Source organism: Choloepus didactylus, chromosome 22, assembly GCF_015220235.1.
Source record: "Choloepus didactylus isolate mChoDid1 chromosome 22, mChoDid1.pri, whole genome shotgun sequence".
Classification (NCBI taxonomy): domain Eukaryota; kingdom Metazoa; phylum Chordata; class Mammalia; order Pilosa; family Megalonychidae; genus Choloepus; species Choloepus didactylus.
The window spans coordinates 7,846,400-8,134,757 of NC_051328.1; the positions used below are offsets into that span (position 1 = coordinate 7,846,400).

The 288,358-nt window shown below is 40.3% G+C and overlaps 1 protein-coding gene and 1 long non-coding RNA gene across 5 annotated transcripts; one reads left to right on the top strand and one right to left on the bottom strand.

Annotated features, from left to right (window-relative positions):
* Window positions 1–53,145: 53,145 nt before the first annotated feature.
* Window positions 53,146–158,328, bottom strand: TOX3 (TOX high mobility group box family member 3). 4 transcript variants are annotated; one of them, XM_037816344.1, is made up of 8 exons: window positions 157,858–158,328; window positions 84,654–84,719; window positions 80,472–80,726; window positions 66,645–66,914; window positions 61,797–62,024; window positions 60,262–60,342; window positions 55,559–56,284; window positions 53,146–53,946 (listed from the first exon to the last, which is right to left on the bottom strand). In XM_037816344.1, exons 1-8 carry the CDS (start codon window positions 157,942–157,944, stop codon window positions 53,944–53,946), a joined length of 1,716 nt encoding a protein of 571 aa, XP_037672272.1. In that variant the 5' UTR covers window positions 157,945–158,328; the 3' UTR covers window positions 53,146–53,943. The 4 variants fall into 4 exon arrangements, with proteins under 4 accessions (XP_037672272.1, XP_037672271.1, XP_037672270.1 ...); XM_037816343.1 differs by lacking the exon at window positions 53,146–53,946 and having other exon boundaries at window positions 54,318–56,284; window positions 80,472–80,723; XM_037816342.1 differs by lacking the exon at window positions 53,146–53,946 and having other exon boundaries at window positions 54,318–56,284.
* A 26,721-nt stretch (window positions 158,329–185,049) lies between these two features.
* On the top strand, window positions 185,050–198,660 carry LOC119518951. The gene is made up of 3 exons (XR_005213902.1): window positions 185,050–185,116; window positions 185,746–185,821; window positions 198,463–198,660. It is a non-coding gene; the product is annotated as an uncharacterized LOC119518951 (long non-coding RNA).
* The last annotated feature ends 89,698 nt before the right edge of the window (window positions 198,661–288,358 follow it).

The following is a 288,358-nucleotide window of genomic DNA, read 5'->3' on the forward strand; positions in this document are numbered from 1 at the left end:
TCTGGAGGAGGCAGCAAGGGTGAGAAGGGCAGGTGGGCTTTTACCATCTTTTCTCTCCTCCATCATCACCTCCTCTAGCTCAACCCTTTGCCTTTTGAGTTTCAGCCTCTTTACTCAGAGGTTGAGACCTAGATCTACCCATTCAGGCAACCATTTCAGCTTCCCCCAGATGCCCCTGAGCCCCTGGGAAGGACCAAGATCTGGATCTTGGACTTCTTTCTGAATCCTGAGCCCTTGAGAGCAGGCCAGCCCAGCAGCACCGACTAAGGAGCCAGACCCCAGCTCCACTGACCTCCTGTTTTCTTAATACTGCACATCACGAGGAGAAGCAGCCTGAGAGGCAGCTTCAAAAACACTCATCTTCTAAAATGTGATGTTTGATCACAGGGAGATTCTGCAGTGGGATGGCTTATAATCCTAAATTTAAATCCCTCCTGAATTTCAGAGGTTCCAGTATTAAAATCCTTTTAGGATTTTCAAACAGTGTAATCAGTTTAGTTTTATTTATTTATTTATTTTTTAACTCTCTGGGCCATTCTTTCTCCAAAAATAGGCTTGCTACATTTTTAACTCCCTTTTTAAAAAGAGAGAGAGAGAGAAAGAAAGAAAGAAATGCCTTTAAAAAATTATTTTGGTTGTTTATGTGACTTAAGGGGCAACTGTTTCTAAGAAATCCAATGAAATATTCGTACTAAAATAAAGTGAAACGTCTTTCAGTGACTCCAAATAAACCCAGAAGAAACATTTATTTTAAAAGGGATTAAGGAGGGAGAGAAACAAGAAGCTATGCTAAGGAAAAGTCCACAAGAGAGAAATGCAAAACTCCTCTTTCCTTTAAACCTCACCACAACCACTGGGGAGGGCAGGCTGGTTGCTTATTATAATTTAAATTAGAGGCTGGAGAATAAGTGTCCTCTGGAGTCCCAGAGAGGAATGAAAGGGAGGGAGCCGGAAGTGGGGAGAGTGGACAGTGAAGATGACCAAGGGGCTTCTAGAATGAGCCTGCGAAGGGATGGCCCATCCTCAGCTCTCTGAGCTAGCCTGACATTCAGGGCAGGGTTTTGGAAGGTTGAATAAAAGTTGAAGTTGGAAAACTGTCCCCAAAGTTAGGCCACAGGTAGCCATTTCCTCGGAACAGCTGAACCTCCGCAGATAAATTCTTCCATGTGATTTTCATTCCATTTTCATCATCTGTTATAACATAAAATTTCATCAACTGTAAATGTCAGTTCTTCCCTTTATTATTTGCTAATGTCATAAAAATCTGAATTGTTTGCTTTGTTAAAGGGCTTGCTGGGCATTGACTTTTCCTTATTTGTACTTTACTACCCCAAACGTGTGGGGTTTATTTATTTTTTAAAAAAATAACATCCCTTTTGAAATGGGATTTAAATAACAGAGCAAGGTTTGCCATTATCATAAATGTATAAAGTGCTTTGTGAGTAATAAAATGGATCATGGATTCAGGATAATTCAAACTGAAATGTTATGTTCAGTATCAAGATTAGATTACGTTAATGCAGTTCATTTTAAATGGTTTAAAGGCCATCAGATGCATGTGAAAAGAATCTGTATCATAACTTAGAATAAATAGACTGAGACATTTGTTTATAATGTCAGTGCTAAACAAATCTATTACTACATTTCTGCATGTAGCGTTATATTACCACTGCTATTAAACAAACAGAGCATGAAGATAAATTATAGCTGTAATTATAAACATTACCTTTGCGTATTTATTAATTTAAAATGGAACAACGTTCAATAACCTGAGGTTATTTATATCAGCTAACGTTTTAATTAACTTTGTTGTATTTATGTGACTTGGTAATTGTTGCTACCAGGCACATGTAGCTCCTTGAATAATGGAGGCAGTCTAACCTATCCTTGCGTATATTACCCATTAACTGAGATGGTACCACTGAAACTCCTGACGGATAGTCAAACTCTGCTGCACAGGCTTCCAGAGTGAGGCTCCAGAATGTGACTTTCTCTTTGGAAACCACCAATGGGGAGCACGTTAAATTCATGGGCATGTGGCGGAGGGGCCAGCAATTGTCTTGTGAAATAAGAAGTAGCATCTTTCAGAAAGATTAGAGGTAAAGAACCATGATCTATTGAGCATGTGGTCAGAGGCCGCCACCCGTCCTCAATATGCCCAAATCAAATACACCATCGCAGGCATGAACCTCAGTCTCAAAACTCGGATGTGCAATGACCATCACCATTCTTCATTTTTCAATAATCCATTTAATTTTTCCTTTAAGCCCCCACTGCATGAGGTTGATAGGAAATCTGGTCTCAGTAACAGTTGGAGTTGTACCAAAATTCAGAAGGCAGAAACAAAGAGGGGAAGACCTCTTGACTCCAGCCCACCAGGTTTTCTATTGATAAGCCCCTTACTCACATTCCCATTGGTCTCCTGGAGCCTGATTGCAAACCATGTTCACAGCTCAACAGCCTGAGAACCTCAGGGTCCCTGGTCCTTCCTCCCTCGTGAGACCATCCAGTCCCACCCTCTCGGGGCCAGGATATCTCAGGATATCCTCAAGCCTCTCCTCCTTTCCAAAGCTGGGGAGGATCTCCACTCCCTTCCTCCTGTATCCTCATAGCCCTCTACCTGTCTCCTACAACCCCCCTTCTTTTTGCTCCTTTCTTGTTAGATAGCTTATTAAACCTCAGGACCAAAATGTTCAAAACTAAAAATAAAAAGGGCAGAGAGGGCTTTATCTTCTTATGCTACCTAAGCCTTCAAAAAATAAAGGGGAAGAAGAAAGTATATGACTGTGGGGAGATGGGGAACTGACTCTTCGAGAAAGGGATCTCTCTAAACCTTTGACCCTCACGGTTGTGTACCCATCTCATCCTTTACTCTCCCAATCTGACTGTGAAGGTCCTCTACATAGGGAGCCCAGTGAGGGCAGGACTCTTTCTCTTTCACTGGTCTGTCTCCAGAACTCAGTGCACAGCTCATTGGCAGTTACGTGGAATATGCATAATACGTATTTGTTGAAAAAAACAAATGAAATCTAATGACCTCCACAGCAGGTATCAATCAATCCTGCAACAAGGCCACATCTCCACCCTCAGCAAGCAGGAGGGTCAGGCCTAATGGTCAGCATGTCCCACTGACCTTAATGGTTCCCATTCTAGACCTGATACTTCAGTGCTGTCAGGGGCCAAGATGTCCAAATTTCTAGGACTGAATTGTGAAAGGATCAAAAGAGAAGCACTTTTATGAGACTCATTACATTTTTTAAATAAACCTTCTTTATCTACTTATATTTTTATTTTTCCTCTTGTTCTTACAGGAATTCAGCCAAATAATGGGGATACACACATACATGGTGCACACACGTACACACTCATTTTCACCTCTACTCCCCAACTTTTCCAAATGGTCCCCTTTACCATCACTCCCACCTAAACTATCTGGAATCCATGCTCAACCCACAACTGACCAATTGGGCAACCTTGGAAATCTCAACCTGTCTAACACTCTGCTTATTCATCTGCGGGAATGGGGTCAATAAGCCCCACCTACCTCACGAGAATTATGGGGGCCTGTGAAAATAATGATGGATATGAAGGCATTTGGGCAGAAATAAAACCCCATCCAAATGAAAGGAGCTATTTTACTAGGAATCCTTTGGGAGGGAAAGTTCCTGAACAGGCCTAGGAAGTCAAGGCTTCTATGCTGAATTGAGAACTCTTATCAATAAAGGTTGAGAAGTTCTGAGAAAACAGAAGTAGATTTTCACTGCTTGTTGAGACATTTTTTAAAGATCAATTACTTTTGCAGAAGAAATTTAGAAACCTGGCTCTTTTCAAATGCCCTCTGTGCCAGTTTGTATATTTATGTCCCCCAGAAAAAGCCATTCTTTAATGCATTCTTGTGGGGGCAGACATTTTAGTGTAGATTGGGTTGGAACCTATTGGTTCAGCGTCCATGGAGATGTGACCCACCCAACTGTAGGTGATAACTCTGATTGGATAATTTCCATGGAGGTGTGGCCCTGCCCATTCAGCGTGGGCCTTGTTTAGTTTACTGGAGCAATAAATAAGCTCAGATAGAAGGAGGTCTTAGCGAGCTGGAGCTGAGACAGACATTTTGAAGATGGCCATTGGAAGCTGATGCAGACACTTGGGAGAACGCCATTTTGAAATGCAACCTGGGAGCAAGCAGACGCCAGCCACGTGCCTTCCCAGCTAACAGATGTTTTCTGGGCTACAATGGCCTTTCTCCAGTTAAGGTACCCTTTGTTGATGGGCACTTTATGGCTGTAAGACTGTAACTGTGTAACCAAATAAACCCTCATTTATAAAAGCCAATCCATTTTTGGTGTTTTGCATTCCGGCAGCATTAGCAAACCAGAACACCCTCCCACCCTCGGGGTGGGGGGGGGGGAGCGGATTTAAGCCTGAAGATCAAACACTCAAGCTTCCCTCACCCCCTTCTCTAGGGCAGGGGTGGGCAGACATCCTTTGTAGCAAAGGAAGGGTCATTAGGGTTTCCCTGGGGGAGGTGTGGAGACAGGCTGTCTCTGCAGTCTCAAAAAAAGGACTGCGGTGGCTGTTTGGGGGTACAGCCCTCTCCCTGATGCATGAAGGTAACTCTTTCTTTTTGGAGGACTTCCAGGAGAGAAACACTGAGAGAATCTCTAATTCAGAGCTAAACAAACCTCTCCATAGTGACTTTTAAATGGTCAACTTGTAGAGATCATAAGTGACAAAAATAACCATTCAGGACATATGGGAATAGTTGCTTGCAGCTTAGGGTGACATTTCTAGCAACAAGATCACACACAGGTTCAAAAGTGCTGCAACCCATTGTTAGTGGTAGTAAAAATCTGGATGTTCCTTGGGTGCCCGTCATTTGGCAAAGGGATGAGTGAAGTGTGGTAGCTGACGATGGAATACGCAGCGGTCAGAAACAATGAACTTTAACGGCAGAGCCACATGGATAGACCTCAGCATCTTAGCACTGAATAAAAGCAAATTAGAAGTAGAATAAGATTCATCATCAAATAGCATGAAACAGATTTGAAAAACATACACACATAGAAAACATCATTCTTTTTCAAGAATGTACTCTGTATATGAATAAACATGCAAGGTAGATTGGAAGAACTTGTATATAAAACATTAAGCATGGGTATATATAAAGAAAAGAGGCATAGGAGTGGCGATGCAAAATGATACAGAAAATAATCAATAAAACTAAAAATGTTCTTCAAAAGGCACAGATGGATAGTATGCCTTGAAATGAAAAATAAAAATAACCAAATAGCTGCACTTGATGTACAAACACTAATTTTGTAAGGGAGGGAATAGTGCCCTATCTCAATCAACTTAGATAAAAATGAATATGATAGCATAAAAATTATTTCTGATGGCTCAGAAAGTGGTTCTAGTGATGACAGAACACTGGAGTTGAAGATTAAGTTTGAATAAAGTTATTTCTTAGAATGTGAATGCAAAAAAACATATCTAAAGAGTTATATCATTTTATATAATATATGATTTTCAATATAAGTTAATACAGTAAACATAAGAAGATGTTTGACTATTTCTCAGTATCCCTTAAGGTTTATCAATTAAAGTTAACTAGCAAACTTTTTAAATCTCCTCATTAGGACATTTGGGAATCACCCCATAGCTTATTAGTGGGCTCTCTAGAAACATGCATATTTATCCACCCCTTGTTTGCATAATCACATATCTTCTTCGTGAAGGGCTTCCTTGTTACCCATTAAAAATTAATCACTCTCTTCTGGATAGCAATTTGTTCATTCTCTTAGTCTATGCTGCAGTCGTTTTTAAAAAGATGTTTGTCTTCTGTATAAAATCATGCCTTTCTGGAGGGAAGGGACCGTCTCATTCACTTTTTCAGCACACCTGCCCCATTCATTATAGATACTTTATAAATATTGTTGAACTGAGCCAAACTATGACATATACCATCGCCTTTCTTTCAAGTTTTTATTTGCCTTTCTTCAATTAAACAAGTAACACATGTTTCTTATAGAAATGTAGCTTTAAAAAAAAATTGTCTGGAAGGATGCTTTCTAACAAAAGGTAGATCATACAATACATGCTTGCCAGGTTTTTTTTCTCCCATTCAGCAATAGATTTTGTATAATAAATAGTTTTCCTTATCATCATTTTTAAAGGCTATACCATAGTCCAGGAACAGATGTCATAATTTATTTAACCTAGATGCCCAACACTAGGGGATTGTTTATTTTCAAGTTTTCAGTGTTGGAGATGCGAGGAGAAACAGACAGAAACACAGCAAAAATAGAAGACTTTAACATACCACTCTTGGTGGTCAAATGGACCTAAAATGGGCAGGAAAATATAAGATCTTAAGAGTATAAGCACAAGAATTCAAGGATAAATATTGAATTTTACACTCCAATAATATAGAAATTTCCTTCCTCCTCAAGCATACATGAATCATTCATGAAAACTGAAGACACACTATTTCACAGAGAAAATCATGATAGATTCCTTGAGATAAAAAGAATACAAATAACATTCTCAGATCTCCATGTGGTAAAACTAGAAATTGATAATAAAATAAAATAAAATAGGACCTTCTCTCTGAAATTTAAAAACATCCCATTCCTGGGTGAAAGGTGGAATACAAACCAAAATTGCAATTTTTTTTTTTTAAATTCAGAATATCATATCAGAATCTCTGAGATTCAACTAAAGCAGTGATCAGAGGAAAATTCATGGCCTGAAATATTTGTATCAATAAAAATAAAGCCAATAAAATAAATTCCCTAGTCAAAAAGGTAGAAAACAAACTAAACAAAAAGAAAGCAGAAGAAGAGAAGTACTAAAGATAAAAAATAAAATAATGAAATAAAAACCCAAAAACTGTAAAGTTAATAAATATTTCAAAGCAATTTATTTTTTTAAAAACATCAATAAAATAAACAAACTGCTAGCTAATCTAATGAGACAAAAAAAGAGAAGGGGGTGAAGCATAAATACATAAAATGAGAATTGTCAAGTAGGAAATAATGAACTAGTCTTGGTCATGTTGACTTTGAAGCACCTGGGGGAGATAAAGTAGAGGTGACAGTGAATATGGGTCAGAAGCTCAGGAAATAGGTCCAGGGTGGAAACGGACTCACCAGTCCACATGGGAGCATAGGTATGAGCCCCAAGGGTGGGGTGACTACAGGCCGTTACTTCCTGATCATTCGTAGGTCCGTCCCATCCCTCCCCTGCAAGCTACAGTCCATTTCCCAAGTACTGTGGATGCTTGACTTCTGCTTTGCTTCACCCAGTGGGAGGCCCTCATGGAAACTGGAGAGCAGAGAAGGGGAAAGGAGATATTTCCCGCTTCCACCTGTGTTTTGGTGATTTCTCAGTAGCTGCATCATCCCCTAGGGCTCCAGATCCCAGCATAAGCCACTTCTCCGTGGCAGCTCCCAGCTGCACAGTCTCTGCCGTGGCTCCAGCTTCCACATGGCTCCAGCTCTGGGGCTTTGGTTCTGCCTCCTTCTCCCCTGGTTTCTCCAGCTCCTGGAGTGCTACCCTCTGAGTTGCCTCGACTTACTTTGTTTGACTTTGCTGCCCTCCCAACCCCTTCACAATTAGTTCTCTGTATTAAGTGGCTCCTGTTGGACTACCTGGCACGTGTTCTGTTTTCTGAGTGCAGCTTGAGTGTGAACTTCTCACAGCTGAGAGAGAAGGGAAGTGTTAAAAATGCAAACTGGGGAGCACCAACATTTTAGGAAGAAAAGGGTCCTGCAAGGAAATTGGAAAGGAGTCACCAATGAAGAAGAAAGAAAAACAGGAAACCTCATTTCAGCTGTTCCTGTGTTTCTTCCTCCTTTCTCCCAACAGATTTATATTACTTGGTGTCTCTAAGAGACATAAGGTTTAAGAAGCCGAAGGAGTGTCACCCAGGGCTGTAGCTGCATGGCAGGGCGGTGGGGAGAAATTTGGAGGGTGCCTCTCATACTCCTTCACAAAAAAGCTTCTGTCCACCAGCACCCAGGCTCAAGCTGTCTCTTGGGAAAGGGACTCTCAGCCAGGCATATATTTATATATACGGATGGGCTATATTTATAATCTTAATAACACCCCAGCTTCATCAAGTCAGCCCTACTACCTTGGCTATCATTTAATTGCCTGTGGTTTATATCGTGCATATTCAGTGGTTATGTGATTGAAAACTTAACGATTGAGCCACTTAAGTAAGGGAAAAGAAAGACAATTAACTACATTGCATGAGAAATGCAGATTAAATAGACTAATTTTACATTTCATCAGATTTTTTTTTTTTTTTTTCCAAGCTACTGAATAAGAAAGCTTGGGCAAACAGGCCAGGGGAGAATTTTTCACCCTGAGTTTAAGTGCATTTTTCCCCTTATCGATAAATCTGCATAGCAGTGCTTATAAAATCATCTGACTGAGTATGCTTCATTAACCTGTATTTATCTGTATTGAGTACCTGGTGATCGCTGATGTCACTGAAATTGATTATCTCCCTCCAGGTGAGTCGCAAAGAACCCTGGGCTGAGAAGACTTTAATGGATCTGTTGACATTTCCAAAGGATTTTAAATTCTAATCCCTCTTCCCTGCCCGCTAGTCCCCATCCATTTTACTTGTTTCCCGTGGGAGTTTCAAGTCACTCTGTCTTTTCCCCCAAGCAGAAGGTCTGACCTAAGAGGGACCTTTGACCTTGCCAGAGCATCCCCAAAGCTGCCGCAGCCCATCGGAGCAGCATGGTGGACTCAGAGACAGATGACATTGCAGTCAGGGAGCAATCACAACTTAATTATGCTTTAGGAACTGTGCAGTGTGGTCACTGAGGAGTGGGGAGCAGGCCCTACAGAAGGCAGAGCCCATAGGACACCCACTGGCTCCATTCATGCCCCCTCCCCAAGCTTCCCCGGCAGTGCTCATGGCTGACTGGTGGGTGGACACCCCATAAGGCCTAGGGCCCTCTCTGCTCACCTCAGCGATAAAACTTGTAGACCAAATTAATGAATCATGAACAGCTCTAATTTAACATACTTCACATCCAAATGGGAAAACTAAAAACTTGTACCTCTAAAGAGACTTAGAAATCATCTAGGTTCCCACCTTCCCTTTGGAAGCAAACGCAACCTCAAAACCAGCCTCTGGAACCAGACAACCAGCCCCATATATCCAAAGTGTGACTCTGAGTGAGGGACTCAACTTTTCTGAGACTCCGTTTCCTCATCTGTGAAATGGGGATGATAATGGCAACTACGTAATAGGGTTGTTATAAGAATTAGATGTTATAATGCATGTTAAGTACATAAAAGAGTGACTGGCACTCAGTAGGTGTTAATTATCATTATCTAGGTCAGGGAATTTGGTTTTGTTTAGTTTAGTTGTTTGTTTCTCTTTACCAAGAGAAGCTTTTCCTTTTTCCCAGATTAGAGCAGAATTGCCCTGGTAGACATAGGTGGGGGTGGAAGACGTGGAGCACTAGTTAGTCCCGAGGTGGTCCCAGAGTCAACTCCAGAAAAACGTAATTATCTGGGGGAAATGTGATGCTGGATTTACCTGGAACACCCCTCTCATTCCACAGACAAGTCACTGGGGCTCATTCCAAGTAGGGATGCTACCTGCTAAAGATCACCTAGCAAATTTCTGACCGAAATTTTCTAGATCTTCCTACCCATTTTCCCATTGCCTCCAGAATCTCCAAGCTGACAGAGCCTTTGAAAAAGATACAACTAGACCTTCTCCCTTTCTGCCATCTCAGACCATGTTCTGGCTTGCTAAACCCGCTGGAATGCAAAATACCAGTAATGGATTGGCTTTTATAAAGGGGATTTATTACATTATGAATTTACAGTTGTAAGGCCATAAAAGTGTCCGAACTAAGGCATTAACAAGAGGATACCTTCACTGAGGAATCAGCTGGGAAGGCACGTGGCTGGTGTCTGCTGGTCCTTTGATCCCGGGTTGTGTTGCTTTCAGCTTCTGGTTCCAGTGGTCTCCTCTTTAAGCATCTGTGGGTTCTCACTTAGCTTCTCTGGAGCAAACTCTGGGCTTCATCTCTTAGCTTAGCATCTCCAAACATCTGGTTTCAACGGCTGTCTTCAAAATGTCTCTGCCTTTTATCCTCTCATAGAGGATGCCAGTAAACTAATTAAGACCACCTTGAATGGGCGTGGTCACACCTCCATGGAAATAATCTAATCAAAAGGTCCCACCCACAATAATCCACATCCACAAGATTGTTCAAACTAGCACAGACCAACTCTCTAGAATTCCTTCATGATTAGGAAATCTATTGCTAGAAAATTCTGGCTGAAATCTGCCTGCCTGCAACTTCCACTCACATGCAGTTATTATTTCAGGATATTATGTCAAATAACATCCTGAGATCTATAAAGATAATTAATATAACTCATGTGACAGTGCAGACACTTCTAGATCCAATGCAGTAATCTGTCCTTTCCCATTCTTTGTATTTATGACAATAACCCAAAATGTAAGTCACCACTCTCCTTCCCCAAGCCTCCTTCCCAATCCCTGTCATTGTACTACACAATGGAACAAAAATTAAAGAGCCTGTGTGACATAAATCAACTATACTTCTGTCTCTGACAGTGATGGGGGCTGGATGAAATGGATAAGTGTACCAGCTGTCACACAAATTCTGACCCATGTGCCTTCATCCAAGTCAGATGGAGCCTGATCCTCTACCGACCCTCTAGAAGGAGGGTGCTAGGGCCATAAATCCTCCCAATGCCAACAGGTGGGCTTCTCTCTTCTCCCTCAAGTGTATGATGACTTTTATCATTTCTGGGCACATGAGGACATGGGAGCTAGAAAAGCATCGGTTGGCAGCTATTTATCAATGTTCATCATGCTATGGCCATTTCTCCATAAACACCAGGGCCCAGCCCCCAGCCAGGCTTCTCTAGAGGAGCTGTATAATCGGATATCCCCTCTTCTCTCTAAGTATAAATCATCTTTCAAAGAGCTCTTGGAATCTCACCTGTTCCAGGAAGCCTTCCTGGATCAATCAGAGAAGAGAAGACAAGGCAATCCAATGGCAACTCAAGTTGTTCCCTATTCCAAGTTACAATACTGCCTGGATTAATTAAAACCAAAAAAAAAGTTGTGCTATATCCTGAGGATACAAATATGAACAAGACAAAATTTCTGCCCCTAAGGAGATAACAGCTAAGAATGGGAGGCAGATAGATAATCAATTCCCAAACAAGAGATTTAAAAAGTGAGCCAGAAAAATAAAAACAAAAACAGAAACCCCGAGCCAAGAGACTAAAAGGGACAAGTACCTGACTGACTTATCTTTTTACAGGGGAGATCACAATCATATATTAGCTCCAGGCTAATCACAGAGCAGGTCCTTAGTCAATACTCGAGTATTTCTTCTGCTACTTTTAAAATAATTGTGACATCTGTTAGGACATATCCTCCCTTAATCAGATTTCCTTTTCAAAAACATAAAAAGCTGTACTTGCATGCTTACATTCCCCAATAAACTTTAAAATCAACTGAGTCTCCCCCATAAAAAAAAAAACATGCCCCAAAAGACATTATTGGTATTATTGAAATTATATGAAACATGTGGGTTAATGTGAGGGAAATTGAATAATATTGATTCTTCTCGTTAGGGAGGTTGGACTCTCCATTTAGTCAAGTCTTTTCTACACTATAAAGTTGCTAAGCATTTTATAGTTTCCTTACAGAGATCTGATCTATTTCTCATTATCTTTATTTCTTGGTGTTTATTATTATTGGCAATGTAGGCTCTTTCTTGTTAATTTGACTGATTATTTCTGAAATTTAGGAAAGCTCTTAATTATTATTATGCTTGTCTGATATTCTTATTGGACACTTGAGAGCTTTTCTTTTGGGGGGAGGATTTGCATGTAGATAATCATACCACATAAAAATGATGATTATGTTCTTCCAATATTTATATTTGTCTCCTTATTAATGTCTCATTTCTTTGGCTAAGACCCCCAAATGTTGAATAATAATGGTTATCACAAATAAGAACTTTACTGTAATTAAAGGTGTAAGAAAAGCTCTTATAGTAGTGCTTTCCTGTTAGAATTGTTATCCATTTTTTGTTTCTAATAAACGTATCAGGTTAAAGTGACAGATTTAAAAATCTTGTATCGATTTGAATACAAAATACTAAAACTGCAAAAAGAAAAAATATATATAGAATGTAGACCAATAGCCTTCTAAGACCTTCAATTTTCTGAAAAGGACTTGCTCAGGCGAAGGACTAACACATTCACTTTAGAAAACTTTTGAAAATGAAAAGTTAAAAAGCAAAAGCAGTTTCCAAATGATCCTTAGTTAATTCAGAAATTAAATGTATGGAGAATTAGTAAGCTGCTCATGCTGCCAAAGAGATCAATATTGTATCTATGAGCAAATTACCCAGATTCTCTGATACATGTGCTCACACTTGAAAACTGGGGCCATTACCCACCTCCTATGACTGTTTTTAAGACAAAGTGAGAGGTAAGGCATTTGGTATAATTCCTTGCACACTGGTTACATCTTACTTCTCTTCTCTTCTTTTAGTCAAACTCCATATACATAATAATCGTTCTAAAATATGTATAGAATGAAATAGAGTTTGCCATTCAATACATTTACCCTTAACTTGAATTTGGCCTAATTACTCACCATCCCTTTTTTTTCTCAGGACATTACATTCAGATTCAACACGTTATTTTTTGAGCAGCTGCTCTAGGCTAAGAACTGTGCTAGATAATTTTACATACGTTCTCTAACAAAACTGTAATAGTGGATGTTAGATGATACACTCCCCGGGAAAATGTCTCCATGGTTCTTCCTGTGTACTGCTCAGCACAGCCCCATCTCCAGTTTAGAACTTTTTAAAAAAGTTTTTTGGGTGATGGTGATCACATGAAAGGCTCAGAGAATCTCGGAGATAGAAGGGATAAAGAAAAGACTAGGGGGAACTAGAGGTGTCCTCTCTTTGTATTGTGATTCATGCAGCTGTTAATAAATGTTCACTTATTTATTCATTCACAGACATTTATTAAGCACCTATTAAGGGCCTGGTAATTTCTTGGTACTGGGCATAAAGCCCTACTCAAGAAGGACAAGTGTCCTGTTCTTGAGCAGGAGACATCCAAAAATGCATAAAGAATTAAACAAGATAATCTAAAGTGTGATAAGTGCTGTAAAGAAAACAAATCAGGGATATGTGATGAATGGTAACTGAGAGTGAGGAGACTACTTTAGATATGTTCATGGAAAGCCTCCTAAAGGGTGCGGATTGAGCAGAAACCAAAAGAGACCAGCAATTTGGAGAGTTCAGGGAAAGTCCGATCCAGGCAGAAAAAGCAGATAGTACAGAGACCCTAAGAAAGGAAAGAGACTGGCATGTTTTAAGAACATATAGAGGGCCCACGTGGCCCCAGGCATGAGAAAGCACCGTTTGTAACATATCTGGATTTGTGACATGTCAACTCAGGTGCTGTATGTGGTCTTAGAAGCAGGTCATGTCAGTTCTCTGCTCCAAGTATGTCTCCTTTCATGCAGTGTAGATGGCTCTCCCCATCATTTGCTCCCTGATACCTCGCTGACCTCATTCCCTACTTCTCTTGCTCTCCTATTCACTCTTCTCCAGCCACACTGGCCTCCTTGCTCTTCCTTTCCCAGGTGAGGCAACATCAGCCTCAGGACCTTTGCACTTCACTGTTCCTACAACCTAGAAATCTCTCCTACCAGATGGCTCACTCATTTGCTTCCTTTAGGCTGCTACTCAGATGTCACATTCTCAGAAAGATCTTCCCTGTTAGCTTGCCTAGGGGCCCCTAGGTCTCAGCCTAGGCCTTGTCATGTATCTAAATTTCTCTAACACACTGTTGGTTCGTATTAAATCTATGGACAACCAAAACCCCAGCGCTTTTTCTACGTGATGGACTCTTAAGTCAGTCCATCGTCCTCCACTCTGATTTGGGGGTCTGGAAATAGAGTGACTGCATATCCCTGTCATATTGATTAGAGCCAGCCCACTGCTGCTTTTACATCTTCATTCTCTTTTCCAGTGTGTTATGTCTTCCTCCAAGTGGAGGATGGACATAAATGTGATGGGAGCCATGCCTCTTCTCGGCCAGATCACCAACTGTGTGAGTCAGGACAGTTGACGGCAGAGTCCTGGAGGGGGCATCACCAGGAGTTAATCCACAGTCTTCGGAGACAGGTTCTTCAATGCATGATGAAATCGCCAACTTTAAATACTACTCACATGGTGATGATTCCCAAATCTACATCTCAAACCCTGACCACTCCTGGAGACTCCAGATTTATCAAGCTGTTTATTTGATCTCTCCACTTGGATATTTAGGAGACACCTCAGACTTTACAAGTCCACAAACCTGCAGCTCTCCCAGTCTCCTCCACCTCAAAAAAAGTATATATCTGTCATTTTCTCAAGCCCCAAACCTAAGAGACACCCTTGATTCCCTCCTTTCCCTAATCCAGTTTGGTCCATTAATATGACCCGGGGGACTCAGCCTCCAAAATGCATTGCAGTTTCAACCACTTCTCCTCATCTCCTCTACCACCACTCCAGTCCAAGATGGCATCTTCTTTCACTTGGAACAGCCACCTAGCCCGTCTCTCTTCTTCCTTTCTGCCCCACTCTGATCCATTTCCAACACAGCTGCCAGTGTGATTAAACAAAACAAAACAATACATAAATAAGAGTATGCCACTCCCTTGCCTTAAACCCTTCAGTGGCTTCCTACTAGCCATTAGATTAAAATTCAAACCCTTCTTAAGCGTCACAGCCTGACCTAACCAGAGCTGGGCTGCCTTCCCCGCTTTCACCTCCTTCCACTCCCACCTCTGCCCTCTCCCCTCCAGCCTCCTCTACTTCCCTGTTTTTCCTCAAGTCCCCTAAGTTCATTCCCTTCTCTTGGCCTTTATTCCAGCCAGGCCCTCTATGTTCTCCTGTTCTTCACTTGGCTGGCTCTTCTTACCTTCCAGACCTTGGCTTAAAAGTCTTTATTTATTTATTTTTTCAGAGAGACCCTCCTTAACCACTCAGGAACTAATCTATTGCTCTTCATCATCCCCTACTTTAATGTTCTTCAGAACAGATGATGTAGTCATTTGAATCATGACTGTCTTAACTGTCCCCCCCCACCAGAATGTAAGATCAGAATGGGGACCAGGGACATGGACTGACTTGTTTAGTGCTATATCCCCAGATTCTGGAAGAGTGCCTGCCAGAGAGCCAGTTCTCAATAAATATTGATGATGGCAGGACACTCTTCAAACTGCAAGCCTCAAATCACCAGGTCAAGTGATTTTAAGATACACTAGTCTATTGCATTCTTGAGCTATCAGTCTAATTAGTCATAGTTAAAAAAAAAAAAAAGAAAAAAGAAATGAAATTAGTTTTGCTTACCCTGTTAGCCCCTGGATCATCTTTACTTAATACTCACAAACTAGCAGTTCAATAATCTATTTTTCCTTTATTGGTTTTCTTAAATTACAAAAGCAATGCATGCTCATTGAAAGAAATTCTAATAACACAGAAGAATATAAAGAAAAAAGGAACCAATCTACTCTCTCTTCCCATTTCCACTTCCCAGCTATAATCTCTTTTAAAAGCTTGATGGATATCACACTCACACACACACACACACACACACACACACAGATATATTCCTCTACATGTGTAGGTTCAAGGCAAAAATACAAGTTGTGTGTGTGTTTTCACTTACCATGTAGTAGGCTTTTGGCATGTCCACAAAGATTGAGCTATTCGTATTTAATGGTTACATATAATTCCATTGCATTTATTAATTTACTTACTCAAAATATACTTAGTTGTTTTATGAGCAAAGAAATTGAAATGTGGGGTTATATGTAAACAAGAATGACCAAATATCGATAATTGTTACAGACTGCTAATGGTTACATAGAGCTTATTATACTATTCTTTCTACTTTTTGTACAACTGAAGGTTTCTACAATGGTTCAATTTTCAGAGAAATACTTAAAACTTCATTACTTAATGTTGAATTACTGAACACTTTCCTCTGAGATCCGAAACAAAATAAGGATGCTGATATCACCACTTGTATTCAACATCATGCTGAAGGCTCTCTAAAAGGCAAGAAAACAAAAGGCATAAGGATTTTAAAGAAAGAAACAAAACCATCATTATTCATAGACGACATAATTTCATACAGAGAAAAGCAAAAGAATCTAAAAATTTTTACAATTAAAACTGAATTTAGCAAGGTCTCTGGATACAAGGGTGATGCATAAAATTCAATCGCATTTCTATATACCAGCAACAAAAACAATAGAAGATGAATCTTTAAAAAAAACACTGAAAACATCAAATGCTCAGGAATAAATTAATGAAAGATATGCAAGACTTCTATGGTGAAAACTACAAAATATTGAGAGGTATTAAAGATAATATAAAACAATTACTTCTTGAGCACTTTCATGATATATGCTGGGCACTCTGCTTGGCTCTAAGGCTGCAGTAGGCAGCTGAAATGGACCCAGTCCCTGTGCTCTGAAGCTTGCAGTCTAGTGGGACAACCAACAGATAGACCAATGCAATATTGCAAAGGTGTGAAGGGTGGCAGGGGAGGCACACAAGGCTTTGAGAACTTTGGAGATGGAATTTAACCTAGTCAAAGAACTAGGGAAGAACTTCTTGAGCTGAGCCCTAAAGAATGAAAATGAGTTAAATAGGTGAAGAAGTGAACAAAGGAGCATTCCAGGAAGGGAACAACGTGAGCACAGGCTTTGTGCAAAAGCAAATATGATCCAAAATAAAATCAACAATTATTGATATTAATGGGTACTTAACAGATTAAGTATTTGTGGGGTAGACTGTCTGCCAAAGAGGCTGCAGAGCATCCCCTGCTGTGGGTAAGGCTCTCTCACCTGGCTCTAGGCTAGGCCATGGGACTTGCTTTGGCCATTGGGACTAAAGCAAATGCAACGCAAGCAGAGATTTAAAGAGTATTTGTACATTGGCTTTCTCTGTCTTGTACTTGAGACCACCACATGAACCTTGAGAGCACCATGTGACCACCCAGCCCAGGTCAGCCGGCTGGAGGATGAGACCACATGTTGCAGAGAGGAGCTGGCCCAGCTGAGGACCCCTGGGATTCTCCAGCCTGTCAACCACCAGACATGGGAGGGAGCCTCCCTGAACCATCCAGCTTCCAGCTGCCATGCCAGCTGACCTCAGACATGAGAGAGTCAACCAGAGATCAGCCAAGCTGGCCCAGTCCAGAAGAACTACCCAGCCAACACAGAATCTTGAACTAAGTAAAATGGTTATTGTTTTAAGACACCATATTGGGGTATTTGTTAGGCAGCAAAAGCTAACCAATGCAGGTTAACTGCAGTTTTTGCATCTTACAAAGGTGTTTCAGGAAATATCCTTGTGTGTACATCCTGGTGTACCTGGCATGTAGCCAGCGTCTAGTCACTGTTACTATTGCTGTTTCTAAGATCAAATTAGGAAGTTGCACAGATGAGGAAACTGAATCAAAGCTAAATTAAACTGAAATATCCAACTCACACACAGGGAAGGGGCTATTTGGGATTAGCAGCCAGGTTTTCAAATCCCAATTCAGGGTTCATTCGAATCCATCACTTTCTTATCTTGCTAGTGGAGAAAAAGCAACACATTTTCCAAAGTCAGAATCAAAGATGTTCAAATTCAGTTTGCTGGGTTACAGTCAGACTGAATTATTTTTTAAACCTGTGCCCTTAAATCTTGACAATAATCCTGCGCTTGTCAGGCTTTTAGGAAAAGTTCCAACAGGAAAGACCACTGGGGAGGTTCACTCTATTTTGAATAGAAAAATATTGCTGTCCCCTGGGAAGGAAATGTATTAGACAAACATTTTCCCCAATCTGATTGGTCCAATACTAGTCACAAATCATGAAGGGTTAAACAAAGATTGTGGATTTTCTTCAGCAGGGGATGGTAAAGTTTATTTTTTTGTCCAGTCCAGGGGATTACAAAAATATTTTTCTCCTGGAACTTGGAAGGAGAGTTCGGCAGACAATATGAATTTCAGAAAAATATTTTTGCCATTAATTATGTCATAAGCAAAAGAGTAAAATAAACTGTTTATTATCACAAATAAAATGCTTTTGATCAGTCAACTGAAAAACTAATTTCATTTTCTCATTACACTGCCTCAGGCGTCCTTTAACGTAAATTTTTATTATAGGGAAAAGCAAGGAAATTAAAATGATCAGTTATGGTGTAGAGAGAAACATTTGCTTCAGAATTTTTGAAAGTAAGAATAATAAAGCCCTGAACCTCTCTATTGTTCATAATGATCACAACTCATCTGGTGAGGAAGGAATTCTGCTCCAAAGGCCTAGAGGACCATCCCACCATAGCCCTTTCCTTGATCCCCTTGAGCTCCTCAGGGTTGGTCAGTACTAAGAGGGATACCGGACCCCTGTTCCTGTGTCTAGAAGACACTGGGTTTCCAGCCCAACAGACTCAAAGTTGCACATATAGAACAGCGGGGGAAACAGCTCTATTTCTACCCAGAGAAGATAAGGAAAAAAGCTATGCACAGAGTTGGGTAAGCATGGGCCCAGCAGACATCATGGAAGGATAGATGATGTCAAAAAACCCAGAAAGAACTTAGAAGGCATGTTTTCCAAACCTGGACCCAGCCCTTATAAACTAATGTGATCATGGATGTCATTCACAGACAGTGTCATGCCTTGTGCTATGTTATAAAGAATAAATAAGGTTACTTATGTGAAAGCACTTTGTAAAATACTAAGTAGAGGCCATTTGACAAGATCAGTAAAATAATAGAGTGCCTTGGCTGGGGTGGATCTGGGACTTGGTTGCTTCTAGCAGGGAATCATCAACTATGAGCAGAAGCTATGGCTGTTTGGATAAAGGAAGAGGCAGCTGTTCTGGGGTAGGGGGCAATGGGAAGAAAAGAAAGATGGCTTTGGCTATGGAGTGACAGCCCAGTCTCTGGCCCTTTGTTGTCCTGAAGGACCTGATTGAGGGCTCCATGGAAGGAGAAATAGGGAGAAACTGAAAGAGCCATTTATCTGAGACTTGGCGTGACTAGGCCTAGATGGCAAGGTTATTGATGGGTTTTGTTCTCTCTGTCCACATAGACAGTGCAGCATTTGCAGTTCCACAGGGTTACATTTCATCAAACAGAGGTGATGAAGAAAGTCATAGCAGCAAGGCAAAGGTAGAAGAAAATGAGGAGACTTGCCTTCAAGCACACATCAGCCCATCACGTCCAAACCTGGGGATGCCCTAAAAGGTTCAGGTAGAATTCTCTTCTTATGACTGTTGTTGCTGCTAAGAGAGGCAAACCTTAGCTAAAGCTAAGCAACTTATCCACTATGTCTATCCCCAGGCCCCAATCATGAAGCCATTGTCCTCTGTGATGAAAGTTGAACAAACATCTCTATTTTCACAACAGGTCCAACAAAGACTAAATGTTTTGAGACTGTCCCATGGAGAACCTGTGTACACCAGGTGAAAAACAAAACAACTTCCATATAGACCCTGCCCCGAGGATATGTCTGTATGCTAGGGGTCAATTTGTGGACATGAAATAATTTGGAGAGCAAATAGAAAACCTGTTTGACTGTGTGGTTCTGGTCAGAAAGGATGGACAATGACTTGGTTGCAGTGTGGAGGGAGGGATCTTCTCAGAGGGGGGTGGGCTTAAAGAAGGATAAGGTGCTCACCAATATACAACCTGATTATTGATAGAAACCTCCTTCATTTTACTTTTGCCCCACTTGCCTCTGAGAAATGCATTTGGTTGTTTGCCCGTCATGTGCTCTACGGAAGGACTTGCTGATGGGTCACTAGATCCAGATGCTCCAAATATCTCCAGTAAACTAACCTTATCCCTCAGTATCGCTCCATTACCAGGCAGACTCGCCCAATGTGTAAAATGGCTACCAGGAGTTCCAATCTTACATGCTCAAGAGAAGAAGAGCATTTCTTTCCTAACCGTTCTAGAATTGAGGGTCTCTTAGGCCCTGAATGATCTGGCTTGAGCCAGGAGCCCATCCTTGAACCAACTGCTAGTCCAAGGCTGGTCCAATATTCTGATTGGCCAGGCTTGGATCACATGACCTGTCCTGGAGCTGGGGTAGAGTCAGATCCCCCCGACACACAGGGACTAAGAGAGAAGGGTGGTTCTTCATGAAATGAAGGTGCCCTTACTGGAGAAACCTGGTGTACAGGCTCTGTACACAACAGATGGCTCTGTACACAACAGATGGCTCTGTACACAACAACTTAACCTTTCTCAAGCTTTTGTTAGGGCTTGGTTTAGAGCAGGGAGGAGAGCTGAAGGTAAATCCTGGATCTTCTCATGCCTGAGGCGCTCGACAGGCACACACAGGTACAAGGCAAGTACTAGGCAACTCTTTCTCTCCAGCCAAGATCTCCCAGCCTGATAAAAAGTCTGATTAATCCAACAGCCTCTCAGTAATCCACCAGCCCATTTGGGAACCATCTGCACTCCTCATTCCACAAGGCAGCCCAAATTAAAGAGGCTTGTATTTGTTTTTTTGGGAAATGTTATGATTTTTCAAGTAAACAATAGAAACTTTATAAAGCCATGCGATTTATTGAAACTGCCAAACTGTCTGGAGTTGATCAAACTGGTTTAAATGTGTGCTCCATTCTCTCCATTTTATTATCATAAACAACAACTTCTATTTATTTATACAGGACCAGAACTTCTCTTCATGTTTTTCGTATATGATTTTGTTTGATTCTTACCACAGGAGAACCCTGGCAACCAAAGTGATTAAGGAATTCCAGACCTCAACTTGGTGCCCGGTTTGTGGGGTTTTGAACCCAGCTCTTTAGAATGTGCTGGAACCAGAGTTCCTTCTGGTATATCCTATTGTGCCTTGACCAGGTTAGCACCTACAATACCACTCAGATACCCTCTGGCCTCCTTCTCACTAGTCCAATATTTAAAAGAAAGAATAAGTGAAAGAATCACCTGTTCACCATCCACTCCAGGGATTTGCTCAACTTCTGGTCTAGACGGCCAAGGTCATTATCTTCCACTACATTCAATAGGCAGATTTATTGCTTCTATGGGCAAAACCACTGTCCTAAACACTCCAGGTAGATACACAGATAAATAGGGAATGGTATTCACTGTTAACAAAGTTGATGCCTAGTTGTGGACACAAGACAAACTTGAGGGGAACAAGTTTGAGGGGAACATATATATATATGTGTGTGTATATATTTCATAAAAATTTAAGATTGAGGGGGAGGAAAAGAGAACTTGAGACAAAATAAATGAAAAGGAGTCCTGACACAATCTATGATAGAATTCCACACCAATTATACAGAGGACAGATGGGAAAGGGTTCAAAGGAAAGACGACGTCTAAATAATCCATTCTTTAAAGACCCATCTTGCCAAATCAAACCTGTTAAGGACAGCAAATTGCTTGAAGTTGTCCAGGAATAGGTCAAGACTTGGCTCCTCTATAAAGTTATTGTAGACCAGACCCCATAGCCCATTTGTGAGGGCTCATACATTATTTTCTAGCAATTGGTTAATGATATGCTGTAACTGTTCTCAAATTTGGAAATGCATGGGTTTGTCTTGTCACAGTTAATCATAAGCTTCATGAGGACAGAAAACTCATTCTCTACCTTGTCTTTCCCTCCTCACCACGCCTCACAAGAGTTTATTATCCACAGCAAAAGCTAAGTGCCATAAAACTGGTATTGAACGAAATCTAGTTTAGCTAAGGAGCTCTAAGTACGTGACTTGTTTAACCAGGCAGTACGTAGGAAAAACACTCCCTGAGAGGCTGGCATAACTTAGGGCTGGATGGAGGACCTCAGAGTGATTGTGGAAACAGGACGCCATGAGTTCTGGCTATTGCCAGTACCGGACTCATTTGCATTCACCCTTGATTTTCCACCTAGCACGCTATGGATCATTTTTAAAGAAAGGGAGGGATGGGCAGCTTGGCTGGCCAGAGACTTACCCTTAACACACAGGGCTGGTGATATCTTCCCAGTGGCCTCTGCCCTATAACCTTTGATTCATGGTCATTTGAACCAAGAAGCCACCCATTTTCCATGGGCAGGCAATCCCAAACAGAATTGAAGACCAAGGACCCTATAGGAAGATGTATCTATAGCAATTAGCACACAGGATAAATAAGGTTTGGAATCTTTTGTTTTAATTCCATGCTTCAAAAACTTTAGTTTTTTCACCTTCCCCCAGCCTGTTAAGTGCTTCAATGTGTGCTTGTAATATCCGTGATGAAACTGCCTTAATAAATTATTTCTCTTCCGAGCAATGAGTCGATTCAGCCTTGTTTGGTACATCTGTTATAACATATCACAGCCTCCCATAATTAATCTTTTATTTAATTCCACACATTTTGACTAGTTGTGTCTGTTCCAGGCAAGCACTGGGAGTGTGGTAAGTGCCCTTCATTCAGAAAGGGTTCTTCAGAACAGTGTGAAGTGAAATTAAAGGAATTATTAAGTCATAGAAACTAAACACAATTCCACACAGGCAGAAGGGCTGGCAAATAAGCAAGAGAAATGTTCAGAGCTTGTGTCTAAAATATGTCCTGGGATCTGGTTCTTGATAATGACATGCAGTGAGGGAAGAGTCAGGAAAAAGTAGAGTTGTGGACCCCTTTCAGATTTTAAAGGTGCCTTCCCCCAAACAGTGACATGAAACCAGAGATAGAAGCGGTCTTGGAGAAGAGATGTGGCTGGATAAGCCTGTCTTCTTTAGCTCTTCTACTTAGCTCTCGTGACTATTCTGTGGACCAAGGAGCTTTTAGTTGAGAAGAGACAATTAAATTCAAGCTTTTCGCCATTGTATCTTTTGCACCAGAGTGAGCAGTAGGGCACAGGGCAATAGACTGAAATTAGATTGTAGTGGGACATGTGTATTGACCTTTTCTCAAAGCAGATCTATTTACTTTATAATGCAGTTCAACTTGTAGGAACTGATGTACTCCTATCTGGAGTAAAGGTTAAGAAACATGTGCTTCTTAATTCATCTGGATTTCAACTCTGCTCTACTTTTCTGTTTATCATATAGACCAACATGTAATGGCCCCAACAAAAAAGAGAAGGCAAAATTGTTTTGAAGTTAATAATAAATTGGATCCTCTCATTTAGTGCCTTAGATCTCAAAGTGTGGTCTTAGGCAGCAGTATTAGCATCACCTAGAAACTTGTTAGAAACGGAAATTCTCGGGCAAGCCCTCCAGGTGATTCTGATGCATGTGAATATATCTGCATTCTATTTGCATTTTAATCCTCCAGGCGATTCTAATGTGCAGCCAGAATTGTCAGGCAGAAATCTAATTCAATGGTTTCTAAAACGTGGAATGCAGCAAGTACCACTGCGGACACACAAATGTTAAGTGGTAAACAGGTTACTTTATGTGGTCTGGAGGATACTTTAATGGCATTGGAATGCAATTTTAAATAATACTGAATTTCTCAGAGAGAAAGTTAATCTGTCTCAACCCTTCCAATTACTCAGAAACACTCCTTTAGGTGCTGATAGACTCTAACATCTCTCCACCACATGCTAATCTCCTTTTAAAAGAAAGAACTACAGACCCCAGGCCCAGAACATCCAGTATTCAACAGGATCGAGACAGAATATGATTAATATCATTGTTTTATTTGGACTGATCCTCATAGGGTGCTTTCTATTTATGTCAGATAATACCAGTTTTCATTTTGTGATAGTAATATTAATTTTTTTAGTTAAATTTCCCTGAACAAATAATAAACCAATTTAAAAAACAAATGCTTAGTAAACCATTCAAATGGCAGATTACAAATGGCAGGGTCCCAGTACAAATTAAACCTAACTTCCAACACCAGCTCAGGCTGTCTTCAGGCTGGACCTTCAGAAAAGTGACATGAAGACTAGACGTTTGCCATCAGTAAAGAAAAATTCTGTTATCGTTACCACACAGTGTACTAAGATAGAAAGGTGACTTGTACATTTCAGAATGATTTCTAATCATAAGTTTTGAAATCAAAAGGGTTTGAGTTAGTCAAAAAATTAAAATGCCAAAAATAGCCATTCCTCACAATTCAGATTAGTTGATTTTGGGTTAGTCTTTAAAAAAACTTAGATTTTCTTATATTTATAAAAGCAATGAGTATTACACAATGTATGAAAAAAAATGGAAAGACGGAAAACATCCCATTATCCATAGTCATGTCCCTTAAACATAACCACTGTTAAGACTTTGATCAATTTCCTTCTAAGTCTTTTTATCCTCCATGTAGTTGTGGTACCATTAATATATATACAATCTATGCCTTACATGATAGTGTAACTTTTTCTTTTATATTTAAATGAAAATTTTATTTTTTGTTTATAGAATAATAAGTAAATTTCTTTGTAATAATAGCTTCAATGTCCATGTTTTCAGTATTAAAAGTGCATCTTTTAGGTTGCTTTCAGCTACAAATAACCAAAAACCCAACCAAAATTAGCTGAAACAATAAAGGTATTTATTATCTCATGTAACAGAAAGCCCAAGGTAGAGCGGGCTGAAGGACTTACTGATTCACCAGCTTGAGAGTAGCTGCAAGGACCCAAGTTCTTACATCTCCCTATTGTGGGTTCCATACTCAGACCGGTGGAAAAAGGGCTCAGCGGTTCTTGGTATCAGCAACCCCTGGAGGAAGAAAAATTGTGCCCTCCTTTGGTACGTTCTTAAGAAAAAGAAAACAATCTGCAAAAACTCCTTCAACAGATGCCCCACCACCTCTCATTGGTGGAGTTGATTCTTTCTTATTCCCACTTCTGACTCAGTCAGTGGCCAAGAAAAAGGGCTTACCCTGATTGGCTTAGACCAAGCGTGTTGGGAGGAATGGATGCTGGGAGTCAACTGCTCTCCCTTCTACAAAAGGAAAACTCTTAGGGAGGCCTTTTTGGTATATTGATGAAGCAAATAGTGCAGAAAAATGTTTAAAGAAGTTATTTAACATCTCCTGATGGCTAATTACTTTTCTATAGTGCATAAAATTTCACTAGCCTCCATTAACTGGTAGTCCCATATTTTGGTCCACCCTGCTTTTCCAGCTTTATTTACTCACCATTTTCAAGATAGTTTTATATTCTAATCAGTCTTTATTCACCCTTTCTCCGTGAACACAGCATTCCCTTCCCCAATGATGTCCTTCTAATCAGGTTTTACTTTAACGTCTGCTCCACATCCTTTCCCAAAACTTTCTAAGATTTACAGAACACCTCTTGCCAAACAGCATTTCCCCATACACGGTTGGTTTAGCACCCAAAGTAAATGTCTTGCTTTTGTTTATCCAGCATTTACACCCCTGTGTCTTGGCAATGTCACCCCAGATTTCCATGGAGAAATATTCCTCCCCTACTCTCAATCTACCTGACTCTAATTTCCGCTCAACAAAGAATCATGACCACAAGCCACAATGACCACTTCAGGGATGGATGCATGAGACAATCAGACTCCATTAGGCTGAATTCCAGGACTTTTAGAACTCTTGGGAAGGAACAATTTGCTTTTCTGTTAAGGTTGCTGTTAAGATTTAAATCTGGAAATCCTGGCAGCCATCTTGACATCAAAGAGACAGCCTGACTGGGAATGAAGCCAACACATGGTCAAGCAGATATAAAGCAAGAGGTGGGGAAGATGAGCCCAAACTCTAAAAATACCACCAGATCCCCTGGGTCCTGCCATGCCCACAGTGCTACTGTTGGACTTTTCAAATATGAAGCAAGGCATATTTTTTTTACTTAAGCCAGTTTGAATTTGATTCCATGATGTGTAACCAAGAGGACCATGGTTAATATAGCTCCTTCATCATTCTAGTTATGTTCATCCTTGAAAGTTCTGTTCATGTGCTATCTCCTCCAAGAAGTCTTCCCAATCTACCCCAGTATTCCTTTCTCTTCTTCTTTTGAACACATAGCACCCATCCATAAACAATTTCATCTGCTTAATGAGTTTTAACCCTAAGTAGAGTATTACAGGCACAGGCCATGTTTCATGGGTCTTTGTATTCATCTCAAGACCTGGAATAGAGCTTGCTTAGTACTTAGTAAGCTCTCCTTAATTTATTGTATGACATTTCTCAAAAAAAAATGAGTTAGAGATACTTATTATGCACTTGAGTCAAGAGGCTATTGGACTTTTCAACTATAATGTTAAGAGTTTCTATGATTTGCCTGCTAGAACCCAAGAGGGCATACTCATTTGGGTCTCTGCAGGAGACCCCAAAAATGGAGCTCCTCAACCCATCTGGCATCTATATAAGTTGAAAGACAAAACAAAGAGAAAAGGTGGAGGCCCAAACACCACCATATCTGAGTTGTTCCCTCCACCTGGAAGGACACATCAAGAGTGGGGAAGAAGCATATTCCTAGCCACTTTCCTGGGTCATACCTCAAGAGCATGCGACAGATGGCTGCTGGTGGTGATAGCAAAGAATTCCCAAAGAGGTTTTATGGAAATGGACTAAAAAAGTGGTGATCCAATTGAGGAGAAGTAGATACAGTATCACTTTGCTTGAAAGTTTCTTCTTCTTTCATTTTTTTCTGTCCTGGCTTTTTCTCCTCTGAAGTTTTCTTTTTAAGTCTCTCTTTTCTATATTTTTGCAACTATGCTGAAGTGGAATTTTATGCTTCAGGAAGAAAGTTGATGAATCATAGAAAGTGTAATTGACAAAGAATTGGCATGTTTTTCACTCTTCTTTTTTCTGCAAAAAGCTGAATAAGATTAGTGTCTTACATGGATTATTTTTTCAATAATAGGGAAGGCTATGTTGGCAACAAAAATTGCAAAACAGCAACATCATAAGCTTGCCTAACCATCCAGTGGAAGAGAATTTTCAACTTGAAAAACACTCTTGGTCCAGAAAATCAAGGACCTGATAGCAATTACAATTGAAATCATTAAACATCCACTTTTTCTCCTACAGAGAAATTGGATCCTCTAGGATTCCTAGAGGGAAAAGCAGAAACATTAAGGGAAGACCTTACACAATAACCTTTCTGTAAAGCTTGGATGGCACAAATGATTTTGTAAGACATTCAAGTCACATATCATTAATCAGAAATGACAGTCTTTATTCACATATATTTGACTGAAGCTGCATAATTTTAGACTCCAATAGGTCTAGATAAATGACCCTAAGTATTGTACTTTTTCAAATTGACAATGATTGATGATGGAGGAAAGAAATGAATGCAGAAAAGGGACCCTGAAATAAACATGAAAACCAGTCGCAGTACTTAGGGGAAAAATAAGTTTGGGAATTTTCTTCTTCAAGACTTCTCTACTTTCTTGACATCTTTATCTCTTAAGTCTCAGTCTGATCATTTTGGTGTTGCCAAACTCTCCATATTACAACTCAAATCAATGAAACACTGATACGGATTTAGTTACATTTATTTAAATAGGTAAGAAGGGAAGATAACAATGCCTGATAGAAATTCATGTACTCAACAAATATTTTCTGGGCCTATTTTGTAGGAGTTGCTATTCTAAATACTTCAGCATTGGCTAAAACAGATTTTTTTTTTTTCTCTTTGGGGGCTCCCATTTTAGTGGACAGAGAAAAGGCAAAATACAAGTAAATAAATAAATAAATGAGATCGTTTCAGAGAGTGCTAAGTTCCATACAGAAAATAGAGAGGGCGATTTAGAAAGGGATGGGGGTTAGGGATTTCACTTGGGGAGTCAAGAAAGACCTATGAGGAGATGATATTTAAGCTGAGTAGGAGCCAGTTTTGCCAAAGCATGTTGTGCAAAGGGGATAGCAAGTGGACAGACCCCGAGGCTGGCACTAGCATGGCACTTGGGAAGAACAGAAAGGAGGTTAACATGGCCCTTTAGTAAGAAGAGAGAGGTAGTAAATCAGGAAAGAAAGATAAGCAGGAGAGGTAGATTTATAAAACCCTGTGGGTCTGTATAAGGGATTTGGGGTTTTAATAAATGAGAAGACTCCAGCTCATTAAAATGATACCTACAATCTATTGGACCCCATATGATCAAGGCATTGTGTCTGATGTTCTATGCTTCTAATATTGCACAACTTCCTTGAAAAGTCAGGATTACCATTGTCTTTCACAGATCCGGAAATGAGCTTGAAGAGGTTACGGCACCAACACATATGCAAGGTCAGAGAGGTAGTAAGTGATGGAGCCAAGATTCAAACATCAGTTCACCCAAGCTCTAAAGTCAAAGGCTGTCTACTCGAGTGGATAAACAAAATGTGGTATATACATACAATGGAATACTATGCAGCAGTAAGAAGGAACTAGGTCCTGAAACATATGGCCACATGGATGAACCTTGAAGATGTAATGTTGAGTGAAATGAATCAAACACAAAAGGAGACATATTGTATGTTACTACTACTATGAACTCCCTGAATAATGTTAAAATCAATGTCTTATAATGTAGAATATTGGGGTCCTAGAGATAGAAAAAACTAGTGAATGAGGAATGATAATCTATTATGTTCAGATATGTTAATGATGGTGAATTTAAAGGTATGGGAATGGATAGAGGTGATGGCTGTCTGCTAATGGGATTATAAATATCAGAGCTGCATTGAAGGCAAACAGGATTGAAAGGGGTTGTTTAGAGGCATGTATCCCACAGATTAGCACTACAAAAATAGATAGGTGCTTGCATGATATACTTCTAAGGTATGACACTGGTACAGAAAGTTGACAAGAGAGTGGCATATGGGAAAAATCTACCTATTGCATACTAGGGACGATAATTAATAAGAATACCTTGCTAGTACCACACAAATACTAGAGACAAATAATTAAGGGTTGAAAAGAGCTATGGGGTGTTTAGGGTCATGAGAATTGTTTAAAATGGAGAGTGATGAGGGGTGCAAACTAAGTGATGATAATGTGAAATATTGATTGATTATTGTGGACAGAACATATGCTGTGTGAACTTAGGAACCCCCTACTTTATAAATCAAGCCCTCAATCTTAAGGCTTGCTCTTGTGACACATATAGTTGTAAAGGGGAGGCTAAGCCCACCTGTAATTATGCCTAGGAGTCACCTCCAGAGAACCTCTTATGTTGCTCAAATGTGGACTTTTCCTCTCTGAGCCTAATTCTACAAATAAATTCATCACCCTCCCCCTGATGTGGGACAGGATCCCCCCAGGTGAGCGAGTCTCCCTGATGAAGTGGGACATGGATTCTGGGAATGAGCCTGACTCTGGCATTGAGGGGTTGAGAATGCCTTTTTGACCACAAGGGGGGGAAGAAAGGCAACAAAATAAGGTTTCAGTGGCTAAGAGATTTCAAATACAGATGAGAGGCTGTCCTGGAGGTTACTCCTATGCAAGCTTCAGGTGGATATCCCAAATGGCCACAGTATGATAAACCCAAGTCAACAGTAGTCCTCCAAACCCTAAAGAATACCCTATATGAGACTTTTATAAAGTATCACTCACTAAGTTTATTCTTCAGAAACTTAAACCCTCCAGAGAACTCCTATGCCAGCTAAGTCCCCAAACCCAGAGGCAACAGACTCTTCAGGGACATTAACCAGTTGCATCCTCTTTTCCCATAATATCAACACCCCTTTTCAACATGAACAAGTTAGGATGTTGTCTGCCTTGACATTCCTGAAGATTGGGAAAGTGATTAAACTAGAGGAAGAGGTAGCAACAGACAAGATAGAATTTAACAAAGGATAATGAATACTGAATCTCTATATAATTTTCTTTTTCTTAGTTGCTAGGGTATTAGAATAGCTAGAAGGAAAGAACTGAAATGGCAAAACTGTAACCCATAACATTCTTTGAAATTTGCTATATAGCTACTTGTTAAATTGTAATTTGAAAATTATCATCTTTCTGTATATATGTTATATTTCACAATAAGGAAATAACTGAAACTATAGTTCTGTAACCATAACATTTTTGGAAATCTCCTACATAACTACTTGTTAAATTGCATTTTGAAAGTTATCACCTTTTTGAATCTGTGTTATATTTCACAATAAGGAAAAAACTGAAACTGTGGGACTGTAACCCAAAAAATTCTTTGAAATTTGCTCCCTAACTACTTGTCAAATTGCACTTGGAAAGTTATCACTTCTATGTAAATATATTATATTCCACAATAAAAAAAAAGTTATCTACTACCCCACAATGAGTCCCATCATCTGTACTTTTTCTACTTTTCCAGAAATATTAAAGAAACAAATTCACAGATGTTTCATATTGTTGCTCTTAATGAAGAGATGAGGATGTTTGTCAATAGTGGATAGTGGGGTAATTCATAAGGTTTATGTCAAATATTTGTGTGGATTTTGATCTTGCTTTTTTTTGGTTTGTTTGTTTTGTTTAATAACTGAGCTACTTCTTACTAACTCCCCAAGAAGAACAGTTTTTCTAAATGACCTGAATAAAAGTCTTTGATGGACAGGTGCTATCAAACAGCTATTCATTCATTCATTCATTTACAGACCTACTTTGTGACCCCAATGGTTCTAAGTACTAGGAAGAAAATAGTGAATCAAAGAGCAAAAACACCTCTCCTCATGAAACTTACATTCTAGTGGAGAAGTTATCTACATGCCATAATAAAACACCCACCAAAGCATTCTACAGTGCCTGGTGGTCCATCCTTAGCATTATTTCTCTGAAGAAAAATAAAAAGATGTATCTGCTAAAGACCCCAGTCCCAAAATAATGATAATAATAACATCTTGCCTGATAGAGGCAGACTATTCATAATATGAAATAAAATGTCCAGCTGGGGCACTCAGAGAAGTCTTAGGTGGAAGAAACAGCATTTATGCTCGATTTTTTTTTTTCCAAACCTCTAACATAATTCATGCAAAGTAGAACATAATAAATGTTATAAAGAAATACAAATAATGCCTTGTGAAGTTGGAAAAGGGAAAACTATACACTTGGCACTGATCCAGACACTGTGGGACACAGAGCACCACAAGGCTTTGCAGTTTGGGCTGTGGGGGGTATAAAATGTTCTTTCCCTTGGATGTGAAATCTGAGAAGCGAATTCCGCAGCACTTCTTGGGCAGTTTCCAGGAAGGATTCGTTGCCATCTCAGTAGCCAGTTTCCTGCTTTCAGGCTTTCGTCTGCAGCTCCTCAGTGAACTTTTCTTCAGTGGGGATAACCACAAATCCCGCAATGAGATCTGAATCTCAGTATTGTGGGACCCCACTCCCAAATTTATTCCTTCCTGTATTCTTTAGAGTTCTCTTTTCCCTTTAGTAGCCATTCTGCTGTCACTAGTTAATAATTCTTTTATATTAGCTCTTCCTGGCTCAAAGTGTTGTGTGGTTTCTGTGACCTGACTAGACCCTCATTGATACACACGCCATTTTATGTCCATTTCCTACATACCCCACCTGGAGTGTCACATCGTTCGCTAGCAAAATAAAGGTTCTAAGAAGAACCAATTTAATTTTTTTTAACTAAGATTCTCCTGGCTTTGTTTTACCATAAGACCTTTTCATAGCTGAGTACCTTTTACTCAAGTACCTTAAGGATCACCGATATTCCACAGATCAGTTGGGGAAATGCTGCTTTGGGTCCTCATCATAATCTGATTAATTCTTTGTAAGAAGACAGAAGTGCTCACGGCTCTAAAGGCACTCATTTCAATTCAATAAATTATTGAATATTCACAGTGTTCAGGACACAGCACCGTCAGAAAGTTTACGACAAATACAAAGACAGAATGTGAGAAATGCCATGGGGAATTGTAGGATACTGTGGAAGAGAGGATAGAGCAATTCATTTTTTTAGCTTTTGATTTTGAAATAGTTTCAAACTTATGGGACAGTTGCAAAAATAATATAAAATCTGTACAGAGAACTCCAACATACCCCCTCACCCTGAAACCTAGATCCACCAACTTTGAACATTTTGGCACATTTGCCGTATCATTCTACCTATCAACCATCTATCTATCTATCTACCCATATCTATATCTATCTGTCAGTTGATCTAGCTATCTGTCCGTTTTCCTTTTTAAGGCTAATATTCCATTGTAGGTAAATGCAACGTACTGTTCATCCATTCATCTCCTGGTGGATGTACGGGTTGCTTCCACCTTTTGGCAATTGTGAAAAACGCTGCTATGGACACTGATGTACAAATATCTCTCTGAATCCCTACTTTCAATTGTTTAGGGTATATACCTAAAAGTGGGACTACCAGGACATATGATAATTCTATGTTTAACTTTTTAAGGAACTGTCAAACTACTTCCCACAGCAGCTACACCCTTTTACATTCCCATCAAGAAAGTACTAGGGTTCCAAATTCTCTGCATCCTCTCTAGCACCTTTTTATTGACCATTTTAAAAATAATAGACCTTCTAGTGGGTGACATGGTATCTCATTGTGTTTTTTTTCCTTTTTTCTTTTTTTAATAGCAAAGTTACAAGTCACTCAGTTAACACAGGACAATAATTACAATAACAATAAATCTGCTGCAGTCTGTCGCCACAACCCCCTCCCCCCACCCTTATCTCCACTCACTCCTCAATCTTGAGGGATCCAAGATGAGGACCACCCTAGATGCCCTAAGCCAAAGAGGGATGCAGAAACCCTGGAGCAGAGGAATGGGATTATCCTGCCTGCCACTGTAGATACTCATTGCCCATAGCATGGAGCCAATCCATACTTATCTATCTGTTAGTTGTTGGGCAGGCCAGAAGAACCAGAGAGCAGGAGCTGACCACCCACCCACCCACCAGTCCTCAGAGCCCAGCTGGCATAGGCACAGCCTGGAGGCTCCAAGTCTCTGAGAAACAAACCCAACAAGCAAATTGAAAACTATAGCTTCAAGCAAAAGAAGCAGAAGAATCATGACCTTGGGACCCATAAGTGAATATGACTATGTTATATTGGAAAAATAGCTTTCCATAGATTCCCAGACAGAGCCCACAAAGGGGGTGTGGATTTCACATAGCCATGTGGTTCACTCATGCCGTACAGACATCCCGGGATCCCAGGCACGCACCCATCAGAAGCTTTGCATATCATCTCATTGTGGTTTTGATTTGCATTTCCCTAGTGGCTAATGATGTTGAATGTTGAACATCTTTTCATGTGCTTATTGGCCATTTGTTTATCTTCTTTGGAGAAATGTCTATTCAGACCCTTTGCCCATTTTTAAATGGGGTTGTCTTTTTGTTGTTGAGTTGTAGGAGTTCTTTATACATTCTGAATAGTAAATCCTAATAAAGTATATGGTTTTCAAATATTTTCTCCCATTCTGTTGGTTGTCTTTTCACTTTCTTGATGATGTTCTTTGATGCAAAAAAAAAAAAAGGTTTTAATTGCATAAAATTTTTATTTACCTATTTTTTCTTTTGCTGCTCATGCTTTTGTTGTAAATAAATCATTGCCTAACACGAGGTCCTGAAGATATTTCCCTATGTTTTCTTCTAAGAGTTTTATAGTTGTAGCTCTTATATTTAGGTGATTGAGTCCATTTTGAGTTAATTTTTGTATATGGTGTGACTTTCTTCCATTCTGTTGTATGTAGATACCCAGCACCACTGTGGAAGAGGCTATTTGTTCCCCACTGAACAGACTTGGAACATTTGCCAAAAATCAATTGTTGAGGAGCCAGTTAATGAAGATGGCTGTGTAAGATGCTCCAGAGTGCCTTGCTCCACTTTGAACAACTAGCAAGAACTGGCAAGGAAAACATCTTCAGGGTTGCAGTAACTGAGAGAGTTTGAAAACAGTAAGAGAAGCAGATTGCACCCTGGCTGGCCTTTCTCCCAGTGCAGTATGGAGACACCTGCACTCCCACAGTGGATCCCTTGCTCAAGACAGAGCAGATACTCAGGTGCTTGTGTGCTGGTGCCAGTCTATTGGGTAGCAGCCTGGGAAACTGAACCAGAAAACTCTTCCCTGACTCCCACTCCCAGAACTTCCCATGCGGACAGAAGCAGTCTGCAGACAGCTAAAGCAGTGTAAGAAACAATTAAGTCAAAGTGGCTCAGGGCAAAGGATTACTTGCTTTAAGTCACACAACAGAGCACCGGGGAGGGGGAAAAAGATTTTTCATAGGGAGTAGAGGGGACATTCAATTCCCCTGAAAAGTGGAATTCCTAACTACTTGAGAAAACACAAGCCCAGGTGTAGAAGCAGGCACAGAAAAGACAGAGAGGACCCTGCACTTCACATTTACCTTGGGCTGATCTTCTTGATGGGAGAGCTGAACTCTGAAGGAGAACACGAGCCAATGCAGAGCTGATTTTCAAAGCTTGTGAAAGTTGGGTTTTTTTTTTTGCATTGGTTTGTTTGTTTTTGTCAGCTCCTGGCACTCAAGGAAATCTCTATCATACAACTAACTGGATACAAAATTAAGGAACAGATAGCTCAGGTACTAGATCCTAGAGTTAACACTTTAAAATATTAAAAGGTACAGTGTGGGACAAAAGATTACATGACAAACAAAGAAACAGGAAGTTATAGCCATCCAAAGGAATAGGATAAAAATTCAGAAACCATCCATGAAGAAGATGAGACACTGGACATACCAGACAAAGAGTTTTTTAAAATGATCTTCGATATGCTCAAGGAGATAAAGGAAAACACAGAGAAAGAACTAAAAGATATCAGGAAAATTATGACCTAACAATATGAAAATCTCAATAAAGAGATAGAAATTTTAAGATGAACCAAAGAGAAATACTGAAGTTGAAGACCACAATAACTGAAATGAACTATTCCCTAGAATGTTTCAACAGCCTATTGGGGCTGGCAGAAGAAAGAATTTATGAATTTGAGGACAGGACAATTAAAATGATTCAGGCTGAGGAACAGAAAGAAGATTAATAAAAAAAAGTTAAGAGCCTAAGATATCTGTGGGACACCATCAAGCTTACCAATATAGGCATTATGAGAGTACCAGAAGGAGATGAGAGAAAGGGGCAGAAGAAATATTCAAAGAAATGATGGAATAAACCTCCCAAATTTAATGAAGAAATAAATATATACATTCAAGAATCCCAACAAACCCCAAACAGGATAAACTCAAAGAGAACCATGCCCAAATACATAGAAGTCAAACTCTCAAATGCAAAGAAAAGGAAGAGTTCTGAAAGCAACAAGAGAAAAGCAGTGTGTTATGTACAAGGGAGTCCCAATAAGATTTTTTCATGACTCATGATAATTATTTTATTTTTTCAGTATGCAAATCATGCTTAATAAGCAGACTGCTGAATATCATATAGTAACTCCAAATTCCTCTTTAAACCTGGTGGTCCGCAGTCAATAATTATCTAAGGAATCACTAATATTGCTTGAACTCTTTGCAGACTGAATCAGTAATCAAAGAAAAGCCCAGGACCAGATGGCTTCACTGGTGAATTTTACCAAGCAAAAAGAATTAACACCAATCCTGCTCAAACTCTTCGAAAGAACTTACAAGGACAGAACACTTCTTAACTTATTCTATGAATTAGATATCACCCCAATACCAAAGCCAGACAAAGATACCACAAGAAAAGAACACTACAGACTAATATCCCTCATAAATTAGACCCCAAAATCCTCAAAAAAACACTAATAAGCTGAATCCAGCAGCACCTTAAAATAATTATACACCATGATCACATAGGATTTTTCCCATGTAGACAAGCGTGGTTCATTGCATTAATAAAAGGAACAAAACCATCTCAATTGATGCAAAAAAGGCATTTGACAAAATCCAGCATTCTTTCCTGATAAAAATATTTGGAAACTCATAAGGGTTTACTATCCAGAATATATAAAGAGATCCTACAAGTCAACAACAAAGAGACAAACAACTCATTTTAAAAAAAGGGCCAAAGACTTAAACAGACATTTCTCTAAAGAAGCCATACAAATGGCCAAAAACTACATGAAACTGGGTTCAATCTCATTAGCTGCTAGAGAATTGCAAACCAAAGGAGTTTCTGTTCTGGGTGATGGAAAAGTTTGCAATGGATGGTGGTGACAGTAGCACAACATTGTAAGTGTAATTAACACCATGAAATTACATATTTGAATGTGGTTAAAAGGGGGAAATTTTAGATTGTATATATGTTACTAAAATAATTTTTAAAAAAGATCACAGTTCTGTACAACACAAAGCGTGAACTCTAGTGTAAACTGTGGACTATAGTTAATAGTATAATTATATTAATATTGTTTCATCAATTATAACAAAGTACCACACTAATACAAAATGCTCATAATAGGGGAAACTATGTGTGTGAGGTGGGGTATATGGGGTCTCTGTATTTTCTGCATGATTTTTCTCAAATCTACAACTTCTGGAATAAAGAAAATAAAAAATCAATCGGCTGTAGATATGAGGGCTTATTTCTGCTCTTTCAATTCTATTTCATTGGCTTATAATTCTGTTCCTTTGCCAATACCATACTGTTTTGATTACTGTACCTTTGTAATAAGTTTCAAAATCAGGAAATGTGATTCCTCCAACTTTGTTTTTCTTTATCAGGATGGCTTTAGCCATTTGGGAGTGCCTTGCCTGTCCATATGAATTTGATTATTAGCTTCCCATTTCTGTGAAGAAGGCTGTGGTGGATTGAATTGTGTTCCCCAGTTTGGACGTGTTCTTGGTCTTGGTCCAGGTCTTGGTCCAGTTCTTGGTGGGTGTGGACCATTGTAAACAGTGTCTCTTCAAGATGTTACTTCAGTTAAGATGTGGCCCAAATGAACCAGATTGGGCTTTAATCCAAATCACTGGAGTCCTTTAAAGCAGAATAAAAGTCAGAAAATCCCATGGGGACAAGCAAGAAGATGAAAGTCAACAGAACTCAGAAGAGAAAGAGGAAGATGCTGCCATTGGCTTTGCCATGTGACCAAAACGCCAAGGAACCCTAAGTACCACCAGCAGCCTGCTCCAGAATGCCACACTTGCTGACACCTTGATTTTGGTCTTCTCTTAGCCTCAAAACTGTGATCCAATAAATGCAAATTGTTTAAGCAAACTCATTGTATGGCATTTGTTTTAGCCACTGGGAAACTGATTTGGTTGGGATTGGGTTACATCTATAAATCACTTTGCATATTGACATTTTAATGATAATAAGTCTTCCAATCCATGAGCATGGAAGGTCTTTCCATTTATTTAGGTTTTCTTTAACTTATTTTAGTAGCTGTTTTCTCATACAAGTCCTTTACATCGTTGGTTAAATTTATTCCTAGATATTTTATTTCTTTTAGTTGCTATTGTAAACTGAATTGTATTCTTGATTTCCTTTCCAGATTGTTCATTGCTGGTATATAAAAATACCACTGATTTTTGTGTGTTGATCTTACATCCTGCCATTTTGGTAAATTTATTTGTTAGCTCTAGTAGTTTTCTTGTAGATTCTTTTGGGAGCAATTCATTTTGACTAAGAGAAGTATCTGGAAAACTTTTTGGCAGCAAGAACATGTGAATTCAATCATGGGGGATGAGTAAGAATTGCCAAAGATGATATATTGGAGTAGGAAAGGGAAAGAAAACCATGCATATGAAATAAGATGACACGTGGTATTAGTATTATTCAGGACTCAGATGTAACAAGTGACAAAAATCCAACTCAATGGCTTCAGCAGAAAAGAGAATTTATTGGCATAAATAATTTAAACTTCAGGCATGACTGGATCCAGAGGCCTAAATTATGTCACCCAGACTTAGGATCACTCTTCCATCTCTTGGCTTCATTTTCCTCAACTGGATGCCATTTTCACTCATGGGGTATCTTTCTTAGAGTTAGCTGCTATAAGCTTATGTTCTATCTTGAGCAACTCTGATAACAAAAAGGGATTCTCCCATCCTTAGAGATCTAGAGAAGTCCCAAAATTTGGTCTCACTGACTGTGACTGAGTCTCTGGTCTATTTCCAAACCTATTCCTGTGGTCAACAACACCCCTACGACAATGACAAAGGAAAATCAGAATGCAGTTACCACAAGAGAAACGGCTATTGAGCAAGCAAAACCTACAGATTCACTTCACTGTAGGAAAGAGTAGAAAAGGAATTTTATGATACTAAACTTGATGCTGAGGCCAACACCCTGAAAATGTGCCTGGTCCATAAGGGAAATCACTATTTACCACATGAAAAATAGATAAATCTTATTAATTCTAAGGCAAACATCGACCCTCTTAGACTAGCAATGAAACTGGGAGAAACCCATAAGCATAAACCATAAGGCAGTTTCACCACGGCAGAAGCAATATCAAGATGGCCTGAGGCTTTTTGGAATTCCTGAGCCAAAACTACTCTTGGGTTTCATGAACAACTTTAGTTGGGGGGAGGGGACTAAGAACAGGACAAGATGGCACAGTTTCCTGTCAGTGGGTTCATGCAGCTGATCTTAGATACGGAGATGCAATGCAAACATAAGAACACCAAGCATTGCCCCATTTCAGCGTTCTTTCTCAATTCCTCATTACCCAGGAGATTTAATATTAGATTAACAAACTAAAGCTGCCACAATGCTGATGGGCTCTGGTGAGGAACTGCTAACAAGATGTGAACAGGCTTAATAAAATGACCAACTCTTGCTGATATATAGCCAACTAATTACCTGCCAAATATCCTGGTTTGCATTCTCCCTGCTGGAATTGATGGCATGCTGTCAATGTGAGAGGGGACACAAAGGCAGTTCGAGGGTTGGGGAATAAGAAGAAAGGTTTGATATATTGCAGTGGACACGGCTTCTCTTTATCAAATTACCTTGGGCGGCCCAGAGTTACCCTGTCAGAGAACTTCAAACTGGGCTTTTTAAGGAAATCTAGACTAACTTAGAATCCCATCCATACACCAAGTATTTTGGGGTGAGGAGGATGATAGCTATTCACAAAGCTCTGTTCTAGGAACGGAGAAAAGAGAAAACAACATCCTAGTGCTGTAAATCTCAGTTTAAGAAACAGCTGTCTTTTTGCAGATAAACCTTACTCTAGGACCCCAAAATACACATATATGTATGTTCCTCTTACAAAGAAATTCTTTCTTGCAAATAACGTACTTTGAGGACGCATTCGTTTGCTGCATTGCTTTTAATTTGGAGAGGATTGTTTTTGCTTCAGTGCTTAAGACTGAAGTTTAGCTAGAGATTTCCAGTTTAAGTAAATGACTAGCCAAGTCATGTGACTACCAGAGCTTGGCCCTTTGGCGAGAACAGCCATGCAGACTCACCTCACTTAAGTATGCAGAAGCCACAGACCAGTATCTGGGAATTAAGAGACTTTGAATGAAAACAGAACCACCCACTGACTTTGTGCTCAAGGAAATACCCTTTGACCTGATGACCTTTCTTGACCTAGCTGTCAAACAGGGGATCATGGTGCTTTTCCAATTTAGCCACAAATCTATCTCATATATCAATGTTACATCCAAAGATGAGCCCTCATTACTGCACAAAGGGGATATTGACCAAGAAAGCCCAGGGAATCAGCTAGTTTCTGAAAATCATATGATTGAAAGCAAAATAAAGCATTGGATACTTAATAATAAGTCACATAGGCTTGCAAAAGCTGTAGATACAATTTGTTCATTTGCCTAAAGGGTCAGAGACCCCCATTTAGTGGACATCTTCTGCTTTCCAGGCAAATGAATGTAATTTGTACTACAGTATGGAATCTTCCCCAATCTGATAAAGACTTTATTCAATTATCTCATCTACTTCTTGCGTATTCATCTGTGGCTCCTTCCTCTTCTGATTTCAACATGTACTGCCCTTTGGTTGGTTCCTCAAGGCATGCTATACTTACAAATCAGCAATCTTTCTGTTGTAGTCAACTGAAACTAATTCTGGACAGTTTAAAGACAAAAGAGGATCTATTAGGCTTATTTTTGGAATAAAGTATTGAATAACTCCAGGAACTTGGAAAGGAAGGATCAAGTCAGCTATGGAGTTTTCCACAGTGAAAATTCCTAGATCTTCTCTACAACGTGTTTTCCAAATCAACTTGATGATAAGAATCACCCAGGAGTCCTAGTTAATCCATAGATTCCTAGATCCAACTCAGACCCACTTAATCAGAATTTTTAGGGGATCAGCCTGGAATCCATATATTTAACAGAAAAGACTGAGAAATGATGCAGAGAGTGCTAATATGAACACCACTCCATTAGCTTTCAAGCTCTGCTATGACTTGAACATTCTAGGAAGGGGTAATCTGATTGGCTTCTTGGGATGGTGTCTGCCCCTGTATCCATCAGCTACGACCAGAAGCTCTGTGTCAGGGGAAACTGTCCAATGTATAGGAGGCCAGTGCCAGGGAAGGAGAAATTACCAGAAGAAGGGATGTACAATTCATCATCAGTTCTTTAAAACTCAATCAAAATTTTCAAATATTATTTTTAAAATTATAAACCAAAGCCATGCAGAAAGTCAGATATCTTATATTATTTATGTACTTAATTTGAAAATCAGAGAAGGTGTCCCATTGGCAAATCCAACCTGGATCAAAAGTTTGCATGGAACAAGGTGAAAGAAGCCGAGACACAGAGCCTGACAATGTCAAATGCTGCATCTGGGACATCATTTATGCTGTGGAGGGCCACTCTCTCTTCCCAGCCCTGGGTCACAGCTTGAAAGGTCCCCAAATTAAAATCAATCCCTCTTGTGTCCTGTGAAAACATCACATCAGTGAACAGGGTTGGGAAAGCCTCAGCACCCCACTCCTGGCTGGCTTTAGGGGGTTACCTTTTGTGTCTTCTGCTCTTCTGCCAAGAAGCCCCACAGCAACTGGTTTTGCCAAATGATGGTAGCTTAGTAGACAGTCTTCTTTGTCCACAAGCTCTTAGTCACAGGGAAAATTCAATAGATGGTTTTGCTGCAGGCATATTTTCAAATGCCAGAAAAGCATCTGACAGTGTTGGATATTTGGAGGGCTATTGTTAGGAAGATTAAGTGCTGTCCCAGGTTCAATCATTTATTCAACAGCCATAGAGGGTAGTGAACAAGAGGAGGCAAGTGAGGTCTGGGTGTTATGAAGGATTTTTCATGGGACAGTTTCTTTCCTTGTTTTATGCATAAAGCCAAGGACAAGAATCTGAACAGTAGGCAGGTCATATGGATGCACTTTGAAGGACAGACCACTGGAGCTGATTCTAGGTAGTATCTTCCTTTACAAGGCAGGCTGGGGGCAAGAGAGAACACATTTCCAAAGCCACAAACTAATTATTGGCACAAGCCAAAAGGAAAGTTCCCCTTCTCCCAGACTTCTGCTAGATACTTTATCTCAGCCAACTCTCCGAGTAAAATTTCCTTTGCAGAAAATATGATATATGTGCTGCTGAATACCACTCAGCATCCACTCGCTCATCTTCTGGCAACAGTGCTCTGGTTTTCCCAAGGACAACCAGCTCTTCCTGTACTTAGTCCATGTGCGAGAAACCATGCTCAGCTCCAGGGGTGAGTAGGCAACTTGAGCCTGAGCAGAGCAGCACACTGTACAGGCCCACAGTGACTGGTTTATAGTTGGGCTCAGGACACAGTCAGAACCAGTTTAACACAATGAGATTATACTGGGATGGTGAAAATTCCAGCAGTCACAATACTGTGAGTTGGGGCTTCCAGGAGTCAGTGAGTAGAATCTTAGAATGAAGACAACACAGTAGAAGGCAGAGCAAAGACAGAGAGAAAAAATCAGTCCTGATGATTTGTTTGTGCTCCTGGCACCAGCTGTGCCTGAAGCTATATCTAAAAGAGCCCCTGGACTTTTCAGTTATATGAGCAAATAAACTCCCTTGTTTTCCCTAAGCCAATTTGATTTTGTTTTTTATCTCCTACAATTGAGAGTCCTAATTAAACAGGAATGAACAAAATAAGGCATTTTGTTAATTCTACTTCTTTAAGAACTATCTGTTGAGCATCTGCTATGGGCTTCTAGAAGTAGAAGGCATTTGTCCTTCCACTGAAAGTTGCTTTGTGGCTTAAGAAGGAGACAATGTCCATAAATGTAGAGGTGAGGAATCACTGTTACTCAAAGGTAAAAGGGATTAGGTTGCCAAAGTCAAATGATATACAAAAGGACGGAGGTGATGCAAAGAGATTGATCGACATGGAAGTCCGAGGTGGTTGGTTTACTTGGATTCAAATAAACTGGGTCAATGTCAAGTTTGGGATTTCTTCTCCCTTAGCCAGAAACGCCTGGGCCAAAGGGTTTAAGCTTGACAGAGTATTAAGAGTCCAGGTCAACACTGAGAGCCTCTTGGGTGTCACTAGGAAATCTAACCAATTCAGCCCCACTTCTCATTTGCCTGTTGGTAAACTGGATTTGGGGAGCTAACAAGATGCTCCAAGGGCTGGGACAGATCTGCTGTAGTCATCTTGTCACCTCCCTGAAAGATCTGTTAGGAAATACTCTATTCTTAAACTAAATGCCTTCTTATTTCATATGCAAACTATCTAGAAATCAGTCAATCAGCGTCTTCCAGCATCCATTTTGGACCCAGAACTTTCCTTGGTGTTGAGAGAAATACAGATGTTCATGTATAAGATGTGGACCCTGTACTCCAGGAGCTTTAAAATAAATCCTGACCTTAAGTATGGAATTACCATACAACCTGGCAATCCCACTTCTAGGTAGGTACCCAAAAGAATTGAAATAAGGGACTTGAACAGATATTTACACGTGGACGTTCATCACGGCATTATTCACAATTGCCAAAATATGGAAGCAATGCAAGTGTCCATCAACAGAAGACTGGATAAACAAAATGTGGTATATACATACAATGGAATATTATTTGTCTATAAAAAGGAATGAAACTTGAAGACATCATGTTGAGTGAAATAAAACAGACACAAAGGACAAATACTGTATGATAGAAAAAAAAGAATGAGCAAGATTGAGTCCAAGTAGGCAAAACCCCAAGCATCCTTGCTCACTAATCATGTTATCTTTCATGAGAGACCCTGATGCTGAGGTTTAATGAATGTGCTGGTGCTCTCACTGGGGAACATTCTTGGCCAGTAGTGTAAGAAATAGCAGGGCAGTTGGGAATCTCTGAAAGTCCATGGCCGAACACTTAGGCAAATACAGTAAGGGACTAAAGCAACATTTTACTGCCTTCCTCCTCCAGGGCCAAGGAGGACATTTGGAAGCATTCCCTTTGGAAAGCATACCTCAAACAGGTTGTTTCCATTCAGGCTTGGAACATTAAGCATTGGTCGCCAACATAACAAGGGAGCCGACTCTGGCTCTTCTTGGCAGCTAAGGCCCAAGATTGTCATGCTTGTTATCTGGCTGATAGATATTCAAGGGCACCATCGTTATGGTAACAGGAAATGGGTTTGCACAAGTAACGGTCCCCAGCGTGGCACTCATTTCTCCACGTTAGGAATCATGGAAGTTAGAAAGGTGTCCAGACAGTAAAGATCCTTGTCATTTTGTTGCTAACATGGTGCACCTTGAGGAACTCCTAATACTACTGTGATAAGGACTCCAGACATCAAAGCATAGCAATTATGCTCAAGAGTAGCAGGAAACAGTTCAGTAACGGATGCCAACCATGAGTAGGAGCGAAGGGCATCAGGAGAGCTGCACTGATTTCCATACCCATCCCACGTGTGTCAGAAAACAAGACTACCGCTGAAGTCATTTGTTCTGAAATTTGCTTCCAATGCCCTACTGTTCCCTGCAAGAAGAGCTGCCCTGCTCGTGAACACAGATCTGCTTCGTAAATGCAATTAAAAGGAAATGAAGTCACTTAAAACCTTAATGAATTTTCTTTCTGGTTGTGTTGTAGCTTGGGGGTGATAGGGACATAGGCTCGTCTTTTCTTCCTATTAGAAGACATGGGAGTTCATGTATATAATGATCGGATGTCTACAGACTCACTAATTCCGTCCGGAAACATTAAGCCTTGTGCTAATGTGCCAATTGCCACAATTTAACCCAGTAGAGCCATGCTTGCTGGCTTGGAGAAAGCTGGATAACTGGGTACTTTCTGCAGAACAGAACAGTTTTTCTTTTCTCTTTTTTAACTGCTAAGATACTTGTTATCTGCAACCCTCCATTCATTTGGGTGGCCACATGCAGTTGGTGCCTAGAGTCCCACGGGTGGGAAGAAAGTGAGTTTGGTACTGGAGATAAATAAGGGTCAATAGCTCTCAGGATGCAAGAAAGATTAGGACCTTTCTTACATTTGCAATTTAGCCAAATCTTGTGTAAGTTTGTAAACACCATAAAATATGTTACGATGTTTACGGCATATGTCTCTTATTGTTCAGAACTATTGTGGAAGTATGAGCAGAGTCTACTTCTTAAAATATTTTTTATATAATAGTTATGGCATCCAATTATACAATAGTAATTGTGAATAATTATACCAAACCCCAGTCTGTTTTATGACTACTTCTCACGCTGAGCTCTTATACTCTATATAAACACCATCTGTATCAAACATAAAACCCTCAGTTGTTGTACGAACATGGGCTTACAAAATGTAGCTTATTAATTCTGGGGCCAAGCAGTTTCATGGATATTTCCTGGGCCCCCCACAAACCTCACGCATCCCACGATCCCTTCTTTCTCGCCCTGTTTCTTCAACTTATAGCCCGTTACTCAAGTTGCTCAGAGTCATTGCAGGAATGCTGACACTGCCTCTGCAGTTTTTATTTAGCATCAAGCGTGCTTAATTTGCCCTGCAGAGTTCTGTTCATCTTCATCTCCTATATGCAGTGGTGATATAAGCCTTAGAGTTGGGCAAGAGTTGTGCTTCCTGAATTTCTCTTGGTGAGGACTTATTGAAGTCTTCTGGTGCCTGGCTGCTCCTCCAGCAATCCCAGAATGAAGCTTTCCCACCTAAAGAGGCCCCTCATTATTTGAGTTGTTTTTTTTTTTTTCTTTAGACTTTTTATTTTGAAATAATTTCAAACTTATAGGAGAGTTGCAAAAATAACACAAAACCAAATATAGAGCTCCATATACCCTGCCCTCCATACACCAAGATCCATAAAAATGTTAGCATTTTGTGACGTATGCCGTATCATTCTATCTAGGTATCTATCTATCTACCTGTCTATCAGTCGCATCATGTAACTATTTTCTGAACACTTGAGAGTGGGTTGCATACATTATGCTCCTTGAACATTTCACACTTTCATGTACATTTCCTAAAAACAAGGACATTCACTTATGTAACCACCTTGAAGTGCGGTTATCAAGTTCAAGAAATTTAACGTTGATGTAAAGCTTGCAGTCTATATTCCACTTTTTTTTCATAAGTCCCAAATACTGACCTTTTGGGCCTTTTCTCCTCCATTATTAGATCCAGCCCAAGACCACATATTGCATTTAATTGTCATTGTTTCTTTAGTTGCTCTTTTTTAAAAAATTGTGGAGACATACGTACAACATAAACTTTCCCATCTCAACCACTCTCAATCAAGCATACCATTCAGAGGGATTAAGCACATACATAATGTTGGGGTACCCTCACCACCCTCCATTACCAGAACTTTCCCATCACTCCAAACAGAAACCCTACACCCATTATGCATTAACTCCTTATTCCCCACTCCCCTCCCCTCACCCCTGGTAACCTGTACTTGACTTTGTCTATTTTCTCTACTTTGTCTATATTTTCTAGCTATTTCATATAACTGGACTTATACAATATATGTCTCTTTATGTCTGACTTATTTCACCATTTTGCCTTCAAGGTTAATCCATATAGCAGCTTGTATCAGAAGTTCATTTCTTTTGTTGTTGTTGTTAATTACTTGGATGTTGTTTGAAGCCATCTTTGTGAGAGTAACGAGTTCTGAATGTATTTCCAAAAGACTTTTTTTAACAAAGAAGCCTGAATTAAGGTATGTCTAGGTACTTTAATTAGAGGTATGCCTCTTTTTGAAGATAAGAGAGAGTCTTTAATTCAGGTTATATATATATATATATATATATATATATATATATATATATATATATATATATATATATTTTTTTTTTTTAGCAGGGTTACTCCTTTCACTTTTCTGGTGTGATCTCTCCAGACAGATTTGGCCATATTCTACTACAGGTTGTCAAAAGTGGGCATATCTGCCCAGGGGCAGTGCCCCAAACCTGAAGAATTTTGGTGATCTGGAGAAAAAAAATGGATAACTTTTCCTGTATTTCCCCTCCCTCATATGGAAAGAATTCACAGTAATAAACTAGAAATTTACACATTTAGAGGAAAACTTAGAATAATGCCCTGATTTTAGTCTGTCTAAAAGGCTGATGCCTAAATTCTATTGCAACAGGTTTATAAAGCAATATATTTCACTTATGGATATTAGCTGCCATGTTTTTTGTTTGTTTTTTCCTTCACTATTTACTTTGACCACAGTAATAAACTAGAAATCATGTGGAAGAAAAAACTGCCTGAACCATACATTTCAATTAGGGATTTTTGTTTGTTGTTTGTTTTTATTAAAGAGGTTGTGGGTTTACAGAACAATCATGCATGAAATACAGGATTCCCATATACCACTATTATTAACATCTTGCATTGGTGTGGTACATTTGTTACAACTGATAAAAGCACATATTTATAATTCTACTATGAATTATAGTCCATGGTTTAACTTAGGATTCACTGTTTGTGTTATGCACTTCCATGGATTTTTTTTTTTTTTTTTTTTTTAGTTCATTCCTTTGTTGAGTAATATTCCACTGTGTGTGAATACAACATTGTGTGCATATACCACCTTTTGGACATTGTGAATAAAACTGTTATGAACAGTGCGGTACAAATACCTGTCTGAATGCCAGCTTTCAATTCTTTTGGGTGTATACCTAGAAATGGGGCTGCCAGGTCTTATGATAATTCTATGTTTAATTGTTTGATGAACTGCCAAACTGTTTCCCACAGTGGCAGTTTTACATTCCCACCAACAACATACAAGGAATTTTATTTCTCCAGCATCATCACCAGCACTTTTTCTGTTTTGTTTTATTTTTTAAATAATAACCATTCTTCACTATGTAAAAGATTTTAACACTCAAAGAGAATAACAACTTAAAAAAGACCATTCTGCTCTCTGGAGTGTTTTTGACTGAAGAATTAAAACCTCTGCTGACCGCTATCCACCCTACTTGAGAGAGTCCGACAAGGAGAGAGGGACTGAAGAAAAAAACATATATGTTTTTTTTTTTTGGAAGAAATAAGTAAGTTGTTCTTCAGCAATCAGCAAACAGAAGGAAAAACCTTATTTTTGTCACAGGAATGAAGCCCAATGCAAAAAAAAAAGCCAATTCCTACCCATTTTTTGAAGTCATTCTGATTTGGGTTGGTTGCTCATGTCTAGCAAAGTGATTGAGTCTGAACAGCATATATCTGGGCTCTTGATGAGCTAGAAGCAAATACCATTGTCACCTTTTTAGTATATTTAAATCTTGAAAATTTTCCAATAGAGGTGCCAATCTCTTTGCTAACCAATATTTTAGGATTTAAGCTGTGAGAAAATACTTTTTTTTTTTTTTTTGGTAAGAAATTTCTACTGTCACAATAGTATAAGCAGAGGTGATTTTATTTTCTACATGCAAAATGGTCCTTCATTTCCCCATGGAATTAGCTTCTGCTTTGGAAAGAACAATAGCTGTGCTCATGTTCGTTGGCCAAAATATGCTGAACATCATTAAAAAGTTCCATGCTAGGTGTGCCAGCATTTGGAAACAATTTATAAAAATGCTATTATGAACCAAATATTGCAGTCTTTCCAGGTAACTGTCCAGACTTCTGAAGATAGATGTCTTAATTTGGCAACCAAAATGCATAAGAGGTCAGTCTGTATGTAGGTAATTTCCTCAGATGCCATTATTTGTCCCCTGGGATTCCACATCCTCAATACCAATTACAGAGGAGAGGATTAGGAATGGGCAAAAAGGGTGAGGGCTGGAAAAGCAGGCCCAAGCAACTTGGACTAAAACCTTGTATCAAATTTGCAAATGACCAATTAAGGCAGGTTTAGAACATGGCGTTGTTTTCACTCATTGCCACAAACTGAAAATTATGGCTCTCTCTGCATGTCAGAGGGATGTCAGCAATGACATATAACAAGGAACGTTTCCAAAGGTATCTTTCCTGATAGCAATATTTCCTTGGAAGCAAAGCAAACTGTCCAGAAAGAAAAAGTAGTCTACAGATCTGAAAATAAACATTAAGAACCGGATCTCAAAATAACCACTCCTCTATTGACTCTGGATAAGTCACTCAAATACCTTGCAGATGAAAGTCCCAACGTATTTGTTCACCCGAAGACTTTTGCCTTGTGATGGAGGCACACGTGTTACATCATGGATGAATATATTAGAATTACCATTCATTTTTATTCAGTCTTAGCAAGTGATCATTTGCAAGGCAGAGTTACTGCTTTATTTGTTTGAAACTAAGACAACAAAATATTTTGGGCAGAGGACAAAGGATTAGGAAAGTGGCAGCCAGTGGTAGAAAAAACCCCACTTAGTGAGGCAAGTGTAATCTCAGAAACGGAGTAGAGTATGCTAGTTGCTACGGCATAACCCATAAGACGCCTTCTCTATACTGTAGTGGAGTCCCCATCTCCATATTGGAGCAGTCCACTGGACTCTTTAAAAAATACATAAGAGTGTACACCCACCAGGTGTTTGCCTGTCTCAATCTTCCCTAAAACTTGCTTTTAATTTTTTTTAAGGATGTAAGGTGATATCATGCCTTGATGCTTTTGTGGTCGACTTAACACTTGAACACTACAAGTCAAAGCTGTTTGCCTGAATACAATAACAGAGACTTTGGTAGGGAAAAAATCAGGCTGGAAAGTGTCCACACCGTGACAAAGGACCATATGGCACCTCGTCCTATTGAGGATGTAGCTAAGTGGTACTCACTCCGGTTTACTGCCTGACTAGCTATGAGAAAGACAGGGATTCATTATTCTGTTTAGTTGTGATGGATTTCTGAGATCCATCCATCTATCCATCTACCTACCTACCTACCAACCTACATCATCTATCCATCCATCCATTATCTATTTATCATTTATCTATCAATCTATCCATCCATTATCTATTTATTCATGTCTATCTATATCTACCAGCCTATTCTGTATCTATCCACACACAACTACGTATATTTACATGTCCTATATACCAATATACTGTATAGACATAAATATGCCAAATACATGTGTGCTGGTTTGAATATATTATGTCCCCCAGAAAAAGCCATATTCTTTAATGCAGTCTTGTGGGGCAGACGTTTTGGTGCTGATTAGATTTGCATAGAAATATGCCCCACCCAACTGTAGGTGATAACTCTGATATTTCCATGGAGGCGTGGCCCCACCCATTCAGGGTGGGCCTTGATCACTGGAGCCATATAAATGAGCTGACGGGCAGAGGGAACTCAGTGCAGCTGTGAGCGACATTTTGACAAGGAGCTACAGCCAAGAGGGATACTTTGAAGAATGCACAGGAACTGAGAGAGGAGCTGCAGATGATGGGACAGTTTGAGGACAGCCATTGAAAGCAGACTTTTGCTCCGGAGAAGCTGAGAGAGGAAAAACGCCCCAAGAGCAACTAAGAGTGACATTTTTGAGGAACTGTGGCCTAGAGAGGAACGTCCTGGGAGAAAGCCATTTTGAAACCAGAACTTTGGGGCAGATGCCAGCCACATGCCTTCCCAGCTAACAGAGGTTTTCTGGACACCATTGGCCATCCTCCAGTGAAGGTACCTGATTGCTGATGTATTACCTTGGACACTTTATGGCCTTAAGACTGTAACTGTGTAACCAAATAAACCCCCTTTATAAAAGCCAGTCCATTTCTGGTGTTTTGCATTCTGGCAGCATTAGCAAACTAGAACAACATGTCATATATATATACAAATATTTTGAAATTAATGAAAGAACAGGAGACCTGGAGTGAGAAAATTTCCATTCTACTTCTGACCATACTTCTAATAATGGAAGAAATATTGGAACAAGTCACATCTTTCTCCATGCCTCAGTTTCTTAATTTGTTCTACGAGGTTAATCCTGCCCTATCTAGAGAGGGACCAAATGAGGTAATCCACAGAAAACTGCTTTGAAAACTAAAGAGTGCTACACAAATGCTAGGGATAATGAGATGTGTTACAAAAGAGCTTTATTCCTTTGCTAAGAAGTGTGCATCCACATTCACGTTTTTTATCTGTGAAGGTTCTTCTTTGAAATTAAATTGAGACCATAACCAACATATCTCCCAGTGCTGCCTGAGGTTTTACTCAGCAACAAAGCAAGGGCTTCTTTTCATCATTCATCACTTATGAGCTCAAGCACCGAGAGGTACTTTTTTTTACCAGTGGTGAAAATAGCTTTCTTTTCACAGCAGAAACACAGAAAATGATCTTCCTCTTGATGCTAATGTAAGGATAAGGCTTATTCTATAGTTACCACCAAAAATGCCTTGATTTGGCTTTGTCCCTGGTGTGTTCTTGCACCAGGAAGATGGGAGTGGTGTGAGAGCATGAAGCGAGGGCTTTGTTGATGCATGCAGGTAATTAAAATATCGAGATACATTTTCGAGTGGGGCTTTGTTCCATTTTTCTTTCAGCTTTTAGTGCTCCCTCCCAAAATATAGCTTCAGATAAAATTTAAACATGTCACTCCTTCACACATTGTCAACTCTGATCCTTCTTTGCTCAGAGAACTTCATTGCTTTTTGTGTTAAGCACACGTCCCTAGCCTGACATATCAGAACATCTACAAATCTGACCACAAACTCCCTTTTCAGTGTTTTCTTTCTTATCTTCCCAAAAGCATTGTGTGCCTGATTTTGCTAGATTCTCTTTGAACCCGAGTGCCATTTCTCCTGTTCTCCCATTGGCTGGAGAAGTCTCCTTCTTCTACCCGGATATGGCTTCATCTTGGCCTTATTGAAATACCCAACATTTAAGGCACATTTTAGGTGTCAACAATTTCATGCAGCTTTCCCAAACGTCCTCTAACCAACGGCAACCTCCCTCCTTTCCAAAAAGTTTCAGATTTTCTCAGATTAGGGAAAAAAAAGTCATTTATCTGTCTCTTATTAGCACCCTAATCATTCTGGCTTGTGGTTTCCTCCAGCCCAATAAAAAATAGAGTTCCTGAAGTTATAGGGATGGTCTTGTTATTTTATTAAACTATTATTCAGGAAAATTTTAAACATATCTTTAGTAAACAGAAGGTCTTGTTTATTTCTGTATGTCTTTGGGGGCCTATCACAATGTTTTGCATGTAGCAGAGTAAATTTAAGTAATTAGGGCCTTCAGCAAATGGAGCTGTCTGTTTGCACATCCAACTCTATGTTTCCTAGTTGGGTAAGCTTTTTTCTCAGCAACACACACTGATCTGTAGGATCACAATCAGCACAGCTTAAACCTGTTCAACAACCTTAAAGTTCAGGGAAAGCGTTTATCCTTGAGGTTAGTTCACATCCTCAGCAAAGCTAACTATAGTTGGGAGGATGGAGAGAAAAACGTATCTAGTTAAGAATATTTTCTAGGAGAATATGAGTCTGTGTTTGTCTCTGTGGTTTTCCACGTAAGGCACATTTCTTACAAATGTGCAATATATGATGGATAAGCTACAAACAGAAGAAAATTCTACTTGTATCGGAATTACAGGTTTTATCTACCTTGCATTGTTAACCGATATTTTAAAATGCCTTCCCCTTCCCAAAACCTCAACCTCAGACTCCCAAGTCTATTTTAAGACAGACATATTTTTAATTTGTGCCTACCTAGCCCATTCACTTCTGCTATTACTGTGTGTGTGTGTGTGTGTGTGTGTGTGTGTGTATTTTGGGGGCAGTGAAATCCTTAGAGCAGACCAGAATTCCAGAGTGATAGATTACATGTCCATGCTGTGTCATATCCAATTAACTCAAATTGACTGTACACTGCATTATTCTGTTAGTGCATGGGAGATCAATAAATATGGGGAAAATCCACCCCAGTGCTCCACGTTCCCATCCGATTCTAGCAGGTTTGAGACGTCTCATGCTACTGCGATGTGCACGCCCCTGCGAAGGCAGGCAGGTGGTGCAGAGACACCATTCAAACTTGGCCTATTCAATCCCAACTCCTCTGACTCTCCATTCATGCATAGCAAAACACCATCTGGTCCTATTTTGCCTCCAGCAATCACAACTGACCAAAAACGATAATAACAGCTGTTGCAAAACAAAAGCCAAACAAAGGGGGTTTGGGGGTGGGGTGGGGGGGAGAAAAGGTTAGATTGAAGTCCGGTGCTGAAAAATGCTCTGTGAAGTGAGAAATGGGAAAGAAACCCATTCAGTGTCTAAAGCGTGCTGAATGGAGGCAGCAGAGGACCCCTACTTAAACTTGAGATATCAATCCATCTGTCTAGAAAGCCTTCAAACCTCCGTCAGGTGGTAATAGATTGCAGAAATTATGCTGCATGAAGGCATTTAAGCTTTTGTTCTTTGAGTAGGGAACTAATGACCCTGTGTCAGCTAAAGATGAAAACTCCTTACGTTCTTTCATCAGACGGCAATACAGGTTAATGCAAAAAGAGAGTATGTTTAGCTGGAGTAATAAAATATTGTGCACATGCAGGGGGAGAGAAAAGGTGTGTGTGGTGAGGTAGGGGTAGAATCCTTAATGTCACTTAAGAGGGAACGTGTTTTGTGTCACACTAATCAGAGACCACATTTCTTGTGCCTGATTTTCATTACCCTGATTTATTTCTGACCTGTAACCAAAAAAAGGGCACCCAGCACTTACTTTAGTTTCAGGAATCAGAACCAGTCACATGTGCAAATTGAAATACAAGCTGATTCATAATATGCTTTGGTGAATCCAGAGAAAAATAATTTGGTACAAGGCTGGTGAATTGTTTCCCTGATTCGAGACTTTTGACATTTTAAATATATAGTTGTGCCTGGTGATTAATTTTTTAAGCTGTAGTAATTAAACTATTTTTTCCAGAAATTGACCGTCAGTGGCTTAGTAGCATTTAATCAAATGTGATAAAACCCAAGATTTATAAAATCATTTAATAGATGTTACAACACCTGCTTCTAACTGCAAACAGTGGAAAACAGACTTCACTTGCAATTAACTCTCATCACTAGTGACATTTTTTTCCGAGCAATACTTCATGGGTTTTCAAAATGACAATTACAGAACTAATACACAATTACTGTCACATGTAGTTTAGCAATTAATTTTGAAGACATTTGTCTAAAGGTTTCACAACAGAATATAAAATGGTTCTTATTGTTATGTAACATTAGTTTCAATTCACAGAGAATCTTTTACCATCAGCTCTGCTTCTGATGGGTCTGATGTGAGCAGATCATTTCTTTGTGGAATACAATCCCCCCTTGTAGATGTGATTAGACATCATTCACAGACTGTTTGAACACTGATACCTGTCAACTAATACATCTTCTGAAAAGCTTCAATTTAGACATAAATTTTTCTACAGCAAGAAATCTATAAATTTATAATTAGAATCTCTTGCTGTTCAATATTTGTACATAATACAGAGGACGAGAGGATTATGAAATATTGAAAGCTGGATTCATTATTCATAACCCACAACATACAGCACATATTCTTTGAAATACAACAACTTTTCAGAATCCATATTGCATTATTTTTGCATGTCTAGTCCACAACAGCTATGGACACCACCACTCACACCCTCACTCTTCACAGATTATGATTCTGGTCAGGGTTGACGCTTGCTGTTTTTAATTTTCATTTTATCATAAGCAGTTTAAGACTGTTGCCAGTGGTAATTTGCAATTTTTATCAAGACCTCTTCATTATAGCTTCTGACAGGACAGATGCTGTAATTAATCATGCAAGACAACTGGGGATAGTGGTCACACCGCTCTCAAAGAGGAGCTACTGCAGAGGAAGAAAAGGGGGGAAAGAAATGGGCACCGAAATAATTATTTTGGCTTAAGAATTAGCATTCACCACCCATTTTGATAGCAATAACAACACAATGCCAGTTAGCTCTATGGAAAAACAGCTGTTGTTCTCTACATACTTACCTTGTACTTGCATCTTAAGGAAAAGGCAGTTACGAAAATATTTTCAAAGGTTATTTTTTTTTTTTTTCAAGGGGTCCTGCTTTGGGGCTATGAGATCCAAATTCCTAGCCACAAATAACATTTTTTTTGTCCCCAACTGAAAACTTAAAGACAATGCTTGGACAAAATAAAGCATGATATGTGGCCTGTTTTCCCCTCCTGTACGTATTCAAGGACCAAAAATGAAATTTAACATATCATTTTATTTGAAAAGTGTACAGTTTCCTTGTTGTTGCATCAAAATACAGACCACAGGTTTTACTGAAATGTGTTTATTCTATAGCAAGATAAAAGCACTTTTGTTTTAGTTAAGCAAAATACAAACAACTTAATTGCTGCTATCGTAACTCATAAAAAAGTATAAAACAGCATAAAAACACAATAAGCAACGCAGCAATGGATGGTTTATGTCACCAGCGTTTACGTTAAAGCCTCATTTATGAAAACTTTACAACACATAATATGAAAACTTACAAGTTTGAAAGAAAATATTTACACTGATTATTCAGAAGTGGTGCGCCTTTTAAATATTCTACCAGTATTATGTCATAATAAAAACTCTTGCTTTTTTTTAAATCTTAATTTTTGTAATAACTGTTTTCATTTAAGTGCATTTCCCTTTTAAAAATACAGGGTTTTTATTTTTCGAAACTTGTCACTCAAAACACAGAATATAATATTCACATTTCTTTTCTTCTAATTGGAATGAATACAATGGGCTAATGGTGGCCATAGATATTGTTACAACATATACTGTGGTTTGATTTGGAGAAGTCATGGATAAAAAGTGAAAATGAGTCAACAGTTGAATCTAATTGCTTGCAATTTTTTTCTGGAGAGATTTAGGAAAAAAAAATAAGAGCTTTGGCAAAAGTCTGTGATTTACATTATTTTTTTTCATGACAAAAAAAATGCCATCAACTATTCATGCCATACAAATGTTTGTATGAAACTGAATCTTCATATTTCAGGTAGTTACAACTGTGCTTTTTATTTTTAGGGCTTCGGAAGTTCAGACAGCCTTGAAGTGTGGCTTAGTCACTTCTGGAGAAATAAGGCCATTTTCTACAACTCAGAGAGGCCAGTTAAGAGTCATCAGTATGTCCCAGGATTCATTAAATGATTTGATTCACATATTGTAGGTATAGCCTGAATAAATAAAAAAGGCATCACATAAAAGAGCACAGCTTTTCTTGTTTAAAAACAAAGTGATTTCTCGTCAGCTAAAAGATGATACCCAGCTACACTGTAGTTCTCTTATTGCCTATCTAATAGACACTTGAGAGGACCGTTTGATCTGTTACGCATTTCTGCATAACCAACACCAACTTACAAGGTTCAGCCACATATGGTTTACCCTCCTACGCCACCCTCCTTGATGCACGCAAATCCTTCTGCCGCCAGCGTCTTCAGAAAATACTGACCTGAGATAATACTTGAGTCTGTGTCTGAGACTGTATTTGCGACTGGTGCTGCTGAGAGGCTGGCTGGGGGCTCCCGATGGCAGGGATGGGGGACGTTATCTGGGAAGTGGCGGGGGACTGCTGCCGAGGTGAAGGCTGGGACTGGTGTTGCATGTGCTGTAGCTGCTGCAGCTGGATATGCTGCTGCAGCTGCTGCTGCAGCTGCTGTTGGTTGATTTGCTGCTGGAGATGCTGCTGCTGCTGCTGCAGGTGCTGCTGCATGTGGTGCTGAAAATGCTGCTGCTGCATCTGCTGCTGGATTTGCTGATGCATTTGGTGCTGCTGGAGTTGCTGCTGCTGCATCTGTTGCATCTGCTGTTGCTGCTGCTGCTGCTGCTGCAACTGCATGTGATGCTGCTGGGTTTGCACCGAAGGGCTCACTTGGGTGGAGGATGCTGAGCCAACCATGGTGGTTCCCATGGAGCTTATCAGTGGAGCCCCAATGTTCGATGGCATGTTGGCTGCAATGGTGACTGACGTGACAATCTGGTTCATGGGGAGTCTCATGGTTAAGGGCTTGGGAGCGATTGACCGAGGGAGTGACTGTTGGAGGGTCTGAGGGGATGCTGACACTGTTCCATGTTGAGACAGTGGAGTGTTGAGAAGGAGGGAGGATGTCAGATTGGTCGACGCCAGGGTCTGCTGAACAGAGCGAATGGTCTGGGCTTCTGCAGATTCGGCGGCAGCCTGCATGGTGGGGAGAGAAAATTCCAGAATGTTAAAACACACAAGTTGAGGCAAACTGATTATAAAAATGGCCATGAGTTTTCATGTCTTTTGCATCCTTGCCCTTCCTCCTCAAGCGACCTTTTAGCTACTCCCATTGAGAGGTGGAGTCAAATTCCTTACCCCTTCAATCTGGGCTGGCTTTGGGTCTCCGCTTCCGCCAAAAAAAAAGAATGTGATGGAAGTGACACTGCCCCAGATCTAAGCTGAGGCCTCAAGAAGCCTCCTTCCCTTCCATTCTCTTTCTCTCTAGGAATCCACCACTGACATGTGGATGATGACAGGTGTGGCCCAGTTACACCATGCAAGAGCCCATTCACCGCCAGGCAGCCAATGGCTATGCATGGGAATGGGGACCCTCTGCCCACCAGCCCCCTCCAACCAGCAAGCTGACCACAGACCAGACGAGCAGGACTAGCTGATTCTACCAAGCGTGGACTAGATTTGATGAACCAGCTGACTGACAGTCTCTGAGATAAATAAAGGCTTATTATTATTTTTTTAAATCTCCAGGCTTTGTGGTTGCCTGTTACACAGCACTATTGCGGAAAAAGTAACTGATACACATATTCAAGAGCAGCAATTCGCCAGCATCTGGCAATGACCTCATCGTTAAAAGACAGCAGAGTACAGACTGCTTGAAGTAAAACCAGCTCTACTATTTAACAATTTCGTGACCTGGCTGGGTGAATTCACCCCTCTGCTTCTCAGTCTCCTGATCTATAAAACGGAGAGTTATATGGTATCTCCCTCATATAGAGGTTATGAGAATTAAATCCACTCATATGGTTAAGCCTTTAGAACAATGCTTGGTCCATGGAAAACACTTAGTAAATGTTAATTATTTTTATTAACTAACAGTTAACACTAGAAAACTAATACTAGAGAACCCTGAAGGCCTGCATTTGCAGGATTATTTATAGTAGTACTCCCTGAATTTAAGAGGAACTTAATTAGATTCCCTAGAGATACTAAACTGAAGTACTTTACAACTTGAGAAACGTTTTAACTTCATCAGACATTTTCAAAGATTACCACAACTTATCAAAACAGTCATAGATAAGGGGCGAATGCTCAACACTTAAGTGACTTGGAATAACCTGTTATAAGACAAACAACAGACGTAAGGCTCAACATGGAGAGAAACTACCTATTAAATTTTGTGCTAAAAACACAAAATTATTTCCATAAAAATAAATTCATTTACTAATGCAACAATGATTGGAATGATTTAGTCTTAAGGATTTTTTTTCCCTCTGATTCTTCACAAAATAGGGATTTGGGAGGAGGTAATGGAGGCATCTTGGAGGCAACCAGTTGCCACCCACTGTCTTCAATGATTCTGAAGATGTCTACTTTTAGATTTTTATTACTTAGATCTATAAAATCCTACTGTTGAAAGGAACTTATAAGCCATGTTATTTGGAGAGTCACTCAATGCAGAAAAAGCCATCTCTGACAGTTTCTGTTTGAACATGTTATAATCGTAAAGCACCATCCATTGGCAGACAACCCTCTGTGTTACGATACCTCATCGGAGTTGCCTGTTATGGTGGGGGAGGCCACATTCCAAAGTCTGAGGGTAAGAAGAAGCCAATACATATTCAAAGCTATTTTTAAAAAACCATTAAACCACCCATGAGTAGAATATGCACCATTTTATACATAGAAACCTGTATATCATACTTATATACTCTAATATTTAAAAATCACAGAGCTGGTCTTAAGGACGAGAACAGAAGTAAAGTCTGTATTTGGACACCTGGGCAGTCACATCAGTCTAATTTTAAGATGCCACCATAAGGGTGAATGGAGATGGGTGGATAATTGTAAAGGGCTCCTGCTTGCCTGCAGGGTTTACTCCCTTACGGTTTAATATTAAGCTTCCATTAACATTGTTGGTCGTTGGGAAGATTAAGAGATTGTAGAGTCACATCTCGAGTGGGAGGGGATCTTAGGCTCTAAATGTAGAGGTCTGAGTTAAGTGCACATTTGATGTAACTGTATTGCTTTTCTGATGTTGAGGCTGAAATCTTGCTCCCTGTATTCTCATTCCTTAGATGAGTTCTATCCAGGACCGCAGAGATCAACCTCACACGTCCCTTATATTTGAGGACCAGGGTCCTATGTCCGTGTCTCCTAGTTCTTTCAATCTTTCTGGTAGATTTGCTTTTCAGGCCTCACCATTGTGGAGATAAACCTCTGGAGGACCTTCAATTAGTCAGCATCCCTCTTTAAATTGCAGGGTCCAAAACACAACCAATTCTTCAGGTGTGGCTTAATCATCACAATGTACAAGTAGATGGCTGTCTCCTGTGAGCTCACCATATTTGCAACTATTTCACACTTTGGACTCAGCCTTGAAATTATTCTAAATTTAGTCCACAAGGACTATTTCTGTTGCCTGACAGGTCTCTGAATATCAATTTAGGATCCTCTCATCCTGCACTTACTTAATTGGAAAAAATAGCATTTCAGCTTTATTCTTGTTAAACTCTGCCCTACTTTTTCTTTTTGATTCATTGAGCTCCACTGTAAAAGAATTCCAAATCCTGATTCAGGTAACTAATGTACAACTTTTAAGTTATCCCTCCCAGGACATTCTCGGACTTGAGGAGCCCAGTCCTGGCTGCTATTTCCCAATTGCCTCTTGAATACAACGGCTCTTGGCCTACATCCATGCATGGTCCATTATTCAAGCTCTAACGCACCAGGACCAACTACGCCTGCTTCTGGGTAGATGAATGAATGATCTACTGAAGAAATACATGCACACTGTTAATTCTCTTCACTTCACTCCATCTAATTAACAAGCAGCTAGATACCTCAATTCTCCAAGTCTGTAGCCCACAATCTCAGCTGTTTTCTGTCAATGTCCAAATCCAAGTACAGACTTGATATAGCTTCCAGCGTGTCTTCCAGATTTTTGGAAGAAGGTTTTGCTATTAACCTGGTAAATGTTTTCCCTTTCTAGTGAAGCAAGAAGTGTTCTGAGAGCCGTCAACAAGGCATATGAAGGTTTTTGTACACCTGATTCTGAGCAGCTGACAAATGAAGGTTTTGATGGACAGAAGAAACAACTCAGGTGATGAAGAGAAATAAAGGGGGGAAATCCTCTTCAAAGGGCTTTTCCAGTAACATCTACCATGCTCCGAGGCCCTGGGTGGTACTAGAGACAGTAACAAGGACAAGGAAATGCTTGCCATGGAAAAGTATCAAGAACAAAAAACCCTATTAGTTCAAACTATCCTCCCCAAAGTCTTTCTAAATTCTAGGAAAGCAAAAGGCAAAGTTAATTAAATGATAAAATAACATAATGTGTAATAGCTCATGTTCCTTTTGGATCAAGGTAATAATAATCAAGTGGCTTTTGCTCTGGGATGCTGGAGCATTCTGTAATACATTGTGATCCATTGAATACTCTATGTATAATGCATACATATGCCTTTTATTTTAGCACTTGGTGCATAATTTCATTTTAAATAATCATGAGGTTTATTTATTTATACAATGTGGAATGCTTGGTCAAAAATGCAACATCCCCAATTACAATAAAGTAACCACTGGAGAATTTATGATTATGATGTCCAAAAATGCCTAACAAATGTACTTGCCAGTTTAAAAAGAGGACTTTAACCCAGATCTCAGTCCCTGGCAAAAAGAACGAATAGGGAGCTCCTTAAAATTTATCTAAATACCTGAACACACACACATATAGAGACCAGTGAATCTTTTGGAAATAATTATTTAGATTCAGCAGTCTAAACCAACCCATATTTCTCAAACCTTCATTCCAGTAACCTCTAATGGGAGACAAGTAAATTTAAGAGTTGTTCAAGATGCTTTTTCTAATCAACTCTAAGGGGAGCTGCGTTTATGTTTTCCATGCTCTGAGACCATGTCAACACTGTAGTGATTTCTAGACTGACCACCCTTACCTTAGAAACCAGGCTCGCCCTGTATGCAGCCAGGGCCTTCAGGTATTCTTTTTTGGCAGCTTCCGTTTTCCTTTTATACACCTATGGAAAGACCACAGTTAACACTACGTTTAGCACATAAATTCTCAGCGCAATATTGATGTTTACTATTGCAAATGAGAAAAGATTTTCAGATTACAGCCTAGGCTCCTCAAGAGTAACATGGGCAAAGAGCTTCATTCCAAGGCAGTCAATAAGGTAGCAAGAAGAATAAAATGTGTTAAAAATAGTTTAAACTACAGAAAGTAACTAGTTTTTCCAACAATGTCTTCTTTCTGTCTCACATATGTCTAAATTGTATCAAAATAGAGACTGAAAAGGCAATAAACAAACAGGTAGCATCCTTGAAGAAAGAAGAGAAAAACTAGGGAACATACTTTTGTTTCCTTTTGTTTTTTTTTGGGGGGGGGCAATAAGTAGAAATAGCAAAAGATATGAGGTTTCCATTAGTGAGACCAACGAGATACTTAAATAAAACCCAGCATTTTCAACATGATTTGGGCTTCCTTTTCTTAACAGTGTGATCTGAAGGCTGGGTGTCAGACCAAAGTACAACTCCCTTTCTCTCCAGTTTAAAAGTTAGCTGCAGCAGTATGCCAGTCCCTTAGAATTCCATTTCTGGGATAGAAGAGCATTCTAAGCTCACTGCAGATAAATAGTAAAATTCTATAATTGCACCATCCCAATGAAACCAGCCAGTAGGAATGAGGTCATGATTTGTATAGAAAAATCAAGGGCTTCCTGCTCTTCATTCCTGAAACAATTATTCTATTTCATCACTAATAGGGGTCTATTCTTCTGTCCTTACCTCCTAGTAATGGTAATTGGAGTTTCATGCAAGGAGCAAGGGAGGATCGACCCCCAAGGGACCCATTCTCCTCTCCATTTGTGTGCAGGAGTTGCATGGGGAAGGAGAGGAGACTAAACCCCTAAGGAAGCATCTCCCACCAGCATGGCTAATCTCTGAATACCCCTTATACTGCGGAGCTTTAAAATGAACTTGGAATAAAATATTTCAAATGCCTGGTGACAATAATGAGACATGCAGAGGCGGCTTCAAAGTTTGGAAACCCACCAGGATATCACAAAGGTTCAGAAAGATGATCAATGAAAAGGCAAGCGGGATGGACCTAATCCCTTTGTAGTGCTCCTTCTGAACAAAGGAAAAAATTCCACATTATTTAAAATGAAAAGCTTATCATCAAAAGTTGATGCTTGCAGGACACTGCCTGGATATCGTCCAACCCTATTCTGAATGGGTTCTGCACATTCACCCTTAAGCTGATGGAGAAATCTATACAGACATGGAGTAGATGGAGAGTTGTTTATATTTATGTTTATTTGTTTGTTTTTTTTAATCCCATAGTAGGCTTTCATGCAAAGCAGAAAGGCTTTCATAAGAGAAAGTCATGTTAACAGAAAGTGTTCATGCAGAAAAGGTACAAGGAATATTCTGGTTATTTTTTTATATATCGCCGTAAAGGAACCTGCCCTACCTGCTTTTGTTCTTCTCCAAGGCTGTCCCACATAGATGCAACGATTTTTGAGACCTCTCCAAAGGTTGCATTGGGGTTTTGACCTTTAATTGCAGCCTGTGTGTCTCTGAAAAACAGGGCATATGCTGACACTGGCTTCTGTGGCTCATTGGGATCTTTCTTTTTCTTTTTCTTTGGAGTCTTGGGCTTCTTGCCAGAATCTGGAGCAGCTCTTTTCTCTCCAATGGCCTGAAAAGCAGGAAGAAAATTCACTGCCTAGAATGTACTTGTATAGAATGCAGCAAGACTTACTTAGGTCCACAATTGTTCTTTTAAGGTTTGTTAAACATCATCCACAGACGAATCACTACCTAAAGGCGGGGGAGGGGTAAACTTGCTTAGAATTAACTGGGCAGCAGAGATTAGCATTTAGAACATTGATTAATGAGACCCAGAAGCATCTTCAATACATTCACAACATATGCTCTAAATAGCAATTATGAGTAATGAAAAACAGGACATTCTGTACCAGGCGATGCTCTCTATATATACATATGCCATGCTATAAATGTACACAGAAACAAAATATTTTACATCTTCCAGAGGTTTTAGAAGTAAAAGCTAAATAATATTCATGATGTTGATCATATTCAGATCATTTAAATGAGGTCCCTGCCATAGTCACATGCCATATGTATGACTGGTCTGAACTGACTTTTTGAGACTCATTTTCAGTTTCACCAGAATGTTACTTTGCTAATGGGTCTCTTGAAACACATGGAAAGTAGCTACGATCCTTAAATTTGCACAGTAAAGAAAAGGTCATTTTTACTTTCTAAATTATTAATAAAAAAATACGATAACAAGAAATATAAAAATGTCAAATCTACTTTAACTAAAGATAGAAGGGAAACTGACACTCTTCATAAATTTAAAAACCTATAAAAGAACGATAGTTGATACTTAAAATCACTAAGGCTAAAGTCCCCTAGTATATACGGTATATAATCCTGGCCCCTGAGAACACCCCCAGATACTCACAATATGAACTTTGTGAAATCAAAACCACTGAAATGATGAGTATAACTTCCCCAATTTATAGTCACTGCACTCCAAATTCACCTGTTACCATCATCTAACTTCACCAATCATATAATATACTTATATCAGAAGAAATAATTTATCAGTCTTGTTTGATTACAGAATTACCATACTGAAGATAATTTTGCAGCTAACGCCATCAAGGATCTTGAGGTGTTTGACAAAATCTCTTTTAAAAGCCAGCCTTGGGCAAGATCAACTGAGACAGATCAAAGTTACTACCAGATTGGCTTTTAATAGCCTTCAGTCTTGAATCCTAATTCAGATATTCTGAGAGTATCATTACTTTCTGAGTGAGGATCATTTGAAACATAATCTAATTACTAAAATTCTTCAAGAAGACAATAATAGGAAACTTTTCTTTAAGAGCTCTGAACCCTCAAGGTGTTAAGAAACCACTGCCTTTAAAAAGAAAGAAAAAAAGAAAAGAAAGAAAGAAAGAGAAAGAAAGAGCCACTGCCTGCTTCCAAGTACCTCCTCTGGCACTTTTTGAGTGATTAACAACATCCACACTTTATGCAGTTTATATGTTTCACATGGTGGTAAGCCACACCTTACTTGCCTCAAAATATGCTATTTTTCATAACTCTCACAATCAATTCAGTAATTCTGTAGACCCGATAGTCTTTTTTCCTAAATTCTCAGAATAAGTGAGACTGATTTACTTCCAGTTAGTGACTCTGAACTTGCGAGGAAGTCAAATGCCTTTCAGTTGGAGCTAGGCTGTGAGCTTAAATTGGAGCCAAGTTTTCCTTCAAAGAAAAATACTGCTTCATAACAAGACAAATAACTATATATATACATATTTATTCATACATTATATACTAATATAGTTCTATATTAGTAAGTACATATGGATCTGCTTATATATACAAATATATTTATTTCTAATTCAGTCAAACAACTATACTCTTTTCCTTGAAGCATATTTGGCACCGTTAGTGCCAACCACACCCTGAACAATGACAAGATGAAAGTAATTGTCAGCACAGATTTATTCCAAATGAGAATATGAGTCCAATTTCATTCTCTGCAAAACAATATTCAAATGTTGACAACCTTTAATAGCTCTTTTTTGGATAAATATGACTTGCCCTAATCATCATTACATTTAAAGAATGAACCAGAGATGATGAACCCCGCAGTTTAAATTAAAGCTCAGAATTCCTACTCTTAAGGAGAAACTTTTGTGTAGTTGACTTAAAAGGTTTGGGAAGAGTGGAGAAATGTCCTCACCCAAAAGAGATATAAATCAATGACGATTCTGATCTTCCTTTCTCAGCTACGCCACTGGGGTGGTTTGAAGCTGTATGTAACCCCAGAAAAACACGTTTTTAAATCCATTCCTGTGAGTGTGGACCCATTGTAAGTAGGACCTTCTGACAAAGCTACTTCAGCCAAGGTGTGACCCAGATCAATCAGGATGGGTCTTAATTCGATTACTGGAGTCCTTTATAAGTGGAGTGAAATTCAGACAGAGCCAGAAAGCCACAGAGGAAGTAGCCAGAAGCTGAAATCAACGGAAGGGAGAGGCTGGACGAGAAGGGAGAGGCCAGAAGACACTGCCATGTGCCTTCCCATGTGATGAGCTAAGAGCCAAGGATCGCTGCAGCCAGCCCAGAACAACACAGTCTCCGTGGAGAAAGCATCACTTTGATGATGCCTTGATTTGGACTTTCTTTTAGCCTCAAAACCATAAGATAATCCATTCCCATTGTTTACTCCAACCCATTTCATGGTATTGGCTTGAGCAGCCTAGGAAACTAAAAGAGTTGCTGAAAAGATAACAAATTTGACTCCTAGACCCTCGCTGAAAATGGAGAAAGCTAGGAGCATAAAAGGTTCTCTCCAGACACGACAATTTCAGTTTGGTACAGAGGTAAGTACTAAGATCAATGGAAATGGGAGTGAAATGAAAGCAATCTATTTGAATATGTAAGGACAGGTTGTAACTTAGCTGTTCTCACTTCTGGTACTCACATCCCTCAGGTTTCTTTAATCATGTCTCACTTCACCACTCTGAGTATGAGAATAGATTGTTAATTCATTTATCAACCCTGTGCCCAATGAAGTGCTAATTTGATACCATGGACCAAACCCTCTGTTTTGAAAGCCCTTTGGTTTCTACATTACTCTAACCCCCTCCTCTTCTCCTCATCATCCTCAGTCTTCTTTAGCTCTTCTTTATCCATTTGCTACTTAAAAATAAATGAAGTTCAGGGCTCTGGCCTTGACTTGCTCCTGACGCATTTGGAGAAATCTTGATTACTTCCATATCTTCACGTCCATATGCTGTTGGTCCCCAAATACAAAGTTCCAGCTCCAATAAGCTGAATTCCAGACTCAAATATCCAACTGTACACCCCTCAAATTCAACCCATCCCATGCCAAACTCTCGTTTCCCCTTGGGGGGAAAACATACACACACTTTCCACTCTTCCTGGCTTTATCACATCAGTTACTGATATCCATGCCCCCCAAACTAAAACCCAAGCTATTGTTTACTTCTCCAAATTCCAATAGGTCACCAAATCTTAATGATTCTCCCTCTGAAATCTCTCTAATCTGTCTTCTCCTGTCTGTCCCTTCATTTGCTGAATGCAACAGTTCATAATGAAAGGGTCTTCTAATTGGTTTTCTTTCCTTTGGTCTCTCTTTGTAATGAATCCTATATATGGCCAAAGTTGTCTTTCTAAAGCATAAATCTGCTTATGTCATTCCTCTACACAAATAATTAATCAGCTCTGAACTACCAACAGAAGAAACACCACAAGTCATTTCTTTCCTCCATTCCTATTTTTTTCCTCTCCCCATATCAAACCCATACACTGACATATCCTTCTATTGCTCCTCATTGTCCCCTCGATGAGAATCCCTGCCTCTCTCTTCTGCCCCACAAAATTTTATGCATCCTTTTAGACCTAATCCAAATATCACCTTCTCAATAAAACCTTCCTCCAATCACTCTCCCAGCAGAATCGATTATAATCTCAGCACACCAGAAACATCAATTATACCACTAATCACATCTGGGGCTAGTTTTAAACATTGCTATCTTTCCCAGTGGGGTATCCCAAGGGCAGTAATTTGCTTATAAATCTTTATATCACCAGAACCAAGTAAGGTGGCAAGCACAGAGTAGGTTTACAACATATCATTAATGGATGCATGATGAGAAATCATAGATTGTTACAGTGCTCCTTCATTAAAATTAGTCTAGGCATTCAGAAACTATAAGTACTACCTGCAACTAAATTTTTATTTCAAATCATGTATTTGTGACTAATATACACTTTGCATGACAAAAGTCAAACTGTAAAACTATTAGAACTCACTCAGTGAAAAATACCACTGAAGGTGCTGTTGAATATGCCAGCAGTTCAGCTTACTATCTGAATGAAACTTAACCCCATGGATGTTAAATTAGAATCAGAGCAGTTCAGAATTTCTGAGAAGTCTAGGGTAAGCCCTCTCTTCTGCAGGTTAGGAAAGTTAGGCTTGGAAGAGTTGGGCAAGTTGCCTTCTAACTAGTTGGAAGAGCCAGATCTCCCAATTTCCAGTTCACTACATGTCCCACTGAAAATTAAAAAAAAAGTAGAAAAGTGAAAAGAATACGAAACCATCATAAGTTTAAATTCTACTCCAAATTCTTGAAGAAAAGGAAAGTAATACTATGAATGAAATTCAAAGACATGAGCATGGTGGGATCTCAAATTCTCTGGTAGGTGACATACTAAAGCAGTTAACAGGTGTGTGTATTAAACTTACTCTGTTGGATTCGTCAGCATCCTCTTCGTTGATGGAGCTGGAAGGGGAGGGAGTTGCCGATTTGCTTGCTGGAGGTGAAGGAGATGTGTGGGGCATACTGGCACCTCCCAAATTCAGCCCCAACTGGGCACTGAGCTGAGACTGATTGATGGTGGTGAGCTGGGCAGGCGGCATGATCCCAGAGCGAGCGGCATCTGTCATGTGGACGATGGTCCTCATGATCAAAGAGGGGTCCTGACGGTACTGGGAAACCTGTGTGTGGTTCTGGTCCTACAAAGGCAACCACGAGAGGGAAACGGTGTTAAGTTTTCCCAAAGACCAATGAACTTATCAGGATAGCAGCTCCTTAGATAGGTCTGACCAGTTGCAACTTTGGTCCATGTAACTTACAGCAGGATGATGGTCTCTATTAGATATCAGTTGACGGGTCAGAAGCATAAAACCCAAAGGTCAACTTCCAACTCTTCCTTCTTCTTGAGGAAATTGGTGGCAGGGAAAGGGTTGCAACAGAGGCCCAACCCTTTTGAGTGCACCCATTGGTTTGCCATCCTTCCCACACAGAGTTCTGGTTCCACCACCCTTTATCCAGCTCTGTGAGAGAAGGAGAATCAGTTCTTGGTTTCAACTTTCCAGGAATGCATATGAAATGCAGGGAGGATGGGCCAGAGAAACAGAGAGCTTTGGGTTCCCAGCGCAAACATCTGTTTGCTTTAGGGCACCCTTTCTGCAAAATCCTCTGTGGTTAACCAGAGGGTCGTCCTGATTCTGAATTATACTGTCAACGGCATCTGGAAGTCATTCAACATCTTTTAGATGGATATCACTTTTTTCATCTCAAACCTGATTTGTTTTCTTTTGTTCAAGAACACCATGATTTAATGTACTAATGGATTTTTAAAAATATGTATAAAGAGAAGGTAGAAATATTCAGAATCAGCTTTCTCTGCCAAGTATTGCAGTTACTTCCAAAGTAGCTTTCTCTGTTTGGGGGAGTCTATAAAAGGCTTTAGAGCTGTTGCTTTTTCTTCTTCTTTTTCTTTTTTTTTTTTTTTTTACTCCCAAAGAATCAAAAAATGAAGACATGTTTTTGAAATGACTTGCTTTAAGGCTTGTCATTTAGAATGAGTCTGTGATTTTACTGAAACCAAATTCTCTTGACTCACAATGACCCAGAATCTAATTTTATACACAAGCCTGCGAATTCTTAACTGTTCCTCTTTTGTGCTTTTTTTGAGAAGGCTTATTTTTTGGTCTTTAAAGAAAACAGAATGAATTGTAAACAACTAAATTGGGGCATATTTAATTAATATTAAATATATAAATACCACTAAATAAGATGCTGTATTTATCATAGGCAACTAGTTGAATAAATTATGATCTATCCAGACCTCAAAGTAGTATGAAGCTTTTGAATTTTTAATTACAGAAGTTGTGGGTTTACAAAACAATTATGTATAAAATACAGGATTCCCATATACCACCTCACCACCAACAGCTTGCATTGGTGTGGAAAATTTGTTACAATTGATGGCAGTACTTTTTAATAACTGTATTTTTTTTTTAACAGTAGTTACCTTTGTTACAATTGATGAAAGATTTTTAAAATCATACTGTTATCTATCATCCATAATTTACATTAGGTATATTTTTCCCATATACCACCCTATAATTAACACCTTGTATTAGTATTGCACATTTGTTATAATTCATGAAAGAACATTCTTATACTTGTACTATTAACTATAGTCCGTCGTCTACAATAGGATCACTGTGTTGTACAGTCCCATGTTCTATCTTTTAATTTTTATTCTAGTAACATATACATCCTAAAGTTTCCCCTTTTAAGCCCACTCAACTCTATAGTTCAGTGATGTTGATTACACTCCCAATAATATGCTATCCCCACTATCCATTTCCAAACCTTACTATCAACCTAAACAGAAATTCTGTACAAATTAAGCATCAACTCCCCATTCTCTAACCCCAATCTATCTCTCAGTAGCCTATATTCTAGATTCTAACTCCATGAGTTTGCTTATTATAATTAGTTCATATCAGTGAGATTATACAATATTTGTCCATTTGTGTCTGCCTTATTTCATTCAACATAATGTCCTCAAGGTTCATCCACGTTGTCACATGCATCAGGACTTCATCCTTTTTATGGCTGAATAATATTCCATTGTAGGTATATACCACATTTGTTTATCCATTCATCAGTTGATGGGCACTTGGGTTGCTTCAATCCTTTGACAATTGTGAATAATGTCGCAATGAACACAGGAGTACAAATATTTATTCGAGTCCCTAATTTCAGTTCTTCTGGGTATACACCTAGAAGTGGGGTTGCTGGATCATATGGTAATTCTATACTTAGCTTCCTAAGGAACCAACAAACTGTCTTCCCCAGTGGCTGCACCATTCTCCATTCCCATCAGCAGAAAATTAGTGTTCTTGTTTCTCCACAACCTCACCAACACTTGGAGTTTTCTGTTTTTTTGAAATAGTGTCCATGCTAGTGCGTGTGAAATGCTATGTCACTGTGGTTTTGATTACCATTTAATATGAAGCTTTTAAAAATACTGAATTAATTTGTCTATATTGACCTTGAGTAGGATTTCTCAACAAAATGTCAAATGTTGACATTTTGGACCAGATCATTCTTTGTTTTGGGGGCTGTCCTGTGCATCATAGGGTATTTAGCAACTTCTCTGGTTTCTGCCTACTAGATGCCAATAGCAACTTCCCACTCCTAGTCACGACATTCTAAAATGTCTTCAGACATTGCTAAATGTCCTGGGGGGTTGGGGAGGGGCAAACGCACTTCCAGCTGAGAACCACTGACCTAGAGTGATATCTAAGATACAGTGAGTTAAAAAACACGTTGAAAAATAATTGCAGAGTACAGCCCTTTTTTGCTTAACAACAACAACAAAAAAGTGTATCCAAACTGTTAACTATGATTACATTAAAAGTGGTAAGATTAGGGGAGAGTCTTAACTTTCTCCACTTAATCTGTGCACTATTTGGATGAGCCTGTGATCAGAACACAAAACGAAACAAACAAAAACTAAAACGCCTCAGTCAGGAAAAACTAAAAAGAATATACATGAGTGGTAAAGAAAAAAACAAAAAGCCTATAGCAAATTGCTCAGATTTCTTTCCTATTTCTCAGTAATTTCTGAATTATTAAATTGCTGTGGAATCACTGGAGAAATGTATCACACATATCAGAGCAATCTCACTCTTCCAATGTTTCTGTGACAACACTCGCTTCCGATGTTCCTAAAATACTGTATTCTATTGGCAGGCGTACTTCTGCAGACTTCTAATACACAAGTGGTTTTTATGCTATCAGTTTGACCTGATTTTTTTTTTTACTGGCATTGTATCACCGCATGTACACATTTCTCCTCAAAAGTATGAGCTTCCTATTTACTATTCCACCTTCAATCATTGCTTGCCCTATGCCAAACCCACCCCTCAACCATTAGCAATTAGGCTATTTATCTTATTCTTCATTTTACCTGGCATAAAACGTCTCTCAGAAAGCTTTTTAAAAGCCCTTTCAGACTTATTTAAATCTAGATGTTTTAAAAGTATTTACAGGCAACTTCCAGAGTGCATTTAAATTAAGTATTTTAATTTTGACTGTACAATAATGAACTGGCTACCTTAGTATGGCCGTGGAATATGATAATCTGATTTATGCAGCTTTCTCATTAACAGAGGAGTTACTTTGCTCTCTTTGCTCCAACGCCCATGAAAATCAGCATGTACAAATGCTTGATTAACTCACCCATCACCTTCAGCATTTCAGATGGCTCTTAGTGTCAAACAGAAGGCCAGAAACAGGTCTTCTTACCTCCCTCTTAATACCTTTCTTAAGTTGATACTATTATTACACCCATTCTTAGACAGCTACAAGTGAGTTCCCAGGCCACCCAGCCAGCTGGTGATTCCTCCATGGAAAAACTGTGTTCCAGCCCTGGTGCTTTAAAAGCAGAGGCAGATATTAGCAAAGAGAGAGAGAGAGATGAATGGGCCCGACCGTCTGCCACCACCATCACCCTTCAACAAAATCAATTCCACTTTCATTTGTTTTATAAACTGAGATTCTTCTTAAATTTCACTTAAAAAAAATAGGGTTCTGTGGCAATGGGGACAGTGTGAAAACCAGTCCTGAAGAATACTGATGGTGGTGGGATCGCCTTGAAATAATCTAGAGCCTTCCACAGCCTTCAGATCCACATGTCAATGTGCCAAGGACTTCTAGGATATTTCAGGTAAACTCTGAACCCCATAATCTATGCACCAAAGTGTGCTAACATTTACCTTGCTCCACATTTCTCCAACAATAACTTCTATGCACAGGATTATAGTATAAGAAGATTAATGCTCAAAGTATCTCTTTAGAGATTCGAATTCTTTAGGGATACCAATTATTAACAGCTGCCTTAGGGAACCCCAGGATCCTTAACAGCTCCAATCATTTCCATTAAAAAAGTCACTTTTAAAAGATGCTTCCTTTGATCTTTGGATTCCCACTTAGAGAGAGGAAGATGTCAGCTCAGTTTACAAGTATTGACTGAGCACCACTAAGTGCCAGGCTAGAGAAGCCACATACACCAATGGTCGTACTTTTGAAAACTGGGAAATTACCATGGGATTCTTTTAAACATTAGCCTCACTGAGCATAACTGGGAATGGAGTTTACCATGACAATGTATGGACTAGAATAATTCATATAAATTCCTGCAAATAGCTCAAAATATTTCTCAACAGTAGTGGCACAATAAGGAAGTGTACAACCATGTATCTAGTCGCAAGATATTTAATGTGCTCTTGTAAATCATTACCTCTCTTTAAAATTGACTCTTGAAGGGGGATGCGAAATGAGACGAAATAGTTTCAGTGGCTGAGAGATTTCAAATGGAGTCGAGAGGTCACTCTGGGGGACATTCTTATGCACTATATAGATAACATCTCTTAGGTTTTACCTGAAACTACCAAACTCCAACCCAGCAGTCTGGACTCCTGAAGACAATTATATAATAATGTAGATTACAAGGGGTGACAGTGTGATTGTGAAGACCTTGTGGATCATACCCCCTTTATCTAGTGTATGGATGAGTAGAAAAATGGGGATAAAAACTAAAGGACAAATGGGGTGGGATGGGGGGATGATTTGGGTGTTCTTTTTTCACTTTTATTTTTTATTCTTGTTCTGGTTCTTTCTGATGTAAGGAAAATGTTCAGAGATAGATTGTGGTGATGAACGCATAACTATGTTATCATACTGTGGACAGTGGATTGTGCCATGGATGATTGTATGGTGTGTGAATGTATTTCAATAAAACTGAATTTAATAAAAAAAAAAAAAATTGAGTCTTGAAAGATTTACCAACAACAATCACTGAAAAGGCAAAGCAACTAGTGGGTTATAAAAGAGTAACCATTGCCACTATCACTTCCAACAAGAGTTGAACACTGCTAGCTTTTCCTACTCCTTTCACAATTCTATTTTGTATGTGGTGTTCACTTGTATCATTTCCTAAGTTGCTCAGCTTTTGGCTGGAGCATTTGGGCAAAACTCATTCTCTATTCTGAGAGAAAATGTCCCTGTTCTCTAATTGATGGTATTTGACACGAGTTTCTCAACCTCAGCAGTACTGACATTTTGACCCATTAATTCCTTATTGGGGGGTGACTGTCCTGTGCATTGTAGGATGTTTAGTAGCATCCCCGACTCACTACATGCCGGTAGTACCTCCAGTTATGACAGCAAAGACGTCTTTACACAGTGCCAAACAGCCCCTAGGGGCTAGACCCGTCCCCCACCAGCCCAGTTTCAGAACCACTATATTATTGGGAAAATGTAATGGAAATAATATTCTTGGGGATGGGGAGTGTCCAAAGCCTATGTTCTGCCCTGAAAAATAGAAAGCATGTAGATAAGCAAGATTCAAATTGTGATAAATACTATGAAGAAAATAAATTACTTATATTTAAAAAAAAAAAAAGGTAATTGGGAGGAGGGTGGCATCATTCACTTAGGTCAGTAAAGGGCTCTCAGAGAAGAGGATATCTGAGCAGACACCAAAAGGATGAGCAGAAGCCAGCCAGGAAACTGGCAGGGAAAGCATGTTCCAGGCAGAGGGAACAGCAGGTGTGGAGGCTCTGAGGTGCAGAGAGCTCTGCGTGCTTGAGAATTGGAAAGGAGGCCTGTCTCACCGGGAAAGCGCAGGGCGGGCAGGTGAGGAAATCAGGGAATGCTTTCCCCAGGAGGGGACAGAAGGAGAGTAGGAGCTGACCAAGCCAGGAAAGAGAGAAGAGCATCCCAGGCAGAGAGGAACACGTGCAAAGGCCTGGGGCATGAGGAAGCAGGGCAGGGATAGGGTGGTGAAGGCCAGAGTGAGGGGATGTGGCTGGTGAGGTGTGGGGCCAGGGTTTGTAGTCCAGCCTCAGAAGTCTGGATTTTATTCATAGTGTAGAGGGAGACAATTGAAAGCTGACAGGCTAGGTATATCTCTAGTTCTTCATTCCCATAGCTATTAGTTGAACATGCCTCATGGGCAGCACATCTAAATCAACCGGGCACATCTGACTTAGTTTAAATACTCAAGTTTGGCCTAACACCTCAACCTCCATTTTGAAGAGCACCCAAGGATGAATTCTTGCAGTAGCTCTGTCATTCAGATGGGCAGGATACGGACCTCATGAAACACTCTAAGAATGAGAAGGGTGCCCAGGAAAGCCTTAAATGTTCTGTGCGTATGTTGGGGGTGGGAGCACAGGCAGCTGATCAGCTGAGGTTTGCTTCTCTCTCCACCTGATCAAAGAGCCTCTCGGTCTTTATTTTTAAAACAGGAAACCAAGGAATGGGTATTTCTGCTGGCAGGCCTTTCTATTTTAAGTTGCCTGAAATCAGCTGATTATTGAACATTTAATCATTTGAGTGAACTTTTAAAATCTGAATAATTTTTAAAATCTGAATAATATATTAAAAAGGAAACGAGATCACTAGCGTACATGAAAAGCCGTGTATAAACTTGTGATAAAGAAAATGCTACATAAATACCAAGAAAAGAAACTAATGCCATTCGAGTCTACCTGAATACTGGGCCTGCCTATTTTAAAAAAAAGGACAACAGAAAGGTGTAAAAGACTTATTAGCCAGTCTTTATTATTGCTAGTATTTCCTTAGCTAAAACAACTCTAACTCTTTCTATATTCAAAACTCTTCCACTCATTTCTTCAGGCCAGAGAAATTGCGACTTCCTGAAGGATGTCTTTTCAAAGCCTACTACTCCTCTTTCCTTCCCACGCCAATGCCTGGCTGGCATTTATCTCAATTCTGCACGCTTAGTGCAAACTCACACAATCTCGTGTATTGTTTTCTGTTTCTTTTGCAAATGTGAGTGAGACATAAGCTTTCAAATGGAGTTTCTACTTTCAATGTTAGACATCATCATTCTATTTTATCTATATTTTATTTATCATAATGGTTCTGTTTCATCAGGGTTGGTTTTATCAACAAGGATTTTAAAAAAATCTAATATGCAAATATATTTAATCCATCATCCAGCAACATTTACAACTAAATATTGTCCTGTAACTCTCCAATGTTAGGTTTTCATAATAGAGGATAACATCCAATTAAGAAACAAATAACCCAAATATATTAGAGAGTGTGACTAAATACATTTTCACTGTGCCAGTTGTTTAATCAATATTTCTTGAAAACGGAGTAATTAAACAATTATCAATATTAAAAATTACTTACTATTAATAGAGTAACTGCAAATATGAAATTCGGGCCAATAATTTTATGCTCAATTATTTAGTAATACCCTACAGTGATATTAAAACTTCATTTCCAAAATGAACAACAATCAATAGCTATGCATAACTAGTATATTCTTAATGCCAACAAACCCTGAAGCAAACAGTTACGCCAAATGCATAATTACAGACCTCCTTACCACAAACTTCATATTCATCTAAGTATCGACACTGAAACAGATCATTTTTACTTGATAACTACTCTCAGGGTTATAATCAAACATAACTAAACATGAAAGTTTTCTGAATATCAGTCTTCCCTAAAGTATGAACTGGTTCAAACAGTTTTTCTGCAAAATAAAATTTTCAAGAGTTTATCATCAAACACCTAATGGTATTTTACTTGTGTGCCCTATAACTCCTTTGTTTTACAAAGAATCATCTACATGCTTATTTTACTCAGTGCTAAGTTTAAATTTTATAATAGAATTCCACTTTTGCAGCTATTCATACTTTAGTAACACCCCTTTCCCACGGTTTTTGGTTTAGTAGTCAAGGTATGCTCTTAATAACAAATAAGTATGCTTTCATTGCTTTTTCATTCATTCATTCACTCATTCATATATTCAACAAATAAAGCATTTATTGAGAGCCTAGTACACGCCAGTCCAGCCACTGTTCCAGCCAGACTCTTGCCTTGGTAGAGCTTATATTCTGACAGGAAAGGCCATAAACAATCAAAGGAGACTATTTCAAATGGAGACAAGTGCTGTGAACAAAAGACAACATGGTCATGGAAGAGAGTAAAGCTTGTCCCACTAAAAAATGCTTGAGCTATATCTCAGGAATGTAAAATGGCGTCTCCACATCCCTGAACCATTGATTTGTAAGTGGTACTCCATCATAGGATATATGTGCTAAAAACAAGAGACAGAGAAATAAACCATAGTATAACTTTCTAACAACATTTTCCCTTAAATGTTACCACTCAAATGAGTAATCATGTTTTCACACTTGACAATAGCGAATGGGGTTTCGAGAAGTTCAGAACACACTCCCACTTTGATAGATGACCCTAAAGTTACCTCAGCCTTAAAGACAATAACACCCATATGCTCAGGGACAGTAAGTACAGGCTAAGAATAAAGAACATTTATTTTAAACTTTGAATGGTACAAGACTCTGAATTTCTACAAAGAAGGGCACCTCATAAAAATGCCTGTGGCCTGGGCATTTTGGCAGACTATAGTTATGTCATAGTAACGGCTGAATTAAAGTTGACTTCTGACAAGAAGCATCTTTGAAAAAATAATAAGATTCTGTGAATTTTTGTATTATACGCATGAGACACTGGATATCAAGCAAACAATTTTATAGGTAGTGTAATCAGTCTCTGATTATTAAAGAACATTTTATAGAACCTAGTAGGTGCTCACTAAATATCTGTTGAAGGTTAAGATGGTTTCAATTCCATAATTTAAATAAATTTGAACAAATTGGTCCTATTCCATTCAAAATGAGTTCTGTTTTGTTTTTGTTTTGTTTTGTTTTGCTTATATACGCCATGCCTTTTCTATTGTTAACTTACAATAAAAATACTTTTAGACATAACTTGGTCAAAAATCAGCATTACTGAAATAATTCAATTTTTATGAAAAATAGCTGGTCCCCCAATGACTAAACGGTAATAATTCTGCAGAATTTATCTCAGCAGCCTCTATTGACAATGGCAATGAACATGATCATAACAATAATAAGGGCTTGTTTCAATAGAACGTTCCATGCATTAAACACATTAATGACCCATGAAATAACTGTTTTATCTGTAACACATTAAGCAACATTGCTAAAACGATGTATTAATTGAAAGTCTGCTATATCTTTTAATGTAAGATTTTTTAAAGTATAAAAACGGCATGAAAGTCACTTTATAAAATCAAAAATAATTCAACTTTAAAATTAGAGCCATACCTAATGACCACATGAAAATAAAAACACCTAAAATAAGCCTGGTAATTTTAGATGTGTTACTTTGATAAATTCCCTGTTTTCTGATCAAAGATGGTATCTGTCTGGATTACAACTTAAGAATCTTATGAATATTTTAAAAGCTTACAGTTTTCTTTTCTGCCCGCATGTCTTCTAAAAGACTTTTCTCTTTTCCTATCTTTCCTTAACAAGTACAGATACTACCATACTCAAATCTACTTCCCCTTACATCCATCTTTTTCAATTTTCTAATACAAGGTTCGATACTACCAGAGCACCTGTGTAGACTTTTCTATAAACATGTGCTATCACAATTAAATCCAAAGCCATATCAAACAAAAAACATCAGTCCTCTAAACATGAAATACAGTGTCGGGAGAAAAAGTGGGTGAGTTATCAGTGTGTTTTATAAATTCTCTTTTGGGGGGCATACAAAACATCAGGCCAGAGACAATTATTTTACTGTCTGTTTCTTAGATATCAAAGAGAATTTTGAAATTCATCAAAGCTAACCTTCTGTTATGTACAACAGGCTAAGCTGAAAAGAATGTTAACAAGTTCAATTTTCATTCAATCAGCACTACTGCTCTCTGAAATGTTTCATTGCAGGAAAGAAATAAAAATAATCTATATGGTAATTATGAGGATGAATCCCTCAGTAACTTTCAGCTACATGAAAGGTCAGTTCTATTCAAGATATTTTATCAGTCCCCTGCACATACTCCTGTCCTGTCATTTTAAATCTGAACAGCATTTTATTTTCCCATTTACAGCTACCTGCAGAATTAAGTACTTAAGCCAAATAAGAAAAAAAAAAAAAAAAAGAAAAGAAATGTTGAATGCTGGCAAAGGCTATAATAGCATGGAGATAAATCGTTCAGCTGCTCTCTCTCAAGCCTCTAGGGCTGCAGATTTTTCTTCTCCTGGTGCACTGTGGGTATTCAAAACTTGTTCAACATGATTTCATTTCATTTCAGGCACTGCCTGAGAAAACTAAATTACAGAATCAATCATACAGAAGGTCAGAGTGAGACTTCATTACAAGTATTGCATGCTTGCATGAATATCTTTCATTTATGACTGACCCAATATGTCACAATAGCTGTCTAGTAAAAATAATCCACTTTCTGAAATTGATGTACTACTGATGTCAATGCTACTCAGCAGGCTGGGCAGATTATAGAGAGGTGTTAAAAAAAAAAAAAGAAACCTTTGGAGCGCACGTTGCAGATTTTTAGCATCGCAATCTTTTGTAGATTAAAATAATTTCCAGATGATCATCTGAACTGACAATAATGCTCAGAGGTAAGGAATTTTCAACTGAAAAATACTATTGATTTTGACTTGCCAACCACATTCTTTTTTAAAACATAAGTATCCACCACAAGCAAATCGAGGTTGTTCTTTGAAGTCACAAATGCATGGACATTCAATTTTTCAGCAATTCGCTTTTGAATACTAGGGCACTATTTGCATATTTCGAAATGTGAGTGCTAATCATTGGACTCTCTTTAATCCCTTCCTTTTTGTTCATGCTTTCTGTTTTTAAATATAATGGCATGAATTTAAGGAAGATAAACATGTTGTGCTTGTTGCTAACAATAATGCAGCTAATCAGTAATGTGACAAACTGTCACTCTTTCTAAAGGAAAACCAATGAAGCTCTGAAGAAAAGCTGGTTCAATACTACATAAACAAGCTGGCTTTTCCGCTTATATGATAGTGCTAATTCACCATAGCCATCCTTAACAGTCATATTCATTTGGATAATAAAACTTCCTTGCATAAGGTATGAAATATCCAATGCACATTGGGAAGGCAAATGCATGATGTATAAAGTATTATTTATTATTTTTCTGGTGACCTTCCTAAGGGAAATCTCCGAGGAGGCTGCTGTGGAATATTATGATGTAGCTAGCCAACTCGGTACCCGGAGGGAGATATAGAAGAACCTTGACATAACCCATTTTTAACCATGCCTCTGGCGATTCTGAATACAAGTTTATAGGTGAACATGTCAGGTAGTACACAGAACAAAGCCAACGACACACTGTATTCATCATAATTCTCTCCTAGTACCTTTTATTTTTTCCAACATTTGTGATTTAAAATCCCATGACATTTCTTCAAGGTGAAATTCTACTAGAATTTTCAATAAGATTAGTTCATTTCAAGCCAAAAGAGTACCATTCTGGTTCAGCAAAACTTCAAAAAAGGCACCAATAAATGTGAGGAGGTCCATGTAAAAATAAATACCCTGACAACAACCGGCACTTAGCTGAAGTCCCTACACTTTTAAAAATCAGTGAAATAATTCAACTGCTTTAGTGATGAGCAATACATTACAAAAGAAGCATTAAAAATTGAGTCCTCTCTCCCAACATTAGTCCGTGAAAGCATTGTTCTTAAAGTGTATGTGAATATCATAATTATTTTATGATTCCATCTTCAGTTCTTTCCAATATAGTAAATTCAATTGACCATGAAATGAAATTTCATAGTCAAAATGCCTCCTTTACACTTTTTGATAGCTGCAATAACAGTTTTATAGCTTTAAGGCAAGGTAATTCATCAGATGTTTAATTTAAAGGCAGATTCCTGTATTATTAATAAATATTTACCAATTTAATAAAGTACACATTTTAGCATATATTATATGGTCTTTTAACTATTTCTGCAACTTAAGTGAGCCTCGCTGCGCATCTACAAACAACGGGTGAACCCTGGCAACTCCCTTGGTGACTAAACACCCTTTTCATTTTTATTATTTTCCAGGCACAACATTGCAAGGCTGATTATAGAGGAGCAGAGAACAGAACCCTCCATTCCAGTGTCAAAGGGACAAAAACGTAAGAAAGTCCAAAGGAAATAATTATGTGTGATGGTGAGAAATGTTTATGAATCCTTAATGACCATTTCCTGACTGTTCACTGCATTCTTTTTTGACAAAAAAAGTAAAAATAAAAACCCTGATGTTCAGCTCCAACACAAAAGATCACAGGCAAAGAAAATTATGTTGCCGCAATCCTATTGGAAAAGTAATCTTATATTTCAGAGAACACACTGGATCTTTGCACGGCTAATCCACCACATATTTTGCAATCATCTGTTGTTATCTAGGGAATTAACAATGAAACCAATAAACATCACCGGCATGGTCCTAACGTGCACAGAAATATGTAAACAAGCAATAGGATTTGCCTTTTTTTTTGTTATACCAACACATCCGTTTCATTTTACCAAGTTTTTTTTTAAGCCCTATAAACTATTAATCTTGTTTTAAAATAGTCTGCTTAGTGCCTCACCTACAAAGACACAAATGCATTATATACCACGGTGGAAAAAAACAATCCCAGCAGAAGAGTTTAAAATACTTAAGCAGATTTACTCTGGTGATTGCTGAGTATAATTGCACACTAAGAAAAACAGAACCAAAATTATTGCATTAGTAATCTTGGCTCTCTGGAGTGCCTTACTCGATGTTTATGACAATAAATAACATAATTAGGTGTATTTCACACAATAACCAGCTCTACAATTTCCTCGGCTGGTTATAAGCAATTATTTTTTATCCTTTTTTTCTGTCTCACAGTTTGATATTTCATTTGAGGTAGGAACAAACCACGTTTCATAAACATTACGCTGTAAACCAGAAAATGCAAAAAGACCTAAGCCCCTGATAAGGGCTTCCATTTCTAAAACATCTCCCAGGCAAACTTTCAAGTCAAGCACACACTCCATGTTAAACCAAAGGCAAGGAAAAATAGGCTGTTTCTAAACCAATGAATCAGACTTCTTAAATCATCAGAAGGATCTTGTTGGGCTAAGACTCATCTCCTCTTTTACGTGCCTGTCAGCCCACTCAATGCCCTTCCATCTAGGGATTCAGCCAGGGATTCATTCAGTTCCTGAGTTTCAGTGGCCCTAGACAAAACAATCCACATGTCTGCAGGTACACGGATAGGAGTACGTTTCAGAACCTGGGCTCTTGGATCTTTACCATGAGACGTGCACAGGATAAAGACAACTTCAAGCAATAAATCTGTTGCCTACCATATGCAATCCACTGCTATGAAGCACGCCATCTTGCTCCACGAGGTTTCTTGAGATAGTAATAGAAGGAAGATCCAGGCTTTGAGGGGGAAATTGGGGCGTAAATTCACTTCCCTGGGAGGGCAATGGATCACTGAGACCTTGGAAGGGTAGCGGTACATCCGGCACGCCCAGGGCGGGGTCTGACTCTGGAGGAGGTGTGATGGGTGGGATTTCAAATTCTTCATCCCCAAGGCTTGGTGTATGGAAAGTCTGCTAAAAGGAAAGAAAATAGAGATATCTTCATATTCTGTTCATCTCCTTTCCCTTTTGCGAGTTGGGGGTGTGTGTGTCTTTGCATGAAAACAGTACATATCTAGGCCAAATACGTATTTCTCAAATGAAAACATCTTAAACACAGATTTCCATATATAAGGTTTTGCTGATCATTCTGATTAAAGATTTAAGTCTCATTATCATATGGTTTTAATGGAGTATCAGTATTAACAGTTTTTTAATGCGTACTTAATTAGCAACATCTGTCTTTGTTGTTAGCTGGAGCATTGGCAACATTAGATTTGGCTATATAACAAATTGCCACTTTATTGATATGTTAGTGAAACAGCGCAAACTGCTTGCATTATCCACATGCTTCATAAAATGCTGACGGTTTTGTGGTACGCACACATTAATCCAGAAGTGAACATTACACATATTTACTTTCTGTCACAACATATAAAATAAGTAATATTAAAATTCTGCTTCGGTTTTTTAATTTTGTTCCTGGTATATTCCCAAGTATAACGAATGCTTCTATGGAAACGGTTGTTTTGTAATAGCATTTTATAAAAGGATTACCATAGCTCATATTAAAAGGTGCCAGTGCTTTTATTTAAACTGTCAGAGGAGTTATTTTCCTTTATACAAACATTTTACTATATATTTATCAAAGCATTTTCTACTAGTCTTCAACTTTTAAAGACTCTCCATGGTATGAACAGAGAGCTGTAGTGACACAGATATACAAACCACATTGACAGGGCACACTCACTTGGACAAGCGTTATTTCTCGAGATCTAATTAGTAAATCTTAATTTACGGTTTTTCTTCCTTGCTACTCTTAGTTTCTTAGAGCAGAGTTTTAAAATAAGGCCATCGGATAAAAGTCAGGACTGCCTTGTTCAACCATGCTAACCAACCTTCTTCAAATGGAACTTGGGTTTTTTTTCTTTTTGTCAAGGTCCAGGATGTATTTTTGGTGGGGTGAAGGGGTTGGGGGGGCCAATCTGATAATTTTTATTCCTAGCTCAGAGGGTTAAAAATATAGTTCACTTATTATTTATAGTGTTTGGAAGAATGAATTGGTGCAAGATAATTTGAATATGCTATATACATGGTTCAGAGAACTAGAAGAGCTGAAAATCATTCTTCAAACTATCAGTGATGATATAACTTAACCACTTGAGAGAAAACAGAAACAAGGGAAAAACAAAACAAAACAAAACAATTCTTAAATGCAGAACCTGTCAAGTGTCATTATTTGTATCTCACCAAAAAATAGAGGTCCCAAGTTATGGGAAGTCTTTGGTGGGACAAGTTCTTAGCATATTCAAGATATGCATAACCTTGTAACATAATAATACACTTGAAAGCTGAAATGAAATATTAGATTTTCTTACTTATCTTAATAATGACCCCCCAAAATGTCAATTTCTTCCTATAGTCCCCGAGTTTTCCAAAACAAAGGGATGAATTGGCCACAAACATGGTTGGCTAATGAACATAACCCTATGGCTGCATTTGCCGTTATTTTGGCACTAATGTGGTCTAGTAACAGATGCAACTGTAATTTGTGACTCATTTGCTACCCCATTACTGCTTAATGAAATCTAACATATCACATTAACAATACGGATAAACACTCATTCTTGATATGTGGCATTTGGCTGTTTTCATTACCACTGTAATTAACACTTGAAATATTATTTCAATAAATATTTAAGGTACTTTAAAAATGGTCAGGGTAATCATGACACAGACAGAAGACATAAAGCAAATGTGTGAATTTTAAACTCTGAGTATCCTAGTCCCTGTAGTGTTATCTTCAGGGCAATATCTATGTGAAGGGAATTGGTTTCAGGCACAATTTAGACTTTACAGCATTCAAACCTAAAGTCTTCCTGAATTAGTTTACACTCATTAAAATGTTAAAAAAACAAATAAATTTACTTTTAATGCTGTGATTGGGAAATGAGGCACATGGCTGTAATGCAGTGCATTAACATTTACTTGGGCTTTATTTTTTGTTCAAGAAAAGAGGTACAGTGAAATCATTACATAAAATCACCTCTTAAATTCTAACATAAAGCATTTCTTATGCCAGGCAGTCAAAATTAAGGAGGTTTTCATTTTTTATATTTGTTAAGGAAAAGAGCTGTATTACTTGTTATATATGTCCCTATAGTATTAAAAGACAAATTAATTTTAAGTTAGAATTTAATATATTACTATGTCATAACCTAATAAAACAATACAATAAAATTATAATACATAAACAAGAAAATGCTAAAATATTAAACACCTGTAAAGACAGGTAATAACATTAAATACAAGTTAACCATTCTGCAGAGGAAAAGAGTAACTCAAATCATTAGCTATCTGAGATTATAAAAATAACTGTGTGTGACATCAACAAAAACACACTGACTTGCAAATAGGCCATCTGACCATTATCAGATTAATCATTTAGAGTTTACATGATTACTTTTTACAGATACTGGCTTTTCAGTGTTTACCTTGAACACATTAAAGTAGTATGTACATGGTTAAATACCATCTGTACTGAAATGTTCAAAACATTTGTTCCTTTTGATAAAAATGCAAATCTGGAGAACTGTTGTATCAACATATAACAGCCAATGTCTGACACGGTGAATTATCACAGCTGGAATTAAATTGTCTCTGAACAGCTGCTGGCAGTAGAGCTTTCATCAATGTTTGATTCAAATGTAGGGAAAAAAATCCTACAGAATGAAACATCATGTTGTCCTTACAGATGGGGTTTGTGTTCATTATCACAAACAACACAGGAGCCAGTGCCAAGCAATACTCCCTTATCTAAGCCCATCTTCTTGGATAGAGATGACGGTCACTGTAAAAATGATTAATCGAGGACTACCCTTAATTCTTGATTTCCCATTTATTCTAGTACTTTCTCAGAGTTAATTTCTTTCATATCACTTACTTCACAGTACCAAGATCATTTACAAAACCATTATTATTTTCAGTCTCTGGGGTCAAGCTAGTTCAGTCTCCTATATTTGACTATATTTGGAAAATGGAGACTTTTTATTACATAAGCCACAAGAGGAAATGTTCCATTTGGACCAATTTCACTTCTGTTTGTTATTGTTTTAAAATCATAAATCTCACTCACTCTACCATTTTTAGGAAACCATTTTCTTGATCTAATCAAGACGGAGGTTTCTCTGGAAAGCAGGCCAATGAGGCCAGACCACCAGCCCTAAGTCATAAGTAGGGAATGCAGTAAAAAACAGTAGCGAGAGGACGTCTGATCCATTCGCAGCTGTAAGCTGAAGACCAGTCCAGAGCCAACATGGCGCTGCACTTAGGTTCCATCACCCAGTTGTCCCAGCTAAGACCAAGTCTGGGAGCATGCCCATTCATTCTTTCAGTCAACAAATATTTACTGAGCACCTACTATGTGCCAGGCACTACTAGGCCATGAGGGCCTAACAACAAACACAACCCTCATTTCACATCATCCACACCAGAAAACCCAAAAAACTCTGAAACTGTTCTGCTACATCGTTTCCCAAACCAGAGCAACTTGATTAAATTATCTCTAGAGATACAGGTGGTTAAAATATTTTCCATTAAAAGTCACTTCTGTCCTGGTTTCCCAAACGACCACTTATCTGTTTAGATACCAATACAATTTGATTCAACTGTACTTACAGATGCACACACACTACTACATATGCACATGTGCATACGTATATACACTTTTTCATGTTTCTATTTTCTCATATATATACACATATATTTTTGCTTACTTTTTTTTCATAGAGATGTATGTGACATTGGTAGAGATAAATTCAATCCTTTGCTTTTCCTTTCGAGCCTATTAAACTATCTAAATCACCCACAAAACATGAACAGATACATTAAGATGACTCCTACCTCACTGGCAGCAAAGAAAGCGTTGTTTGCATCAGCCATATTCACGTAGTTGTGGTTATTTCCAAACTAAAAGAAAGCAGATTGCTTCATGTTAACATGCAGCATAATCAACAATTATGTTTGTTAACTTAATATTCAGATGTCACTTGGAACGTATGCTGGTGTAACCAGATAAAGGGTAGTTTCACTCAGATCAAATGTGAAATATGACAAAGGTTTCAAAACATTATGCTATACTGTCGACCAGTTCCCTCAGAAAATAAAGCACAGAGCGAAGCTAGCTAACTAAATTATTCTAGAAAAGTTTTGTTTCTCATCAAAACTAAAAGCGAAGGGAGATGATTCCAAGCATTTGGTCAACTGGTCACTAGTGTGTTGTTTATTGAACTGGCATTTGTCAAAGGTGAAAAGAAAAAGAGTTTCCAAGAAAATCACCTTGACACATTTTTAAAGCACAATGGGATTTCACAGCTTACTTTTCAAGGACAGATGTCACAGTGTGGGTAGGTCAAAATTTGAATTAAAGGGAATAAAATTCAATTCCCAGGATTCGAATTCTATTTTCTAGTGAATGGGGTGTGGCACAAATATAAATAAATAATAAAACTAAAGAATACTTTTTAAATCTCCAAACAGTGCTTAACACGCTATCTATATCCATTAGAGCTGTTGAAAACAGTGATATTTAATCTCTCAATGTAACATTAAGTATAAGGATGTTTAAAAAATAAGCAGAATCCTGTGAACACAGCAATTTTTACTAAATTCCTGAACACAATAGCCCATTCATACCATCACAAATAAAACTGTATCCACATTTCAGATATAATAAGCTCTTTACTTCCAGGGACCTGTTATCAACATGTAAAACTTGGATTTTGGCAGAAATACATTTTCAGGTTCAAATGGCCTAAGCAGGCATGTTTTTGTTGCTTTAAACATCCTGCTATCAGCCCGGTACTATGTAAAGGCTCTGTGAGCCTAATTATCTAGAGCTGCATTATTTTCATGATTTTTAAATAGCAAAATCATGCCCTTCATTTTATAAAGTGCATTATTTCCTTCCTTTAAGGCATCAAATATAAAACATAGGTTTGGTCTCCAAAGGGTGAAATGTATATATGTAATCTTTAATATAAACAGAACTAGCAATTATTTAAAGTAAAAGTTACAATTTTCTCAAAGATTAGATAGATACAGAGAATATATTTAGAATATAACATAGATACATAGATACGGAAGACCTACTTCTCAATTTCCTCCTCTCAATAAACCAACACACACTTATTTCTGGGGGGTTCTTTGCCCCTGACTCTGGACCTGTCGGGCTTGAGTAGGGACACCGATTATCATGTCAGAGATCCAAGAACTAAGCAGGATTTATAGAAGAGACTCAAATGGTTCCAGAACGCTGTTCTGGTCTACTGGAGCACCATCCCACCCTGTCAAAGGACACCTAACTAAACACACCTAACTAAAACAATGCGCCATCACAGAGGCTCTCCTTGAGCACTCGGATTCATCTGGATAAATATCTTCACAGGGATTTCTGAAAGACGTACTTGTTAGCACTTAAGACAGATCTTTACCTGTTTTCTCTGAAGACACGGGATATCAAAACTGTGAGTGCTGCGGGGAGCGGGCACGGTTGCCCCCCACTCACCCACACTTTTCTGCAGCATCATATGGATGCAAGAAAAAGTATGGGTTTCTGTCGGCGAGGGGTGTGGTTGGGGGGTTGGGGGGTGGGGGATGGGGTGTTCATGAATTAATGAACCTAAAATTAAAATCTCAGGGCTTCATTGCAAAGGTTCTGTTGGATCTTTATGAGAATTTGGGCTCCCCAAACCACCCCACTGCCTGCAGCACAACTTTAAAGTTACTTAAGTGTAGGTTTTGTTGGAGAATTAGAAATCCATTGAAGGCAAACAGTTCATTATCAGAGAGTATTTTTTTTTTAAAGATTAAACTCACTTATTATCTAATAGCACCTAAAATAACAAAGAAAAATAAAATGGCTATTAAACTAAGGGCCTAAACAATTCAAAAAACAAATTAAGCTTAGAGTGAAATAAGAACTGGGTTAGAAATCCTCTTCTGAACAGTTAGTATGCGAATGTAATTACTGAAGAAACTACAGCTAATCAGCTGTGAATTGTATCCATTAATTAGTATTTGCCCTGGAGAAATGAGAAAAATCAGTAACAACGCTGGCACGGCTGATGAGCTGCGCGGGCTGCACAGCGTTTAGTCAAGCAGGTGGCTCCAGTGGTCCACATAATTTGAAAAGCTCTCACCTGAAGTACTGAGCCGGAATAACTAAGCACTCCTTGCATATCTTTTGTATCTATATAAGGCCTTAATTAATGGCTTTTAATTTAGAAACACTTGACGATCAGGCGGGAACAGTTATAAATCATTTCAAATAGATATAAAGGTTTCTTTCTATTCCATTTGGGGTAAAATATCTCCTCTACGAAGGTGGAGTCGAACATTGACTTGTTGCAGGCGACTGTCTTTCTCCTGAATAGGTGTGTAGGACCTTGGCTAAGTGTGGTGGGGAAGCCAAAAAAACCAAAGGATGCCCAGTTAAATCTGAATTTTAGATAAACATCTCTTGTTTTGTAAGGATAAGTATATCTCATGCACTAGTTGGGACATACTTATCCTATACAGACATATATATATATTCTTAATTTATCTGAAATTCAAATTTAACTGGGCATCCTGTATTTTTATTTGCTAAACCTGGCAGCCACACTGTGGAGGTTACAATGATTACAGTGGAAGTACTAGACTGTGCACGATCTTCTGTTTGATTTTATTTATTTTAAAATATGACCTGTGAATCTGTTTTACTTGTTTTGTGTAAGAATAGATTGGATTCTGAAAGGAAAAAGTGATCCTTTGGGGACAGATATCCAATATAATGACCTCAGACCAATTAATTCTAACTGAATTGTGTACAATTAAATTTATTTTACGTTCTAAGAGTCAGAGAGATTGGTAAACACATTATATTAGGGAAACCCCCTAGGTCCACAAGGGAAGGGTCTTTACTTGTGTTCACCACGGCCTCCCCCAGAACTAATGGGAATGTCTGGCACATAATAAGCACTCCAGTATCTGCTGAATGAGGGAAGGACAGACTTTGACATCAGTGCCCTATAATAACTCATCCTGATTGGGATAATTTATCTCTTATTTTTTATGATAATAATGATGATGGCTAAGGTTTATTGAGTGTTTAGCCCAGTGAAGCACTCTACCTACATTATTTCCTTTAATTTTCCAAAGTGGGACTAGATATTTATTTTCCCAACAACCAGTGAGCTAAATACAATTATCTCTATTTTATAGCTTAGTACATGGAGGCTTCTAACGGGTCAAACAACTTGCCAAAGGTCATAGATTCACACAAGGAAATCTGGCATCCCTCCTGCCTCACGTTCTCTGTAACTTACATTCTAATATACATAAAAACTTGAATATCTCACTCAGCGATCAGTTTAGTTTTAAAACTTTATTGTTACTTATTTTACTCAAAGCTGGAATTTCCCAGAGTGCATTTCAAAGCACTTGAGTCTGGTAAAATGCACCTCGAGAAAAGGGTTCCACATTTCAGGAAGTTTGAGAAAGACTGCGGACGCTGCCTTCTCTTGATGACTCATATGGCAAGCTAATAAGGCTCTGAAAAGTCTCACAGCTGATTCATGCAGCAAATATTTCTGAGCAGCCTACCATGTGCCAGGCACAGGAAAGATGGTGAAAAAGCTGACAAGATTCCTTCTTGGATGGAGCTTATATTTTTCTTTAGGTGGAAAATAGTAAACAAACAAACAAACAAAAAATTGGCAGTGGAATGCTTGTTTTTTCTCCTGACTTCCCCACAGCACCCTGTGTTTCACAAACACACTATGGGAAACCTGTTCCACACCTTTATCAATGATATTCTTTCCTTTTCCCTGGACCCTTTTTATAAAAGCCATTATCCTAGTTTTACACCATGGTAAAAATTATGGGTGTTATGAATCAACTAAATAAGAATTTCTTAATTATCCACTCTAAGTCACCTTAATTTGGCCTATCCCCCAAATTTCTAGGTGGTCACCTTTCAAGATATTCCTTCAAAGACCCTGTACTCAATCATATAAGATTCTTCTAACCAATTTCAAGAGCTGAAACAAAATATTCTAAATAAACTAAAAGAACGTCAGGTGAACCAGAGAATTAACTCTTCTGAAGGGCATATAAAAACATTATGAAGGAAATAACCAGTCTAACATTAGGCCAATTCCAACCATTTGAAAGAGCAGCTATATGGAGGAACAGTCACTGCTAGTTAGGTAGGGGCATTTGTAAGGTTCACCGGAGGAGGTCGGTCCTTTTCCACTTTGATAGGCTCTAACAGATGTGATCCCCAAAGATACAGTCCCAAAAGACATCATTATAAAGCAGAACTAAATTACTCTGCATGTTGAACTTCTGTATCTTAATTTCATAAAAGAACATCTTCATTGTACTTGGAGGAAGGTTTGCTTTTGCTGCTTGAAGAGAAATTACAGCTTCAGCAAATACAATATATGAAGGATATCAATTAGAAAGGAGAATTACAGGATTTAAAAAAATTTATTAAAGACCATCGTGTTCATGGCCTTTCTGACTGAGTGAAATGCCAAAGTAAATTAATGGAGATTGTTAGGTCTAGCTTACCCAGCAAAGGACTTGGGAGAAAGTGGAGCTGCACAGACAAAACCCATCTGTAATTGCAAGATGGAATACTTCAGCTTGATGAGCCCAACAACATCATTTTCACTGAAATTATTTTGACATCCAGGTGAAGAAGTGTATAGGCTTCTAATAAAGTTGCCTTAACTACGGGGTATCAAACAGCTAAATGGCACAAATTTAGTCCTAAAAAAAAAAAAGGTAATCCTTAGAATTCTCTTTTCTTTTTCCCATCAGATTTGTTAGCAGGCACTATCCAATTTGATGCCTCACTACAGACATCTGTCAAGCTGCTCACACAAATGAACTGTGCCATCACGGATCAAAGACACCAGGCAGCCACACGATGGAGAGGGCGGTGCCCCAAAGTTCACACACTCTGGAAGGGTCCGTTAACCACCCCGTGGAAAACAACAAGCAGGCGATAATCAAGTTTTAACCATTTCCAGTAGTAGTAACACGTTTTAAGAAATAAAGCCCAAAGAAGTGAAAACACACCCAACATGGCAACTGATAATAATTGTGATGATTATCCATGGGGGGACATGGGGGTGACATTAGAAGCCACATTAGAAGCTTAGTGAATAAAGACGGTCTACACCAAAGGTTAGAGGTTCAACAACAGTCTGGAATAAAAACTGCCAACAATGTACTACAAGGTGTACTTAGGAAGATGGCAGATGTTACATAGACACAAACACAAACACATAAACATACATAAATACACACACATAAAACACAATTATGGGTGCATATGTGTATAGATGGATATATATATATATATATATACATGCACATACACATGTATAATTATGTAACTATACACATACATATACACACACTCACACATATTAACAGATTCAAATACAAAGCAAGATCTTTTTAAGAAGATAAACTTTCATAAATATTATTTGCCTTTCTAAATGCCAAAAACTTTCCAGGTGATAGCACCTGAGTATCAGACTCATACATCCAACAGCCTACAGCACTTCCACTTGGGCGTCAAGAAGCATCTCAAACACACATCCAAAATCGAACTCTTCATCTTCACCCCAAACCACCTTTCCCATTTTGGTTGATGAAAACTACACCCTACCCGTGACTCAGGCCAAAAATTCTCCTTGAATCCATTCTTTCTCTTTCCCTCCCCCCATCCAATCATCAGAAGATGCTGTTGGCTCATCCTTCCAATTAGACCCAGAAGGTGACCATCTGTCACCACCTCCCATGGATCTCTCTGGTCCAAGCCACCACCCCCACCCCCTCCTGCATCGCTGCAGTAGCCTCCTAGCAGGTCCCTGGGGTTCTATACATGCCCTCACCATAGTCTAGTCTCAACACGACAGCGAAGTCAAATGATGGCTCTCCTCTGCTCAAAATCTTCCAATGATGTCACTGGGGAGAAGCCTTGCAATGGCCCCATTTCTTCTCTGACCTCCTCTCCAATGTTCTTTCTCTTTGCTCATGCTACTCCCTGGCCCTGCTGACCTCCTTGCTTTTGTTCCTTACACACTACACATTCCCATCTCAGGGTCTTTGCTCTGGCTGGGCCCCTGCCTGGATGGCTGTCCCTCCAAATGTCCCCTGGCTCCCTCCCTCCCTCCTTTGAGTCTCTACTCAAACGTCACCTTCTCTCTGACTACCCTAGACCATTTCTTTGTAACCCCCCTCTACTCCCAGCACCCTCTTAACACTCTTACCCTTCTCTATTTTTCCAAAGCACTTAATACTTTTTTAACATAATGTAATATAGTTATTGTTTCTTCTACACTGGAATGTAAATCCATGAAGATAGGAATGTTTTGTCTATTTTGTACACAGATGTCCCAATGCCAAGAACAGTGTTTGGTAAATAGTAGGTATTTAATAAATTTCTATCAAGTGAACAGAGGACTTTCTAGATGTGAAATGATGGTACTCAGAATTGTTCTCCAAGCCTACTGGGGCAACAAAAGAAGCACTTGAACTTCAACTGAAAACTACAAGCCAAGCAGCCACTACCATTGATTGGTCCCTCACCAAATCACATCCATGGGGGAAAAGTGGCAATAGGAAGAGTTGTGTATCCTAATAAAAGTAATATTTTATACCCTGGAGATAGCTAGCTAGAGAAAATGCTTGATTCTAGAAAATGCATAGACTACTTTATAGAAAAGACAGAGTGGCCAGGTGGACGAGGGTGGGATGTTAGGAAAACAGCAAGGACTCAAGTGTTAAATTTGACAGTTGATTTTTCTAATTTGAAATATTCTTTAAATTTTTTTTGTTTTGTTTTATAGTCTAGGTCAGTATTTCTCCAAGTGTCGTGCCAAGGACCACAGAATAACTAGATGCCTGTTGAAAATACAGATTACCTGACTCACGCCAGATTTACCGTAACAGAATCTCAAAGCAATATGGCCCCCAAATCTTTATTTTTAACCAGTTTATTGGGAAGTCTAATGCTCACTAATATTTGAGAACTTCTAATTTAGTTCATTTTAGATTAATATGGTAGCAATTTCCTTTTTAAAATAATCTTTTCCATACATATAAGGATGATCCTACTAAGATGCTGATATAGCACAAGCTGTTTTGTTTACAGCAATTAGCTCAGATATTTTCAATCTCTTCTCATCTTCCCCACTTAGAGGAAAATGTCATCATTTGTGAGGTGATCATCCTTCCCTCTCTCCTACCCACATCACCAGGAGGAAGGATGGAAGGTCCTAAATTAGGGCAAGTAGAGAATACAAGTTTCACTGTTGGATTTTTAAATAAGTTCTGTGGACCCACACAAAAAACAATAATGCCAAAACATATGGCCTCTACTCAAACACAGAGGCCTTTGGATTTTCATGATCTGGACACATTTGAGTCTGCGAATTGCAAAACCATCTGGACTAGTTACAAGTGGCAAAAAAAAAAAAAAAAAAAAAAAAAAAAAATTAAAACAACCCTCTCAAATCCAACTGTACTTGTTTAATATCAGAAAAACAAATAAAATAGAAGAGAGGATATAAAGGTTCCCAAATCAAGCTTTTTTCTTTAGCAAAAATGGAGCAATCTCTGAGATTGGCCAACCAACCAATCACCACCAATATCCAGGGAATGGTAAAAGAAGAATCCTGATTTTTCCTTACCATGCACCAAGAGTCAATGGAAACACATAAGCTGTTAGGTCACCGCACTGGGTATAAATTGTTCTGGTTTATCTCCCCCTTTCCTCTCCAAAGCCTTAGCAACACAACAGTGCCTATTAGATGCTAATTAATAGGATGTATTTTGGGAAACAAAGAAATAGAAGATATAATTGTTGCTTGTAAGAGATGACAAGTTAGTTGGGATGATGGGACAATAGAGAAATTTAAGGATATAGGGACCAAGTCAGTGACAAACGGCCTCCAAGTTTAGGAGGAGAAGGGATCACAAAGGAATAGCCCCTTGGAGGAGCAAGTCTTGAATCAAGTGGGCCCTCTGACAAGCAGGAAGAAGGCAAGGAGGAGGGGTTGCTGCAGGAAAAATGAACACAGTGAGTGAAGCTGGGTGTGTGGAGGAGCTGCTCAAAGAACAAAGCAGAACACTCTGGCGGCAGGGAGGCCGCCATGTCTCAGGAGAGGTGAGAAGGGAGAGACAGTGGGCAGCCGGGCTCCAGCGGCTAACCTAAAAACTTTGAAATGTATTCAATAGGAGGGTCCATAAAGGATTTTGTTGGAGGGAGGAGGCAGAGAGAGATAGAGACATACAAACCACGCTTGGGGACATCGATAGTCAGAGGTATACAAGATTCTGATCAGGGAAGACTGGAGGCAAAGAGACCAGTTAAGAACACCTCAAAGCTGGCCTGGGGTTTCAAGTGTCGAGGCTGGGCAGAAGCAAGAGTAGAAAGAACGAAGTGCGGCGACCATTTAACCACGAGTTAGGATCGCTCGCTGGCTTTGAATTCCAATCCTGCCAAAATTGTTAAGGGTCCGTAGGTGAGTTAACTAGCTTGCCTTAAGGAGCAGTGTGGTAAAGTGATTAGAGGTACAGATTCTATGAACCAGGATGCCTGAGTTCAAGTCCCAGTGGAGCTATTTGCTAGCCATGTAATTGTGCACAAGGTACTTACCTCCCCATGCCTCAGTTTCCCCATCCGTAAAACAGGGATAAGAATAGTATCTTCCTCATGAGGCTTTGGAGGATTAGTGGTGATACACACACACACACACACACATATACATATATACTTTTTCTATCTGTGCTAATGGCCAAAGTGACATTTCAATGAGATATGAAGAAACCATAACAAACCAAACATATCTGCTTTTCAAACTGCTGTGGTTTACAAGACAGTGCAGGAGAAAGAGTTTTATTACTATAAGTACTCCTTTGGCTTTCCATTGCTATTCAGAATAAAACCCAAACTCCTTTCCGTGGTCTACCAGTTCCTAGGTGACCCGGCCACTGGCTCCTTCTCCTGACCGCCTCCTAAGAGGACCACTTACTCCCTAAGCCCCAGCATGCTGTCCTGGCTGATCTTCAAACAGTCCCTTCTCTGGGCTTTTGCACCTGCTGTTCTCCCTGCCTGGACCTCGCTCCCCTCTGTTCTCAGGTGATTTGGGTTTCTGCTCACATGTCCCCAGACCCGCTCGGCTAAAATGGCATGAACATGTCCTGCCTTATATTTCCTCAGAGGACTTATTACTGTCCAACATCACAGTAGGTATTTGTTTGTCTCTATCCCCACTAGAATGGAGAGTCTGTGATGACAAGGAATTTGTCTGGTTCAGTTTTGTCTCCTCTGGGTATAAAACAACGTCTGACCCACAGTAGGTAGTTGGTAGTATTTGTTGAAGGTGTGAGTGAATGAGTAAGCCAGAGAGATTCAAGTTCAAACCCCAGCCCTACCTCTTACAAGCTGGGTGTCATCAGGTAAGTTGATTTATTTAACTCTTTCTGAACTTCTGTTCCCTCATCTCTAAGGAGGAAAGGCGAGAACTTTGCAGTAACCAAGCTGTGTAAGGATATGTGGGACAAGGCAAACTTGCAGCAAAGAGTCACATGCAGAAGACTCATTTGTCAGAAAATTGAGAGCGAAGAGCCTGGAAAGGTAAAAATCCAGCAATCTGGGAAAAATCAATGGGTCAATGAAATATTTCTTGTAAGATTTATTAAGTGCCTACAATACAACAGACATGTGGTAGGTATGAGTTTAAAAAAATGTGAATAAGATTAAGTTTCTATCCCCAAAGAACTCTAATGAAAGAAACAGATAAAACTCTAATTCACTAGGGATATATGCAAAGTACTCCACTTGGGAAGTCAGCAATAGGTTTCAAATAAAAGGAATCTTTTGAGTGGGGTCTTAAAGGATGTGTAGGAGCTTGCCGGTGAGATAAGGGCATCTGAGAGAGAAAACAATTTGGACTGTCCTAACAGTGGAACTGGCAGACAATGGGGGTGGAGGATACTGGAGACAGCAAGTACCGACTAATTACAATTTGGAGAGGTTTGGCTTGAGCAGTCTCTAGTGATCTAGGGAGACATATGCATTTGTGTCGATAGGGGAAAGACTGAATACAAAGAATAAGGAAGATCAGCCCACAATACGCAGAATAACCTCCAGAAGATAAGAGAATGGCTAGTCTCTGTGTCTTCTGTTGTCTCTGACGGTGAACATCTTTTATATAATGACAGCAATGTGTAAAACAGATTTGCTTGATCTGTTTTGTTTTTTCGGTAGGATTCACTGAAATGACAGCAAAGAGTCGCTATTAGACCAGATGGAAATGGTGGCTACTTAATTTGATGTCACCAGAAGAACAAGAAAGTTCCCTTCTCTCTACCCCAAAAGAGCTGACATTTAAATACAAACTTCCATTATTAGCAGTCCATTCCTCAGGTTTAGAAAGGTATGTCCCATGATAAAATTCTAATATCCCTGAGCGGAACAACAGCTTAGTTCTCATCTATCCTGGGCACTTTGCCATGAATCAGTTTATGTTCCTTAGTCCCACTGATGCACACAGCACTTGTCATCTTCAAGAATACTCAGATAACTCCTCAGGAAAGTCTTTCTTGGCACCACCTTCCTCATTCCTGGCTGGACTGGATTCTCCTGCTCCAAGCTCGAAGGCAAGCTGTGCATCACTCCACGCGTGTAAAATGTTGGCTTTCTGAGTCTGTCTCCTGCTAGACTGCTTGAGGGCAGAGACTGCATGTGCCTGCTAGGGCCTTGCATCCTTAGTGCCTGGCATACAGTAGGTACTCAATTGATGATGCAAGGGCCTCAGGTTCAACCCCAGGGGTACTTGCCATAGGCAGTTTCAATGTGGATAACGACATGGTGCTACTTAGTCATTTCTTTTTCTGTATACATGACTCAGACCAGATCAAATTCAGGTGAACCACTGTTATTATGTTTTGCCAAAGTGTTACCCAGCTTTAAAAAAATAAAAATGAGAAATCATATAGGATAAAATCTGAGTTCTTTTCCTCTTACTGCAAGATGTTGTAGTTCTTATTGCAATCGAATGATGGAGGACCTTAGAGACCTTCTGCTGAAAACAAACTTAAGGTCTCTAATGACTTGACATCTTTACACTGAATACCCTCAGTAAGTCTCCCAGGCATTATTTCTTGCACAATCAGATGAAATTTCAAATGTAAAAAAGAAAAACATATGAAGGAAGACATTCCCCAGTATTTTTAAATAAAAGCATTTTTAACTAATTACAAAATTTCTTTAGTTACCAAACTCTACTAAAACTCTACCAAACTCTATCAAACTCCACATTCTAGAATTTCAGTCACTCTAATTGTGATTTACTATGAATTCCATCCATATGTCAATGACTTCCTACACTGTCTTCTATTCTTTGATCTCCAGTGTACAAACTTCAATGATCTTAAACTATAATCAGTTTCAGGGGCCTCAAACGAAGATGCTAATACAGAGATGCAGATAAAGCTACAGATACAGATAGAGATAAATAGATATGAATATATAGTTAAACAGATCAGTGGTTCTCAACTAGGGTACCCCAAAGGGATATATGGCAATGTCTGGAGAGAGTTTTGATTGTCATAACTGGGAGTGCCACTGGCATCTAGTAAGTAGAGGCCAGGGACACTGTTGAACATCCTACTAAGCACAGGGCAGTCCCAACAACAAAGAATTACCTGACCCGAATGTCAAGAGAGCTGAGGTTGAGAAACCCTTATATACATCAACCCAAACAGTAATCATATATAAAAGATACTTTAAGTATTTCAAAATAAAATTTCAGGATCATTGCTTCTACAATAGCCAAACACAATGCGGTTCTTTCTTCAAGTGGGCATTTTGCTGACTTTGGATATACCTACTTATAAGATTATCGAAAGCAATCAACGATTATCTTACGTGTGCTTCAAATGTGTCAGCTAGCTGGTTGTCAGCTATGAAGCTTTCCCTTTATAAAAATATCCTGTTGCTTTTTTTTTCCCTGCTGAGAATAAGCCAAGGAATAGAAATAGTTTAACATGTTATCCTAAGGTTAACATTTTAAAAACATCAATAAACCTATACATTTTTCCTGAAGTATTATAAGTGACTCTATTTGTTTATTTTTGAATCTCAATCCTATTTGATAAGCCAAGTACAGGAAGTCAACTTCAAGATAGTCAATAGAAGTATAGTTCACAAGGACATACAACACAATCATTTAAACCAAATGGGATTACATGATGTCTATTAACGCCTATTAACTCATGTCTATCATTTGCAAGAGTTTAAGACAAGTCTCAGATACTAGATAAGAAATTATAAGGACAAAGGAATCCACTGGCTATAGAAACCTGTCAGGGCCAGTGTTTTACAGTGTAATGGAAGAGCTCTGGCTCACACTGTGAAGATATCTCAATTGCATACAGTTTCTTTGATTTTAATGACTGCCTAAATTCTGTAGGGTCAACTTTTTACCAAATGGGTAATCACATAACTTTCACTAGCTCTCTGTATTTTACCGATTATGTTTGTTTATTTATCTAAAATCACACGAGGCTCTAAACATCTCTTCTGATGAGGTCGTGGAAGGTAGTAAAACTGCATTCCTCCTAACCAACTACCCCGAAATATGTAACTTAAGATTCTGTACTCATATTTATTTTAAAAGGAAGGTTTTCTTCTAGGCCTGTATTTTAATTGGTTTGAGTATGAGGTTAATGGGTTCTTAAACATAGCCATAAAATAAAATCCCCTCAAAGTAGGAAGTAGCAGTTGGCTTTCGTCTTGAAAACAAATAATGGAATTCAGTCAAGATGTTACTGTTAATCTGGTGTGCAGCTCGAACATATATTTTAAATTATATAAAAAATAACCACGAATTTAAGTATTCCTAAATAATGGAGGCATTTTATTTTTAGGCTCCAAGCAGTCACTGTATACCAATACACTGAAGATTACCTTAACATTTCCTTACACATATTTAAAAAGATGTGATTATACAGCAATTTGTAAGCAGTTCTTCTGAAATCGTATTTCAACATTTACTCACTTCAGCAAAAACCAGATTCTATTTCAGAAGGGTGACTCAACTAGATGAAGGTGAGTTCTATCAAGAGCTGTAAATGCAAAAGTGACCAAAAGAAGGTAGAACTGACATAAAACTCTTAAAACAATCACAAAGAGATATTAGTCAGGCTGTATTTTCAGCTAAAGGCAGTATGTAAACACTACCTAAAAAACTTATTAACCCTCTTGAAATGCCGTATCATTTAAAATATTGGGGAGGAAATTCTTGCTTAGAAACTTAAAAAAAAAAAAAAGGCAAACCACTTGGTTTTTGAGTAAAATGTTATGCCCTATTTACAATGACTCTTATACAAAGTGCACATATTACAGACTCCATTTGTTCCTAGCAAAAAAAATTTTTTTTCCTCTCAATGCTACCAGTGGAAGACTGTATATGGCACATAGGAAAAATTACTACACATTCCACAGTGCCGGTTAATAACTGAGGGGAAAACGAGAATCCATCTATAAAAGCTTGTCTATAAAATTTCTTTGGCCATAATAAAAATAAGTTAGAGGTATGAATTTTTTTAAGAACTGCAGCTGCCTTCATATCAAGATTAATAGTGAAAATAAACCCCATATAATAGGGCTCCTGGGACAGTAACAGATCCTGTGAAGGGTGTCCATCTGGCACCAGCCATAAGCTGCTCCCTTCTCCACATTACGCTCACAACTCTCCATACCAAAAATACATGTGCCCAGAAAGACCACGCCCCCGAGCCTGTGCATGTCATGACTTTACGTAATCAAATTATAATATGAGATTATAAAGAGGTGAAGTCAAAGATGATTCTAATGCATAACTGAAAAAAAAGGTGCATATTTTTAAAAAAAATACTCAAAATAAAAGATCAGAATTCTCCATGGGTAAACAAAATCTCCAGAGACATCAGGGAATATGGTATGTTACATTAAGTTGAAGTTCTTGACCCTGGGGGTGACCAGAAGAGCTGAAAAAACACTATTTGCCCACCTTATTCCTGCATTGTACAATTATCAACTCCCTTCCTGAACCTTCAGAACTTCAGAGAACAAGAGCTGAAGTGAAACCCTTTTGTGCCTACTAGACAGGGCAGTTTTTTATTTTTAATACAAGAAAAGTAACTTTACCAAAATGACAAGATTTAATTCTTGATGGTACAACCTGAAGTTTATGTGGTCCTCCTGGAACTGTATCAAGTGTTGCTTTGTGACAAACGTTACCAAAGAAACCTCACTCTGGCCTTGAGATATCTGAATGATGGAAGGTCCGGAAATAACATGGAATTGTTCAAAGCAGCAATGCGTACTGAAGCAGAAAGCATATTTTTTTTTTGGCACAAAATAAAACAATATTCTTTTACACAAAGCCTAAAGTTCACCAAACCTTATAGGCTCCAATACCACAGAAGAACTCCATGAATTAAACAGGGTATTTCCAAGATTTTTCTTGCATTAAACCTCTAGAAAGGTTACATGCTCTGAAATTTGTCAGTTTTATTTTCAACAATTCTGAAGCGGTTTTAGTGACATGGGAAAACAGCCGAGATAATAGAAAATCAGGATTCAAAACCATATAAAGTGTGATCTTTCTTTTATTTTCCTATGCTTTCATGTTTTCTAAAATTAGCATTTATTAGTTTTATAATCAGAAAAATATATGTTTACCAAGGAACTGCTAAAGAGGTATTTTCTTAATCTCTATCAGAATAAAGCATGTAAGTAAATACAAATTCTGTAATAATGAATAGCAAGTCAATTCTTACACGAAGTAGAGGAAAGATAAGAGTGAAACTCATAGAATACAGGAAACTATTGCAACAGACCAAATGAGAAATGGGGGGAGTGGATGGATTCCAGGGATTTTTCTTAGGAGCTTTTCCATTGGACAAGATGATGAGTGGAGTGAAATGAGAGGGAAGGGGCTGTCCAGGAAGATGTCTAGGTTTAGGGCTTGCAAAACTGGATGGGGGCAATGCCATGCACTGAAACAGGGGAAGCTAAACAGAATCAAGCCTTTGGGGGCGCTGAATCATGAGTTACATTTTAAATATGTTGGGGTTGAGGCACCAAGAGATGTCTGCAGTTTATAGATACTGGGTGGAGATGACATTGTGTGAGACTGGTGGGTGCAGGTGTTCAATGAAAGCATGAACCTGAATGATACTGGATAGGAAGAACCTGCAGAATGAGGTGAAAAGAGGCCTAGGGCCAGGCCCTAAGGAATTCCAACATAACAGCTGGGAGAATGATCTAGTAAAGGAGCTTGAGAAAAACTGGCAAGAGAAGTAGAAGGGAAACCCAGTTAAGAGAAGACTTTGGCAGCAAGAGTGATCAGTAATGTCGAATGCTGCAAAAACACGAAGTGTGATGAGGATGAAACAGGTCTGTGTTGGATCTAGGGACACCAAAGACACTGTGCCATATGCCAAAAGGGACAGAGCAGAAATACACGGGAGCGTTAGTACCAGCTGCCCTCACGGAGTTGTGAAGACAAGACAGACAGACAGACAAGCCACTACACCAAAAGAAACACAAATACTCAACTCCAGTGTCTATGGGAGAATACATAAAGGGATGAACAAGATAAGATGGGCTTGCTCTAAGGAAGGATTTAGTGTAAAAAAAAATGAAGTGAACAACCACCATATAATCTCAATTGGTTATACATTAGGCTTTTAATATATAAATTATTCCTCAACAGATAAACAGAATCCAAAAATGTCTGTACTAGAAAAATCTGACAGAACAAAGTAACAAATGCAATTTGCTTATAATAAAACAGAATGCTGGGATTAGAAAGAAGGCATTGTTTGCCACTGAGAGATGACAAGAGCTTTATGGCCAGAAACTGATAGTTTCTGACAGTGATTCACACCCAGCAGCTCCACGCATGCTCTCTACCCATATCACCATTAGCTCAGGGGCCACCAGAGCAGCTGAGTCACAGCTGACAAAAAGGAAGGAAGGGAGGGAGGGAGGAAGGGAGGAAGGAAGGAAGGAAAGGGGATTGGAAGGAAGGAGGGAGGGAGGGAGGAAGGGAAATAAAAGAAAAAGACATCTCCTTCATCATGAATGTTGGCAAAAGGGAAAGAAGTGAGCTTTCCCACTCCTCTTTCACTACTACAAAATGCCGTATATTATAAGGTAATACATACCGATTCCACCTTAAGACTTTATTCTAAAATAGGGATTGTTCAAAATTGAACATACATGTATTGAGCAAGGAATACTTTCTGCACCCAATTTCATACACCCACACCCTTTAAGTATGAGACATTATGCATATAAGTTTAGAAGATGACATCTACTAGAAGAAACAAGATTAAAAAGATGGTTTTTGTCTTTGGACCTCCAATTTTATAAGCCTGAAACTACCATTGTTACTTATTTTCTGAATATTAATGTTTAAAAACAGGAGAATCAGACTAGGTTTTGCGTTTAAAATGAATGCATGAAATATTCACTGGAAATTTGAGAAGACTTTGAATAGAGTTTGAAACCATTTATCACAAAGCAATTTGATTTTGATTAACATTGATGTTGGGCACTTTTAACCTGACAGTTTTGTCTATGGAGCAATGTGAATTCCTACAAGTTCGCAAATTTGGGGATTAAAGATTTAACGACTAATAGGGAAAAGCGAATTCCCCTCCTGATTCTGATCTGTAAAAAGAATGAAAATTTTGTCCACATTCAATCTTTACAGTTTCATCTGAGGTTCTGTCAGCTCTATTAAATGGGCAGAAGTTAAACTCCTAAGTCTCCAAACTTGAAAATGAGTAGCTGACTGTACTTTCTCCGTATGTACCTCCTGGTATATATTTTATTTCTTGAAGGGAGCCCACATTTTCCCAAATTCGGATCATCACCTCCATCTGAAATGCTTCTTCCTCTCACTCCCATTCCAAGGCTCCTTGCCTGGAGTTAATGGCCTCCTGTTGAAATTCCAGGCATTCATCAAGATCCAAAACAAACACCTCACCTCCTGCAGGAAGCTTTCTCAGCTCCTCCACAGCTCATGTCATCAGATTTGCTGTCTTGTCTTCTTTGAAATCTTCAAAGCTCTTCTTTTCCTGCTTTTTATGACACCCTACTTGTGCTGATAATAGTCATTCTTTCTATACTTTATCCCACAATCTCCATCCTCCACCATATTGGAAGCCTCTTAAGGGCTATAACTCTTGTAGGACTAACTATGTACAATCCTTATCCATAGAAGAGACACAATAAGGAGTTAATTTTTCATCCTCACATGACCGCATGTTTAGTGGAAGAAGAAATACCAACTGCTAAAAAAGAAAGTAAACATTACAAAAGTTAAGGCAGAACAAGGACAAAGGATTCAAATCTTGATGGGGTATTACTGGGGTTCCAGGAAATAGACTCCCTCAAACTTTACCTGCAAATGTACGACTGACTCATTTATTCAACAAATGTGTACTGAGCTCTCATTATGGAGTTTTTAAAAATTATTAATAAGCCTCAGAGACATGAGCAACCAAAACCATGCTATCCCCCGGTAGGTATGATCTCCTTATTCCTAGGTTTCTGACCTCAGCAGAGGTCCCGAGAGCACTCAGCCATCTCCAGACCTCAGACCTCATTCCCCAGAGCAGCGCTGCCAAACCTTAAACACTCTACCTCGCCCCACATCCTCACCCATCCCTCCACTAAAGAACTTTGTCTCTTACTGAGAAACAGAGATCAGCAGGCACGGAGTTCAACTGTCACCCCCAAATCAGTACCTGTCCTTAGGTCTTCCCTTTCTTTCTTTGCCAAGAAAACTTGTCCCTCCAACGTGCTGAGAATCCCACCCCCATCTAGACCCGGCCCTATGATTTACCTCTCATTTGATTTTTCAACTGTTGCCACTCCACTGCTTCCTCCCCTTGATTTATAAAAAAGTTCAAATCCTTTTCATCGTCCTTTGAGCAGAGGGAGAGAAACCGCTGACTCCTTTCTCGCCTCCTGTCCCCAACCCCTATAATCCAGATTCCATAGTCACTCCTTAACCCTCCTGCAATCCATCCTCCGTGGTTTAATGAACTACTGTCATTAAGTGTACCACAGACTCTGATTTCTAAATCCCATGGATACTTGCCTTTTTAGTACCTCTGCTTCGAATGAACACTTTTCCTTCTCTGACACTTTCAACCATTCCCCTTCTTCAAAGAGTATTTTCATTTGGAAAAACGGTCACTCCAAGCTTGTGTTGTTCCTCTCTCCCTAAAGGTTTCTTTCTCCGTTTCTTCTCAGCACGTGCCATGATAACTCGTCATATGCTGATGCATCAACCACCAGCAACATTCTCCACTCTAAATATGTCTCATCCCGAGATGCAATCCCAACTCTTTCCGAGCATCACCATGGACATCTTACCCACAACTCAAATTCAACAAATCCAAGGCAGAGCTTATCTTTCCTGCTCTCAGACCTGCTCCCCACATCGCCATCTTGTAAGCGTCCCACCCTAACCACGCCCTTCAATACTCCCTATCAAAACCACCTACGGTCCTTCAACTCTGCCAACTACACAAACATCTTTCACATCATCCCCTTCCCACCGAATGGCACTGCCAGTTCTAATCAGCCCTCAGATTCTAGCTTCTCCTGCTCGAATCCATCCTTCCCACTGCTTCTGGAGTTACCTTTGTTAAAATTCTTCTTCCAAATAACATTTTTATTACACTGTAAAACAAAAAATCGGGGAATACTGAAAAGCATGAGGATGAAAAGCCTTGTTGTTTTGGCATCATACTTTCATTTTTTGCTCCCTACAATGCATATAATCTTTAAAGCAAAATTAGGATCAAAGCATATATATAATACACTTATTAAACCTAAAGAAACTTTGCAACCATTTTCCTCCCCGTTACCTTCTAAGATTTGCTTTTTAATAGCTACACAGTATTCCAAAACAAAGCCATAGCATATTTTACTAAATCAACTCCCAATAAGGTTAACCTTCCAAAACGGAAAGCTGATGATGTATGTCTCGTCAGGCTTTAAAATCCTTCAACGGCTGCCCAAGGCTTACTGATGACAAACTCTTTCCCTCAGTAGGGGGAAAAGGCCATTCATAAATCGACACCACCTTTATCTTTACAGCCTCATTCCCCTCCTTTCCTCTCTCTTCCTGCCAACCTCACTCCCACTGCTCCCATGATTCTTGGCTTCCTCATGGCTCTGCGAGCCCTTCTGCCAGAAGTGTCCCTTCTCTTACTGTCCAATGGTAAGATCTCTCCAGGCCTTGCTATCAAGAGGCCCAAGCTGTTTTTCACTCTGAATATGACTGGTGTATTTCTCCTTCTCCCTAATTAGGCTGTGAGCCACCATCACCACTCCCCGCCCCAAACATGTCATTGTACTGCCCAGTTAAGGGCTCCCAGCAACCACTCAAACTTGTGTCACTAAAGTGAGGACAGTGGTTTTTTTTTGGATATGTCACCAGAAAAGGACATACTGTATAATTTTATAATTCTCACAAGAAGAGCTCACATTTATTGAATGCTTATTGTGTATCAGTATATATTATCTTGATCAATCTTCGGAGTTGCATTTTTACATATATGTGGGTAATTATGTGATGGTGTACTTGCTCCCCCATTGCCTGTGAAAGTCACAGGAGTAGGAACTGTTCTTTCGCTCACCCTTTCGTTCTCCGTGTTGGGTACTGCATGTTGGACACTGTTGGTGCTTCATAAATATGTCTTGCATAAATGAGTAAACAATACTGTGAGGCAGTTAGAAGAAAGGAAGTAAACTAAAGCACAAGCACTCTGGGTGGTGGGGCCTCATGACAAAAATCAGAAAATGACACAGATGTATGTTTTAATATCCGGTTATAAGTTTTCTGAAGGTTTCTTTCCTCTCATGAAAGAAGGCGCCCATGGCCACATGGCAAGCTATGCTCGGGGCGCCATGCCATGCTGCTCAGAGCAATAGGAAGTTTGGCTTTTGAAGGACTCCAATCTACACAGCTCTACTGGGCCCCCTCGACACAACAAAGGCTGACTTTGAAACATTCCTCCCTCCATTGTTCCTGGCCTTACAAATTAGACTGATTTCTCAAAATGGTCTGTACGATGAATCTGGTATCAAATCATTTCAGCAGTATTTGGAGAACTTTTTAATGGAGCTATGCTCTTGGTCACTTAAAACTACAAAAAAATCGCTTAATTTTCCTTTTAAATATAACTTTCATGAGATTCCGAATTTTCATACACCGTCATCTAGGACCTAAGACAGATGGCCAAATGAAAATTAAGTCCTTCTTCCCAATCCCAACTCAATGAGGCCTCCAAACACTTCCATGTGTTGCCGGATATGACAACAAAAATAAAAGGTCATATCTTTGCTTCTGATTTGCAGAATGATGAAAAACATCTTTGTTTTTTTTCTTTTCCCTCAACATGAGACTCTTTCAACTCCCAATTTTGTTTGCCTGAGAGGCCCAAGGTAGATCAGAAAACCCAATGGGGAAAAAAAAAGTTCACCTCAGCTTTCATTCTGAGAAGTCAGATCAAAAGAATTTTTCTGAAGGCAAAGCAGGTAGGTTTTTTTTCCCTTTATACTTACAAGTGAAACAAACATGTACTTTGTACTTGCACTGAACACAGAACAAATGAGCAGAACCCAGCTTCCCCCTGCTTCCTCAATACTCTACTCCCACCTGCGTGGACTACAGTCTGCTAAAGGAAACAGTTGTTGCTTGGGCACTGGAAGCAGTGGACTTATACCTAGGACAAAGGGAACAGAATCTCAGTAACAGGACTCCAAACAACTTGTACACAACGATGTGAAAAGTGGGAAATAACTTCAGGGAGACATCTAGAAATATTTAACCTTGGACACACATGCACACCCACACACTCACCCCAGTACACATCAACTCTCTTCCTCTCAGAACCCAGCTCCTTGAAAAGTGAGAGCTACAATTTTTATTCAAGTTCAGCATATCCATAAATTGAACCATAAAATGAAAGTAGTAATGGTCGGTTCCCCAGAGAGGTTAAAAAATAAATGTATAAATAAACTACAGGGTGATGAAAAGCAATAAAGTACATTTTATACCAAATACCATCTGAAGAGAATTACTTACTGGCAAGAATAAGGAGAGACAATTGGCTATAAATATTTGACAACACTAGACACTCTTTTTTGTCCTTCCTACCCTCTTTTTCTCACACAGAAATTTCCTCAATGTCGTCTTTATTTTCCGCTCAGTCCACCTCAGAATCTTCTCAAAAACCGTGTTTGTTTAGAGAATATATATGCCTTCTCATCCAAATATCCAGCACCTTTGCCTCCACCTCTGGAAATTCCACCTTTTCAACGAAGCCTCTCCCCTTTGTTTGGAAAAAAAGTGGTAATTATTTTCCCAATTCCCATCCATTTAAGCAAATAATTATCAGGACAACTCTTCAGTCAATGCCAAATTTCTAAGACTCACTGTCAATACTTCAGATGCTTTTTCAGTGTTTATAATGCTCCCTGAGGGTGCATGCTCTTTAAACATTTATTTTCACCAACACTGGAAGGCTTGGATTCTGTATCTTAGGAGAGAAGATATTTTCTGACTGATAATCCGAAAGCCCCCTAATAACTCTTCCACCCACGGTTTTAAGAATAACTTTATAATCTCTTCTTCCAACTCCCAAAAGAATCCTTTAATACTGGCAAACAAATCTGCTTGTCATTTGTGGCAGCTACAGTTAATTATTTTCTAAAAGTCACGCTCCTCTTCCCATGATTGAGAATCACTGGCTGCCTCCAAACCCTTGCATTTTGGTGGAGCCACAGGAACAGCTCTCACAAATGCAATATGAGCGGAAAGGATGCATGTAACTTCTGGGCCAAAGCAGTTAAGAAGCAGGTTTCTCTTCTCCATCTCCTATGTCCCCTTCCCTTCCACCTGGGCTGGATGCTGACATTCAAAAAAGGATGACACAGCCTCCATCAGCTCCAGTCCCTCATCCCCCACCAACCCAGAACAACCTTGAGTTCTACAGGGAGACAACAAACACACTTCTATAATGTTCATATTCTATTATGTACGTCCTCATACATTTTAAGTCTACTTGTTATAGCTGTTAGCCTATCCTAACTGATCCACTATCTCCTATTTCCTCATTTCCACTTGCCCTTATCTTTGGGGCTATCTCAACAGTTCTATACTTATTAGATCAATCTGTGTCCTTCAAAACTAATCAAATCCATCTCTCCAATAGTTTTCCACTCAAAATCACTCTCTCAGCACTCATACATTGTTTACATTGCATTCACTTGCATTTGGTTACATCACTCTTAAAATGTATGCAAGCTTTCAATCCTTCAATCAATAAATATTTTTCTAGCCCACTTATGTCAGAGGCAAAGTTATTTTGCAAATCTGGTTATACAATCCTGGAGGAGAGAGGAGGATTTTTTTTTTTTTTAGTTTGCATGCTTTCCTGTGACAAACTTGTATCATACACCAATAGGTACAAGAGTTTATGTCAAATGGCCAGGAGGGCTTAATTAGCTCATTTAGTACAACACCCTCCTCAGCATCCTACAGTTAGGAGAGGTTAATGGATCTTCTATGAAGAAGTTATCCTCCTAACCTAAAAGTAGTCAGGGTTATGCAAGCTCTTTACTTGTTCCTTAGGTTCTTTAAGCTCCCATTTCATCATGTGCAGAACGGGGATAATAATAATGCCAAGCTTGGGGGACTGTTGTCCATGGTTGATGAAGAGATGGGAGGAAACCCTGTTTACCTTGAAGACAGCATAATTTACTCTTCAAAGAGGCTGAGAACTCAGAAAGTGCTTTTGGAAAAAGAGACCTTCCTGATTCCTCACAATTCAGTTCCCTGATGCTTTATTTTCTCTTCAAAATTCATTTCTTCAGAGTATATGGAAAATAGCAGTGGAAACCTTCCATCAAAATTATCAAGTAATTTGTGAGTGAAAAGAAAGCAAGTACAATACTAAAGTAACCATTCTGGACCAGCTTTTCCAGATCTCATTAGCTCTAAAGCATCCCATAGACAGACCATAATAATAGTTATATTTATTAACATTCCAGCACGTTTCACCTTCCTCATAACCCTGACAGGGAAGAACGTTTTCTCCTCCAGTTGACAGATATGGAGGCTGCTTCTCAGAGAGGTTTATTACCTTGTTCAAAAGCCACACAGTACATATGTAAGTGGTGGGCACAGGATTTGAAGCCAGTCTGTATGAGGCCGATGCTGGGCTCCTAACTTCCACCACACGAGTTCTACATACACCTGTCCTTCCAAACTACAGCTGACACACAAATAATCTCCACATGCTTGCAGCAGGGCATTTGATCCTGAAAGTATCCCCACAATTCATCTAGAAATTGTCCAAATTAATTCAAGGGTGGAGGAAAGAGAAGATTACCTAAAAATCTCTATTTCAGTAGAGTGAAACTTGACTATTACATTTCCTTCCATTTATTCTCACTAGAATTTCGATATGAGCCATTTTGACAACAGCCTCCACCCCATCTCAACAATGATAAAATATTACCATCAGGAAAACCTCGGGTGGATAAACAGAAGCGCTCTATCCAGTTTTATTAAAGGCTGCTCACAAAAGAGCATCAAATTCTACCTATCAGTTTCTTTCATTCTTTCCTAACTAAAGACTTAAAAGCCTACATAAAATAGTAACTGGGAGCTTAAAAAACATGTAAAATACCATATAATCAAGATTGTTTAAATGTATAAAACTGTCAAGCAGATTATCCTTTATGCAATTCAAATGAGCCTTTGGGAGACAGAATTAACTGAGGGCAAACAAGAGCTTAACTTTAAAAGACAAAGACTTGGCTTATATCAAGTTGACACTTCCAGATAAGATACTGCATTATACCAGGTTATACTCGCAATAATAATTTTTGATTGGCATATCATTTGCAACTAACTACTGCTTGGCATCCTCTCAGCACATGCAGCATACTATAAACTGTTATGAAAGATGTCTTTGTATTGTTCAATATTTACAGGGTGCGTTATTTTATAAATGCTCAAGTTGGCAGAAGTTAAAAAAAAAAACGTTAAAACATTTCAGATCAAAATGATCCCCCCTGCCTTACAAAAGCAGTACTTTCTAAAGACAGGTGACAATTCTGTTCAGAAATTTTCACACCAAGGCTAAGTAAATGTTCAGCAGTGAAAACAGAATTGCTTTGTTCAGCTGCACAAACAGATTTCTACATCGTCTCTATTTGCGTATTCCTGAATATCCTCTTTCAGATCCCACTTTTATGGGGAGCAAAATCAATTTTCTTTTGGACAAAAAAGTGAGATCTGGTCTAATGATTTTAATCTTTTAAATAAACATGAACTGAACCTGGAGCACAAGCTTTTTCCCTTAAGAAAAGATCTTTGTTGTTCAGAAAGATCTCTTTCAATCTATGAACAGTTAAAGCCAGTGACGGTTTAACCTGGGAAAAAAAAATATATGAAAAATACGTATTTATACAAATGTTCCTTCTTAAAAAAAAATAGAAAATGTTTAAAAAAACAAAAACCCTGCAACCAAATTTTCCCGCACCCAATGTAGACTGATGCTAAGCTTAATTTTTGAAGCAAATTAGGTTCCCTGATCCAATTTTAAACAAGTAGAAAATGAGAAACAGAGAACTATAACATAAAACTTTTATTGCTACTTTGCTAAAAAAGCACACTCATGTTTATGAAATAGATTCCCCCTTAGCCTCAAAAGGGGAATTATTCTGAAATTCGGCAATACTTCAGGATCCTCACAAATACCAACCCAGTGCAGCTTTTCCAGGCCTGTTTCAGTCCTGCTAATAGTTATTGTTTGTACAACTGTAACTAAGTACATTACCAACCAGTTGTTCAATATATATAAATTTAAGAAACACACATTGCCAAGGAGTGACTCATATATCAGTCTATTATATGCTACAGGGCTGACTGTATTAAACAAATCACTCTGCCTACAGCTGAAGAATAGAAGCTATATACAGAGCAGAGGTTATTGTCTAATTTAAATCTTGGCTCGCTTCCCAGTGCTGTACAAGATTCCAATTTGTGGAAATGTTGCTCTTTGCTACTGCCAGAAAGGCTGCAGAAAATGGTATTGGGAGCCTTCCAGAAATATGTCTGCAAAATGCCAATCAACAAGTCACTAAAGATTAACAGTATGACTGTACCAAATTAATTTAAATTATAGAAACATATGGCTAGGATGTTTGCTTTGCACTTAAGACAACACCTACCTCACAAAGAGCTAGGTTTGTTCCACAGTATAAAATAATATCCCAGTGTTCAGATTACTGCAAAATGTGAACATCAGCTAATAAATCGGGAGCTAGATGTCCTTGCAGAGCCAATCTTTTTGAATGCTTAGGGTCTTATCTTTAATATATTCAAAACATACAGGAAAATACTTTTTATAACAAGGTATTTTTCTCCCACAGAGATAGGAGGAAAAATCAACATTTTTCAGCAAGTGAAAACAATTTGCTTTATAATGTGAAGATGATTCTAGCATTATTGAGAATCATCAGAGAACCCAGAGGATGATGCAATCTATTGCACATTATTCCCAATTCTAAAATATGATATTGGGCTAAGAATTTAATATACAGCCAAGAGAAATTCACCAATTATATGACCAAATCATGAAAATCAAAAGACAACACAATTTATCCCCTGCCAGCTGCTCTCAATATATATTATATTCATGCTGCCCTCCCATTATTTTCATGGGAATCTTTAATATATACAATCATGTCATCAACCAAACGGGGGGAAATCAATGGCACTTCAAGCCGTAGTTATACATTAGTGTATGCTGTATTTCAACTGAATAGGAAGGGAACTGTTTTATGTTTCTCTCCACTGCTTTTCTATTATTGCCTAGCTAATGGAAATACATCAAACAAATGTTCTACAAGAGCAATAAATATTAAAGTTGACCTATCCATCTGGGAGAAATGAGAACAATACTGCTCACTTTTAGCCCAAATATGACACTGATAAATGAAGCGATGAGATTCCATCACACTTTCAACAACCTGGGCTGGGAGCCCCCGTGTGATCCTGGTACCAGCAATTTTCTTCATTCATCTTCATTAGGCAGTCACTTGACCTGTCTCCCAACATCGCTGTCAAATCAGAACCTTCGGGGGGCCTTGCTGTACTTTCTAACAATGCAGCCTAAATGTGCTCTTCATGTTTAAAAAAAAGTCACGAAGAAGGCTTCGATGAGCATGAAAGAGGATGCGAACAATTCCTCTGGAAGCAAAAAGACATCAAATGTTACTCATGATTAAAAGGGAAAGCCACGGTGCAAAGCCGGTCCACGCAGCGTCCCGCTCGCCAGTGTGCTGCCACCGCTGCAGAGAAGGCTTCCGAATGCACCAAGCAGCGAACCCCGAGCCATAAAAAGACAATTACGTATTCAAATGAAGGATGTACGCCGGGCCTTATCACAGATGTAGAAATGCTTTCCATTTCCTTCCTCAATCACAGTTTCAAGTGAGCTGGAACAAGAAAGGAGGACATTCTTACCCTAACACAATGAGCGGGTTTCATCACATTAGCAGTTTTACATTACAGTCCCATTATTTTCTATTTCGACGGCATAATACGAGAGGTACTGATTTGATTATTCCATAATAGTGAAAATGAATACCAATGCAATATAAAATGGCTATTATAACACAAAGCTACTATGATTCGCAAGACCCCCTGGAAATTAGGTTTTATAACTATGATCACAGGGGAAAAATTAGAAAGCCAGTAGGCAACAGAAAGGAATCAGGTGCTCCCACACAAGAGTCTTAGTGGTGCAGGGAGCCGCTCGAATGAAGCGAGGCGGCATTTACTTAGAGGCGGCAGGCAAAAACCAGTCCTGGCGAATTATGTGAGAGGTATTCCTTTTGTTTTTCTTCATGGCTTGTATTCCAAATACTCATAATGTTAAGGAAAGCTGTGTTCAAGTGCAGTCTTAATGCAAGCTTTTCTGATGCCAAAAAAAGAAAAAAAAAAAAAATCCATAAGTGAAATGATGTTAGGGAAAGTGTGAAGAATCCATCTCTTCTGGAATCAGATTTTTAAGACCCAACTGAGTCTAAAACACCACAATAAACATGATGATGAAGTGGTCAAAGACCCTCTTTTATCCCTGCCCCCCACCTCAAATAACAAGGACGCTAAACCTCAATGTAATGATTTCAAAACCAATCCCCTCCATAGCAGACTGGAAAAATCTAAATCCTACACCTCAAGATACTCTCAGCGGGGAGAATAGGGTACACCTGGACTCAGTGTGGCTACCAAGTTGAAAAAAAAAAAAAAGATGCTTTCCTATGGCTTCAGACATACCTGCTTGGACAAGGAGAGGATGAGTGGAGAAGCTAGTAAACAACAACTCTACTGCCACCCAAAGTACACGGAAAGGATGGGAAGACTTTCACAAAGCTCTTTCCAAGTCAGTTCTCTGTCTGGTTCTAGCAGTGTACAGTCTGTCTGAGATAAGCAGAAAACCATGACAAGCTTTTGGCCTGAACACAGCAAGCACTGGCTACAAAGTGACAACTGTGAGTTTCTGCTTCCAACCCAATGTAAGAAGGGATATTTTTATGTAGGCCAGAAGTCTTCCATGTCTGCAAAGACACAGCATTTTAGAACTGCAAAGGGGTTTGGTGATCATGGTTTCTTCTCCAAATAAAAAGGATGACGCTCTATTTAAGAGATTACATTTAGTTGGCAAAGGAAGTCCACAGCATCAAATTTTACCTTATATCTGCACATTTTCATTTTCTGTTTAAACATTTTAAAGACAGCACCATAACTTGAGCAGAAGCCAGGGAGCATGAAAATAAAACAGGTACAACCCGTGTGCATCATCTCCTCAGCAGAGGCTCTAACTCCTGGCACAGCCTCATCAACAAACAGCCTGCTGGTCAACCAGTACTGGAAGACCTCACCAGATCATGCAAACCAGTAATAGAGCACAGGGATGTTTCACGAAGATTTATGGAGAATGTTAAAATGCTGCCACATTTCTCAAGCTGGATGTCACAGGAGAATTTCCAATAGTTGTGAAGGTTGAAATCTGCAATCCTTCTGGGTATCAAGGGCTGCACCCTGGAATCCAACTACCAACAGTGCACTTTGCTTTCTCACTCCCCTTTTAGAAGAATGCATATGCCAATGTATCTTAATAAGAATGATCATGACTGTTAATATTTATTGAGTACCTTCTCTATGCTAGGCATTATGCTAATCACTTCCCATTAATGATCTTATTTATCCTTCCCAACAACTCTATGAGGTAGAAACTACCCTATTTCATAGAATTTAAGATACCATGGACTTTAAGATACAACCCAAATGCACACATTCTTTAAATGCGAAGAAATGGGTCTTAAGGAAATATGGTAATATTATCACCATCCCCATTTACAACTAAGGAAATAAAGCTTAGAAAGGTTAAGTAATGTGTCCATAATCACACAGCAAGGGATCGGCAAAGCCTGGACTCAAATAAAAATTTCTTTGACTCTTAAGTCTTAAGTTCTAAATAAGTAGCCTCCAATTATTTTTATTACACATCTCTACTAAAGATTTTCCTATGAATAATAGTTAGCACTTACATAGTGCTTACCATGTGCCAGGTTCATATAACTCACATAATTCCCCACGACAGCAGGGGCAATAACAGTCACTAAACCCATTCTACAGAAGAACAAATGTAAGACCTTGTCCAAAGCCATGTTGTGATACAAACAAGTGAGCTCCATGTCCACACTCTGAGCCACTGTACCGTGCTGCTTCTCAAAAACCATGGGCATCCACCCCCAACAAACACACAGGTTTATTTACATATAAATTATACACACAATTACCAACATTCTGATATAGCATGCATATTTCAAAACACATATCAAAACTTGTAATGAGAAAGGATGGGATCTAAAACAGAAAGAGAATTACTAATAATTTCTTCTCAGAGTCCAATGTTCACCCCCTGAATTATGAGGGCCATACAGGGAAAACTACTGGTGTAACCTCCTAATCTATACAGACTCCTTTTGATAATACTGTCCCATCTAGAATGATCTGCAAGAGGCAACAAGCCACCAACACAAGTTGGTGTTCTTTCCTGGGGCAGCAAACAGGGGCTCTTTTCACCATCCCTTAATGACTCTACGGAGGGAAGCAAGTGAAAAAGAAAAGCATGTATCACAGTTTCCTGGCATTCGAACGCCCACCAAATAATAATTGAGCGACATCAATAGGGGAGAAAGTGGCCACATCTTTGGCTTAGCAATGCATGGCTCTGTTGGGACACTGCAATTTCTCTTGCTCCTGAAAGCTCCAACAATAAGACAAACAGTTAAACATTTCCTGAGCGCCTATTTGCCAGGTCCTAATGTGTGGAACCAAAAATAAAACATACAGCTTTTCAGGGACAAGATTAAAAACTTGTAGAAAGTAAAAAAAACACAAAGAAAACCAAACATGGGTGGGAAAACTTCACTCTTCCATGGTTCAAATTTAATTCTCGTTTCTAAAATATCTTCCTCTACGTTAGCCAGAAAGATACTGTGATAAACATTATTCAGCTCAAACCTACAAGAATGGGTCTTCAAAAATGAGGAAGTAATTTTCAGTCAAAATCTAAAAGTCTATTCCCAACAAAAAACATGGACTGAAAAAATATTTCAATAGCAAAGAAGGAAAAGTACCATGGATGCAGGCTGCCGTGTAAGGATTTTAAGAAAATCTTGAGTATTGAAGTTTGATCAAAAAAATTAATTAACATTTGTAGTCGAAATGAAAAATTCCAAAAAAGGCCTCTCAAATATAATTTTTAACAAAACAAAGAACAGAGGAAGCATCCACAATTATTATGCTTATGTCTGTTTGTTTCGAGAGAACATCCTAAGATTCCATGATAGCCTAAGGAAGACTGAATCTCCACCTACATAACTCAGTTTCTGTAAATTTTAAAACACTGTCACATAACAGTGCTTCTTGCGTTAAGTATAACATTGGCTTGTTGGTGTAACAATAATCATAACGGATGTATTTTCACATGTTATTTAAATCCGGGATTGGCAATCATTTTCTTATAGGGCCAGACAGTAAATGTTTTAGGCTTTGAGGCCATCTGGTCTCTGTTGCAACACTCACCTCTGCCCGGTGTAGTGAAAGCAGCCCTAGACTGTACGTAAGCCAAAGATGTGGTTCTGTTCCAGCAACACTTGATTCACAAAAACAGGCAACCGGCCCATAGTCTGCAGACCTCTGGTTCAAATTATTATTTGTATCTACTTTATTTTTTCAAAGATGACATTTACTGGGGGTGTTTCCACCACGGAAGTGTATACATTCATTACAGAAATTTGGGAAGTATAAAAATGCAGATGAAGAAAGAGCCTTGGGCTCTGAAGTCAAACAGGGCTGGGTTCCAGGACAGCTGTGTGAGTCTGGGCAAGGGACCTGCCATCTCTAGGTGTCGGTCTCTTCACTGGATCCTGCCCTCAGAGGATCATTCATTGTGAGGGGCACTCAAGTGAGCATGTGTAAAACACTTCAGTGAATATGCACTAAGCACTTAGCACAGTTACACATAACCCCACCTCCAACACAACTGTGACTCTCAACTTTCTCCTAGCTTATCTCTAACTACATTAGGAAAAACATCCAGCACTCAGCCAGCACATGAATAAGTGCTCATAATGAATGAATGAGCAAATGAAGGCATGAAAGAATGGAGAGAATGGCAACATTTTACTTTATTTCTAAATTAAAGTATAACCTGATTCCTCTAATGTTTTGCAAAAGAAGAAAGGAGATAGAAATAGTTAGTATTTCAACTGTATTGATGTTTTTCCAGAGAAAATTCTATATAATTTGCTTTTCTACAACTCCCAAAGAATAAACAAAAAACTAAAAATAAGACCTGTTATTTTAAAACATTATTAACCACCCCCCACAAAAAAAGTGCTTGTGTAATAACACATGCATTGTAGATTAACCAGTTTCAATACTATAAACAATACCCCAGGAACAAGTGTGCGTACAATTATACATCCCTCCAAAATCTGCTTTATCATCGCTTTTAAAATCAAGTAGTCATATTCCAGCATTTGTTCTCCAACAGAATCATCATTTCCATATTCACTACTGCATGAGATGAGATATTTAATAAGTAATGGGTCATGATAATCCAGGCATTAAGTAGTTTCCTTTAGCAAATTGAACATGAGGGCAGCATATGGCACCCACTCCTGGTTGTGCAACGATTTTTGTTGTCAGAAAAGGATGAAAAGGCCCTGGATATTCCCTTAAGAAGCTCACACGCTGAAATGAAGAGGAAGGAGATATGCCTGTGGGCACACAGAAGCCACATACACACACGAGTTGGACAGCACAGTCATGTGTACACTTACTCTTGCTCACATGGCAACATTTCAAAGCAGAGATGAGATTTAAAGGATGGGAGAAATGTGGCTTGTTACACTCATGGTATAAAGGAAGCTCTTAAAGACCTATGGGATGGACAAGTAAAGGACCAAGCAGGAGAGACAGAGAGGCAAGGCGAGGAACTCCGTCTAGCCTAGAGGAGGGCAGAGATGAAAGAAATCAGAGAGCACAGAAGTCCTGGGAGATGGGTTAAAAGGAGAGGGACTTTTAAAGAAGCAAGACAGGAAAGATCAGGTAAGGAGAGCAACACCCAGGGAAGACAAAGCCTGGCTAGGAATCCCACAGGCTCCCATTCTTCTACACTCTCTTTAGTCACCAATGCAGTGAAAAACAAAAGTGATCAAATCCAAGCCCAGGGTGATAAATTTATACCACCAATGATTATGATTTTATTAACCTCTCATTCAAATAAAAATAACCATCTGCTTCAAAGGGATTACTTGTTTGCTTGTTTCTTTATCTATAATAAATGCTAAATGTCAGAGTCTCCAAACTAAGGATTAAGCAAATTGATTGACAATTCGGAAACATAGGAATAATTACAGATTATGTTAGACAATATAACTAGACTGGGTTTTCATGAAGCTGATGACCAGATTTTGCCACAAAATCACTAAGTGTTGTGGCTTCCAGATAATGGTCTCATGGAGAAGCCCCAAGTTCCTCTCAGAGGAAGCAAAACAATCAAAACCATCTTCAATTAGCTAATAATTTTATATCACAAGAAGACTTAGGAATCCCTAGGAAAGTCTCCATTTTTATCTAAACCTATATGAAACCTCAATGATCAATTTTATTAATTTAGCATTGGATGTATGCACGTTGAACACTCCTAGTCAAAATTACAATCATTGTAGGTGAATGGCCTCAGTATTAAACTCTAAGAGCTAATTTATATGCATTCAAGAAATTGGGGAGCAGTGCAATTAAAAACTCTTCTCATGTCAAAAGCAATGCACAAAGTGCCTTCTGGCTTCAAGTCTCACCAGACTGGTCCCTGAAGCTCAGCCAGCACTCAAGGAGCCCATCACAGCCCACGACCCAGAGGTCTAGCTACCAAAAGACAAGAACAAATATGAAAAGGAGCATTTGTGCCCAACTGCTAGAAGCAACTTCAAGGCGAAGAATGAGAAAGAACAACAAGGAAAACAACCTCTCTTGTAACTAGTCAACCACAGTCACCAACCACACCACAAAGCCCCATGAGTGTAGAAGACGATGGACACTATAAAGAGCTGGGCTGCACCAGGAAAGGGCCTGGAGGATTCTTGGCCCTTCTTCTTTTTTTTTTATCTTTTAATTGTCAAAGTAAATAAGAGATTTATTTTAATGGTAGATCGTTGCATCTTGATCTTTCGTATCCATCCCTTTTTACTCCACAGTTAAAATAACATCATCTAGAACAATTTTTACTAAAACCACTAAGGGATATCCTAAAAATATCCCAGAATCTCAACAAGTGCTAGGGAATAAACAACAAACATAACAGTATGTAGGGTTCTGAAGTGTGTTATATTAAACAACTTTTCATTTGTCTCATTACATCTATCTTTTATCCAGTTTTGGCAAAGATTATAGCAAAATATGACATCTGCCATAAATGTGGGTTCATCAAATGGGAGTGGTTGTACTTCTGAATCTTATCCACATCTTCTCTGCATATTATATAATATATAAATGCCCTGGTTTTGTTCCCTAAGAGGTTACCAGCTGCTAGTTGCAAGTTTACAAGAGAAACACACATGGAACCTTGTCCGTGTAATTAGTCCTGTCATTAATAAAAACATGACACATTCAGATGCTAAACGGGCTATGAAGAAATAGCATTATCATGTGCAATTAAAATAGAAAAAAATTAAGTCAGCTCTTTTCATGCATAAATGTGTAAATGTAAAATTTCACAGTAAACAGATATCTAAGGGAGGATTTTCCCATATTTCTAAATAAGATAATGTTGATAACGTTGATAATGAACATTTACATTTGACCTCCTGTTTTGTAAATATAGTTGCAATTACTGAGCTGCAGACCTCTCTTTTCTTTTTAAAAGGGGAAGGTTTCCGGACAGTGGTGAAACCACAGGACTATTGCAGCCAGCCCTCTACCATATTGCTTATTGCCACAGGCATTTTGGTAGATTGGTAGAAGGATTAGGACCTTATAGAGGCCACCGGTAAGGTGCAGGAAGAAGGACTCTTGCAACATGGGAGAAGAGGAATTATTCTGGAGGTTTCCAATGATGAGATATCACCTATAATCATTTTAAAGATTCAAAAACACAATTAAATGCATATTAACACTTGCCTCCTTTGACCACTGACTTTCCTTAGAATGTGCTTCTAAATCCAGTTCAGCTAGGAAGCGTTATCATTTATAATGTAGTGTGCCTAATTCTCAAAGGAGGTTATCACTGGAGGCAAATGGATTTAAGTAGCTGGAAGACCTGAGTAGAGTCACCTACACAGATCTGCTCCAGCAGTTCAAACTTTCTAACAGGTCATTGATCCTCAAAGTGCTAAGACTCACATAGCTCAGCACACTTTCCAAACTGAGGTACACATGCAACCAGGGTATACATAAAAAATTTCCAGTTACAGAATCAACTTGATCGTTTCCAAAATAATCAATTTGACTCAAAGAATGGGGAGGAGGGAGGGAGTCATGACTTTTTTATTACAGCCAACACGGAGATATTTGTAAAAGAATGCAAGACCTGCATTAAAATAACAAAACAAGAAACTTGAAAGAATTGCTCCGGGCTAGGTGACTTCTAAGAACATGAGTTTTCCTCCTTCCCTGAATTCAGGGGTGCTCCTGTGATAAAGTTCAGAAGGCAAATCTTAAAGAAGTCACTGAAGTCACCTTCAACATATATGCTTAATTGTTTACACATACTTTCCTAAACCAAATAAGATACATACAAACAAGCAATATTATTTCAAACACTATTTTAAGGAAAATGATACATACTCAATTATTTGCATGCAATAGATAATCCAAAACAATAGGTTAATCCAGAAGTCATACTCAATATAGTCAGCATAGGGTAGACAATTTTTACACTTTATCTATGATCTTAATTACATTTTTCTAGGGAGGATACTACCTTTTTTCTTTTGAGCATTTCTAGATTGTATTATTTGAAAATACATAATGGCTTCAAATCATGTTAGGTGGCAGAAGAAAGCCCAGGAAGGAGTGAAATTAAATGATGACTGTACTATGTCACAAAGAAATTATGAAGTTTGCATAACTCTAACAATACTATATGAATGAACTTCAGGTTTGTTGCTGAACATTTTAATATTCGATCGAGAATACTGAGAGCTGTTGACTAAGCGCTGTGAGCAAAGAAATATGCTATCATAGCAGAACTCCAATAAGTTTCCATTATATAAGAAAATTTTTCCTTTGATCTAATTAGAGTTCATTAATCATACAAATTTCTGGAGATACTATTATGAATGCTTAAATATTTGGAGGAAATGTAAAATACAGATGCCTTCTGGGTGGGAGAGTAAATAAGTCCAATCACTCTGGAAAAAAATTCAACATGACCTAGCAAGCATATAACCTGCAACCCATGAGGACACGAGAAGAACTCTTGCACGTGTGCAGGACACACATAGACGATGTCTGCAGGAACACTGCTCATAACAGCAGAACATTGGTAACAATGCCCACTAACAGAAGTGTAAAATGGAATACTATGCAGCAGTCAAAACAAAGGAAGTACAGCCACATACATCAACTTGGATGAATAATAAGAATGATACTTACATAAAAAAAAGGAAGTCAGAAAAGGAAATGTACAGTTCAATTCCATTCATGAAGTGATCAGAAATATGTAAAACGAAACAATACATTGTTTAGGGATAAATAGATATATCATAAAACTATAAAGAAAAACGGAATGAAAAATATAGTATAATATAACAATTTAGAGATACATAATGCAATCAAAGAGTACACAAGCTCAAATCCACAGAATACTGACAATCAAAGATGATTGCAATAGAATATTTCTGGAAATCCTGGGCTTTGCAACAAGGATAATAAAGTGCAGGAAAGTTCTATTACTTCTTCTAAGCAGTAAATATAAATAAACGTTTGTTTGCCTTTATCTCTGTAACTATGCTTGAAGCTAATGTTGCAAGTGAAGCTATTTATATAGCTTCATCATTGGTTTGAATGCTTATCATTGAGCTTTGTTACAAAGAACATTTCAAAGATTTCTTTCCAACTAAGAAAAAGCAGTACTATAATAAGGTATCTTACATTAGTTGGTAAAAATACTTCTTTTAGAGAACATAAAATAATTAGTTTCTATTCCAAGTCTGCCTGTGTGCACTGTTAACCCCTGACAACTATGCATGAACCTTTTAATTAGTATGTTATCCTTGGTGCAATTAATAACTTGTACCTCATGTCATAGGCAAATTAAAGTTTTCCCACAAAAACCAAATTCTTCAGTGTAGTTCTAAAAGTGTTTTGCCATTTAAATGAAATTTTAACATTCAAACCTCTTGCTCCCAAAACACATAAGACTTTTTTTTCCCCAAAGCGAGGCAGCTTTTCGCTATCAACTTTCTTTCAAACATTTTACCTAAGACAATCTCATATTAAATTCAGTGCCACACTTGCCAATCAAAAACACCCACCCGTAATTCCCCAAGATGATACAATGTGGCCTAATATGTGCCTGCATGTGTGTACTTGTGCATATTACAACATGCACAACGCTTAAACACATTAACTGCTGTGAAGTGGTTAAAACAAACAGACTTTTTGCATACGATCTTATACTTTGAACTTAATCATTCATATCAGCAATTCTACTAATAGGATTCATCTTTAAAGGTGAAATGGGCAAGACCAGAGTCTACACTAAGGTCTATAGCAGTGGTTCTCAAAATGGTGCCGTAATGGTGAGTTATGGTATTTGAGAGATGATTCTAAAAAGACCCCAGTCTCACACCTACCAGAAACCAGAGATACTCGCTGCTAGTAATAGTGAAAAGGGAGTTTCTTAAGTACAAGATCAGCCACATATATCCAATTGCCAGAGGCTTGCTGCTCCACCCCACCCAGCCTGTGCTTCGAAACATATGTTGCATTTCCAAGAGAAAGAAGAAAGATGTAAGCCTTGGTAAAATGATACTGCTTACATGATAAAATGTAAGGAATTTTATTTTTTGTTCCCTCCTCTCTTATGGCAAGCATGCATGGATAAGCTCAAAATATCTGTGTTAATAAAGAGATTACAGGACAGTGATAGATGAGACAGAAGATTAAAGAAGAGCAGGGATAAAAGTAAAACATGATGAGAAGCTTAAAAATCTAGGGTAGGTATGTTGAAGAGAAATATGTATATATAAAGCTTGTATCAGGCCAAAAATGGATTTGGTAATGTTGGAGTTAAGCTGTAAATAGCTATTTAAACTCATGATCTTAAAAAAAAAAAAAGATCTTTTCTAGCTTTCCAACCTAAAGTAGCTTCATAGGGGAGCCATTCCTTTCAGAAGCACTTGAATGGAACTGAATGACGTGACACCTAGCCCCTAGAATCTAGACTCTTAAAAGGAATCAGAGCTCCCTGGAGAATAGCTGAGTAGGGCAGGAGAAAATCAAGATTGACTGGAAATTTTTGCGGTTCTCAGAAAGCAAAAATGCTTCCGGAAAGGCTTGGGGGTACTGCTGAGAGGACCAAGAAGGGAGCTTAGAGGAACTACCACGGGCCATGCTGAGGCTATCTAGGCATCAGCGTGAGAATACAAATCAAAATTAACTAGAACAAGTGCATCCTATAAAAAGCTCTTGAGTACAGGATACCAAAACAGAAAAGTTAATGTAAAGTATACAGATAGTCTCTGTGATACAAAAGTAGGGTGGATTTAAGATATTTTAAAAGAAATCTCAATAGGTGGTGAAGGGCTCACGTATTTTGAGGTTTTGGTTCTCCTATTTGCTTCGTTAGTGTAGATGTGCATTTTTTGTTATGTGTGTTTGTAAGAAAGTGAGTACAGGGAACTCTGAGTAAAGCAAATAGTTCCAAAAAACTAGGAATCATAACAAGAAAATATGAAGCATCCCAGCAACAGTTTGACGAGAGGGTCCTAAAGTCTCAAGATGATTGAGAACCATTAGTCCATACTATAATGACTTGAATAATAATTAACTTGAAAAAAAAAAAACAGTGCAAAACAGCATTTGACTTTATAATTTCAAAAATACTTAAAGCAGAGCAATATAGCTAATGCCTCACTGGATAAATTCACAACTCCTGGGGGAGGGAGCAGGACCCAGTGGAGAAATGAACTTGGAATAATATATTCCAAATTCAAACACCACTTTCCCTATTGCACAATCTTAAAAATGAGAATAATACCTGTCATACTTCTCTCTCAGGGAAAATGTGAGGATCAAATGTGAGATAATATATGTAAACTGAAAATCCTCATGGCTTGCATTTGTTTGATTTGGTGATTCATCCTTAAGATAGATTGACCATGAAAAAAAGTAAGATATTTTTCATCATCATTCCCCAGAAATAAGAAATATTCTGGAAGAGAGGCATAAATATTGGCTCAAATTGATTTTCTTTTCAAATGACTTGAAGGAAAAAAAGTTTGCCCCCGAAATAGTTGCCCAAGTGTCAGGAAGTTCTCTTAGAGAAAAATATATGAAGCTGATGGATTGTGTGTTCAATCCTCTCAAAATGATTCTGATCTGATTCAAAAAGCTCTAGTCTATAACCCGGAACTTTTCTCCAGGGATATTTCAACCAACATGAGAATCTGTTTTCTATTTACCCAGAGAAGAGTTACTGTTCAATACATCCATATATGCAACAAACGCTATAATTATTATTGGATGCCAGGTACTATTCTAGGGTCCCTGTCCTTGAGGAGTTTATATTCCAATGGGAACGAGGGGTAGATAGCAGTAAATAAGAATTTTGCATGTAGAAAATAAAATAAGATTATGTTACTTAAAATGACTTTGTGGAGAAGGTACTTTTGAGAGAGGGGACAGGAAGGGCCTCTTGGAGGTGACATTTTGAACTGAAACATAAAACAATGAGAAGGAGCCGCCTTGCAAAGAACTGGGGGGGAGGCATTACTTGCAGAAAAAAGACCAAGTAGAAAGGCCCAGAGTTAGGAATGTGCCTGGCATGTTGAAAAAAAAACAAACACAAACAAACGAACACCCAGAAAGCTAAGATGACTTAAGCTAACTGAATGCCAGAGAGAGAATATGAAGATTTGAGCTAGCAGATGAAGGAAGGAGCAAGAAACATGATGCCAGCAAGGTAAGTTAAAAGAATAAATACCACACGTAACATACAAAACATTTTTTGTTTTGTTTTTGCAAAAAAATACCTACACACCCACCATCTAACATCTTTACCTGAGTGGAAAGAATGGCTGTGATGCAAACAGACAGTAATTGATTCTTTGGGGTCTTCAGAAAAAAGAGGTTGAGGAGCCAACAAAAAAGGTTGAATAAGTCACAACCTTAGGCAAAGAACAACATTAAGGACATGTACTGTAGGAAAGGCAACTGGTTCTTCATTTGTACTCAGCCCACTGAGAGCCAGCATTATCAGGAGCACATCCTCTAAACAACAGATGATAGAATGTTACCTCTGTGTTCTAGAAACACTGTGTTATGATAACTGGCAGTATATGGCAGATATTGCAAAGATGGTGACTATTTTGTCTTTGCGTATTTGATGCATAGAAATCCATATAACTAGAATTATTTCAAGGGTAGTAACCTAGATGAGACAGAAATTGAAAATTCACAGAAACCTAAAGTCACTTATACTTAAAATGGGATAAATACACAAAGTTCCTAGCAGAGTACCTAAAATCCCAAAAAGGCTGAGTAAATGTTAGTTTCCTCTCCAAAATAAAGGTGACACAGTTTATGTGTGTGTGTGTGTTGCCTCTACTTGAGGTCTAAAAACTAAAACTCTACTGAGTAAAAAAAAATGGAATGACTTCGAATTGGAATGGAAAGGCCGATCTAAAATGGAAAACCCTAAACCATTGAATTTGTAAATTAAGGGCAAGTTGAATACTTAACTTACTTGATTCATTAAAAATACTTGGTGATTGTGAACTTCTTAAAGTTATACACATTTGATTTGTGCCTTTTACTGTATTTATATTATTCTTCTCTTCAATAAAAAGCTTAACTACTAATCATGGGGGGCCTATATTTAAAAATTCACATACATATTTCTCAGCATGAATTGACTGATCAAGACATTTGTGTATATAGCATGCATGTCTCTATTTCCCAAAAATCTTGGTTTGCAAAGATTAAACAAACTCTAAATATCTGCACAGCAAAAATCATTCTAAGTTTCATTCAATAAAATTCATTTACCGTGCAGATAAAGGAGAGAAGAGAACTTACATTTTGCTAGATGTGTTAAATACATTAAACTTGACAATGGATCTGTGGTAAATATCCTTATCTCCTTATTTCTGAGGAAATCATGGCTCAGAGATATGAAACAATGTAAACAAAAGAACAAAGCTAATAAACGGCAAATGTGGGAGCCAAACCTAGGGTTACTAGGCTCCAAATCCACGTTTTTCCACTATATCAGACTACTTCCCAAATGTACCAGTTTAACAAATTCCAAATTACTAAGGCCTAAATAGAGAACTTTTTATTATGCAATGCACATGTTCATGGGTGTTGCTTCAACTATAAACCAGGAGCCAAGACTTACAAATTCAACTCTACATGGCTGGTTTGTTGTTGTTTTGTGCAATTTTATTGAGATGTAGTCACATACCACACAGTCACCCAAAGTGGACAATCAATTGTACACAGTATCATCATATAGTTGTGCATTCATCATGATAGTCAATTTTTTAACATTTTCATTTCTCCAAAAAAAAATTAAGAATAAAAATAAAAGTAGAAAAGAACACCCAAAACAACCCACCACCACCCCCTTTATTAATTTACTTTTTCATCCCCATTTTTCTACTCATCTCTCCATATACTGGATAAAGGGAGTGTGAGCCACAAGGTTTTCTACAATCACACGGTCACACAGTGTAAGCTATATAGTTATACACTCATCTTCAAGGAACAAGGCTACTGGGTTTCAGTTCAACAATTTCAGGTTTTTCCTTCTAGGTATTCTATTACACTAAAAACTAACATGGGATATCTATATAATACATAAGAATGACCTCCAGAATGACCTCTCAACTCCACTTGAAATCTCTCAGCCACTGAGACTTCATTTTGTTTCATTTCGCTTCCCCTTTTGGTCAAGATTTTCTCAATCCCATGAGGTTGGGTCCAGGCTCATCCCCAGGAGTCACGTCCCACGTTGCCAGAGAGATTTACACCCCTGGGAGTCATGTCCCACATAGGGGGAGTTGGCTTAGAGGAAAAGGTACATGGCTGGTTTTGACCAAGATCCTGATTGATAATGAACCACTAAACATGTATAGCACATTTCAGTCGTCACTGGAGGAGCCATTTAAGAAACAAGGCAAACAGATAGCATTTTCTGAATTAGAGGTTGTACAGGGTAAGATAAAAACAGTTCTAGCAAGTCCAGCAGAGCCAGAGATGAGAAAAGGCTGGAGAAGACTGGGAGGATGAATATACAGGAAGAACCCCAGTAGGTTCAGAATCTAAGACGAAATACTTACATGGGAGATAGAAATTATCTTGGAGGAGGAGTTAAGTCCCAAAAGAACAAAAGGAGCATGCAACAGCTCGAGAGAACCACAAGTTACCAGAAAGGAAAGCCCTGGTCTGTGCTTTCATCTTAGCCTCATACAGAGCCTGTCACTCAGTAGATACTCAACGGGCACCTTTCAAGTGACAGAATGAAGCAAATGAATAACTTGAAAGCATCATAATGAAGGGTTTAAAAAATACATGTATTTAAAGGGCGAGGGGGAGATGCACGCCCATGCCCCTGTCCTTGGTCCTGAATAATTGTGTTTGGCCAAACACGATGATTTCTTCATCCTGGCACACGAATGTCCAAATTCCACTAGTTTTATTTCATTTGAATTTTCCATCCCAAGGAAATTTTTAAAAGAGTCTGATTTTTGGAGCTGCAGAACAAATCATTCCATGCATTTGCACAGCTGACTGCATATACTTTTGACAGTTCTATCATGCTTGACACACACAAATATTTTCCCTATGCCCTCTGGGAAGTTGGGGGTTATGTGCTTCTCATCTTTCCCTGATGTTATACTTTAGTTTAAAAATAACACTCATTATCACTCAATTATTCAGTGATCAAGTGTAACACCAGGTGCAAACAAAAGTTCTGACAACACTAAAACATGCCCTTGTTACTGCAAAGGATTTAAGAGCTTTGCATTTATGAGGCTAGTGATCATGTTACTCGTCAAATTTGAAGGAGGTAAAATATAAGAAGAATACAAGCTGATTTTTCCCCTTTTTTCCTCCTTTTAATTTCCTCTTCCTTAGTATTAAGGGTATGTATAGCAAAATGTATTACCTAGCTTTCCCTCTTCTTAATCATTTGCATGGGCATAATCAACATCTAAATAAAATATTTTAACATTAGCTTTATGATCAATCATCTGAACCAATAACTCTAAAATATTAACAGCAGACTCACTTGGGATTTTTCTCTTTTCTTTCCCATTTAAAATTCATGTGCATGTGTATGTGTTTATGAACTTATTAATATACATACTTACACACACAGACACATATAAATCAAATACACACATTCATCTGGTCCAAAGGCTTGGTATTACAGATGACCTCACATGTAAAATAACTTTCAAATTTCAAGCAGATATCCAACATGGTAACGGTTATAATACATTTTAAGAAAATCAACCAAAGATTAACATTAACACCTTTACATTAAAAAAATCATCTCATTTAAATATTTTTATCAATTTTCAAATTTCAGGAAGTAGGTCTATATAGGACTGTAGATCTAACGAGCACTATAGAATGAAAATTAAAATATTTTGCCCATAGACAAATAGACATATAAATGAAAAATTTTAATTGGAAGGGAAAGGAACTTGAATGTACCACTTAAACGCTTATAGGAGAAAATCTGTCGCATTAATCAGAGATGATAAAGGAGAAAAACTGGCAATAAAGCCAATTATACTTATTTTTAAATAACAAATAATTGGGCGGGCATTTTATCATTTTTAGATAACTGATGTGAATTTTTTATTCAAATCCCTAATTTTTCACAATTCCTCTTTCTGCTGATAATGACTCAACCTTAGCAAAATGTATAAAAAACTGAAAAATATAAAATATATATGCTAACCTCAAAGGTTTACTAATGTGGATATATCTAAATATTTACATATGCATTGGCTTGATTAGCTCACTAAAACATAAATGCTTATCATAAACATCATGCAGACAGAAAGCAGATCAGTGGTTGGTAGGAGTTTGGTAGCCATTTGGTAGAATGGCTGCTAAGGGGCATGAAGGAGCTCTCTGTGCTGATGGAAATGTCTATGTTATCATGTTGGTAGTTGTTCCTGGACTGTACATGTTTTCCCAAACTTATCAAAGCTTTCCCTCAAAATTGACAAATTTTATTATATGTAAATTATACCTCAATAAAGCTGACCTAAAAACTCCCCAGATGACACCTAAGAATATAAGTTTTGGGTGCACAGAAATTATAATACCTATGGCTTACCTACCTAGTGCATCAGGTACACACAAATATAAATTATGACTCAACAAAAATACTACAAAGAATGAATTAAAAAACAGTGGTTCTCCTATAAAACTTCTCTCTCTCTCTGTGTTTGTCTCTCTCTATCTCTTTTTCCCTCTCTAAGTGTAAAAATTAGGTTAGACACCATAATACAGAGAAGGAAACAGATTTCCCATCCTCTGTCATGACTATCACTTATCAATGCTCAGTCTAATTTAGAACAGAACTGTAGAAAATTCAAGGCGTGTCTTACTTCACTTGCCCTACCTACCACCACTCAAAGACTTCCCTGACTCCCAGATACTTCAGCCTAGTTTCATTCAAGGTTCATATTATTTTGACCATAAAATAAGAAGGGTGGCAAACCATGATGTGTCTCTGCCTTTCTACTAAAAAAACTTTAAGCAGAGAAAAAAGTCAAATAATGGAGGAAAAAATGCCATGGTGAGCCAGAAGGGTTTGTTGTGGCAAAATAATCTCTTACTGCCATAATGATAGCTCGCTTCTCCTTGATGGTTTTCCATCCCACCCCCAAGGGCATCTATAAGTAGAAAGGAAGAGAGAAAAGCACTATTAATGATGACTGTAACCTAATTAAATAATTTATGAAGGATAAAATATGAGAGTCATGGGAACTTTGAAAGAACACATAGACTATGTGTATCTTACCTTCAGGTGAGGTATTTAAAATCCTAATCGTCCTCAGCAGTGCCATTATACCAAGAAAACTAATTGAGAATATGGCAACTTTTTCAATCACATTAAACATGCCAAGACCAATTTGAAATCACACAGGAAAACAATGAAATAAGAAAATATAATTTAAAAAATATTAAACTAGTTTAAAGTATCAGAAAGATTGTTTAGTCAATCTGCGATCCTTGTTCCCAAAGCCCTAATCAAAGGAGACACAGATGTCTGCTTCCAAAAAAAAAAAAAAGAATTTTTGCAGACAACATAAAATTTGTGTTTTCAATTTTACTTAATAAAAAGTAGGGCACCTTGAGGAGCCTGTGGAGAATGCAGGGGTATTCGCCTACCCCACCTCCATGGTTGCTAACATGACCACAGACATAGGGGACTGGTGGTTTGATGGGTTGAGCCCTCTACCATAAGTTTTACCCTTGGGAAGACGGTTGCTGCAAAGGAGAGGCTAGGCCTCCCTGTATTTGTGCCTAAGAGTCTCCTCCTGAATGCCTCTTTGTTGCTCAGATGTGGCCCTCTCTCTCTGGCTAAGCCAACTTGAAAGGTGAAATCACTGCCCTCCCCCCTACGTGGGATCAGACACCCAGGGAAGTGAATCTCCCTGGCAACGTGGAATATGACTCCCAGGGAGGAATGTAGACCTGGCACCGTGGGACGGAGAACATCTTCTTGACCAAAAGGGGGATGTGAAAGGAAATGAAATAAGCTTCAGTGGCAGAGAGATTCCAAAAGGAGCCGAGAGGTCACTCTGGTGGGCACTCTTATGCACACTTTAGACAACCCTTTTTAGGTTCTAAAGAATTGGGGTAGCTGGTGGTGGATACCTGAAACTATCAAACTACAACCCAGAACCCATGAATCTCGAAGACAGTTGTATAAAAATGTAGCTTATGAGGGGTGACAATGGGATTGGGAAAGCCATAAGGACCAAACACCACTTTGTCTAGTTTATGGATGGATGTGTAGAAAAGTAGGGGAGGGAAACAGACAGACAAAGGTACCCAGTGTTTTTTTTTACTTCAATTGCTCTTTTTCACTCTAATTATTATTCTTGTTATTTTTGTGTGTGTGCTAATGAAGGTGTCAGGGATTGATTTAGGTGATGAATGTACAACTATGTAATGGTACTGTAAACAATCGAAAGTACAATTTGTTTTGTATGACTGCGTGGTATGTGAATATATCTCAATAAAATGATGATTTAAAAAAAAAAAAAAATAAATAAAAAGTAGGGCAAAGTCAAAAACAGGTGCCTCTACAGATGGGAGTATGCTAAACACATGTAACACCTCTGATAATACTGAGCCCCTCCCTGCTTTGTGAATTTAAAACAACCCTAAAAGCCTACATTTTCAAATAGCGCTAAATATTTGGAATCTAAAATTCAGTATTTTGCACAGTAACGCATCATCAAATATTTCAGGCTAGTTTTAAAGAACTGCAATTGATATCTTTCCCATATATACTTAACCTCCTACAGATTTATTTGATTCTCAATAATTACTATTCTCTAGTAAAAGGCATATGTTACTTCGGTACACTGCACTCCCACAAGCTGTCCATTCAGTGTATTTTAATAAATCTCTGCCAGAGCTGTATAAATTTGATCCTGTTTAAATTTAATAAGGATCAGAATATATCAAAGCACAAATACCCATGGGAGAAATAGATATTTTGCATAGTTATTGAATGGCCTATTCAGGGATACAATATGTAAGACCCAAACCATCAACCTTGAATTAAAAAGAGAGATTAATGTGTTCAAAGCTGGGTACTTGTTAAATAACATATGAAATTAGTATTTAATAAAACATCTTCTCTCTATTGCTGCTAATGCTATCAGTCCTAATACAGCTTTAATATCAATATTCTCATACAGAATTCTAATATTTATAAGAATTGTCAGCAACACAGTTCTTAAATATCTGCATTTACTTTATAAAATGCTATACTCTACTGAAGGGGGACAGTATTTAGAATTTGGGGCTTCACATTCATCTCAATAATATAAATAAAATAAAATAAATAAGAACAACACTTTACTTGATGTATCCCTCATAAATTACAGACATAATGAACAATGAACTGCTTTAGAAAACACTCTCTTCTCTGGAAGGACATGTTTCTGATTTGAATCATATTTCAATGATCATTAACTTCTGTGGCTGAGCAAATCATTTCAATTTTTTTCCCTCCAAAATTTATACTTGAGTGTAAACACAAAGGACAATGACTGATGAACCTGGATTTAGAAGTTGAAAGAAGGTACAGAAGGGCAAAACGTCAGTATCAGGAAATCCTTCTCTATAGTGAGGATGACTTAAGGGACAATTATTGCCAAGAAGATCAAAGAGAAACAGTATCAATCAAGGCATGTAAAGCAAACCACTTCTAGCACTGAATGTCCTTGGCAGATGAATGGACTAAACTGTCTTTACTTATCTACAAACATTTTGGAAGCCGCAAATTGTTTAAAGCCCATGAAACCTACATTAGCTCAAGCATGTTAAACTCAAATCTACACTTAGTTATTCCCAAACACTTTCATCTTACTTAAACTAGAAATGTAAGTGCTCGTTCATTCATCAAACATTTCAACTGATAAAATACACTCAGCTGGCCCACCAAGATCCATTAGCCAAGGTTAGGCTTACTATCAGACAAGTGGTTATCAGGTAACAGAGATTCTCTTCAATGTGCCCAGCTCCCTGAGCTCAGCTTCCCCCACTCGCCCCTCACTACATCTTCTGAGAGCATCTGAGTGTTCTCTACCACTTCTGCCTCTTCTGTTTCTTTCAGATGGCTTTGGGTGAAAAAGTGAATCCTAGCTGAATAAAAGAAGAATGGGACATGTTGGTTGAGCAATCAGCCATTTTTCACACTGAGAAGAGATGCTTAAAAACCAGACAGCACTTAAAACCAACTAAGCAGTACAACCAATGGCAAACACAACCAAAAGATACTAATGGCCAACGGAAACTGGAATCTGGAAGCAGATAGCGCATGATATATCCAATTTTATTAAGTATCAGTATGTAAAATCCAAACATAAAAAGCGGATTCATGAGAGTATTTAGTGCGTTAAAAAATTCCTGAAATAGTGTCTCTAAATCCATTTTAAAACCGGCTCTTAGTTGAACGTCTTCAGTTTTCCAATGAAAATAAAGTTAATTCATTATACTATAATTTCTCTGAGAAACTTTCATTTTAAAAGGCCAGGCTTAGCAGCAGGGATAGTATCCTATCTTATGCAAAATATAGGACTTTGCCTCTCAACAAATATAGCAGTAACCACTACCAACTGTTCATAGCAATCAAAACTGAGAAACTCCATTAGATGGTATGTTTGTTCTGCTTACATTAATATACTCACCTCAAAATACGCCTCTTCACCCTTGACCAGTGCCTGCCCAGTTTCGGTTATTTATGTACCACCTTCATGAATTTTGCCATTTAAAGCAGATTCACGCTCCCTTATCTGAAATCTTGAGACCAGATGTGTTTTACAATGGCAGGCTTTTAAATATAGTGCCATGGTCCATCCATTCTGTAATACCTCTAATGGTCTGGGAGCAGTACCCCATAATCATACACGTGAATATTTCTGCAGCAAAATATCTGAATATTCACACAAAGGGAGACAAACACAGAACGAAAACAGACTTAAATGAGTTCAGACCAGGCTGTGCTGCAAATATGTTACCATAAACTGATTTAAAGAAAAAAAACTTTGCTTTTCAGAGCTTTTTGTATTTTGAAATTGTGCATAAAAGATTGTGAACCCTCACTTCTCCTTAATTCAACCATTTTAATCAAAATAAATGCACTTTTCTATTAACAAAAGGAAACTCTGTATCATATAAAGTTGAAAAGCAGTGTCCCTTACCATCAATAGAAAGTAATCATCATAAGAAATACAATAAAAGCAAAACAGTCTATTTAATTCTAGCAAACTACTAGCTACAGAAGGGTTCTTAACTGAGTCCTGTTCTCTCTCTGTTAAAAAAAAAGATTAACAAGTATTAGGTGTTAAAGACACATTGGCACAAACTGAGATTTTCTCATTGATGTAACAAGAAAGACTGAAAGGAAAAATGGAAAGAAAACTTTCTATGTAATTCAACGTGGTTTAATGACATATCTTTGTAGCTAAAAATCAAATCACATCCCTCCAATGACAGAAACCCCACGCCACCCAGCTTCCTCTCATCCCACACCAGCTCAGCCTGGTGTTTGGCCAGGCCCACCTTCTCTGCCAGTTGTTTGGAACAGAAGACTTCATTATTCAGTTGAATAAAAAACTTAAATGGTATAAGACCACGGTATTCCAGGAGTACAGGAAGTGATTCATTTTATTTTCAGCCCCATTTTTTGGCCTGTTAAATGTTTTACCTGTGTCTCTGGCTCCCTCCCCTTTCTCAGTGAAAAAAAAAAACACTGTTACCACCAGAGTTCACAAGTGTGACTGCAGAGATCAGTCGTGTCAGACACAGCACCAGTAGAGGCCAAGTACATTCTCTCTGGTTGCCCCTGGTCCCTTCAGAGGCCTTGAAGGGGTGAGTACAGGTCAGTGGTGCTCCAAGTGTGGCCCCAGGATCAGCAACCCCTGGAAACTTGTTAGAAATGCAAACTCTTGGCCCCACCCAGATCTCCTGAATCAGAAACCTTGGGTTTTCATAAGTCCTCCAGGGGATTCTGATCCTGGCTCATGTTTGAGAAGCTTGGGAGTTAGGAGCACCAGCAGAGACGTTCTGCTGGATTTGAATCCCAGATCTATCACCTCCTAGTCTAAGACCTTGACAAATTATCGATCTAGCCATGCCTCCGTTTCCTCCTCTGTTCACCGGGACATTAATTGAACTTACCTTACAGAGTATAAGTCCCATAATAATATAGGACTAAATTTATTAGTATGTACAAAGTGTTTAGAATAGTTTCTGGCACATGGTAAGTACTCCACCAATATGAACATTATTCCATGTAAGCTACATAAAACTTTACCTGTATCTAACAATGATATTTCTTTCCTCTAAACAGCAAAGACATGCAATAACTATATTCTTTATTTAGCACTTAAAAATAAGGTTCCTATGTCTTGTTTCCTAATGAACTGGAAGCTGACATCTCTTTCAGCAGAGGATGCCACATAGCAGCCCACAGGCCATACACAATCTTCAGATGCTTTTGAATTAGTTATGAACATCTGACAAGAGTTGCAGATGGCCAGGGCAGAGTTGCAACCACCCCTTCAGAGAGGCCTGTGTTCTTCTGTTCTCCCCTGGACCCAGGCAGCCCAGCTTCAGTCGTGAACCACTTTCCTGGCACCTACGGATCTGTGAGCCCTGTGCTGTGCAAACTCCAATACCTTCATGTACGTTCTGGGTGCACAGGGTGACCAACCATCCCAGCTGGCCCAGGACGGAAGGAGTTCCCGGGACACAGTCTCTCAGTGCTAAAAGCAGGAACTTCCCGGACAAACCAGAACGAGCTGGTCACCCTATTTGTGCAGAAAGCCCCCAAATCCCAAATCTACAACCCAGGCTTCTCTCCTGATACTGTGATCCCCATTTCCAACTGCCTTGAGTATTTCCCTTGCAAATCCCACTTTCACCTCAGAAAATTCTTTCCTCATTCATTCATGCATTCCACAAATACTTCTTCAGTGTCTCCTCTACAGCAGGCACAGGTCTGGGCACTGGGGGTGGAGCAATGAACTAAAGAGACAAAATTTCTGCCTGCACAAGATTATGTTCTGGCACTGGGGACACATCCAATATATAAAATACATGGAAAATGTAGTATGATGATGCCAAGTGTGGGGAGGAGGGAAGGGACGGGGTTCAATTTTAGTTAAGAGTGGTCATCAAAAGTGTCCCTGAGGAAAGACCTGAAGTATGGGAGGAAGAAAGCCATGAAAACAGTGTTTGGGGCAGAGGGAAGTAAACCCAAGGCCATGAGGCAGGAGTGTGCAAGGAGACGGCTGTGTGACTGGAGGCAAGTGAGCCAGGCAGAGTGGGTGAGATCAAGGAGAAGATGGCGGCCAGCGCGTGGAGGCCACGCAGGCCGTTCCTTTGGCTTTTACACTGAATGAATCAGTGAGTCACTGCAGAGCTTTGAGCAGAGGGTTAAAAGGACCAGGCTCACTTATCTTTCTAGAATAGTCATCAGCACGCAGTTGTTTTCACTTCTTATTCAAGTAGGTCAGTTCAAGGAAAGTAGATTCCACTCCATAATTACAGCACACTTCTCACTGAAGACAGGGTCCACACTTACACTTACCATCCCTGGGTCTTCTGGCAATGGACTGATGTAGGATTAAACAGTGAAAAGATGGACTGATGTAGGATTAAACAGTGCCTCAGTTTTCTATTGGGATTTATATACTGCTGGCTAATATATTTCACTGGAATATTCTGTGTTCATGAAGATATTCTGATGAACAATACTTTTCTTTTGGTTCATGAAACTTTCAACACAAAAGAACCTTGAATTCCTATTTTGAAATCTATCTTGCCATTTTTATTCTGCCTGTATTTTAATATAGCATCAATATTTAACTACTCATTAAATGAAGTGTGACTTTTATAGTGAAAATGTCAGTCTTTGCAGTTCATTAAATTCATTTAAAGTATAGCTGCTCAGTTTTTTTTTTCTGGAAGAATAAAAGGACTATGAATTGAAGACATAAACTTTAAATTTAAGCATTTGTTTTCTTCAAAATTAACATTCAGGATCTGTAACATTCTTCATAAAATTGAGGGACTGCTTGGATCTCTCCAAATTTATTCAGCGACTGTCGTCTTTATAGAACATGGAACAGTTTATCACAGTTGGATATGACCACTGGAATGTCACTGTGGACATTAAGATGTCATAAGCTATTATGAATCTCTGGAATTCTGCATGTTGTATTAAAAAAACATTATCTTGAACTATGGCATCAGGAAAAATAAACCCTGGAAGATGTGAAATTTAATAACTCGCTGAATCCAACAGGGCCTAAAAGGGGTCTTTTTCAGTCTTAAAAAAATAATTCTGATAAGACATTAGATTGCCTGAAAGAAAAAGATTTATTAAAAATAGAATTTGAGAAATGAATTCCAATGAGATTTTTTTAGATGTTCACAATTCTTTCTTCCTAAAATTACTATGATTTACATGGACGGAGCAGTAAATGCAAATGATTTCAAATCACCACGTGTACGTGTTCACGATGACAAAGTCTCTTAATGAGAATTCAGAAGACTACAGAGTTCGCCAAACAAGACCTAAAGGAAAGGAACACTGATGTGCCCGTCCTCCTCCCTCAGAGGGCTCAAGGGATGCTCTCCCTTCAGCAGCACAACCACTCCCCTGGCTAGAGTCACCTTCCAAACCAGAAATTTGAGCAGGGCCTTAGAAGCACATTGAGTCTAAATGTGCCTAAAAGATAAAGCCTAAACGTTGAAGTGTGACAGGCAAGACCTTGGGAAATCTGGCCCCATTGGTAAAATTCCCAAAGAAGTTTCTTTAGCTGGAGTGATCATTACAAAAGAAAAACTCTACTGTGTTCTCTTCTAGTTTCAAACACCAAAAGGGAAGACACTTAAGAGAGGAAAAAAAGGAGTTTTGCTTTGTTGATTTTTAAAAATAAATTTGCTGGTGGATGCACAACTACATGGTGGTACCGTGAACAAATGATTGTACGCTTTGTATGACTGTATGGTATGTGAATCTATCTCAATAAAATTGAATTATTTAAAAAAAATAATAAATTTGCAAGACTGACAACTCCATGCTTTCTATATCTGCTCTACATTGCACCTAATCAGGCACAGTAAATAAAATGACTTGAAAAAGGGAAAGGCTGATGATATGCTTTCTTTCTTCCTCTCTTTCTTTGTTTGTGCTATCCATGCATCTTCTTTGAATAAAATAATCATCTACTTGATGAAGTTTGTAGGAGAATTTTTTCCTTTGTCCTTTATCTCAAAACCCTCCTACTGGAAAAGGAAGTGAAAAGAAAACTCACCCGGAGTCCCGAGTACCTACCTAAATTATTAGGACAGTACAACAGACAGACAATAAAATAATAAATCAAATTCTACTTCAGGCAACTGGCCACTTGTTAAGAAGCATGCATCCTGCCACCCCTAACTTTACCAGCTACAGCCAGAGGGGCAAACAATGATTTCAAATCAACAGCTACTGTCAAACATTTATACATTTATTTCCTTGCTTCTTTGCTATTAGAGCTAGGGGGGCATGAACTAAAGGAAGGGATTTTTCTCAGGCCATTGCTCCCTTCCTCCATTGAGAAGTCCACCTAAGTCCCATGGAGAGCGTTTGTGTACATGCCCATGCACAAGCATACACACATATACACAAACACCCCTTCCAATAATTTCCAATCTTTTGATAGTTTTCCACTCTCTCCCTTCCCAATTATGTTATGCAGTAATACTTTAATGGAAACCTGCCTAGTGAACTAGAAAGGAAGAGAAACTGAAAAAAGAGCAACATATCCTATTGAAAGCCGTCTGCAAATTATTTGTTCTTTATTTTAAATAATAAAAATATTGGTATGTGCATAAAAAAACTGAAAGTTCCTTAGTTTTAATCTAGATCGTCCAGAATCACTCTATAGGAACGTCCCATGTTATCCAAAGCAGCTAATTTTTAGTAAGAATTTCCTACTACCGCTAAGACATTCTCCAATATTCCCACCGTCTTAAGCACTGACATATTTTTCTGCCTAAATTTACAGTTCCCCAAGTTTAATTATCCCAGAACAATCTAGTCATCAAAAACCCATGAAAAGAGTATGGAATTTTTTTTCCCCATCAACCTATTCATCACGATTCTACACAAGCCTGGAATGTCCAGGGAAAGATTCAACAATCAGGGGAGAAATGAGTTGCAGAAACTCAAAGAGAACAGAATAGCCAAGGCAGGAGATTACAAAGCCAGGAGATGAGGGCACACTGAATTAAACATTCTTAAGCAGACTTACATACATAATGAATTGGTCAATTCTGTCCAATGTTTCTGAAAGAGATTACCCTCCCAACAAGCCAAATGAGTGTTCAAGGATGGTAGCTCGGATGGATTCCCGAACAAAATAAGTGTTAATCACTTTATCTCCCCCAATCTTTTTTTTGTGAAGAAGAGCAACTTTTCATTTCCATACAGCCTTGAAATCGTTAGCTGGCAGGATGGGGGATGGAGGGGAGCTGGTTAGAGGATGAGGACAATGAAGGCCCTGAAAGGGGGGATTTCCTGACAATAAAACCCTGATCAGAGGCAGAGAGGGAACACTGCTGTTCTGCAACACTCCCCTTTCCTTTGGGAATTCCAGGCATAGTAGAGAGACAGGGTCAGCATGACAACTGCTTTGGAAAGGCTCTACCAGGTAGGCTATGCGATTTACTGCCTGGGAAACTCTAGACCACAACAATGCATTTTCTTGGAATGTATTCTTTTAAACACATTGCTTCAGAGGCTTCCTTAAGACATCCTTTCAATTGTCCAAAACAATTATCACGTAATCAGCCTATGAAATCTTTAAGTAAAGGACACTGCATATTAGTGTAAAATCTTGCAGCCAGTAATGTATTTACACTTGACTACACACTAAGCATAGTGCTGGGAACTGAGGACAAAGCCATACACAGAATAGACATGGTTACCACTCTTTGGAAGTCACAGTTTGGAAGGAAACTATTTCCTAATCTTCTATGCATGCCCTGCCATACACAGTAGTCATTCCATAAATATGTGTGCAATGAGTGAAAAAAATAAATGAATGAATAAAAATTTCTGAGCTTGGGGCTCATGTGACTCAAGACTGAAAAAATTAAAAAAAGGAAAAAAAAAACAACTAGCAGATACACTGGGAAGACCCAAAGACACAAAATAACCCACTTGAGGATGCCCCCAGAAAATTAGAAGAAATGGGACAACAAATCCAAATCCTTCACCTGTAGGTCTTGGCTTCAACACAATCATTGCACAGAACCAGTCATTGCTGGTGTCTTAACCACTCACCCCAAATAGCTCCACGACTGACTTAGTTCAAGCACCCAGACACAAAGGTGAGCCCTAATTGAGCCAATTCCCCAAGTGATGGCCAATTATTCCCTCTAATGGACAGAGACCTTCTCTTCTCAAACCACTGTATCACACAGCTTTGTAAATTCAAAAGGTATTTTTCAAACCCAGAGAGATTCCCAAACAGAGAGAGGAAGAAGGAAAAAGAAAACAGATGGCAGGTACTCAGACAGGTGTAGATTATTTTCTCTGGTCTGGGGCCTCCTTCCTTGGAGACCATCTACTACCCAGCATGGGGACTGGCCTTAGCTATTCTGAGGAACACACAGAGACGGAGGCTCTTTTTAGCCTCATCAGGCCCTAGAGAAATAACTGCCCTATATTTAGATAAATGCCCTTTGCAACAAAGGAATAACTCATCCCAGTTAGCACGTTCCAAATGACAAAACCAGAACATTTTCCAAACCAGCTCAGTGGATCTAAACTAGGGGTGGCTTTTCCCCCCACCCAGGGGATATTTGGCAATGTCTGGAGACATTTCTGGATGTCATAACTGGGGTGCTGCACGCAACTAGTGAATAGGTCCAGGGATGCTGCTAAATGTTGTATGATGCACAGGAAAGTCTCCCACGACAAAGAATCATCCAACTCAAAGCATCAGTAGTGCCAAGGTTGAGAAACTCTGCTCAAGCTACACATTAACAAAGCACACAAGGATCCATTTATCAGTGCTCAAGGTGTAAGGTCCTCCAAAAAGTTCTGTTAAATTATAGGGATACTCCAAGGCAAGATTTTTCTCCTACAGCCCATGTTCAATAACCTATCCATACATTAAGAAATTTACCTGATCCTGGGAGAATAACCCTTAGAAAAACAATACTGAGAAGAGTCAACATTAATGACATGCATAAAATAAAGGGAGCTCATTCAATATTTATAACAACCCTATGTTTTAAGTACTACTATTATCTTCTAGAAGGGAAGACAATAAGCTTAATTATTACACACAATAACCCTAGGGAGTAGGTGCCTTTAGAACCCCCTAGAATGGAAGTGTTATGGGGCAGGACTTTCTGTTTTGTTGACCACAGTCTAACCAGCATCCAGCAGAATAAAGTCTCCATTTCGGAAAGCATGACACTGAGACCCTGAGGAACATGATGGAGATCAGAGCCAATACGCTGTGGAACCTTGGTTCAAACTGGGCAGGCTCGCTGCCTCCCCACCTTCGCTCCCACTCCCCACCAGCCTACCAGCCTGCCAAGTGGCTTGCTATCTGGAGTCACTGAAACCCATTAGGCCTTTCGGGTCTAACCTTAGATAAGCAAAACTAACAATAACCTAAGGAAGAATGAGTCAGGCTGCTTTCCAGAATTTCCAAGTAAAAGTCTTCCCATTTTCAGGAAGCGGATTAAACAAAGCAGTGACTCCAAGTCAATGGTAAAGTGTATTTGCAATGCCAGGCGTCACTTGAAAGTAAGCTGAGAGAGTGGCTGGTTTTACAAAAAGTTAACTGCTTCTCTTAACTTGAAAAGGGCTCACATGGCATCCATGAGGAGGCACCTCTGAGCCAGGCTTCCATGAGGCAGGCTTCTGCTGAGCTTGAAGCCAAGACAGCAGCCCTTTCTCAAAGGATAAATGCTGAGTGACAGCAGAAATTCCTTCCAACCATTAGGATGCCAACCGGTGGATCACGGAATGCACAAAGAGTCAATACACATGATAACTGGTCCAGTGGATCCCAATGCCAGGCTAACCTTAGTGCAATTTCAAGTAAAATTACAACCACACTTCATTAAGATAGATGCTCATTAATTAATGGAATTAATACTTTTTGAATTACAAGTGAGTACAAACATTAATTTAAAGGCTCAAGAAGTGTGCCAATTTCCCTATTTTCCTCGTTTCAACAGATTCTATATTTCTGGGGGAAATATCCTATAAGAAACAAACTCTAACAAGTGCCATAAATTGAGAATTGTATTCAACCTTTTAAAAAGACCAAAAGGAAAAGGGATAAGAGTTGATTTTTCTAGGTTTATTAAAGATGTTGACACAGCATTAAAGATTTTTAATGTAGAAGTTTCCCTTTCAGAAAGATATGCATAGTATTTCTGACACCAGGCAAACATATTCACGGCATTTATAAGCACATTAATTATTTATTCTTAACCTGCCTTTCTCTGAAAAAATTGAGGTAATTTTAAAATGTATATTGGTTTTTAAAAAGAAGGTTAACAGCTAAGGAAATCAAGGCAAAGAAAAAGCAAAATGATGAAAATAGTAAAGCCAAGATAATCATCACGGGAATGTATAACCTACTGCCCTGGATAGTTACTAAATGAGTTTCCTATTTGACTCCAAGCTTCCTGGCAGCCAATGCAAAGAAAGAAACAAGAATGGAAAGATTACGAAAACCCCTAAAATAAAACTAAGTGAACACAGCAATCTGAGATTACTATACCCCTTACATAGTAAACTGAGAAGATCCTCCGGTGAGATATCATTTAAAAAAAAGGACACTATGAGCTGTAATGGGCTATTTCCTCAACTGAACAAAAAAAGAATGTTCATGGAGCTATTACTCATGGTTTCTCCACAATGCAAAGTAAAACCCTAATCAGACAGCAATTTGATAAATGAGAGAGCCAGTGAAGGCCAACTGTGGAGTGGGGCACACAACATTGTATTGTCATGTGCATTCAGCTCTCTCACAGTCTGCAGAAACCTCAGATTAAATTGGTTATCTGGATGAACGGATGTATTGCATCTTCTTTTGGCCTCTCCATCAACATATCATTTCTTACAACAGAACTTTGAACAATGACTAGACAGCAGAGACTTCAAGACTGTCATTTCTGGAAAGATAAAGAAGGACAAAACAATCCATCAACAATTAAGTATGATGACAAAATGTATCATCAGGAAAAATTGCCCAAGAAATCTGAATTCTAATATATGGGGTTGGGTAACAATGGGAAATTTTAGAAGACTGCTGTAGTCAAACAACAAGGTGTCTATCATCTAATGTATCTGTTCACTGAAGGCTGAATTGGTCTCACTTCTTAAAACATATTCTTCTCTTTTTCCTCTCCACAACTATTAAGAGTATTTGTTTCTCTCTCTCTCCCTTACATAAGAATCTTCTAGATCACTGTCATCTATCATTACTCTTCTTGTCGTTTGTTATCACTGCCTATCAGAATTCCTTTAACTCGACTTGATTTTCCTTTACTTGGTTTCTGCCTTGGAATTAATTCCTCGAGTTTCACCCCAATAAGCACGCAGGCTCAAGAAAGGTGAGGAAGGGACTGCTAACTGCAACCCACCACCTTACTCCTGCTTGAAGCTCCAGCATTTCCAAAGTGTCTAAACAACAAAGAGACGGTCAGATGATCAAAGCTGTATAATCACAACTACTGTGTTTTCTCAGAACTTAGGATTAAGGTGCACCATGAAAGAAGAGGACTTAGTGTATGATTTTGCCCCATTATAGAAACCTGTTAAACCAAAGCCAGCACTGGACAGAATAATTTGGAAAAATAGCAAGGCAGGCAGAGCAAGACTATTATGGCACCAAGAAAATTACTGGACTTTGACGGACAGAGAAAATAACTATTTAAAATTAATATCTTCAAAAATAACAACATGTCTACGAAACGTGCAAAACCATAAGGTGTGGCAATCCTAGTTTCTGGCGTTGATCTATAACCACCAAAATGGCTGTCAACAACGACCTTCGGTAGAACACCAATGTTTAAGAAAACTCACCGTTTTTTTTTCCCAAGGAATTTTGTTTTTGTTTAATGTGGTAAGATTGATACTAGGTATCAAGAGTATTGGATGTCACGTTGAGGAGCTAGCAATTTATCCTGCAGGCCAGTGCTCCCAACATCTATCGTGCATACTAGATTAATGTAATAAATTTTTAAATTTTTAATCTTCTGCATTTTCCTTATGGTTACTTTTATATATTGCAAGCAATACAAAGTTACTACATGCAGTAGTGATATAATTTAAAAAGTGAGACAATGCAAAAAAATTTAAATAATAATACCCGTGGTAGGCAGATACAGCCAAAATGAAGATGGTAAGTCTGAAAAATCCTATAAACAAAGATGAGCCATTGGAAGTCTTTTTGGAAGAATAATAGTGTAGAATGATATCCTTTTGAGGATGAAACCATAAGCGGAGGCTGGATTAACTGTAGGTGAGAGAAATTTAGAGTACAAGGAAGCATGGAGACACCTGTGGCTATAATGGAGGCCTGAACTAGGATATTGGCAGTGGAAAGACAGAAAATGAAAGAAATTATTAGACAGCAAAACAAACAAGACATGAGGACTCTTTGCACTAAGGGAAGAAAAGAGGCCAAGTAATCAAAATTAATTTTGATTTTTGCATCTAGGTGAGTACGAAAATGACGGGTGCTGCTGAGAGATACAGGGAAGGCTTGAAGGGGAACTCTGGGGTGGGGGTGGGGTTGCCATATGGTTTATGCTGGATTTGAACTTATGATAGACAGTGAGGGGGTGATATCCTAGAGAGAGTTGCAATATAGGAGATGAGAAAAGTGGCTCATACTAGAGATAAAGAATTAGGGCCTTGGGATTGATTGCAAAAGTGGCCACAATTCTTTCCATCTACCTGTTGGCATGTCCCTGTGTAATCTGATTTGGCAGCTTCTCCCACCAAAAAATGGAATTTATTTCCATCTCCTTTAACCTAGGCTGGCCTTGTGATTTGCTTTGGCTAGGAGGGTGTGGAGAAGGAAAGGAGAGACTGAGCCTGGGCCTCAAGGGCTCTCGTATACTCCCGCTCGCTCTCAGAACCCTGCCACCATAAGAACGACCCAGGCTAGCATGCTGAAGGATGAGAGACTACATGCAGAAGTAGTGAGGGGACCCAGAGGACAGCCAGCCAGCCTCCAGAGGTAAAGCCTTTTCTTGCCAACCTGCCGTCAACTGCAAACACATGAGGGAACCCAGCCTAAGGGAGAATAACCGCCCAGCTGAGCCCAGCCCGATTAGCTAATGTATAGAATCATGAGCAAAACATCTCTCTTAAGTTTACATGTGGTTTGTTACACAGCACAGATAACTGATACCAAGAACATCAGAGAGGGAACAATTAAAGGCAGAAAACAGGACCCAAGTAAAAAGTGAAAAAATAATAACACAGAGGCAAAAGAGCATGGGGCCAAGCATTAGGAGGCTACTTCCAAACCCTGAGAAGCAGCAGACAAGATGACAGAGAAAAAACCATCAGAAACATTCAAATGTACAATATTAGGGAACCTGGAGATGGGGGTAAATAGAGAAATGGAAGTAAGGTGCATATTTCAAGGAGTCATCAGGAAAGTGAACCCCAGAGCCTAAAACAGTACCTGACCAAAAGAAGGCACTTTGTATTGTTGAATGACTGAATGAATGAAGTCTGATCTGGCAAGGCAGAGAGCGGACTATAGTGTGTTAAGGAGGGCCAAGGTGGGCAAGACATAGGACTCTAGGTGAAGATTATTTGTTTGAAGAATTGTCCAAGTAGAAGATGTTAAAGAGGGGTCAAGAGAGTCAGGCAAAATGTAAATGAGGACGGTCCCTCCTCTAGGACTTTATATCTGCAAATACGGCCAGAACCGGCAGCAGCAGCAGCTTTGCCTGGGAACTCATGAGAAGTGCAACTTCTGAGGCCTACCCCAGACCCCCCGATCTGCATTTTATCCAGATCAACCAGTGAATCTACACACATTCAAGTCTGAGAAACACTGCTCTAAGAGGTACAGAGACAGGGAACATTGTGAGACAGTCATCCTGCTTTTAATGACCTTTCAAGCCCCCAGATTAAAGCAAAGACAAAGTCTCAGTTTGGTGCTAATATGTCTTCAACACCTTCCTCTAACACTTGCAAATCTCCCTTTTCAACAGAGAGCAGAGCCTTAGGCAAAGAAGGGCTCCAGTGAGATTTCAGTAACAATGTTTACTGGTGTTTATTTTCAGGATTTTCTTCTACTTGTGGAAAGTGGTAGGGTTTTCCATTTGCGGTAGTCCTGATTTCACGTTAATTTATTTATGGGCCAAAACTGAGTAAACAAAAAGGTGAAGTATGTTATAATGAGGATGGAATAAGAAAACAGCAAAAGTTGGAGCAAGCGAGGTGGCACTCAACAAACTGAAGACTGGAATATCTGTAAGTGGAAGTCAGAAGACATTCAGGCACATTTGAAAGTAGAAAGGAATAAAATGGAAAAGATGGGAAATGTCAGCAGATTCAAGAATGTTCGACAGTCAGGAAGGGATAAATACCAGAGTAGGAACTGTCCTCCCCTCAGTCCGAAAGAAAAAAAGAACTAGTTCCTAGATGAGTGAACATAACAAATGAGAGATTCATAGCAGATATCAAATGCCTCCTACAGTTAAAGATCAGAGTTCCCTTTTAACAATGAGGACAGAGATGGTTTGAGAGAATGAAGACTCAAGACCATCTGTGAGAAAAATGTCCAAGAGAATAAACAGATGAAAAAAAAATGGTTGGGTAGCAAGGGCCCAGATACAATAAGATAGCACTAAATGTAGTAAGAAAAATTGGACACAACATTCAGTCATCCTAGAGTTGAGAAATGAGACTTGAATTGAAGGCTCACACAAAATACACAGCAAAAGGAAAGGGGGTTGAGGAGGGTGGGTGGTGGCAAGGATAGCTGACATGTCCTTGCGGTCAAGGTTGCAAATAGAGTCAAGGATTAAAGAAAGGGGCCGGTGGAGTAAGTGAGGCAAAGGGGCCTGATTCTGTGGAGGTGTGAAAGTGTGGAGGTGTGAAAGTGAGGAGTCACAGGTAAGACGGGTTTGGTCACACAAGAAAAAGCATCAGTTTTTAAAAATCTAGTTTAAAAAATTTTGTCTGAAGACTGATTAATGCTCAAAGCCTTGTTACCAACAGATAGGACTTGAGAAAGAACACTGCCAAAAATTCAAGAAGTATTTTGAAAAGAAGAGAAAGTTGGATCTAAAATACAGGTAATCAATTAAAATCGGAACATAATGATTTGCAGTTCCTGCAGAGAAGATCATAAATCACTGGATATTTTAAGCATGCCTAAAATAAAATCTCAAAACTGAAAAAAGGCCTGGAAAGATAACAAATGGAACAGTGTCTCTCTCACCAAAAAAAGAACCAACCTCCAAGAAGCAAAGGAAAACTAAAACTGTGAATGAAGTTTACAAAAAAAATGGAACACTATAATTTGTATACAAAATCTCCAACATGGGAGATACCCAAGAAGGGTTTCTTGGACCTCACTTACCACTCACTCAGACATGCCAACTATCCATTACCTCATGCTACCTATTCACCCCTTCTTCCACATTAATTCAGTGCTGGGCAGGGTGCATGGCCAGCCACAATAAAAAGTTCATTTCCTGGGTACCTCCTTGCAGTCATAGGTATAGTCATGTGACTCAGTTTTAGCCAATGGGAAATAAGCAAAGTGTCATGTGGGAGTTTCTGGAAACTTCCCTTTACTCTTTACCGCCTTCCTGCTGCTGGGACCATATATGCCAACTGGAGCTCTACCTTGAACCATGAGGACGAGGCTCATGTGAAAGCTGGAGGCAGCTTGGCTCCCAGATGTCTATGCAGCCCCCATGCCAGCCCGGGACCCGTTACCTCTAGACTTGGTTAGGGAAAGCAGAAAAAAATGTCCCTTCATTTAAGCCACTGTCACTTGAGTTATTTTTTCTGTCACTTGCAGCTGAACCCTAACTAATACACTCCTCTTTGCCTGCATGCTCCCCCTCTCCTTAACTGCTTCTCCATTGGCCTGGATACCTGGATTAAGATAACTCCACTCGTTTCGCTCACCCGGCTCTTCCCGAACCCTGCCTGGGCAAACCCTCACCATCCTTGCTCCATTCCTGCCACCAACACATAAACACTAATGGAGAAAATTCAAAATAAAATTTAAACTTTAACACTTCTAATAGGGAGCAGCTCCCTGAGAACGGGAGTCTTGACTTTCCCCTTTGCATTCCCATGGCCTGGAAGTGTCTGGCACATAGCAGGTCCAACACAGGTTCACTCAGAGATTACAATGCAACCAGTGAAAGATATTATCTTTTTGTATATATGTTATATTTCACAATAAGGAAATAACTGAAACTGTGGAACTTTAACCCATAACATTCTTTGAAATTTGCTAACTACTTGCCTGGGAACTCATAAGCCTCACAAGCCTCTTCAGTCTCTCCCTCAAATATTCCCAGGCACAATCTTGAAAACATCTTCTCATTACCCGCCCCCCTTCACCGCCTACACACACACACACACACACACACACATATGCAAACACAAATACGCACACATACTTAACCAGTACCTACTTGGAAAGTTATCACTTCTATGTATATATGTCATATTCTACAATAAAAAATATGATTTAAAAAAATGCAACTGGGTCTTCCGCTCAACAACATTCTGTATTTATCTCTAGTTCACTCACTACATTTTCTTTTCTGTGCCAAGCACTGTGGCAGGTGCTGGAAATACAGTGATTATTAAACAGACACAGTCCCTACCTTCATTGAGTTGACCTTCAATTGGAAAGAGATATGCAAGAAACACATGAACAAATGAATAAAAAAAGAAATTCAAATGGGGATATGTGCAGTGAATGAAATAAATGAGGGTAGGGAGATGGAGGAAGAAAGGATATTTTAGATATTTTTTAATGGCTAGGGATGGTCATACTTGCCTAGGAACTCATAAGCCTCTTCAATCTCTCCCTTAAACATTCTCAGGTACTATCTTGAAAACACCTTCTCATTACCTGCCCCCCCCAAAACTGTCATCCTATACCTACACACACACACACACACACACACACACACACACAAACATATGCAAACACATATATGACACATACTTAACCAGTACCTACTAAATACAACCTTGGCTCTTGGCACTAGTCATTCTAGTGTCTCAGCCATTCACACCTCCCACCATAAGGAACTTCTACACAGACCCAAACTCATCTCCATTGACTGTCCCATCTGTGCAGGCCTCTAATGGGAATTTTCTTCAGGTGTTATGCTCATGTAACAATCCCAGCCTGGAATTCCTTCTCCCATTCTCTCTTCTCCTCTAAAATTTAATTTTTCCTACTTGTCCCGTCCCAAGCCTGGCAACCTCCCTGAGTTATTTTTCCTGACCATGCCACCACTCATTGAACTTCCCCCTCGGCTCCCGAAGCATGGTTACCTACACCAGTCATAACCTTCACCCAGTAACATCTCCCTCGTATGCACATATTTACACACACACACACATACACATACTTAATGAGCACAGACATACGTACCTGCCCTACAACCAAAACCATAGGTTCCCTGGAGGCAAACCATATTTCATCTCAGCCCCTAAGAAGTCTGTTCATAATAAGTCCTAAATAACCAATAATTATGACATCGGCATGAAATAATCACAGGATAATTCTGGTTTCCACAAAGAACAGTAATATGCACAGCTAACTCAAATTCTCAGAAATCTTCAAAATCATCAAGCTTCACTTCTTTTAACAGTTTAAATGGAACTTTTTTCCCTACCCCATACCCATTTGCCCTCCATGTGACATCAGCACTTTTGTTTTCTCTCTGAGTAACCACTGCTCCCACACTTAGCCCATGTGGTTTCCATGGGAACAGCAGAACCACCCAACCCTCCAGAGATGGCTACATGACTTGGGCCTGGGTATGTAACCCACGTCTGTTCAATGCTACTCAATCCAGAGAATTTGCAGAACAACAGGGAAAGAGAAATCTCTCCCTCTTGGGGAAGCTGGGCTCTGAGGATGTGACTTGGAGCTCTGGTGGGCATCTTACCACTTGAGTACAGCAAAACAGATGAAAGCAGAGCTAATAAAAGAAAATCTTAACATCCTTTGAGACTCTGGATCCAGCTATGCCTGAAATAAAACTTAGTCTGGACTTCTTAGACAGAAGTCAAACACAATCTCTTTTCTATTTTAAGTCAGGTCAGGAATTTTCCCCATTGCAACCAAAAGAACTTTTACTAATACACAGTTTAACAATTTCTTCCATAAGTCTTCTAATTAGAATTTTTTAAATAAGTCGAATAATGAGGGTTGAGTTTCTCATTAAAGAAGTAGGCATAAGGGAGCAACACATCCGAGTATATTTTTAAATGCTCAACATTTCTAGATCTAACTCATCCTTTTTTCAGGATCGACGTCCAACCAATCATATATATTTCATAAAAATTTTCTAGTCAGGTCAGCTTTTTGGATTTCTACTTCTTATACCTGGGAGATTCTTTTAAAAAGAAAGTGAAGAACTTTTATTACTCTACAGTACACCAAAATCCCTTGCTCATTTTAAATTAGCCGTAGAAACTGCTGGAAAATCTCAAGTACGGTAGTTACTTGTACTACATTAATTTAAAATATTCAGGACACCCTCACCACCATCACCATCTTTAAAATAATTCTTCTATATAAAAACAATGTAGTCAAAGTATAAAAAGGCTACATTACCCCTGCAATATCTGAAGGGTCTAACATAAAATTTAGCTCCTCCAAAAGAATGAGTCTGTATCATTCAAATATGTATTTAGAGTAAAACGCAAATACTTCTTGATGCTGGCCAATTAGTTTAATTTATGGATTATCGAGACACTCAAATGATCCTTTTATAAACAAAACAAAATTAAATTAAGGTGAAAGAATGTTAGTCATGCAAAAAGCGCTATTTTCCAGTGGTTGATGTGTTTTGCACAAGCATGGAATGTATTTAAGAGAACATGGCCTCCCTGAGGAAGGGATTAAGGATACAAACCTAGGAAACAAAGAAATAAAGTGATCTACTACAAAGGGAGAAGATAAAACCTGTCAGAAGCTTGTGCAGACCTTGAATAAAAGCCTTTACTCCTGATATTTCAAGCAGGGTTTTCTGGCTAGAGCTGAATCCACCTTCAAAATATATTTGAATTTATATACTTAGCAAAATTCCTGTCCTTTCTCATTAATGACACTCAAAACACATTCTCCAAGATATTTGGGATATCATTAACATCTGATAAACTCCAATTAAAAATTGAGCCACTTAACATAAAGAAAAAAATGCAGAATGTTTTAATTCATAAATGGTTGGCATGGTTTTAAATTACATTATTGAAAATTTTGCATAATTCCCATTTGATAAGCATTTGAGAATTTTTCTTTTCAAATAGACATAAAGATAGAAAGGATGTATCATCATGTACACATTCACACATACATTCCATTTTTATACCATTGTTCAAATGATACAGTTGGATTTCCGAATTTTCTGAGTTCCATATATATAATTCCTAATTACTTCCTTACTAACTGGCAAGGTTAATTAGCAAACACCCTCAAGACCCAGGATGTGCCCTTACATCTCCTATCTCCACAAGCTTGGAGGAGTCATAGTCATTTTCATCACTTTATGGCATAAAGGAAAACTTGACTTGGGTTCTTCAGCCCTGAACTCTCTCTGGAGTTCCACTGTGCTATTGCCAAGTACCTTGTTGATGTCTCCATGGGAATATTCCACCAAAATATCCAAAATCAGCCTAACCTTTCCTTCAAAACCAACTGCTCCTCTGACTTCTCTGCTTCTACTCAAGATCTTACCATTCTTCCAGGCTCCAAGCCCAAACACTGTGAGCCATCTCTGCCTCCTCTTTCTCCCTTCCCAAGTCACAAAGATGGTCTGTTGACTGCCCTCCTCTCCCCTGCATTCATATTCCCATCTCCCTGGGAGTAATCCTTCTCAAGGCTTACCTCGATTGGCTAATGGCATCCTACTTGGTGTTGGGTTGGGCCCAACACAAACCTTGTAAAAAAAAGTACATCCACCTTCCAAAGTTCAACTCCAATCAAACCACAGGCCCATTCAAAATTTTTCAAATGCACTCAGTAGCAAACACTGTTGGCTGTCTTTTTAACAGCCTTCCTCCCTGCTAACACAACACCTAACAGCCCCAAGGGATGAAGTGTGATTGGTCTAAACCAATCACAGACATCTCCTTCTTCTTTGCTAATGATTGGCCTAGGGAGAGAATGTGACTAACTTCTGACCATTAAGATAAAAGAGGGAGTAAAATGGAACTGTTTCCAAGGAAACTTTTCGACCCTGAAAAGAGATGTATGTCACTCTGGCTACCACCACTACTTTGCTTCCTGTTTTGCTTGCTATCAAGTGAGGATGTGATGTCCAGAGCTATGGCAGCTAACTTGTGACCATGAGGAGACTGCTAAAACTCCAAGGTTGGCAGAATAAGAAGAAAATCAAAAGAGTCCTTAAAAACATCATTGAACCATCCAAAACAGCCAAAGACGGCCTACCTAAAGACTTCTTTGTAAGAAAACAAATACCCTTATAGCTTATGCCACTATTTGCTGGGTTTTCTGTTACCTGCAGCTCAAAGAATTCTAACTGACAAATTTACAAAAAGGAATTCCTTACCTTACCTCTATGCCACTCTTCTCGAAGTATGGTCTGTAGAGATCACAGTAGCAGCATCACCTGGGAGCCCCACTCCTGACTTTATGAATCAGAATCTCTTGGGGTCAGGTCCAGAATGCTGGATTTTAACAAGCTCTCCAGCTGATTCTTAGACATGCTACAGTTTGAGAAACACCACTTTATCATATAATCACAAGTTACTTTTTTTTTCATTGCATCTACTTCCTACATACCACGAGGAGCCCTTGGTCTATACTTTTCCAATGACAGTAACCTCATTACACTAACTTTGAGCATCATTTGTTGCTTGCATAATTTCATCTCTTAGATGGATGCCCGTAAGTTCTTAATCAAGAGTTTTCAAACTCAGTTGCCTCCTGGGACCAGAAAGGAATGCAGAGGGCCGAGTATGAGAAACAGAGTAGAGAGGACCACGTTGAACTCTGAAGTCCATTTCTGTCTAAAGGAACAGCTAGCAGATGCTGTCATGCAAGGAGGCAGGTCCAGTGTTGCCCAATTTCTGATATTTCTAAAGAGTATGTGAAATCTCCCGACTTTTAGATGCAGACAGCCAACTGAATTATTCACAATACTGGGCAGATTAAACAAAACAAGTCTTCAAGTTGGGTTCAGCAGCCAGCTGACAGTCTGTGATCGGAAGTAGGTAGTTCTTGAAATATCTACAAAACAATTTGAATGTTGGGTCTACTTACACATTTCTTGACTTCATCTAAACTGACCAGAATTAATTTTCTCTGGCTAACAGTGTGCTAGTCTCTACTGAGCACAGGGTTTTCATCAACTATACACTGTTTAGGGTGGGAAAATGGGGAGTTTATGGATCCTTAATTAGTGGCAGTAGGACTGTTCTACCCATTAGTCACTAGAGACCCAACACCTACAACTATAAGCTTCTCAAGGGCTTCAAAAAATGTCTGAAATATGAGGAAAAATGAATTAGGCACAAAACATGCAAAAAATTACAAATTAAAACTAATAGATGTTTAATTAAATATCTACAAAATGCAAACATGTCAACCAATTAACATCAACTCACTCAATTATATCCATAACAGATACGGTATCAAACATATTAAATGCAGGATGCGGATGCATTTTAATGTCTGAAACAATGTAAAGAGGAGGCCAAATTAATAATGCCTAAGGCTTACCAGAGTTCTAAAAAGGCCCTGCGTACCAACCTCAAACCCACCATTCTGCCTTAAGTCTAGTCTTCTTCATGGCAATCACAGATTTCTTTACCCAGTTCTACTGCTCCTTGAGGTTGATCTCTCTGAAGCAAGACCCTCAGCCTAAAACAATGTTTTCACTACTGCTGCCCAATGGAATCACCTGGGGAGCTTTTAAAAAACACTGCTGGAGACTGTACAACAGTGTACCCTATTATAAAGGATGGACTATAGTTAACAGTACAATTATAAAGATGTTGTTTCATGAATTGTAACAAATGTACTACACTAGGGCAGGGTGTTAATAATAGGGTGATAAATGAGAACTGTATTTTATGCATAATATTTTATAAACCTACAACCTGCAAACTAAGAATGGTTTTACATTCTTTTTTTGGATAAAATGTAAAAATGGTTTTAAAATTTTTTTGTAAAAACGTTTTTACATTTTACTTCTCTAATTGAAACAAATACACACACACACACACACACACACACACACAGGCTGCTGCCTGGGACCTATCTCTAAAGATTCTTATTGAACCATCTGGGGGAAGACCAAGACATGAGTACTTTTACAATCTCCTAACCCCACCCCACCCTACAACACACATACACACAACCAGTGATTTTAATGTACAGCTATGGATGAGAACCCACTTTCAAGAACCATTTCAAAAAACATTCTTCAAGATAGTCATCTTTGCAGTTATGCCATCTTTTTAAATAGATTTTCTTTCTACTGCGAAGTCTTGGAACAAGGGACAATCATGGTACCATAAAGTGGTCTAATTTTCCAGAACAGGGCTGGTCAAACTTTTTCTGTAAAGGGGAAAATAGTAAATATTTTAGGCTTTGCAAGCCATATGGTCTCAGTTGCAACAATCCAACTCTGCTGCTGTATTGCAAAAGCAATACAAACACAGTAAGTGTGGCTATGAGCAAATAAAACTTTATTTACAGACAATGAAATTTGAATTTCATATAATTTTCAGGGTCATGAAGTAATTTTTCCTTTGACTTCTTTCAACCATTTAAAAATGTAAAACCATTCTTAGTTTGTTTATAAGAACGGGCAGTGGGCCAGAAGAGGTCCACAAGCCACAATTTGCTGACCTTGATCTAGAACTATTTCCATTGACTTGAGGCCAAATAATTAACAAGTCATAGAATCCAAATTATCAGATTAGAACTACATTTAATGTGGTTAGTCACTAGTTCCTTCACTCAGTCATTCTAACTATCCATGATATGGGAGTGGAAATGTCCACACAGTTGAACAAAACCCATAAATGACTTATTAAAAATTATTTTTGAATTCTCTTCAGCATAAGACTTTGTCTAAGACAGTACGCAAGCATGTTATGAGGGCCCCACATAATGATTTCAATAATTTCTTAAATTGCTGCCAATGTTTAAAATTCAGGGTATTTCACGTAAAAATCCAGATTATAATTCTCTTGAAAAACTAATTGCAAAATGTGAAGATACTGGACCCAAATATTGGCAACCTACCATTGCTGAACAAGCTACCCCTTTAAATGGGACATTTTTTCCCATATATTCATATAGGTTAACTGGTTACATGGCTAACTATAGACATTTGAATTTATGCCCCCTATTCTAACTAAGGTCCTTTGAAAAACTTTTTTCCTTTTTCAGTGTCTGGTTTTAAGACCTTACCATGGGGAGATATGGAAATCTCTCAATCTGCTCTGAAACTTCAATACCCCCATACTCCAGACCCTAGCAATGAAATCATTAGCTCCCTTGCTAGAGCAAGGTATCAACCTGAGAAGAGCTTCAATCAAATCCCCCCACCCTCAATATGTTCTCCATTTGACCCACGGTCTCCAAGAAGATAAGGCAAGTGACTAATTGATTCCCTTTGTCAAACTAGCCAAGGTAGAGGCCCAATGAAGTGGAGTCAAAGCACTAACATCAAAATGTCTTAACTAAGCAGAGTGATCAATAACACACACCAAAGCAAGGTTTGGTTCCAACAAGCTAAAATGGAGTAAAAACATAGGACCAATCTACATAAGGGGAACAGGTCAATCGCCATATTTTGAATGGGGGAGGGGAGACCCTAAGAACATGCAAGAAAAGCTAGCAATAGAGTCTAGTCCAAGTTCACCATTAATTCACTTTGTGATTTCACCTCATTACACCCACATTTAATACAGTATCTTATGGAGGGGGGGCATGCAGACTTCTGACAACTACATGCCAACTGGTTTATGTCTGCATATTATTTTCTTACTGGTGAAAGGACAAATTTTACCAGGGAAAGAAAAATGCCATGTCAGTGGGTCGCCATTCACTTGAGTAACACAAGACTTTATATATACGTAACAGTTTAATTTAATACCCAATCAGGGAAAAAAAAGTTCAAACAGTAAATTTTCCACTTGAAATTAAAATGGAAATTAGCCCTTAGAAAATACAGATGACTTCAAGTTTATACATCAATGGCTGGTTCATGAATTATTAACTGATTTTAATGATCCTGGCTATATTTTATTTGAAGTTATTCTCCTACTTGCAATGACTTTTGAACCTTCAAATCTCTTTCATCCATTCTCCATAGAGTACATGTTCATGGGCGCTGACATTTAAAAAGGATCCATATACTCACAGAATGTAAAGATAATACACACGCATATAATTTATACAAAGGACTCTGGTCATTTGTTAAAGAGGGAAATGAATGAGTCCCTATTATTCACGGTTTGTAAATAAATTTAAAGATAAGCGCTCACTTTTCACTTGTTAAGCCTGAAGGAGGGTTGTGTGTTTCTTCTAAGGTCTCCCAGATGGTTGTTAAAACAAGAAAGGGCAGAAACATACATTCTTTGAAATCCATCATTTCCCATCTAGAAAGATAATACCGGTCATCAAAAGCTAAGTCTTAAGAGATTAACAATGACAGGTATTTTCAAATAAAATAAATGCATGTTTTTGTATATTGGTATTTAGTTAGTTTAGTTAGTTTCATTTTTAGTTTTCAATATAAACCTATACTATTTAGCATCACTTCAGACACACAAGTTAGCTGTGAAACAAAATGCTATAAACTTTTAATTGGCACTTGCTGTTTTATACCCACAAAGCCAATACTTCCTCTTCTACCTTCTCCCTATAAAGAAATACTTGGGGGGGATCTTCACTTGGGAAATGAAGAGTAGGAAAATACATTGTTGCGGCTCAATTTAAAGATTATTGCTTTTGTCTGCAAGGAAGTAAATGCAAACAACCTTTAAAATAAGTGCAATTTGATTTCTATCAGTATTAAGCTCTGTACTTAACTTTCATTAGCTGGGGTATAATCGGTACATAGGAAGACCAGATTGCTGAATTACTAAGAAAGCAAGTTTTTTCAGGCAAATAGCTGCATTAAGAAATTATGACAGCAAACCAACTTGCATCCAGACTCCTGAAGTTGAACAAGCATCTTGATAAATAATGTCTGTTTTCAAGCTTTATAAACCCTCCCTGAAATAAATGTTCTGAGTTTAAATTGACTCAAAATGGCCTATCTCAGAAAATAAAGAGACACACACAAAACATCCACAATTTCCTTTGGTCCCTTGAAGTACCCTTGGGATCCTAGTGAACAGAGATTTGCCACGCATTGCAGTGACTGGATTAGTACAATAGGTTTCTATTTTGGTGTCATTCGAGTGCTGCTGATCTTAAATCAGAGAAAGAAGTAGTTACATTAGGCAAGGTAATGGCTTCCAAAAATAAGAGCATGCCCAGATAGACAAGGCTTGCATACACAGGCTAAGTTGTAAGGAGATAAATAATACCCCACTGGAACAATTAGGTGGATTCTCAGAAACACTACATACTTAATTACGCTGCCTAAGTCCCTGACTGAGCATCCATAGGGGACTTTTTAAAGCACTTAATAACCTGAGTAAATCCAAAACCAGAAGACGGGAACTAAACCTTAACTCTGGCGACAGAGATAGGCCTTTTTTCTAGCTTCTCTTTGAAGGCTCGAGTATCACTCTAGGAATTGTGAAAGCAAAATCTCCCTAGTCTCCCATCAAAGGGTTAAAACCCTGAATAAAGTAGGCGATGGGGACACGGGGTGAGCAAGAGGGGCCCCAACAGTCTTTTACAAACTTCAGCACTAGAGATGGGAACGGAGTATAAACAAACCGAAAGGGGCACGAGCCTCCATCAGCCACCGGGCACAACAAACTGTGCCTCACTCTAGATACAATCCCTCCTCTTCCTGTTATTTATTCATTAGTTTTGTATAGCACCTTTCTTTCGGCAGGCTCCTTATTTCCTCCTCTGTTATCCAAGCAATCATAAACAAACTACGATCTGAAAGAAAAAGGGGTGGGGGGAGGGAGGAGCAGGGGGGAGGGAAAAGAAAGCCACTTTCAAAAGGCACCGACTAGCGAGAGCCCGGCTCTTTCTCTGGATATCGCCCTCGCCAAAGCCTGGCCCTGGGGGCTTCGGGAAGGATACAGAACTGGGGTCCACGCGGCCCGGGCATAAGGGCTGAGGCTCCCACCCCGACTCGCCGCTCCGAGCTGCACCAGCTGAGCCTGCGGGATCCACCTTCGGCCACCTGAAATGCTCGGTCCTCGAAGCTGGCGAAGGGGGAGGTGGGGCGCCCCCGGGCGTGGTGTGGAGCTCTCCAAAACCGCTCTCTCCGAAAGGCAAAACTTAACCCCCCCACCCCACCCCCCACGCACACAAATGAAAGATGAGAAGCCGCTTGAGCCAACCAGGGAGGGGCGGGCACCTCCGTTCCTTGGTCCAAAGCGCCCTAGCGACGGGGCAGCAAAAGCCACCTGCGGGGGTCCCACCGCGTCGCCCCCTCCTGGTGCAGGGCACGCAGAAAGTTTGTTCCTTTCCTTCTCTCAGCTACCCCTGGTCCAGCTCCCGGTGGGCGAGGGCGGTAGAATGGACTGGGAGGGGGAGCGAGGTCGTCGGACCGCGAGATCAGGGACCTCTGCGTTGTCCCCTCCTCCCCCAACTCAGGGAGCCGAGACCGTGTTTACTAATAACAACAAAGAATCACACGCGAGTTCCCTCTCCCCGTCCTGGGGGCTGCTCGTCGCTTCCTCCGGGCAGCAAAAGGGGACAGAGGGGAGGTGGGAGAAGTGGCGGAGGAGGGGCAGAGGGACAAAAAGGGGAGTAGGAATGGGGCAGAAAGAGAAGGAAAGAGTTGGACGGACGAAAGCGCAACGGGAACAGAGTGGAGAGTGGAGAAGAGGTGAAAGAAAAGTGCAGCAGGCGGGGAGCTGGAGCGCCGGACGCGCCCGGAATGGGGAGGTGCCCCCGCGCCCCGCCACCCCCCGGCCCGGTCACCTTGCTGTAGCCGTAGTACCCCAGGCACTGCGCGAAGTCCAGGCCGGCGGGGTCCCCGGCCGCCGCGGGGTAGAACCTCACATCCATGCCGGAGCCGGGCCGGGAACCAGTGGCCGGGGCTGGGGCTCGCGGGGACCGGTGCCCGCCTCCGCGCAGCCGCTAGATCCACCGTCGGGGGCGGCCGGCCGGAGGCGCCCGGGGACGGCACGCGGGACTCGGGGCTGGAGGGGAGCCGCGGCCGGAGCCAAGGAGCCCGGGAGCCGCGGCCGCCGCACACAAAGGCGCGGCCACGCGAGCCGCGGGAGAGCGGGAGGCGGCCCGGGGGACGCGCCCCACCAGGGAACCGAGGCAGCGCTGCGCGCCGGCCGGACGCCCGGGACGCGGGGCGCGCGGACCACGGCGCGGGGGCCCGGAGCGGCGCGGCGAGTTCAGGTGCGCGGGGCGAGGCTGGGACGGCGGCGGCGGCGGATGGCCCCGCTCCTCCTCCTCCTCCCCGGGCGGACTGAGGAGAGGAGCCGCGGAGACAAGGGGCCCGGCCCCTCCCCTCTCGCTCCCCCTCCTGCCGCCGCCGCCGGTCCCCTCCCCGCGCCGCCGCCGCTGCTCCGCCCCTCCCTCCTCGGCCGGGACCGCCCCCGGGCGCGCGGGGACCGCCCCGGCCGGCCCCTGCCCCGCGCGGCCCCTCGCGTTCACCCCGCGAGCAGCCCTCGGCGGCCCCATCACCCGCGTCTCGGCTTCCCCCTCTCGGGGCCCCTCTTCCCACCTCGCCCCCCTTCCCTCTCCGGTCCTCTTTGTCCCCGCTGTCTCGGAGCGCTCCTGGCTCCCCCCTCTCCTCGGCCGCCCGGTGCCCGGTGTGGCCCTCCCACCTCCTTCCCGCTGCCGCTTCCCTCGGCCCCCCAGCTCCTGCCACCGCATCCACCCGCCACCCGCTCCGTTCTCACCCCTCTTTCCATCGCTTCCTCCCCTCGCCCCCGTTCCTAACCCGTGGGTGCCAGTCCCCGCGTGCCTCCACCCCACTTCGCCTTTCCCCATGAAGGGCCCGTAACCCCGCCGCTGACCTACACGAGAGTGTCCCCGTAACCGGGACCCCATGTACACCTGTGGTATTTTCCAGAAGGGGTGTTGGGGCCTGACCTTTCACAGGTAGGCAGACTTAAAGCTACCCGGGTTAAGCCTGGGGTTGGCTCTCTTCGTATTTTCTTTGCTCTTGTTTGTATTCGAAAGACATTTGAGTAACTGGATCTAGGCGGATCATTCACTGCACTCTCAGAGAAAATGTCCCTATTTTCCCAAAAGGTTCTGGGTGATTAACTTCCCCACACTGCACTCCCCCACCCCCTCTTTATTTCTCTTTCTTTAAGCTACATCTTTTTTTCCTCTCTCCCCCCTCGGCTTTATTACTTTGAGTTAATTTGAGAGTTTGGCCCTCAGCCTTGGCGAAGGAAAGAGCCTTTATATTACATGAGAACATTAGGGAGAGGCTGTGAAATCTGCCTCGCTCCCCTGTTTAGTTATCTGTGAGCTAATTACCAGGAAGGGAGAAATTAAGAAATATTTTATCTGACGCTCACTAACAGTTTTGTCCCCTGATTGATCACACTTTGCTGGCCCCGAGCCTGAACTTTTTCAGACAACCATTATGTGCGTTTCTTTTCATTCCTTCTGTTCTCCAAAGTAGGGTTTTGGGCTTAGTAGTACCTGTGTATCTACCTTTGCTGAGTTTTATCTTTCTGGAACCAAGCAGGAGAAATAAACTTCAACAGGTGAAAGTTTGTGTCGCTCGCTCTCCTCTAGCAGAAACTCGATTGTGTTGGATACTGCGTGAGAGAGTGGTGTGTATTCAGGAAAGCAACAACCGCTCACATTGTCCCTCCTTGACTGAGATCCCCCCCTCCTGAAAAAGCTTTAGTCTCTTCTCCCGAGTCTCCATTTAACGTTGACAACCCAGCGGCGCTCCCTAATGGCCCAGCGGGTTGCACAAATTGGCAGTGAGCTGAGATATTATCAGGACAACACCCCATTGAGTAAGTTCTTGAAACGCAGAAGTGGAGGCCCTTTCTCTGGGCCACTGGGCGCCTGTGGCCTTTCCACCAATCAGAGCCGGAGGTTGCAGTGGCCACCTGTTGTCTCGCAAGAGAACATCTTTTAAGGTTTCACTATGAGTATTTAACAATGGCGTATAGTGCAGGAGCTGGCCACAGTAGAGGAGCAGCCTGCTGATCCGAGTTACCAAAAAAGAAATTATTTTTCTTCCAGAGAGCTGTTCCCAAAGGGCTGAGAAGCAGTTTTTCTTTGCACACTCACATTTCTCACCTTCTGCTGATTCTGCCGTGCATCTGGAGCCCTCTGCGCTTGATTGCAGAGGACGAAGGAAAGTATAATCAAAGTTACAGAGAAACCACACGTGAGGTTGTAATCAGACCTCGAGGATCGGGAATTCAAATATGCTTCGCCGTGGAAACCCCACTAGCTGCGAGAACCGGAACTGCATGTGGGCACTGAGCATGGGGCTGTGGAGCCTTAAAACTGAAAGGAGGAACCTTTTCCCTAGAGGCCCCCAGGAGTGAGCAATGCCCAGTCATAGCCCTAAGCCTCCTGGCCATTGTTTTGGAAAAGTCTTTTAAAATCTCCCTGCCTGTTATAGTGCAGATGCTTTTGAGATGGTCGCAGTAGTTATTTATCATCGACTTTTTAAAAATGATCATTTAGGAGGCAGGGTAAACAAAGTTCTGAGTTTAGATTTTGATTCAGGAGTGGGGAAAAAGAAGTGTGATGAGTCTGAAGATGTTTGTGCTGGGGCTGTGGGAATGAGAAAATCACTGGAACAGAAAAAGGTCATTATGGAGGCTACAGGTGTCACGATTTTGCCTACAGTCAGGCCATTCATTCAGCAGCTGTTTATTAAGTGCCTGCTGTGTGCTAGACACTGTTTTAGGCACTGGGGAATGAGCAAAAGGATCCCCTCATGAGATGTATGGAAGTCCCAAAAAGGACTATGAATTAGTCCCCTCTTTCACACACACACACACACACACACACACACACACACACACACACCTCACACACACACACATTCACATGCACACATGCCCTCATGCCTGGCCCATCCAATCACCTAGAGATCCCATCATACCACAACTGGCTGCTGCCATTGAGAGAAGCAACCTGATAAAGAAATTCACAGAGAGTGGGAGGGATGCCGGGCTCTGCCCCTCCGGGAGTATTTGTAAAGAAAACTCAGAGGAGGACGGGTGCAGGCTGCTCAAAGCAGGACCCTGTCCGCCTGGGTCACCAAGACCCCGGACCGTGCTTGGTACACAGTTGGTTTTCAATAAATAAATGTTCATTTAAGAAAGGAAGTAAGTTTGGAAGGCAAGTGCAGAAAAAGGAAAGGGAAGAAGCGAGGGAAGGAAAGAGGGGAAGGAAGGAAGACAATGTTTTAATAGAATTTCCGTCAGCAGGGAACCCAGTTAGGACAGGATTTGAGAAGGGTATACTCGGGACCTCTGATTTGGGAAAGAACAAACCATCTGAACAGGGGAGAAAGACTTTTGCTTGCATCCATCTGTTTTAGACCCTTTGTTTACCAAAAAGATAGAATTATATGTTGTTTCATGTGGAATTGATTTGATTAAACTCTTCATTGCATTCAGAAGACCATCTAATTTCAAGAGTTCCAGTGGGTTTGAAGCCCTTCCATTAAAAACTTTAGAATGATGCTATAAAAAATTTAATGTAATTGTAACTGACATGCTAGTTATCATTTTAAAGGTGTCACCTTTTTTAGTCTGTCAGCAGTTTTGTTTCTGAAATGCTATAGACAAAGGTTTCCTTTGTTCTAGGTTAGCCTTGAATTTGAAGAAACTTCTCCAAGAATGTATCTTATACATGAATTTATGCTGAACAGCGCTAACAGTTACTAATTTAGAGGTGCAGCACAAGAATCAGCTGTTCAACTAAATATAACTTCTGGGCATTAGAAAAAAACCCTTGAGGGTTTTTGTGTATGATTTGGGTCAAAACCATCAGTCTTATTAGCTTGATCTTTCTAATTGAATAGTCTATGCCATCCAAGAATCTCTAAAAAATGGGGAAAATACACAAACTTTGCATGATGGAAAATTACTGTACATCTTGACAACTCTGAAAACTTCATTTCTCTACACTACCTGGCTTCAAATTAAGCAACAAGGTCCCAGTAAGGACTAAATTAAACCTACTGAATTTTATAACCAAAGATCTTACTGGGAGGTGGTACTTCTAGGGATCTGTGAACAGTAGTTTAACCCTTCTGTGTTCTGCTTGCCCAGATGAGTTGAGGATACTCTTAAACATTATATACAGTTTAAATATCTTGAGTTTTGGTGATGAAAAGTCCTATCCAAATATTATGATCCTTGCTGGCAATATGTAATGTAGCAAAATTAACAGCCACTCCAAATGGAAAGTAACCAGGCCAGAGCTACTCAAGTTTCTTCTCATCTATTCCCATAGTAACAGCTAATGTATTACATGGGCAAGTATGTGTGATTTTATATCTGAATTTGTCTTCATGTCATAAAGTGTAGCATTTCTATCCATCATGGAGCCTTCATATGTGTAGAACTCATCTCCACGAATTTTAGAGTTTCATGTCAGAGAATCAGCACCCCACATTCACAGTCTAAATCGCATGCAGATAAAATCAAGACCCACCAAGCCTCTCACAATAGTGAATGTAACACATGGTGTAGAGGATGAATGCTGATCTCAAGGCCCTCATTAAACGTCTCCAGAGCAGGGGCTAAAACTAATCACCAGGAGAGCATTCCACACAGCAGTTATAGCATGAAAAAAATCCCCAAACACTGTCATTGTTATTTTGAATTTTAAATGAATCCAAACTTTCCTGATCTGAAAGTGTGAGCTATTTTGATATTTTTACTTAGGTCAAAAAATACAGAAACATGGACAAATGGGGAAAAAATACACAGGCTTTTCATACATGATAGTAAATATTTATTCTGTTATGTACATGAGGTTGCTTCTCATCACTATGACCAATTTTTGTCATATTGGTTTCTGTGCTACCAGCCACAAGAAGAGCTCTAGAAAACTAAACATTTTCCTGGTTGACAATTTCTTTTACTAAGAATAGATACGCCCATCAGTTCTGACAGAGATGTAGTAATTACAGAACAGTAACCCCCAAAGCCCTAGTAGCATAAAAGTACTGAGCTGAGAATCCATTCCCGGAAATATGAAATGCAGCAAGTATTTGCTTGTGACCTAAGTAGCTCTTCAATAAAGCTATTTTAAAAACCAATACCTTCAACACAATTAGGAGGTGTGCAATTTTCAGTGTATTTACACCCAGCCTTAAAAAAAAATCCTGTATTCACAGAAATCCTAAACTGTTGTCCTGCCTGTTTTCTGAAATATATTCTATTTCCTTTAAAGTGAAAGAATGACCTCTTTTGCAGGAACAATTTTCAGAGACAGCATGTTTATCAAATGGTTTCTCTGCTTTCATAAAAACAATTTATTTTCACTGAACTCTTCAAGATAAGCATCAAAGCCAGGAAGAATGTACAATGAAGTTTATAATTACACTCCAGAAACAAATAGTGGATAGTTTTTATTTTGCTCAAGTGAAAGAGGTTTCTTTTTTTTCAAAGAGACTAAGGTAGTGATGGGGGAGGAGGTTTATACTGGAATGAAAATCAGGAAGCCCAGAGCATTTTTTAGCAGGAGGGGCCCTGCAGGGTTGTCCACAAAGACCATTGGCTAAACAATGAAAGCCGAAACCCCAGTACTTTCCTAGCAAATGGGTGGGGGTCAGTCCATATTTTATTCTTTACCAAGGGCCAGCTATAGGGACACTGAAGGAGAGAAAATCATTAGGTAGATATTAATTAAACCCTTCCATGACAGATCTATATACAATTGCACATAAATATCTCATAGCTGGGGCCTCTGATGACATTCTTTCTTTGATAAGCATCTATATTTCTAGGCTTCATTTATATGGCTTGTTATTTTTAATGACCATAGAACAATAAAATTGTGAAAATAACCAAGAAAATAACTGAGTCTAATAAAGATTCTGTTTCTTAAGAACTGGGAAACAATTGCCTTTGATCACAGAACAGCAAGGACTAGCTGCAAAATAATCTCCCCTAATTTACATAGATCTGTGCGTGCCAAATAGACAAGTGTTTGCTTTTCGAGTAATAGTGCAGGTGCATATCCTGCAGTGACTAAATCTCTAACTCATCAAACTGTTTAGCCAGAGTGGGACATACCCTCTTTTTCTGGAACAGTTTCAAGCTTGCTCTCCAGCATTCCAGCCACCTGTTTATGGAGTTCATCCTCGGGAGTAGATGCATGCAATTAGAAACAAGGAAATGAAAATAAATGACCTCGTTTGTTATTTATAACAAAGAAACTCAGCAAAATTAATGCTGTGGAGCTTGACCTCCTGACCCGGGAGAAAGAGCCACCTCATGGCTTTGTGGCCCTTTCACAATAGTCCAGCAGTTCCCATTGTCCAGCCACTGTGACTTCTGGATCATCACTAAAGCCGTACATCCAAAATATTAAATGTTTTACAAGTTAGATTAGAGGATTTGCGCTTTTTAGAAAGCATGTTTAAAGAAGTGAAGCTAGTTAGCCAAAGAGCTTTTTTTTGTAAGGCAAGCAGTTAAAATCATTTAGCATTATCTACTCAGCATGTCCTGTGTCAACAAAATGTTGAAGAAAAGGAAAATATTAAAATTTTTAAACCAGGGCTCTGGGAATTAAAGAATGGTTAAATAATAGAGATCAAATAGAAAGGTGGTCTTTGCAAGTGGTGCAAGGAGAACATCGTGTTTCCTCCTTATGTTGGTATTGGTGGAGAAGGAGGAAACTGCCTCCTTCAGTTACATAAATGCAATGTGGATGGTGCCCCCTAGAGTTGTGCAAAGAAATAGCACTGCCATTCTCTTCCTCCACTGACTCCAACCCACACACCCACCCCAGGAGCCCGGAAAGGCAGGAAATGAAGATCACAGGGGAGGAAACTTCAGAACTGCTGCCTGGTTGGGCCATCTTGAGGTGGAACTGCCATGTCTAAAAAGAGACAACCTCATAATTGTGGTGTAGCTGGGTCTGAGGCTGGCCTCTGCTACCACCTACTGCCTTCTTTCCCTGTTCATATTCCTCCTCCCTTGTTAGCCCACAACAAATTCCATGATTATCCTATATTATTCTAGATTTTCACTTAAAATCCAAATTTGAATTTTTTTTTTCCCCTCAAGTTGTGTATTTGACCTATCAAGATCTGTCCAGGGCCACCATATACTTTAACACTTTATTTTTCCCCAGGAGGAAAGACATATTTTTAAAGAGGAACTCTCAACTATTTCACAAAATACCCTTGTCACAGAAAATAAAGTCAGTTTCACAAGGCACACAGATGGTTATGCAAATGGTATCCCAAGCATTATAGACCATCCCTCCACACTTTCTCTTTTCTTTCTGATCCTGTGAGGTACTTCATGATGTGCCTCACCCCACCATTCATCAGGGATGCTGCACTCATAAATGCAAACCTTTGTTGGTCTTTCACATACCTCCAACAACGATAATAAAATGGCAGACATTAAGTGTCTGACCTTCTGGTAAACCACTCTGGGTCTAACAAAGTCTCAGACCCAGAGAAGAAAGCTTGTGGAAGGTTTTGCTTTAGACTGGTCTGGAGAAACCCATTCTGCAATTCAAAGGCACATGTGAGCTTCTGTTTCACTGACAGACCAAACTATCTTAATCTAGAAATGATACCAAGTTCCAACCATGTGCTTTAAGCACCGAGTTTTATAGCTGCATTCAGTGGGAAAGACAGGGTGGTGTGTGATTACTCCATTTAGCCCAGAACCAAAGCCCATGTTATTTATTTTTCAACACATTTTCACTGTGCCTTTCTAGGTACATGGTGCTAAGGTTTCAGAAATGGGAAAAGCATGATCCTTATCCACTCCAAAGAATATAAGACATAGGGAAAGTATTGTAACAATGAAATGCTATAATCAGTACCGTAAGAGAAGCATTCCCTCCCAAATGTATTCAACAAACACTTATTTACAGATAACAGTGTTGAAGATATTGCTTAGAGAACGGAGAGTTCATTTATGATAGGATAATTGGGTGAAGCTTCATGGAGAAAGCATTTGAAAATAGACAGCATTTTTAGGGAGACAAGAGGAATAAAAACTTTACTGGGGGAGGGATGTTTTGAACACAGTTATTAAAGACAAGAGGTTGTATGTGGGGAGGGGATTTGGGGTTGAATCAGCCAGCTCATGGGTGGTTATGCCACAGTAACAAATACCCTTAACATCTTAGTGGGTCACCACCACAAAGCATTATTTCTTACTCACATGCCTGTCCACCACTGAGCAGCTGCTGCCCTGCTCCACATTTTTATTTCAAGACTAAACCCAAAACAGAAGCTTCTATCCAGTACATGCTGGTCTTGTGGTAGAGGAAAATGAGAGATAGTGGAGGCACACTACGGCTCTTAATGCTTCTACTCCCATCACTTCCACTCACTTCTCACTAGTCAAAGCAGGTCAAATGGACAAGCCTGATGTCAATGTCACAGAAAGTATGACCGCCTGATAGAGAGGGGCCCCCAATCTTTTGCAATAATACAATCAGTCACATGGGAAGAGTTTCTTTAGGGACTTATCAAAAGTCTCAGACAGCAAGTAAAATTGTTTAGCTGGAGCACTGAGTGAGTGTTGGGGGGAAGAGCTTGGTGAGATAAGATGCTGAGAAGTTTTCGGGGGAGGAGACAGGATGAGAAGAGAAACAGAATGGAGAATTCTGAAGGCCAGGCAGCTGATTTAGATTTGATGCAAGAGGTTACGTGGAGTATGACACTGAAAAACATGGCTGGATGTTCTATCTAAAATTTGCTTTGACCCATATACAGCAGATTCATTTAACATTTCATGAGTTTATACTCTGTCCAAGTTGCAGTGCTAGGTAGACATTTGCATATAACTATTTTTTTGTTTATTTGTTTTAATGCTCATGACGTCTCTCTGAGGTAGATATTATTATTCCCTTTTCTAAGTTGAATAAATGGGTTCACAGAGGTGAAATGACTGCTTGAGGGCACGAAAGTAGTGTATAGGAGAGATGTGATACAAATTGAGGTCTTTTCTTTCTACTGCATCACTTTGGGCAAAGAAATTAAAATGCCGCATTTCTTTGATATTGACTTGTTATTCTTTATCTTCTCCCTATTCCCACAGTCAGAAAGCAAGGTTAATATGATTTTTCACCTCAAGCAAAGATTATCATTAAAATGATATTTATATAACCACTCTTTACACAGTACAACTTTATAAGTAAAAAAATGAAACAAATCTTTACCTAAGGTATTTATTACAAAATCCTGTGGTAGAGGCATTTGGTGCTCACCAAATATTCATGTGCCTCTCCCATATATTTCCCAGCCTTACTTGCAGTGGGCAAGTGATTGTGTGACTAGTTCTGGTCAATGAACTGTGAGCAGAAGTGAGATTGTCCCAGGCTGAGACAATCAAGAGCTGGTGCATGTTCTCTATCTCTCTCTTGCCCTTTTGTCCTTGGAGTCCAGGTGTTCCAGATGGCATAGCTACAAGATGTAGAAGGGCCATTAAATCTTCAGAATTTATATGAACAATACTTATCTTTAAAGTTTTGAGCCATGAGGTATTGATGTTTACTTTTTGTCATAGCATAGCCTGATCAATACATATCCCACTGACTTTAATTGTCATAAGGGAAGGTACCTTATCTATCTTGTTCACTCCCTTATCCCTACTGCCGGCAGGGCCTACCACACAGTATATGCCCAATAAACATTGGCTGAAAGAAAATGAATGAACCTCAGATTGATCCTGTCTTCTGTAAGCCACCTGTTCCAGTTTGCTATTGCTGCTGGAATGCAAAACACCAGAAATGGATTGGCTTTTATAAAAGGGGGTTTATTTAGTTACATAGTTACAGTCTTAAGGCCATAAAGTGTCCAAGGTAACACATCAATGATCAGGTACCTTCACTGGAAGATGGCCAATGGCATCCGGAAAACCTCTGTTAGCTGGGAAGGCACGTGGCTGGCGTCTGCTTGCTCTCAAGTTGCATTTCAAAATGGTGTTCTCCGAAATGTCTGCATCAGCTTCCATCGGCTGTCTTCAAAATATCCATCTCAGCTACAGCAGTGAGCTCCTTATGTCTGAGCTTATATAAAGCGCTAGTAAACTAATCAAGGCCCATGCTGAATGGGCGTGGCCACACCTCCATGGAAATACTGAACCAACAGGTTCCAAGCTAATCCACAGTAATATGTCTCCCCCACAAGATTGCATTAAAGAATATGGCTTTTTCTGGGGGACATAATATATACAAACCAGCACACCACCTATGAACTACTTTTGGAAATGAGTGGTTGACGAATCCTCCTGAAATATCATTTCATCATACCATTCTTAAGATTAAAAATTTATTCTACATTTAATCCATTTCAAACCCTTCCCCCTGATATTCAGGGTCCTCATAATCTTACCTAGCTTCTTATGATTTTGCTACTTTACTTCTCTAATCTATTCTCTCTACTCACTGACATGTGCCTCCTAGCCAGGGAGCAAATATTGTGTGTTCTTGAGCAAATTAGTCAAAGTCTCTGAACTTCAGTTTCTCTCTATATAAAATCGTTATTTGTAGCAAATGAGAAAATATATACAAAATGTTTGTTTGTTTTTTACAAAATGTTTTAATTATTCAGAATTATGAAAATGAGAAAATCCAAACTTTTGGGGGTTTTTGTCATGTGCATGTTTTATATATATTAACTAGATTGATATTAAGGAAGGTATCCCTATTTCAGCAACATATTTGCCAAAATCTCCCATAATAATCCTCTACTTAAAATTGCTACCTAGGGAGCATTGGTAAAGGGAGCCAGGAAGACACTGTTGGTTATCTACTCTAAACTCATTCCCCCTTCTTCCTTACTTAACTCTGTCTCCATTTTATGCAGAAATCCACCCTCCTCTAAGAGGCTCTCATGGTGGCTCCATTTGCATTGTCAGTGATTAGTTTAGGCATTGACTGAACTGGTCAACGATACATGCAAGAAAGCATGCGGGACTACAGTTCATGCAAAAATTCTAAGAAACTTTCCAAAAAAGTAGTAGACAAATGAATATAGCAAAGTCTCATGAATTAATGTTAATATACAAAAATTAAAGCATTTACAATTGCCATATACAATATTCTCAGAAAAGAAAAAAAAATAAGACATTTAGGAATGAATAAAAAAACATATGTGCAAAACACTTAAATGGAAAACTACAAAACATTGCTGAGATAAAGAACTAAATGAATATGTAGATACATCATGTTCAGGGATTGGGAGCCCAATATTGCTAAGATACCAATTTTCTTCCCGAATCCATCTATAGATTCAATGCAGTCCCAAATCATAATACCAGCAGGTATTTGCTACATTTTAGGGTATCACCTGAGGGTCTGAGAAGTTAGGATAAGGACTCTTAGAAGTCATATTAAAATTTTCCATAATCTTGTGGTGCTTGGGAGACGAGGTCCTAAGTCTGGGAAGAGTCTGCCTCAAACAACAATAGATCTCTTCAAGATAACACGAAGCAGATCCAGTTAAAAAAGACTACGTATTTTATGATTCCATTTAAATGAAATGTTCAGGATAGGCAAATACATAGGGGCAGAAAGTGGATTAATTATTGCCTAGTGCTGGGTAGTTGGAGGGTTCAGAGTTCAGAGCTAAAAAGTACAAGGTTTCTTTTTGGGTGATGAAAATGTTCTAAAATTGATTGAGGTAATGGTTGCACAACTCTGTGAAAACATGAAAAACAATGAATTGCATAATTTAATAGTATACTGTATGATAGGTGAATTATATCTCAATAAATGAATTATAAAAAATAAAAAAAAAGAAAAGAAAGCGTGCAGGAGAACTTCTGAAAAAGAAACATTCAGGAAGATATAATAATTTCTTCTTTGCTCAATGTCATTTCTGGAAATGTTGCAACCACCTTGTCAACATGAAGGGATGTAGCCTGAGCTCAGAGCTGACATGCTGCGATGAGAATGGTGGAGCAGAAACCCGGAAAGAACACAGGTCCTTAATGATGTCGTGAGTCACTGAATTAAGCAACCCTGCAGTTGTGCTTCCTCTTACTTCCTAGTTATACGAAGTACTACATAGTCTTACCTTTTGATCAAATCAAGTCTAAGTTTTCTGTTACATGCAACTGAAAGCGCTGAAACCCATTCAAACTTGCTCAGGCCACAAAGGAAGTTTTTTTAAAAGCTACAGAAAATCCTCATAGAATCAATGTGCAGGTTTTAATAAAGTCAAACCTCATGGGAAATGGAAAACCAACAGGCGATACTTTATTCATCTTTTTCCCTCATTCTTATTTCAAATTTCTATTTCACTTGGCATAATTGCTTTGGCTTACTCTTTCTCCCAGAAGATCAGCCCCCACTTTTCTGCTTGCCCAAAGCCCACGATGGGTCCCCACAATGGTGGCCTGTGCCCCTAAATCATGACCCTTGTGTTTGGCTCCCCACAGCTAAGAGACTCAGGCTCCATACCCCTTTACCAAATTCTTAAGATAGAGAATCGATTTAACCCGGTTTGTACCATATGTTCACCCATGGACAAATCTACTATGGCCAGGGGACTGGGTCAGGAGGTATATAAGGCTAGCTCTTTTGCTCTCTGGGCTATGTTCACCAAGAAGAAGGTTTGGATGGAAATAAAATATTTGGCAGTTTCTAGTGCAGTGGCAAAATGTGGATAAGATGATACTACAGTGAAATGGATTTGAAGCTGATTGAACAATCATGCAAAAAGAGGGCTGATTCATTATTGATAAACTTGAAAGAGGCCTTTCGTAGAGTCTCACTTCATTCTGCTCTAGACTCTGACTTTTTTTCTTTCTCCAAAAAAATTTTTGTCAGCTTCCTTCTGCCCAAGTCAACAGAATTGCCTTAAACCTGTTTTTTTTTTCCTATTCCCACACTCTTTCCAAAATTTTAGTAAATAACTTAGATTAGGCCATAGAAGACTTGCCTACTGAATTTTTAGTTGACAAAATGATGGAAGAGTTAGTTAATACAGTTGGAGGCAAAATTCAGACTTTGAATGCTCTTAAAAGGCTGGAAAACTAGGTAGAATCAATAAGAAGAAAATTAACTCAAATGGGTATTAACTCCCAAATTTGGATTTCAGGATTCATTTGAAAAACTGTGGAATGGAGTTTGAAAATTGAACCCTTCTATGAATGACAGCAGTGTGAACCCTTCTATAAATGACTGTGAGTCTGTGTATCTCTCTCTCCAAAGAGGAAGTCCTTTTTAATTAGTTGCATGCTTAAGTTAGTTTAGCTAAGTAACTGTTTTTGTAGAGTTGGAGGATTCATATAATTTTAGTCTCCCTTTTATTTGCAGGTCAAATAAGTAACAAGACCCAGCAAGTAATTTTGGGTCCCAAAGTTAACTCGCTAACCTGGCAAATCCCTAAACATTATGGAGGATCCTCCATAATGTAGTTTAATGATGGAAAGCTATTGCAATAAACAGCATGAGTTCAACCATGATATCGTATCTTTCCCTATATAGCTGGATCTTCTGAGAGCTTGGCTTTCCCAAATTAGGAAACAGAAATAAAGACACGCTTACTTTCCAGATGTCTTGTCTGCTATGCCATTTTTATTTCTTTAATTTTTAAAATATGACCTTATTATTTTCCCCCTATATGAAATACATTGTCATTTAAAACTGAAGACAAAATTACAAAAAAATGTAGTATAGAAAATAGACTGACTAATCCTACTTCTGATGAGTAACCAATGTAAATAGTTAGGTGATTCTTCTTTCAGATTATATTTCCATGCATATTCCAAAAAGCTATCTATTTTTATTCTAATGAATATTGGATCACACTGCACATATTCTTTTGCAACTGCTTTTCCCCTGTAATAATATATCCTGGAGCTTGTAATGGTGGACTTGTTTATTGCAGAGCAATCCATCAGCAAGGACAACTAGAAACTAAGTAAGAACAAAAATTTTGATTGATTTGGTTTGAAGGCATTGGACAGCTGCTAAGTCAGCAAGGATTGGAGGGGCAAAATCCTTGAGAAAAGGTAAGTGCAAATAGGGTGAGCTCAATATTTAGTCCACTTTTCCCCCTAAGGCATTTATTTAATTCATAAGCAGGGCTGAAAGACAGAGAAGCCAAGTAATGTCTCTGGTTGTTTTACCCAATGAGGGAGAAAAAAATGGAGGTAGAATGCAACAAAGAAAAGGGGCCGTGACAAGCATCCCAAATTTTCAGTTGGCATCCCCAAAGGTCTATACTGTAGAAGTAAGAGTGAAGCTCAGCAGCCCTCACAGAAAGCCAAGTCTGTCTTTAAATAAACTCAATCCCAGATTGGATTAAGGTGTTCTGCCTCAACCCTAAATGTTTGCTAGATGTAAAAGCAAATCCCCCTGCAAAAGATAAAATTATCCAGATCCTCAAATTATCTTAATATTTTTTTCATACACAACATCTGGTGTCTAATACCAAACCATCAATCATTTCAGGAGACACTTACACATGACTCAAAATATAGATGTTAGAAGCATACTCAAAAGGTGATCAGGTATTGGAGTTATTAGATGAGGACGTCAAAAAAACATGATTATTACCTTAAAGAAATTAGATTACAATATGGAGAATTTTGAAAGAAAATTGGACACTATGAAATATGAAATGGTAACTCTGTAACTGAAAAAATAAAATATCTGAAATTAATGACCCAGGGGGTTAACAGTATAATATACACAAATGAAAGGAAGATTAATGAACTGTGAGCTATGTGTAAAGAAAATAGCCAAGCTAAAGTAAAGGGAGAGATGAAAGAGAAAAACTCAGAAAAGAGACTAATAGAAACAAGGGGCGTGATTAAAAGGTCTAATATATACGTAATTGCAATCTCAAAAACAGAGGAAAGAGAGAATGGAGCAGAAATAACATATGAGGAGATACGGCTGAATTTGTTTCCAAGACAAATAAAAGACTTCAGCACACAGATTCAAGAAGGGCTTTGAGCATCAGACAAGATAAATATAAAGATATTAATGCTTGGACATTATAGTAAAACTACTAAACACCCGAGACAAACCGAAAACCTAAAAGAAGGGAATACCTTACCTTCAAAGGAATAACAAGAATGACAGCTAACTTCTCAACAGAAATGATGGATGCCAAGAAAGAATGGAATGCCAACCTAAAATGAAAAAAAAAATGTTTCAAAAACTTAGTACATATTTAAAGATATCAACTCTCCCCAAATCCCTATGTAGATTAAATGCACTCCCAATCAAAATATCAGCAAAATTTTTTGAAACTGACAAGCAGATTCTAAAATTTATATTAAAATGTGAACATCCAAGAATAGCAAAATAATTTTGAAGGAGAACAAGTTAAGGCTTTATACCACCAGATATTAAGATTTATAATAAAGTTACAGTAATTAAAACAGTGTGTTATTGGGGCAAGGATGAGCAAATCAACTAAAGGAGAGAATAGAGTGTACTAGAAAAAGACCTACACACATGTTGGCACCAGTTTTAAGGTGACGCTGTAGAGCAATGAGTAAGAACAGTCTTTTAAGAAAATTGTGCTGAGTCCATGGAAAAAAAGTGAATCTTGATTCATAACTCACCCCATACGCCAAAGTAAATTGTAGACATACACATAAAAGACAAAACAATAGAGTTTCCAGAATATAATATGGGAGAATATCTACATGATCTTGGGTAAGCTAAATTTTCTTAACAGGACATAATAAGCACTTACTATAAAGGCAAATATCAATCATTTAGACTTCATTAAGATTAAGGGTTTTGATTTCTGTTTATTGAAAGACATCATTAAGAGAGTGGAAAAGCAAATCACCAAGTAAGAAAATAAATTTGAAATTTCTAATTAAGACTCTTATCTAGAATAAATATAAACTCCTCCAAATAGATAAGAAAAAGAACAGAAAATTTGTTAAAAGATTTCAACAGGCATTTCACAGAGTATCCAAATGGCCAATAAACACATGAAAAGATGTCTCTTGGGAAATGCAAAGTAAGGCTACAAGGATTTACCACTTCTTACCCACCAGAGTAGCTGAAGTGAAAAAGACTGCTAACACCTAGTAAGGTGAGGATTTTGAGGAACTGGAACTCTCTATTGCTGGCAGAGTATAAACTGGTAAAAACTACTTTGGAAAACTGTTGAACAGTGTATATATAATCTAACGCATACATATCCAGTGATCCAGAGATATATACCCAACATAAATGAGCGTATATGTGCATTTAAAAATATATCTAGGAATGTTCATGGCAGCAACGTTTGTAGATGCCAAAATTTGGAAACAGTAGGGTAGACAAATAATTTATTGCATATTCATACAGTGGAATACAACAATAACAATTTAAAAACAACTTTTACATGCAATATCATGAATGGGTATCATAAACATAATGCTGAATGAAAGAATGTAGACTCAAAGGAGCGTATACTGTATGATTCCATTTATTCAAAGTTCAAACATAGACAATACTAATCTATGATGTTGGAAGTCAGGATGTAGGTTAGCATGGAGGATAAAGAAAGGGTAGTGAATTGGTAGGGCATGCAAGTGAGGCTTCTGGGGTGACAATAATGTTCTATTTCTTCATCTATATGGTGGTTGGGAGTATTTACTTTGTGTCAGTTCATCAAGCTCTACCCTTATATTTGTGCACTTTAACATGTGTAGGCAACACCTCTTAATTTTCTAAATGAATGCTAAAGCTAAAGGTGTTACCAGAAAGAAATATCCTTGTGCTTTTCCCAGTTCATATTCTTTCTACTTCTAATACTTCAGCCCATCAAGTTCAACAGGTGATTCTGATGGGTGCTTCTCCACCACACACACATCCATCAGTAAGAAGCAGGGACTTGGGAGCGAGTTCCAGGCTCCTTACCATGGCATTCAGGTCCCTTCCTACTGTGGACCATCTTTCTGCTGTGGTACTTGTAGATTCCCAAATATTACATGATGTGGTCTTTACTTATGCTCTCCTCTCTGCTTGGATTATTCTTCATCCTCTCACCTTCATTTTGCTCACCTCCAACCTAGCTCGGTGATTCTCAAAATATGATAAGCCAGAATTGTCTTGGGAGCATCTTCAAATGGCCAAATCAATTGGAGATTGTGATTTGATAGGCCTGGGGTAGGTTCAATATCTGTATATTAACAAGCTACCCAACAGATTCCAAAGCACAGCCAAGGTTGAAAGCCACTGACTTAGCTCAATGTTTCCCAAACCCCTTCCACTGGAGATTTGGATCTAGATGGTCTGAATTAGAATCCAAGAAACTGTATTTTAACCAGCCCTACAGGTGGTTCTCATGACCAGGCAAGTTTGAATATCAAAAAGTGAGCTCATCCTTTAGTATTCCACTCAAAGATTTTACCCTCAGGAATCTTTTCCTGGCTGTGCCTTCCCACTCCAGACTAGAATTACCTTCCCATGACTCTCATAACATCTTGCAATTAATCTAACATAATGAATATTCGATATTATCATACATATATTGGTATCATGGTCATATACCCAGTCTCCTTCCCCTGCTCCCACTCCCTGCTGTCCTCACCTTACGTAATAGTTCCTTTAGTACAGAAGTTTAGCATATGAGCTTAGTACATCATGGTCACTCAACAAATATATAGAGATCTGAACTGATAAGTTACTTGAAAGTAAGGATGCTAGCATATTTTCAATTTAACCCTACCTAATTTTTGTGCAATTTAATTGGGGTTTCTGAAGATACTACTTTAGCCCAAGCTTCCTGAGATGATTTAATGTGGCCCACAGACACTACATTACACTGAAAAAGTCATTATCTTTCTATTCCCTTTTAGTCCTTCTGATTATATCAAGGGAAGTCTCAGTTTGTGCTAACATGTATTTTATACCATCCTAACATATTTGGTTTTTCTTTTTACCAAAGAAAGAATAGGCCTCGAGCTTAGACCATTGGCAGATGGTATCTCGGCATCTCTACTTGGGGGTTCTTAAGCTTTTTTATGCATTGGGCTTCTTTGTCAGTGTGGTGAAGCCTATGGACTTCTGGATCAAAATAATGTTTTTTAAGTGAATTTCATATAATACATAGTATTGCAAAGGTAAAGTTCCAACTATCATCCTCTTGGTACTACGGTTTGTGGCCATTGTATGTATTTTATGGTGACTTCTTATTTATTATGGTAAGCAAGATGGTTTCTATTCAAGTTTGTTTAAATTGAGAAGGAGAGACAAATTAAATAAACATATTAGGTAAATAAGAATAGGAGTGGTACACTGATATGACAAAAATGGTGAAAGTTGCATGTCACGATTGAGTAAAGAATGCTGATTTAACACGAGAGTGGCTTTTATTGGTGGAAATTTCAGGCACCACTTCAGGCTGATGATTGTACTAGACAAGTTGGAGCAAACTTCACCATCAGTCAGTTAATCAACATCTATTTATTGAACAGTCACACAAGTACCACTTTTCCAGGTGTGGGGATAGGACATTGAAGAAGACAAATGATCTACTCTCAAGGCACCTATATTCTAGTGGAAGAAGATAGAACAAAAACAGGCAAAACCTTCCAATAGTAATATAACATCAGATATTATATTTTCCCTGATGAGTGATCAGAAAGGGAGTGACTTGAGGTAAGAGTGGGAGGTTGAGGGTAGAAGCCACTGGTCCCAGGCTGGGTAAGAAAAAGACCAGGCTCCCACTCCAGAAGTGCCGGAAGAAATGCAGAGAGACAAACCAGGATTTCTGGATCATTACCATGAGGAAAGAAATAAATGCATGTTCTCTCTCGGTGGCTCCTCTTGACACCTGGGTAAATGGCTGTTTACATAGGCAGATCACCCAGCCGCTCCCTCAAAGGTAAACAGCGGCTTCCTGCCTTCCCTGCTGGCAGAGCCTGGGGCTCTGAAATAGGGTGTACTAAGGGAAAAGAAGGGGCATGGTCCATTCATTTTTTTCATTCATTCATTCAAGCTGGGTTTGTTGAGTGCCTCCTAGCTTCCAGGCCCTGTGGCAGGTACTGGGAATACAGTAAGGAACAAGAAAGAGCCCGGTGGTTCCCTGACCTCTCTCTCTCTCCATTCCACTTAGGATCCTAGATTGTCCAAGCTGGAAGTGGCTCAGAGTCCCCAGGCCAGCTCCCTCATGGTGCAGATGGGAATATCAAACCTGAAAAGGCAAAGTGACTTGCCTATCCTGAATTAGCTAACTGCAGATTTAAAGCTAGTCAGATCTCAAAACTCTGTCAATTGCTTTAATTGCCTTCTACTTCTGAGGTGGCCAATCTTGGACAGTATTTTAATTGACTCTTCTCAGACTGCTCTCCATTGCCCAGTTATCATGGCCTAGGGAAGTGTTCTGGTTTGCTAATGCTGCTGTTTTGCAAAACACCAGAAGTGGATTGGCTTTTATAAAGGGGGTTTATTTACAAAGTTACAGTCTGAAGGCCATGAAAATGTCCAAACAAAGGCATTTGTTCACTGAAGAACACCGATGGTGCCTGGAAAACCTCTGTTCGCTGGGAAGGCATGTGGCTGGTGTCTGCTGATCCCGGGTTGTGTTCCAGGTCCACTCTCAGCTCCTGTGTGTTCTTCAAAGTGTCTGTCTTGGCTGCAGCACCTCCTTCTGTCTGTGAACACTTTAATAGGACTCCAGTGATTCAATTAAGACCCACCCTGAATGGGTGGGGTAACACCTCCATGAAAAGTATCCAATCAAAAGTCTCACCACAGTTGATTAAATCACATCTCCATGGAAACACTCAATCAAAGGATTCCAACCTAATCAACATTAATGCATCTGCCCCCAAAAGATTGCATCAAAGAACATGGCATTTTGGGGGAAATAATACAGCCAAACTGGCACAGGAAGGGACACCATAGGTTCCTTCTACAAATACACTGAACTGCAACCCAACTCTAAGTCCCCACATTATCACATGGCCTACTTGGCCTGACTGAATTGTCATGTTTAGTTACTTGATGGTCCAAGGAACACGCTCCAAATTTCATTTCCCTTTGAACTTATAGTTAGGACAAACATACATTACATTGAACAATAACTTCCATTTACATGACACATTGTATTTTCAACGGTTTCAACGGTTCTGTTCATTTGCTAAATTAACAAATATTTATTGAGCATCTACTATGTATGGGCTCTGGGACAGGTGCTGGGATTGAATGGTAAGCCAAAGACAAACATACCCCCCATTTTCCTGACCTCATTGCTATCCTCATAGTCTAGACTGAGAGGTAATTATTAGTCCAATAATCATACATATAAATATCAATTTACCACTCTGGTAAATGCATGTGTTTGTTCGGGTCTCCCAAGAAGCAGATGCCTACCTACACAAACTTAGACATGAAGGGACATATTGGAGAAAATGCCTGTGAGTGGAAATTAGGAGAGGGCCAGAGAAGACTGGTAGAGACATCAGATGGCAAAACAGTTCTGTGAAGGAGAGACGGAAGGGATAAAGAGTCTTGGATGTAGTGTAGTCATAAGGAAATTTTGGCAAGGCCAAAGTTAACCATCAAAGGATTCTCACTTTCTCAAGTATTCCTGCAGGGAGCAACCCTTGGAAAGTGTGGCCTCCGCAAAGAATTGGTGGTGGGTTCCGAGTTACCGCAGCTGGTGTCATCTGTCAGTTATCTCTCCCCTCAGTAAGAGATCTCAGAAGCACACTTTCATGACACCACAATGCTACAAAGGAGCAAAGTGCAGGAATAGGAATAAAAGGATAGGAGGATAGAAATTCCCTGAGAAAAATAAACTTTGGGACAAGTTAATGATCCAGTACAGTGTTTCAGGAAGAAAGAACAGCAAGTGCAAAGGCAAAAGTCACCAAGGATGTTTAAAAACTAAAAGAAGGCCAGAGAAAAGAATGAAGAATGGAACATGAGGCTTGAGAAGTAGACATTACAGGCAGTCCTCAAAGGTTTTTAGCAGAAGCTGTTATTTTTAAACACATACCTAAAACTTCCCACGATAGAGACAGACTCAGGGATAGAGAACCATGTTGCATGCTTGGGTTTCCAGGTGGCAGAATCGCAGCAAGACTGGCAGGAATGGAGAAGCGGGGAGGCTGGGGCCTGGATGTCACATACTTGTTAGGATTAGAACAGAAGTTGCAAACTCGTGGCCCACATAACAGGTGTAACTTAAAGATGTGTTTAGTTTGGCCCACGCAGTGTTTTGAAAAATTTCAAATATGTTGCCCATATTTAAAAATTGGACAATTTTACATAAAAATCTGGATTACTAGCTCTTTTTTAAAAAATCAGAAGATATGGTGACACTAGCTCCACATTCCTTCCTGATGACAACTGGCTAGAAAAGAGTATTTATGTTTATTGAATGAATGAATACATGAATGAGTGAATGAAAAGATAGAAACCTAGAGGTCAGCATGGACTTTGGCATGAGATTTAAGATTTAGTCCAGGTAGATGCAGTTAATGTTTAACAACCACTTCTTCAGAAAGAAGGAAATCCTGATTCGTAGGGTTTGCCAATTTCTGTGGTGAAAATATTTCCTCCAAGACCAATTTCCAGGCACCAACATGACTTCACCAAAGCTGGGAATAGAGACACACAATCAGGTCCTACAAGATAGTATGAGCCAGCTCCAGTACACCACTGATATACTGGGCTAGGATGACAAAATTATTGAAATAATGACATTTTGGAAAAGTGCCTGGAACACAGCAGGTGCTCAATAAATGTCTGTTAAACCAGGAACTGAATGGGTTGAAGCCCACAGACAGGAAATCCGTGGGGAGCAGGAGAGTGCAGTAAGGGGATTAAAGAAATGGAGAGAGGGGAGCTGACACCGGGACTCTGGATTAGGAGAATGTTCTAATTCTTTTGGCCATTAACCTTTCAGATTTCAGATCTCTCATCAATCAAAATATAACATATAAATCTGATAAAAGGAGTTGTACTTTGGTTGAGGGCCCCGAACCCCTAAACTCTTAGCATCCCCTGAAGCCCCTTGTAGTAGTTCTACTGGATTTGGGCCCCCCCCCAAGGAACCACACCTCCCCATATCCAAGTCCTTGTGAAGTCCTCTCCCCTTCAGCCTGAGCTGGGCCCATGATCAGATTCTGCCAATAGAATGTAGCAGATGCAAAGTTATGCTGGTTCAGGCTGAAGCTTGAAGAAGGCCTGGCAGCTTCTAGAGCTCTGAACTGGTTGTAAAACTCCAGCAGCCCTGCTGGAGAGGCCATGTGGAGAGGCCACGTGGAGAAGAGGAGAGGAGCCCTGAGACTACATAAGGGACAGCTGTGCCAGCCTTCCAGCTGTGCTAGGCCCCAGTTCTACCTGCCAGGTGAACACACCCACAGGAATGACCACCAACAAGGCCGGTAGAACAACCCTGGATGGTGGCACAGTGAGCAAATAAAAGTGTTGTTTTAAGCCATTAATTTGTACTTGTCACATAGCAGTAGATAACCAAAACACCCCTTCCTGGGACTCTGTGCAGCACAGTTTGCAAACCACTAATTTAGACAGAGCAAGAGAACTGAACCAGAAAAGTAAGAAAAAATGGGGCCTAATTGGTTTGGGGAAATACCCAGTAACAGACATACATTCCTACTAAGACAAGAACTTGTAAAAGTCAAAGTCTGAAAGGGGCAAAAAGCTTTTCTATATGAATTCGCTGGAAATATAACTTCTAGGATCTAGATTAGGTTAAAGAAAAAGTGAGATCATCTAAATAGCCATAATTGTGTGTGTGTGTGTGTGTGTGTGTGTGTGTGTGTGTGTGTGTGTGTGTGACTGCAAATGTGTAGAATATTTCTGGAAAGATACAGAAAAAAGCAGTACCAGACTGATAGACTTGGAGTTGGGTGGAGGGAGATACTTTCATTATATAGCTGTTTGCAGATATTTGTACTATGTTTGCATGTTTTGCCTCCTCAAGCTATAATAATAGCATTTTTTGTGTGTGTTCTTTTCTATTTATTTATTTATTTTTTAATTAAATTCAGTTTTATTGAAATACATTCACACACCATACAATCATCCATGGTAAACAATCCACTGTCCACATAGTCTGATAACATAGTTATGCGTTCATCACCACAATCTATCTCTGAACATTTTCCTTGCCTCAGAAAGAACCAGAACAAGAATAAAAAATAAAAGTGAAAAAAGAACACCCAAATCTTCCCCGCATCCCACCCCATTTGTACTTTAGTTTTTATCCGCATTTTTCTACTCATCCATACACTAGATGAAGGGGGTGTGATCCACAAGGTCTTCACAATCACACTGTCACCCCTTGTAATCTATATTATTATATAATTGTCTTCAGGAGTCCAGACTGCTGGGTTGGAGTTTGGTAGTTTCAAGTATTTACTTCTAGCTAGTAATAGCATTTTAACAAAAAACAAACAAAAAAGTGAGATCTACTAATCTAAGGCTGTGGACGATTAGAACATTGCTATAACACGATGGTAACACATTATCATATTAACTTGATGATATAGGTCTTTGGCTTAAATTTTACTCAGAAATAATACATAAGAATGTAAGACAGAATTAAAAATGCATATGGCAAATGCATACCCTTGTCAATCAAGTGTAACAGGCTATAGTAATAAAGGGCTATGTGTCCAGTTCTCGGTGAAACCATAGCAATTATACTCAGAAGAGATTTGGAATCCATGTCACATGAGGAATGATTATCACTACCAGGGATAAATTATAGCAAAATGATATATTTTAGGGGAAGAAATGATCACTGCAACTTTCCAATGATGGATGCCTTACACACTAGGAAAATCCTTGGCCCTGGAAGAGAGAAGACAGAGCCCAATAGCTCATTTCCCAAGGGCATCATAGATGGAATTGCAGCGTCATTTGGAAAGTTAGACACTGAGTCAGTTGGCATCTTACTGCCTCTGACATCCTATGATTCCATGGTCCTGTTCCATCCCACACTCCTCTCCCAATTCTGACATCCTGAGGTTAATTCTCTCTATACCATCCCTTGGGAAGCCTGGTTATATATGACTTGTTTTTGTCCCTGAGAATTTCACATGAGTATTCTTTGTGTTCCCAGCTGCTTCAGAAGCATTTCAATGGTACAGACGGGGACTTAAACTTCTCTTGCATCAAATATAGCTCAGTGTCAGTTACCCCCTAGTCCTGACCTTGGCATCAAACCACCACCCACCACCCAGGCCCTCCCTGAGCTTTCAGTCTCATCTCCTACTCTGCACACCCTGTGCTCCAGCCAAACTGAGCTACTTGCCCTTCTCCATACATCTCCTCTGCTTTTTAGGTCTTTGCTCACCCCAAAACCCTCTCCCTTATCCTCACACACTCAGAGCCTACCTATCCTGCCCAATGCAAACCAAATGCTACCTTCATCAAAAAGTTTTCACGGTTACTCCACCCAGAAATTAGTCTTTCCTCTTCTAACTAGCCCTAGCACTTCTTAGTGCTTAGGAGAATAGTTCTCATCCTAATCCAATTAAAGTGATTTAGGAATCTTTGAAATATGCATGCCCAGGTCCCATTGCAAGATCATTATGTTATTGATCTGGCAACAGAAACTCCAAGTAACAGCAGCTTAAGCAATAAAGATCTTTAGTTAACTCACATAGCAAAGTATCTCTGTAGGTAAGTGGTTCCAGGATTGACACAGCAGTGTAATGATTTCCGCAAGAACTTAGGCTCTTTCTCTCTTCCTGAACTGGCTGCCTCAGTGTATTAGTGATATCACTCCTCATGGTTGCAAGATGGCTGCTACAGCTCCAAGCATCACATTCCTCACACCAGCATGCCAAGCAAGAATGAAGCAAGCCCTTGCCCAAAGAAGCTTTATGAATCTTTAGGGATGTTCCATTGTCACTTGCTGAATCACTGAACACTCTCTCTCTAAGCCATTGCATTGAATGCCGTTTTTATCCTATTGCAAGGCATGACAGCCCCATGCCCCACATATTTTGACTTGTAAGAATGTTCATGTCCTTAGGATCTTCAAATAAAAGTCAAGTTTTAACTGATCCCTTACATGTTTAGAAATCATATAAACATATGCTAATGATTTAGGTTCCTAGAAAATGTATCTCTATGAAGGAAGAGTGGGTTAAGCACAGTTAGCATGTAGGATTTTGTCTTTCCTTTTATCATCTGCCATGAGGCAGGATGGGGAGTGAATGCCTCGGACAAACCAGGGATCAAAGGCAATCCCCAACACCAAAATTTACTGCCTGTGTGACCTTGGGCAAATTATTTAACCTCTCTGAGCCTTGGTTCCTTCATGTGTAAAAGATGAATCTTCCGTCAGGGATGCTGTCTGGACCATTAGTGTTAATAACAGCAATAATTGTAGCTCCCACTTCATGAGTGCCCATTCCACGGTAGACCCTATTCTACACATTTTATATGCATTTATACACAATATCTCTTCACAACAATGTAATGAGGTAGGGACTTGCATTGTTCCTGTGGCTCAGAGAAGTTAAGGGACTTGCCCAACTGAACCCGGGTATTTGACTCCAAAGCCAGCTCTGGAGCATCTCAATTATTCAATGCCTATTTTTCTCATTCTTTCCTTTTCTCCCATTATTTGATGCCATTCCAAATCATCAGCACCCCTGATCTTAATTCCATCATACATCATTCTCTTTCTTTCCCCTGCTTGGCTCCCAGGTAAATTTTTAGTATTTTTTAAATGCCCATATATTGCAAATCTTTGTTAATATACAATTCTTCTGGACTATACTGCCTTATTGGGGAAGGTGTAGGCTAAACGGAGGCAGGGAGAGAGAAAGAGAGACCAACTAACTCAAATAACTTTTTTGGTTTTTCTTTTCTGTTTTCAGCATTATGCTGTGTCACCCAGTGTATCCCTTCCTTTTAATCTCTCTTTTCCTGGAGAATACCAGCCTGGTCTCACTACCCTTTTAAATGTCCACGCATCTGTGTGCCCCCAATCACTTTGGCTGTGTTGCATGACGCCTCACTAATGGCACAATATCCTTTTTATAATAAGGTATCCAAAATGGCACAATAGATTTTTGTGCCCAGCCAGAGTTGCCGTATTCATTGTAGGTACACGGACTGTCAATTGGATACCCTCATTTTCTCTTTTCAGGAAGCTCTGGTGTCAGTTTTCATCCTGCCTCTTACAAACCAGGAGCTTATTTTACCTATGTCTTGTGGCTGCTGTTTTGCAACCTCCACCAGTTTCCTTTTCTGCCTGACATCGGTTGACCAGGATGCCCCTTTCCAGGACTAGGATTTAGGTTAATTAAGGGTTGGCATTCTCCCCAAAGTCCGTTCTGCTTATATTTCAGGAAAATTACTGGTTTTCTGTCTACCTTCTTTCCTCCTTAAGTAGAGTGCAACGGACACCATCATCTTTCTTCAATGATTGCTTAGCCTCACCTGCGCATCCTAAAGGGTGATAAATATACACATTGTAGGTGATTTAGCCTGAATCTGTAGTGACCACAGAACATGCTCTGGATGTTTATTTTATTTTAAAAATAAAATAGTAAAAATCCTGCTGTGATTTTTTTCCTTGAAATATAAGCCTAGTAAAGAAATTTGAAATGAGAGCCTGAAATGGGTTAATTGCAGTTTAACTGTATATAGTAATAGCTGTCATTTATTGAGCACATAATAATATGAGGCACTCTTCTAAACATGTTCAATACATTATATCATCTATTTGGTATAACAAGATTCAGAGGAACATGGAATTATCATCCCAGTTTTATAAGAAAATTAAGGCTGTGAAAGAGTAAATAATTTGCCTAACACCATGCAGCTAGTAAATATCAGGAGTAGGATTTGAACCCAGGCCTTGGCCAATTCCCAAGCCCATGAGCCTAGCTACTGTTACCTAGCTGCTCCTGCTTTTTGTCCCACACACCACATCACTAAGCCTTCTGTGTTTGCCTTCTGGTTAATGATTACTCCCTCCTCCAAGGGTGTGGCATTGGCCTTTTTGCTTCCTGCATGTTCATTACTCAGTTTAAACCAGCTTTTTCTCCCTTCCAAAGGGACACTAAAAAAGACGATCCTAGGATGAATGCAGACTGACTCCAATGTGCAACTGGTTAGTATGTAGGGTCTTGTCTTTCCTTTTATATTGTTGAATCTTCTTTGATGGCAAAAAGGCCCAAACATGATGTAACCTTGAGACAATCCCAGAGGATCTGCAGGAAATCCCCAAAGCACGCAGTGGGGTGGGTGGTCACAAGATTATTGGGGAAGGGACAATTTGGACACTCCTTTTACTATTGCGGAATCAGTGTGGTGGAGGGAGTGTGGGTTTTGGAGTCAGACCCAGGCTTGTGGGATACCCTTGGGCAGCAGCTGGGCATCTTTGACCAACTGTGGCTTCCTCGGTGGTGAGGGGGAGGTAACAATACAGCATCCCAGGGACATGTTGTGGATTTATGAGATTTTGTGGGTAAAGTGGTTGGCAGGTATCTGGCACATGGTTTGTATTCCCAAAACCAACACTACTATTCTTCTTAGAGCTTTAGCTTGGCTTACCCTGAAATCTCAAGGGATCCGGGGTTCACTCTTAGCCTTGTTTCTCAGCCATCACGTGAAATTGGACTTGGTAGTTCTGTTGCTGATTTCAGAATCCTAACCTGGGATTGTCATAACAAGAACTGAGAAGTCAGCATAGCATTTTGAAAATCTAAAATCCTGTTAGATAATTCTTTGTTTTCATAGTGAAAAGAAAGGAAGAAGGAAGAAGGGAAGAAAAAAAAAGAAATGAATTGAGGACAGATGTTTCCAAATTTGCACAGTGAGCAAAAATTGTGTCTGGGCCTCTTTGATCTCTCCTTTCCCTGACCCTCTTTCATCCAGTCTTAAGAGAAAGATTACACATCTATATCATGTGTGCTACATATATATAGCAATATAAGTAGCTATATATAGCAAGATATATATAGCTATATATATATAAATATGTATAGCAAGATGTGTGTGTGTGTGAGAGAGGTGGAGGAGGGAGGGGAGGGGAGAGAGAGAGAGAGAGAGAGAGAGAATGAGGTCCATTCTTTTCACTGTTCCTCAAATTATACCAAGAGAAAACCTCTTACTCTGCTTTCATGTCAAGCAGCCTCAGTTTCCTCATCTGTTGCAATGTGCTTTGTGCACCTGGTCATCTGCCAAAGTTGTTAGATGAGCCAAATGGATAAGGCGACGGGAAAACACAAGGTAGCAGAGAAACTGAGGTAGAGTGACTTCCTGGTGGAGGAGAAGGGGCCCTGGGCCCGATGTGAACAAACCTAAGTTTGTATTTGGGCTTTTACAATCAGTAGATGTGTGAATTTGGGTGAGCCACTTCTCCTCTCTTCTCTTCAGGCTCTTTGTCTTATAATGAGGAAAACCCAACCTGGCAGATCCACTTCTCCTGGATGGGAGGGTCCAGGGGCATCGCAAACATGAGAGCCCCTTGAGATTACACATGCAAGACATGTCACTTCTGCCGTAGTCGAACGTCTGGTTCAGGTCCCTGCTGGCCTGGTTTTCATTTTCTCCATTTTCAGTCTTTTTCACATTGTAATAGCACAGACAAATGCCCTATCCATATGCATGAAATTTTTTAGGGACTTCTGAGGTCCCTTTGGGGTTATATCTTTCCGCAGCTTCTTACCAACCCGGAAGCACAGTGAATGTAAGACAAGGCAAGTGTGGGCACTGAGGAGGGAACCCGTGCCCATCTAGAAGGGGCAACCAGAGCTCAGCTGCCAGGAGGAAGTGGGTGTCCAGGGTGGCTGGGTCTGTGTTTTTGCAAGGAATGCCAGAAATCTTGAAATGTTTAAAATGTAAAAATCTACCTTTTTTTTTTTTATTTATTTAGGATAAAATATGATGAAAATCTTCCATTTTTTAAAGTACATGCTCAAATATAATTTAAAACACAGTGTAGGCCAAATGAAACCTGTCTCCGGACCACACACTTTCACCATTGCCTTAAAGATGAGTTAATATAGCGTTTCCGATACCTGCTCCTTGAGACACTGGGGTTCATGACGGTGGCCGGGGAGAGATGTGGTGAGAACCCAGGTGAGGGGGGCACCTTCTCCTCACCATGGCTGACCCCAGCAGCTTCATTGCCGCCTAGTTTACATCTCCTGTCTATGATGTCATCAAAAGGGAAAGTTGTATTGCTTTTTCTTCAAAAGGGTTGAAAAACATAGTCTAGCGTATCTGCCCCGTGTTGATTTGGAGCTGAAATCCGGAGATCGCTCCTGGGCTGGTGGGCAATTGAAGTGCAGAACTGGGCCACCGAGTTCAAACGCAGTGTCCGTCTTTCTTTGCTGGCTACAACCAGGTCTCATTTCCTGGGCAGAGCTTGTAACCCCACATCAGACGTGCTTTTCTAGAAAGGAAATGGATAAAGCAAATGAGTGGGTGAAAAGACAGAAGAGGAAAAGGGGAGAAGGAGCCAGTGAGGGAGAGAGATAGGAAGGAGGAAGAGCCCTGCTGGGTGGCTGTTGGAGCTCCAGCACCGAGCACCCAGCACACTGTGCAGAGGATCACAGGCAGGTGGGTACCCTGCTTCCCACCTGCTCCAGCTCCCCCAGTGGTGCCGGTGCTCCCCTGGGCAGGATTTGGCTGTTACCCCATACATGGAACAAAATGCACACAAACCCCCAAACTGCACTTTGTTGGATGTTGTGGGGCTGGGCGTTTAATCCCAGGCATGGAAGTTTGAGTTTTCAAGAGAGTTGGAGGAGTGGCTTTTGCAGAACTAGCGGGGTTGGTCCCATTCTGCTATCCCTGCCACTGCACCAAGCGAAGGGGAAACTGACTCAAAAGCACTTTGGATATCAGCAAAGGATTTTTTTAAAAAAACATTCACCTGATTGTGGCAGGTTCATTATGGGTGCGTGTGTGTGTGCTTTTCTGTGATGTCCTTAGTGGTCCTCATTTCTTGACTGACCCTGGGCTCACCGGCTTTTCCTAGGGTGATTCAGGGCATGCAACTTTTCCCCTCCCTGCTGCAGAGGTCCAGGTAGAAAAAGCAGCTTCTTGAAGCCATGGCTTTGGTGTCCAGAATGTGGGTGCCTCTGCCCAAACCCTGACTCCCCCACTCATAAGCTGTGCAATTTAGCCTCTCCAAACCTCACCATCTTCTCCTCTAGCACAAGGATCATAATACATACTGCTCAGCCTTAATGAGACAGTTAAAATGAACTAATGAATGTAAAGCATGGGACGAGGCTCATGATAAGCATTCAACAAACAACAGCCAAAGTTGGAGTTGGGGCTGATGGCCTCTAAGAGCTTCCAGATTCAGATTCTAACCAGAAAACTGTGAGAGGCAGTCAGCCCAGTGCCCTAAAGAGTAGGTCCTGGTGCCAGCCTGCTTGCATTTAAACATCCTGACTCTACCACTTAGCAAGTTACTTAACTCTCTGTGCCTCAGTTTCCTCATCTGTAACATGGAGACTATGCTAGTGCCCGGCTCATGAGGCTTTTGTGAAAACCGATAGAGATGACCTAGAAATGTTCTGAGAATGATGGCTGCTGAATGGATGGCAATTATTATCGTTATTATTGGTATTATTATATTATTATCCAGGCAGCCACAACAAAGCACGGATTAAGGCATAAGCTCATCCCCTGTCATTATGGATCTTACAGTCAAGGAATAGAAACAAGATAGATGCACATAAGATTTTTTATAGTGATGATGCCGCAGATGCTGCCAGTGCTCACCCATATCCTCTTGGGTCTCAGTTTGTAGCACACGTGCATTGTAGTGGCCCAAATTCCAGCTTCCAGGACTCTGCATCTCCCTGAGGCCCGCGAATAAATGCCCCAGCTCCCCCGTGCCTTGTTGGGACGACTCTGGGTGTGCGTTCTCCTCTGGCTCCTGGAGTGCCCCAGCAGGAACCAGCTCCAGGTGCCCACTGGCTGCATAACCCACCACCTGTAGGCTGCCTTCCTGCCTTGTCCCATTTCCTTGTTTCCTTCCTGTGCTTCCTGCAGTCATCCCCAGATAAGTGACTTGCACTTGAATCCTTGTCTGAGGGTCTGCTTTGGGGGGAATTAAATTATGGCAGACAGATACTGAGGTGCCAGGCTGAACATCCGGAAGTACTGTTATGTCAGGATAAGTGCAGAGCACCAGGAACTCATGGGTGGGACCAGGAAAGAGGCCCTTGGCCCGGGTTTCCCTTAGTGGCGAACTGCTGTTTGCCTGCATACCTGATGCTCGTGCTCCACTGACATCCACCCTCAGGTCCTCGTTTGGGACCAGGCTTCCTTAGTGGTCTATGCTGGGCTGATCCAAGAAGCTGGGATTGTGACTCCGGCTGGGACCGCGTCCTCGCTGTGGCTTCTGCAGTTTAAACACCACGTCTGAACAGGAGGACACACTCCATCCAGGCAAAGCACGGTGTTCTTTTCTTTCTCTTCCTTTTCTTTTTCTTTTTTTAAAAGGAGAGAAAATGAAAAACAAAACAAAACAACACTTGTCTCTTTGGGCTCTTCCTTTGTAAAAAAGTAATTAGAACAGTGGACCTGGCAGAGAGACCTACCTAAAAGACGCTCTCCCCAAACAAATAAGGAAACAGTGAGTTAAAAAGTTAAAACTTAACTGACCGGGGTAATGGGTATGGGAATAAAGTTCTAGCCCAATTTTCTATTGAACAAAATAAAACTGAGAAAGAGAAGAGAAAAAACTGAGGATACTCAGAACCAGCTATGGCACTCAAGTGTTCACTGGAGGAAATTAAGTGTTACGAAGACAAATCCGCCTGCTTGGAAACGCCTCTACCTCCAAGGAACGTGCTCCTTTTTGTGGTGTTTCGTCTCCATGCTGACAGATAGTTTGAAAATGCAGCAGAAAGCTAGAATCTGGGTGTCCAAGACTTAGAAGAGCAAAAATATGAAAGAGCAAGTCTTTCTTCAAGGAAATTAGATTTTTGTAACAAAGTCAGAATCTGGACAATTTAGTGGAGAACAAAAAATACCCAGACCCCCTCCTCCAGTTATCCCAAAATGAGCACAGTCCTTTCCAGCCACGCAGGTGATCTTTCTCCCAAATAAACACAAAAACAAATATTCACAGAGTTAAGAAAATTCAACAGACGTCACCTGGGCACAAGTTTTTCTCCACCTGTGTCCAAGAACTCTGGCCTGGGATTATTAAACAGAATGTCACACCTGTTTTCCATTGTGGGACAGGAAACCCCTGGGCCAGAAAAAATTAGTTCCCAGGATGTATTAATAAACATAAAAGCCGCATCCTTGCACGAAAGTATGTTCGCAGCTCGAAAGGAAGGATGGACTTTAGACAAGGGAAATGCCCAAGATTTGCAGAAATGCCCCCCAAAAGCTCATGGCAGCTTTGTGAATCGATCCATTACCAACAGCATGAAATGTGGTGCTGGCTCTTGTGCTGACCGCCTTGAATTATGGCTCCTATAGTTGAAAGTTGTGGGAAAGGCTCTCGTTTGCTTTTCCCGAATGTCCCGGACATGAACAGGTCTCAGAATTAGGAAACACAGCTGGGAGGTGGCTGCTGCCAATACTCTCTATTTCACCCTTCTTGACTTCTTCAGTGGAGCTAGAGAACCAGGCAAGAAAGGAAAGTGAATGTATTTGTGGAGGGAGGGAAGGAAAAAAGGAAAGAGAAAGGGAGAAGGGAGAGAGGGAAGGTAGAAGGAAGGGTAAAGAAGAAGAAAATGGAAGGGAGAGAGGGAAGAATGGAAGGAAGGATGGAAAGGAGGGAGGGAGAGAAGAAAAGGGGAGGAAAGGAGAAAGGAAGGAGGCAGAGAGGCAGAGAGAGAGAGGAAAAGAAAGAATGAGAGAGAGAGAGAGAGAAGAAAGAGGCCTGCTATTGTCAGACCCTCCCTGTTTTACACTGAAGAGCCAGATAGCCTCTCAGTGAAAAGCTGAGATTAAGCTCACAACATAATTTTCATTATGTTAATGTTGGCTTAAAATATATTGCGCAGAGTGCTGCAACAATCAAATTATCAATTATAATGTCTACTCAGAGTAGAAAAGTGTTGCAAACAGAGGGCTGATTACTGCTTCAGTACATCCAATCTGCATACTCATTGTTCAGTACAGGGAAAACAAATTATCTTGTGTTGGCCCCAGTTCAAATTTAATTAAATGAGTGCAAAGCAATTATAATAAAGTACAATAGTGTAGTAATGAAAGGAAAATAACTCATTAACCTATTAATCTTTATTTATGTTCCTCTCAAATAACTATGTAATTTCTTTATCACCGCATCCCATAAGAAAAAGTAGGGTCTCCCTGCTTGTGCTCTGGTTTAACAGGTTCTATTTGGTTCAGATGCCTTCACCACAACCATTTACACCAATTTTCCTCATCTTCGGGTCCATCCCCCTACCCTCCTATCATGCTCCTTGCCCACACATACATGACCGTGGGCTGGATTTAGCACTCCTCTCCCACATTTTCCTGACACTTGTCAGTTGTACAAAGTAAACCTCTCTGGAAGCGGAGATGTGCTTACAACAGCATATGGGAGAGAGCGGCATCCTCCAACATCTGCTGCATAAGGCAATGCAAAAGCCAGAGAGGACAAAACCACTTCTGTTTCAGAGAGGACCCAGTGCTTTAAAACCTGAAGAGATACTGACAGCTAATGCATGTGCATGCTTTCCGATTGTCAGTTTTTCACATGCATCACCTCACTTAAGCCTTGCAGCAACTTCGTGAACAGGCACCGTTATGGCTGCCTGCTTTACAGAAGAAACGGAGTTTTGAAAAGATAAAAATTTTGCCCAAGACTTGCACAAGTAGCATCTACAGGTTGCTAACTTCTATTCAGAAGTTCTAAATCCTCAGTTCTTTCCCCTAGAACCTTGCTACTCAAAGTGTGTGATCCAGGAAACAGAAGCTTTCATAGCAACTGGGAACTCATTAGAAATACAGAGTCTTGGGCCCCATTTTTGACTGCAGAATCAGAATCTTATACACCTTGAAGTTTGAGAAGTGTTGGGCACTAATGGGTACCACAGTGCCTTTCTTTGAGACAATAAGGCTCAGAAAAGTCTCCCAGGCAAGAAATCATCTGGTGCTCTCTTAGCAACTACTTTGCTAAGCATTTCCTTGCAACTCCCAACACAAGAGAAAACCACCTTGAGATGACCTTGAGTGATCAGGGTTAATTCTGGCTTCCCCTGGCATAACATCTTGGGACAAGGCTGACAATAGAGGATATAGAAAAAGCAGAAATTTCTTTCTCTCTAGCCCCACAGCTGACCCCCAGACCCTCATCCCTTCCTTCAAGGAGAATTTTGAAAAATGGAAAAGAAAGAGAATGCAGAAACTGATGTATTGAGGAAGGAAAGAGTCATTTATTTAATTTCTACTCTGTCCTGGAGATTTTAGGTGCATTTTTTTTTCACTTAATCATCACAATAAACACACCAAATAATTACTACTACTCCCTATTTCCCCACCTTTTTTTTTAGATTAGATGACTGAAAGCAGGTTTAAGTGATGTGTCCAAATTACCCACACAGCTGCTAAGGAGGGAAGATGTGATTATGTTTGGCTTCATACACTTCCAAAAGAAAGAAAGAAAAGGAAAGAGAGAGAGATAAAGGAAGAAAGGAACAAGGAAAGAAGGAAGGGAGGAAGGGAGGAAGGGAGGAAGGGAGGGAGGAAGGGAGGAAGGAAAGGAGGAAGGAAGGAAGGATGGAAGGATGGATTATACTTCCTGCCCCTTTGGGAGTAGGTGGGCGCCATGTGAATAGCTTTGGCCAATGAATTGTCAGCAGAAGTGTCATGATTCACTTTCAGGCCAAATATTTAATTGCTGGTAGACACTCTACAGAGCTCTCTCTCTCCTCTCTGTCATGGCAATTGGCAACATTCAAGACGGTGCTAAGCTGCCATCAGCCTGTGTCCCCAAGTGAGGGACGTGATGACCAGAAACCCCCTGCCAACCTCTAATGGACACATGATGTGAGCGAGAAGGAAATAAGCCTTTGTTTTTTTGAGCCACCAAAGTTTGGAGTTGTTTGTTACTGCAGCATAACTGAGCCTATCCTGATTCTTACAGATGGCAATCTGGGAGAAGAGGAAGGGAGGGAAATATTTAACACTTATACACTGCATTTTTTTTCCACTTGAGATTCACAGCATTCCTAAAAGATAGGTAGGGCATGGATATTATTTATTTATTATTGTTTATTTTACAGATGTCAACTGAGAAATAGAAATTTAAGTGCCTGGGCTCACAAAGCTTATAAGTGGCAGTGCTAGGTTTGAAGGATAGGTCTCCTGATGACTGATCTTGCCTCTATACACAACACTTCCTCCAAGAAAGGACTGGAGCTTATTCCTTGCTCTGCCAGTCCAATTCAACACCAAGTAGGTGCATTTGGCTTTGTACTCATGTTTCCTTTCCCTCACCACTCTGAAGGAATCCTAATTACTGGGCAAAACCGAGGCTATGGGAAAACAGGGGCATGTGGTCGTCAGCAGTTGATGGCACTTGGTTTATACTGGAGGATAGAAACCATCAGGACAGAGTCCAGAACAATCACCCTCATTTAGCTAACTGCAAGCAGCTCTACTGTCCAGTTTTGGTTTTCTCTTTCTTAGGCTTGTTTTGGGTTGTTTGTAAGACAGAAGTGCAAAAGACAGAGATTAGGGCTTACCTGTGTAATATGACCGCAAAAATATCGACTGCTAATTTGCACACAGTAGAATCTCTCTGAAATAACCTCCATTTAACCAATTCACCAAATTAACCAAAGCTCTACCTTCTCTCTATACAGTATATACCTGATAGCCCCAACAGGTTGAAGGCTCACAGCAAGTAAGTTACTTTCCAGTGTGCCCTTGCTCATACCTTCCCACACATCGAGTGCTATGTTTACCAGGAGTCCGTTATGTTCATTCCCAAACCTGTTTATTCCAGTTCTGTTTGCTATTGTAATTATGCACATTGGTGCAATGTGAGCAAGAAAGAAACAGAGATGTTTCTGTGAAAATTAGGTCAAATGCTTTGGAAAGAATCAGTAAAGGGAAGTCACTAAAAAGTGTCAGCAAATCTGTGGGAAAAATGAGGAAAGCTAGAAGATCTAGACAGAGGCTGCCCTCAGAATGTTCTTTTAGCTTTTTAAAGTTTCCCATTGCATTTTAAAGGAAATGAAAGTGAAATTCATGGATGATGCATATGAGTGTGATTTATGCAAGAAAGTTAACCTAGGACTCTCAGCAATGTAATGTAATCATACTACAAAAAGAAGCCAAAGTCCTACATTAAATGATTGGTGATGGGATATAATACATGGTTTAAGTTAAAATAAAATAACGTAATTAAGGGGCATGCCGTTTTTAAATCATTCCGAATTTCAATTCTACTTTTTTTATCCCAATTGCTTCTGATAAGAGGACTTTCAGGTTACTGTTAATCATGCTTGTCTCTTATCCTTCGTCCCATAAACATACTGGGCCATTTTCAAGTGTGAGGTCTTTCACATATTCTTTTTTTAAATTTGTATATTCAAGAAATATTTACCAATCAACTACTGTATGCCAGGCACTGGTCTTGGTGCTGGGGATACATCAGTGAGCAAATTTGTCCCTTCTCCCCTAGAGCTTATGGTAGAGAAAACGGACTTTCAGTAAATAATCACAGAAATTAACATTTAATAATAATTACAATGCATGCTATAGAGAAGGACAGGGTGCATCATGTCTTTATATATAAACTCAGATCAGGGATTGGTTTTCTTTTATGGAGGGTAAAATCAGTGCCATTTGAATAAATAACCAAGCAGCTGTCCTTCCTTGGACCCAGTTTGTAATGCAGTTTCTTTGGGCTGATTGAGCACCATCATCCTTACCAGCCCCAGCCTACATTTCTGTAGTTTCTACAGCCCTGGGAATTTGCAGCAAGTCCCCTTAGTTTCCTCTTTGCCTCCCTTTCCTCCCCCAGCCTGCCCCGCAAGATTCCCTCTCCACCCTTCTCCACCCTACTCTGTCCCCAGGAGGCTGTTCTTTATGGTGACTCTGTCAGGTGAGAGGCTGGAAGACAGGAGGAGGCAGAGATGATGGGCTGTGTCCTCCAGCTCCCCATGTGCAGGGCTGCCCTCCAGAAAGCCACAGCTCCTGCCAGGCAGCCTTCTCTATAGAGCTGTTCTAGTTCTGCAACCTGGCTGAGACAGAGCGGGGCGAGTGACACAAAATTTAAGAAGACACTCTCAGGGTGGTACAAGTACAGTGTCCAAGAGTCAGCACTCCCTTAAGTGCCTCACTTGCTTCACCCATGTCCTGGCCCTAATGCAAACTTTTTCTCTGAAGGGCCAGATAGTAAATATTTTAGGCTTCGGGGGCCAGGCAGTCTCTGATGCAACTAATCGGGTTCTGCTATTGAGATGAGAGAGCAGCTAGAGACAATATGTAAACAAATGAGCACAGCTGTGTTCCAATAAAATTTTATTTTAAAAAACAGGTAGCACACACTCCCTTTATCCAATGTATGGACAGATAAGTTGAAAAAAAGAGGGACAAAAAATAAATGACTATTAGGAGAGGAAAGGAGTATGAGATGTTTTGGGTGCTCCTTTTTACTTTTATTTTTATTCTTATTTTTTGTTTTTTGGAGTAATGAAAATGTTCAAAAAATTGTGGTGATAAATACACAACTGTATGGTGATACTGTGAACAATTAATTGTACACTTTGGATGATTGTATGGTATATGAATATATCTCAGTAGAATTGCATAAAAAAGGGATCATAGATCTAAATGCAAGAGCTAACGCTATAAAATTCTTAAAAGAAAATATAGGAGTAAATCTTTGAAACAGTGGTTAGGGAATGGTTTCTTAGATCCAACAATAAAAATACAAATGACAAAGGAAAAGATAGCTTTGGACTCCTTAAAAATTAAAAAATTTCTTGTTACAAATTACGCCAACAAGAAAGTGAAAAGATATCCACAGGATGGGAGAAAATATTGGCAAGTCATATATCTGATAAGGGAGCAGTATACAAAATATACTTAATAAAACTTAATAATTGTAACTCATACAACTTAATAATTAAAAAAATAAATAACCCAATTTAAAAATGGGAAAGGATATGAATATATATTAGTCATTAGGGAAATGCAAATCAAAAGCACAATGCGATATCACTTAATTCCCACTGTGATGGCAATAATCCAAAAGAAAGACAATAACAAGTGTTGGTGAGGAGGTGGAGAAATTAGAACCAGCAATGTGGGAATGATGAATGTTAAAGCCACTTTGGAAAACAGTTCGCCAGTTCCTCAAAATGTTACATATAGAGATAACACACGACCCCACAATTCTACTCCTAGGTACATATCCAAGAAAAATGAAAATATATGCCCACCCAAAAACTTGTACGTGGGTGTTCATAGCAGTATTATTCATAATAACCAAAAAGTGGAAACAACCCAAATGTCAATCAACTGATGAATGAATAAATAAAATGTGGTATATCCATACAATGCAAAAATACTCAGTATTAAAAAGGAGTAAAGTACTAATACATGCTATAAAATGGGTGAACCTTGAAAACAATATGTATTTATGTTTTCACATTAAGTAAAAGAAACCAACCCTAAAAGGCCACTCATTGTATGATTCCATTTATATGAAATGTTCAGAATAGGCAAATTGATAGAGACAAAAAGTAGATTAGTGGTTGCCAAGGGCTGGAGGTGGGAGGACTGGGGAATGACTGCTAATGGGTACTGGGTTTCTTTGGGAGGTAATGAAAATGTTCTCAAATTATACAGTGATGATGATTGTACAACTCTGTGAATATAGCAAAAATTACTGAAATACATATGTATAAAATGGGTAGCAGGGCAGATATGGCCCATGGACCATATTTTGCCAACCCTGCTCCAGGTGAAATGGTTCCCCACAGTTGATATCTCTGGGGTACAGCACTATCCCTTGGGGTCTCCCTCAATCCTGCTCACATCTTTGCAGTCTCTTTACTAAGCTCCCCTCAAATTACCCAAATTGAGCTGGCCATCTGTTGCCTGCGAGGATCCTAATTGACTCACTTGGCTTTGCATTTCTCCAACCCAGGTTTTAATTGCAAAGTGGTAACAACAACAACAACTAAACCAACCACAATAATGGAGACTATTTATGAGCAATTACTGTGTGGCAGGGACTTGGTGATTTCGGAGTATTCATCCATTCTCAAGCATAACAGAATATTTCACAGAGTTGCAGAATGCCTTTCAAGTTGGCTGGAGCTAAAATAAACCTTTTTTTTTCTTGGGGCCTGAAGTCTCCATCCTGCTGCCCTACTTGTCCTCTTCTAATGGAATGGAGGTCTATTCTAATTAAACGAGAAAACACATCTTTTCACAAGGGGAGAACAGAGGGCATTTTACTCTGTGCCTCAAAGAAAGCATGCTTTAATAAGAATCCTTTGATAATCCCTGCTTTTATTTGTGGTTTCCCAAAGCTTTTGCTGGTAATAAAAGGATTGTAAAGTTGACAAATATAAGCAGGGACAAAGAAGTTCGGGGAGATAATGCCTTGGTGAATGGGAAAGTATTTGAAAGTGTATTGATCCCACAACACGTAGCAGATGATCATGGGAAGCCAAAGCCGCCATCTTGCTGTCTAGGGTGATATTTCTGTTGCAAAGTAAAAGCCCCACTAGGCAGGATCATAGATTCCTCATATCTTGTAGAATTATGCCCTGTGCTGAGGAGAAAATTAATTTTGGCCAAAAGGTGAGATACGGTATCTGAACATCTGGGTTCAAATCTTGGTTCAACATCCCCTCATCCTACTACACGATCCTATGTAACCAATAAATGGAGCTGCAGCAGATGTGTCATGTTTTGGAAGGGGTATGTTGTAGGCATCCATTGTCATTCCACCATTATCACTGTCCCCAGCAGTGTCTATTACTCCTTTGGGCAAGAGCCACCAATTTTCACGTGAGGATCCATCACTCCCACCTGATGCTTTTGTACTTCCAGTCCCATTGCCAGTGCAGGCGGAGCATGTGACCAGGCCTAGGTCAATCGGTGCATGACCCAATCAGAGCCGATGAATCTGGGATGCAATACACCCTTTTCTAGGAATATGATCAGAGGGGCTGCCCTTTCCCACTAGGCTTGAACCTGAGGGCTAGAACTTCCATAACCACTGTGCTGATATGTGGAGCCGAGGCTGAATCCCACAAAGGAGAATGATGACATTGCTCCATCTGCAATACAGTTTTGTGTAAAGCTGCCTTAAAGAGCTTGACTGGGGGAAAAAGTCACAAGTTTTCCCACTTTCCCTTTGTAAAGTGACTGTAGGTCCTCCCATTGAGAGCAGTAAGAGGAGAAGACTATTTCCTATCTCTTAAGTGTGGACTGGTCCCATTTCTTGAATTAGCTAATACAATGGTGATGGTGTGTACTTTTGCTCTGTCTCAGAACCCTGCCACTTGCGGACAAGCCTGGGCAAGCCCCCTGGAGGGTGAGAGACCATGAGGAGGAGGAGAGATGGGGCATCCCCACCAGCAGCCAGCGGGCCCAGAGGGAGTGCTCCTTAATCCATGGCTGCCTGCAGATGAGTGAGGGAACCCAGTCAAGACAGAAGAACCACCCAACAGAGCCAAGCTTAAATTGCTGACCCACAGATAGTGAGCTAATAAAATGGTGTTTTAAGCTACAATATTTTGAGGGTGGTTTATTATTTATTAATACCTAACTGATATCCAACTCTACACTCGGATTTTTAAAAATATGCACCAATAATTGACTGTCTAATTTGAGTCCATGAGGATTGAGTATCCTGTCATTTGAAATGAAAAGAATCCCAAGACACTAAGATAGGCCTTCATTTCCCAACAAGATAGCATTGTGAGGGATTCTGTCTTATGTGGATCCAGAGGTGAGTCATTTATCAATAAATATTTAGTGATTGACTATGTAATCTTGATAGGTTTGCAAATCAAATTTTAAAGAATAAAGGATATATTTGGTATTGACCCTCCAAAATCATGTCTCTGGGGATCTTGGTTTATTTGGCCCAGCTCCTCAACAGAAAATTGGAAGATACAAGGGGTTTCTGCAGCTACTGAAATAGATGAAAACAGATAAGCCTGAGACCAAATTCAGCCATTTCCCTCAAGGGAATCCAGGAAAGGTTAAATCAGGTGACTCAATTCTACCATTCTTCCTGTGGAATCCTGAAATTGTCTTTTTTTTTTTTCCTTTCTAAAATGAAAGTCATGTGCTCTTTCTAGGCAAGAAGTCAAGATCCAGATCCTACCTTTCTCTCCTCTAGGATGTCATCCATTCATTGTTATAACTTGATGCATTACTCCCACAATTTATTTTATGAAGGAAAGTAAGGAAGCAAGGGAGAAAGGAAGGGAGGGAAGAAGGAAGAAAAGAAAAAAGGAAGGATGGAAGGAAGGAAAGAAGGAAGGAAGGAAGAAAGAAAAGAAAAATGAAGGAAGGAAGGAAAGAAGGAAGGAAGGAAGGAAAGAAGGAAAGAAAGAAAAAAAAGGAAAGAAGGAAGGAAAACTAAAGCAAGGACTCCATAGGAGTCATGCTCTCTCTAGTAAAAGGTAGACTCTGCCTAACCTAGTGGAATCTGTCAACCAATTCTCACCAATTGTTGACAAATGTTTTGTGTGTGTGCTGTGTGTGTGTGTGTGTGTGTGTGTGTAAAGAGTGCACACCATTATTTCAATTCTTAGAAGATAACCAGACTTTTCCTACCCCAAGTAAGTTTATATTTTCAGTTCTTAAATGGCTGTTTTTTCTCATGTTCATAGACAAAAGGTCAGAAGGAAGAAGACCTTGTAGAAGACTGAAGAGAGAAATACACTAGGTGGACAGAGATAACTCCTCTCAGCCCAGAGGTCAGGCAAGGGAACTACTGGCTGACATTTATCCTTCTCTTTAAACTCTCCCAGGTATCAACAGCTTCCAACCTTTCCTTTCCTCCTCACACACAGGCTCATCTCTTTTCCCCGAAAAGGCACAAAGAAGTCCAAGGTAATAAATCCCACTCGTGAGAAAAGGAGGAACTGAGTTAGGTTGGTTTAGCTTCTGCAGCCCTGCAACTGGTGGCTTTCTGAAAATTGCCAAGCCCAGAATGAGGCCCAGAACCATCCAAACCTTCCCTCCTCATTAGATTACCAGTGTGCAGAAAGGGGAGAACACAATATTGGGAAACTGGGTGCCACGGAGACGACATTCAGAAGGTAAATGAACCCAGGTGGGGTGGGGAGCAGATAAGCCCTGAAGAGGTAGGGTTGCTGTGGGATATGGGGAGAACAGCCAGCTGAAGCTAGTAAACATAAATGTGACAAATGAAAGGAAGCAAAGAGGGGGATATGGAGCAAAATGGTCATAACCTCAAATTTAATTCTCACCCCCCATCCCCTTCCCTGCATTATAAAATGCAGACCCCTTAACATGGTCATTTGATCCTGAGTGGCTTGTCCACCGCACCCCCCCCCCCCCAACCTCTTCCTTATAAGGCTCCTCCTTATTTCCAGCCACCCAGGCCTTCTTTCATTTCCTCCAGCATGTCAGCTTGTTCCTACCTTTGGGTCTTGGCATTTGCTGTCTCCTCTGCCATGGCAGGCTCCTGTCCATCCTTCATGTTTCAGCTCAAATGCCACCTCCTCCCAGAAGCCATCCCTGACCACCCTATCCAATATAGAGCCAACCCCGTCCATCACTTTCTATCTCATTACTCTAGAACATTCCCCTGCAAATCACTTTATACTAGCTAAAATCATCTTGTTAAGGTATCTTTTCACCTGCTTTCTGTGTCCCCGGCTCTAAAATGTCAGCTCCGTGATATTGTCTACTTGGTCGCTGTTGTGCACCCTCCAACCCCCAGCCCCTAGCACCTGGCCTGACACATGGTAGGAGTTTGATAAATCCCTTTTGAATGAAAAAAAAAAAAAATGAATAAGAGCTTGGAAGAGAAAACAAACGTTAAATAATTATTTAATACAATAGAAGTCTTTGGAGTTTGTGCCTCATGAATCTTTGCACCTCACAGGGCTGTAATGGGTGATGCCAGGAGGGAGCACTGTGGGAAAAGGGGGTGGGGGACATGAACCCAATCTCAACCTTAAGGGTCAAATGCCCTTAAGGTCCCTGGTGGTTCCAAATACACTCTGTCCTTTTAAGCAGCATAGCATTGGAGGCAAGAGAGAACTGTTTAGAATTGTTGGCATATTGGGATAATAAAAAGCAAAACAACTTTTGGTTGGACCTATTATTGCTTTAAATTATCTACAGATTGCACTACTCTCTGCCTGCACCCTGAATGGACAGCCCCATCCCTGCTCCCACCCTCCCACCTTGGCATATGTCTTAGCTTCCTGGCTGCTAAAACAAATACCACACAATGGGTTGGCTTCAAGTTTCAGAGGCTGGAAGGTTTACTCCTTTCTAGGATGGGTGTCTTCTAACAGGCCAGTAGAAGATTCCTGGCTTTTCCATCACATGGTAATGCACATGGCCATGCCTTCTCCTTTCTCCTATGGATTTGGTTGACTTCTGGCTTGAAGTCAGCTCCCGGTGGCTTCTCTCTCTGTGGTCTTCTCTATAAGATCTCCAGGAATAGGATTAAGCCCTATCCTGTTTCAGCCAGGCCACGCCTTAGCTCAAGTAACCTCATCGAAAGGTCCTATTTACGATGGGTTCACACCCACAGGAATGGATTAAGACTGTGTTTCTCTGGGGTACATAACCCCAAGCCACCAAAGCACACCACTGGTTCTCTTTCTGTCCTTGACTGGACACACTGACTCACTGACAGGGAGAAATGTTAGGCACGCTGGAAGGCCAGCTCCACGACAGCACTCATGCATGCACACACACACGTGCAAACACACACACACACATACACACAAACGAACATGGTAAAAATGAGAATCTTTACCCTGGCTCCTGGGACTCCTTGCTCTGGGATCACTAGAGCATCCTGATAACAGTTCTTTTCCTGCAGCTGCCTCTCCTCCTGCCCCTGGCAGAAATCCCTTCTCTTTCCAGCCACTCTGTAGAGGGCAGGTAGAGCTTTGTTTATCCAAGTCTAAGAGTCATGCTAACCAATGACTGTGGCTTGCCCACCTCCACTTGAGCAGAGGTACAACAAGGTACCCTTGCTGTCTTCCAGGGATAAGGCATGGGGAGGAGGAGAGCTGGGCTCCCTGTCTTGGTAATATGAATCTCCCGATGGCAAGAGACTTCTCATCTAGTCACGTTTACTTCTCATCTCCGTGCTGGCCCTTCCCATGCCCAGCAAAGCATGGCTATCAGCACGTGGATCTCAGAGAGTGTTGAGCTGAACAACCTGCCATCCCAGCTTCCTGCCAATGGTCGCCCACCCTCCAACCACAGTAGGGGGCCCAGTCCACAACAGAGGTCTACTTGACCACCTTTGTTACTATTATACATCTATTATTTATCTTATATACCAAGTACACACTTAGCTAAATGAAAGGAAAACAGGGATGGAAGGAAGCCAGGGGCAAAGGGAAAAGGGAGGGACAAGATTAGCCCAGAACTGGCCAGAAGATTTTGAAGATGTGGGTGGGGAGAACAGAATAACTGAGCTCATGCGGTCTGAAGTCAGAAGTACTCTGGGTTTGGATCTCAGCTGCACTCCTGACTAGTTGTGCGACACTGAGGGGATCACTTCAGCCCCTGAGCCTCAGTTTACTCATCTGTGAAATGGGAATAGCAACATTACCCTGTTGTGAAGACTAAATGAGATAATCCACGCGAGGTCTTTAGCTCGATGCTTGGCACATATTAAGCTTCCCAGAAACGTTAGCCATTGTTACTACCATTTGTGTTGCTGCTATTTTTATAGCCAAGTTGCCTATTGTAAGATCAAGTGAGCCAGAACCTCCCTAGCTGTTCATCAAATGTTCTTTCCCTGGGCACACAGCTTGACTGTATTTTCCAGCCTACCTTACAATTAGATGTAGCCATGTGACCTGACCACTTCCAGGCCTGGTTTAAAAGTCTCCCTCACACTCCTCCATGCTCTCTCACTTCCCTCATCTTCCAGCCAGATCCAGTGGAGGACTCCAAGGTCCTAGGGGGTGGCTGAGCCACTAGATGGGGAGAGCCTGAGTCCATGAATGACTGCGTGGAGCAGGGCTGCCTTCCCGCCCGTTTACCCATGCTACACAGGAATGTGAGCTAGAAATACATGTTTGTTCTCATGCCACTGAATTGGGAGGATGCTTTGTTACAGTAACTAGTGTTACTTATCCTAACTAATACACAGAGGAAGACGTTCAGATGCTTTGTAAGGACTAAACAGAAGAAACACATAAATACAGCTTCTGACTTATTTCTCTGAAATTCCTTTTCTGACATCTCGCTTATTCTGGGTCTTAGAAACTGAATTCCAATGGTTCCATCAACCAATGGCTAAAACCATCTTCACTGTTGAGCACAAAAGCTTCATTCATTAGGGCCCTCTCCAAATACATTCATCCCCTGGTGTTCATTTCCAGGTCTAGAAGTATGTGAGGAGGAGAGGACTCGCTGAATTTAAATGCCATATTACTTGTATTAGTGAGAATGCTAGGTTGCACCCACTCATCGTCTACCAGCCCACCAGACAAAATGATTCACTCTAGACTTACAAGTTAAAGTCGTTGAGTATTATTGTAACCGGAGGGAGAGGCATCTCCATAAAGTGGCTAGAGTTTTACGGCAGAGAGTTATATTAATGACTCCACTTCAGAGTTTATCAGGAGCAGGTCAGATAATCCCTTCCCAGAATTACATGCTGGCCAGTTCAGATAAATAATGCAGAACTCTGCCATTCATAATCCAAAATGTTAACAATTAATTTCTGAAATCAATCCTGAAAGGGACTGGATACCTAAATCAGTAGGCCCTCGCACACTGGATTTCTCATGAGTCAAAATTTAAACCTCAAACTTGTAACTAACTGTTGTCAAGACACAGCTGACTTAGGCAATCAAGATAACAATATTCAGCAATAACCTGGGTGAAACACACTCTAAGTGTGAATTAATAAGTCGTCTGACACCAGGCCCCAGATGTTTCCCACTCTGGCAATATGCCCGAAGTGATGATAAGCAGATTTACATACTTAACTAATATGTTTATTTAAAGAAAATTTCCAAATCCAAAATAACATCCAGATTTCTTATTTGGCTGCAGATCAAAAGGCATCCTATCAATAAAGACAGAATCCAGGATAAACCTTTTCAACATCTGCTTAAAACCAAACAACAGATTTGAGGGTTTTGGTAAAACCTAATTGCAGACAAATTTCAATGCCTCTTACATAAATATATATTTTTGTGTCCCTGGGGTGGTTCTGACCTCATCAATTTTCATGCTCATAATACACAACATTGTTCTTTCACGGGCCTTTATGGAGCATTCCAATCTGAGGTCTTTTTTTTTTTCTTTTTTTTTCTTTTCTCAGACTGAAGGAGGACCAGACCAGATTTTCTCCCTCCTCAGGAAAACTTAAGCAAAAGTTAGGGCATGTGCTAAAGGTCCAAATGTTGTAGAAAATAAAAATCTATCCCTCTCCCAGTAAGTGCTTTGTTTTGCATAATTACCAAAAAAAACATTCATTAGGTCTCCATCTCCCATTATTTTAGAAGGAGAATATCAGAATGGTGATGCTCTTTGAGGACCAACATTTTTTCTTTGTTGTTGTTGTTGTTGTTGATTCCCCAGCGGAGAATTCGGGAACTAGATCAAAGCATTAGCAGGTATCTGCCCTCGTGGAGGGGACTATCTCTGATAATTAGATGGGTGTTGCCAAGAGAGCTCTCATCCTCAGCGTGAACCAGTTCATTTTCCCTTTGCATTAACTGCCTGAAATTGCACCAGGAATGAGTCATGGAGGCATTTTTCCTACCCCTGGCCAGGGCTGTAATTGAGCCAAGGACCTGGTTCGGAAACTCTCTTTGCCTGGGGATCTGTTTAGTGTCAGGGCCAATATTAGTGGGTTGACCCTGGGGTCGGGTGACTTACGGAGTCAGAAGTCATCCATCTCTGCTTCTGCTCCATCGTTTGAACTTAGTCATGTCAAACTTAGGGGTCTGGGCTCCTTGCAGCCAAGACAGGAAAAATAAGTTGGTGGAAGCAATCAAAGAAATGCAAACTAAAATGACAAACACAGTACCACTTCCTCCTCTCAATTGGCAAGGAATTTTTAAAAATATCCCATTTGGTGGAAGTTCAGGAAACCTGAACTCTCCATCCCTGATTATATTTGTAATTATATATTACAATGATATATGTAGGTATTACAATTATCTATGTATGTATGTATGTATGTATCACAAAAGCCTTAAAATGAGTCTACCGTTTGACCCAGAAATTCTACTTCCAGAGTGCATCTTAAGAAAATAATCATGGATGTGCACACAGATTTAGCTATGAGAATGTGATGGCTTTGCTTATAAGAAAAAAGAAGTCACAAATGACATATGGGTCAAGTAACATGGATTGACTAAACAAATTAAGGTCCACAATATATGTAATTATTCAAAGTGAAGTGTTAGAATAAAATTTAATGACAGCGATTGGTAGTCATATTGCAAGTGAAAAAGCACAAGTTTGCAAAACACTATGCCTTGCATTTTGACATTTTAAAAAGATATACATGTGTAAGTACATAATATGTATATATCCTAAGATACAACAAAATTATAACAGTGGCAGAATCATAGGCAATTGTGACTTTTTTATTTGCTATTATTATAATCTAAGAGTTCTAGGATGATCAAGTACTACTTTTATTACAAAAAATTTAATATTGTGAAGGTTTTTATTTTAAATCAATTTTATTGAAGTATATTTTTGTGGTGATTTTAAGTATTCCAGTTTAATGAGTTTTGACAAATGTAAACACCTGTGTAACCATGGAATTAAGATACAGAAAAATTAAGATACAGAATTATTATATAGAGCATTTCCACTACCCCAAAGAGCTCTTTCATGCCCCTTTATAATCAAACTCCCCCTCGCTTCTGGCCCCAATGCAACTTTCTGTCACTGTAGATTGGTTTATCTTTTCTAGAGTTTCACATAATGGAATCATACGGTATGTATGTCTGATTTTATTTGCTTGTCATGCTTTTGAGATTCACCCTTCTTATTGTACGGATCGGTAGATCAGTAGATTGTTTAGTCGAATCAGTAGATTTTTCCTTTCTGTTGCTGAGTAGTATTTCATTAAATGGCTATACCACAATTTGTTTACCCCTTTACTAGATGATGGACATTTAGGTTGTTTCTAGTTTGGGGCTATTATGAATGGAGCTGCTATGAAAACTCTTATACAAGTTTTGTATTTTTATTTTTTGTTTCAGACACATGATTTCCTTTGTCTTGGATAAATACGTATCAGCGGAATTGCTGGATTATCCTTATATTACCTTTATAAGAAACTGACAAACTGCTTTTCCAAGTAGTGTATTGTTTACATTCACACCAGCAATGAATGAAGATTCCAGTTTCTCCACAACCTTGCACTTAGTTTCCCATTCTTTTCTATTTAGATGTATAGTGGTGTCTCATTGTAGTTTTAATCTACATTTCCCTAATGACTGAGGATGTGAGCATCTTTTCATGTGCTTATTGGCCGTTTATATACATATATATATATATATATATATATATATATATATATATATATTTTGTGACCCCTGTTCAAGTCTTTTCTCCATTTTTTATTGTGTCATTTGGCTTATTATTAAGTTGAGTGAGTTCTTTATATATTCCAGATGTGAGTCCTTTGTCAGTTACATGTTTTGCAAATATTTTTTCCCAACCTTGGCTTTCCTTTATGTTTTCTTCATAGTATCTTTCAAAGAGCAGAAGTTTTAAAAATTGTTTTGTTTTTGTGAAAAAGTTTCTTTTTTCCAAAGCATTTTACCGTTTACTTTCCCACCAGCAATGAAGAAGATTCCAGTTTCTCCACAACCTGGCCACAGATGCCTGCCAAGAAGACTCAGGAGCACTTGCCTTTCAACCTCCGCTCAGCCTCTGGTTTTCTTACTTGGTTTCCTTCTGTCTTGCTACATGGATTTTCCCTCTTTACCCCCAAACTACTGACACGTACCCATGGAAACTGTGAGCAGGCAAAGGCAAAGGAGGTGGCAGGGAAGCCCTAACAGGAACAGAAGCAAAGCCTGATCTGTTCACGGAGCTTCCTGTTAACTGTAGGAAGAGAAGCACCATGTCTGCTGGAGCACCTTCTAGAACTTTCCATCTTTAAACTGACAGCAAACACAGCTCCTCTCATTCACAACAAACAAAAGTCCTTGTCGAGGTATGAACTGGCTGCACTTTTGCTTCTTTGCCACAAGCAAAACAAGAAAATAGGGATCCTAAAACTTCTATTGTTATAAAACAGAACTTTCAGGAAATGTTGCAAAATTAGCCTTTCTGAGCTATGGTGCTAAATAATTCCTCCACTCCCCTAGAACTAACTGTTTTCTGTTGTATGCCCAAGTATACCAAATGTGCACGTATCTCATCACAGCTGAAAAATTTTAGAGCATATATCTCTTTACATGTCTCTCTCTGGAAGCCCCTTGAGGACTTTGTCCGTCTTTGTATGGACAGTGTATAACACAGAAACGGCACGGAGTACGAGCTCCACAGACACCACCTGAATGAATGTATGAATGAATGAATGGAATTAATACATTGTTCAGACTCCAAACCCTGAGGTACTTCTTCCTGTTCTACACTTGATAGGAGCTTTCACTCTACAGTTGAACAGACCTTGTGTTGTGCCTCAGTTCTACCTCTTATCAGCTGTGTCACTCAGTCTCTTTGAGTCCAGTCTCCTCAACCTATTAAAGAGGTATGGTAGTTAAGATTATGATAACTACCTGATTGGTTCATGTGGATTAAATGAAATCACTCTCATAAAGTGCTTAAACCCGTACCTGGCTCACAGTCAGCACTCTGTAAATGTTAGCTCTGATTATTTATATGCTGTGTTTTATGGGACTTATTTCTTGTAAAATAACTCTAATGTTTGTGATAGATAGAAGAAAATGATGATGGTGAATGTGATAAAATAGCTATTGGGCTAGGTGCCTTATGTACATTATATTTTTAAATCTTTACAACAACTCTGGAATCAGAGTTATTATTATCCTGGTTTTATCATTGTAACACAAATCATCTACATGAGGTCACAAAGCTGATAAGTGATGAAGCTGGGATTCAAAGTCAAGGCTCCCAGATCCTGAGCATTTTCAACAGTCTCTCTGTCCCTTCACACAAGAAGATGTTCTCTGATCCAGAATGGAGGGGCCTGTAGCCAAGGAGGGTAGCCCTGGGGGGTATGATTGTGGAAGCCACAGGCATGGGGGTGGCAAGATTGTTTGCCTAGGGGAGCAGGAGCCACCAGACTTTGGAGGCTACCCATTCCACCAGTGGGAGTTCCAGAAGCACTAGATGAAGCAGGCAGACCAAAATAATATCGTAAAGGCTCTGAAAATTAAACTATCAGAATCGCGGCCCACAAAAGCAGGCTGGGACCCATATACTGACCCAAAACAGGGTGACTGCCCACTAAAATAAAAGATTTAAATAGTGCTCAGACTTTCCTAACATGATAGACAAAACATCCAGGATACAATCAAAAACCAGTATATCAAAAACCAAGAAAATCAGAATTTGGACAAGAAAGAACAATCAACTGACACTGATACTGAGATAAATCAGATGTTGGAATTGCCTGACAAGGATTTCAAAGCAGCCATCGTAAAAATACATCAACAACCAATTACAAATTTTCCTCAAACAAATGAGAAAAATTGAAAATCTCGGCAAAGAAATTAATGTTATAAAAGAAGAAGCAAATAGAAATTGTAGAACTGAGAAATGCAGTAACAGAAGTAGAAAGGGTACATCTCCCAACTGGGTCATCCCCCAAACACTCACTCACTTTAATTAAGATTTCCACTTAATCTCATTGGCTACTTTCCGGCTGCAAAGGAGGCTGGGAAATGTAGTCTTTAAGCTGGGATCCCTGGGATAGATTGGAGTTTTATTTATTGGGCAAAAGGAGAGAACAGGTATTGGATTAGTAACTACTCATGTCTACCACTGGAATAAAGGGCTTATACAGTATGAATGAGACCAAGGCTCTGGGAAATCATTGGAATATGGACTTACTATGTTTAAGACCAGAGCAATTGTGTGCTCCCTAATGAGGATGATAAGTCCCTTTTGATTCAGGCTGGCACAAGCTCTAGTTACTGTGACTCCTGCACACCCGAACAAAGACAACTTGATGTGACCTAATGTCACTTAGACCTTGACCAGCTCACCTTCTGAGAAAGGGCTGCTTAATTACCTGATTAATTTGCTCATCTTAATTAACTTGTCCCTATTGTTGATAACCTTGTATTGATTGCTTTGCTGGTAGTAATTAGAAAGTGGTGGGGAAGTAAATGAAGAAGCTGCAGGAAGGGGAGGCGGAGCAGATTCCTGTCTTTCCATGATACACTCTAGGCTTTGGGGTTAACACTTTTGCCTCTCCTTTTGGGTAAATATATTTGAGATGCAAATCATTTTCTCTGCTAATCATTTTTATGCACTCCGTGTTCCCTCTTAGAGGACCTGCCCATTTCCCTTCCTCAAAGACTCTGCTCGCATAACCCCAGCTGAATTGTTGGTGAGCCCCATGGTCTCCCCTCTCAACCATAGCTAACTGGACAAAGGTTGAACGTCTGACCCAAGCCAGGACAATCTCATTCTGTTTCTTCAGATTTTTGAATTGAGGCATGAAGAAACATTATCAATTAACTGTGGATACTGAAACTGTAGGATTATGTAGATTTGGGATTTGGCCAAGGCTGTCTTTTTGTCGGGGTCATCTTGGACCTTGTATTCCTATCAGCAATCAGAAAGATCTGGTCAGTTAAACTTTTCAGACTCCTAGTAGATTTGCAGTTCCTGTACCTAGTCTTTTGTCCCACTAGCCACATTTCTTATCCTGCAGTGTAGAATAACCCTGATTCTTTTACATAAATTTCGCTGTACACAAGCTCATTCAGGTTGATTGCCATTCCTTGCAACACAAACAGTCCTTAATAGAGTGAAACACTCTCATCATTGCCTTCTCTTCATTTTGACTTTGAACACCTCTGGTGGAGACACAAATTTAAGGGACATATGAAAAATCAATAAAGTGGGAATTGCTATCAAAAATGTATGAACTGATTAACTGCTCTGGTCTCTGCCAAGGCAGTGCTGTACGCTACTCTTTTCTACCCAGTAAATAAGGCCTCTGTCTGACCTTAAACTGTCACCATTATTCCCACTGTCTTCAGTCCTTTGGGACCCCCTAATTCTTCTATGCCACCCAGCTTCCCAGAACTCTACTAGCTCCCAGCAGTAATCATAGTCAAAATGTAGTGCCAGTTATTTTGGCTTGGGGCCATGGCCTTGCAAAGTTGGATTGAAGTGATGCTCTCCTATCTAATTTGATTGAATTGAGTGTTCCAATAAGACTGGTGATGTTTTCCTTGCTTCAGGGTCCATCCTAATGAGCAAATGCTGCCTCACTTTCATGGAAGCCTGCAAACATGGGCTTGTAAAGAAAATCTTTACAAACGCTTCCTCGTGTCTCAGAGATCACCCAACACAATTACACATGGGGATATGCTGGGAAATACGAGAATAAACCTGATTTACTCTCCACATACGCCTTTCATTTGCTATTATGGCATCAAAGTTTTTTAAAAAAATGTGTTTCTCTGAACTTTGACTGTTTATTAATTGAGAATATAATGGAAAGGAAATCACCAAAATCGTTAAAAGCAGCTTAATGAGGGAGACAGAGTCATGACCATCTGGAGTTCCATATTCCTTACCCTTTGTCTGGAGTCTTGCCTGAGTGTGTCCAAGTCACACAAACAAGAACAACTCCAAACGTTGTTGAGAAGAACAGGAGCATCTTTGCAAAGAGCAAGCAGTGTAGAAGAAAGCCATAAGCTGCTTACAACCCTTTGATGGCTACCCAGAGCCCAAAGAAAGCTTTCTCAAAACGTTTTGACCAGTCCTGGCAGTTGCTTCCATGAAAAGGGGGTTCTATATCTCTCTTTGTATAAATTCACAATGCTGATTACTATACTGAAAGCTCTAAGAAGTTCTGCAATAATATAAGCCATTTAACTGGGATTTTCCAAAGTCTTTTGAACACATCCAGTCCCCTATTATTTTTTCCAGACACCTATCAATTTCATATGGACCCAGAATTCATCAGACATTTCACCTGTGGGATAAAAGCTTAAGCATTTGTCATAGAATTTAGGGCCTTTTATGATTGGGCTAAGATGCCATTTGCCCACAATTCATTCTTATGCACCCCAAGATCAGTCAAAGTGGGCATGCCTGTTGTCCTCAATAAAACACAGCTAGACATGTCTCACCTCTATTCCCTTTGGACCCATCCTTCAAGTTCAACTCTAATGCCACGACACATCCCGCTCCCCATCTGAATCCTCACAGGGCTCAGCCCTGTTGACATGACACTCGACAGAATCTACCTTTTACTGACAGCATTTGTGTACATGTCTTGCTTTATGTATTAGACAAAAATTTCCTTGAGTGAAGAGACCATTCCCATGTTATCTGTGTATAAGTTCAGGATATTTTGCTCATAGTCGGTGCTTACAACTTTCAATTGGATTGAAGTACTTTGGAAAAAACATAAGTGCCATGCTGCCAGATTTTATTTGATCAAGCAAGTAACGTGCAACTACTTTTTTTTTTTTTAAATAGAAAATTCAGATGAGCCAAAAGAACACTCCTAATCTGACATCTTGGTATAACTGTCTCTCTCTTTCTTTTCCTGGGAATAAAGATATTTTCCCACTCTTTTTTTTTTTTTTTTTTTTTTTTGTGACTAGGTGTGGCAATGTGATGAGTCCTGGCTAATGGGAAATAAGTGGAAGTGTTGTCTGAGAGTTTACAGGAAATTCCTTTAAAAGATTGCCAGTATGTTGCAATCTGGTTCTTTCCCCACCTTTCCTCCATCCTACACCTTGGAACATGGATGGGTTAGTTGGCTTATGTGGAATCTCGGATTATGTTGATTAGGGTCTCATACCAAGGACGGCAGAGCAGAAATCTGGAAATGCAATCCTAGAAGAAGACTGGGGAACCCCAAAATAACCCTGAACTTTCACATGCCAGAAATAAGCCTCTTTTCTGTTAAAGCACCACTTATTCTTCTCTATTACCTGTGGCCTAACTTACTCAGCCCACTATTGTAGGATTGTAAAACTATTTCCAATAGTTTAAAACAAGGCATTAATGATCACCCTAGTAGCTAAACATCATGCTAATCCTCAGATATCTCCTTATGATAAATTTCTAAACTAGTATACACATTTACAGTTTTTGAAACTTATTGCCAGCATTCTTCTCCAGAAAGGTAGTACAAAATTATACTTTTACAAAGCTTGCAGGAGTTTGCCTGTTTATCCACACTCTTACCACAATGGGGATCATTAATTTTATCTTTGACAATTTGATAAATGCTAGACTTTTGCAAACAGCACCAGGGCAGCATGTTATCTCTTAGCCTTATTACTATCCATGTTCTCTCCCCATCACCACCAGCAGCACTATCAATTTCTCTGCACTAAGCCAGTACAACACTGCAGTTATATTCTCACCATATTTACTTAGTTTTGGAGAGGGGAAAGGTTACAACCATTCATTCATTCATATATTCATTCAGCCAATATGACTGAGTGCATACTTTGTACCAGTGTAGCTGTGGATGCTGATGCTATAGTGAAGCACTAGTCACATAGCAGCCCCCCTAGGAATCACGGATGTGCTCCTGTCTCAGCACATCATCCCAGATTGTCCTCTCTGCACTGTGGGTGAGCACTCACCAGGAGTGGAAAGCTTCACAGGCATTGTCTCCTCAATCCATCCAATCATAATTGTTGATGGCCACCATGGTAGACATAATACTATAATGGGCTGTCCATGTGTGATTGAGGTATCAGATGTATCATGGTGGTCATCATGTGCTAGAGAAGAAGCTCAGTCTTCATACCACAGAAGACTACATTTTCCTATGTGCAATCCCTCAGATCTAGATGGCATTCTCTCCCTGACAGCCTAATGATTTAAGCCATGTGCCCAATTCATGTCTCACCACCCTTCGATCCCTGGGCATCTAATTGACCAAGAGGGTCAGAGCTCTGGAATGTTCCAGGAATCACAGAATCTCTAAGGTAGTTGGAATCTGAGAGAAAGTGGGGTGCAACTCCCTCTTATTCAGGAATCTTTCACCTGTCCACCTTTTACATGCTCTGAGTCAATAGTAGCCACCATCCATCTCCGCAGCTTTCCAGGGTGGATATCTAAGGGGAGGTGACCCAGAAGCCATGTTCCTCTCCCAAATGTAGCCAAAGTGAGCACAGAGGTTTGAGAGCTGCAGATGTCCAGATGCTCTGTTTTGAGATACAGGGATCTGACAACTGAACTGAAAAAACCAGGATCTCCCTGGATTCTTGACAGTCACATAGGTTTGTCTCTTGCAGATTTCGCAAGTGAAAAAAATGTATGCTTCGGGAGCATTCCAAGTCCAAGAGGATGGTGTGTTTATATGTGAGTGTGTAAGCTTATATGTCTGTGTGTGGTTGCAGAGTGTTGGTAACTATCTAGCAAATATAGGTGAATGGGCCTCACTTCATATCTGTGTGCAAATCTCTTCATTCAGCTCTTTTCCTCAGGAGCAAGAGAAAGGGAGCAAAAGTTATTGAGCTCCACAGTTTTCATTTGTTAGTTTGTGTTCCCTGATGATAAACTTCAAGAGAGCACTGATCTTGTCTCTCTTGCTTGGTACTTCATCCCAACAGCCTAGAACAGTGCCTGACACACAGCACATGCTCAATAAAGAATATAAGCAAATACGTCACCACATTTCACTCACTCACTACTCTGGGAGGGAGCCTCTATTGCCTCTATTATTCATTCATCAGCTTTTCTTGAGAGCCCACTATGAACCTGGCCTGATGCCAGACACAAACCCATGGTTAATTTTGTACTTCCACTCTAATGGGTACATTTTAGGGTCTAAATATATCACAGGAGATGAGAATGCACCCTTCTTATCAGGTTGCACAGACAATTGGCAACAAATAGGGGAATAAACAAAGATATCTGACATATCACTGACCATATTAATCCAATCCATATTAATTAATGTGGATTAATTTAGCCCTCCCCCCCCCCCGCACATATGTAGATTTAGTGGAAAGGATATGGCCCCAATACAGTTATGTCCCCATCCAACCAGGATCCCACCCAACCAGGCATACATCTCCATTTCACCACTTTTCTTCCCCAAATATGGAGACTCAGCTTAGACAGGGCTCATCCTTCAGAGGACAAGTCTTCCTCATCCCAAACTGGGGATCCCCAGTGGCTGCTGTGCATCTGGCCAAGAATCAGGTGAGAAAGTCAGAAGCACGTCAGGAGCCTTGGTCTTTTTGAGGGGAGGTGGGGAGATGGGTCCTCAGAGGACGGAGCCTCCTGCAGCTGGCTGCTGCTGACTGGCACCTGAATTTAATGGAGCTGGCTTCTTCAGGGCCTGAATCGGGCACACTGCCATCTCGACAGATGGGCACGTTTGTAGATAGCCAACAGATAATGTATGATCAACAGATATGTTTGTCCAGGGCAGTTTTCCCAGGCAGGAGCATCAAAACGGGCTCATCCTCTTCTGTCTCAAAATCTGCCGGAGGCTGTGGTCCCAAAGGTGGGGGAGGGACTGGCACACGTGGTATCTGACTCCTGTGGGAGGGAGCAAGAGGTGGAAGGAGAGAGCACAGGGGAAGGCTGCCCTCAGAGGACAGCAAAAGGTGACACCCCTATTTTCAATGAAGACAACAGAAGGGAGTGAGATCAGACCCAAATGAAGATCTCTCTCTCACAGCTGAGAAGTTGTGAAATCCCATTTTCTGACACTTGTAGCCACAATGAGCTTTGGGGAAGAACAGGAGACATGCACATTGATACGTGCCCTGGGATCTTCTCCCTGGGAAATAAGAAACTCTATCTTCATGAGGCATAAATTATGAATATCATGACAAGTGTCTGGAGAGAACAAATGCACAGCACATGTACTGCCATTGCTTTGTCTTGTGCTCATGGCAGATTCTGCTGATTGGTAACAGTGTATTTAGTATTTTCTCATGAACTCAAGGTATGGCTTCAGGCTTTCTTATTGACAGGTAGTACATTCACATGGTGCACAATTCAAAAAGTAAGGACATCTGCCAAATTCTCTCTCCAGCCCTGGACCCCCAGCCACCCAGTCTCTCTCCCCAGACTGGGGCAAGGTGCCCAGTCTCAGAATCTTTTGTGAAACAACATTCTAGGCAACCAATAACCTTGAACAGAGGTGGCACAGGAGATGAAAGTGTTCCCATTTGGAATCTGGTCTTTCAACTTCAGAAAAGTGGCCCAGCTCCTTCCTGGGTCTAGTTTTGATCAGCAAATGGTCAGCTAGGACAGAGCAGATTTAGCTCTGTGGTGATATCCTATGTCCATGGAAACAATTATTTCACACAAATGGGCACACTGTGCCCACAGTGACAAGGGCGTCACAGGGGCTCACATTCATTGAGTAGGGTCAGTGCCACCAGAGCATCAGCCTTTGCTGGAAAGACTTTTCATGCCCTTCTTGCCAAGCTGGAAAATTCCACAGGGCTGTGGATTTGACAATGCCTTGAGGAAGCATGGGGCAGAAGGACAAGCTCTGGACTGGGTATCTGCAGAAGCTGAGCCCTACTCCCAGTTCTGGTATCTCCTAGCTGTGTTACATGGGCAGCAGCACTTTTCTTTTCTGGTGTAAAATGAGGGGGCCACACTGTTAAAGAGATGGGAAGCTGAATGGTTGGATCCATGGCCTTTAGAGCCAGGTCTGCTAATTTTGAATCTAATCTCTTCCACTTTCCAGCCTTGTGATCCTGGGTGAGGCATATAAGCTCTCCCAACCCTCATTTCCTCCTAAGTGAGGATGATAATAGTACCTACCTCATGGGGTTATTGTGAGCATTACATGGCATGGTGTAATATTTAACACATGGCAAGCACTCAATAAATCCTAGCTATTATTGTTTTATGATGACTTTCAAAGGTGGCAGGAGAGAATAAAAGGAGTAGACTGAGGAATTTACCTATTTTTAACACCAATGCTACTTATGGCAACTTGCTACCAAGTTATTCAAATCTTCTCAATTTGCCATTACTCCCACCTATGCACTCCAAAGAGAGTACTGGTAATAATCGCAATCAATAATTAAATTTAGAAACGTTCATGACAGTAACCTGCTTCCACCAACATAAAGCTTCCACCTTAACACCAAATCACTTGGACTAATAGAAAAACAAGAAAATGCTCACAAAGGAGCCAGACATTTTGATTCTGCACACTGAAGACTATGTCATGACTTTTGTCCTCAGTAGACAACTGCAGAAGATCATTTTGGCATTGGGAGGGTTTGGTCCCCATGTTATCAAAGTGACACTAGATCACCAACAGGACGTCTTCTTGAGATGTGTCATCAAGGTCTCTGATAAGATAGGGGCTTGGCTAAAATAAAATCAGGGAAAGAGAGAAAGATATATTTTCTTTGGGTAAGTATGTGACTATTCTCATTCCCACATATTTAGATAATTATGCACACAAGGACTATGCCACTAGCATCCCATTAACCTTGTTCCCATTTCAGGGACACCTAGCTGTTCCCTCCCACTGAAAAGCTGTTCTCCCAGATCTTACCACATCAACTCCTTTCCAGCACTCGGCTTCCCGCTTAAATGTCACCTCCTTGGAGAGGTCATCATGAATCATCCTCTCTGCAACAGTCCCAGACCCTAACCACTCTTTACCATATTGCCCTGTTTTGCTGTTTCAAAGCACAATGCTACATGAAATTGTCTTGTTGAATTTACTTGCTTCCATTGGATTTAGCCCACTCCACAGCAGCGAGATGTAACACCATGAAAGAATATCCAGCTTTGAGGCTAAGATACACTCAGGTCTGTGGGAACCATCCATGGCACTGGGGGAGAATGAATACAGATGAAGCTCAGGGTATCTGGGGTGTTAGCTGCTACTAACACTGTCTTGGGCACCACTCCATCACCAGGACCCAGAAGAGAGCCTGGCTCATAACAGGCACACCATACCCTATGCCACCACACCTAAGAAGCCCTTGGTTGTAAGATGCTACTGTATGTGCCACCAAGAAAGAAAATTTGCTGCTAGTTAAACTGGTCTGACAATGATTGTGAGACACATCCAGACTTTAGAAATGTTAAAATGTTAAAAGTAAAATGTTTAAAAAAAATATATATGGTCAATGATTTAATGGCAATGACCCCATGGAGAGATCTGTTCTTGAAGGAATCTTCTGACCTCCATGAAGACCAATGTGGAGGTTGCAATGCCAACCCTGAGCATGGTTCCAAGTCTACGATGGTCCCACACATAGAGTGGAGGGAGAGGTCAAATGGTAGGGGGCGGTGGGCAGCATCAGGGAGGACCTGATTCTGTAACAAGGGACATTCTGGACATTTCTGAGGCTCATGACAGTATCACAACTTCAGAACCCCAGTGTAAGCCGGATCTCCAAAAGGTCACCGGGCCAATGGCATCTCTAGCTCACAAGGCACTTTCACAGGGATTCTGTCATTTCTGTCCTCCTCACAATAACCCATAAGGCAGGCAGGTGAAGGAATTGAGGTCCAGGGGAGTTAAATGAGTCACCCAAGGTAACAAGGAAAATTAGCACTAGTGCTGGGACCTGAACAAATTCTCCTAACACCATATCCAGATCCCTTGCCATACACACAATTGACTCTACTGCCGAATCCTGTGCACTCAATCAATTATGAAATAGAAGAGAATTGAAGCGAATTCAGTTGTTGAACATTCTGGAAAATTCCAGAAAGGTATGAACAAATGCCTGCATGCTGTTGACAGGATCATCTAACCTCTTGGCTCCTGGCACACCCAACAGAGGTCCCCAGACACCTCATCCCCCATTTTGAATACAACGTTATTTTCATGTACAAAGTCTGGGCTTCTTTGGGGGTGTATTTTGGAACAGTTCGCTGTTTTCTTAAAGCTTGGGGAAGAGTAAACAGTAATCAATAGTGAAATCTGCCTGAATCTTGGAGGCTCGATGAAGGTGCTTTTGAAGCACATCACAGAGCTTGATTTTCTGTTATTTAGTGTCAAAAGTTATTACTTCAGCAGCAGTGCAATGTCTAATTTATACTAAATTGCTAGCTGAAATCTTTTAAAGTTTATTAGCACCATCTCAGAATACAGTAACATCTCATTGGTTCTGCTCCTGTTTAAATTGACCAGCTGGTTTAACTCTATTAGCTTTGAGGCTGAGATAAACTCAAGTCTGCAGGAACCATCCATGGCACAGGGGAAGAATGAATACAGATGAAGCTCAGGGTATTTGGGGTGTTAGCTGCTACTCAATTGCCATAGGCTTCATCTCTCTCGATGAAGCCGTGACCCTGGTATTCTATTACCAACGGGATGGGGAGCTGTCCTCAGAATTCAGAAAGCAGTTGTCAGTGTGATGGAGCTTTCAGCAGGATGAGAGGCATTCCCGGAATTGGAGGCCTGTGACAGTGACTTGGGGAACTTGCATTGTCTGAAAGGAGAAACTGATTTTTCAAGACATTTCCCCAGATTTCCAGCAAGTCTGTGACTCCTGAAGGCATTTCCGCTTGACTTGGGGGATCTAACCTCACTAATAGAGGGATGTTCTGACCTTGGATCCATCCTACCTGTCCCCAGGGTCAAGAGCTAAAAGAAATCAGATCACGAACATACACAAGCATTTAAGTGGAGGCTGAACGAGTCTTTCCCACGGTAGAGAATGTTGGCTGTTTTGGACAGCCTGGAGCAGTGGGAAAATCTGGCCTTAACAGCCACCCAGATCTGGTTGAAAACTGACCTCACTGCTTACTGGCTACACATGGAAAAGTGACCTGCACGGTCTTGGTTCCGGTTTCCTCTTCTGCAAAATGGGTTTTTGTAAAGGCTCGGGTGTTGTACATTAAGTGTCCAGCAGAGGCTCAGGCTTGTAGTAAATACTTAACCAGCATAAAACAGTTTCCTTTTCTTTACTTCTGCTTAGCATTTTACAGCCATTTGCTTAATTATTTTTTCATTTCACTCTATACTCTATCAAAGATTCCTCATATTCATTGTATTTTTCAAGTCTATAAAAGAACCCCCCAAAAGTTGGTAGGGTATGAACATACAGCCCTGTTTGTCATTAGGAAAACCTTGGTTTAGAGGTTAGGAGTTTAGAGTTGGGATACCTGTAAGAAGGCAGGTTTCCCAAGTCCCCCTGGAGCGTTCTCTCCACCACTGCATGTGGTCATCAGGCCACAGAGTTCTGTAAGGAAGACATGCTTCAGAAAAGCCATAAGCATGCCAAGTCTCAAACCTGCCCTGGGCCCAGAACTGCATTTGTCTCAGAGGCAACAGAGACGACATTCACAATCACTTAGAAGCACTTAGAACAGTTCTTGGCACTTAGTAGGTCCTCATGACATGTTCACTGAATGATTGAATGGAGGAGCCAAGCTAAATTCACTCCATTGGGAGCTCCAGAATGAAAGTTGAAAAAGAAGATGTATAAGAAGTTGTGTTAAATCAGAGGCAAAGTGGGAAGATGCTAGAAACACTTAGAGTTGCATAAGTCCATGACCAAGACCAGTGAGTGCATGTGAAGTACGGTCTGTTCTGGATCAAAGGCGGTCACTGGGTCAGCAGTGGGGGGGAGAAGGCACCTGGGGCCCCCGGCTGTTAGCGCTTCTGCCCTGCAGGCACAACCCTCCCTCCCTCTGCCCAGCTGGTGACATCAAGTCTCCTGCACTTGAACTTTTTCAAGACTCTCTGCGTTCCTAGCACCCAGCACAGGGGCTGCCTGCAGAAACCTGCTTTTCAGTGTTCATTGGACAATATCAAATTCTCCACTTTACAGCTCAGGAAAAAGAATCCCAGAAAATGAGCCCAGTGGAAGCTCTTCATTCCTTCGCACATATTAATTAAATACCTCTTCCATGCCAGCCCTGCCCTAGGTGTGGGGGATACCATGATTACCAGGCAAACATGACCCTGCCCCCACAAAGCTGCATTCAGATGGAGGGGGACAGACCGAAAGAGGAAAGAGACTCCCACATCACACAACTAAATTGTGGTCTGATGAAGTTTAACAAAAGATGGAGACAGAGAACAATGTTTACTTTTGGGGGGGTGGGGAGGGGAAGGGATCTAAGTTAGATAGGGGATCAGAGAAGGCCTATCTGCAAAGGCAGCAATTTGAGCTGAGACCTAAAGGATGATAAGAAACCAGAGAGAGACAGAGAAAAAGGCTGACTGGTGGAAGTGGGGAAGTGTTCCAGGTAGAGCAAAACGTGCAATCAAAAGCCTAATTCAGAGAAGAGCTTGGGTGGTTTGAAGTGCTGAAATGAAACCCTGGGCCAGAGCAGGAGAAGGAGAGGAGGCCGGGGGTGGGGGGGCGTGCAGCTGGAGAGGAGGTGGGGCTGGATCCCATCAACTTTGTAGGTCATGGATCTAATTTTAAGCAAAACTGGAACCCCCATGGAAGGGTATTAAAGAGGGAAGTGACATGACTTAACTTGCAATTTAAGAAGCTCACTCAGGGCTGCAGGGTGGAGAATGGGTGGAAGGGAAGGAAGGAAGGGAAGAGTGGAATAGGGGAGGTGAGGAGAGTGGGGAGGCCATTGGGGCGTGAGAGGATGAAGGCTTGGCTTGGGCTGGTAGAGACGGAGAGGAGCCTTGATGGGGTCAGAGAGCTGATCAGGGCTGTGACCAGAACCAGAGCCCAGGACTTCTGATTGTCCACCCACTTCCTTTAAACTGATCGTGCTGCTGATGGTGCACAAGGTCAAAGGAGATGACAGATGGGAAACGGAAAGGTCATTAAGAGAATAGGTCTAGAATACAGTGCTCCAACCAGAGTCCAAGCCCCTGAGGGTCCACACATGTTATTTTCTCCAAAATAAATTTTTATTGTTACATGCAATTTCAATGACAGGCTAAAAGAAATCAATAGGAGCTCATTGTGGATCATTTGTCTGGCCACCTTCTAATGGAGCTCAGCCTCACTGTTTCAGAAAGGACCTTTGAATTTTTATTTGGCATGATGCAGGCTCCCACTACCACACCCTTTGTTCTCTGCAGCTAAAGAGAAAAGAATAGCAGAGGAGCTACTGCTTAAATTCATATGAGATGATAAATTCATGCCAAGCGAGCGAATAGAGAAGGGGGTTGGGAACGTTGTGGGTGCACTCTGTACAGGGTCGCCTGGGCCTCCTCCCCCAAGAGAACCTGCCCCGAAGCCCCAAGTACCAGAACTGTGTTTGGAGAGAGCATTCCCTTTCAGCCAAAGAACCTGATCCATCATATTTATTTAATATTGTTAATGTGAACTTTATTGGATCTGCAGGGATGTTTGTATTTAATTTCTAATTTGCTATGGTTTCATAATTGACAAAAACAATAAGCAAGAGGAGTTTATATCTGATTTTATGTTTATATATATTTAATTAACTTTTTAATAAAAATAATTTATATCCTCACTGGGGTCTGTGATGATGATTTCCCTCTAAAAGATCTATATATTACTCATGTTTGAGTCAGCCTGGTCTCAACCAAGTGAAAATCAAGCAGCAGGCTACCCTGTTCTAGACCACATGCATTTCTTTAGTGGTTGTGATCCTTCCTGGTTCATTTTTCCTTCCTCGTGCAACTCCCAGAAGATGCAAAATCTGCTGAAAGTTAAGTTTAAAAGAGTGAGCTTAAATAGTGTTAATTTATTATTGGATTCCCTTGGTACAGTGAGGTATAAGTTCTACCTCATAGGATAAAAAGCAAGTTATTGTCCTCAAATATCCCTTAGGAAAAGGCTCAATTAGCTCAACACAGCACGTTCTTTCTCTAACTGAACTGCTGATTCTTGGGTCAGGTTCCTGATGAAGTGTTTGGCTTGGATTCAAGGACTATGTTCCACGAAAACTATATGTCCTTAAACCCTAAACCTTGCACTCAGTACAGAGAGGTGTTCATGCTACCGAGAGCCTGCAGAACTGAGACCATTAAATTCAGCTTCACAGGAAGTGGAAATGTGGGAGCACTCCTCAGCACCTGAATTTTTTTTCCTCTCCTCCTCTTTTTTATTACCTGTGTAGAGTTGAATTCTCCTGAGACACACATGCCTACAATGTGAATAAGCCATGTTAAGTAAACCACAGGCCTCTGAGGGTCTGGTTAAAGAGAAGAGATCAGAACACTAGGTTTTGTTTTCTATGTGACACACAAGGTGTTCAAGGTGAGCTTGAGGGCCCTGGGGCTCTGGGATGGATATCTTTAGAAAGAGACAAATATAATCTATGCCTAAGGCTTGCAGTAATTGAAAGTACCATTCATTAGCTGTTTGATTAGGTATAAAGAAACCCCAGCACCTAAAAAATAATAAATAAATAAATAAATGGAAGCAGGCCATCAGGGGAACCAGACCAGGAAAGCAAGGCTGGGGCAGTGGGAGCAGACAAGTGTTCATATTTGACAAGGTCTCCTTCCACCTGGCTCCAGGATGGAATGGTCCATCCAAATCTGGGAGACAATAAAAGGCCAGGGGTGTTATCCCAGGGAGAGGCAATGGCTACTAAGATAGATTTCCTTGGGTTAGCTTTGTGCATCACCACTGACCTCTATCACGCGTTATTTCCAAGGCACATGGCACACTTCCCTGGCCCATTGCTTTTTAGGTAAACATTAAACAGAGCTGCACATGGAGAGCAGCCAAAGTGTTTGATAATTCGTCAGCAGTGGCAAACCTGAGTGTTTCCATGCGATGCAAATTGCTCAGCTTCCATGCAGCTTCTGCCGCTTCAACTGCTGATGGTAAATAGCCTTCCTTGGAATTACTATCAAGTATTCATTTCAACAACGTTAATTTACAACGTGTTATCCCACTTTACATGGCACTACATGACTTATTCACAGAGCTGGCCCTTTGATGACTGGTGTTGATTCATTCTAATCACCGCACTTGCCTGAGATTTTTAGGTTAATGGGACATAGACTGAAAAAAAAGGAATCATTTGTGGCAAAGGCAGCAACACCTCCCCAAAAACCTGTGCCTTCCTGGCTGGGTGGGGGAGAGGGCATTAAATCAATCTCCTCTCCCAAGGACTCCCTGAGACCAGGGGACATGACAACAATGCTAATACTCCCTTACAGTAAATTACATTTTTCAAGTCCATTGCAATCAATTAATCTCACAAAAACCCCATCAGGTAAACACAGCAGGTCTTTTAAGACTGACTGCTTGGGTTGAAACCTGGCTCTACTGCTTACTAAGTGACCTCGGGCAAGTTACTCGACCTTTCTGTGCCTCGATTTCGTCATCTTTAAATTGGAGGTAGTCACAGTGGTTACTAGGTAGGATTGTTGGTGAGTAAATGATACTGATCGAAAGTGATGGGTTCTCTGCCCAATGTGCTCACATGACCAATTCCTGAGACACTGGGGTTTCAAAGAGTTTATTGCTAGGCATGAAGCAGGAGATTCAGATGTCCTATCGATCTAAAAATCGGTCTCCTCAAACTGCAGCAGTTCTGTTGGTTTTATAGTATCAAAAGACAGGCAGTATTTAGGATAATGAGCATAATGACTTGAGATGATGATGTTGGAGATGATCTAATAATTGAGCATGAGCAGACTGATGACATGCTTTGTCACAGAACGTATGTAAGAAAATGGCAGACTTAATATGATGATGGGTATGATTTTTAGTATTATAATGAGGCATAGGTCCTTATAGGTTAAAGTTTAAGCTACTGTGCATGTTAGGCAGGCCTATTTTGGTTAGATCCAGCTCCATCTAGCAAGATAGTTTTGAAATTGGGGTGGGTTAGTTCTGGGCTGACTCAAACACTTTCATTAGTAAACTGTCTTTAATGGTCCTAAGACTCTAAAGTTCAAAAACAGGATAATGGGGTACAAATGAGGTCAGTCACAGAGTTTTGACAATCACAAGATAAAGGCTATATAGTTATACAATCATTATCAGAGATCAAGGCAGCTGGATTATAGTTCAGAAATTTCAGTTATTTCCCTCTGTCTATTATAATATACTAGAAAGTTAAAAAAAAAAATCTTTATAATGATTCAGTAATCACAATAATTTCTTAAATCCTAACTTCTCAGTTACATAAATGCATTGCTACAGTGGACTACTTAGGGCAGGAGCTGGTGCCTAGATAGCGGCAGTTCTCAAATTCTGTTCTGTTCCCCTTCCTCCATGCAGGGAGCACGGCCATTCCTTGCCCTCTTTAGCTCAGGTGACTTGCTCTGGTCCATGAGATGAAAGCAGAAGAATGTGTGTCATGAAGGGAAGCATATGGTGGCCCTTTCCCGTGCTGTAGGGATTGTGGAAGTCGAATTGCTATTGCGATCTTAATATCACCTGCTCTCATCAGTCTGTGGATACAAAGAGCTGCATTTATGTAACTACGTTAAGTAATAAACCCAGTTCCTCATTGGCTTCAATGCTCGCAGCTTCCTCATCCTGGAATATTAATTCCCTTTGTGCCTCCAATTCTTCCTACTACTAAATATTGCCTCTACCAGGAAGCCTTCCCTGCTCATCCTCACCCCATAGAACCTGATACAACACTTCTGTGCTTCTTTTTTCCACTGTTAGTTCAAGGTCACTCCTCCTTGCTGGACGGCAAGCTCCAGGAGGGCATATATCTGTCATGTTCACAATGGTAGGGGCTCAATATTGATTCATGAGAAGGAATAAACAGACAAACGATAGACAATTGGACAGATGATATAGGCAGCTAGTTACAGAAGAAACACATTTAACCTATAAACATATGAAAAGGTGCTCAACTTTACTAAATATTATGAATAAAACCAACAATGAGATATTTTCTCCCTATAGTTGTGAAAAAATCATCTTTGATAAAATTTAGTGCAGGAGAGGGTATGGGGAAGGGAACAGTTTCTTACTCTATCAAAACACTGGTCTAATATTTCGGAGTATAATTTAGTGGTATACTATTATACTATTAAAATGTTAAATGTGACCTAACAATTCCATTTCTAGGATTCTTTTCTGCAGCACTAATAGCATGACTATGTAAAGATATATGTTTAAGAATGCTCATTATAGTATTTTTTGTAATATGGGCAATTTGTTAAATGAAATTTGTTACATCTATGTAATGGAATACTACTTCATAAAGTAAACTTTTATTACATGATCCGTTAGAGCAGAGACTTTGTCTTATTTGCCACTGTGTCCCCAAGCGCTAAGACAGTGCTTGGCACATAGTAGGTGATCAGTAAATACTTGAACAAATTAATGAAAATATACTAAATTAAATATTTTCATGACATAGAATTAAGGGATAAAGAAGACTTCAGCCATTTTGAGTAGCACCATCTAATTTTTATTTTAAAATGTGTGTTTATTTACCAGAGTCTAAACTACATATATGGATTCTATATAGAGAGATTAGATTGATGATAAATGATTGATAGATAGATGACAGATAGATAGATAGATAGATAGATAGATAGATAGATAGATAGATAGACAGATAGATAGATAGATAGATAGATCTATATAGGAATAGTTCTGCCTCAAACTCTTAATGCTGTCCTCTGGAAAGTGAGTTTGGCAATGCTGGGGTTAGAAGGGATTCTTTCATTTTCACTTTGAATAATTCATTTGACTCATGAGATTATAGGTGATTTTTCTTTTTTGTACTTTCTTACTGCTATTTTTGAATGTTTCAAATAAAAACATATATATATAATAAAATGATGATTACTTGACTAAATAATTCTCAGGAACTGAGATCCCTTCAAAGTCTTACCCACTTATTTCCAAAGTATTTGAAAAAGTCTTTCCCCCCATCCAAGCTAAAACAAAAGCAGCCATTCATACTGATGGAAGCCATTCCTACTGAAGGAAGTGGGAGGTTGCCTACACTAGTACTTTCCGGGCTCAGCTCAGCCAAGCTAATATGCTGTTTGATACTTTAGTAGTTCATGAGGCTCTGGATGAGGTGGGAGGAAGGGAAGAAAGATGAAGGAATAATCCTGTAAAAGATTACCATTTTGCTGAAATTCTATAAATACCTCATGTAAACTATGATTTCCCAGGCATCACTGCAGGTTATGCAGACTTCAATTCGAATCCCAGCTCTAACATGAACAATGTAACTATGAGAAAGTTATTTTACCTCCTTGATCTCAGTTTCCTTATCTGTAAAATGAGAGCAATAGATTAGTCTGTATAATTAGCATTAGCTGCTATAACAAACAAACCCCAAAATTCCAACAGCTTAAAACAATTACAATTTATTTCTCACTCACACAAAGTTCAATATTGATCCTTGTGGTTGTTCAGCTTTCCCTGACAGCTCTTTCCAATAGCATACCTTAAACTGGTTTCCACAGAAAGCAGAACCCGAAGCAACAGCTTATATGCAAATACTTTATTGGAGAGTATGATACCAGATAGCAGGACTGAGGACAAGGGGAGTGAAGCAAAGAAGAAAAGTCAATACAAGGATGGCTTATTGAGTTGTCTGCCACAGAGGGCCACAGTGTGTGTGATCCCACAGACTCTGAGGAACTCCATAAAATGGGCCTTATGACCCATTTTTAATGATGAAGCATTTATTCATCAGCTCCCAATCCCATGGATAAAATTCTTCTCCAATGGGGTGGGGGGGTTTAACATCTCCCCACCTCTGGGTTATTCATATGTGGAAGCCCTGACCTCAACAGAGAAGACTTGGTGTAGCTGAGACATGCCTCACTGAAACTGTGCAGGGCTCGTTACCGTAGCAGCGGCTGGAATAATACAGAGGTGAGATCTAGAGTATCTGGAGAGGTACATTAGAGATGTTGCTTACATGGAGACTCAGAGATACAGGGGAATAGGTGCCTTTCATATTATAGCTTGACCATCTTCACATGTGGCTGCCACATCACAGAAAGGAAAGAGAGAGAGAGAGAGAGTGAGCCAGGCTTGAAGGCAGCATATGTCATTCCTGCCCACATTCCACTGACCAGAGCTGATCACATGCCCCACTCCACCCCCAAGGGGAAGATAAGAAATGTAGCCTTCCTGTGAGCCTCAGAGGAAAAAGAAATGGTTTGGTGGACACAGAACATTGTTTCTTCCACCAGTAAGACTGGCAGCCTCCCATAGCAATTGAGTGCTTTGACTGAGATAATGTATATTCAAGGAACTGAGAGTTCTAGGTGCATAGTGGGCAGAAAAAATAAAATATGTTAGTGGCGATAAAAGATCTTTCTCTATGAAAAAGCTAGAAAAATGATCTTGGCTAGCAGAGATCTCGTTCAAAATTACAAAGATTGGTGCTAATTTTGTTCAAGTAATGGACTCATGGTTACTTTCCCATGTGGTTCATGAAATCAAACTGCCAAGTGTGACTTGGGCAGAGGACTGTGTACAGGAAACGGGCCCTCTTGCAACCAAGTAAGGCCATTATTGTTGACCTCCACATATGTTCATCTTATCACACTCTCAGTTGGTGTCTCTCTTACCAAAGTGGGTTCAGGAAAGGAGTGCCCCCGTTTACACTCTCTGTCTGGGATTCACATATCTTGCACCTTAAAAAAGTAATGTGACTTGGTCTACATCTTGGCTTGGCTTACAGCTGGGGAATCAAGCTAAGAATTGCCATCCTGAGTTCCATCACTGCTTCTGTTTGGCCTTCAGCAGCTATGATGTACCAGGCTCTGTGCTGAGTGCTGGGGACCCAGCAGGTACAATTCAAAAGGTCTTAGTTTTGGTCTAGAGGAAGAGAAAAAACATTAAACGATAATCTCATAAGTGAAGATGTAATTACAAATTGGAGAAGCACAATGAAGGATAAGTACAAGTTTCTATTTCAGTTACCTTTCATGAACATTCTCACTCATCCCTTCTCACTCACCAGAATGTTCTACTTTTTAGCCCAGCATAACACCTTCTAGAATAAAGTTAGATTTCCGAGAATCCCTTGCAGATAGGTGTGGGCATCTGACAAAATCCTGGCCAATGGGATATGAGCAAAAGGGCTGGGTTGACCTCCTCTCTCTTCCTCCTTCTAGCTATCTGGACGTTAGATGTGATGGCAGGAGCTAAAGCAACATACTTGGACTCCAAAACATAAGCCATGTTGTAGAAGGAGAATGGTCCTTCTTAACAGCCATTAACATCTACATACAATTTTACATGAGACAGAACTAAGCACTGCTACTTGGGGTCTCTTTGTGAGAGAAGCAGGACATATTTGAAGCCAAGCATGTGAAAGAATGTTCCAGGGAGAGAGAACCTCATGTACAAAGACCTTGGAATAAACCACAAAGTCAGAGTGGCTGAAAGGCAAGGTCAAAAAGAGAGTGATGTGAGATGAAGCTGGAGTAGGCAGGGGTGGCACAGACTGAGTGGCTTTGCAACTAAATGGCTACTTATCCTTGGGTGAGTCATTTAACTTCGTAGACCTCAGTTTCCATATCTGTTCAGTGGGAATAGCGTGCACCCTTCTGCTCTCATAGGATTGCTGCAAGGATCAGAGGATACGCTGAGAGAAAAAAACAGCCTGGTATGTTGGTGCAGCACAAGGGCCCTCTAACTAGACAGACTGAGTTCAAATCCTGTATCCACCACTTACTGGTTGTATGACTGGGGGTAAGTTATTGAACCTCAATTTCCCCCTCTATAAAATAGAGGTAATAATAGGATTTCCTTCATAGGGTTATTGAGAGATTGAGTGAGTTACTATTTGTGAAGTACTTAAAACAGTACCTGCCATGTACTAAGTGCTGTATATGTGTTTGTTAAATAAACAAGTGAAAGAAAAGTGTTTTGTGATTTGAAAAAATTGCACTAACTACATATAACAGGCTTCTGTCCTAGACTGAAACTCTTCCATGTCAGTGACTTTATCCTCCCTATTCTCTAGTGCCTAAGGAAGTGCTTCCTTGGTAAAAACAAAACAAAACAAAAAAACTCATAAAAAGTGACTTTTCAAGAAGGAAATTAAGCCAAGTGTTTAAGACACACCGACTTCTCTTATCCCCCATTCCCTTACCACCTGCAATATAAGGATAATCATGTCCCCACCTGGAAGGGCTGTTGTAAGAATAAGATGATGCACCAAAACAGGAGTCAACTAACTTTCCAGATAGGAGATACTTTAGACTTTGTGGCTCATACAGTTTCATCATTTAACTCTTCCATTATTGTGTAAAAGCAGTCGTAGATAACACATAAATGGACAAATGTGGCTGTGTTTCAATAAAACTTTACTTATGGACATGAAATTTGATTTTCACATGAGTCATGAAATATTCTTCCTTTTTTATTTTTTTAAACATTTATAAAAGTAAAAACCATTCTTCGCATGCAAGCTGTACAAAAAGAGGAGGTGGGTCAGATTTGGCCCATAGGCCATAGTTTGCCAACCCCTGTCCACAAATATTTGGTACAAATGCCTGGCACACAGTAGCTGATTTTTATTTATTTGTTATTAATATTAACAAGAATGCTTCAGGCAGGAGCAACCTAGTCCTGAAACCAGACATATCACAGGCCCTGAAAATCAGTTCTAGTCTGAGGTCTTATTTTTTCCTCTTGTCCTTTACACAGTTGGATCTGACCTAGGTTGGAGGTAGGGTTTGGTGTGCGGCTGGGGAAGGAGGGTTGCATGAGGTCAAAGCCTTGTTTCAACAGCTTCCTAAACATCCTGATGGCTTGGACCCAGAACTGCCAGCTTGAAAGGGGCTTTATAAATGGAGAGCCAGTAAAGCAATTCAGAATCTGATTTTGCTGCAGAAGCATGATTTTAGCAGGTCTGTAGCTGTTCTCAACCTTTTAACACCGTGTCCTGTGAGTCAAGAGATTCTGATCTTGTAACTAAACTGACTCTGCCGCAGGTTTGCCGTCCTCCTGGGTAAATTCTGACACTCATTGCTTCTGATCCAATCCTCTCTCCAGAAAAAAAACAAAAACAAAAACCCCAAAACTATCTTCTGAACCCAGTCATCCCCTATCTCATTTTCTCCAAATGGAAATATTTTTTTTAAATATCATAATGGATATCAAAATCAAAATTCCCTTTAGTCCTAAATCTAGTATTCTTTTCTTGGCAGGAGACATTTTTGTTTAATCCTAATACTAACATTTAGAAAAGTGGCAGCAGATTTTAAGTGGCTGTTTGCATCATTCTAGAAATCTGTTGTGTTCCCAGGGCAGTTGATCAGTGTGTGGCAATCAGGCCATTCCTTTTTGGTTTTGGTTTTCATTTGTTTTGAGACACATCAGTGCAGGATCCAGCAGAAATGTTTTCAAAATAAAGAGCTCAAAAAGCAGCTTGTACCGGGCAGAAAGCAGCAGCTCTGGAAGCACCGGCTTTTCTGGATGGAGTAGCATGGTTCACATTCTACAGTGTGCAGGAAGAGGCTGCGGGTTGTGTTCTGGTGCCAGAAACCCTCGGGGCATGTGCTGCCCACAAAAGCTGTGCTCATGTGTGAGGAACACAGCCCTGGGGTGTGCTTTTGTGGAGCTAAAACGTATCTCATCTCCTAGAGTGGAGAGCGGAATAGGACAGGAATGAAGATGCTTCTCAAATAGCAGGAAGGAAGAGAAAAATAGAAGAGGGGAGGGAATGAGGATAAGAGGGTGAAGAAAGAGGAGAGGTGAAAGAGGAGAGATGAAAAACAGAGAGAAAAGAGATGGGAGAAAAGAAACAATGAGCACTTGGAGAAGTTGCTGTGGAGAAAGCAGGAGGAGAGCACCTCAGGCGTGCGTTCTTGTGCATAACAGGTGTGGGCACCCTGAGACAACAGGCTTCAGCAAGATCTGGAAAGAAGAGCTGTCACAAATAGACTTAGCAAAATTGGTGTATTTTCTTGCTAATCCCCAAATCCTGTAGCCCATGAGAGAAATGTGTGTGTGTATGAGAGAGAGAGAGAGAGAGAGAGAGAGAGAGAGAGAGAGAGGATATACTCTCTGGATTCTTATCAGCATTTCCAGTTTCTGATAGCAAGTCCTTTCTGAGACCCCACCTCATTCCTTCCCTTGGATTCCATGCGACACTCACATTCTTTAGTAAGTCCACATATTTTTTGTTTGAGCTTTCTTGGTTTGGCTTCTGCTACTCAGAATTCAAGTAGTTTTAATTGTCAGTACCTAGATCTGAGTCCCTACCTGCCAGTGGTCACCCAGAATCACAAAAACCATAAAAGATGAATAGGAAGGGGTGAGAAAAATCTCATGTGATAATATTGCTGGACCAAGTCCCCTTAACCAAGTAGCCTGAGCATACTCAATTTCTAAGACCTTTTCTCCAACATGGCATGTCAACTAGTCCTCAAATGCCTCTTTGATCAACCTAGTGCTGAAGCCATGGATTTCCTTAGTGGCTTAGATGGTTTGATCACCATGGATATCTCTCATTAGATTGTCTTCCTTCTCAGAGAAGCCTTCATTAATCCTTCAGCCCACAGAGATCTCTTCCTCCCTGCTCTTTCAATGAACTTCACTTCCACATATATGATAGCACTTATAACAGCCAGTCTAGCACCATGGTTGGATTTGTACACCTGTCTCCCCCAGCACATGATGAATCATTTGAGAAGAAGACCATGTCTTACTTCCCTCTCTTTCTTCCAGTTTTCATCACAAAAGCTTGGACCTACAAGGCTTTCAATGAATGCTTTAAAAATGTTCTGAAAGTGAAATTTTCACCAACGAATGAGGCCCATAAAGGGTCCTGATTCTCTCAGTCCCCTCCAGACACCATTTTAAGGTGAGAAAGGTGACTTCTATGGATGATCACTCAGTTTGGAGCCCGCAGCTCCCCTCACATCAGTTTGATGTTTAGATAAGTGGCAACTCACTGGGACAACAGAAAGGAGGTAGGGTTGCTTCAGCCAGGACGCAGAGCCTGGGACGTCTCACAGGGGCTGTCACTCTTGCTGCAACCTTTCGTCTCTCGACCAGTCCTCACTTTGTTGCTTTTCTATCATGAGTTGAAGATTCTACAACTTCCAGAAGGAGAGCTGGCCAGAGGGATTCACCCACTCTTTACTCCCTTTCTCAATGGCCAAACCATACCCACACATAAAGCACATTTCTTACAGGCCTCCACCTGATGGTGGAATCTTCAACCATGCCCATAACCTTATAGCCAATTTCACTCTGAAACAAGGAGAATGGATAAGCACTTCATTCAACAAATGTCTATTAGCTTCTTACTGTGGGTTCAACTCTTTTCTTATCACTATGGGGAAATGAAAACAAATGTAAGACAATAAATTTGATATTATTGATTATGTATTTTCTAGCATTTTCAGTTTACAAAATACTTTCATATAAATTAGTTCATTTAATACTAATCACGTTTTATGAGACAAGCAATGTGAGTAATACCTCCATTTGATAGATGAATAAATTGAGGCTCAAGCTAGTTAAGGCACTTGCCCAAGGTTCACATGACGAATAAATGATGATGTGGGGCTAGAGCACTAGTTTTCTTACCCTTGGTGCCCTGGTCTTTCTATTCCCTTATGTCCTCACTTAACACAGAGGGGAAGAAAGATGCGCGAAGCAAGACAAATCTATGTATGATTGAGTTCAGCAGATTATATGAGGGACTAAAGGAGGAAAAATCAGTGTGGGCCAAAGGGTCATGAGAGGTGGACACATGTCTTGGGTTGGACCAAGAAGAATGATGACAACATGACAGTAAAAGAAATGGCAACAGTGAGTAGAAAAAAGTTCTTTAATTAGGATGGTAGTTTCCCAATGTGTGAAACTCAGAAAAACAAAGCTAAAAAGTGCTTGACTGTTAAAGAAACACAAAAACAAAAGTTCAAGAAGGTTGAGCAGAGGCAGTAAAAAATGGCATTACTCAGTCTCCACTAGAACAGGAGGGTAGAAGGAAGCCAAAGAGAGGGCTGAAATCTGGTGAGGAAATAGGAAGCAGAGGAAGGAGGGGGTCAGCTCTGCGGGGAAGAATAAACAGACCCTTCTTGGGAGCTTTCTCCAGAGCTTTGACCTCTGAAAGGAGAGACGTTCAGACAGCAGGGCTTGGCATGTCTTCTGGAACCCCATCCTCCAAAAGGTAGATGTTGTGCCATCAACTCTACCTTGAATTTAATGTTACATGGTGTTGCCAAGAGGATGGGAAGTGATGGCTGAAATTAGCCCATCTTGGGCTCTGGAGAGAGGATTTTAGGGTTGCTCTTTTCTCCTCTCCTAAATTTCCATGCTGCTCCTTTCCATCAGTTTAGCTCTCCCGACCCCAACACTAAAGTCACTAAGCCACGGGGAACTTTAAGGGCGAGAGTCTGGGCTTCTCATTGGGTTGGTAGAGGAATTGCTCTGCAGGCCCTCTCTGCTCGCCCTCTTCCAGAACTGACATCCATTGAACTAAGGACCTTGGTTGACCTTGAGTCAGAAGTTTTTGGACCACCCATACCTGAGCTGCCCAGGTGGAAGGGCCCATTGCTGTCATCAGATTGGCAAAGAAAAAGCAAAGTAGGCAAAGCGGGCAAGCAAGGGCCTACTTTTCCCTGTCTCCCCCCATCTGACCCACTTTTCAATCCACCTGCTTCAGCCACCTCAGACCCAATCCCAGCTGCCAGATTCTAACTGAGGCACTTCCTCAAATTGCCAGGAGATCGTTATCCAAACTGTCACCCCCCGATCAGAAAAAAAGGAGTTATAGGAAGTAACTGAAAGCACCTGAGCAATTTCTCATTTGGATTAAATCTAGATCTTTAAACATTTATAAAGTTCTGGTATCTAAAATAGCCAGCCTTTGCCTTACACATGGGCTGTTGAAATATGGGCCTGGTGCATTCTAAACAGAATGCTCTTCTGAACGGTCACATATTCTGTTTGTGTGTGAGGGTGTGTGCGAGTGTATGTGTTGAAAAACCTATTGCATTATGTTAACTATCCCAAGGGCTCAGTATAGAACATGGCTGGAATGAATACAGGATGAGAATAACTTTTTCTATCTCATTAGATGGTCTGAGTTTTGAAATCTGCTCTAAAAGTATGGTAAAGTGTGCAGTGTTGTAGATTAATGCACTGAATACATTTCGACAGTTGTTGGTGTGTTTCATAAAAGGTCCATTTCAAAAGTGTGCTGTATTATAGGTGAACACTCGCAGTAAATAATCTTGTTACAGAAACCTAAGCAATTTTTACAAGGCGTATTTCTGGCTGACTGAACAATTTATTCTCCAGATGTCACATTGTATTTTTCCAATATAAAATGAAACAGCTATTTTTTTTTTTCTTTTAAGGACGACTGTGCTGCTTTGTCTGAGTCTAGAACAAAGGATCTCTCCTTAAGGAGGCTGATGTGGTGCTAAAGCCCTTCACTTTAAAATAACACCACATCTGGGAAGGGTGGGCAGGGCCGTAGCCGGCTTTCCTTTTCAGGAACGACTCTTGACAATCAAGTACGGCATTCCCTCGGGTCAGCCAGGCAGAGAAAACTTGCAGGCTTTTTGAAAAACCAGAGAGAAGGAGAGATAAGGGGTGAGGAGACTGAGCTGGAGGAGAGGAGGAGAGTGGAGGGGACAATCGGGGGCTTGAGGGGAGGGGAGAAGAGAGAAGAAAGAAGAGGAGGAGGAAAAGTCAAAGGAAAAATAGTAAAGACAAAATATTAAGAGATGAGGAAGAAAGAGCAGGTGGAGGCAAAGCAGAAGAGAAGGTAGAAGAAGAAGAGAGAAGACCAATAAAATTAAGAGAGAAGATAGTAAAAATGATAGATGTCTGAAAAAGATGAAAAATATAGGGGAAATATGCAAATTCTGCTGCCACCAGAAGCGGCATTTGCAGATATTTTTTTTCAGAACTTTAGGCCCATGAAATACTCTATGAAAAAAAAAAAAAAAGGAGAGAGCCATGATCAAATAATCCTGGAAAATAGAGAATTCTATGTACATCCTCTTCCCTTGGTGATACACTTTGGCATGTTAAAGTTTCTAAGAAGTCTTGCAACAAAGAAACCCGTATGACTTCATTTAATCCAGGGTTTCCAAACTTACTCAAACTCCAAACTGTCCTTTTCACAAAGCATCCATGATCATGTTGTGGTTGGGACACATCCTCCAAAAGTTTTCCAAGATATCACATTGCTTTTACACCTAGAAAGGCCATGTGATCTCACACCATCCACACCTTCCATATCAGCAGCGTGTGTAACCCAAACACTCTCTGTGGAGTTCAAATCTACATGGCACTCACCCAGGGCAAGTCCTTGGGAAAGTTATATCTTAATATGGCATCTAATGCTGATACGATACATTAGCCAGCTTTGGCTAGTGAAGGCTACGCTAACAATCCTTACCGCAAACTCAAAGGTTTATTTCTCACTCACTTTATATGTCTTTGTGACAAAGCTGTGGCTCTACAGTTCTGCTCCATGTATCTTCCACAACCTGAAGTCCAGGTCTCATGTTAGAAGGAACAGAGCTCCATGCAATCTCCATGCAACACCCTCTAAAGCTTCTGCCCAGATGCATCATATGTCACTACTGCTCACATTCTTTTGGCCAAAGCAAGTGACACGGCCAAGCTCTATGTCAAGGGAGACTGGAAGTACCCTTCTCCCTCCAGGAGCCATGTGAGTCACATGCAATGGGCAAAGAAAGTAAAATCCTCCTACAGGGAGGGTGAGTGAACAATTACAGTAACACAAGCTTCTACATAGAGGTCAGAGGAAAAACCAATGGTCATTTGGTATGTCTTATGGTCATTGGCATGCCTTATGCCTCATTTTAGAACCACCTCATGGTCCAGAAGGTGAAAAATTAGATAAGGCTTGAAATCAAGCTGGTGCCATGGTAGATATATTAACTTATTAATAAATACAGTGGGTTCCGTTTTAAGAAAATTCAATATATGAAATGAGTGCATTTTGGGGTTTAATTGTTTACAGAGGACATAAGTTCTTTGCCTAGCAAAGGATTTCCTAATAAGGGCCCGTTGAACAGAGTTGTGTTTAATTCAATGTACTGGATTGAACCATAGGAAATTGCTATTTTTGAGATTTAAAAAAAGCATATTATTCAATCTAATAAAAAAATTCAATGTGAATGCATATTTTCAGAAACCATTATCTGGAATGGCCACAAGGCTTCATCTTGAGTGTCAACCATGGCTAACGGGAGTGGCCTTCTGGAGTGTTGAGAAGGATTCGGAAGTGGCATCTGGTCTTGACAGGAAAGAGCCCCATGATCAACAGGGGATGCCTGCCCTGGTCTCCTGCAGTGTGGCCATCAGCATACCAGCAGCCATCCATGAAACTAGAATAGACACTATCTATGTGCCAAAATCTCAAAGAATTTCTGCTCAAGGGCAAGCATGAACTTACTGAAGGGGACATAGTGGACTAACTCAAAATCCTCCCTCCTGGGAAAAAGCTTCATTTCTGTGAAGTAGAGGAACTTCTAAAACTACATATATACTGTCCCATAGTATAAAGAATATATATATTCTACTATGAATATATCTATCATAAAATATATCATACTATGGGGAAGTCAGGGCATGAGACAGAAAGAGGCAGCCAGGCAACAGCCATCTCCCTGGGCTTTCCCACTTGCGCTGTCTTCCACAGAAAGCAAGATTGCTCCTGCAAACAGAGCAGGACTTTGGCCCTGACTGTTGCCTTTGCCTAGGAAGCACTTTCTCCCAATGTCCACATGTCTTGCTCCCTTACTTTCTTAAAGTCTTGCTTAAGTGTTGCCTTTTCAGAGATAACTTCCCTAACCACTTCATATAAAATAGCTACCCCCATCACTCTCAACCCCCTGTCCACATCACTCTCGGTCCCCCTTATCTTGCTGTATTTTTCTTCACATCACTTATCACCATGTGAGAAGCTTATGTTTTGTTTGCTACTGCATCCCCAGTGTCCAGAACAATGCAGGCCTGTAATAAATATTCAGTAAATGATTCTTGAAAGAGTGAATGAATGAATTAAATAAGATCAGTAATTTTGTGGCCCAGCAGAAGCTGGGAGGAGTAGCATCTCTCTTATAGATTTATCGTTGAAAATCAGAGAAAATGTTAAAAAGATATTTTTTTTTGCAATTGATTGTCAAACTTTAATTAATAGACTAATCTTACAGGATAGAGAGTAAGACAGGTAGTCAAGGTTACATTTAAAAAAATATCCAGCAGCACAAATCTAATAGACTAAACACATTCATCTCCTCCCAAACAGACATTTGATTTAAAAACAGAAACTACTGTGAACAGCTGATTGTACACCAGAGATGATTGTGTGGTATGTGAATATATCTCAATAAAATTGAATGTAATTAAAAAAAAAACAGAAACTAGAACAGAGCATACACCATGAGGAAATATGGTTCTTACATAATTGTCAAACAATTTAGCAGAACTCTTTAAGAAAGGGAAAAGGGGGTTCCTTAGAAATTTAGAAAGTAGTAGAACCACCTAGCCTAGAAGGGATTTCAAAAGTATTTAATATAAAATTATATCTATGAAATTAGACTAAATAATCATAAAGAAATAATAAAAAATTAGGAACAATTTCAGGACAGTGAATAACAGAATGGATACTGCAAAAACAAAACAAAACAAAACAAAATAAGTGAAGTAGAAGACAAATTTGATAAATGCAGCCTAATCTTGAAGGAGAATAAAGAGTTTAAAATGAAAAGAGGAGAAAAGATGGGGAGGACATACCAAGGAGACCCAGTTTACATATTAAAGGGAAATTGAAAATGAAGGAGGAAAAGAAGCAAAAATCAAAGAAAGTTACAGGAGAAAACTTGTCTGAACTAATGGAAAGACTGGCTCTGCAAATTAAAAGGGTTTACTGAACACTGGACAAATTTAGTAAACACGAGTCTTAAAAACTGTCCTGATATGAGGACTCCCTGTGTGCCAGTCCTTGGGATCAGTGTTCACATCACATTATGTCAGGCAAGGTATGACTAGAATTACACCCACTCCACAGATGAGGAAATGGAGGCCTCCAGAGAGCAAGTGAGCAGCCCGAGGTCACACCAAGGGCATTGAGCAGAAGTCACATTCCTCTGAATCCCAGGTCTCATTCTGATGGTCCTGGTGAATGTGAAGCGTTCAGCCCAGGATGACATGGAGCCCACTTCGGGCCCCAGGCACTTAATGGGTACCTAAGGTGTTTGCGACGAGTAAAATCTGCCCCATCCCGTAGAGAGCGCCACCCCGCTTTGGGAGATTTTCCAGAGATAGGGATATCTTTCACTGAGCCATCCGTACTCCCTCTCTCCCATGTTCATTGGCAACATTGAGGGGCAAGAGCAGGGTGAGGTATTTGTTCCTGGAGCAAAGCACAGTACAGCGGCTATACTCAGCTTCTGGAGCCAGACAGCCTGGATTTGAATCTGCTACTTACTAGCTGTGTGACTTTTTGCAAGTTAATTCATGTCTCTGTGCTTTAGTTCCTTATCAGAAAAGAAGAGGAAGAAGATGAGGAGGAGGAAGCCACCACCCCATAGTATGGATTAAATGCATGAAGACACAAAATCCTTAGATACTTGTCTACATAGGAAGAACCCAATACTTGTGAGGATTCATTGTGTCTGATCCCGATGGAGCTCTGGCCTCAGAATCCTGCACACCCCTCACCCAGGCTCCTGCCCCAGGCACTGCTGGCATGCAGATTCTGGTCCATGGAAGAGGTTCTGCCTGCCCCCTGTTTAACCGGTTTCCAGCCAACCCCACTTGACACCCCTCTGTAGAGAGCCTTCTGCACAGTCTCTCCCCCTTCACACCATTTAGTCAATGCCATTAATCAAAATCCTATAGCAGAAAACGCATGCATAAGTCCGACACATTTATTGCTATGGCAACAATTCAGGCACTTGTCCCAGTGTCAAGCTATATCAGTGGAGATAAATTCTATTGTTTTCACAGTGACAGTTTTCTCTGTGTTGGACTTAATCCATGGAAAAACATAGCCTTTCTCCTTGTTTAAGAGAGTGAGAGAGAGCTCGAAAGAAAGACAAAGTGACCTCTGGGTTTCTTACCCTGTGCATTCAGAACTGAAACCGAATTTTTTCCTTTCTTTAAATGAAGGAAGACATTTAATGACTTGCAGTATTCTACTGATCAATTGATCAGCAATATCCCGATCACTAACATTCTCCTCTTTGGAAACCAAAGTTCCTATAGAGCTCAAATGCATCAAGAAAATTAGCAAAATCCTGATCAGGAATAGATTTCACCATCTTAGCCTGCAACAGTGAGTGACTTCAGCCTGATGCCTCAGCAAACAGTGTTGGCAAATAAAAATGGGCTTACTGGGAATGAACATTTCCCCGGTCTCTTCTCCCCACCCCTCATCTTCCCCTGCCTGTCCCCACCACGTGGGAGCCTGGCGGGGCAGAGGCACTGCAACCTGGCTTCTGTGTTACACATATTTAGGGGTAGCCTACGCTCACCACACCCACACTTTGGGAGGAAATCAATTTGTCATTTTAAAGCCCCCTGTTCCCCATCTATGCTGAGTCTCTTTCCCATCTTGCCTGCTGGAATCAATCAATCCCACAAACATAAACTTCAGTCTGAATTTAGAAGTCCTTTTGAGCATTGGTGGGTGCCCAGCTCTCTGTTAGATGCTGAGGGGAGTGCAAGGGAAGGGAGAAACAGGTTCCTGACAGTCTAGTAGGAAAAACGCTAATGTTCATACATGCAGTCCTTCTCTGCTACCAGCTATTAAAGTGCCCTCTGTGTGTGGCTGCTTTAAACACACCTGGGTATGCGTTTCCTATGGCTGCTATCAGAAATTACTACAAACGTAGTGGCTTAATGCAACACACACTTAGTCTCTTACAGTTCAGGAGATCAGAAATGGTCCTCACTGGGCTACTGGAATTCTGGAATTCCTTCTGGAATTCTGAAGCAGCAATCAAGCCTTCCTTCTGGAAGCTCAAGGATAGAATTCATTTCTTTGCCTTTTCCAGCTTTAAAAGTCATTCATATTCCTTGGATCCCTCCGTCTTCAAAGCCAGTAGCCCTGGGCTGAGTTTTCCTGGAGCCACCACCTCTTAGGTTCTCTTCTGCCTCCCTCTTAGATTTTTCAAGATCTTTGTGATCATATAGGGTTCACCAGATATTCCAGGATAATCTCCCATCTTAACATCAGCTGATTAGCAACTTTAATTCCATCTGCAGGTTTAGTTCCCTTTTGCCGTGTAATATAACATATTCGCAGGCTCCAGGGCATGGGGCATGGATATTTTGGGGGGTATTATTCAGCCTACCACACCCGTAAATTTTGAAACTTCCCTGCAAGGGCGAGTATTATTATCCTTATTAGGGAGAGGAGAAAACTCAGGATTAGAGAATTAAAGAAACGTGCCTAGGGTATACAGTTACATAAATGGTGCATCTGGAATTCAGACACAGGTTTCGAAGAATCCCATGTTCTTTTCCACCAGGACCACAGTACCTCCCTCATGTATTCAACTGAGTAGTAATTCTTGAGCACCTACTATGTGCATATCTGTGAGACACCAGTTTGGGGGCAGGGTTGAAAGAAAAACAAGGTTATGCCCCAGACAGAAAGATAGGGTGGTTCATAGTTAAAGCAACACACACTTCGTCTCTTACAGTTCAGGAGATCAGAAATGGTCCTTACTGGGCTACTGGAATTCTAACCTGGGCTAGGTTAGAATTTGTGTAATTCCTGAGAAAAGGAAACCCGGTAGGGGCTGAGGAAATCCAGAGAGGCTTCTAGAAGGTGTTGGGGCTGGGGCTGCACCAAAAGAAGATGCAGAAAAATCACTTCTTTCCTTCCAAACTCTGGGGGGTGAGGAGGGGTGTGTGTGTTCCCCAACCCTGTCCCTCAACTCCCTGAGGAGCCCATCCCTGTGCGAGAAGCCTTGATTCTCTCCAAACCTGGGGCTCAAAGTTGCTGTTACCCTTTCCACAGAGGCCTCAGGCAGATTTCCATCAAGGCCATGTCCCCTCAGGGTGAGAGAAGAATTGACGCTGGGTTTCCTCAATCCAGGGTGACTGGGACAGGAGCTCTAATAGGTTACAGGTAGGGAGGGCCAAAGGCCTGCACCTCACATGGTGAGCACAAGCTGAAACCTCCCTCCTTTACTTTTTCTTTCCCTTCTTCCTCCTTCCTTTTTGTACCCCTTCTCCTTTCCTTCCTTCCTCCTTCCCATCCTCCCTTCTTTCTTTCCTTCATTCCCTCCTCCCTTCCTTCTTTCCTTTCTTTCTCTCTCTCTCTCTCTCTCTGTTTTTTTTTGCAGGGAAGGGGCTCCTTTTTAAAACAATGACGTTGGGGGCGGGAGGCTGGGGTTTTTGGCGTTGTGGGCTCTCCTGGAAACCGTATCCTTGTGCATGAGGCCTGTGGCTCTCAGGCGGGCGGGGGAGAGGGGATGCCCCCGTGGAAGGAGCCCGTCTGCACTGGGTCCTGCCTAGGCCTTGGGCCCGAGAGGCCCATAGCCCCTCGGCCGTGAGAGGGCCGCCGCAGAGGTGAGACGGCTCCGCCCTCCTTGCCGTGGTCCTCTCCTTGTTCTGGCACCGGGAGAATCACAGGGGGGTCCAGGTCCTTACTCATGTGCCCTTTGTCTCAGAAACAAACACCCAATTACACAAGAGGAACTCAGCATTTGGTTCAAGGTGTGGGTGACAGGAGAGGGGGGTGACGAATTATAGGATAGGGGCTTCGTAGCTTTGCAATGGCATTTTCTCAACACTGAGAAATCTCTCTCCATGAATTATGGAAGAAAGGTGACATTTAAACATTGTGTTTTCAATGCAGTGGATAAGCCCAAAAGGAGGCCCAGAGGACATAAGGGAAGAAAACCAGATGATAGAGGTCTGGAGTGAGAGAGAGAGGGGAGAGGAAGAAACTAAAGAAATGACAGGCAGCAGGGATGGGGTAGAGCAAAAATCCACAAAGAACGGAGAAAAGGATTCGGGAGAAAAGGATTCGGTAGAAATGATAGAATTTCTAGATAAGATTGATCTAGGGAGAGCAAGCTAAAGGGAAGGAAGGCCTGAAGATGCTCCTCCAGGGCTGTTTACAGAAGACTAAGAATGTCATCAATTACTTGTCTCAAACAATGGGGGCTGGGAGACACCAGGGACACTCCCCTTGTTGCCAACACCGGGTGAAGTAAACTGGATGAAGCAGAGGAGGGGACTGCAGAAAGCCCGGCAGTTTGTTGAGAGATGATAAGCTGGGCCAGCCCAGCAACCACCGTGGTGGGAGAATAAAGGTATGGGCTCGAGGATCACTCTGAGGGCTGATTTTCTCTTTGACATTCTTGCTAGTTATTGCCATGCCTGGAGTTATTATAGACAGCAGGAAGTAGGAGTCTTGTTGTTCCACTGAAATGTGACACAGTTGGCAAAATCCACTTGGAGACTTGGAGACTTCTGTCCTCTGGGGAAGAAGGAGCCATAGCACTAGGGAAAGGCTAGCAAGGAACAGAGAGGATTTTCTACCTGAGGATGTAACAGGTCTTGTCGCTCCCCACCCTCCACCCCCAGCCCCCAGTACCAAGCAAAGGCCTTTGCTGCAAGACAGTTTCCCAAATTCCAGCTGCTCATATTCCACCCTTGCAATTTGGGCCAAATACCTGCTCAATGTACAGTGTGTCTATTTCCGCGTTATCGCCATTCACTTCACTGTATTACTTGTTTATTTGGTGTTTATTGACTTAATGTTTTAGTTAAATTTATTTTGCAGGAAAATGTATATCCCTATTATAACTGGTAAATGACTGTCTTTTACCATAAAGAGAAGCTAACCATTAAATTATAACTAGATATTATTTCTGCTGAATCTTTTGTGTCTGAGATCTGGTCTCTGTTTGTGGAGAAGGAACCTATTGTCGGAAATAAAGCGGTGCCTGTAAGGGAATAAACGCTCTCTCGGTTCTGGAGGAGAAAAGAATTTATTTACAATCTTGCAAGATGGGGCGTCCAGCCAAACACGCGGGAGGCTGGCGCGCCAGAGGAAGAGAATGGCGATGTTTAAATCCCCTACTCCTAATTCGCAAGTCCCTCCCCTGTTTCCCCATTGACTGGGTACTACAGAAGTTACAGCCTATCCGAGAACACTAACTAATTCATCTTTTGAGATTTTAATTTGTACAGCCAATCCCAGAGAGCCAACTAGCTCATTATTGAGATTTTGAACTGATTAGCCAATGCCCCCCCAAATTTTTATTTTTTGCTGTGAGTTCCCGCCTCTGATACTACCTCATGTCTCTTTACATCAGGCAGATTCTCTCTTCTCTTTGTCTGGGGCTTGTTTAAACTGGTTTTGCCTCCATTTCCCTTATTCCATGCTGTCTCTATGTGAAAACGAAACTTATTCCTTTCTTACAGATTCCCTCCTCTTTCTTTTTTTAAACACTTTTAGTTTTCACATTTTAGATTCTCAAATTTGCTAAGGGCTTTTTCACATTCCTCATCATACGGATCTTTCTTATTTTTGATTCTAGTGGTTTTGATGGGTTTTTGAACTAGCCTTTGAGCACACAGGATTATGTAGCACCCAGCTGTTATAAACATTTTGGCTGGAATGATAAGGAAAATTAAAATAGATGTTGCAATTCCTTTCCATTTCTCGAACCAATTTTCCAACCATTCTATGAGTGGGTTGTTAATGCTAGAATTCTTTTCTAGTTTCTGAAATAAGGCTGTTAAGCCTTGTAGGGCTTTGGTGATAGTTCCATTAGGCGCGGTATTATAGGGGATGAATGTGCGACAATTTCCCCCAACTATAGCACAGATGCCTCCTTTTTCAGCTAGCATCATGTCTAGGGCCATTCTGTTTTCCCATGCCATTCGGCTAGTGGCATCTAACTGTTCTGCTATTTCTTTAATGACATCCCTGGTATAGTTGATAAATTTTAGCTGATGATTGACATTTTTATTGATGGTGACCCACCAGAATAAGGACGATTTAAATTCTGCAGCTACTTGATTTTTAGCTTTAAACTCATTAGGAACTTTCTGGGGAACCCCTATACTATCTACAAACATTTTTTTATTGAAGGAACTAGGTACACTTTGTACATTTTTCTTTTCTCCTTTGCCTTGGGTTGGTACTTTTTTATTACTTTCAAATGCCAGGGTAAATGAGATAGCCAATTGAACCAGAGCACAGGTTCCTCCCCACCTTTCAGGTAGTGTTGGCCAGAGGATGCCCTTCCCACAGTACCACCAGAGGTCTGCTCGGGGTATAGTTAGGCTGGAGAAGTTGCCAGTACTATCCTTGCTCACATTCCACACCTGTGTACACAAAGCCATGGTACTAAGATCCTGGAGCCCTTCTTCCCATCTGGAGATACAGGCAGAGTGGTTTCCGGGACCGAGGTGAGACGCTGGTATGGCTTTGACACTTCCCTTCTGGACTGGAGGGAAAAGGGAGGACAACGTACTACAACTTTCACCAGGAGTAGCATTTTGAAAGAGGAGTGTTATACATTTAAACTCCCTTTCATGCTTTTTCATCCCCAAGGGGAAGGGCATAATCTGAACAGTGGGTTGTTTGGTTGTACAAGCATAACAGTCACTTCTGTTTAGACTCTGGATGGTATGTTTGCCCCATTCTACCCAGGCATTTGTATTTCCATAACCTGTCTCTATTTCTGTGGTTTGCTTTAAGTCTTTGGTCTTAAGTGTTCTAATGACCTTGGGGTCAATTTGAACTGGAGAGTTAAATTCCAGCCAAGTTTCCCTTAATGGTTTTTCCTCCAACCTGGGTAAGACCCATCCCTCATACTGTGTGGTCCACCAAGCAGTGTCCCAAGAATAACAGGGGTTAGGTGTCTCATAAGTTATACTCTCAAATGTTCGCCCCCCAACAATCTTGCTTTCTATTTGAACAGTCTGCTTACATAAATGCTTATATTCCTCACTCAGTTGTTGCTGACGTTTTAGATTTTTACAGCTCATTACTTGACAAACATCAAATTGTACAGTTTGAGACTTTAAGCCTTTGACTACACTTATAACCAGCTTAGCAGAACCTGTTACTCCTTGAATATAGAACATTATGATCAGTATAAGCAATTTCATCATTAAGCTATACACAGAGCACAATGCAAACATAGGGTTTAATTCAGCCCTTCCTCCCTCCTAGTATGTTCTTTCAACTGTTGCCTATTTAAAGTGATCCTTAGGGGATCTGAGGTAGGAGTCACTTTCCAGGATTCAGGTTGAGTTGCTGGATACTTATCGTCTGGTTCAGGCACCGGTCCCTTCACTCGTGTGTAATGAGTCCAGCCTCTTTCTGCCGTTCGGACTGCCGTCTCAGTTGTCAGCAAGACCTGATAGGGTCCTTCCCAGATCGGTTGAAGTTTGGATTCTTTCCACGACCGGATCAGAACCCAGCTGCCAGGCTGATGTCGATGGGCAGCAAATTCAAGAGGCGGGGTCTGAGCCAGCAGTCCACGGTGCCTGAGAGATGATAAAGTAGAAGACAAGGCCAGTATATAATTCTTAAGAAAAAGATCTTTTGTGTCTAGGGAGGGGAGCTCTCCAGTCCACCTGGGGAAAGGCAAACCAAAAAGCATTTCATAAGGGGAAATTCCCAGTTCTTTTCTAGGGGCAGTCCTGATTCTTAGTAGAGCTATAGGTAAGCACTTGATCCAAGGTAACTTTGTTTCCAAAACTAATTTAGAAAGATGTTTCTTTATGGTTTGATTCATTCTTTCCACTCTCCCAGAGGATGGTGGATGCCAGGGAGTGTGGAAGTCCCAAGTGACACCCAGGCTTCTCATGACATTCTGCAACACACAGGAGGTAAAGTGACTGCCATTATCAGAGTCTATATTTTCCACTAACCCATAACGGGGAATGATTTGTTCAAGGATAACTTTAGAAGTTCCCAATGCTGTAGCTGAGGATAGAGGGTAGGCTTCCACCCATCCAGTGAGGTGGTCGACAATTACCAAAATATATTTTAAACGACCGATTGGTGGCATTTCAGTATAATCAACTTGAATGCTCTGGAATGGTCTCAGGCCCGGCTCTCTTCCCCCTTGTACCTGTTTTCTTAAAACCTTTTTATTAATTTTTTGACAAATTATGCACCGCTCACAGATTTGTTTAGCAACTGTATAAAGGCCTACACATCCAAATTGTCTAAGTACTACATCACACATGGCTTGTACCCCCCAATGACTCCCCTGGTGTAGGACTGCTAATATCTCCCTCATTATTTGTTTATTTAACATTTGTCTGCCATCTGGGAGAAACCATTTCCCCTGATCATTTAAGGTTGCTCCTAACTGTTTCAACTCTTTTACTTCTTTGGCAGAGAATGTAGGGACCCCAAATTCCTTAGGGATAGAGGGTATTAGGATCATTATTTTTAAAGGGGGGTAGAGAGAGGCCTCCTTAGCCTTTTCATCAGCCAACCTATTGCCTTTTGCCTCAAAAGTAGGTCCCTTCTGGTGTCCATTTATATGCACCACTGATATTTCTCTAGGTAAGAGTAGATTGGTTAATACTTGTTTCACCAATTCCCCATGAACCAGTTCTTTTCCTTTGCTATTGATTAATCCCCTTTCTTCCCAGATCTTTCCAAAGGTGTGGACTACCCCAAAGGCATACTTAGAGTCAGTGTATATTGTACCATCCTTTCCTTCTAATAATTTGAGGGCTTGATTTAGTGCATACAATTCACAAGTTTGAGCTGACCACTTATTGGGCAATCGGCTAGCTTCTTTTACTTCACAAGTTATCCCATCCACAACTGCATAGCCATTGTGCCTTTCTCCTTCTAGGACTTTGGAGGATCCATCTATGAACAGTCTTTCCCCCGAGTGCAGGGGAAGATCCCTTAGGTCAGGTCGGACTCGAGTTTGGTATTCAATTAGGTCTAAACAGTCATGCTCAGGGGTCTCTACTTGCTCAGGCCCCTTCCAGAGGAAGGAGGCCGGGTTTAGGCTATGATCTGTTGTTAAGACCAAATCATCTTTTTCCATTAGGATTGCTTCATATTTTAAGATTCGAGAATCAGTTAACCATTTCCCTGCCCTTTGAGACAGAATAGTTCTCACTTGATGAGGAGTACTAACTACTAATGCCCCTCCAAAGGTTAATTTCCTGCTTTCTTCTACTAAAAGGGCAGTTGCTGCAATGGCTTGAACACACCCAGGCCACCCCCTAGAGACTGGATCTAAAACCTTCGAAAGGAAAGCCACCGGCCTTCTTTGGCCTCCCCAGATTTGGGTTAGGACCCCCAAAGCTGTTCCCTTATCTACTGTAACAAACAGGTGAAAGGGTTTTTCGAGGGAAGGAAGTGCTAGAACAGGAGCTTGCACCAGTGCCTGCTTGAGTTCATTTAATGCCTTTATTTCCACTTCCTCCCATTCTATCTTGTCAGGCTCTTCCTCTAGTAATTTTTGGTATAGCTCTTTAGTTCGAGATGCAAAAGAATCTATCCACAATCTACAGTACCCTACCAATCCCAGGAATTTTCTTAGCTCTCTTTTTGTTTGAGGAAGAGGCAACTCTACTATGGCCTGGATTCTTTCTGGATGGATTTTTCTTTTTCCTTCACTTATGAGGTGGCCTAGGTACTTAACTTCCCTTGCTACAAATTGCAGTTTACTTTTAGATACCCTTAATCCTTGTTCCCCTAAAAAGTTCAGTAGATTTTTCGTAGCTTGAGCCACCACTTGCCTTTCTTTACCTGATATTAATAGATCATCTACATATTGCAGAAGGGTGATTTCAGGTGGGACTGGAAATTTTTCCAGTACCCTCTCTAACTCTTGCCCAAAGAGATTGGGGGACTCCGTGAAACCCTGAGGTAAGACCGTCCATCTGTATTGCTGCTTTCGCCCATTGAAGGGATCTTCCCACTCAAAGGCAAACAGGTCTCTACTTTCTGGATCAAGGGGACAGGCCCAGAAGGCATCCTTTAAATCTACTACACTAAACCACTTATGATGGAAGGGAATTTTACTCAGGAGAGTGTAAGGATTAGGAACTACAGGGTGTCGAACCTGGACAATTTTATTAATGGCCCTTAGATCCTGCACCATTCTCCAGCTACCATCTGGTTTCTGAATGGGGAGAATGGGAGTATTAAAAGAGGACATACAGGTTTCCAAGAGTCCATCCCGAAGGAGACCCTCAATGATGGGTTGGAGTCCCTGTCTTCCTTTAAGAGGAATAGGATATTGTTTCTGGCACACGACCTCCCCTTCCTTTTTTAACTTGATTTTAATTGGGGGAATTTGCAACCCTCCCCTGTTTCCTTCTTTTACCCATACCTCCTCCTTAATGTCTCTTTCATCTTCTTCAGTGAGCAGGGCCAAAACCTCAATCCGTCCATTCCTTACCTCTAAATCCAGTCCCATAGGTATTATTAGGTCTCTTCCTAATAAATTACTCCCAGCTTCTGGGATGTGCAACAAGGGAGCTATGATTTGATTATTTTCCCAACAAATGTTAGTAGGTTCAAGAATGGGAACTTTAAATCCCTCCCCTTTTACCCCTGTGACGGTGAGGGAACTGCCAGAGAGCCTGGCCCCCTTTGGAAGATGATTTACAGAGGAGCAAGCTGCTCCAGTGTCTACCAAGAATGTAATTTCCTCTTGATATGGGCCCACCTTTAAATTTACTAAAGGCTCCCGGTGGGCTTCTGAGATGAGGAGCCTCTGACTCTCCTAGTCTTCAAAATTCATTAGCGGTATAACTCGACCCTCCTTCTGTAAGTCTGGGCACTCCCTTTTGAAATGGCCAGGCTTTTCACAATGATAACACCCTGCAGAGTTCTGCATTTTCCTTGCTCCTTTTTTTAAATCAGCCCAGCCCCCTCCCCTATCTCGCCTCTGTCTGCATCCCCCATTTCCTGTTTCTAATCTTTTCTTGACCAAGTGGTCAACAGTGGCTATCATGACTTTAGCCTGCTGCTTTTGTTTTTCGTCCTCCCTTCTTACAAATACTTTCTGTGCTTCCCTTAATAACTCCTCCAATGGCTTATTCATCCATCCATCTATTTTCTGAATCTTTTTCCGAATATCAGGCCAAGATCCCTTCACATAGCTGACCTTTAACATTCCCTGGGCTACAGGGTCATCAGGGTTCATACCTGAATATTTCCTTACTTGTTCTCTCAATCTTTGTAGATAAGCAGAGGGAGACTCATCTTTCTCTTGATTTACCTCAAAGGCCTTATCCAAATTTTGAGATTTGGGTACCGCCAATTTTATTCCCTCTACAATGAGGTCTCTGAGATCCTTCATTTGTGCCCTATCCTCTTTATCATTATTATCCCAATCAGGGTCAGTATTTGGAAATTTTTGCTCTGCTGCCATCACCCCTTGCCCTGGCGGGTGTTGCCTTTCCCATTCTTTCATAGCAGCCCCTCTTATCATTCCTCTCTCCTCTTTTGTAAAGAGGATGTTTAATATGGACATAAGTTCAGACCACGTGTATAGGCTAGAGCCTAGGAACTGATCTATTTGCTCAGCCAGCCCCATTGGGTCCTCTATTAGCAATTTCATCTCCTTCTTAAAATTTCTTACTTCTGCACTCGTTAATGGGGCATTTACATACCCGACTTCCTTTGGCCCCATAGGCACCTCCCTCAAGGGGTAAAGGGATTTAACGGGGTGATGTTCCCTTACTCTCTTTCCTTCAAGAGTTTTTGGAAATGGAAAATTCTGTACATCCTTTTTGCACTGTATTAATTCTTTCCTCAACCATTGATGGGTCATATCTGGTGGGGCAGTTGGCGCCGATGGGCCTCCTGATTCCCCTGGAACCTGTGCGGACCTTATTAGGTCCTCAGACTCTAACAATCTCTGCCCTGGGGGAGGAGGGGAATAGTAGGGAGGAGGAAGGCTTAATAAGGGGTCCCAGGGTTTAGATTCTACCAACTCATCTTCCAAGTTTGGGTTTTTATCTTTCACAAGGTAAAGGGGAGTTTTTTTGTTCTTTAGCCAGCACGTGGCATAATCAGACTCCTCCTTAGAAAAGGGTTTCTTCTCATTAACATAAATTACAAGGTTGGCACAGAGCCAGTCCTCCTCTGACCCATACTTTGGCCAGAATACGTCTGGCGGTGAAATGCTTTCTTCAGTCCAAATGTAACAACAGTATTTAATCATTTTCTTTTTGTCCTTTCCCTTGGTCCGATCGCTATCGGTCCAATATTTTAACATCCTACCTAGTGGGCTATCTGGAGGGATGTCCCCGAGGGACTCTATAGGTGCCCCCTTTTCTTCTTCCCCGGCCGGCCAACTGCCTCTATTTCCCATCCTGAGTCTTGTCTGGGCTTCTTTCTCTCAGTTCCTTTCGCTTCGTCTGTCTCTGGCCCTTTCCCTCGCGGGAGAAGGGAACCGCAGATTGAGACTCCGCACTCGCTTCGTGCAGTATGTCGCACGTCTCAGTCACACACAAGCAGCTCCAGACTCATCAGGAATTCCCGACCACCAAGGCAATATATTACTTTCCTTACCTTGGTCCGTGCACGGAGTTGCCTGGTCAAACAGAGGCAAGCCCTTTCCCCCTTTTCTCATCCACAACCGGCAGATCCAAGCGTCTGGTCTCGGGCCCTTTAGCTGCCGGAGATGGGCCCCCAATGGCGGAGTCCGAGACCGCTCAATCAGCGGGGCGCGCCTTCCCTTTGTCCACCTCGGGGGTCCCCCTCCGAAGCTTTGGATCCCGGACGAGCCCCCAAGTTGTCGGAAATAAAGCGGTGCCTGTAAGGGAATAAACGCTCTCTCGGTTCTGGAGGAGAAAAGAATTTATTTACAATCTTGCAAGATGGGGCGTCCAGCCAAACACGCGGGAGGCTGGCGCGCCAGAGGAAGAGAATGGCGATGTTTAAATCCCCTACTCCTAATTCGCAAGTCCCTCCCCTGTTTCCCCATTGACTGGGTACTACAGAGGTTACAGCCTATCCGAGAACACTAACTAATTCATCTTTTGAGATTTTAATTTGTACAGCCAATCCCAGAGAGCCAACTAGCTCATTATTGAGATTTTGAACTGATTAGCCAATGCCCCCCCAAATTTTTATTTTTTGCTGTGAGTTCCCGCCTCTGATACTACCTCATGTCTCTTTACATCAGGCAGATTCTCTCTTCTCTTTGTCTGGGGCTTGTTTAAACTGGTTTTGCCTCCATTTCCCTTATTCCATGCTGTCTCTATGTGAAAACGAAACTTATTCCTTTCTTACACCTATTAAGAGTTTTGGAGAGTTATTTAAGACAAAGTAGCTCCAAACAGAAACTTCCTCTATGAGTTAATTACGAGTATTGAAAGCAAATGAGTATAGAAGCAACTCTCTCTTACCATATGATTAGATGTGGTATCTGTGTGACACCTGAAACCCCAGTGGTAGGTGTCCCATATTTGGGGAAACATTGCTGAAACATGCTGTCTTAATGTACATTCCCCAGGGAACAGCTTACAGCAAATCATACACACTAACTTTTTATTGGAACATACAATTCTAGGGCATCATGAGTAAGGGAAAAAGGGAAGTGAGGCAGGGAAGGAAGAAGAGCAAATACACGGGGTTGTATTACTGAGCTGATCACAGTTTCACATGAAATGCAACCAATTATATGGTCACATAAAACATCTCTGAAGAAACTATATGGAAACACTGCAGCTTGGACCTATCAAAAGACAAAGGGACTCTTTCCTACCTCTTTTTTCTCCTTGGATGATTTGCCCCACAGTGTTCACTCCTCTGCACTTCTGGTTTGTGTTACCAGCCTCTCTATTTCATTAGACCTGGGCACTGGAGCTACTACAGCAAACACGATAGAGCTCATGCCAAAACACAGCCTCACTCCCAGGAGGCTGAGGCAGCCAGTGGTGTTAAGACGTGAGATGGTGGGGGTAGAGCCCAGGGCCCTCCATGGAGTAAGTGGCTGAGGCCCAGGGCAGGTGGGCAGGTAGGGCAAAGCCAATCTGGCCAAGTTCATCAATTTGTCCCTGTACCAGTGTCAACAGATGCCTATGATTTATTGAGTTCATATGAAACCATGGCAAGAAGAAATGAGGAGAGATGGAATTAGGTTTATGTGGTAACTTATGATTTGGGAGAAGGACAATAGACCTACTTTTCCATAGTTGAATGTAACTGGAATCAGAATGATTTTAGAGCTGAGGGAACTGCCAAAATCATCTCCTCCAATGCCTTCATTTTACAGAAGGAGAAACTGAGTCCCAGAAAAGTGAAGTTGTGCCTATGGTCATAGGCAAAGTTGGGACTTGAATCCAGCTCTTCCCACTCTAGTACACTGTAGCCCCAGAAAAATGACCTGTTCCAGTTCACCATGAAATTATATGGCATTAATCAGAATTATATCTCCAGCTTATCACCTTGCTTAATAATGTTTTTAATGTGGATTTAACACTAAAGACATGATATACACGCAAGAAATTAAGGTAGTAAACCTGTGTTTATTCTGTTCCTAGCCTATCGTTCTATCCAATATACTGCATTCATTTAAATTACATATATACTTTTAAAATTGTCAGAATGTTCTGGGTTGTAGGTCAGTCACTTCAACTTTCAGCTCCTTCAATATTACTTTGAAATCACTCTTTCAGTAACTCGGCATTATATTGCATGTTTTCCCTGGCAGGTTTACGTGAGGTTTTTTGTTTTCCATTTCTTTAAATGACATTTTGAAATGTACACTTGTTTTTCTTCTTGTAAAATGCTCTTTTATAGAAATGAGACTGTTTGCATAACAACTAAGATCTTTGTTTTGAAATGCTCAGGGTTGTTGTAAGAAACTTTCATCTCTGGGGAAAAAATAAATAAACTTGTGATACAGCCCAGATAGAGAGTGGGGGTGGGGGAGCTGGCTTAGAAGGGGGTTAAATGGAAAGAAAAATGAGAGAGAGCTTTTAAGATATCCTAAGTACATAGCAATCTTGCCATTAGAATGGGGAGGAAGATTTCATTATGGTTCTGATGTTAGTACATGTTTTGCTCAGGGAAGCAATAAGATGTCAAAATGCTATGGATACAGGGAGGTGGAGCAAGACAGTGGCATAGGGAGGTCTGGAATTTAGTTAGTCCTCTGGAACAACTAGTATATAGCCAGAACAGCTAGTAAATAGTCTGGAACAACTGTTGAAGGACATCTGTGACCAGACAAACATCATACACCCAGCCTGGAATGGGTGGAATGGCTGAGATCACAGCATAAGAACTGTAAGCAAAGCTCCTGAAACTGTGGAGCTGGTGCCCCTCCCCCACCGGCACAGCAGGCTGAGTTGGAAAACTTCCCTGTAGGAAAAAGAAGCAGTCTACTGGGAGGAAGGAAAGGTAGCTCAACCAAACTCCAATTGTGGTTTTAATTAATGAATTTGGACTACTGAATACAAGCTATGAGCACAGATAAATCTGGAGCAAGTAGGAAAGTAACTTGAGGTTTCTCCTAGCAGGGAAGAGGTGGGGTGGATGGAAAAAAACCTCACATAAATAAATAAAAACAGAGGCTTTTGGAATCAGCTGAGCTCAAAATACTGGAAAACAGCTGTTTCCAAAGAAAAGGGACACATAGAATAGGGCACCAATTATAAATGCACCAACTCCAGTTCTTGACTGGTAACTAGGGAGCTGGGGACTGGCTCTGAAAAGGGGATTTCTTTTTTTTCTTTCTTTTTTTTTTTTTCTCTCATTCTAAGTAGCTCATTAGAGAAAGCCTCAGCCATTTTCAGTTGTCAGTGCTGACCCAGGCAAGAGTGGAGTTAAGATAGTCAGAGAGTCAAAGGAAGAGGTCAAGTGTAGGAGATAAATACATAAAGGGCCTATCTTCCCTAAGAAAAGGGGGAGGCAGGGCCCAGTTCAAATGCCTGCCCTCCCTTAGAGAATTCAGACCCTAGGGCCTGGGGAGGGTGGAATAGAAACAGCTTAAGCTTGACTTCTGATACTCTCAGCTCCTGGAAGGAACGGGGTCTACTGAGAATTAAAGGCAACACACCTCTTTACAATAGTGGGAAGCTGCAGACATACACCATCTGCTTGGCAGGATAGGAAAAGCACAGTGTCTAGAGGCCTCACAGGGAAGTCTGACAACTTTCTGAGTCTCATCCTCAGGGAAATCTGATACTGATTACAACCTCCTCCTGAAACCTTGGCCTGCCTGGTCTGGGAAAATCTGATTGGGGCAGTCAAGGAAACCAGATGCCTAGACAACAAAAAATTGTGAATCACACCTAGCAAAAATGAGGATATGGCCCAGTCAAAGGAACAAACTTACACTTCAAATGAGATACAGGAGTTGAAATAATTAAAGATCTTCAAACAAATATGCTAAATCAATTCAAAAATCAAACCAACAAGTTGAGGGAAGATATAGCAAAAGAGATGAAGGATATAAAGAAGATATTGGGTAAACATAAGGAAGAATTTGAAAGAACAATTGGCAGAACTTATGGGAATGAAAGGCACAATACAAGATATGAAAAACACAATGGAGACATACAACAGCTGATCTGAAAAGGCAGAAGAAAGGATTCAGGAACTACAGGACAGAACATCTGAAATCCTACATAAAAAAGAGCAGATAGGGAAAAGAATGGAAAAATATGAGCAGAGTCTCAGGGAATTCAATAACAACATGAAGCACACAAGCATACGTCATGGGTTTCCCAGAAGGAGAAGAGAACAGAAAGGGGGCAGAAAGAATAATGGAGGAAATAATCACTGAAAATTTCCTTTCTCTTATGAAAGACATAAAATTGCAGATCCAAGAAGCACAGCTCACCCCAAACAGAATAGATCCAAACAGACCTAATCAAAGACACAAATTAATCAGATTATCAAAGGTCAATCTGGGAAAATCTGATTGGGGTAGTCAAGGAAACCAGATGCCTAGACAACAAAAAAAGCAGTAAGAGAAAAGCAATCCATCACATACAAAGGAAGCTTGATAAGACTGTGTGGATTTCTCAGTAGAAACCATGGAGGCAAGAAGGCAGTGGCATGATATATTTAAGATACTGAAAGAGAAAAACTGCCAACAAAGAATTCTATATCCAGCAAAACTGTCCTTCAAAAAAATGAGGGAGTGATAAAAAATATTTTCAGTCAGAAACTGAGAGAGTTTGTGAACAAGATATCTGCTCTACAGGAAGTACCAAAGAGAGCACTACAAGCAGATAGAAAGACAGGAGAGAGAAGGTTTGGAGAAGAGAGTAGAAATGAAGACTATCAGTAAGATTAAAAAGAGAGAGAGAGAGAAAATAAAAATAATATAAGACATATAAAATCCAAAAGACAAAATGGTAGACTGTAGACATTACATTGAGTGAAATCAGCCAGAAACAAAAGGACAGATACTCTGTGGACTCATCAATATGAACTAACATTGACAAGTGAAATTTGAGAGTTAAAGTTGAGAACACAGGTTGTCAGGAGATAGAAAGAAGTTAGAAAATGGGCCCTTGATGCTGAAGGAGTACAGAAGGTTCAACAGAATTGACTGTATAGATCCAGAAATAAATAGCATAATAATGTGTGATGGTAGCACAATATTGTAAGTACTTGAACAAAGATGAATGTATGGTTGAAAGTGGAAGGCTAGGGGCATGTATGGCACCAGAAGTAAAGATAGAAGATAAAGACTGGGGTTGTATAACTTAGTGAAACATAGAGGGGTCGATGATGGTGATTAAATGTACAAATATGAGAATGTTTTTAAAAGAGGGAGAACAAATGAATGCCAACATTGCGAAGTGTTCAAAATTGTATGGTATAGGGGAAAAATACAATCAATGCAAACTAGAGTCTATAGTTAAGGGTAACATTGTAAGATGCTTCCATTAATAGTAACAAAGGTAATATACCAAAGCTAAATGTCTATAAGACGGGCATATAAGGAGTGATAAGGGATTCTTGGTGGTGGTGTTATTGTCTGACCTTTTCATTGTATTTTATTTTAATTTTTCTTCTATCTTTTATATTTTTATTCTTCATTTTTTCCTCCTTTTCCTATTTCTTTGCAGAAGAAATAGAAATGTTCTCATATAGATTGTGGTGGTGAATGCATAATTATGTGATTATACTGGGAATCATTAATTGTTTACTTAGGATGGATTGTAGGGTGTGTGAATAAAACTGTTTAAAAAATAAACAGAGAGATACAAGTGCTGGAGAAAATGTAGAGAGAGAGATGTATCTATTCACTGTTGGTGGGGAAGTAGATGGTACAGCCCATCTGGGGGGCAGTGTGGTGGTTCCACAGGAAGCTAACCATGGGGTTGCCATATGGTTCTGCAACCCTGTTATTGGGTATATACTTGGAATAACTGAGAGCAGGGACATGAATGGACATTGCACACTGGTGTTTAAGGTGGCAGTATTCAGGATTTGCAATGGATGGAGATGATCTAAAGGAACATCGACTGATAAACAGAATGGTGAACTGTGGTGTACACATACAATGGAATATTGAGTGGCAGCAGGAAGAAATGAAGTTGTGAGGTATGCAAATAGGTGAATGGAACTTGAGGACAGTATGTTGAGTGAAATAAGCCAGAATCGAAAAGACAAACATTATAATGCATCATTAATATGGACTAACTATAATGTGCAAACTCTGAGAATTGAATCTGAGAGCATAGCTTATCAGGGGAAGACTTACAGTAAAGTTCCCTAGATTGTAAGCTCTTACAGCAGTCACAACTATTCATGAGTTGTAATGGTTATTTCTAAATTCTGAGATGATGAGCTGTTTGTGTATAACCTAGTCAGTCCCTGGAACTTCAGGAATCTGTGTGACACCTGAGACTCAGAGCCAGTGTTCAGCAGCTATGAATGTCAGCATTGCCCCATACAGCAACCTTTAAAGAAGCTTAAAAAAAGATCATACTTTAATGAGAGATATGAACAAAACGACCTTGGTTAGGACTAAGATAAACCAGACTAAAGGGAAAAAGATGATATTGACTGTGTTTTAAAACTTCAACTTCTGTATGAGACCAAAGGAAGAGATATTAATTTGGTGGGAAATCTATATTTTCTGAAGCATGCTATATAATGTAAGTTGTATGGTCAGATTATTCAAGCACTATAATTACATAGAACCTTGAATAGGGGGTGAGATCTGGTTGGTTTGTACAGTTTAGCATGAAACTCTGATACATCCCAGAGTAATTTGGAGAGAGAATAAAAAGTGTTTGCAAAGTCCCCTTGAGGCACTGGGGGAAAATTGGAAATATTAAACTTCCCCATCTGGGGAATACCTGGATATTCTTGCAAGCACTGGGGACTACTATTGTAGGAGGCCAATCCGTTGATCTTGGGGCGTGCCCTTATGAAGTCTGTTACTGCAAAGGAGAGGCTAAGCCTACTTACAACTGAGCCTAAGAGTCACCCCCAGAGAACCTCTTTCGTTGCTCAGATGTGGCCTCTCTCTAAGCCAACACTGCAGGTAAACTCACTGCCCTCCCCCCTACGTGGGACATGATTCCCAGGAGTGTAAATCTCCCTGGAAACATGGGATATGACTCCTGGGGATGAGCCTATATCTGGCCTTCTGGAACTGAGAAAGCCTTCTTGACCAAAAGGGGGAAGAGAAATGAAGAAAAATAATGCTTCAGTGGCTGAGAGATTTCAAATGGAGTCAAGAGGTCATTCTGGAGGTTATTCTTATGCATTATATACATATCCCTTTTTAGTTTTTAGTGTATTTGAATAGCTAGAAGGAAATACCTGAAACTGTTGAACTGCAATCCAGTATCCTTGATTTTGATGATGATTGTGTAACTATATCGCTTATACAGGATGACTGTGTGGTTGTGAAAACCTTGTGACCCACAGTCTCTTTACCCTATGTGTGGACAGATGAGTAGAAAAAAGGGGACAGAAAGTAATTGAATAATGGGGGGGGAAGGAGTATGAGAGGTTTTGGGTGTTGTTTTTTATTTTTATTTTTATTTTTATTCTTGTTTTTATTTTTATTTCTTGGAGTAATGAAAATGTTCAAAAAATTGATTATGGCGATGAATGCATAACTATATGATGATACTGTGAACAACTGATTGTACCCTTTGGATGATTTTATGGTACGTGAATATATCTCAATAAAATTGCATCAAAAAATACTATGGATAAAGTGTTATTGTGTGAAAGGAACTTTTCTCAGGAGTCAAGAAAACTAAATGGAAACCCTGACCTTTCCTAATCCTCACATTTCCCAAGTGCAAACTTGGGATAACCACACCTTTCTGGTCTGTACCGGTTTGTATATATTATGTCCCCCAGAAAAAGCCATGTTCTTTGATGCAATCTTGTGGGGGCAGACATATTAGTGGGAATTAAGTTGGAACGTTTGGATTAGGTTGTTTCCATGGAAATGTACCACACCCAACTGTGGGTGATGACTCTGATAGGATAATTTCCATGGAGGTGTTACCCCACCCATTCAGGGTAGGTCTAAATTAAATCACTGGAGTCATACAAACGAGCTGACAAACAGAAAGAACTCAGTGCAGCTATGAGTGACATTTTGAAGAGGAGCTACAGCCAAGAGGGACAAGTTGAAGAATGCATTGGAACTGAGAGAGGATCTTCAGCTTACAGAGACATTTTGGAGACAGCCTTTGAAAGCAGACTTTTGCTCTGGAGAAGCTAAGAGAGGACAAACGCCCCAAGAGCAACTAAGAGTGACATTTCTGAGGAGCTGAAGCCTAGAGAGGAACGTTCTGGGAGAAAGCTATTTTGAAACCAGAACTTGGAGCAGACACCAGCCACATGCCTTCCCAGCTAACAGAGGTTTTCCGGACACCATTGGCCATCCTCCAGTGAAGGTACCCAATTGCTGATGTCTTACCTTAGACATGTTATGGCCTTAAGATTGTAACTTCGTAACCAAATAAACCCCCTTTATAAAAGCCAATCCATTTCTGGTGTTTTGCATTCTGGCAGCATTAGCAAACTAGAACCTGGTCTCATCGGGAATTTTTGAATCGGAAATCAGTTGTGGCAGGGGTAGAGGGATTGGGGGGAGGGGTGGTGGCAAAACTGGAAAAATTATCTTCCTAAAATCACTGATGCTCAAATGAGAGGAGTACAACACCTGCCCAAACCCCATACTGGACCTTTTTACACTGGGAATTTGAGACAGTTTCCCTGGCCGTGGCAAAATCTACTGGCTACCACCTCAAAGGTTCATGCTTCCCTTTCCACAGAAACAACTGACCGGCAGGGGTGTTATCTCCCAACATCCTTGGCAGTTCAGCGGGACCATGTGACTGAGTTCCAACCAACAGAATGTGAGCAGATGTGACATTCACCACTTCCAGAAGTGGCCTATTAACAGAGGCGGGGGCAAGTTTCCATGCTCTCTCCCCCAGAAAGTAAAAGAGCCCCAGAGCAAGCTTGGGAGACAAATGTTGAAGATGCAGAGCTAAAAGATGGAAGAAACCTACATTCCTAAATCACCCCTTAGAAGTAAGCCTCCCAATTAGGAACAACCAAAGTAGACCCTTACATAGGTGAAAAATAAACTTTTATTGTGTTAAGCCAATAAAGAGATTTGGGGATGTCATCTAGTATAGCACCTAGCATTACCTTAATTAATACTGCTCGTGAGCAGCTCCACACTTTCCTTTTGGGAAGTTACTTCCCCCATTGTGCATCACCCATCCATTACCCACTATGGAAGCCGGAGAGACGATACCTTTTCCCTGCCCTCCGCAGTACAGCCAGCTTGCAGACACATGACCTAAGCTCAGCTCTGTCCTGGGAGAGAGGATACAGGTATTTTTAGGGTTGAAGTGGTGGCAGAATTCCAGCTACACTGTTCTTCTGCAAGACCCTTTCTGTAATTCCTATTTTCTAGGCCTCCAGAGTTGCCCTGGTTCCTGCCCATTTACAGTTCAAACTTGAGGCTCTCAATTCTGTGAGCTCCTGATCTCCTTTGGATAAATCTTCTCTTCTTAAGTTAGCTGGAGCCAGTTTCTGTTGCCTATGACCAAGAAACTATAACTGATAGTATCCCCTCAAAAGAACGAACACTGAAAATAAATAACATGAATTGCAAAGTACAATAGGTACTTTGAAGATTGAGTTTGGTGAGCAATACTCAAGGCACATACAGAACTCTTACAATATAAAGATGCTTCACCTATCTGTCTTTTTCTTATGGGGGAATGGGGGAGGTAGGAAAGAAGGATTTGTGGTTTTCCATAAGCTGCAATAAATAGGAAGACAGTGCAGTCAAGTCAGAGGGATTGTCATTGATTTATTACATTATAATTCATTACAAGTGTTCCATTGCCTTTTAAAAACCATCCAGTCCTTAAAAAAAAATCCTTGTGAATACAGTTTCCAACGTCATTATAAGGGATTCTTGACAGTTCGTCATTTTTAATGGCACCATTATAAACACGCTTCATAATGGTTCCGTTTAGTGGGAGCCTGGTTTGGATGCCAATAGCTAAAGGCAGCTGGACTTCCGTGGTGGCCCTGTACAAAGACTGAGGCCGAAGCTAATTTGTGCAGAGTAATTGAAGAACTTTGGTTTTGCACTCTGAAGCTGCCGGTACTTTCTAAAAGAGGCTAGAATGCCAAACAGGGCCTTAAAACGTGTTTTCCCTTTTAAATCTGAAAAGACAAGGAAAAACAACTGAAGTGTCAGATTGCCCTTAGACATCCAACAGGAAGAAATGGTGCTTATATGCAATTCAAATGGGAAGGGAAAGATTGTGCCTCAGGCCAACTGAAGGGAAAATGCTGATTTTCTAATTTGTAGCAAATGGAGATGAGCTTTCAGCTGGGTTGGCCAGTGTCCCCAAGAGACCAGGCAGCAGAGAAAAGATGCAGGGGGAGGGAGGGGACTGCACTTGGACCCCACCACACACCATAGGAAAAGTAAAAGAAATACAGTCTCTGCCCTCAGTGTATGGAAAATGTCCATTATACTCTAGGAATAAATGCATGATGCAAGTGCTTGCACCTCAATCCAATTCCATAAACGTTTACTGAACATTTACTACAGCCCTGGCACTGTGCTGGACATTTGGGGGCTCTAGAGATGAACAAGGCACAATTTTTTTCCTGACCCATCAGGACCACAGACAAGGAAATAGGAGCAAGGAAGATAAGAGAACATCTATCGTTTAAACCTGCCCAGCATCTCTTCTTGTGATAAACACCTTGTTTTCTTTAAGTGAGTTGCCCTTCCACTCAGGTGAGGCTGATCCAGCCCCACCCAACATTCAGGTGAGGCTAATCCCACCACACCCTGTCCCAGAGATGGGCACATGAGCCAAGTCTGGGCAATCAGAGCCTTCCACCCCCGTGGCCCTCGCAGTCAGTTCATACATGGACACCTGATGTAGCAAGGTCATCAAAACTCAACTCTGGGACTTTGGCTGGAACATTTGAGAAAAAGGTGCTGGGTTCTCCCTGGGGTTGCTCAGCCAGAGGATGTGAGCCCAGAGCTGCTGGCAGCCACGCTGCCCCTACATGGAATGTCTACCTGCAAATAAAGACAACACAGAAGAGAGCAGAGTGGAGAGAGACAGTTACCTGCCAACCCAGGTTGAACACCTGCATCCAACCATGCCTGAAGCCTGTTGACCCTGGGCGTTTCAGAAAAGTTAGCCACTGGCAACTGAAAACAGCCCTGGTTGATGACAGTCCTGGTCAAGTAGCACCCTGGGAAAAGGATTAAGTCAGACCTCCAGGGATCATGGATGACTTTATAGAGCACATAGCATAGGAACTGAGACGGGTTGCAGGACATGTGATTGTAGAAGTTGGCAAGTCTGAAATGTATAGGGCAGGCTGGCAGACTGGAAGCTCAGGCAGGAATTGGTGCTACTGTTTTGGGGCAGAATTTCTTCTCCAGGAAGCCTCAGTTTTCCTCTTAAGGCCTTTCAACTGATCGGCTGAGGCCCATCCATTATCATCCTGGGTGAGCCCCTTTACTTAAAGCCTCCTGATTCTAGGTGTTAATCACTTCAACGAAATACCTTCACAGCAATGTCTAGAATAGTGTTTGAGCCCCAAAGCTGGGTATCGTAGCCTGGCCAAATTGACACGCAAAATTATCCATTACACTGGCTTTAAACAACAATTGTTTTATATTTCTCCTAGTTTCTGTGGGTGGGAATGAGGGAAAACTAAGATCACTTATCATAAAACAAGGCAACCCTGAAAACAAATGCAAAACAATAGTATTAAATTCTAGCAAGATAATGTTGTTTGCTGAAGGCTCTTAGCCTAAGCCTTACCCTCTCTTTGTTGAAATAAGAAATTAGCAAGTTTCAGGTGTGAAAGACCAGCACCAAACTGAGAGAATCAAAAGGAGTGCAAGGGAATTTCTTTCTCACAATGTGACTCAATTGTGATGTTTTTTAAACACTGCAGCCATACACCACATCAAATCATCTCTCCAGTAATCTAAATAGCCTCTTGTGCACCCCTGAGCTACACATTCCAGATTTGGGGATAGGAAACCCAATTAAGCTAACTTAATTAAAGGGGCTTGATTCTGAGAAAGCACAGCCAACCATCTCCCCCATTTCTCCAGAAAAGCCTCCTCTGTTCCTCCCGCAAGCAACTCATTCCAGTGGCTTTGAACGGATGCCTGCATGCCTCCCGTCAAAATGGCCTTCTAGGTCTAATGAAGATGGCTACTAGAGACCCAGTAATTGAATTCTAAATGTGGGGAAATGAAATCTGATTGGCCCAGCTTGGCCAGGGCCGGTGTGGGAGCATCACACCTCCGTGCAGGTGCTCTGAAGATCCTGAACCAGGCCTTGGGGAGACTCTTTAGGACCCTAGAAGCTACTGTGGAAATCAGAAAATTAGCTCTGTCCAATGTATTCTGTGAAGCCACTGGCAAGATGGGGAGAGCCGGAGGCAGAGCTGTCACTGTGGGTCTCTGAATTGTCTTTGCTAAAGCTTCAGGTCTCTGCCTGGTGGCTCTTTTCTCCTCTAATCAGCTGTTGATGGAGTTTTGCATATGGTTGCACGTTTCTGAGTGAACACACCATGGGGACGTATCCACTCTCATCTGCATCTACTCAAAACTAATTTTTAAGCAAAATTTTTGGTCTTATTTCCCTGTACATCTGATTGTTCTTATGTTCTTACTCTTTTAAATTCCCAGGAGCAAAATCAGTAATACCTAACTTATTCTGGGTCCTGTATTGACTTGTGAGACTGTCCAGTTCTAGACTCACAGCCTGGTATGCTTTGGGGGAAGCAATTAGGGCGATATTAGCCAACCTTTCTGTTCTCTGTTGTTAATAATAGCAAGGATGTTTAAATAACTAAAATGACAATCCCTTTCTCTGAACTCCTAAATTCCTGTTTATGTTTGCCTAACCATTGCACCATTTTGTCCTTTTCAATGTGACAGCAGTATATCATTACATCATTATCTCTCACCCATGATTAGTTGGGAGATTGATCCCCAGCCAAGAATCTATATCAGGGACTGAAAAAGGGTTTAATTTTACAGGCTACCTCCAATCAGTGGTGGAGGCTGCATGGAGAGTTATGTTGAAAAAGATTCTAAGTCACATCCAGGTTGAGCCAAGAAGGGGTGCTGGGATCAATTGGTGATGTCTGCCACGGGTGGAGAAGGTGGACATGCAATGTGTGTTTGCCATCTTGGACAAAGACACACCAGCATGGATCCAGATATAACTCCTTAGTGTATATAAAAACAACTTTTAATTTAACGATCTCATTAGGTCCTCACCATACCTTGTGAAATAGGTGGGTTAGAAATTATTATGACCCTTTGATAGATGGGGAAACTAGGACACTGAGGTCACCTGAAAAGAAAAGCCCAGGGAGTGGAATTCCTTTGCACTAGACTCCTCCTGAGAAGGAAGACCACAGAGATACAGAGAAAGGCCCAAGTCTGAGCAGCCCATGACATCCTGCGATCCTTTTCTGTTCCATGATGATCTCATGAATTAATCAATTAAATAGCTGAATTAATATTTTAATAATAATTCTGGAGGACATGCTAGTTTCCTTGCCTCCTTTTTCACACATGGTCTCTTGGCTATAACCCATTTCGTCTTCTTTCTTGCAACATATTTGGGAACCATCCTCTGGGTCCCCACCTCACAGAAGCTGGAGGCATGGACCACACCCTCCTCCCTTTTCATTCCCGCAGCAACTTGCCCAGAGCTAGTCAGTCACTGTGACAAAGACTAACTCTGCCCTCCTTCTTCACTGGGTCTGTCATCAAAGGGGGAACAGCCTTACCAAGAACTGTCATCAGCCAGGCAGCCCTCTAAAAATACATATACATATATATATGCATTTTTTAACATAAAAGTACAGTGAGTTGTTGGATCCTTGAGGTTAACTCTGCTTACATAAAAGATTTTAATTCCTAGTGGAGAAATTCTGAGTGGCCAATAATTTGCAGGGACAGAAGCTCTTCCTGTTGACCCACAAATCCCATCCAGCTCCAATCCCCTAATCTGCCCCTTTCAGACCTGCGCTGGATTTTCATGCCATGTCCTTTCTTCCTTCACCCTTTCCCATCCCTCAGTGTTCCAACCCCCGCTAGGACAATGGGAGGCTATTTCTGTGCAGGGACACCTAGAATGAGCTACATGATATCAGTCAGCTTTGAGTGTCACAAGGGAGTTAAATACCATGGCACTGAATTGCAAATTTTAGAACTGCAGTGGTAGGGTTCTGTTCCCAGAAAAGAAATGGTGGATTCTTAAATATATATATATATCTGCAGAGCAATATTTTCTGAACATTTCATAAACATCCATTTGAAAACTGTCCTAGAGCAAATTGGCAGTCACACAATGCCTGGGCATTCACTTGTTAAACCTGGAAGAGCATGCACACACACAACATTCTTCAGCCATGCACATTTACACACAATATACATAAAGAATGACCTTCCCCTGCTCCGCCCTTCTGCTGCCTGCAATGGTAACATTTGCTGAAGATTTTATTACAGAAGCCACAAAATGAAACTCTAATCAATAATAGTTTGCAGGATGAAAAAAAAAGGGGGGGAATTGAATACATTCATAGGTAAAAGATGTTATTATCTCAGTTCAGTAACTATGAAAGAGAAATAGATGAAAAAATCTGGGTTTTATATTAAAAACCAGCACAGCTGTAGAGTTACATAATAAACTATTGCCTGTATCCATGGAAATGGAGAGTAATTGATGCACCACAAGTTATTTTTATAAACCCAAACAAAAAAATTCAATCAGAAATGTCTTTCCCCGTTTTGGGGGCATTGTATATTTTGTATCTGTACATAATGCACACATTTAGAGTGTGAATGCACTCATTATTGATCAGCCGTGTTGAATAGGACATGCTGCTTTCCCTGAATATTCAAGATTAGAATCCTGCGGCCTAGCTCCCTCTCCTTCTTGAAAGACTTCCTCTGAATAAATTGCACAGTGCTTTAATATTCAGGCAGTTTCAACTTGGAGGAATAAAGGAGCCCTGTTCCTGGTTTTGGAGGTGTCTGAGGAAGTGCTTTTGGAAAATGAGAGCCCTGCATAATGCATACACTTGAATTCCCCCCCAAGGCTGCCTTCTAATCTCTTCTCCTCCACACCATGCCTAGCACAGTGCTGAGCACATGGCAGTTCCTCTAAAAAAAATCTAGGATACAAGGTTATTACAATTTCCCCAATTTGCATGATGATAACAACCACCTAGGGCAGCTCTTAAATCGCAGATTCCAGGGCCCTCCCCAGCATTGGATTCTCCATGGCAGAGACCTAGAAATCTATAAAATCAATGAGCCCTCCCCAAGGTAATTCTTGTCATTAGGCAGTTTGCAGAAACATAGATACAGGCCTTACTTCATAGGTGTGCAACCTGTACAGTCGAACAGAGCCCTGCGCCACAGAATGGTTTGTTAAATGCACTTTGTTTAATGCCTTGTTATTGCCACCTTGAAATTCTTAATCATTTTTATCAATGGACCCCGCATTTTCATTTTGCACTGGATGCTACAAATTACGTATCTGGTTCTGCAAAAACGTAGTGATTAAGGGCATAAATAAAGCAAACAGAAGAACTTGGATACAGATTCCAACTCCACCATTTAAACTGGTTGTAAGAGCTTAAGCAGGTGATTTAAACCCTCTGAGAGTCTATGTACTCATCTATAAAATGGGAAAATAAGGATATTGACCAAAGACAGTGTTTGTATAGTGCTTACTGACCAAAGAGAAGCAAAGCTTCAGTCAGTGGACACTGTTAACATGAATTGTATTGAGTTAAGTTGAGTTGAGTTGAATAAAATGAAATAGTGTCCTGAAGGATGGAGGTAGTGTTTTAGGCTGGGAGCCCTGGCCTTCCTGGCATTAAATCAACATTTAAATTGCTTTAAATAAAGCAACTGTGCTATGGATCAAACTAAGATGCTACAACAGTATTCAAACCCAGCTTTGTATGAGCTCTATATTAGAATCTGCTTGATGACTGGTTGTCAATGAGGAAAAACAGCCTGTCAGAATAAAGCCTACCCCACCATCACTTCTTTTTCGATTGACAATGGCTGGGGCAGGGTGGGACTGGGTGATGTGATTGTGAGTGGCGATTCCTGATGCATGACTTTCCTCCACATGCATGAAATTTGTCCACTTGTCTTCCTCTCCATATAATTTTTATAAAATTATTAAAACAGCTATATTGATATATAATTCACATACCAAAGAATTTACCCTGTTAAAATGTACACTTCAGTAGGTTCTTAGCATATTCACAAAATTGTGCAACCATTACCACTATGTAATGTTAGGAAACTTTCATCACTGCCAAAAGAAGCCTCCTATCCACTAGCAGTCGCTCCCCATTTCCCTCTTTCTCTAGCCTCTAGCAACCACTAATGCCTATAGATTTGCCTATTCATTGTGTGGATATACTACATTTTGCTTACGCATTCATCAGTTGATGTACATTTGAGTTGTTTCAGTGCTTGGCTATTGTGAATAATACTGCTACGAACATTCCTGTTCAAGTTTTTACGTGAACAAGTGTTTTCAGTTCTCTTGAGTATATACCTATGAGTTCAGTTGCTAGATCATATGGTAGCTTTATCTTTAGCTTTTCAAAGAACTGCCAAAGTGTTTCCACTGGGGTTGTACCATTTTACAATCCCATCCACAATGTATGAGGGTTCCAATTTCTCCACCTCCTCACTAACACTTGTTATTTTCTTCTCCTTTAAGAAATTTTAGCTCATCCTAGTGGGTGTGAAGTGGTATTTCATTGTAGTTTTGATTTGTATTTTTCTGGTGACCAATGATGTTGACTGCCTTGTCATGGGCTTATTGGTTATTAGCATCTTTTCTTTGGAGACATGTTGGTCTAGGTGTTCTAGTTTGCTAATGCTGCCTGAATGCAAAACACCAGAAATAGATCTGCTTTTATACAGGGGGTTTATTTGGTTACTCAGTTACAGTCTTAAGGCCATAAAGTGTCCAAGGTAATGCATCAACAATCGGGTACCTTCACTGGAGGATGGCCAATGGCATCCAGAAAACCTCTGTTAGCTGGGAAGGCATGTGGCTGGCATCTGCTCCAAAGTTCTGGTTTCAAAATGGCTTTCTCCTAGAATGTTCCTCTCTAGGCTGCAGTTCCTCAAAAATGTCACTCTCACTTGCTCTTGGGGCATTAGTCCTCTCTTAGCTTCTCCAGAACAAAAGTCTACTTTCAACAGCCATCTTCAAACTGTCTCTCATCTGCAGCTCTTCTCTCAGTTCCTGTGCATTCTTCAAAGTGTCCCTCTTGGCTGTAGCTCCTCTTCAAAATGTCACTCTCAGCTGCACTGAGTTCCTTCTGTTTGCCAGCTCATTTATATGGCTCCAGTGATTTAATTTAGACCCACTCTCAATGGGTGGGGTAACACCTCCATGGAAAGTATCCAATCAGAGTCATCACCCACAGTTGAGTGGGGCACATCTCCACAGAAACACTCCACAGAAACACTCAAAGTTGACCTAATCAACACTGAAACGTCTGCCCACACAAGATTAATGGCATTTTGGGGGACATAATACATTCAAACCAGCACACTAGGCCCTTGGCCCATTTCTTAAATGGGTTATTAATTTTTTAATTGTTGATTTATGAGTTATTTATATATTATAGAACACAAGTCCCTATCAGATCTATGATTTGTAAATATTACTCCCATTATTTACATTGTCTTTTCATCTTGATAGTGTCCTTTGATGTGCAAATGTTTTCAATTTTGATGAAAGCCAATTTATGTTGTATTTCTTTTATTGTGTGTGCTTTCATGTTATATTTAACAAAATAGCATTTAAACCAAAGTCACAAAGATTTACATCTAGATTCCTTCTAAGAGGTTTATAGTTTTAGCTCTTACATGTAAGTTTTTCATCCATTTTGAGTTAATTTTTGTTCCTGTTTGCTAATGCTGATGTTTTGCAAAACACCAGAAATGGATTGGCTTTTATAAAGGGGGCTTATTTGGTTACAAAGTTATAGTCTTAAGGCCATAAAGTGTCCAACATAAAGCATCAACAACAAGATACCTTCACTGGAGAAAGGCCATTGGCATCCAGAAAACCTCTGGTAGCAGGGAAAGCAAATGGCTGGTGTCTCCTTGCTCCCAGGGTGCGTTTCAAAATGGTGTTCTCCAAAATGTCAGTGTCAGCTTTCAACAGCTGCCTTCAAAATGTCTCTCTAAGCTGTACACCAAGCTCCTCCTATCCGAGCTCTTACGGGGCCCAATGAAGTAATCAAGACCCACACTGAATGAGCAGGGCCACACCTCCATGGAAATAATCTAATCAAAAGTATAACACACAGTTGGGTGGATCACATCTCCATGGAAACAATCAAAGGTTTCCAACCCATCAACACTAACACGTCTGCCCCCACAAGATTGCATCAAAGAACATGGCTTTTGGGGGGAAATAATCCATCTAAACCAGCACAATTTTATATGAGGGAGGGGTCCATCTTCGTTCTCTTGCATGTGGATATCTAGTTGTCCCAGCACCATTTGTTGAAAAGATCATTCTTTCCCCATTGAATAGTCTTGGCACTCTTGTCAAAAATCAATTGACCATGGATGTATGGGTTTATTTTTAAACTCTCAATTCTATTCCATTCATCTATATATGTTTATCCTCACACCTAGTACTACACTGTCTTGATTTCCATAGCTTTGTAGTAAACTTTGAAATCAGGACATAAGGATCCTCCAACTTTCCTCTTCCTTTTCAAGATTATTTTGGCTATTCTGGGTCCCGTGAATTTTAGGATCAACTTGTTAATTTCTACAAAAGCAACTGGAATTCTGATGGAGAATCTGAAGATTGCTTTTTAGTAGTGTCATCTTAACACTATTAATCTTCCAATCCATGAACATGGGAATTCTTTCCATTCATTTAGATATTCTTTAGTTTATTACACAATATGTTGTAGTTTCCAGTGTACAAGTCTTACACTTCTTTTATTTAATTTATTCCTAAGTATTTTATTCTTTTGATACTATTGTAAATTGAATTGTTTTTTAATTCTATTTTCAGCTAGTTCATTATTAGTGCATAGAAATACAACTGGTTTTGTATCTTGAGATTGTATTCTGAAACTTTGTTGAACTTGCTTATTAATTCTAATAGACTTTTCTGTGTGGATTCCTTAGGAATTTCATCTGTGACTATGGCAGCTTTTTTGCTTACTTTTCCATTTGGATGCTTTTTTTTTCTTGTCTAATTGCATTGGCTGGAACCTCCAGTATGATGTTGAATAGAAGAGGTGAGAGCAGATATCCTTTCTTGTTCCTTATCTTATGAGGAAAGCATTTAGTCTTATATATCAAGTATAAGGTGTGGAAATTTTGAGGATGCCCTTTCAGATTCAGAAAACTCCCTTCTATTTTTAGTTTCTTGAGTGTTTTTATAATGAACTGCCTGCTACCATTTTTGCCCTCACTCTATCCATTCTTCATGCAGCATTAAGAAAGATCTTTCAGTCGCAAGTCTTACCATGTTCCTCACCTGCTTAAAAACACTCAGTCACTCCCAGGAGTCATTAGGACAAAGTCTAAATTCCTATATGACTGCATAATTCAACTTCTCTCTGGCCTTGTGCTCTCTCTCTCTTTCCTTGTGCTCTGGCCACTCTGACCTGCTCATTTCACTGCCTTTGCACCTGCTCTTCCCTCTGTCTGAGACCTCCACCTCCTGCCCATGGCTTCATCAACTCCTATTCATTCCTCTACTATCATTAGTCACACATGAAGGCTCCTCGGAGCCCCCAGATATTATAGCTCCATGTTCTCATGGCTCTTTATCCTTCATAGCACTTAGCACAGTTTATCATTTTATAATTGTGTGGGTATTTTATTGGTATCTATCTTCTCCACAGAACATACACTCCATGGGAGCTAGGGCAGAGTCTGTCTTGTTAACAAGTTTTTATACAATAGAGGGTCCCAATACCTAAAGGCTGGGCACAAAAAAAAAGGCTTCCAGGAATTATTTAATGAATGAGTGAACTCAATAAAACAAACCAATCTAAATGGAGGTAGGGCAAACTTCAGGCATATATCTTACATATGAGGATCCATATGCTTAATTTCTCTTGTTTTTTGTTTTTTTTTTTTTCACCCTTAGTCCAGTCTATAATACTTTGGAAGAAAAGACCTTCTTTAGATTCTAAGATAGCAGGGGAAGGCCTCACTCTACAGATGACTTTTAAGCTTAGAGGTTGTCATAAATCCTCCTCATTCTCCATGAATCATCTCTGATTCCTGTCACTCATAGATAATCTATTCTTTCTCATGCTGTGTATGGTTCTATTTTTTAAATTTTTTTATTGAGTTTGTTCACATACCATACAATTATTGAAAGATCCAAAGTGTACAATCAATTGCCCATGGTGCCATCATACAGCTATGCATCCATCACAATTAATTTTTTCCTTCAATTTTTAGAACATTTTCATTACTCCAGAAAAGAAAGAAAGACAAAAAAAAAGGAAACTAAAGTCATCCCATGCCCCTAACCACCCCCACTCCATTATTGACTCATAGTATTGGTATAGTACATTTGTTACACTTGATGAAAGAATGTTAAAACACTAACTGTAGTACATAGTTTGCAATAGGTATATTTTTTCCTATATTCCCCTCTATTATTAACTTCTAGTTATAGTGTCATACATTTGTTCTAGTTCATGAAAAAGATTTCTATTATTTGTACAGTTAATCACAGACATTGTCCACCACAAGATTCACTGTTTTATATATTCCCCTTTTTTAACCTGCAACTTTCTTTCTGGTGACATATGTGACTCTGAGCTTACCTTTTCAACCACCTTCACACACCATCCAGCACTGTTAGTTATTCTCACAATGTGCTACCATCACTTCTATCCATTGCCAAATGTTTAAGTTCAACCTAGTTGAACATTCTGCCCATAATAAGGAACCACTCCCCATTCTTCAGCCTTGTTCTATATCCTGGTAACTTAAATTTCATGTCTATGAATTTACATATTATAATTAGTTCATATCAGTGAGATCTTGTAATATTTATCCTTATGTGTCTGTCTTATTTCACTCAATATAATGTCCTCAAGATTTCTTCATCAACCCATTTTTTTTAAGATGGTTTTGTTCACACACCATACATTCCATCCTAAGTGAACAATTGAGGGTTCCCTATATAGTCATGTATTTATGTATTCACCACCCTCACTATTATCTATATAAGGACATCTCCATTTCTTCCACAAAGAAGGAGGACTAGTCAAAGAAGGTAAAGAGACAAAAGAAAAAAGAGAAAAAAGACACAAAACAAACAAACAAAAAAACATGACAGCTAGGAAGCAACAAAAGGAAAGATAGCACTAAACTAAAGTAGAATAAAGAGTCAGGCAACATCACCAATGCCAAGAGTCCCAGACCGCTTCCTTATGTCCCCCTTTTATATGTATTTAGCTTTGGTATATTGCCTTTGTTACATTAAAGGAAGCATAATACAATGTTTATGTTAATTATAGTCTCTAGTTTGCATTGATTGTATTTTCCCCCAATTCCACCCTATTTTTATTACCTTGCAATGTTGACATTCATTTGTTCTCCTTCATGTAAAAACATATTTGTACCTTTTATCACAATTGTTGACCACTCTAGGTTTCTCTGAGTCATACAGTCCCAGTCTTTATCTTTCCTCTTTCCTTCCAGTGTCCCACATGTTCCTAACCTTCCTTTTCAACCATACTCAGTCATCTTTGTTCAGTGTACTTACATTGCTGTGCCACTATCCCCCAAAATTGTGTTCCAAACTTCTCACTCCTGTCTTTTCCTATCTGTCTGTAGTGCTCTCTTTAGTATTTTCTATAGAGCAGGTACCTTGTTCACAAACTCTGTCATTGTCGGTTTGTCAGAGACTATTTTAAGCTCTCCCTCATATTTGAAGGACAGTTTTGCCAGATATAAAATTCTTGGTTGGTGGATTTTCTCTTTCAGTATCTTGAATAAATCACCCCACTTCCTTCTTGCCTCCGTGGCTTCTATTGAGAAATCTGCACATAGTCTTATCAAGCTTCCTTTATATGTCATGGATTGTTTTTCTCTCACTGCTTTCAGGATTCTCTCTTTATCTTTGACATTTGATAATCTGATTATTAAGTGTCTTGGCAAAGGCCTATTCAGATCTATTCTGTTTGGGGTATGCTGCACTTCTTGGATCTGTAATATTATGTCTTTCGTAAGAGATGGGAAATTTTCATTGATTATTTCCTCTACTGTTGCTTCTGCCCCTTTTCCCTTCTCTTCTCCTCCTGGGACACCCATGACATGTACATTTATGCATTTCATATTATCATTCAATTCCCTGAGATGTTGCTCATATTTTTCCCTTCTTTTCTCTATCTGTTCTTTTGTGTGTAGGCTTTCAGGTGTCTTGTTCTCCAGTGTTTTCTTCTGCCTCTTGAGATCTGCTGTTGTATATCTCCATTGTGTCTTTCTTCTTTTGTGTTGTGCCTTTCATTTGCATAGATTCTCTCAGTTGTTTTTTTGAACTTTCAATTTCTAGCTTATGTACACCCAGTGTTTTCATTATATGCTTCATCTCTTTTGTCATATCTTCCCTAAACTTTTTGAACTGATTTAGCATTAGTTGTTTCAATTCTTGTATCTGGGCCCTATCTTCTTAGTGTAGGTTGTAGTTTTCTGTTGTCTAGGCATCTGGTTTCCTTAGTTACCCCAATCAGGTTTTCCCATCCAGAATGGGCTCAGGTCTCAGAAGGAGGCAATAGTATCAAGTTTCCCAGAGGGTGTGTCTTAAAAGACTGACACACCCTGTGAGGCCTCAAGTCACTGTGCTTTTCTGCCCAGCAGGTGGTGCCTGTCAGCTTGTCACTCCCGAATGGTGAAAGGAGGTATGGCCTGTGGCTGTTTTCCCCCAGGCTCTGGGGTCTGGTTCTGAATGAAAGGTGGGTAGTAGAGCATGGCACCATCTCCTTCCTCTTAGGGAAGATACACCCCCTGGGGAGATATCATCTGCATTTGAATAGTCTCTCTGACTCTGCTGCCTCCACCCTTGTCTGGGTCAGAGTGCTAGGGAAATGAAAATGGCTAAGGCTTTCTCCACTGAGCTGAAAAAGGGACAGAAAGCCCCCCTTCAGGGCCAGTCCGAGGCCCCCCTCAGTTTCACCCATCAGCCAGAGACAGCACCTGGTCCTGTGGGTTCCTCCTCCCTCCCAGAGAGGTCCTATGGCTCTCCAGGGTCAGTCATCACCAAAAGCCTCTGTCTGCTTTTGGGGGATTCATAGCTTGTATTGAGCAGTCCACATTTATTAATTAAAACCCCAGTTGGTGCTGGACTGAGCTATATTTCTCGCTCTGGGAATGCTGCTTTTTGTTACAGAGAGGTTTTGCAGTTCAGGCTGCCATGCCATGTGGGGAGCGGGCTCCCAGCTTGGTCCATAGTTTTTACTTGTAGATTTTATTCTGCAGTCTCAGGCATTCTTCCCAATCCAGATTTGTGTACGATGTGTGGACAGTCGCGGTTGTCCCCCAGCAGTTATTCCAGATTGTTTACTATTTGTCCCTGGTTGTTTATTAGTTGTTCCAGGGGAACTAACTAACTTCCACTCCTCTCTATGCTGCCATCTTGCCCCCTCTCTGTGTATGAATCTTTATCTAGATCCTTCTTAAGAGAATTCATGATTTTTCAGCCTGCATTATCATGTATTAATCCTGTTTTCCCTACTTTTTGAAGGTAAAGATCATGGATGGTTCATCTCAGTATCTTCCCAACCCCCAGCTTAGTGCTCAGAAATGTGTTGAGTGTACAAAAGAATAATGATCACTATGAAGTGCACAATTTAAGGACTTAAGAAAAAGTGCAGTTTTGTTCAATCCACTTTTATTGTTAAGTATATGTTTTCATATTCTTTAAAATTAAGAATGTTATTACATTTTAATTCTTAATAAAAAAATCAAGGTTTTGGTGATCCTATTTACCAAAGTCTCTGACTGTCCAAATGCTTGATTCAGTAACCACAGTAAACCTCAGACTCCAATCTGTTGGATTTATATACCATTCTCATCTGCCAACATCACATTAAGTACTTCCCACATCCATGCTTTGCTTAAGCCTTTCACACCACTCAGGACACCTGCCTCTGTCTTTACTTCTTTTGAGGATCATTTAAAATCCTACCTTATCTTGGAAGACATTCATGATCACCCCTCCATGCTGAGTGCCAATCCAGGCCACTTAATTAACACTGGCTTCTTCTGACTTCATCTTGAGCTACATTTGCCTGTATGTTTAATCATTCTTCAAGCCAGTTGCAATCTTCTTGTGATCATGGGCTCTGCTAAAATCCCTTCCCGTGGTCTTAGCACACCATGCCCACCATCACCAGAACTGGAAAAATATTCATTCCCATTACCCATGCCTCAGTTCCAGAATTACCCAGATCCAGCTCCCAACATCCCCACCAAAACTTCTCTTGCATTGATTTTCCTTGATCTACACCATATTTGACTTTATACCTTGTCTCATGTTTTTGTTTTAGCTCTAGCTAAATAGGTAGGCTTTGACCTATCACTTCCCATGTACATTGGCTCCACACATCAAGTTACAAAACAGAGTATCATGCCCAGATTCTCTAGTATACTGTCAGAACAGGTAAGAATGAGCTCTTAGTCATGTTGAGTGCCTCTTGGTCTCTGCCCAAGTGCCTTGTGCACTGTAGAGTCTCAAAATGGATATCAGAGTATTAATTCTAATGGGGAAGTGTTAAAGGGAAGTAATTATTAAAGGAGTGATCTTCACAGTAAAGTTGGAAATGCTGGCTCTGTGTAGACATGGCCTATAAGTTCTCTTGATGAAGACAAATCCTTTTCTATGCTTGAAAAATTGGGAGAATGTTCTACCCTCGTCTCTTCACACATACCATGAAACAAATTTATTGAAGGCAAAAAGGTATCCAGAGTGAGCTCCAGGCAACAAAGGAGAAAATTCTATCTCAGTTCATCATAAAGAGTTGGTTTAGGATTTATTTTTTCTTGTATATTTCTCCAAAATAGAAGTGAGAAAATTCCAGGTGAAAAAATATTTCCTAGTTATTAGATTATATGCAGTGGTGTACTGGTAAACTAGCTCTTTAAAAAATGTAAAGTCCTGATTTGTAGTGTTTGTCAATTTCCATAGGTAAATACTCCCACTATGGCCAATTTAGAACTATCAAGGGTTTTATAACTGGCTTGCAAAATTCCTGAAGCTTGTACAAGGTTGTACAAGTCAGCTCCAGCACTCCACGTAAGCAAGGCACTATGCTAGGTGCTATGGAGATAAAAAGCCCCTGTCTATGCCTTTAGTGAGCTTCTAATTTAGTGGACAGACAGACACTCCTCCTTTGATCAATGGCTTTGTTTTTCCCAAAAGAAATCCACAGCAGCCTTGCTCTTTATTGTTATTTAGAGCCCACCAAGATAAATACAATGAGTTTCCCAAAGGTTTTGTTCTCAAAGACTGATAGGCTGACAATTTGCAATAATACAGCCATAATACCATCCACTCTAAATGTTCTACCTTATTACATTTGCAAGACCCACACTCTAATAGGATTCTTGGGCACTTTATTTTTTCCAACATTAAGGCATTTGTGGCTAGACACAACTAGTCTTTCAAGATATTTAAAGACCATTAGCAAGAAAAAAAAATGTCCCACTCCAACAGAAGTTCTTTTGATGGAACAATATAAAATTCCTCCATTTGCTCTCAGATTTTGTATTATTTATGAACAAGTCACAAATCATAGGCAGCGGGGGCAAAAAATAAAGATGAAATCACACTGTAAACACACGCTTATGCTATATACAGCATGTAATGGAAATATTCCCCTGCTCCTTGGCTGAATTGCAAAATGATCTCTGTGGTAATACAGTATATTCAACAGTGAGACTAGTACAGAACCTGCAGAGATTTCTGTCTCCAGTAATGGGTGAAGTCTTTGAGGTTTGGATTTGTTTTGCAAGCAAATTTTTGGAGAAAACCAAGAAGATATGTAAAAATGAGAACAGGCTTATTTTAATAGGTTTCAATAAGAAGAAGTCATTGTCTCATAGCATGCCTTGCCTATGAACACTCAGATGTCCAAATAACCAGAGCAAGAGAATAGCAGGTTCCATGCAGCTATTTTGAAATAGTTACTGATTTTTTTCTTTCAGACCATGCTTGGCTTCTCCACTATGGCCACCATATTCTCTCTTTATCTCAGCTGCAGCAACTCTTTCTTACTGGGACAAGATTCTTTGAGGAGCCTAGAATCCTCGACCCAAAAAAGGCCATACATCTGCTCTTTCTTCTGCAACCATCTTACAGATGATTAGTACAGTTGTTCCTTCCTACTTCTATAACTTCTATCTGTCTCCCTTGGAGAAAGTTCCCAACACTCTTTAGTACTGTCTGGGAAAATAGACAAGTTCACAGGGCTTTGGTGCCAGATAGATGTGCATGTATTCAAGTCCTTTCTTCCACCTCTCCTTTCATTTCCTGCATTCCACAACTTTTCAGTAACTTCTTCAGCCTTCTTTGGAAGTTTTTCCATCTCTCAAATGGGTACATAGTAAGCACTTAATACATGTTTTTATTAATTACCCATTCAAATGCATTCATGATGATTTATGTAATCTCCCCAGCCAAAAGGAATCTCTCCCACTTCTTGTCTTCCAATACACTCAATTAGGTATGTGCCTCACTATCCTCACTAATCTGGAGGCTACTTGACGTAGCCCCCAATTCATCACATTCATCTTTGAGTGCCTTACGAGGTTTAGCAGACGTTTTGCATGCTCAGACCTCCTCAAGGGCAGGTAGCATGCCCATCTTGCTCACTGCTTAAATGCCTTAGCACAATACTTGACATAAACTAGACACTCAAGAAATATTTTTTAGATGAAGAATAGGCACATCAGTAGCAGCTTAATTAATATACTTCACAAGAATTGATGTATAAATCAATGTGGTGGCCAACTGTGATTCTTAAAAGTTCTTGTTCACCACTGAATGCCTGGTGTTTAGTATATGTGTCTCAGTGTATTATTACTGAATGAAGTAATCAATGAATGGATCAATCAACTCAGTGACCTAGTGTCTCATATTACTTCTTGGAAGGCAACTGGTAGCCTGAAAGTGCTGCTGGGCAGAGATTGAGTAATATTATTATGCTATTAGAACCAGTAGAACACAGGTCACACAGGAGAAAATGTTTTCCCTAAATCAGTGATTGTCAACTGAGATGATTTTGCCCCACCCCAACAGTGACATTTGGCAATGCATGGAGACACTTTTGGTTGTCACAATTGGGAGGGGGGGGTGCTACTGGCAACTAGCAAGTAGAGTCCAGGGATGCTACTAAATCCTACAAAGCGCAGGACAACCATCCCCAACTCCCAACCCCACCAACAAGGAATTATCAGCTCCAAATGTCAATCGTCCAGTGGTTGAGAACCTCTGCTTTAAATTGTCAGCTATGGAGAGATTTTTTTTCATAGCAACATATTAAAATGTGGGTTAAAATTATTGAGGCTTTTTATATAATGGCCTGCCTTATGCACAGAATCATAGAAAGGCAGGGTTGAAAAAAACACTAGCGATCATCAGCCCCAGCCTCCTAATTTTGCAGATGGGGTCCATACAGTCCAGAAAGGGAAGTGAATGCTCAAAGCCACACAGCTGGTAAATGGTTGAAGCCAAGCACCCAATTCCCAGGACACCAAAACCAATTCCCATTCACAAGGCCTCTTCCCACTCCCCTTTTCAATGTGTCAGCAACTAAGGCTCCCTTGAGCTCCCAAGTGCAAGTTCAGCTCCAGCCCAGAGACAGCAGCCCATTTTACCCCTGGACTCCAAGACAGCTTCCCAAACTTCCATCATTCACATCTTACCTTAATGACTTTTGTCATATCCATGAACCATCTTTACTATTATTTCTATTATAATTTTATTAAATTGGCATTGGTATTTTTTCTTAAAGGCTTAATATGGAAATCTTTTTTCACTACTTTGAGTAAAAGCTGGTATCTTTTGCCATAATTAAAAAGGACCTATAAAAACTGGCACAATAAAAACAAAAATACTGTTCAATTCTAGATATTGTTACCCTTTAATTTTCTGAGCCTCTTGTTAAAAAGGGAAGGGAAATTAGCAAGTATTGGAGATGTTAAAGGCATATTGGCACCAAACTGAGACTTTTTCCTTAATGTAATAAGAGTTTGGGGAAGGATGGTAAAGGGAATGCATTTCTCATCTTGTGCTTCAATGTTATTTATTATTGTGCCCATGCACCACTGAAAATCATCTTGAATTTCCTTCAATAGTGTATATATTTTAGGAAACACATGATTAGATGAATAAGAGTGACCAAAATCATCTCCTCCCTCTTTAACAGAAGTCCCTTTTGTTTGTCTTCCAGACAGAAAGAATGCAGGCACCCTAGGTTCTTCTTTGCTCTCATACCCAATGCAATTAAACAGGAAAATTAAAAAGAAACTAAATGAGGAATCATTTGGTATCTGCAGACTTTTACAGGATACATTTTAGGTGCCTTAAGGGTATAGTAGGAGAATTCTAAAATGACCCTCAATGATTCTCACCCTTGTGTAACCCCCTTTCCGTTGAGTGTGGGTAGAGCCTGTGAATATGATGTCACTCCTGTGATTATGTTACATTATTTGGGAAAAGAGATTAACCTGGGTGGGCCTGACCTAATCGTGTGAGTCCTTTAAAAGCAAAGAGTTTTCTCTGGCTGGTTGCAGAAAAGCAAGTCGGAGCAATACTCTCCAGCTGGCCTGGACTGAAGGTAGCATCCACGTTGTGCACTGCCTGTGGGGGTCACAAGAAACTGAGGGCAGCCCATGGTTGCTGAGAATAAGTCTTGGGGACCTCAGTTCTACAACCATAAGGAAATTAATTTTGCCAACAACCAGTGAGCTTCAAAGGGGACCCTGGGCTGCAGATGAGAACTCCAGCCCCAGCCAACACCTTGATTTTATCCTGGTGAGACCCTGAGCAGAGAATTCATCCATGTGCTGGCCCAGACTTCTGATCTACGGAAACTGTGAGATAGTAATTTTGTGCTGTTGTAAGCTGCTAGGTTTATGAGAATTTGTTATGCAGCAGTAGAAAACTGATATAAAGGAACACAGAGATGAATAAAGTGGGCTCCCTGGCATCAGGGAAATTATATTCCAGTCCTGGAGATAAGATACATGCCCAAGTAACTTTAATATTAATCAGGGTAAATAAGTTGTGTCTGAGAGACACAAGCAAAGTGAAGAAAAAGATGAAGCTGAAGAAAATCAGATAAGGCTTCCCGGAGGAGGTGACATCTATAGAAACTTTACATTTGAAGAGAATTTCAACAAGTAGAGAAGTGGGCCCCCTGCAAACACCTACTGGGTTGGCCTGATTCCTGGTAGGTCTTGGACACGATCCAAGGTAGTATACAGGCTTGGGATTCACTTTGCCTAGAGTCAACCTTGGCTCCACCACTTACCAGGTGTGTGACCCTGGCCAAGAGACCAAAGCTCTCTAATCCTCAATTTTCCCATCTGTGACAGAGTTAAGAATAACTGTCTACCTTTAGTAGACAAAGTCACATAGCCTGGAAGCAGCAGAACCTTCTTTATGTGGTTGTGCTAATGCCACATCTGTGTTGCCTATGTGGGTTTGAAGCTTCTGAGATTGAACACCTTCCTTAGACCTGCCTCTAGCCTCTACAGGAATCACCCAGGACAGTAGTGCAAATAGAGGCCCACAGACCATATTGGATACTTAAAAGTATAAATCAAGCTGTTCAATAAGTTCTATTCTCCTACTTTGACAAATACACCTTCATAATGACAAAATAGAAAAAAAAAAAAAACTGTTATCTAAAGATTGGCCCATGCTGTCTTGCTTCAATTTGGTACACCTCCGAAGGGCCTCCCCAGCTCCTGAGCTCCCCATAGAATCATCTGGGGCCTTACTAGTAACCATGCAGAGGATCAGTTTCATGCTCTGCCCAATTCTGCCTTCCTGCTTCCCTACAAGACTGTATCTTGAAGCTACTCCCATCAACTTCCTGCATGTGACCCCAGCTCCGAGTCTGTTTCCAGGGAACCCAGCCCAAAATAACCACCCGCTTGCACCTGATCTGTTGGGGGCATGGAATTGGTCACAGGGGGCCCTTCTAATCTGAACTTGAGCTTCTGCCCATCTCCCAACCACTTGCTTCCACACCTGGTCACCACAAAGCCAGAGTCACAGCTAAGGAGGGAAACGCCATTGTCATTATCTCTTTATTAAGGCAAAGCCGTGCGTCCTCTTTTGGCAGCTTGCCATGTGAACACTCCCCTTCGGGAGGACCAGCTCTGTGTGCCGATCACATTCGGCATTTAAAAAACATTTAATTATGTGCAAAGCGAGAGTCCATGTGTCATCTGTCGGCCAGGTTTGTTTGGGACTTTATTATCATCCATATCACTGTAGCCTATTATTCCTCAGCAGATTGGACAAGTTTCAAGGTTAATAAAAATGTCCTGGCAAATTGTTATTTTGAAAGTGATGGAAGGAAATGTCCCACTCAAAGCATATGTTTGACCTTTTGGGGGAGGAAAAAGAAGAAAATGCTTGTGGAAGCTACATGCAGTTTGAGTTCTTTTGACAGCTCTAAATTGTTTGGCAAATACTGAGTTGCTCTAAGCACCATGGGGACCAGCATTCCCTTCCAAAGCCTCTCTCCCTCCACTTGGACTCATCACTTTAAGTAATAATGATATTAATCATAAAATAACAAGAAGGTGCATTTGCTTCGTCAGGCTCTGTATTATGTGCTCTACATGTGTGCTCTCATTCAATGTTTGCAATAACCCTGAGAAGTAGGAACTATTTTCATTTCCGTTTTATAGAAGAGGGGACTGAGATTTAGAGCAGTTAAATAACTTTCCTAAGGTCACAGTGCAAGCGGTGGAACCTGGTGGAACCAGGTCTGTCTGTCTCCAAACCACCCAAAGGCTGCTCATCTTCAGCCCCAGCTAAGGGATGCCACAGGTGACATCGGCGCCTTGCCTGCTCATAGCTGCTTCTTGGCTGACTTCCAACTCCCAGTGTCTGCATCTCTATGTCTGGGGGCTTTTTCTGGAAGTGAAGAAGGCTTCACTGCCTGTGCAGAGCAGGTCAGAAGTGCTAGAGGATTAATGACAACAGAAGATTCTCTCACCCCATGACTCCTGAGAGTGGGCGTGTGAATATCCCAGCTCCCTCGCCCCTTGGGCGGGATAATTCTGAGGGCTGTGTATTGCACTGTTTCTTTGTCTCCTCCTGGGGTTAAGTTTCACCTCCCAGCGTGGTAGCTGGTTTAATAAGGCACCTTTGATTGACCGCCTTCCCTTCCTTGTCTCACTTCTTCGCTACCATCCTGGTGTCCTCTGCACTGTCTAAATAAATCCTTGTTCTTAAATCTTTGGCTCAGTCATTTCTGGAGTAATCCAAAGTGAGACCAGGATTCCTAAAGATCCCCCTTGGGCATCCATGATCAGTGAAAGCTGAGGACAGACAGGTGTTGGGCTGATCCAAGCTACTCCTCTGAGAATAACATTGACTTTTGAAAAGTCTACCCCGACTCACCTTGGTGCTAGCACCCGGTTACTCCCAATCACCTTCGTGTTGGCAGAAAAATGCTATTCCAGGTAAAATCTTCCCAAGGGAAGGTGTTTCATGAGAAATTTTAGACCTAGAGTTGTAGGCTTATGATTTCCAGAGATGCTGCAGGGCACAATCAGAGAACTCAAACCAATGCCTTTAGACGTAATTTCTCCCACAGTCCCCCAGCCCACAGTAGTCAAGTCCTCGGGCTCTGCCATCTTACTCTCTAGGTTTGAATCATGGCTCCGGTACTTACAATTTGTGTGGCCTTGGGCAAAGTGCTTAACCTCTCTGAGACTTAGTTTCCTCAAAAGTAAACTATCTACCTCATGAGCTTACAATTTGATTCCTATAAAGTATAAGTGCTCAGACACAGTCTGCCACATAGTAAGTACTAGATAAGTATCACCTATTATTATTATTAGCACATTGAGGAAGAGATAGTGGGATGAGCAAACAATAAATGTAAGGTATTGTCTGCCAAAGTTTGCCAAGTCTCCCTTTATTGGACTCATTTTACCATTTATAGAAACACAGTGCAAATCAGTAACCACTCGGAGTTGTCAAGATGCAAGAGTTTGCTGATGGGTCTGGGTTCCTCCTTGCTGTACCTCTGTACATTCCTGTCCAAGTAGCACATTACAGTAGTACACCAGATTTTCTGGAAAACTAAGCAAAAGGAGTCACTTTCCAAAATAATACTTCATTCTTTACATCAAGACCCTGCAGTGTCTTATTGGCAAGATTCAATGTGACCAGGCTCCATCTCACCTTTCTCACCTTTATCTCACTGATTTGGGCAATCACTCACCCCAGTACCCCACTGATGGAATGCTCTCTGTCCAGTCCTGCCTTCTGTCATTTCCCCATTGAAGGGCTTGCTTTTCCTTTCCTGGAAACTCACTTCAAGGGATTTCTTAGACTTTTCCATCCTGCAAAAAGTCATTGGTTTTGCTACAAAGAAAATCGAGCAAAACTCACTTAAACTTGACCCACCTCCTCGATGATCACTTAACCTCTATTGTCCCTCTCCTTCTAGGCTCGTCCTCCATACACACTGGGGTAATTTGTTATAATTGATCTGGTGAAAAGGAAAATGTACTAGGTTTATAGTTAAAAGGTCTAAGCTCAATTCTCTTTTACCTTAGCAAAGATACATAGCCTCTCTGAGTCTCAGTTCCCATTTCGATTAACAATCACCCATTCATCATTCAGCTGATGGACATTTTTGGCCAGCTGCTAAGTGTCCAACATCGTGACACACCCTGGAGATGAAACATAAACTAGACAATATGGCCTTGCCTTCCTGGAGCTTATGGAGAAGCCTGGGAGATGGACATTAAACAAATATAATGCAATTAATTAATAAATTGGTCAATCATAACCGTCGTAAGTACCAGAGTAGATGTTGTGCGTACCACCCCTAAATTGCCTCTTCCCCTCCTGGAGATCATCACAACTTCATGAGACAGTGCTAGACAGTTTCCCCATTTGGAGGGGGCTTCTTCCCTCTGATCCCTCTGTCTCTATGGCTGAGGGCTTCCTCTGGGGCAGTAAGACATTCTGGAAACAACTTGCAGCCAATGAGAGAAGGGAGCAGGTGGATAAATACCCCGGCTTCCTTGCCCCTTGGTAGGACAATTCTGAGATGTGTTTTAGAGCAGTTTTCAGCAAACTGTTTCTTAAAGGTCCATACAGTAAATATTTTAGGCTTTGCTGGCCTTTGTCACACCTATTCTACCCTAGACAATACATAAACAAATGAATGGAGTGGTTTCCAACACAACATTATTTACAAAAACAGGCAAATTGTCCCCAGGCTGTAGTTTACCAATTCCTGTTCTAGAATCTCTCAGAGGGTTCCCATCAGGTTTGGGCTCAGTTGCCTACAGCTGCAACTCACTCATTTGCACCCTATTTCCTCCCTTCCATACTTCCCTGCTTCATTCTCTCTCCACATTTACTGGGTTCGCCTCCCAAATCTTGATCTTAGGTCTCCTTTCTGGGAACCTGAAAGTGAGACCAAGGGGTATGAAAGAACAGTACAAGGAGTCACGAGAAACTTGTTCAGGAAAACTCATCCAGGCCAGTGGGATCCTGGGGACAGTGGGCAGGGGAGAATTCCAGGCAAAGGAACAGCATGTGCAAAGCACTGAGTAGATAGGCATCGCAGCTACTTTGAGAAACTGGGAGAAGGCCAGCGTGGCTGGGGGGGTAGGAAGGGAGTGGAAGTCACCAAGCAACCTCTTACGACAGAGGTAAGGCCAGATCCTATGGGATCATATAAGTCATGTTAAGGCCTTGGGACTTGATCTTGAGGCAGTGGGGAGCCACCAAAGCAGTGGAGCAGCCGAGTGGCATGATGTGATCTTCATGCACAGGGCTGGGCTCAAAAGGGCCATAAGATGCTCTCCCACCCACCCAGCCTGTATTAGTAACCTGCACCCCCCACCCACTCATCTACACTTACTTAGAATTCCAGGTAGGAAACCAAAACATCACCCTTGAACAGACTTATAAGCAGTTAAGCACCCACTATCAAAGGGGGATTGAAGGAAAAATAACCAATAAAAATGCATAATAAAACACCTACAGAATAAACAGAGCTGTGGCACTTGGGCCCTGCCAAGTTATCGCTTAGACTTGGAGAAGGATTTTGGAGTAATAGCATTTGATTTTTCTAACTCTCTGCCAATTATTTCAAAATGCCCTTTATTCCTTCCTACTTTGTATCTTTGTCTTGAAGAACTGATGTTATACAGTCTTCAATGGGGAATCCTGGAAAAATTGCCCTCTACCTCCCAACCCTGAAACAGAGAAGAAAGAAAGGAATGTCACCCAGAGTTTTTCAGATGTTGGTATTTCTTCCAGAAGCCCCCTTTCTTCAGGCATGTGCTCTTCTGGTCCTAGCATTCTCTTTGAGAAATAGCCTGGCATTGCTTGACTGCTTGTAGGTTGAAAAGACAGCCCCCAAACTGTCTACTACCTACCCCTAGAAAAATCCACCCTGGTATTTGAAACTTGAGGATAGAATAAATAGCCAGTGATCTGGGGGAACTCTTAGAACTCTTGACCAGTCTCCAGGTTGACAGGTGACTTTTTCCTAGGAGAGGCACAAGGAGCAGCCACTGTAGTCTGTGTGGACAGATCCACTCTGTTACAGCAGCCAGGCCTCTGGGCCAGGCCATTTCAAAACAAATTATTGCACTTTTCCGTGGCTGATGTAATTCAGCCACAAGCCCCATGCATTATAAACATGCTGGAAGCATCTATCAATCTCTCACTCTTCCAATATGGTACCCAAACATGAGAACATGTGTGTTTCTACACATGTGATAATTAGGTTTCTTTAGGGTTGTTCTGAGGAAATGGTACTAACCCTACTAGTTGCATCAGGGTTGATATATTTGAAAAAAAATAAAAGTCAGGTCCTCTGTCTCCACCAGAGTTATCACTGATATTCTGATAAACCTTCCAATTTTTTTCTCTTATTTTTTCCACTATTCTTTTGACAATGTGAGCTGAATGCATTCCTATGTGAAGTAGTTAGGGGAACAATAAATCCCACAAACCCAGGAGCACCCTTTTGGCTAATGTTTCAGTCAGATTTCTTTTGGTTGTAACTGACAGAAAATCCATCTCATGCTTGAGTAAACAAAAAGGGAATTGTTAAGCAAAGCCAACTGGAAAAACTAGGGATAAAGACGGCTTCTAATGCAGCCCTTTTTTTTTCTTTTCCGGAAAATATGCTATTATAATTCCTGTTAACCATCAGATGTGGCCAATTATTTTTTAAATCACAATTATTTTACATGCAAGAAGTTATCAAAACTTGTCACTCATGGAAGTGGCTTTGAAACTTTTTTTAATTAGGTTTTTGATTGTTGTTTGTTTGTTTTTATTAGAAAAGTTGTAGGTTTATTGAAAAATCATACAGAAAATAGAGAGTTCCCAAGTACTCCCATTATTTACACTTTGCATAAGTGTGGTACATTTGTTACAACTGATGAAAGAATATTATTATTACTGTACTATTAACTATAATCCATAGTTTACATTAGGGCTTACAATTTGTGTTGTATGGTCCTATGATTTTTAAAGATGTTTTATTCTAGTAACATATATAGAACTTAAAATTTCCCCTTTAACCACATTCAAATATATAATTCAGCGCTGTTAACTACGTTTCTTTTGACCCCAACAGCAAGCACATTTCGTTGAAACCCAGTTATTCTATTCTATTCTACTTTATTTTTAAATGTTGGTTGTTACCCATTGAATGTATTTTCACAACCCACTAATGGGTCATGACCCATTGTTTGGATCATGGGGACTCAGTTTCTCTCTTTCAATTGAGTCTTGACTGAGTTGGCCTGGCTCCACATAGGAACAAGACAGCACCAGCGCTCCAGACCCTATGTCCTCTTTGCTTTAATGCGGGGGACCCATGGCTCTCCCAGCATTCCAAGAAAAAGCCTCAGTTGTCTCATTAACTCTGATTAGATCAAGTGCCATCCTTAAACCAATCACTGTGGCCAAAGACTCCTGTTTGCAGACTGACAGGCTTAAGCCTTGATGTCCTGATCCATGGCCCATACATGGAGCTCAATTCAAGCACATGGGCTGAAAGTGAGGGAAGGAAAATCGGGGTATGTGTACAGAAGGAAGGTAAAAGGGAGCAGAACTGCAAAATTAACAGATGTCCTCTACCAGGTTAGGTCCTTATCACAAGTGAATCCCATACCTAGCTTGTGATTGGCAAGTGGGAGTCACTACCCCAAATGTGGTCCCTTCCTAACTCAGGGATACCTGGGATAACTTAAATGGACAAATTCTACTAGGAGAGAGAAGTCAATTCAGACTGAAATGTAAATGGTTGATGCAAAATTTCTTCTGACTAGAGTGGAAGGAAAAAAGTATCATTAAGAGGATTCATGTAGCGGAGTGGGAGAGATGATGCAGATGAGGGAGGGGCAGAGAGAAAAAACTTTCTGCATCCACCACGATTTGGTCTAAGGCTAACTCTGCTCTAGAGTACTAGAGAATCCATCATATTTTAAGAGAAGTTCCAAAAGGGAGCTGTATTTAGCATCCATATTGTGCAAAGAAAGCTGTTTCTGAAATTAGAAGTAGAAAGAAGAAATGTAAGATATATTCCCTGCCCTCAAAAGAATTGCAATTTACCTGGGAAATGGAACATGTGGTACAAAATCAGGACCGTACTGCTGAACTCTTCGGTCTTCACATCATTGTGAATAGCACCATCTAGCACTGTGCACAGGGCAGCCTGAAAAGTACAGTAGCGCTGTACAAGATGGCTTAAAGCCATCAGCAAATCTAAATGAAATTAGGGAAGCATCCTCCAAACTGTGCTCCATGGAATACTAATTTTCCAGGATACTAATAGGTACTGGATAATGAAAAGGTCATTGGACGAAAGGGTTTGAGAAATGCCAAGTTCAAAAGGTCCTTTATCGCAGAACTTCTCAGAGCCTTTAACATGATAATGTGTACTAATATGATAATAACCTGTGTTAATAATATGATAACAAGAGGAGAATATAGAATGGGACACTTTCCAAATATATTTGATGGTAGAGTTATATACCAAAAAGCACATTTAGAGAAAAGCTGACCTAGTAAAAAGAGTAGCAGGCATCTTTCCTCTTTTAAGTCTTGGTTACAGAGATTCATTCATTCAGCAAATCTTTACTGAGCACATACTCTGTGCCAGGCACTGCACCAGGGGCTGAGGATATGCCAGTTGTGAAAAACATAGTCAAGTTCCATATCTCTAATACAATCTAATGACTGGAAATAATCACATAATTAAATAACAAATACAATAAACAAATAATCACATAATTAAATAACATATGTAATGTTCATGATATAAACCTATTTAAATATATATTGATTTTAGCTGCTGCATATATGTGTATATACATATATACATTTAGCACATATATACATTTATCACATATATACATATATATACACAGAGACAT

Excerpts from the sequence above, each read along its gene's own strand:
- TOX3 (XM_037816342.1), bottom strand. The coding sequence starts at position 157,944 with ATGGATGTGAGGTTCTACCCCGCGGCGGCCGGGGACCCCGCCGGCCTG. Across the intron at positions 62,025-66,644 it reads ATGCTGACGAATCCAACAGA|GCCATTGGAGAGAAAAGAGC; the intron begins GTAAGTTTAATA and ends CCTGCTTTTCAG. Across the intron at positions 60,343-61,796 it reads TTGGAGAAGAACAAAAGCAG|GTGTATAAAAGGAAAACGGA; the intron begins GTAGGGCAGGTT and ends GTCTTTCCATAG.